This window comes from Tauraco erythrolophus, chromosome 14, assembly GCF_009769465.1.
Source record: "Tauraco erythrolophus isolate bTauEry1 chromosome 14, bTauEry1.pri, whole genome shotgun sequence".
Taxonomy (NCBI): domain Eukaryota; kingdom Metazoa; phylum Chordata; class Aves; order Musophagiformes; family Musophagidae; genus Tauraco; species Tauraco erythrolophus.
Window position 1 is genome coordinate 15,093,911 of NC_141478.1, and position 229,234 is coordinate 15,323,144.

The 229,234-nt window shown below is 39.7% G+C and overlaps 4 protein-coding genes and 1 long non-coding RNA gene across 7 annotated transcripts; 1 reads left to right on the plus strand and 4 right to left on the minus strand.

Annotated features, from left to right (window-relative positions):
* Positions 1-9,614: 9,614 nt before the first annotated feature.
* Positions 9,615-61,586, minus strand: RFX7 (regulatory factor X7). Its single transcript, XM_086620268.1, is given in 10 exon segments — positions 9,615-13,530; positions 13,532-16,194; positions 17,138-17,433; positions 20,048-20,255; positions 20,941-21,025; positions 23,681-23,797; positions 29,964-30,086; positions 30,922-31,004; positions 38,959-38,992; positions 61,441-61,586. Coding segments are annotated over 10 exon segments (4,398 nt in total). The 3' UTR covers positions 9,615-12,887.
* A 26,278-nt stretch (positions 61,587-87,864) lies between these two features.
* Positions 87,865-115,904, plus strand: TEX9 (testis expressed 9). Its single transcript, XM_086619972.1, has 11 exons — positions 87,865-88,097; positions 89,019-89,082; positions 90,673-90,743; positions 97,039-97,087; positions 98,122-98,207; positions 99,689-99,870; positions 103,677-103,759; positions 106,141-106,314; positions 110,576-110,710; positions 111,175-111,309; positions 114,614-115,904. The coding sequence occupies exons 1-11, from the start codon at positions 87,880-87,882 to the stop codon at positions 114,686-114,688; spliced, it is 1,272 nt and encodes a 423-aa protein (XP_086476098.1). The 5' UTR covers positions 87,865-87,879; the 3' UTR covers positions 114,689-115,904.
* Positions 115,905-115,958: 54 nt separating this feature from the next.
* On the minus strand, positions 115,959-127,230 carry MNS1 (meiosis specific nuclear structural 1). Its single transcript, XM_086620571.1, has 10 exons — positions 127,009-127,230; positions 124,317-124,436; positions 123,979-124,094; positions 123,085-123,187; positions 121,998-122,227; positions 121,073-121,289; positions 120,887-120,994; positions 119,156-119,413; positions 117,971-118,096; positions 115,959-116,258 (listed from the first exon to the last, which is right to left on the minus strand). The coding sequence occupies exons 1-10, from the start codon at positions 127,228-127,230 to the stop codon at positions 116,118-116,120; spliced, it is 1,641 nt and encodes a 546-aa protein (XP_086476697.1). The 3' UTR covers positions 115,959-116,117.
* A 74-nt stretch (positions 127,231-127,304) lies between these two features.
* On the minus strand, positions 127,305-141,162 carry LOC147527851 (uncharacterized). The gene is made up of 5 exons (XR_015222549.1): positions 140,803-141,162; positions 136,803-136,991; positions 135,517-135,744; positions 129,182-129,275; positions 127,305-127,395 (listed from the first exon to the last, which is right to left on the minus strand). It is a non-coding gene; the product is annotated as an uncharacterized LOC147527851 (long non-coding RNA).
* A 17,763-nt stretch (positions 141,163-158,925) lies between these two features.
* Positions 158,926-210,746, minus strand: ZNF280D (zinc finger protein 280D). Of its 3 annotated transcripts, XM_009983351.2 has the most exons (22): positions 209,413-209,450; positions 208,820-208,876; positions 207,540-207,685; positions 203,750-203,815; positions 203,273-203,643; positions 196,843-196,960; positions 192,175-192,342; positions 190,476-190,585; positions 188,549-188,778; positions 185,983-186,140; positions 185,454-185,554; positions 185,215-185,361; positions 184,478-184,612; positions 182,660-182,904; positions 181,324-181,464; positions 179,582-179,644; positions 178,885-179,003; positions 178,657-178,693; positions 169,976-170,021; positions 167,333-167,388; positions 160,938-161,609; positions 158,926-159,269 (listed from the first exon to the last, which is right to left on the minus strand). In XM_009983351.2, the coding sequence occupies exons 1-21, from the start codon at positions 209,448-209,450 to the stop codon at positions 160,973-160,975; spliced, it is 3,189 nt and encodes a 1,062-aa protein (XP_009981653.2). In that variant the 3' UTR covers positions 158,926-159,269; positions 160,938-160,972. The 3 variants fall into 3 exon arrangements, with proteins under 3 accessions (XP_009981653.2, XP_086476423.1, XP_086476424.1); XM_086620297.1 differs by lacking the exon at positions 158,926-159,269 and having other exon boundaries at positions 159,819-161,609; XM_086620298.1 differs by lacking the exons at positions 158,926-159,269; positions 167,333-167,388; positions 169,976-170,021; ... (1 more) ...; positions 208,820-208,876; positions 209,413-209,450 and adding an exon at positions 210,681-210,746 and having other exon boundaries at positions 159,819-161,609.
* Positions 210,747-229,234: the final 18,488 nt, after the last annotated feature.

The following is a 229,234-nucleotide window of genomic DNA, read 5'->3' on the forward strand; positions in this document are numbered from 1 at the left end:
ACCATCCTCCCAGGGCTAACAGGAGTCTCTGAGGAAAGGCAATCTCAATAGCAACATCAGTTTGCGCATGTCCCAGAATAAACATAGTGTACTACCTATAAAAAAATTGGGTGAGTGTCTGAGAAACAGACAAAGTGTCATTCAGGCGAGTGTCTTCATAGTCATGATCATCTATTAAAATGAACAGGTAGATTTACAGGGGAAACAATGTCTTTTATTTGACCAACTGATAAAGTTTGGAAAAAAGACTCAGATAAGCTCTTGGGTAATTCAAAAGAGAAGCCCCTTCTGTTTCTGCATCAAGGCTCTGGACACTTGACGTTTCTCTCCAGTTCCCTTTACTCAGCCTTGCCTACAGCACTCCCCAGCATGAGTTTAGAGACTTGTCCAAATTTAAGTGGGAGGTTCCTGGGTGAAAGCCAAGCAAGGAAAACCTCCCTAAGTTACAGCAGGCATGTTTTCCAGGTCCAGTTACTTTGTGAAGCACTTCTTTCTGGGTTTGTGGCTGTCAAGCATGAATATCTGGTTTTGCAGTGCTGCGTCTTAGACTCTGTTAGAGCATATAAACCATGTCAGACAGAAAGCATCAGACCCCAAAGAGCTTACAGGTGTTTTTTTTTTTTCAAAATTGTATTGGTTAGTCTAATAAAAGATACTGGTTTATTTCTCCCTATAAATCTCCTACTACAGCATCACTGTCACTTGTCTGAACTCTGCTCATCTGTTTTTCCAGTCTCACTCTCCGCTTTCCTGTACACTAGAAGGCTATGAGAAGCAGCAGTCTCAAGCATTCTGAAGTCCAGTTTAACAAAGGGTTTTTTTTGTGAATATTTTATTAGTGCATTAGTTATTGGGCTTTTCTTGTAAGACATCAAAACTTAAACATTAAATTCTGAGTAATGTGTCATTTCAATAACTTTGAAATAATGCCCTTTTGAAATTTACAACAGGGTGTTCGCATACTCAATCTGTTGTATCACATTTTTTAAGTAGCAGAGCATAACATAGCCCCAAATAAGATCTCACTGATTCATTTTTTTTGTGTGGAAAGACCACTGATTGTCCAGAACAGGAGTTACAACACAGTCAAATAGCAAATCCGTAAATAGATTGACTTTATCAACAAGGCTTATGTTTCTGGGTTTGTTACCCAGAGGCATCCTTATGCTAAGATAAGGTCTATGTGCATTTGTCAGTGGGGTCGAGAGTCATCTTCAATATAGTGATCTTCAATATCTTAGTTCAATATCGTTATCTTCAATATCTTCAACATATACCAGCAAGATATCTAGGAGTTCACTCAAAATAGAATCATTTTAGAGTATTATTTTATGTAAAAGCAGAGGAAAATAAACCACAATCTGTTTGTTAACAAAATTCAGTTCTTATGTAAGAGATATATCTCCAGCATTTAATATTTTATGGTCTTACACAATTATAGACTATGAGTGGCAGAGAGCTCTTCTGAGACCTCTTCCTCTTTCTGGAAATAATTGATTTTCAATTGCAAATAATTACCTGCATTTGAATCATCTGAGTGCAATGGAACACTTAGCTGTATATCAAGACCATTAAAAACGTATTAATATTTTATTTCATTACTCTATCCCAATTGTGAGTTCTCATCTTGTAACAAAGAAACTTGACATCTCTTGCCATCTAAATTAACCTTCAATTCCATGAAAGATTGAAAAATTATGAACTTTAAAAATATTTTCCATCTCTTAGATGATGGTGTTCAGCCTGATAGACCCAATTTGTGGCCTGAATTTTATATACACTTACAATATTAGGTTTGCATCTTTCTTTATCATAAATGCCTTTATTAGCTGAAGAGAATCCGTACACTCTAATATGGAACTGCTTTGAAAAAAAAACCAACACTGTTTGTTCTTAAAGGAGGACATAACTTGGGAAAAGGAGATTGGTTATGGGATTCCAAAGGGTTATCATAATAAAATAATATTTAGCTTAAGAATATATATTAACTATAGTCCAGGTTAAGTTACAAAAGCTAGGACATCGAGTGACATCAAAGTATGTTTTATCTTATTAAATATAGGATACACTTTTGCTACAGAGGATTTTAAATCAAATTAGATAATTTATCTTCACTGCTCTTCCTTTAAATCAAAGGAATCAGAAGTCATTTTAACCACAATTAAACAAAAAATCCAGATGCAAATGTCACATACAGGTTTTTTGTCATATTGTCTTTTGTTCTACTGAGTCATGCAGTAGATTTTGTTATGATCAACCACACACAACGTCACAGTGGCAGGTAAAAGGAAAACTACACACAAGAGAAAATTAATAGAAAAAAATGATATTACTAGTGAGTCATTGCTATGACTAAGAGAAGTAAATACCTATTGATAGCCCAGTAATCTCAATTTCTCTACTATCATGTCAATGACTCACTAATGAGACTAATGCCAGAGGTACAGTGAAGAGCCCAAGACTCAACACTCTTCTTGGCTGTACAGTTCAGTACAAATACGTGATAGTCCTGGTGCTTAATGCTACATTTCAAACATCATGATAACAAGATGCAAAACTGATACAAAGATGAAAGCTTAAATTTTGTAAGCAAGAATTTCAGTCTGGCAAAAGTCACCCCAGACTGGCTGTTGCCTCTGCATTACACTGCAACTAGATTGCTGTTAACTCACGTTCAGGTTTTCACCAGTCCCTTACTGCTCTTTTTCAGTCTCAGTTTTCCAGAGTCACTGGTTCTGTTTTCCTCTACTTTTCTCCTTTCCTTTAAAAGCAACATGTCTTCTGTTTGGACGTGTGCTGCTTTCTGTGTTGCCTGCTGCCAGGCTGCTGCCTCAAACCTGGCAGCCCTACTTGTCCCAGAGGAATGACAGCAAGGCGTGACTGACACCCCCGGAGAGACAAGATGTGAACCAGAAATTCTCCACTCAAGTAGCTTCTTTTCAGGGCAGCCTGCAGACAAAATTTGACACTGCTCTCAAAGCGTGGGTCTGTGTTCCCAAGGCACTAACACCTGTCCTGGGCCAGCTCCCTCCATCCCTGCCCCCAGAGATCCCTGTCCCCCAGGAAAGCAGGAAAGCTGTTGAGATCTCCGGCTCTCACAGGAGGAGGCTGTGAGAAGGGAAAGATGTAAGAAATGTTTTTCCTAATTTCTGTGACTAGTACAACAGTTTACAAGCAATTTCTTTTGGAAATCTCGCTGGCTTGATGAGCAAACCTGCATAGTAAGAAGAGCAACTGTGGTGGAGGTGAAAAGTCACACTCATTTTGTGCATGTGCATTTGAATGAAGTGGTAAACACTTGTCTGAATCACCACCACTCAGATGTCATCTTTCTCTCCCTATTTTCAGCTTGAGGGGGAGGAGAGCTGCCAGTGCAGAAATCCGAAGGTGCTGAGCTCCAGTCAACTGCTGTCACGCTGTTCCCAGCTTAATTCATCACCAGTGATCCCATGGTTAACGCAGTCACTGTGGATATTTCTGCTAACAGCTCAACCCATTGCCATGTTACAGAAGTAAGATCTTTCCAGAGATGACATATTTGGGCTTCTCTTCTTTAAATACCTTGAGGTTATCGCTCTCCATATGTGGATGAAGTAGTGTGTTTGATGTGCTCTTTGCCAGTGCCTAAAACATCTCTAAGGCCACAGGAAGCTACTGTCCAGACTGGATGTGTGACTGAGCAGCACTCATGCACTCCCGTCTTTACTCCTCTCTCCTTTTTGCACAAGATGCTCCTTCTTACAGTGTTTCTCCCTTAGGGAAATGGGAATAGTAAGTAACTACCATTTTAAGTTGGTTTTAATTACTTCTGAGGGTTTTTTTAGTGTTCAATTACTTTTGACTACACCAATTTTCTGTGTGTTGTCCTTGGTCCTCTGATCAGCCTCCGATGAACTTGAAAGTGTTGCCACTGGGAATTAATTACCGATAAGGCCAAACTAGATATAATAGCATGCCATCCAAGAAGTGTCCATACATCTTCAGGTCTGGCTGGTGTAGAAAGTAATCCCACAAGAAAGTACTCCTGAAAAACAGGATGTCTGACAATGACGTAAGGCTTTGTGCATGCTGTAAAGCAGTAGTGAGAAGACTGTTACCTCTGCCAAAGGAAAATGCAAATATCCCCCTGTATTACATAGCTACCTTTTGTAAATGTTATTTATTAAAAAAAGGCAACTTCAAATAATTCTTAAAGCAGCAAAATTATTCTAAAGTTATGTGCAGCATAATAGGTCTTCAGCAATTCCTTATTAGTAAGCGCTGAGGTCTCCTATTTTGCTCTTGCAGACACAGCCGTTTTGGGCCTCAGCATTAGTTTTGCTTTCCACAAGTAATACTGTCAGAGTAGATTTTAGTTATGCCATTGGCACGAGAACCTCTGAGCAGGACCTCTTGGACACGGGTGCTTTCTCTGCCCTCTCATCTATACTCAAGCAGCAGGAGAAGTTCTGATTTTCAGAGCAGTTTGAAATAGAATCAAAAAGCATTTTGTTCCAGTCAGAAATAACCATTGCTAATACCCAGCACATTTCAAAATGCCTCTTCTTGTCTCAGAGCAAGGAAGAATCGGGCTCAATCTCTCTGGGAACTGATTATCACAACCCTTGGAACAAGTGTCCTGTTGAAGCACTGATAATAGAGCAGGCAAATGGAACACTCAAGGGTATTTTTGATAGAGAAAGGGGATGAGTGAGTCCTAATCAGTTCATTTATGATGTAATACAGTTGTACAGCTGTGTTTCCCCATCCATGCTAAAAACCAAAGAAGGATATTTGAGAAGAAGGAGCCCAACAGCTCTCTAAAGTAAGTCTGTTGAGAAGCACAGATTTGTGGTGATGGGTAGGTCAGCCACCCGAGGAAGGCTGCAGAAACAGTCACTTCTCTTGATTCCTACTGGCCACTCTCTTCCTCACAGCACTTGGAAAGCCTGAGGCTACAGATAGACCCAGCCCCAGCAGCAGCCAGGTAGTGCCCCGTTCATTTTAATCTTCACAACAACTCAGTAGCACCAAGTTAATAACTGGACATAAGGCTGTCAACTCCTGAATAAATGGAGATGTATTTTCAACTTCCTACACATCTCCTTTTTCCTACCTTCAAGATACATGAAGGCTTTAAGAGCAAGCTTAGACTATATGGTATAATTTCTATGCTGCTCTGAAAATATTTCTACCAAAAGTGGCTACTTGTATGCTTACGTAGGTTAAAATGGAACCTTCTCAGAAGCCCCGAGACACATTTCCATTCTTGGGCCAATTTTTCAAGTACAATTTTAAAGTTTCGATCAAAAAAACCCCACATATGCAACAGAGTATGCTCCGGATCAGTAGGATACTGTGAACATTATTTGAAACAGCAGCTTGAGATCCACTGAAAATTTTATTCTAATAGGCATCATCTGATTAGGCAGCGTGGATAGGCAAAGTTCCAATGGTACATAACTTACCAGAATCCATATATTATCCATATCCAGTTTATAAAAGGAAGGTGACAACAGAGGAAAGGTGAGCCACAGGGACAAAACCACACCTTTTTAATCACTGCAGAGCTGAGGCATTACCAGATACAGGAAAAGAGTAGGCAGGCCCAGGCCCAGGCAGAACAGGCTCAGGAGGAGCCAGGACAAAGCCGTTGGAGAACAGCAATGCAAATGTTGTAAGGCAACACATTTGCAGCATTTACATCACTCTTAGGGTATCTCCGACATAGTCACAGCACACAGCAGAAATGTTACCATCTATCAAGAACTGAAAACACTTGGTTATACATTCTGCATTATATCAGGGTGGTCTTCTAATCTGGGTATCTAAACACTGCAGAATGACACTGCTGTCTTTTTAGCACTGTTTGTTTTCTAAGCAAATTTCTCTGTGTCCTCAGCTCACTTTTTACTTTATTGACCTGGCCATGCTTATCTTGTTGTTTGGTGTTTTTTTAATAAGTTGAGCAGGAAAAGCAGAAGAGACTAAAAGATTTGCAATTTCATTAGGTAATGTTAATTATGCACTAGGAAGTGCTAGTTTGTCATGACAGCAGTAGAAAAGGCGCTCAGATTCTATGAAACGTTGCTTAAAATGCCCGTTGCTAGAGATAGCACTGTAAAGAAAGGGGACAGCACAGACAGTCTTACCTCCCCCTCCCTTCAGATCGCCGAGCTGTGCAGGTACTGAACAGGCCTCCAATCCACACGTAGCTCTTGTCCGTGAAAGGGTCACTCCAATTTGGTCATTTGAGCTATTATGGGATTTTCTTGCAAGAAAACTACTCTGTTCATAATTTCTACTGTCAAGCAGACAGAATGTTCACATGAGAACATCTTGCTGCACTTTTAAAGGCAAAGACACACAGGTGGCATAATTGCCAGCACCAAGTGGGAGCTGCCTGCAGGTTCCTCTGCTGTGGTTACCTGGCCAAGTTTACCCTGCAGCCAGCGGGTGAGTGCGGCACAACACAGGGCTCAACCCAAGCTGCACGGACAGCACAGCGCACCGCAGGCCTGGGCATATTCAGGTTAATTGTTAACTGTTATGTGGATCACTAACTCCTTGACATGTAACTGTCTTCTTGTCTGGATGATTACAGGTAACTGTTAGAAACACTACACAGGTTAAAAATTCTACATGAACCACTAAGTTTGCAAGCTTTATTGCGCTCCCTTATAAGCATTATTCAGAAACATCTTAAGCATACAGGTCACTGCTCATCTCTTAAGTTTGGAATTGCTTCCCAGAATTGTTCCACAATTTGTAAGCCTCACTATACATTTTTCTTGTATTTCCTCTCCCATTCTAAGCTTAACTTGCATCATTTGTAAGAGGAGGAGGAGGGCAGCGAGATCCATGTATTGGTTATCTGACTTACGCATCAGAAGAGGCCTACATAATTGTAAGTTTTCTGTCAATTGAATTTAATGATCATCAAATACTATGCTTGAACTTCACCAGAGTGAGAGCAGTTATGCTACAGAGTCAGATCCAGCTAGATTTACTCAACTCTCCAGCCTTGATGCACATGCTGACAAAGTGAGGTTGGAAGGAGGCTCTGGAGGCCACCCGGTCCATCCCCCCCAGCTCTAATGCATTGGGTTCTAGTATGGGAGAGCAGCTTTCGCAGAGGCAATTTATTCTTCAACCACCTAATAATGCAGGGCTTCTTTCTCTGGAGAAGATCATGGTATCAACTGCCAGAGACACTGTGCAGCCTGCGTAAACCACCAGTTAATTCAACACAGCAATCCTTATGACCCTAGAGGGGGAATTGTGTTTACCAGCTTACCAGCTGCATTCATACATGCAGATTTATATTTCTGGAGATGTAAAAATATTTCTAAGCAGTCGCTTAGAATTTACTCTGGACGCTTTATTAAATCTCTAGTCTTTTGAAACCTACAAAGCTCATGATTTCAACATTTTAAGGTAGTTTCTTTGATCACACGTTTTAGTTCAACACTTCTACCTTCTTCAGTCTTTCCTGTTAGACCATTTCCATTCGCAGTCACAGATTTGTTTGCACTTATGACTCTTTTTATTAACCATTAAGGCCAATTCTTTCCAGTCTACAGCTGAGAGGTTCTGATTAAAACCCATTATTTCTTCAGATGAACTATCAACTTCTAAAATAACCTTTTATATATCCTATACTATATTCCATCTCACTCCTTGGGAATTTTTAATATGAATTTTTTGACTGGAACATGGAGAAAGTGTGTCTGTGAGTTGTTTATTGAGAATTCTTTTTAGAGCGTGTTAATTTAGAATCCAGTAATAGCATTCCCTCCAACGTCATATTAAAATTAATCTTTCTGATGCTCTTTCGTTTGTTTTGCCTCATTTATATCTCCCTGATGACTCTCCTCCTTTGCTGATGAACCCAAGTGATTTTGTGCCACTATCAAATCTGCCACCTGCCAGCTCGTCTCAGCGCTTCTGTAGTCTGGGATAGAATCTGTTAACCAGTGCTAGCTTTTTGGCATGAAAACCTGAATATTTATCCTCATCCTCATTTTCTTGTAGCCGGTTTCTGCTCTGTGGCAATACTTTTCCATCACGTTCATATAGACTGTGCTGGGAACACTGGCTGGGTTTACGTAAGATTTCACAACTCAAATAAAGGACGCCATAGATCAAAGCGTCGTGTTTTCCCCTTCACGGCAGCCAGCCAACCCGCACTGGAATGCCATCTCCTAAGTGCGCTTTACTGGTATTGAAAGGCGAAGCCAGCCAAGCGCTGCCACCACGGATGGCTGTACCAGCGATGGGACGTCGTCCGCCACAACAGCAAGAGCCACCATACAGCCACGGAAAAAATGCTTTGACCAGCACCCACACTGGGCTGATTGCAGCACGGAGGAGCTGCACGTCAGGACAACTCTAACCAGCACGTCTATCACATTCTGAAGTACAGCCTCGACCAAAACATTATTTTAACGTTTGATGGCAAATTTGAACTGCCAGGTTCAATTGTAAGCTGCAACTGTTTTTATCCTCCAAACGTAGTAGCATCACCCCAAGTACTTTCCACTTAAAAGGGATACCTACAGAACGGAATATGAAGTGAACAGTCAGAAGCCCATTACCACCAACTTCTCTCAAAAGATTACTCAGAGAGCACAGACTGACCAAGGCATCCCAGCGACCCTCCTACCCCTTCACCTCCCTGCTCAGCTGCGAGTGAATGACTGGGCTCAGCAACTGCAGCAAGTCGGTACGGCTGGGCAGTTGTGATCTATCTTTGCACAAACTAGAAAGCTCTGCATTTTAGGTCAACCTTAATGCACATTTTCCGTATCAAGTAAAAACTCCAGAAGTAATTTTAATATAAAATGTTTTTATTGTTTTTGAAAACATTTAAAAAACAATTTTTGAGCACTTTCAATAAAAAAAATAACTGAAATGCTACTGCAATATTCAACTACTGTAGTTTCAGCAGTACAACAGACAACAAAACACTGGGGAAGAAGGGAGAAATTGGATTTCCTGCACTAAATGAAAACGTGGAACAGGGATTTTTCTTTCCTTACGGTGCAGTAAATAAAGCACAGTATAGTACAAGACTATTATATGAACCTCAGATGCACTGCACAAGAGACGCTTTCCTTCTTTTCAGTTCAGAAGTCAGTGCTTATTGCAATTATTTGCAAATTATTTACTTCATGAATTCTTATCATGATAAAATGATGCAAAAATGTTTTTCAACACCAGAACAATAAAAAATAACCCAAGAAAGGAACATATTCAACAATAACTAAGCTGAATTAGTTAACATAAAAAAGTAAATAACTTGTGAATAACTATGCTCACCTGGTTAACACTGAACCAGTTTCAATACAGCAAAAGAATAAAAAAAATAAAAGTGGTTACAGGAATATATCTAGTACTGTACAAGATTAAGTCATTAACACTCATGCACGTTTTGTGATCATGTATTAACATGGTGAAGCGAACTAAACTTAATTTTTCCTGCTGTAATATTCTCATGTAAGAGAATAAGAAATAGAAATATCTCATTGAGATCAATGCACATTGCTACATAAGACAATTTCACCTGTCACTTTCAATGACATTTTGCCTTTTAATAATGAAACACATTAAAAAGTTTTTTTTTCGTTTTGCCATTTTTTTTTTTTTTTTTTTTTTTTTTTTTAATCTGTGGGCCGTATTTGTTGCATTTATCCTAAGGAATGTGCCTGCCACAGGTTCAACAGAATTTTAGTGCAATATATGAACCCAGAAAGTTTGCTGGACAACCAACCAAATTTAAAGTGTTTGCTGCAATACTGTACACAGGGTACAAATTCACTAGTTTGTATACTTCAGCAAAAACTGCTAGCAAAATAATTTTTCTCATGTTAGTAGGAAGCCAATAATGTAAACAAGGGGTCAGAACTGTCTCAAATTCTTAGTTTTGGAGTATCTGACACAGACAGGCTTCCATTTGTTAGAACCACAGAATTTTCCTTTGGGTATTGCATACTTTGGTGTGCAGTAGTGCTCTGTCTCAATGTATTGTAAAGAACTAACTAGCACTAAGTACAGGGACCCAACATTATTAATTATAACACCAACACACAAACACCTTTAAAATAATACATACCAATGTACAAAGCTGTGCCTGTGCCTTGGATTTTACTTGAAACAATCCTTATCAAAGTTAACACTTCTTAAATTAAACATATATTTGCTTTAAATCCACTGATTATAGAATTTTTCCACTAATTCAGTCACATGTTAGGCCCAATGTAATGGTTGTATTTAAAAATAATTTTAAACACACTTTTAAAAACCTTTGGTGACGGCTGCATAATTTAGAACGTGTCAGCTTTAAACCTACTCTTGCTTTTCTGACAGTTGTTTTTAAAAAAAACTAGTAGAGTTAGGCAAAATCTCATTTCCCTCACGCCCACGTCAGTCTTGATGTTAGCGACCTGGAGGTGAGGCCAGTGCATCATGCAAACACATGGGCTGCTGCAGCACGTGTGGCTTCTCCCGCAGCACCAGCACTCACGTCCTCCCCCATCACTCTCCACAAGAAGGTAACTTTCAGCTATTCACAGCAGTGCTGGCACTTCACACAGGGTCAGGGCGGGGGGAGGGGGGAAGAAAAAAAAAAAAAAGAGGTGCTGAGTGTGTCTCAAGACCCAGTGAAGTCAACAAGGTTAAGAGGATGTTCAGAGCATCTCTGGCAAAAGGCCATGGGTAGGTACAGAACTCAAGCCCTGCCTTCAGCAACTTCAGACTGCAAGAAGAACGTTTCAAGCCTTACTGACAGACACCTGGCAAGGTAACAAGCAGAAGGCTATCATGCAGCTTTTAGTCTCCTCCCCACTTCCTTAACAAAACTTTAAAGGGTCACTTGGTCTGAAATGAAGCAAACCATGCCATCACGCATCCATGTGGTTCAAGGAGGGATATGAACTCTCCAAATTTGTTCCTAACGAAGCAGCAAAACTTCTGATAAAAGCACAGTGAAATCAGGCCTCCATAAGGTGCTGGAGCTTGGCACAACTGTTTGTCCCTGCAGAAGAGGCCACAGACTGGCAATAAATCGGGGCAAAAGCAAGAGAAGCCATGGTACACCAGCACCTCAAGTGCCAGTGCAGCAGCACGAGTTGAATCAGCACCGCCAAAAAACTGACCAGTACTGGGATCTCAAGTCATTAGCAAAAACTGAAGAAACAGAAGACCAGCAAGAGATTTAAATACAAAAAAACTCCACCCCACTAATCACCTGAAAAATGTCAGCATCTTGTCCTTAAGTAAATCTAGGAGGGCTTATTGTGCCTCCCCTTCATAAATCCATGATTGTTCATTCAAAGAAGTAACGTGGGAGAGGAAAACGTTTTCTGTTCTGTCTTCTATTTTGTATGTGTCTGTTCACAGCAGAAATAAATCAATTTTATGCTAAGCTTAAGGGATGGTATTGTAGCACCCTCAGTGCACCACTACTCTTGAAAGCCTGCCTCTGCAAGCCCTCTTTCTAGCATCAGGGCCATGGCCAGTTAAGTACCTCTCCCTTTCAACCATTAGAGAGATCCATGCCATGCTGATCAAACAAAAAGTCTTTTTTGGTTCAAGTGAACTAGCGAGGAAGAAGTCTAAATCTCATTTTCCAGAGGGGCAGCTAAGGACTTCTAAAAAAAAAAAACCTAACTAGATTCACCAGTCCTGTCAAATCACTTATGAAAATGGAATTCAGGCTTCTAAAACAGTAGGTACTTTTAAAAGAAGCTTTACCAAAATAAAAATCACATGTCTTACTGTGTATCTGTAAAGTGCCTGGCAGTATTATGGCTCTATATGAAATATTTTTAGATCAACCACATTTTCTAATATTTTAATCATCTTTTGTTTGAGAGAAAGAGAGCAAGCAAAAAAGACAGAAAGGCTCAACCTACTGAAATACAGAGAAAAGAACATCTTCCTGCACTCTCCACTAGGTTAGGAAAGAGCAAACTTAAAAAAATGAATCTTTTTAAAAACAGTATTTTAATGAGCTCCAGCAGCTCTTTTATTTATTTTTTTTTAAAAAGGGAAAATATCATGTTCTTTCTCTAGTACTGATAAATAATTACACAGTACCTATCACCTTAAAATAGGGTGTTATGCCTGGATTAAGTCTCAGTGCTGAAAATCATTTTGCATGAATTTTACCTAATATAAAGACATTGAAGTGAGAACTAAAATATCAAGTATGCCATGAATATTTATGGACAATAACTACATAGACTTATTTCTCTTAAATAAAAAATTTAGTGCATCTTTCTTTTTCCTTGACCATTCCTGTTAGTTTTTCCTATCTCTGCGTTTTACTAGAGATGTCAATGGTGCCGACACTACAGAGATTTCCCACAGTTCACCACCGAGCAGCGCTCAAGACAGCTACACAATGATCAGGGACCGGCATGTCACCTGGTTCACTGGCACCTACTCCCCACCACCTACCTATCTGCCGGCACCCTGCATTTCTCACCTGAACGACAAAGGTCAGCACGGATCATCTAGTAAGAAGTAACAAGCAATACAAAGTATGGGAAGCCCACTCACGAGCTCCGCTGAAAACCCTCCCAAAGCCTCAACCATAGCTGTCATTGCTGGCTGGCTGTTAACAACTTCTTTATTTGCTACAGTAAAACATGTTGAATGGGAAACACTATAAAATTCGAATTTTAATACTGGCTCTTTGATAGCCCATCACCTTCAGAGATTTGTTTAAAATTGGTAAGACTGCCTTTTCCCTGCTGAAGCATGAGCAACAGGTACAGCAAACTTTTTTAAAAATGCCACAATACATAGCAAGTGTTTCTGCTGCAGGAGGCACTTCCATTAAGACAAATACAATACGTCTGTCTTTTAGATACAGTGTGCTACATACATATTATAAAACAAGGTTAACCCAACATTTCAACAGCAGGATGATCTTTACTCTCCATCCACTCAAAACCTGAAGTAGTCATTGAGTTAATGGATTCATTGCAGATTTGTTGAAACAAGGGGTCGTTTTTTAATTCCTCCAGTGTAGCATCATCGTCTTGTCCCTGCTGACGACCTGGATCAAACAGTAGATTTGTGTCTAAAGTGTTCAGATCATTAATGCTGCCTGAGAGCTCGGAAGACAACCTGATGTCGCTGGAAAAGACAGATGCAACGTTATTGAGATCTGATGCCACCTGATTCACCAGCTGCTGGTTTGTTGGCAGACTGTCCTCCCCTAAAAGGTCTTTTACAGTGCTGCTAAAATCTAATTGCTGCTCTCCGATGTCTGATTGTGCTTGGTTATCTCCAGAAGAAAAACTGATCTGATCGGTGCTGCTGTTTTTTGTGAGGTAATTTGGTGTTTGGAATTCATAAACTGAAGTGCTGGAATTGATCATATTTTGCGGGTTGGCACTAGGAAAAGCGGCGGATGTCTCCAAAATCTGAGTGAGATTCATCCTGGCTGTGTAATTTGAGGGCATGTTGTTCATTCCCAAACCTCTCACTGCATCATCGCTATCAGAATCAAGTTTGTTTAACAACACATTGGTTATTTTTTAGTGTTTGTTGTTTCTGAAGAGACGGGAAGGCCGTCTGCATCATCACAGTCAACGGGACTGACTGGCTTCTTTGCGCTATGTTATTGGCACTGGTGTCTGCATGGATATTAGCAAATACGTTGTGGACTTCAGGAGTCACTGGACTTCCAAAAGGCGTCAGGTTAGAGCGTGGTATATTTGAGACAGGGTAAACAGTGCTTCCACTCAGATTACGCTGGCGATGGACAGCAGGGCTCACGCTCCGGCATCTCAGACTGTTGTTGAGAGAGGAACTGGTTCCTTTGTTGTCCAAAGGAGCAGGAACAGCAAAGCCCTCTTGCTTCGTGGTGCTACTGACAGGGGCTGCCTGGTGCTGCACAGGTGAAACAGGAGTCACACGACCGAAGTGAGTATCATGGTGGCGCGGCTGAGACTGGTATGACTGGCCAGGAACAGCAAAAGCATGAGGTTTCCTGAAGCGGTCTTCCACCAGCTCCTGATAGCTCGTCAGGATGCCATGGTTAGCAACCGACGAATTGCTAACACCACTGTAGCCGTTATTCATCCACTCGAGCTTGGTTTTGTCAGGATGGGTAGCCATAGGCCGCTGCATTGGCTTCACGGGGCTACTCGATATAATGCTGGCATCGTGGTAAGCCATGCTGGAGCTGATGGGGGTAAATGCAAACGGGTTTCGGCATTCCACAGGACTCGGAGGGACACTGCTGCTGCAGTTGGAATGCGGTGTGCCGATAGGTGTATGCCGGCTGCTTCCCAGAGCACTGTCGACAGGAGTCGTCTGAGCCAGCCTCGAACAAGGGCTCTCTCGGGACATGTTCTGAGATCCGGCGATCATCTCGGAGGTCGGTGTTGGAGTCGGGGTGGGGGTGGGAGTCGGGGTGGGGGTAGGGGTGGGAGTGTGAATAGGAGTGCTGTTGTTATGGATCGAATGGTAAAAGTGCGCACTGCTTGGAAGAGACGACACGGGAGCTCCTTGAGCTGCGGCCTGACTCTGAAGTGCCATTCCTAGACAACCACCATAAGGATGAGAATTATTCATGGACATCTGTTCCTCCATGAGCACCAGCTCCTCCACAATGCTGTCCTGGGTAAGGTCATCATCAAATGAAAAGAAGTTTTCGTTTGACTGAGGGACTGTATGTTCAAACTCCTTCAGCTCGGACTGCAGAGGTAACTGATTCGAAGACTGTGCTTGTATTTGACCCAAGGAGGAGTCCTGGATCTGGCTCTGTACGTGCTGGTTGTATGCATCCTGCTGTATACCATCGCAGTGCACTGGCTCCCATGCCGATTCCTGTAAGTCACCAGAGCCAGAGTGCCCTGCAATAGTCATAACACTGATGTCTTGCTGCTGTTCACAACTCACAGATGCGAAGTCGGAGGTTTTGGTGATATGGTGCCATGTATTTGGGTTAAAGCTGCCATCAGATTTTGAATCATTTTCTATGATAAACATGTTTCCTTCCAATTTTACTTTAATATCTGGAGATGATGCTGATGCAAGCTGCTGTTCTAAAGTAGAATCACTGGTATTTAAATCGGTGCTCAAAGAAAGGTCTGTTGTTAAGTCAGCTGCAGAAGGTACAGGTACCTGCAGAGGTACCTTGCTGGGAACTTGAGCAAGTGCGTCTGTATTGTCACTGTTAGTTAGCAATCCCACCTTCAGGGACTTCTTAACACTGTTTGCTCTTTGATCCTCCACGGCACTACCAGCTGAAAGCTGCTCCACCAGTGGCTTCTTTACAGGTGGTATCTGGGAATCCTGAAGTGTAGAAGGCTGTCGCTTTCTTGGACTTTTAGTGCATGTTTTGTCTTTAATTGTAGACTCACCAGTAGGAGGTGAACCGATGCTGGTGGTGGACAAGTTTTGACTGGCAACTGAGAGCTTTAGAGTGCTTTGATTATTGCCTGCTGAAGAAACTGGTGTGATCTCATTAGATGGTGTTTTATATTTTGTCCCTGCTTCTTCAGCTCCCTGATCACAGCCCTTAATTGGTTTTGCCTCCACGACATCATCAGCTGTAACCTTCAAGGTTGCAACCTCGAAATTAATTAGTTGAGCAGGAGGCAGGTCAGGGGTTGCTTTTATGGATTTAGACACATCAGAGCTCTCTTGGCCCTGTACCGAGTTCTCATCCAGCAATGCTTCTGGTTCCATTTTGATCTTGACTGCAGGTGCAGCTGCAACAGTGCTAGGCTTGGATCCTGGAGACTGAAGTGAAACAACAGATCCGTTTTTGATCTGCGGACCCGTTCTTCCTTCTTCCACTGCTCCTGCACTACTGCTAACTGAAGGCGTCTGTTTGACGGGCACACTACTGTTGCTTGGGGCAAGAGATATTGCTGTCATTTTTACCACATTTAAGGAATTCACATGCGGAGCTGGCACAACAGTCTTGATTGGGCTACTTGTAAAAAGCACCGTCGTGGGAGAGCGGATGGTGAGAGCACTCGTATTTGCTGGCTTCGGCAAGATCTGTGGGTAGCGATGCCGGGCAGAGCGGTCACCAACTGGGCTGGCGGGAACGTTCTGGGGAGTCTTTGGTGACTGCTTGACTGATTGCATGTGCTGAGTGACCACCTGAACGTTAAGTGGCAGGACCTTGCTATCAGATGATCCCATAGGACTTGGAGATGTCACCAACTGCCTGGTCCTTGGCACCTGGAGAGGGACAAAAAGAAAAGATGTGGCGATGAAGCAAGAGAGTCCCAGAAGTCCACAGACCACCTCATCCCCTCACAAGCATTTCAAAGGTGAAGGACAACACAGCTCAATACACCAAAGCTAGTGAACATCAGTTTGAAACAAAACAAGCTCTTCAACTATACACAAGACAATTTCTATTTGTCTGCCTAAGAATTGGTAGACAGACATGTGGCCTCAGTTTTTAAGGCATGAGGCACTGGTCTAACACAGTAGTCTGCTCTTCTGCTAATAAAAGGGTCATTCTAAAACAATTCTTCACCATGTGGATCAAAAAGACAGACACGCAAAGGTTAAAGAGAGGACGTTTCAAAACACTGCTCATTGTAAAGGTTTCAAAAGCGAGTCAAATACAAACTATCAGGCAGAAAAACTGGCTTACCTATTGAAATAAAAAACACAGCTATCATCTTAAAAATAAATAACCTTCCTCCCTCACCAAGTTTTGTATGGCTGAAACAAAAAGATGTTCCACATTACAGTCAAATGAAAATAAAATTGTTGCAGTCACTATATGCGCTGGGCCAATGAAAGGCAACTTAGATTCCACATTAGGGGCTCAGCAACACACGCAACTGGTGTCAGCTCTCTTCTCTGGTTAAACTTCACCTCAAGGGCACGTATTCCCACATTTAACCTTAATTATCGCTAGCTGAAATCCCAGTGCCAACGGCTTCAAAGACGAACTTGCCCTATGCTATGCGATCAGAATTCTGCTGCCTCTGTATTGATCCCATAACTCGTGTAGTGTAACGGAGTCATTGGGACAGAAAAGCATCAAGGGACCCAAGCCTTTGAATGAAAACTGTTTTTCTATCCCACTGACACCACTGCTTAGTTACTGGCAATTTACAGCCCTTTCATAAGGCGGTTTCTCTAGAGAATTGCTGGAGAACATTACCGGTATGGGGCTGGGGACAGCTGCCACAACAATGCCAATAGGTGGAGGAGACAGAATTGCAGGACTTCCATTAGATATACTGGTCACACCATTGGTTGCAGTGCCTTCCGTTTTCTTTGCTGGAGACTCTCCTGGCAAAGGAGACTGCAGTTTCTGTTCTTGCTGCTTCTTCTGGATCTTACGCTGCAGCTGCTGCTTGGCATCAACGGGAGATGGCAGAGTTTTCACTTGCGGTTGAAAAGAATTACTTTCAGCAGTAGGTATAAAAGCTGAGGGCTGGGGGATCCCTTTTATTCCTGGATACGACAGAAGAAGAACGAATTATAACCACACACACCCTGTCTGCTGTAATGCCACTTCTGTATCTAACCACATAGAATACATGGCCACAACTCCCCAACCACATGAATACATCTCCACAACTGTGCTGGGAACACCTCCTCCATGACATGCTCCCATCCACTTGATGCTCAGATCTATTCAGTGTTTCAGTTTATTTATTTGTGGCAAAACCGCTATCTGTTAGACAAGCTGGGCATTAGCTGCTAACATACTATGTACTGGCATCTGGTTTCTAGCAACTTTTGTGTCAGCAAAATCTAAAAACCAATGCATTGCATTTAACAGACAGTAGAGGGCAGCGGATATATTTTAGATGAACCTTTAAAATTCATCATCTACTTTGTTTTTGTTTTATTATGAATCAATGGCTAAGGCAGCTTTAAAAATGAAAAATATTTACGAAAAGCTGTGAGTCTGTATTACTAAGGACCAGCTCTGAGCACATGACACTGTCTAGTGGCCAAGGCATTAAACACAATGCATATACTATCAGAATGGATCACAACCTGTATGGGATAATGGTGAAAAAAGGGCAAGAAGAGACATATCCAGAAAAAAAAAAAAAAAAGAGAAGAAAAAAAGGAGGGAAAGGTGAAAAAACTATGGAAATTATAGAACGAGAGAATATTTCTTCTGGAGACAATGCCTTTGTTGATCACAAGCAAGCAAGTGGTGCGCCTCCAGGAAGAAGAACAGGGAGTTAGTCTCATCCGTGCAGCTGGTACCAATTTCCCTTTAAAATCACATCACATTTTTTATCTTTTGTTTATTAACAGTCAAGAGGATTAGCATGCTCTCTCAGTGACCAGCTAACCCTGTTGAACTGCCCCTTTAAAAATCTTCTGACACTATTTACATTTACACTTCACAGGTTTCACAGTTTTTAAAATAACTCTTAATCGTTTTAGGGCAATGATTTGGTTTTAGATACCCAGCAGATGCTTAGGAACTGTGGTCTGGGAACCCACCCTCTCAGCATCAGTCTGCATGTACCATGAAAGCTTGAACATCACATGTGTCCACTTCATTCCACAATTCCTTCTTCACAGAGCAGTGAAATGCTCAAATATATTGCAATTACTGGAAAACAATTCATCTATGTGGGCTGAATACTGAAGGCAAGTAATATTTAAGTGAAAAAAAACTCAACTAATTTTTCTTTGAGGGTAAGAGTTTTCTTTTTCCTCAGTTAATGCACAGAGACACTGTAGTTCCTTGCAATAAAGAGGAATGAGAATATTTTGTTTGCCATTCCAGAAAGAACCTCTGCTGAAATGACTATCCAAGCCACAGAGGCGTGCACTGGAAATAACTGCCCTTTTCCTTGAAGGAAACCATCTTCTCTCTAAGGAAGTAAAGGGGAGAAGCTACATGAGTTGAAGAGCTGTACATATACCCAGCATTCCTTCTAGCAGCACGGCAAGCAGAACCAATGAAGCTGAGCAACAACAGGTAAAAAAGGAGCATACAGGCAGCAAAACTGCCACTGCCACTCGTCAGTTCCAAGTTTCAATAAAGGAGAGAGAGCTGGAAGGAGAAAGAACATGATCCAGAAGGGGATCACCCCAACCTACAGCCCTGATCATCAGCTTCCATTTGAAATCGCCTGTCTCAAGAGATTTGCCTCGGTCCAAACACATTTTGCATGACAGGCCTGGGCAGAACTTCCAGAGGGAAGTCTAGAGGGCAAGCTGTGCACCTGCACTTCCCTCCCCATCCTTCATTTTTGTAATTTACTTCATCTACAGCCAAAAAACCCACACTTTAAATGATTAAGTGACTGATTTTGAGCATGGAGAGGGAAATAAAGAACACAAAAGTAGATGTACAAACAACCACATTGAATGTAAGCTTTCCCAGAGACTGAACAGAATGGGAATTCATCCAATGTAGCAAAACACAAAATATCTCTTCTCTTTATCTTGATCTTTAATGAAGATTTGAAATCGAGCACTGGAATCTCAGTCAAACTGCCCCTGGAGAAGGCTCTCCTGTCCCTCTCAATGCCCCTCAAGCCCTTATTCTAACGTGATCAATAACAACAGCAGCTGATGTGCTTGTATTGTCCGACACTGATCAAACTGAAAATTTGCATCTGACATATCAGAAATGCCTGTAAGAAAAATCTGCTCTTGACAGGAAATTAAGACAGACACTTGTTTCTAAATTAGGGCAAGTTATCAGACAGAAACACAGCTACACCAGTGGTTTGTCTACAAACCAGCACTGTACTGGCACCAAACTTCTGAGCTAGCAAAATACATAAATTCAGCACAATTACTGAAAAGCCCTGAAGTGCTTTAGAAGACCAGGGTCCCCATCAGAGGAATGGAGAATCACAAACTAAACCTGAGGCCATTGCTTATTTTCAGACCTCTTTACTCAGAACACCATCAAGAAAAGTAATTTGCAGCACTGAGAACTAAAATCACATAAATGTACGTTCAACGCTCAGAGTCAGTGTTTAAAGTTTGCCCTAAAGAGAAGTGCTCCCTCAAACCAAGATGTTATTACTCTTGAAAAAAATATCCCCTATTTCATCCGTTCAGCATTAAGTTATCTCATTACCTGCTGGTGCCCCTGCCATTACTGTTAAAGCTGCCATTGACTTGGTACCAATATAGTGACTTTTTACAAGGAAACGAGCCAATTCCAAGACTGTGTCAAAAGGCTGGCTCAGCACTTTCTGGGCCCATTCACAAACAAGCCGGCAGGCCGCAGAGACAACTTCCTCATCAGCACTTTGCAGCTGCCCAGACGGCTCTGCCCCATCCAACTAAAACAAACAAACAAAGGAGGAAAGGTTACTTTATTTATTAAGGGTCATTAAGGCATGAAAACAAAAATAGAAAGCAAATTATGATCAGAAACACATAAAAAATTGAGTAAGTATGTTCATAGTTTTTCATGAAATTGAGAGAATGAGATCACAACATCAGTATCACTCAAAACGAAATGTCCTAACATTGATCTACTGGTTGTTTGCAAAGGCATTGCATGGAGTTGACATTTCTGGAAGAAAAATCACAGAGAATCCTAATATCTGGACCACAAACAATTTATTCTCCTGCATCCAGAGTCTTGTCAACTCAGCAGCTGCTGTTACCCAGGAACTGCATCTTTCACTGGAGTTCCTCTTCCCTAGCATTGACTTTTTTAATAAAAAAAAAAAAAAAATACAGTAAACCCAAAACAGAACCAGTGTTAAAAAGACACAGCTTGTGGGCAGCAACACTGTGAAAGTCTGCTTCACCTCCTAAATTAGTTTTTTTAACAGCACTGCAATTCACTCTGAACCTCACAGAAAAACATCAAACAATGACTCAGAATATAAGTATCGTAAAGAAAAATCTTAAAAACTACACAGCTCTACACTTTGTTTTGAAAACTTCAGATAGAAAAATGACATAATAAATGTTAATTTGCAGAAATACATATAAATAAGTAAGTATATATCATACCCCATCTCCAGTTTTATGAAAGTCAAGGTTGGGCAGTGTTGGCATATGCACAAAAGCCTTCTTCCTCAGTCCACTGTAGCAATATGTGAACAAGAATTAAGGTCCAAATAGTCTCTGCTTGCTAGTTGGGGGATAGGACAGAAGGGCAGTAATTCCTCTGACACCCCTCATAAGCTTTATAAGCAAACTCAACAACAGATCTAAGAATTGCTATCATTAACATCGTCTCATAGCCCATTAGAATCAACAGCCTATAAACAGTTGTGTCCTTGGGCAGGCTGTTGGGGTTCTCCATCTATGCAGAGGAGCAAACTATGCTGGGCATGATGAATTTCGTTTGATGACTCAGAAGAACAACTAAACCAAGTAGTTTCAATTAGCTACTGAATATTTAAAACATTAACATAAATTTGGCCTAAACTCCCTTCCTAAACCAGGCCTAAAAAGAGATGGAGAATGAACTTCCAAAAGTTAATCACTATTAAAAAAAAGTGTTCCCAAATTTAGGTTTTATGAGTTGTTCTTTTTTGCCTCTTCTTGCTAAATTTCCTGATAAGTCCTTCTCCTAAGGGACTTCCATAAACTGAAGAAGTTCCCCATGACAAGATAAAGGCACCGATGAGGGACAATTCTTTCTAAGATTTCACACAATTTTTGTGGCTCTCTCCCCACCCATGATAATTCTTCTTCTGTAAAAATATGGACACAATTATCCAGATTTGTTCTTACGCTGATCTCATCAAATCAGTACACAAAAATGTACTCCCTCCATCACCTTTACTCACTTGTTTAAAGGGCTAAAAAAGCAAATCAGCCTTTTTTCCTCCCCATAGCGTTACTCTGGGAGTTGATATACAGTGGCTCTTCCCTGTGACACACAAATCCTTTTCAGGATCACTAATTCTTCCCATTCTGTAAATAGGTCTGTATTTGTCTTTCCTATATCAGAGTTCGCATTTGCATGCATTAACCTAGATGGAGCATAATTACAGTAAAATAAATGTACGGAGGCTTGGTATTAAGGTAAGTGTGAGATAAGGTCACGTTTTAATCATTCTGAATTAGAAACGTAGGAAACAAAGAGATCCCCTGGGTCAAGATACAATTACATCATATGGTTTCTTCCTTAAAACTTCTCTAGCTCCATCCAGAACATCACTACTAAGTTTTGGACTCCAGTGCTGGATAATCCAACACTGTATTTTATGAAAGTTTAACTGACATCTAACTTCTCCATTCACTACTACATGGAAGGCTTTTTTCCCTATGGAAGACAAATAATTCTGGGCTGCCCACTAGCATTTAATTCTCTCTGTAAGTGCATGCTTCAAGCGAGACCTTGACAAAGGCCAGTATTACTGTGTGTCCATATCATGACTGCTAGTTCTTCTGAGTGGTTTTAAATTAGGGCCCACGAGCACCTTGATGCCTTTTGGCCTTTTAATGCTCTCCCTCCCTTCCCTACTGCAGTGGCTTAGCCTACCCAGCACGTCAGGACAGAGCAAGAGTCAACCCAGGGGGATGCAGCAGATACTACATTATTTCACAATGGTTTCTAAGGATTCTCAAGGGAAGATGCAATTCTCAGCTCAGAAAAGACAAAATTCTTGCTGATGAAAAAACGACTTACTTTGAAAATCATTAAGTTTTTGTTTTGTTTTGTTTTTAATGGAACACCTCGACATGCTAAAAATTAGACAAACTTCAGCTCAGTCTCAGAAACACCCAAGAAAAATTCACATCCTTGTAACCTTTGGACTTGATTACTGCGCTTCTTTCCCAGCAAAGCTTCTTGCCCCTACTAGCAGACTCTCTTGCACAGCATTTGCCCTCAATTCTTCATGGTGGCTGCCTATTAATTGATGAAATAATCTGTCCCAAGATCTAACTACGTATAGTTTTGCCTGTAACAATTATATCTAGCTATGCTATAACATCAGTTTTTTAAGTACCTTAAGGTTTGTATCAAGTTACAATTAAATGGGGTAGTGTTTTTTCATGCCCTTTGGAATGGACTATTTCACTAACACAGGGAAGGAGGCGGATTCCAACTCTGGGCATAAGGAACAAGACTCTGCAGTCAAGACAGACAGTGCCCCCCATCCTAGAAGCTCTTGCTCTGAATTGTCTGTCTTGTATCAGGAGGTCTGCACCATGCAGTGAAGGAAGCCATCTCCCACCTGTGACAGCAGGACAAGCCTCATATCGTGTTTTCCAAGTGTGAAGTCAGCTTTTGCGATGACTTCCCAGTTCCCTCTCCTCTTTCAAGCAATGCTAATGGTTGAGGAGAGGCAGTTTTATGAAATATCTGTAGCACAGCTTACGAAGCATCTTTGGCTTTACAACTAACTTCTAAATTACTGGTGTGCAAAAGTATAATAGAAAAGCAAGAAATGTTCTGATAATTCTGAGCTGTACCACCAATAAAATATTAGTTACTGCACATATATAACACAAGTTCCTTTATTCCAGTATCTCGCTTTGCACTAAACGATAAAGCTTCTTTGGTTCTTAACTGCTGTGACAACTGAGCATCAGAACTTAAATTTAAGTACTTGTTTCCAAAGTTATATCTTGCAACCTAACACTACCGCAATTAATAATTTTTAAAGAACATTGGAAAAGTGTCTGCATTTTTTATTTAACATTACTTCTACATTTAGCTGGTAGTTAAGCCATAACGACAGATGTTCTCCAGGCAAGTGCAGAAGTTACTGAGAAGCATTTTAGCAAAGGATATTTTGATTTGCCTCTTGTGCCTAGACGACGGGCCTTCATATTTGGAAAGACATTTTTCATGATCTTTCCAAAGTCAGCAGCACTTAATGGGTGGTAGCCAAGATTGTCACAATAGCTCCTGCAACAAAGAGAAAGAAAGCGTGAACGGAATCACAGTTAATACAAGAGGCCAGCCTGCATGCTAGTCTCCATCAAAGGTTTTCAAAAGAAAACACTTACACCCATCCATATTTAGAACCACATTTAACATTAATGAAGCTATCCGCAACGAATTGAAGGCATTAAAAATGTATAAACAGAGCTATTAATACCATAGGTTTTGCCTTGTTCTCTACCGAGTTCAAAGACAAGTCATGTGGAGACATAACAAGTAGTGGCTTTATCTAGAGCACAGTTAAGATTTACTCCACAACTTAGTTTGAAGCATATGTTTCAATTCACTTATTTTAGGACATAATAAAAAGAGAGACATTGTTCTAGCCAGAAGTGTAGCTTGAGTAAGGTGGTAAGGCCTCAAGTCCTGCAGGAATATTTGAAAAGCAGTAGGTAAGAGATTTGTCAGTGTCCAGAGAAAGATTCTGCCTACACAACCTCAATTTAATGGAGTTTAATAGAACTGAATTTAATAAAACATACCTTCCCAGGGATCCTTTATAGGTGTAACATAAACATGTAGTGAGGACCTAGTCCTCTCACCACTGTACCACTACTGAACTATGAGAGCTGCTTAATTACAGACATCCTTTTATCCATTAACAGTCCTAAATTAACAGATATTTCGACTGCCTCTGCAAATGGTGATTTTTGTGCGACTGAGTATACAACCTGATGGTATAGGGGAATAAAGCAACGAAAGGTAATTTTTTGCTAAGTTTACTTATTCTAGTAAAATGAGGACTGTTATCTGTCTTCAGTTCTCAAAAACAGCAGAGGGAATTTTGTTTTGACATCTATTCAGATGTTTCAACATCTGAGATATTTTAAAAAAATATCTCCTTGAGGCAGAGAGCAAGAATCGTTGATTTTGCTGCGAAACATGAGTGTTCTGGATAATTGCAAACACATGAAAACACAAGACAAAACTCAGCACTGCTCTGGAAGGTTTACCTACACAGCAAGTGCTTAAGGCTGTACAAAGATATGAATGCCATACTGCCTTTTGTTCAAGAGCCTTGTAGTATTTCTCAGATGTTAACATGCTAAGCCCCAAAACGTACCGTTAAAGCATTCTCAATCAGATTTCCTACAGTCACAGAGTCACCACCGGATAGCAGCGACCTCCTTTCCCCTGAGAAGTCCTAACAGCAATACACAGAAACAACCTGCCTCTGAAAAGGTGACTGTACAGGATCCTGCATGGGCATGAGCAGGAAAACAGTAACTTCGTACACCGTGTTGCCTGCTACTCTAATCGGGTACACACATGCAAACAAATCTCTGCTCATAAAAGAAGAAAAAAAGAAAAAGCAGATGTTTCATTCCCAGCACCATCTAGTAAAACCAGTAACAATTAGCAATGGCATTTGCATCCACGTAGGCCAGTCAAAATGTCTTCTCTGAAAACGGTAGCTCTATAGAAAGCAGTATATGCTTACTGCGATATTTCCACTGCGTTTATTTTCTCTGTAAAAATACTAGTTATTACAAAGCAAGTACCTGCTGCTTTTACCTTGGCTGCATGTAGGTATCACTCCACTTGGAGAGCACCACCACAACCATAAGGATTTTGATAATGTAAACCAGCACAATTTACGCTATTTGGTTCTGACGTTTCCCTGCAGAGCATGTGTACGCCTGCTTCCCTCAGCCACCAGGCCACTCTATCCAAACCAGATGTTGCCTATAACCTAGTATACAGTCAGCCATTAGTCTAGTTTCCATACGGGACATCAATAAGGTTTTTATCCAATTTATATACCAACATATTTCATTTCAATGCATGTCAGTCACAGAATCTGGACTCTGGACATGCCCCTTTGAAGTTAATACAAGGGAGTATTTCTCCTGCCCTGCTGCACCCTCTTAGGAATCAGACATGGCTTCATGTATAGATAGATCTCCGTGCACCTTTTTTTCCTTTATATCTTGTCAGGGTCCAGTGGATTTTAATTTTATTCTGAAAATTCCTGAAAGGTGGGTCTTTCGCTTACTGACACCGATTACAGGACTTTAAGTCTCAACTACCACGTAAAGAAAGGTTCCCCGAATTTCGCTGCCACAGTCAGCAGTATCTTTGACTGAAACGCAACAATGTCAGCAAAACAAAATAAAAAAAAAAAAACACCACACCCAGCAAAACAACAGGATTAGGGACCTACCAATCAATCAACTTTAAAGTTAAAATTATTACCTCTCTAGAAGAAAATAAATAAATAAAAAAGGAAAACCAAAATCAGTTCTTCAAGTCTAGCACATCTGTTTCAAGACAATTACTTGCTAACAGCAAAACATAGTTACATGGTGCCCTCGTATCCATACTGGCAGCTCCTGCAAGCTCGTGATATCTGAGCTATTATTATTATTATCATGTAATTTCAGTTTTCAGACATATCATCCCATAAAGCCCCTCCTCCGCCTGGCTCCGCTGAGAACCCTCCATATCTATCTGTGGTCTCTCATTGACTTGACAACACATATCAGGAGTCTCTTCCCTGAAGCTCTTCTCTCTGCTACTTGCACTCTTGGCACAATGCTGAGCCCAGGAGCTGTTTTCTTATTTGAAGGGTGGGTGGGAAACAGATGGGGGAGGGAAGGTCTACGCAGAGACAGGGATAACAATGGACACGCAGTTGCTTACGTTCCTTTGTACAGCACTCCCCTACATGACAGGAGAAAAGGTCTTTTTTTGTTGTTGTTGCAAGATCTTTGAATTAAATATACTCAAGACATTAAAATACACTGGGAGTGCATCTGAACGAAACCACAAAAAAGATTAACCAAAAAGCCAATGAAGACAGTCAGGCTATGCAGCCCAGCTTACACAGCTTCCTGGGCAGAAAAAACATTATGAATAGCAAATGATAAAGAATCTATAGTATGAAACAAAACAAAGATCTTGGCTTACCCAATCCAGCAAAACAACTGGTCTCTAAAAATGGGTTAGAGTGAAGAACCTTAGGAAGAGGTAGACTCTCAATAAGCTGATGAACAATGCTGGCATAGAAATGAGTCCTAAAAGTCAGGCAGAATGGAAACTAGATGTCTGAAAACCATTAGAGAAACGAAATTGCAGGTCAGACTCCCAAGAGTGGCAGCAGAGGTGGGAAACAACTGCTTTAGACAGGAGTTTGATCAGCTTTTGAAAAGAATATATAGGTAGTTGCTGATGACAGAGGACGGCACTTTACAACACAATAGGTCCCATCCTGTTTCTATCAGGGAGTTTTACGTAAAAGCACTGGCTAAGCGCTATCAAACAAGATCAATATGTTTCTCACGTCTTTATTGTTTAACAGACATGGTATTCCTACACCTACTCTTCTGTGCTAGCTTCTGAATGTTCTTGTTGGTTAACATTCTTAATCTATGCGTTTTTCAAAAACAGTGCACATAATCTATGCGTCAGGTGGCATCAAGTGGCCCAGCAGACAGTAAAGTAAGGACTAATGACTTACACACTAAAGGAAAGAGATATGGGATGTCTCAAAGACCTCCTAATCCATATTAAGCATATCAAGTAAACGTTCAAGGCACCAAACTCAAATATGAATTACTTTCAATATGAATTACTTTCTTTCCTTGCATCACTGCAGTAGAAGCAAGATAAGAGGACCCAAGCGTCTACTGAAGGCTCAACAAATCATTTTGCGGGCAAATAGGGACTTTGTCTGCATTAAGTACTGCAGGACTACACTTGGACTCAAAAACCTAATTCTCAAAAGTCAGCTAAACCAACACATGGCTGCCTCCAAAAGGGTGTTTACTAATAGGGAGAAGATACTCAAGTAAAACTGACTTACAAGAAAACATTGAAAGGATTTGATGGGAAGCAGCATGCATTCTCTGCAGGCTAGATAACGAGTTAGGTAGCTCCCCATGAGTTCCCGTAATATTTTCCAGGCTGTGTTCCCCCATAACTCCCAGAGGAAGCTGACCAAAGAACCGTGTGTGCCCAACAGAAACACAGCTTCTTGCAGCCCAACATATTCTGTCAGTGCAAGCAGCATCACAGCGCCAACAAGAGAGGTGAACCAGCTCTCTTCTACCTCCTTTCCGCAATTCGGCTGCAAGCTCTCAACGTTCCCAAGTGCTACTGCCTCATACTATGATGCAATTTTCATTTTATTCCTTTCAAAAGGGAGATGAATCCATTCACTTTTACCCAGTTAGAGACATGAATTTACAATTAAATAAGAGTAAGAAAACCAGAAAGAGTCACTGCGTTGAATAAGCTTAGCAAGAGGCTACTGAAACACGAACGAGCTGGAAACACTATCAACACTCGCCACTGGTGAACTTGTGTGGAGTGCAAGCTTCTGTTTTTCCCTCTTCATAGAAAAAAAACCAAACACATGAAAGGTGATGCAGAATCCCAGTAGTTTTGGAAGATTTATTTTGACCAAAATTTACAACAGGGATTGAGATGCTAGTATGATGCAGCACTCTTCTGAAGCGTTGTAACTGATTTATACGTGCAGAGTGCATGAGGTTGCTCACTGCGAGCTCATGCAACATCTATCTTTGCACACAGAGGACAGAAATGGTAACTTGTCAATATGACAGAAGCGAGTTTTGAGAGGTCTTAACACCCTTAGGTAAAGAAAAATGACTTATCAAAACTAACTCTCTTATCTATTTATATGCCTGTTTCCCACCTCCCACTCCAAGACTACTTTTCTTTTGGTGTGCAAGAATAACTCATGAAAACATTCAAAGAAACTGAATGTTTTAAAAACAGAGCAGATGCTTTCAAAGGAGAACAGATTCCAAACATTTGATATTTTCCTGAATATTTGCTTACCACCCTTATTTTGTTAGGAAAAAAATACAATACACAAATACTTGATGCAGCTACATACAAAAGCCATCCAAATTTCACACTCCACAATCTGTAGATGATGATTTTTCCGGGCATCTGCAGCTTGGCACAGCATGGAAGCCAAGCAGATTTATTGCTGAAGCAGGCCATAAATTATTAAATAAGAAATATATTTAAGAATAACGCTTCCATCTCTCCCGCACAGCAGCTGCTGCTGTTGCTGTGTCTGCGTGAGCGGCTGCTGCTCAGGGATTGGCCACCCCGGCACGTCTGTGCCATTGGATATATTTCCAGGCTGCGTCACCGCTCCAGTCAATGGCGAGATTTCAGAAATAGGTGTGTGCATGTTTATCAACCTCGGGCAAGCGAATGCCACCATGTTTCAGCTCAGTCAGAGCAAAAAAACTTGACCAGAGAGAGTTAATTAAAAGGAGGTATTCGCAGAAGGCAACGCTGCAATAACAATTAGCAAGGGCTGAATCCTGCAGGCACTTAGGAGGTGAAAGGATTCAGTTCGCTGCAAATTACTGTAATTGTTCAGATTATGGAAATATTCATACTAGATCATAAATCTGATATTCATCTTCAGGCAACTGAGCTGAGGATGATTTTTTTTTTCCCCCTTGTGGGTAAAGTTCTGTAAATTAATTCAAATCCAACTTCCGTCAGACAGCTCCCGCTCCCTTGCTTCTAATCGCCTTCTCATTACATGGTAGCTTTGAGACTTGACAACACAGACTCACAGTGGCCTTGGTTACTGGTTTCATACATATTCAGATGTATTGTGCCTCTGCAGAAATCAGGTTTGCTGCAGGAAGGTCTGATGTTTATGCACTATTCTGGAAAGAAAGGTGTGATGGGCTAATCTTATGTGCAAAACAGCTGCATTTCCAGGAGGAACAATTCAACTCCTCATCCTTGTTAAGGCAGTCATATATGTATGTATATACAAGCAGACCAAAACCTACTGTAAAATAGTAACTGGTGCTTTTCACCTGTGCCACTCTGTCCACAAAACAAAAATAATATTCATACAGACATTTACTTGTTAAGAAATATTTGTAGCTTTCCTCCAGCAAACGTAATGCACAATTCAAACATCACAATCTTATCTTCAGTGGCAGAAATAATGAATGCAGTTTGCCTCACTGCATCTAGCACGTTCTCAGGTACGTTAGTACATAAGGCCTTGTTCTGCTACATGCACTTGTACATGTACATCACTGGAGCATCTGTAGAGCCAGTGTCACCGAACTATCTATGCTCACTAAAGCCATATGTATGGATCCAGTTCAGGAGCACTCACTTGTATTCATCATAAACCTCCTGCTTGGGAAGGGACGTCTCAGGGTGCTCTTCCAAGGTATTCCGTATCCACGAGAAGGCGTGCATCTGCTGGGCACGGCTGGACGACACGGAGATCTGATCGCTAGTGAAAGAAGCAGCAATGTCAATGAAGACTTCGCTCCACAGCTCCTCCTCAGTTACAAGACTTAATAATTGTCTGCCTACACAGGCAGAGAGACCCCAGAGACAACGAGGGCCAGTATCTCACACATTTAGCTACCCCTCAAGGTGTGGGCAGCAGTTACCTTCCTCCTTCATCCACAATTTAACAAAGAGACTTCAGACTCCAGTTCTTGACTGATACACAGGCACAAGTAGACAGTGATGGGTAACAGTTCACCTACTTTCCCTCTTAAATTTATTGCTCCTTACTGACCACCTCTAAGCTTTTGCCCACTCAGCTCGCCTTTTGGGAACACCCAACTTTTCCAGCAGATGCTTAGAGAGCTTCCTGTAGGCACTTGCCTGCCTATAACCGTCCTACCGGGAACATTTATTAATTTTGTGATGTTGTGATCTGCAGGTTGGTTTTCTAGACCTTCCTTTAGTCAAACAAATGTTAACAGAAATACCATTAGTTCCCTCTTTCCCCCATCACCACATTTGTGTTGCTATATTATCACTTTCTACAGAAGAAGCGAAGGAACGATCACACTTAGGCTGCAAAGCACTTTCTCTGATGACTCTTGCATTTTAGGAGGTTTATATTTACAAGATATTCATGCACTAAAGATTCCAAAGTAAAAAAAAAAAACAAACCACACCATCTTCAGGAAAATAAGATTCTTTAATGTTTACTAAAGGCTGCTTCTGCTACCAAACACACCATGTGAATGGTTCCTCAGCAGCTAAGTGCCACAGGAAGTAAACTAAGTTTTCAGTATTAGCCGTTCACATTTACACACTCACACACGTACCTTTTGTCTCCATTGTTGGGACCCGAAGGCAGCTGAAGGTAGAGGTAGAGTTTCTCTAGGTCTGTAAACTTCTCAACTTCTTGCTAGACAACAAAGGTGTTTTGGTTAAAAAATTTAAAAATTCAAAAAAGGTGGAGGGAGGCAGGGGGAGAAAAAGCAAACAACAAGAGTTGAGCTTGACAGCTAAAAAACTGTCATCTGACAGTGTATTCCTAAATAATATAATTTTAAACAAGACAATATTTACTTATGTGAAAGAATGTGACTGTGAGCACCCTGGGACTAGACATGCGATTTTTCTATTTTATTTGCACATCATCACACACTAGAAAGCACTGGTCACCATTAAAAAATTCACATGCAACAAGAGCAGAATCTGGAAAAATGTCAATACACATCACTTCTGTAAGCAGACATGTAACATGAAAACTTTATCTTCTCAGAGCACCTATGAAGCACCTCTGAGATCGCAGCATCAAAAGACAGCTACGCTGTGACAATGCGCGATGTCAGACTTGATCCTGTGATTCACTGTATATTAACAGTTAAGTGTCACAAACTTCGATGAAGACATTTTAAAATCTATCTATACACATATATATATTTTTTGTCCCTCTGGAAATCAGAGTTATTGAACAGGTAGGGAAGAGAAGCCATTCAGTAAACACGAACCTCAGTGACGCTGGACTCCTCCTCCAGAGAATACCTGCTGAGGATCAGGCACAAGGGGGAGTTTTACCTAGTCTATGCAAACAGTGATCACTACATAGCAACTGGCTTTTGGTCATCTGAAACCAGCCACATGGACTTAGAGACACTAGGAAGATCAGTTGTGGTAATGTGCTTAGCAGCAGCATGAATAAAGTCAGGCAGCAAGGAGCAAACGGGTTCTCCTTCAGGAAGATGCTGCAGAAGCAATGCATGAAGCGGCGCACCACCAGTACAGAGTCAGAGACTCACATAACCCCTTTTTAAGTCACAATACAGCTTTTAATTCTCTTTCCATTTACTGGTGTCTTACTGCCAATGTAATCTTTTCCAAAAGGAAGGAAAAAGAAGAGAGCGGGACTGACAGGTAGAGAGACCTGGCTATTTACTTCAGCAATGAGCAGAATAGAGAGCTGGGAAACTAAAAACCTGAACTTCGCTTCAAACCGGGGCTCCCTACGCGCCCCAGTCATGCCCAGATCCACCTCACTTCAGCTGGCACAAATTTAACAGAAGTACTAGAGAGAGGTGAGCTCCCATGTCCCCTCCGCTGGCTTTGCACCCAAGGCACGGGTCCCCTCCCTGACCCCAGACTCTGCAGGGGACCAGCAGGACATGCTGTCCAGGGAAGGGTGCTGGAAGAGCACAGGGGCTTTCTAATCCCCACAATAAAACTGCTCCACAGAACTGGCCCACCAGCGATGCGACAGATGCTCTCAGAGCCAAGAGAAACACTTCCAGCAGCAGCCAGGTAACAGACACTGGATTTGTTGCGTTTATAAGCCGCAGCAAACCACAACATTTGGGTGTGTTTTTTTTTTCCTCTGACAAACTCCTGAAATTTGCTGACACCGATTTCTGCATGGCTCTACAGCAGCTTACACAGTGGTGCTCAGACCACCAAATATCCAGAAAGGTATTTCTTAATGGGTGCATTTTGTCAAATTCTCTCTTATTCCTTTCCTGCGTAAATAACAGCATTTGGACTGGTGGGTTTTCCTTTAACAAACTCACTGGTGAAAAGATTAACATTCTTCAAAGAAAGAGTTTACAGAAAATTAATCATTTATTTATGAAAAGATGGAAATTTAAGAATTGCAAGAAAATTTGCACTTGTTTATTAGCCCTCCTCTTCTTCAAGGAACTTCATTGCTTTTTGTTTTAAATGGCAAATGCCAAAGCAGCACACCCAAGGGCACGGTTCGGGTGAGATTACCTTGCATGGTGAGCACTAATCCATGCAACAAAACCATCCCAGGCAAAACAAAACAAAAAACCCTGATGACTCTGACACTCAGGTGGAAGACAACCTCTCATATCAAAATCTAATGTGCCAGAGTGCAACATAAAGGGCAAGGTTTTAGAAGAAACATTAAACCTTTCATCAAAAAATATTGAAGTAGTCTCAGTGCCCACTGCAGTTGAAGCAACTTCTGCTGTGTCCTGGCAGAAGGAAGAGGCTGTGTAGAAGGGCCCTGCCTGAGGCTCTGCTACACAGGCCCCGTCCATCAAACCTCTTAGTTGAAAAAAAAAAAAAAAAAAAACAAAAACCCCAAAACTCAAAAATTATATACATGTTGAGAAAAAATTCGAAGTGGACTATGTTAGCAGAGCCTTTTCCAAAGGATGCAAGCGAGCCAGCTACTCTCTCATCAGCAAAACTGCATCCCTAGAGCTGAGGCAGCTGAGGATTATGGCTTTCTCACACCCTCAGCAGAAGCAGCTGGACAGTGACATTATCTCACTGTTTTCACTCAAACCCCACTCCTTTCCACGTCTGGCCCCAGGCAGCACTTTCTGAACAACTCTCCCAGCTTCCAGCATGGCTTCGGGGAAGCCCCGGGGAGGCAGGACCTCCTCGAAACAGGAGAGTTAACACGCTGCCAGGAGTCACAGGCAGTTCACAGAGGTAATCCCACCTGGGTGATAATTAGATAAATCTAAGCTTATTAGATGCGACTGAATCTATTTAGAGAAAATCATCTTAAAACTGAAGAAGTGGCAGCAAAGGGACAGAGTGTGACAGTCAGTGCAAGCAGATTCATGTTTTATTTAGATTAAAAATTTGTTAAACATCATATTTTGTTTAGGCTGTTTTCTCTAAACATTTCTAAAACTCTCAAAACTTGGTTTACAACCTCTTCTCCAACCTCAGCTGAGATCCACCAGGTCTCAGTGCTAAAGGTCCAGTGAATTCAGTAATAACTCTGTTACTGCAACTCTTCCAAGTAAAAAACCTTCAAATTTCTTAATGCAATCAGAAAAGAATTTGGGAAAGCTGAAAAACATTTCAGCTGACCTACTGACCAAGAAGAAAAAGATTCAGTCATCTTGAGTTTTTCTTTGTGCTAAGTTGGATACATATGGAAATGAATAAAAAGAGACATGAACACAAAATACACGACAAATTTTCTCCACCACCACTCCCCACATAGGTCAACAGAAAAGAGTCACAGCATCAAAAGGAAGACTGTGATGCTGGCATCATCTTGGACAAATTCCCTTCTGCATAGCCCATTAAAGCCTATGGTGCAGTAGTTTTAAAACCCATATAGAATGTAAAATGTCTGGGGAATCCTTTTCTGCTACCTAAAAGGATCTAAGTAAAATTTTGCTTGAAGTTTCCTGACCTTGACTGACTGGTTCTATCAAATCAGACAAAGACTGTCTAATTCTCCAAAGGCTCTTTATAAACTGTATCTCTTGAAGTTGCATTAGAAAAATGCATAAGCATGCTAAACCGCTTGCATGACTGAGACGTAAAGCCATCACAAAGCACCACCTCTGTTACTCTTGGTCTTCACACGATATTTATCTCCTGTAATGTGAACCACATTAAATACAGGAAGATTCAGAGAAGATGGTTCATACTTATCTTCAGAACCTGGCTTCAATTTAGCCAAAAATATATCAAGTACTCAAAATATTTGAGTGATCTTATGTTCTCAGACAGAAAAACTCAGGACAAAGAATTAGAAATCTCAAGTCACAGCTAAGCAAAGACTTTCAGTAACACAAAGAAGCGGAAATCTCTGGTATTTTTGTTTTGACAGTTACCAAATATAGATAGCTCACTAAAGAAATGCACAATATATGCAGCAAACAAATTAAACCAGAGATTCATTTATATTTGTGTTATCAGTGGCCACACAGATCAGTTACAAATGAATCTGTCCTTTTGCTGTCTAAGACAGACACAGAACAAGGATCTCTTTGGAACAGAAGCAATTTCCTTTTTCATTCTAACAGGCATTTAAATTGAGCAAATAAACAGCTGTGAAATAAACTAGTATGGCCAAAGTGTTGTGTTGTGTTTGTTGTTTTTTTTAAATCAAAGTAGCAGGTTTTGACATCTGGTTCCATTCTGAGGGTCACTAACTAGACACTGAAACTTTCTGCAGCACAAACAGACAAAGATCAGTTCAACACAGAACATGGTTAAGGATTTAATCTGTGTTATAAAAAACATGTTTATTCATGTTCCTGCTTGCACCAGAGAACCTAGAGATTTGAATATGAGTCTCCAGAATCACAGAACATCATTTAAGGTTTCCTGACCTCAGTGGATTGACGTTCTCTATCGCCAGGGGCACTGCTGCATGCTTTTTGCAAGACTACTATTTTAGAGAGCATGGACTCATTCCAATACTTCTTTCCACATTTTGAGTATTTATAGATAACTATACTCTAATTGAAGTAAAAAAGGCTATGTCAATGGCAACGTAACTTGCACCTACTGGCAGATGCGTTCTAAAACTTGTCATACTTCAGCAGAACGAACATCTATTATTTAACAAGCAGACTAAAAATAGCAAAGTAGTCAAGCAATCATCTCCCCACTTTGTGCTCAGAGAAACAAGAAGCACAGGTTAAATAATTTGCTGAAGGTCAGATAGTTTGTTAGAAATATGATCGAGACAGAAAACAGCTAATACTTGAAACAGAACCTAAACAGCTGCTAATAAATACATTTGTATGCTTTATCCGAACAGAAGCAGAAACATATTTCAGGTGCTAAATATTCCAAACAAGCCCTAAAAACACATGGCAGCTTTGTATTGACAGTGTCCAAGCACAGCTGCCAAAGCTTCATAGAGCTTCTGCCTGCCTCCTATAGGGCCAAAAAGAAAAGCGATGAGCTACCACCTTCTCTGCAGCAGGACCAAGGCATATTGCTTCAGCAGATCCTACACCCTGCTGCTGCCCACACTGTAGCTGCTCCAGCCATCAGCCACTTTGGTTTTCACGGCCATTCATCTAGCAATCTCCCACCAGCACTGACCTTTTTTCAGAGGATTCAGGAAAGAAACCTTAATCTCCTTGCTGAGCGATTATATGGAGCACAACATTTTAAAAATCAGGTTCAAGAGTTCACTTACTATGTGGCAACAAATATAACAAGTGAAGTCATAAGAGAATCTACTGCTAGACATGTTTACTACAGTTAAAAAGATGTTATAATGAATTTTTAATGGCTGTTTACACCACAATTCTTGCTAATTATCTTTTTTGGATTGCACAGCGTACAAGGATTTTCTTATGATCTTCCAGAAACTGACAGTATGTCAGGATGTAAGTAGTGGAGTGTAACAAGTAAAAGGCAGTTAGCATTGGTCTCTTGTATGAGTAATTGCAGCCCCAGTACCCTTATACTAGCTGTTTTCCATAGTCCTCTGTTGCTAGCTACCTCCACAACCAAGACTATTGCCATCACCTCTGATTCTTCTTCCTATTTCTCTCTCTCTCGCCATCCCGCGTTCAACCGGGCAGTCTATGTGCTAAAGAGCATTTGCGTGTGGCTCTGTGCACGAACGGCAACAAGAGTAGTCTGATTTTTCTCTACTTGTGGTTTACGGGTTTTGGTTGGTTGATTGTTTTGTTGGTTTTGTTTTTTTTTCTTTTGAGGGGGTGTTTGTTGTTTTTTGTTTAGTTTTGGTTTTGGTTGGTTGAGTTGGGTTTTTGGGTTTGGGTTGTGGGTTTGTTTGGGTTTTTTTAAGATTGCTATCAAACTGATCAAGTCTAAATGCTCTAAGGTATCATCAGCACCTCCCAATATAACCGAAAGCTAGTCCTAAATCTCCTCCTTACAGTAAAAAGGGAGATAACAGACAGACGTTGTCCTTTTATCTTCATGACACTGATTTAAAGGGCCTGAAAAGCATTCTGTCTGAACCAAAACCATAAGAACGTGCACTTAAAGGAGACCTGCCCATAAGCTTGAAGGAGTCGGACTCTCTGCAGGCAGCTGTTACCCCTATCACAGGACCACTGTGACAAACCCACGCACATTGCACCAAAGTGGCAACCTGCTTGTCTACCTTCTGCAGGACAAAACTGGACAGACCTGCAAGGAAGATCCAAACAAGTTATTTAGAGCTACACAGTCATGGCCTTTTACTTTAACATACTTTTAGATTCTGTCTTGCAGCTCACAGCTTTCCAAAAGCATGTAAAAATGCAGAAACCATTTTGCCAGAATTCAGCTTAATTTTTATTTCCTGGAACTATTCTGATCCTGGAATTTTCTTTTTTAAACTACCTGAACGGCATTAGATCTACCATCGCTAACCTAGAGTGGCCTTTCCACTGTTGACTGGACTCCTCTGAACTCATCAGCAGGATAGACAAGGAGGCATCTGGAACAGAAAATTAGACCATCAGGACACTGATGCTCTGTTCCAAGTCAAGCTATGGAGACTGCTTTGTGCCCAAGAGCACTAATCAGAAAAATAGCTTGTCCATCCAATCAATGGATGAGACCTACACAAATGAAGGGGCTCATACCAACTGCTAATCCCTACGTCAGTACCTTAGGTCCGCAAATCTGCAGAATTTAATGCGAGAACAGTCCTAGTGTAATTCCATTTTCTTAAAATGCATTCCAAGAAGTAGATGACTGGTTAACCTCCTACTTGTTTACTCCCTCTCCAATGCTACTTAGGAACACTTACCCCACTTTCCATTTTTCACAACAGAAAAAACTGGGGTTAAAAGAGTTTTACAAGTGCAACTTTGCAATCTGCCCTCTTGCCACTGAAGACTCGCATACAAAAAACCCTAACATCTTAAGACACCTGCTTTGTGTCCATAACTGTCAATGACAAAGAAGGTGGACAAAAATGACATTTTGCATCGCTATTTTAGTTGGATGCATCCAAGAATTTTTAAGCATAGGCAAAATTGGGTCCAAAGTTCATCTGCAATACAACAATACAGCATACTTTAAACCTCTTACCACAATAAATTAAGTTTTAAGGAAACAGAATTGAGTGCCATCTGAATCAGTCTTTCATAATGGGACTTTAAGGAGTATTCTTATTCAGCTCAGCCACACAGCTGAACAGATTCTGTTTGATAGTACCCAGATGGTTGTCTATGCCATCTTTTTATCTTACCCACTGGTACTTCTGGATGAAATGCTGAAGGTAGAAAGTCAGAATAAGCAGTCCCTTCCAGTCCTAAGATTTATGGACTCAGACTTTGATTTAAAGAAACTCACAACCTGTTCACTATTTAAAACAAACAAATAAAACCTCTGAGTTAGTGCCATGTATTTGCTTCCCAAAAATAATCCCTTACGACTGTCTAGATCTTGTTACTTTAATGCCCAAAGGAAGACTATGTTTATAGATTTCAAGGGCTTTATTTCTTCAAAAAAAGCATATATTTCTCTGTCCTAAGTAGCAGAGGAACTAACAGGACCTGTAGTGTTGTACATTTCTGGGAAGCTACCCAAGATGATGTGCAACTTTTGAGGTTAGCAAGATTTAAAAAAACAAACCAAAAACCTGGTAATTATGACATCTGCAAGATTTTCACAGACCAGGACATTAGTCTGCCAGGTTTGGGGCAAATATGCAGTTCAGCATAGTTCCTTTCTTAAAACGCAGTACTGTCCATGAATTACTGTTTGAAGGAAACGACAAAAAAATCATTGTCATTAAAGCCCTAAACAGCAACGGAACTTGAAGGCACAATTAGCTTCTTACATACCCTGATCTGTGCAATACATAATCTTGCATTTAATAAAATCATGATAACAAAAGCAGTAAGTCACCTTTCTGTGCTGTATCTATACTGACAGTTCTACAAGCGGCAACCATAGCCAATTGCTGCTGGCAACAAGAGGTCAACGCTTCCACAGAAAACAAACACAAAATCCACATCATGTATTTTTTTGGCAACAGGAACTAATTTTGATCACGTTTAGTGCTAGTACCTTAAAGCACTGCTAAGGAAAGGCTTCATAAGAGCTGTCAGTCTCCAGAGCCATCTATTTTGGTCTTGCAGCTTATCAAATATTAAAAAGAATTCTGGAGTGGTACTTACCAAAATGCAGTCCACTTTAGATTGTACAGTTTTGCTAGACATGAGGGAAGAAAGAGAGAATAGAAATCTCGAATTAATCTACACAGCAATGATAAAAATATGACACATTAGAATTTCTATCCCTGTACTACGGGCTTCAACTCCTGCTGCGAAATATCCTGCTAGTCTACAGAAGAATACTCACCCAGACTTTTTTTGCAGAGAGTCACCCCAAACTTAACTGTTATTCTAGCTGTTTTGCTCTTTTATATAACTATTTTCAAAAAACAAAATATCATTGCAACTAGGAGCTATTATCCCAAGCTGCAAACCAGCCAGGATGGATGTCACTACTTTTATTGTAAGCTCTTCCACAATTCAGATACATTGTACTTGTTCATCTGTAAACACAATTAACACTCCTCTCTCCCCACTCTTCAGTAAATCCCATCACTTGAAGGCATTTATTTCTAGCTATCCAAAAAGCTGCTACAAAGCAGACAATTGGTATCCCACTGGCAATGTAGGAGTTTTCCACATTAGTCTCACTACCTCCCAGTTGGCTTATTAAGATGACACTGGGTGGGGACTGAATTAAAGTATGCCATAAATGACCTCAGTACATGTGCCAAGGAGTGCAAACAGCATGGAACTTCTTATACTTCATATAAACACACCCATCAGTAGAATTTGTGTTTCTTAAAGGTGCTGTATTTCCCATGCTTCGTCTGACTGCATTAGATGAAGGCATTTTATCATTGCTCTGAAGAGGAGCAGGAGCTTTAACATGCAAAAAACCAATAGTCTTTACTGCTGGACACCTATTGAACAAGCACTAAACAACCATTCTTGGAGTTCAGGGAGTGATTCTTTTCCTAGTAGAATAAAATATAACTCAATCTCCAGTTAACACAACGAAACATGTCATTTACGGTTATTTTAGTTTTGTACAAATGCTACCACACACAAAGAAAGACCAGGTAAAGTATCTGACGCATATACTAAAATCCAAAGTAAGAAACAAGCAAAACAAACAGGTCTAGCGTCTGGTGGTGATAGGAACCAAAGCTACAGAACCAGCATCTACTGCTGTATCAGATGCTCAGAGGCAGGAGCTTGGTCCTCCTGGTTGTTACAACACCTCATTTTGAAACCTGATGGTCTAAAAATCTGTTCTACAGGAGCTGCTAATACTGACATCCCTTCCCATACAAGAACCATGCTATAGTGACAGAAAACAATAAAAAATTTCAACAGGTAAGAATATATAACAAGTCCACCGAAGCAGATACATCAGCAGACATTGATTTCAGCTGACCCTGTGTAGGAGAAGACAATCAGATGGGTGACCACTTGGGAACACCAAGGAGAGAGTAAAACAGAGCTGTTGGGGATTTGTGAGAACAGGGAATGCTAAGGATGGTAAAAGGGGAGCTTTTCCTTGCCTCGGGGAAGATGCTCACATCTATTGTAGCAACTGAAGAAGGTAACCCAAAAGTCATCTCAGTCTTCAAAAAACACCGTCTTACTAGAAAAGTCAAAGGACATGAAGCATGGAAACCTGCTGCTGCTAAGAGTTATCACTGCGTCTGATCCAAAGCTGACCAAGGTGTGCTGACAGAAGCCACGCTGAAACAGATGGCTGCTCTAGCAGCACTTCTTTCACCCTGGACTCCACCTCGCCCCACGGCCTCCTGCCCCTAGCAGGGTCTCACAATCCCTGTGCTGCTACAGATCCACAGCCTCTCCTACGAAGCAGCTCTCATGGCAGCAGGCAACACAGCTCAGGTGTATGCGCCCGTTTTTGTAACTAAGCCTCTTCTATGGCTTCGCACGATAGCTTAATGCAGAAAAGGAGCACGGAGGATAAGGGCATGCAGGGTACAGGCAGATCAAACTTAGTCCAAACACAGCCTCTCCTCTACAGACTTGCAGACGATGTTGTGTGCTGGGCTTTTCAGAACACGCTTCAGCCAGCACAGTTTCCCGTCCTGCCAAACTGCGCATAAGCACGCCCATTTGCATTAATATTTTCTCCTTGCAAAGAGAAAGAGGCAAGTTGCCAGGAGGCAGCTGGGCAGGAGATCCCTGGAGCTGTCCTTTTATCTCCAAATATCAGTCTGAGTCAGTAAATGTAAACTCTCAAATTTAGTTCGGGCTCTTCCAGTTGTGACCTCTGCTCCTACAGCACTGATCAACAGTGTCGAGAAGCTGCAGGAGAAGAGCAGTAATCAGGCCAGCTAATACAGTTTCTCTGTGTTCCCTTTTCGTCAACTGGTGGCACAAAAAGGATAGTCGAGTTCATGTCCTCCAATCTGCAGGCAGATGTTGTGACATTTTAAAAGGCAAAGGTCCTATGGCTTCAGCAGGGATAAGAGTGATGTCTATTTCAACAGCAATTTTTTCTCATCTCCTGCTCCGTGCTCCCTAGTGTCATAGAAGGACATCATTAAAATTCGTTAGTGGTAAACTGAGGCTTCTTTCATCCTACTCAAAGCATAGACTAATAAAGCCCGACTCTATAAAGCCTGTGCCTCAAGACATAAATGCTTGTTATTTACTTTCCGGCGGAGTTGATCCATGCCAAAGGCAGCGGCAACCCTGAGGAACCAGCCCTTTGACTGGGAAGGTGCTGGGACAGCGACCTTCTCATGGACCTGAGCACTGCACAGAAAAACCTCCGTCTGATGATGCTGCAGGACGCATCTCCATTGAATCAGGAGATAAAAGGGCAAGTGACAAAGACGGCAAAGAAACAGCCATCCCAGTTGCAATGTATCTGCCACTTGTTCATTTCACCCCACTTCTTCCTTCACTAACAGGACAGATGTGTTTTGAAAGCTGAAATTTTGTTTACAAATAAATAAGCCTGCTTCTGCCTCTGTCAAATGCATCCCTTACCTGATTACTACTGCGATTACAGTAACTGCAACCAGCAATCCCAAGAGCAAGGCTGAATCAGGCCCTACACAGAGTCATTTCTAACGTTTGGAGACTGCTAGCCACACACTTTGCTACACGTCCACGAACAGCTGCAGGAGAGCAGCAGGAGTGATAGATGTTCTCGCTAATGAAAATAACCATTTGAATCTATTAGGGACCTAAGCCCACTAGAAAACTAAATTTAGAAACTGTACCATAAGACAACAGCCAGCACTGCTCCTCCCAGAGAGCTGCTCCTGGGGGCTCACCGTGACTCACCCCCACCTAGAAGCATAGCTGACGTTTCTCACTTCCATAGCTCTTCATGCTGACGGTCTCCCTGAAGTTAAACTACTTCTCTTACTTGATCTAAAACTTAATTCAGGCTACTTCAAGCAGTTTCATCCAGGACAAGACCGTGCCTTTTCTGATTCTGGGCGTAGCTGTCTCTTCTGAGAGATAACAAAGCAGGCTGGTTTTATAGCTGCCTGGATTTAGCAGCGTGCACCAGATACCGACCCACCACAAGAACCTGGCAGCATAAAACTACATATCAAAACTCGAACAAAAAAAAATTAAAAAAAAAAAAATCAATGACACTATCACAACCAACAATGAAACTTTTGCTTGCTGGATACCACCACGAAAACTGTTTGAAAATTAAGGCATGCTGAGCAACTTGAGAGAGTAGTCCTGTTTCGCTATCCACAGCAATGTTTCTCAAAAATGTCAACTTCGCCCCAAACATCACCAGTCTGGATCAACCTGCTCATCTCTGAAGAACCAGCCACTCAAAAACAAAAGCCCAGCTTCTACTAACTAGTAAAACAGCAGAGAAAAGGGGGCTTTCCCAGCCTGTGGTTTAGAGAAACGTAGCAGGGTGGCTCCCTGCAAAAGCTGCTGTGTTTCATGGACACCTACAGTCCTACATCCTCCCAGTGACCACATGCTGGCTGCTTCGGGTCCGCAGCAAAACACCTTACCGGAAAGCCTCCAGCTCATTTTAACAGCCTCAGCTTTTGACTTAACCTTCAGGCCCAAGACCTTTGAGAGAATCTCAAAGGTAACTTTTGAAGGCTGAAGCCACGTTGACAAACTCCTGAAAGTACCTTGGGGAGGATGAGGAGGGGTGAAATCAGACTAAAGCATTTCCTCAAACCACTCTTCTATCTTATGCCAAAGCATGCACGTCTGCTTTCCCTGACCTATTTACGTATTTCTACTCAAAACAGCCTCATTTAACAGCCCCGACTTGGCATGGGCAGAATGAGGAGTGTGTTCTCTCCCCAGGTGTGCAGCTGGGTTTACTTTGCACTGAGGGAGAGACAGAGAAGAACAAGCAGGCGGAGAAGGCAAGGAGATGTAATTTTTTTTGAAGTGGCATAAAAACAGATGCTGCCAACCTTGCTCTAATTAAGCAATACTTTACGGAATCGGTAGCTGAACTACGCGGAGCAATACGGGACTATCATATTACCAGAGGTGGCAGAATTCAGTTGCTCTGAGCACACTGAGTATTTCCTTAGCAGCGCAAATAGTAGAAGCCATATAACCACAAGCCTTATGCCTGTGAGACCAGAATGAGGAAGGCGGTTGGGAGGGGTAAAAGAAAGCCCTCGAACTTCTTAGCTACTGCCCAGTTAACTCCAAGCCTTCTCAAAGTCTGCATGCCACTGAAATTAACTCTATTTGCTCAGATCATTTGCTCCCTATGAAAGCCAGCAGCATAACAAACACTGGGGAGCACACACACGTGCACGGGGTACACACTCTTCAAGCACTCGCCCACTGAAGCACAACTCTGACACACTGAGCAGAGAAGGACGCTGGCGAAGCAGCTCCCGGTTGTGTCCCTGGCAGGAGTGGGACAGCAGCACCTCCAGGACACTGCGGTTCTGCGCGGGCAGGGGACCTCCTGGCCCCAAAAGGCACACAGGACGCGGCTCTCATCATTCAGGCGCTAGCAGTGGACTGAATCCTTCAGATGGAGGAAGATGTCAGTAACAGCAACAAGTCCAGTTCAGCAAAATTTGGAAGACAAGCGGAGTCACAATTTATCGTGCAAAACATCGTCACGGTTTGACTACACGGTCAAACCCAGGAAGACTAGTGTGATTTTTTCATTGTGAGTTTCATACCATCAGTGAAGTTGCCACAGATACCCTGTATCTCCTTCGGCCCAGGACTGCAAATATTTGCATAAACCGAACACCATCCCAAAACCAGCCTCTGTAGCTGAGTTTCACGCACTTGGTACATTTTGGGCAGCCTAGGGAAAGCGTTATTTCTGCCAAACCCTAATGCAATTTATGAAAACGAACCACTTTCCATCACTACTAATAGCTGTGCCATACATCACAGAGAAAGGATACAACTCCTGACCCGACGGCAAGGGTTCCCCAGCTTCCAGTACTCATGCATTATGTTACAGTATTACCCAATAATATACAGGACATAGTAAGAAAAGTTGCAACTAGAAAGGAAAACCCCAGTGTATATAGTCACTTATCATCAGCACCGTTAACTAGTTACCAATCTCAGTTGGTAAACAACCTACCCCCTCAGACAATTCTTGAAAGGCTGCTTCCATGGGGAGCAATACCACAGAAGCAGCGCTTGCCAGGCCTGCGCCTCCCAGGCACAGGAGGTATTTGAGCGTTGGGAGCACCTAGGAGCTCTTTTTCCTGTGCAGGGTCCTGCTGCCTCTTTGCCTCTTGCAAAAACCCAGTTAGCTCCCGAAGAAAGCAAGTTAGACTCCGCTACTGAACATCAACAGCAACAGTTCAGGCAAAGTCATCTTCCTGAAAGCCACATTAGAGAGGGTCATTATTGAACTGACCACACATCCTTTCGGAAAGATTTGGTATCTCTTCCACAACTCTGACGACATCAAGCGACATTTTAAAAAGTATCTATTTACCCTGCATGCTGTGAGGAAGCACTCAATAAAAGGATTACCACCCCTATTACAGTAAGTGGTACTATCAGAAAGGTACTATTATCACATCCTCGCCACGACAAGCACTGCGTCCCAGCGGTGCCTGCAAGATTCAGCCCTTAATTCCTAATCTTACTGAATTAATGCTTTTCTTTCTTAGACTAACAGCTCTAAATATATCTTTATATAACCTTCCATTCAGAAGCACAAAGAAATGTTAAACTGGAGCCAAGGATCATCTAAGGAGAAAATTATGAAACAGCCGCCTATGCGTGCTGCTACTCAATTAACATCTTAACATATGCCATGTTACATTGTCTGGCTTGGCTCACGTTGATAAAGAAGTAAAATGGCTGTAAAAGCATTTCAATTAAATATTTAGAACGCAGAGCTGCAAAAAGCTGAAACACAGTTTGAATTAGTGAAATGATGACTACACATACTGCTCAGCTAATGGAGTAAGAGCTTTTGCTAGCACAGGTTATGGAGAAAGGAAAGCACGCCCAAGCCAGGCAGGTCCGCAGGGCAACCCGGGCACCGCAGGGCATAGGCTCCCCTCCCAGCCACAGGGGTGCAGAAGCCCAGGATTGGGGGCTTCTGATGCCATCTCAGGGGTCTCTCCCTGCTGCGCTCCTGTTCCCTGGGGATAGCTCAGGCACATGCCCTCCAGACAAGGCACCCAAACCCAGTACAGACCCAAGCAAACAGAAGCAAAACACTTAACACAAGACAAATTAAATCTTCCAGTATTCAAATGCAGATGTATATTCTTACTCCAGATAAAAGCTACAGGGACTGTAATTGCATCTCGGAAGCATATGAAGTATTGTTGTTTCCCTACAATATAAAAAGAGCCACAGAGTTGTGTCCACTGGAAATGCTGAAAAGTGTCCAACTCTCAGGCCTCAAAAAGTAAACAAAGCAAGGATACAACAATTTGTAAATATTGTCTCGGCTTGAAGGCAGACTCCTCCTAGGTCCGAGTCAAACCACTCTTCTCAGCAAAATAAGGAAGCAACAAACACCAAAAGCCAATAAAACAGTGCAACGAGGGCGAGCTGCAACCGTTTCATCTTCCCTGTAACCTAATCTACCTCCTTCCACTCGCCGAAGAGAGTAAGTCAGACCGGTTTGCCATCAGACACAAGCAGGAGTGATGCTGCATCACAGTGCTGAAAAAAGTAGCAGTTCAGCATGCCATGGCATTTGAAGTTAGCGCAGGTTAAAATTGGTCAAACGCATGACTTCAACACTTGTTACTAAATAAATGCAAATAAAATATTTCATATAGGATAAAACCTCAATCCCTTCACCACTTCTGACGCTATGATGATTTTATGAGTATTAAATAATGCCAACTACACAAACAGCTGAACAAAGCAGGAAGATAAGGCTGCTAATGAAACACCCAAGTCTCAAATCTAGCCCATTGTAATGAACTGCCAAGAAATAATTAGCCAGCAGACGTCAGAATACCTACATCTGAAATTTAGGTCTATAAACATCTCTTTTAGCACTCTGAAGAAATCTAGCTGCATTCAACGCTAAAGGCTTGTTCCACAATTCTTAAAATAACTGGTAAGAACCTGCAACAACCACACACTGCCAGGTGCTCTATTCCAGCAACAAGACAGTTGTTTAAGTTCCTGGATTTTTTTTTTTACATTTATTTAAATACACTATTTTGCTACAAGTTACTTTAACAAACTCTTAGAAGAGAGAAAGAAAACGCCTTTACAGAGCTCTCACCCTGTTTTTTTCAGCATTGCTCTTAATTAGAATCAGTGCGTACTGCTATATTCAGGCAGGATTCTCTGTTCCAAGGATGTGATGCCCTCTATACATCATGTGGGAAAATAATATGACTTCAGAGGAGCTGCATCCTATATTTCTTAACAGCAATCTACATGGGGCACTGCAGGGCGCTGTTCTAAGATCAGTCTGCAAGGATCAATTGCCTAGAAAGGCTAAATACAAAAACCAGGGTGATCTCAATAAAGCTACATGAAAAAAGACCGCTCGAGTAGGAACTTAATCTAAAGTCCCACGAAAAGAACGGATGCAGTCACCAGACAGGCAGGTTTGTGGCTAAACGGCAAATCATCCATCACAATGGCTCACATATTTCACAATGAAAACTTCTGGTTTTAAAACTAATTATGAAAAAACAAATCAATCTTTGGTTGCTTCTGAATTCAGTCTACAGACAGTGAAAAGATTTGCTGTGGTATTTTCAGCCACGGTCAGCAGCAGCCTAATCACAACATGATTACTTTAAGGCTAGTTTTTCTAAAGGAGTCTGAACTGGAGATATTATAAAGCGTGATGAGATTTTTCTCAAGCTTTTGTCCCACATGGCTCTAAGAAAGGATGCCTAGTGAAACTAAATGGGTAACACTCCTCAGCAGCACTTAAAAAAAGAAAAAGAAAAAAGGGGGAAAAAATAAAGCACGCCTAGAAAACACACATGCATAAAATCACTTCACTTCCATGCCTGCATAGTCAACAATACGAGGAGGAGGAAGGCAGTGCCTTGCTGCGCATCGCAGCCTGCCACAGGGCACAGACCTGGTCCTCCACTGGCTTTCCCTGGAGAAATGGTGGCTACAGGCAGCTGACAGCAAAGGGAAACAATACTGTCACGAGAAAATAGGAACAGTTCTACACTCTGCTTACGTTTAATACACACTCATAAGTGTACAAATCTGTATAGGGCTACGTTTGTTGTATGTAGTTACACAAAGCTCAGTCAAATCCCATATAAAAGCTTCCAGTGTTAGCAGCTCTACAGCAATGCTCTCCTACCATATGCATTTCCCAATGCTGGTGGTGGTGCAGGTGCCCAGATTTAAGCCTGCTGATAAGAGGCACATTTCTTCTTCACTTTTCATTATTTCCTTCAACATTTCCATGACCCACAGCTATCCTAGCTACTTTCTGTTAACAAACAGGTTTGCTAGTGGTTGCACCTCTCCATTACTCTATTTGTTTGGTACCCAGGGAGGTGTCACCTGGTTAGCAGTGCCATAACCCAGTCCCACCCAAGCTCTTTTGTGGCTTTACCCCAAGTGAGTGCTAATGCGCAGAGTGGACCAGACCCTCTGGCACTGCCAAGCCCAGTGCTCAGCCCCACACGCATCCCACCAAGACAAGCCAGCACCCAGACACCCCACGCAGCCCTCAGCTCTCCAGAACCTGCAGGGCCAGCAGCTGCAGATGTCTCATCATCAGCCTGGAAAGGAGCCCCAGCCTTCAGCCCATGCCACCACCTCAATGCTACCTGAGGCCTGAGACACGCTCGGAAGCGGAGCAGCATTTCAAGGGCTGCAGGGGGGCTGGTCAGCCCTCCACTGACGTTGCACTGGGGAGGTTCAGCTCAATCCACGGGGCTTCCCTGACACACGCCTTGTCCCTCCTCTGTGCCGCAGACATCCGTCTCTCCCCTCCACACTGAACCTCTCACCCATAGGCATCAGCCTGTCTTTCTGCAAACAAATCCAGCTTTTATCCAGTCCCCTCCTCCTGATGCTGCTGCAATATCTTATGACCTCTGCTTCTGTGCCGATCTCTGGACATCTCCTCCTCCTCGTTCCCTTTCCTCTCATGGCTGTCCACCACACAGCTCCTCTGCACCCTTTTCTCCACTTAAGGAGGAACCTGTACCCGAGTGCTGACCTTGGTAACTCCCAGGGAATGCAATCCTTGCAACCTCTTAGGTTTCCCTGTGCTGAGTAATGGTCGAGTATCTACAAGCACTCTCCAAAGCACCTGCCTACTAAAAGGGTCACTTTTTGTGCTAGATGGGCATGGCTTCACTGCCACAGGAAAGGCAACTTCTCTCCCTGACCTGTGCCACGCTGCTCACTGCCACATCCCATAATCCTACTCCGGTCCTTGGCTTTTTTGTACAGGTGAAAATTTAAAAGGTGAACATATGCAGGATGAATACGGCACTGCTGCCTGATGGTGACAGCCATACAACCTTCCATCTCAAAAAATTCCTCCTTCTTGTTGAGCTGCCACAGGTTCTTTCAGGACTACATCCTTCAGCCTTGCACCTGGGGCTTTCCTCACTCACCTCTGCTTACAGGCTTCATCCTACTCCAGGCACAGAAACTGTCTAGTCTGCACAAATAAAAAGCTGCAAGTAGCCAGAAGTCTCTTGCCTACCTCAAAGGTCAGCTCACTGAACACTAAAGCAGTATATAAGTTTTTCACTCTCTGTTTCTGGGTGTAAAAAGAATAATCCTATTGGCATCTTTTAAAATGCTTTTAATCCCAAAACTAGGATCTTCAGAAAAGTTACAAACACGTGCTACCTCAATTCTCAAGGATTTAGTTTGGAGAGTTTGAGTTCCCCTAGCCCACAACTCAGGTGAACTTTAGTCTACTTGCAGACTCAAGAGCTTGTCTAAACCTGTAAGCTGTGCTTTCTTAAAATTAAAGCTGCACAAAATTTAATTAAGTTAAAGCCATGTAAGTTCATACCTGCATGCATCTATTCCAGTTTGCACCTACAAAGCTGAGTGTGAACACACTGCTGCACTCACTCCTAGGTGGTAGCTTAACCATGTCAAACAAGCACCTTGTGTGAGCTGTGCTGCAGGACCGGTTGCTCCAACTCAAGATTATGTTTACCACCTCTTGGGCTGAGGCACCCACCAGGCCTGTGCAGCTTCACAGCAGCCAGAACAGACGACTTCACTGCCAACGCTGCATAAACTACCAGCATAGGACAGACCAGCATCATTCACTCCATCACCTTCACTCCACCCACCACCTCCTTCACTGCTAGGCTGCCTCCGCAGCCCTGACGAATGAACAAGCAAGTCTATCAGATCACTTCTTTGTTCTAAAACCTAATTTATGAATGGAAATTATGAACAGCAGGCATCTGACCAGTACTTAATACCCCACAACTTTAGGGTTCAGTGCTCCATTTACTTGGAACAGCCAGTGCGTTGCAGGCAGGCTGCACTATGCTTGGCTCTGCCACCCCATCCTACTTCTGTAGGCAACTCCGTGGGGATGGGACCCAAAAACCTGAGAACTTAGGCATTTTCTTCTCAAGTTACATGCCTGCTTTGCAGGCATGACATTGTCCATAAGCATTTTGATATCTATTGTAAAAGATTTCATATTGCCACGGTTTTATTTTAGAAACATAGCAGAGGGCATGTAACTTGCCCTAGTACAAAGTCCTGAAGCCACAACCACACAGGTCACTGAGTTTAGCACCCTACTAAGACGATTTGCAGAACACCTGCATGGATTCATTATTCATAATATATCCATTTCAAACATCCTGGAGAACTGCAAAGTTACACCACAACTTACTTAGTAAAACAGTCAGAAAAAGAGAAGGTTGTCCTTGATTAAATGTAGAACAGATTTCAGAAAAATTGTGTTTAAGTTCTGACTTTCCAAAAATCTTAACACCAGAGAATTATATTTAAGATGGATGTAGACAGAAAGCTACTATAGCAATATTCACTGAGATAATCGCACTGTTGAAATTCACCTGTAGGCTGCAGCACATAACTGGCTATCATCTTTCAGCATCTAATAATTTACTGAACTATGCTTGAATAAAAGTCTTACACTAATGTTACCCACTATTACTTGTCTGATGGGTCCTTCCAGAAGGAAACATTGTCTAAGAGCATTGTAGAATTGATCGGTCTGGTTTTTCATTCCTGTGAACCACATCATGCATAAACATGCCAGTGGGAGAGCAGATGTCTGCATTAAGGGAATGAAAATGTCTTTTCCTGATTATTAACACAGTTTGATTTCAACTTTCAAGGTGAACTATATGCTGCTTTGCCACTCCTTTACTGAGCAGCTGAACTAATCAAGCCAAAATCTCAGCTCACCTTCCTGAGTTTGACAAATTTAGGAAGGACCATCTCTTCCAGAAGAATACAAGGTACTCAGGCTACCCCTGATACTGCATTGGGCCTAATTTGCCACAAAGCTACTGGTATTTCAAGTATTCAGTGGTAACCAGGAACTTTTCTGAAGCGATAAGAATCACTGTGAAGTGACAAATAACAATTACTAGGTTCTGCACCTCATTATAAATATTTTCACCCTGAGCATCTGAAGCTATTGATTGACAACGTCCTGGTACATACACGTGTCTACGTGTTCACAGAGACAGGGCTTCCACACGCTGAACCACTGTACACACAGTCTAACCTTTGTAGTCCAATTAAACTACAAGTTTCACCAACTTGAACATACAAACCATGATGGCATATGAATCTCACATTCTCAATTCCTCCAAGAGAACTAAGCTTCTAGCAAGAAAAAGATGCAGCCCATGGGGATATGTGCAATGAAAGCTAAATGGGGACTGCTTAAACTCATTGGTACTGCACAAAGCAAAAAAATTACCTTGTTTTTCATTTTTATTCTCAGCCTGAGAGATCAATAGTATTACTGGCTTTTCAGCTGTTATTAACGAGGAAAATTGACTATTCAGGCATATACCTACAGGGTAATCAGACACCTAGCTTCTACTTGGAAGGAATCAATAAGAGATAGCTGTCTGAATATCTTCATGGATCAGAGACTTAATTATATAGGTTGCCAAATCTTTGGGGTCAGCATTTTCACATTTTTTTTCATGATATAATGATAATTTACAAGATTAAATTTTAACTGAAATTTCACTATAAACTGCATTTAGACAAACTTTTGTCTGATGTAATTAAACACACACAAACCAGCATTTCAAAATTGCTGCAAAAAGAAAAAAGTGCCTTTTCTTACATCTTCAGCACATTTGTTGATTATTTGGGGTTTTTTTTATTTGACGGAGTAAGCTATCTCTAGTTGTTACATACAACTGATAGTTTCTGTTCAAAATATTCCTCTCCACATTTTTAGAACTAGATCTGTCAATCCCACTTCATTCATTTTTTTGAATGGAAGAGGCAAATACACTTTTGTCTCAGCTGCCAATTAATTTCTCAACTTTTTATGAGTTAATCATTGAACTATATCACTGGAATGAAGCATAACGAAGACACTTCTGCAGAACAGGCTCCCAGATCCAAAAGCTGGCTTAGCTCTTCAGCATACTGCAGTTCCAGGTGAGTAATTTGACTGTCTTTTAAATATCAACTAATTTATTTATTTTACATGACCACTAATAGCAACAGTAGGCCTTAACGCAGCTTGTCATTTAAAATGCTAACAGGCTTAATAAAAAATAATATTAATAAAAAAATCAAACTGTAAAGAAAATAGGCAAACTTTTTATGCACCCTTAATGAAAGAACCATCATACTTTGTCAGAGCTTCGATAAAAGGTTCCTGCGGCACAGTCTCTAACTCCTGCAAGATTATTTCAAAAAGATTTTTGGCCTTTGCTTCAGACAGTCCCATCACAGCAGAAAGAGCTGCAGCTTTCAAGCAAGGGCTAAGCACCAGCCAGCCCCACAGGTGCCTGACCCACAGCTACCGACTTCCATCTAATCAGCACAAGGATCATGGAGCGATTGTTTACCTTTCATTGAGAAACACTGCGAGAAGCACGAAATATCTGAATCTGAACATAATGTGGGAGACAGTAGTCATAGGTGGACGGTGCTGTGTAAATACCAAGAAGCAGAGCTCGCTTCAGCAGGGTACCTGTCCTGCACGGCAGCCTCCCTCGAGGGTGCAGCCGCCTGCGTGCTCTTCCAGAGAAACTCCTGCCTGCACACCACCAGCACAGACAATAAACCAGTCCTGCCAGAGGATGTCCAGCCCCGAAGAAGAAGCCTCGAGTCCCAGTTTCAGACTGCCTCCAGACAGGGCTCTCACATGGCATCCAGCACCACCTTGCCCAGGTCTCCCCCCAACTTAATAAGCATCGAAGCTTGTCAAGTACTTTTCTCCACTGAATTCACAATAGAATTAGCATTGGTTATGGAGGTAGGAGTCGTCACTATTTTTCAAAGAGTAAAAAAGACTTAAAATTCCATTGACAAAAAATACCAAATAAATGTTAAAACTTTTCAATTTACATGCCTTCAAACAGTTACCACTTGTGGTACTGAGTAACTGTCTTTTAAGTCTGTATTTTAATACAGTAAAGGTTCTGAAGAGGAAGAGAGAAAGTGCATAAGAGTATTTTCATTAAAGTCAGAAAGACTACTCCAAGTATTCTCAGGTGACTTCTAAACAAGGGCAAGAAGGCGGCAAGGAAAACACAGCAGAACAAATTGCCCATCCTACAATCCAGCACACCTTGTCCACAAGCTAATTCTTACTTGTCCGAGGGATGCTCGGGGCAGATACTTTCAGGCAACCTCGTACTAAGAAACAGTTCCAACAGACTGTCTGTATTGCTGACAGCTGTAAAAATAATTTAATTCACTACTTTATAGGCAACCAAAGTAATGAACTGTAATTCTTGCTGTCCAGTGCAATCCAACTTCTTCACTGGCAGGAGTCCCAACAACCTTATAATGGCACTTAGGAATCTTTGACTAAGAAATACGGATTGCCTCCATGCCTGTGAGACCATCCATCAAAAAAAGACAGCCATAAATAACAGACCTTGACATTTAACCACAAATTTCCTCTCGGGGGGAAGATACAAAGATGCCTCATTTAATAAACGAGTTCTTCCCAGGAATAAGATTTTCTTCCCAAACTTGAAGTACCGGACAATCGGTAAGTGATATCGTCCCCAGCCAGCTCCAGGGAAAAGCTGAGCAGGACCTGTCACTCTGGAGGAGCACAGGTACACCCGAGAAACCCTCATCCACAGGCACATCCCCTGCCTCCGCAACCGCCACGTGCTGCACCACGTGGCGTGTTCACAGGTTATCGTTAGAAAAAGATAACGAGCCTGAGCCACGGATAAAGTCTAGACCACTCGCTGGGTGCAGTACTGAGCAGGTCCCAAGAGGAGGGCCTGGCAGGTCTGCCACCCACGAGAGGTCCCTCCGCCAGGACTCCCACCCGCAGAGACCATCCCCATCCCTGGTCCTGCCTGCAGCAACACCCGGCCTCCCCACCCTTACACTGGTACAGTGTCACTGCAGCAATCACAGGCAATTAAAAACAAGTAACAGGGAAAATATTCGAGAAGTTTTGAATGTTTTTTCCACTGTCTTAGTGATTAAACATTCAACAACAGAAAACACTTGGCAGCTTACTGAAAGCCTGTTGATGGCACAGCAGCCGATAACGAGCATCCTACTTGATGACAGATAATCCTTTTTCCATTAAATCAAGAAAGCATTAAAATTGAGATACTGGCTAACTCCCTTTAAAACAAGTCAAACCAAATCCTTAAAATTCCCAAAGATCTGAAGGACACGGCAAAACTCCCCAGCAGTTTCAGAATTTTTAGACATATTTAGGGGACTCTTCTCACTGTCTTGAAAGTACCAATTTGTGCTGGCCTTCTGGTTGGGCCCCTTCTGGGTGACAGAGCACCGCATTTTCATCTATTCAATTTACCTTTTGTATCATCTGCTGATAACTTTACAAACATGAGGTCCAGCATTCTACCTGGACTGTTCCGGAGGCAAGTGAGAAAGCTACCTCCATCTTCCTGTCTTCACAGTTTAAAAATAAGGAGCTCCTTATTTATATATGAGGCTTTGGAATATTAAATATTAGAAAGGCTTGAACCAAAAATCCAAATTTGGATCCTGATCTGAATTTTGCAGCTCTGGCCCTTCTCCAAATACTTCTGTTTGGCAAGCAGCACAGTGGAGTAACAAGAGAAGGCAACATACATAAGTTATGGGATCTGTATAAAAACATTAAGCTCAACCCCTGCTCTCAAAACTACACACACACACACACACAAAAAAAAGACTAACAAAACCACCCCAAGCCCAAATTAATTAAAAGATTAATCAGTGCTTCAGTATAAATCTGATCACCCAAGCCTGAGCAGTACTGTCACCTCTGCAGTTACAGTATTTTTTCCAATTAATTTATACGGCACCCAAAAAATTTTAAGGGGTGTTTCTAAGTTCTCTTTTCAGATAGAGCTTTGCATTCCTACTTGCCAATGGCATACAGACACATGCAAATCAAAGAGCACTGCCCCAAATGGCAAGCAACCCGGCTACCGAGGCCCGCGATGACAATCCTGCAATTCTGTGCTTATTAAGAACTCATTAGAAATGCTGCTCTGAATCACAATGTCACACCATCTGACTTGCTTCCACGAAGGGAACTCCTGTGGCAGAAAGCAAAATGTTTATGAAGCAGGGAATTGCATATGTCTGATGCTGTGAAGTCAACAACTGAATGCACTCCTACGCATTTTAAATGAACAGTAGTAAAACTTAGCCAAATCTTTTATTACTTGAATATTGCTCTTCCCCCCATATACTTTGTTAGAGCCTATTGTTTCAAGAAACACAAACAAAACCTGTAAGCAAGAGTGAAAAAAACACTCTTCCTAAAAGCAGATTTACAAAGATCTTTTTTCTGCAAAGCTATTCCATCCAACTTGAGGCAGGATATTCAATAAAACCTCAACTCCATTCTCAAAAGGTTACATAAAGGTCAGCATTCATTTTATTCAGGTTTATTTTCTAACCTTGTAAAAATGCCTGCAGACCAAATTGGCTTCCACACCTGCTGACCTAGAAACTCCACCAGTGTGGCAGCCGTGCCCCGTTTTGGAAAGTTTCTTCTCCTCCCACGCCCATCGGGCACTGACTGCTGTGTGCTGCTGACCTGCCCGCTCCTGGCAGTCAGCAGCGTGGAGGAAGGATTTCCCAATAGCAAGGGGATGCATTTCAGCAGAGAATAGTAAATGCTTTCTTAAGTCAATTTGGTGAGAAGCCATTCTTTTGGGGAGGCTTCCCCACAAAAGGAGGATTTCCTCCATACAGGAGTGTGTAGTAATAGATAAAGGGTGTACCTGGACCTCGTTCAAAGGAATAGATCTCCAAAACAAACCACAGAGGGGATGGGGCAGCCATCCTCCAGGAAAAGAAGTCAATTTGAAAAAGTGACAAATGGAGTAGGATTGACTTCGCCCAACTCAAGAGATTTGCACCACAGATGGTTACGTCCTGACATGCAGTTTAAAACTTGTTTACAGTCAAAGAGAAATAGGTACATAAAGTGATCAGATAGATTGTTTTATGGAAACATCCTGCCTAGGAGATGGTCCTCATGTCAGGAGTGCGTTTTTCTCCAGAACTGCTACACGGGAGCTACTTTGACCAACTTGTACAGAAACAACTGGAGTCAAATGACACAAATTCCACTTTCTGTTCCTATCCATTCGGGGAAGCAGAACGTGAAGGATATGACATGCTGCTAAACGCTTTGCCCAAGGAAGGCTGACCTCCCCTGAAATCATCAAGAAATACTCTAAAAAATGGTCCACAGTTCCATTTTTTCCGATGTATTTGACGGCTTATACACCATATCAGGAAATACATTCAGGACAGGCAAGTCTCACCATCACCTGTAAACAATGCAACAATAAAGCCAGGGAAAACTGGGTTAGTGACAAGAAATTTCTGCAGTTTTACACAGCATCTCTTAGCTGAGGGGCTTAAAGCACTTTTTCCAAGGAGGTAAACATACTTCTGATGCCACATAGATTTAGCAAAATGAGTGCAGCCTGTATGCTTGTCAAAGATAATTATTAGCTCTTTCTCACAATAGTTGGTAATCTTTTATGGAAGAATTATAAGTTTGTTTCCTACCTCCAACAATGAATCAACCAGGATGAAGGAGGGAACGGTGGCTGGGTCACTTTGGGCTGGGGGCACAGAATAACCATAAAGTGTCTGTAATCAGTTATAGAAAATTTTGAGTTCTCCACTCAATGGTCTGTCTCAATGACAGACCATTTAACAAAATAGAGGTTTGGAGGTCTTGGTTTGTTTTTTTTTTTCTCTTATTCCCTGCCTCCCCCTCCCAAACTACAGAAAATTGAAAAAGACAAAATGCAGACGGATTGATCTACAGCTTAATCCAACTTGACTCAAGAAATTCATGTTTTAAAAAAATACATAAAGGGTGTTACAGGAATTTCAACTGCAGAAGAAAGACACCAAAAAGGTGCTTGTACCTGCATTTGCAAAGAGCCTGAAACACATATCCCTTGAGCTTCCTTCATTGCCAGGTATTTTATTTAAAATATCAAGACTGTCAATCATTTTTTCTGCTGACCTAACCATACAAATAAGTAGCAATTCCTATTATGAAAAATCTCAATGGCATTTTCCAAATTGCAGAACATTTGCTCTGCCAACAGCTAAGTGATGATCCACACTTGCTGACAATGCCTAATGAGGAATGATGGATGCAATTGCAGGAGGGAGCAGAAATTATCTAAGTCATAAGAAAGAACAGAGGCTTCTAAAGATTAGAAAACAGTGTTATGATCAGCTAATCTGGTTTTCTAGCACTATAGCAAGAGTCCAAAACTAACATGGGTACAACTCTTCTCCCACTCCCCCTTCAACGTGAGACAAATTGGGCCTTAGGACATACAATTTTGGCACTGCCTGGCCCAGCTCATATGGTTTTCCAACACAACTTCTAGCTAGAAGAGCTATTTAAGGACAAAAATTATGGATCTGAAACCCATACCCATGTCCAAGTGAAACGGCTGCAAAAGCAATGCTTTGTGTTTGCCACTCCACACCGCCTGATCCTCAGCTCAGTTTGCACAGGAGATATTGGGGAGGAGGAGGAGAGAAATTAATCTCTTGAGCAGCATTATTATATTCAAATCCTGACAGATGCCTTTAGGACAAAAAGAGATGAGATGCAGGCAAGGTGAAAAAAGCTGGGGCAAACCCGTGCACAGATGCAAGCACCAGATTACTATTTACAACAGTAAACAAGCACTCATGGAAGAATCATCACTAGTTATTCGCAACAGTGAACAAGAAAACAAACCCGTCCGTTCCTTCAATGTTCACAGCTACAGACTGGATTTTAGATTCATACAGTGAGTGGAGGGATTAAATTGCCTAGAACTGTTGGTCTTTTTCTTTCATGCCAGCGAGAGCAGACCCTCAGCCAACACCTTCCTCCCTTAGTCATCTCCACAGCTCAAACATTGTGCCACACTGCTTTTACATACGTACATCGCTGGCTGTCTTCAGCTACAGGATGTTCTTTGCCAAGGTAATGCAATATTGAGTAGACTCTGTCTTCACCACCATACCTTTAGGTACAGAAATATCATATACAAATAACACACATTTGGTAACACAGTACCCTCACCCGAAGAAAATAACTGAAACCCCGTTAGTCTATATGCTCAGACAGCTGAGTAGGGCGGTTTTCCCGCCTTGGGCTCTAATGTCTGGACAAAAAGCTATTAATAAATATGAAAACTTTAATGAATCTGAAGGGAAATATAAGCAGGCAGATTAAGGCCCAGTGTCCAGTGAAGACCAGGGCAATTTACAAACCCACTCAACCTGACACTAATCAGCCAGGCTGGGCTCTCAAAGACGTGTTCTCCCCGTCTAGACTTCTAATCCGTCAATGGGAAAAGACATCTAATATTATTTCTGCCTGTTTCATCAACACTGTAAGAACACATCCAACTGCCTCAGCAACTCACATACACAACATGAAACAAAAAAGACACCGCTTTGCTGGATGACTTCAAGGGGGGCAGATAAGAAAAAAATACAGTTAGACAGTCAAGAACTTTAATTATTGTAACCAAACAGCAGTTAATACCTGCTGTAATGCAAATAAATACTTCCTGATTTGTTTTTAAGCTAAGTAACTTCTATCTTCCTCTCCTCAGTCCAAACTAATGGTCACTTTATATGCAAAAAAAAACCCCAAAACAAATACACAAACAAACAAACAACAACAAAAAAACACCACAAAAAAAACCTAGACTGGACTCCTAGCAAGAACATTTTTAAGTCTTCAGTACATAGGTTGCCTATGCCTGCAACTTTAACCAGCAGAACTTAACCTGTTGTTTCATTTTAAGGGACTCCACGTGTTCACAATTACTTGATCTGCTTTTGTCAAAATACATTTTAATTTAATAAACAATGAATTGAGTATGAGTTGAGATAATGAATAACTCATTGTCCTGCTTCAGGCCTACATCACGCACTATATTTATATTTGTCTGTACAGTGGAAGGACAAGCACAGACTTGTTTGTGATCCTCAAGTCCAGTATATCAGTAGCTGCTATATTTTGCTATACTACTACTTTCATTGACAATACCATTTAAAGACTGAAATCCTTTTTTTAAAAAACAACAACAACAAAACAACAAACACAACCAACTAAAAACATCCATCCACTATGCATAAATGTGTAGGAGAAAAAAGGTGGGGGAACATCATACCGAAGAGTATACTAATCTAGATGTGCTAAACCCTTTGGGAAGCAAAGGAGGAATTGAATGCACCAACCTGTCAGCACACACAACTGGCATGGCAGGGGAAGAGGGGAGGAAGAGGAGGGAAGGCAGAAAAGAGGAAGCTCTTTTCTGCACATTACATCTAGGTCTGCTAACAACAGAGTACTGCCATTTTCACAAGCAGCCTTCCACAACCTTTCCCACTGTTTATCCACCACCAGCACACTGCACCCGCGGAACAGAACAGCAGATCTGAGACTGCAACTACAGAAGGAGACTTTCCACTGTTTACTCTGAGTGCAGTGTGCACGACTTCCCTGGCAATACTCCTCATCCTTGCTGCTCAAAACCAACCACCACATCTACATGAAGATGCAAATTAACATTAAAGTCCAGTCTCAAATGAAGACTGCTTGATTGCAATACATAAACACAGAATTTCTAGTAGTCCCGGACAAAAATTTTTAAGGCATCAAAGAAAAGCTTTTCTTATAAAAAATAACCTTATCTTCAAATACTGCGTTTCAACAATATAACCCTCAGGGAACAGATACTGCCTGAAAGCAGCAGGGAAGTCCCAGCCCAGGGCAGGAAGCAGGTAGCCAGGGAGGGACACTCACACAGAGGTGAGGAGCGTCTGTGAAAGTACCAGGAGACAGGGCTGCAAGGTGCTGGCAAAACCTCTGCTGGTCACAGGCACTTGGCACCAGGTTAGCCACACACACCGGGACAAAACACTGCATTCCTTTGTATCAAACGTAGGCTCGGGCTATTCATCGAGTTTACCTGAATCAAATAAGCAGTTTTCATCTAAAGAGCTAACACAGGCACTCTTTTTCCTTGAAAAGAAAACCCACAATAAAAGCAGAGGTTTTACTTAGTAGCCATTTTGTCTTCAACTTGGACATGATACCTAATCTGAGTGCAATGTAAACATGCTCTCTGAGGCTCATTTCCAAACAACATGTTCATGGAAAGAGAAGAAAATATGAAAAGGCCATCACTAAATACCATAATAAATTAGAAGGGTGTGAAGATTTCATGATTTAAACAGACAGGAAATTGTGCAGCTCGTATTCTTTCTGTAGGTCACATTGCAGAGAAAACCAAAACAAAAGGTAGCAAGCGAGTGTTAAGGACAATTAATCGTTATTCACTGTTTAAATTAAAAAAAAAAAACAACCACTAAACAATAAATGCAATTTCAGTATGTCATACAATAAAAGAATCTGAATGTAAAATTACATTTAGACTCTCTTTTCCAGCTACATCAATCCGAATTATAAAATCTATCTACAGCATGAAGTAATACACAAGCTAGATCAGTGTGTTTTTATTAGGATGAGTACACGTAAACAAACATATGTATGGTGTGTATATATAAAGGGAAACATTATATACGAGGAAGCTATATTTAGAACTATCAACTTTTACAATACTTTATCAGCTCCTTCAGCCAAAACCACCTTTTAAAAGCATACACAAAATAAAAATGCTGCAGGTGACAGCCTCTTGCCGATTTTTTTTTTTTTAAGAAACAGAATATTTTATTTGCAGGCGAAGCTAAACTCAACTTATCTCTTTCCCCCAAATACACACAAAATAAACATTATTAAGTAAAATGTTGGTTTACTACCAATTTCGTTCATTTAAAAAAAAAAACAAAACAAAAAAAAAACCCACCACACACACACAAAAAGAGACTCCTGCGCAGGAACTTGCAAACCATCACCATAACTTTCAGCCAAAATTGCATTTCGGTTGCCAGACTGGAAACTCAGAGCGGAGGTTTACAGGGAGGCTGGAAAAATGCACCCTTACTGCAACGCTCTGCATTCCCTGCTGCATCAACACTCCGTGCCGGGGGTCTCGTGTGAACGCTCAAAAACACGGACGCAAAACCGGAGGGCCGTACGAGATGCCGAGCAATTACAAAGCCTTCGGCAGGTGAGATCGCGCCCGCCCGCCTGCACAGAGCCGCTCCGCCGTCACCATTACCGCCGACCCGCCCCGGCACCCGGGAGCGGCTGCCTCGTTCCTGGAAAACACCACGTACCGGGCGCGGAGGCAGCCACGAGCCTCCCGGCCGCCCAAACCGGCGCACCTGCCCGCGTCCGCGCGTTTTCCGCACGTCTGAGCGCGCGGCCCCGCGGGAGGGGGCCGGGGGGGCGCGGGCAGCTCCGCGCTCCCCGGCACAAAGGGGCCGCGCCCCCCCCCCTCGCTCCCCGCTCCGCGCACCCCGGCGCTGGCCCGGGGCGCAGCCCGCCCGGGCGGCGCGGCGGCGGCAGGGCCCGGCCCTTACCAGATGGAGCTGCGGATCTTGTGCTGCAGCGCGCTGGCCTCGCCGCCCTGCAGCCCCGGCACTAGGGCCGGCAGGGCCCCGCCGGGCGCGGGGGTGCCGGCGAGCCGCCGCGGCGGCTGCCCCTCCGGCTGCTGCTCCTCGGCCATGGGGGCGCGGCGGCGGGGACGCGGAGCGGCGCTGGCCGCACTAGGCCTCTGCCGCAGCCCTCGAGTGAGTCGCCTTCTCCTGTTGCCCGGGGGACATCACGGGCGGAAAGCTGAGCCGCGTCCCGCCGCTACGCCGCAGGATGGCGAGCCCGGCCCGCGGCACGGCGCATGGCGGCCCGGCCGCCGCCGCCCCCGCGCAGGGTCGCTCCGCGCTCCTCCGCCTCACAGCACCTGGCCCGGCCCAGCCCGCCCCGCGCCGCGCCGCGCCGCGCCGCCGCTCCTCGCCCTGCGGCCGCCGTGCCCGCCCCAGCGCCCAGTGCGCAGGCTCGGCGCTGCCCGAGCAGACGGGCCGGCCCGCGCCGCCGCCGGGGAGGGGGCCGGGGGCGCGGCCGGCGGCGGCGGCGGCGAGCCTGAGCGAGGGCGGGGGGGCGGCCCCCGCGATCGCCCCGGGCCGGGGCCTGCGGGCCCACGCCGCGGGGCGGTGGGCTGCGGCCGGAGCGGCCCGGCTCGGCTCTGCGGGGGCGGCCCCCGCTGCGCGCCGGCGGCGAAAATGACACATATCTGTCTGTGTACGTTTTTTATAGATGGAGAGATACAGCTAATACACGTAGATGCGCACGATTTATCTCGGGTGCACGGAGGTACACGGTGCACGCTGGCGACACGCGAACCCCGCTCCCGCGGCGGCGGCGGCGGCGGCGTTACCTCAGCGGCTGCAGCGCCGCTGCCCCGCTCCGCCCGGGGGCTCCCGCGTCGGCCCCCGCCTCCCGGCGCGGGCAGCGGCCCCGAAACGCTCGTTTGTCACAGAAAAATATGAAATTCTTCGCTGCTCACGCCTCCGTGAGGAAGCCAGCCGTCGAGGCAGGGCGGTGGCAGGCAGGGCTGTCCCTCGCCCTCAGCCCTCCCGTGTGCCGTTTACTCCCGTATGAGTAAACCCCTCATCAGAACCACAAGAACTAAGCTCTCTTGTTCTTGTGTCTTACTTAAGGCATTTTTTTTTATCTTTAATTGGAAATTTCTGAAGGGCATCCAAAAAAAGAAGAGAAAAATACAAGTAAAAATTATAATCAGAAATAAACAGAAAAGCAATCAATTTAAAATCCCTAACTGCTATGCTTTTTGCAGGAAAACTGTATCAATATGCATGTAAACTGGCACAGGAAGACAAAGGTGAATGTCCTTGGTGATACTTTCTCGTTTTGTGGCAATTTCCACTTAATACCAATTGTATCAACACAGCCAGGGTTGCCTCTGTTGAGAACTTTTGTTGGACCCTGTGACATCTGCCTGGCCAGAGCCTAACCCCCGGGATTCCCAGCCATAAAAATGATCTGGACAATGCGTATCTATCAGTCCCAGATTGAAATCCATGGGCCTACACATCAGAACGAAGTTCAACAGATGTGCATCATGTTTGCAGGATCATAGACTATTACAATGAATTGGAAAAATATACATAATTTCAGTGTTGCTTTCAGTCTAAACCAGCAGTTAGAAGACAAATTTATCATTTCGCTCCTTGTGAATTTAGTTCCCAGCCATGTCAAATTGTAACCACACAGCTGTATAGGCATCATATGACCAAAAAACCAAACTAGTCACATCTCTTCTGCAAAATCTGCTGCGCTGGGCACAGGCTGGCACCCCAGGGCCACCACTGCCACCCTGTCATCACACCCGGTGTTTTAGGGTAGAACGTGATTAAACTGGCACAGAGATTAAATAAATGGGCCAGACTCCCAGGTTGCATTTTTGTGGTGGAATTGGTCAGTGGGCCTCAAAAGCTATGTCTGTATTCCCATATCTCACCATCAATTCACGTGTGTTTTTTTTCTGTGCTTTTTTGCTGTGAAGCCTTTCAACTGTAAGCCAGTTTGTATTGCCAGGTTTGAGTAGTAGGCCCAAATAAGATTGTGCGGAGGCTCAAAATTAGATCGGGGTCCCGTTTTGTCTAAAAAAGGTATTTCCTCCTCAGGCCTAGCAGTGAAGAAGAATTTAATGTTTTTTCCCAGCATGATACTTGAAAGAAATGGGGCTGTGTTGTGTATAGCTACAGCAGAGAGGCCCACAGCTTAACAGCTCAGAGACAAACCTGAACTCAGATGGACTGACTGGAGACCTCCAGGGAATATCCACTGAGGACTACTACAACTGTCTGCTGTAGTTCTTGTCCCATTTTCCAAACATCTGGGTTTGTTGACGAGCACCACAGCTGAGCTCAGAGCAGGTAGGCTGGGGGCTTCCTGTCCTCTTCTCCCTTTCTGCAGACAGATTTTGCTTATCGAGAAACTGATGTTGCTGTATTAGCACTAAAGTTCCTGTCTTTTCTAACTCAAAAGTGCTGGAAGCCTGCTGCACTGGACAGATATATTCGTTAGAGGATGATCTTCAAAAGAGAATGGAAGAATCATTTTGGGGAAAGGAAGAGCTGGCTGTCTGCACGAAGACAATCTCCACCATCCAGTCCTGTGACAGGCGGGAGCTAACTCCATTTTTCCAGGTTAATTGCAAAGGCTGTGTTTATTTTCCCTCCATTTCTGGAGCTTAGGATCTTACGCAAGGCCTCTCTGTGGGGAAAAGTTGTGCTTAAATACTGTCTAACCTATTTTCCAGGATTTTCTCTACTGTACTTGAGCGTGGCTTTGTTTTGTTTTTTCTTCCCTGTCATGAATTGTCTCTGACAATTGGGGAATACAGCGTCTCATGCTTTCAAGGAGGAATGCCTTGCTGCCCTTTCCGCAGTCCGCAGCCAGCGCCGAGGGGAAGGCGCTTTTCCCACTCTTCCATCAGTGGAGAGGGATCTGCCACCTCTTGTCGAGCACAGGGCCGGAGACCGCATGCTCAGAGACTGACCTGAGGGATGAGGCAGATAAATAATGAAATTTTACTGTCTTTATCCTCAAGACAAATATAAAACATATTCTGTGATGATAATTGACTTTAAAGGCTTGCTAAAAAAAGACACTTTCCAAAAGCTTTAAACGCTGGTTCAGCGAACTCCATTTGATGCCTTTTTGCAACTCTCTTTCCCTAGGGATGTCTGTCTCCGTGTATCCTGAGCTATGCCCAAGACATCTCCCTCTGGTTCTCTTTGTCTTGTTTATCTCTGTTCATGTGTAGCACCTGTAAAATGAAAGTGCAATAACTAGTAATTCACCTAACCAATTTTAATGAATATTTCAGGGTTTCTGGTTTCAATTATTTTTTAAAAAGTAGCCAGTTTACCTAGGAAACCTTCAAACTCATCTCCTACCAACTGACAGGAGAAACTAGGCAGTGTTCACACCTGGCAGTCAAAACGGGGCTATTTTAGTTATAATGAAAGCCTGCCCGGCAAAAAATTTGCCAAGCTTTGCTGGGTCTTGCAGCATCTGTTTGGAGCGGGTGTAAGTGTTGTGTGGTGGGCAGTATTGCAGCCTGGCAAATAACGGGAAACATTAAAAAATTGCCAGGGAAGTCTGAGGTAGGCCTCATGCTTACAAGTCCTTCTCCAGCAGAGAAAGAGTATTAGCTACCACTCTGACTAGTGATGGAAACAGTTTTCTCGGCAGCCACAGCTCTGGTTCTCTGCTTTGCCATCCGTTTAGTCATCTATGTCTCTAGAAGGCAGTGTGAAGGTGCTGATGAAATGGGCATGCGGCTCTTGCTCTGTGCAGATGTGGATGGTCATCAGGTGCAAGACAGCAATGGCGCAGGCTCACACGAGCCTGGCTGTAGCTTGCCTTGGTCGGCCAGATGAGGAGTATGGCCTTTTGCTGGGGTAATACACAGATCACTTGCATTCTGTAAGTCATGATAACCAGATAAAATTTCCAAGGTCCATCCAGGTTCTTTGATGATACAGATAGTTTGAAACTTCTCATTTCTGTAGACTGCCTCCTCTGTACAGTGCAATAAATCTGTGTCAGTGTAATGTCAAATGGTCTCAGCTCTTGAGCTTAAAAAAGTTATGAGTATGGCGTTCCTATATACTGCAGGCTTGTCTTCAAGCTGGAAGAAGTCAAAAAGGAAGAAAAAGGCACCAACTACCACAGCCTAAGAAAATTACTTAGAAGGGGACAGTGGCTCATGAAAGGGGTGATTCAGACTGTCCTGTACAAGGATGATAAGTAGGAAGGAAGGGCTGTCACTGAAAGAAATACTAAAGTTTGATACTTGACTGAATGTGCTTTTAAACAGAGACATCCTTCGATCTTCAGTGTTGTTGAATATTTGATGCTCCTGCTAGTAGAAGTTAAGGGAAAAATATTTTCAGTCAGAGCCTTACGCAGATGCCTGATCTTGTCAGTTGTCTCTTGTGCTGACCCAGAGGCTCAGTTTTAGGGAGACTGACAGAATCAAGGCCAAGGAGAGAGAAATATGTGCAAGTTTCATGTAACAAAGCAATCAACACTTCAATCTCCTTAATTTTTTTCCTTTTCAGATCCAGTAGTAAACTGGAAAGGCACAAGCATTCAAAACTAAACATTGTCTACCTGCAGAATGCCTTGAGTGCAAGGAGGGGGCCAGCTGCAGTTTGCAGGGCATTACCACATGCACAAAATCATGACTCAAATAAGCCCCACGTGGTAATGTAGTGGCTTCAGGTACCTGATAGCAGAGGATGGGAGAGCACTGAATCCCCAAACGCAGGGCCATGTGGCACAGGAATGATGAATGACTGTTCTGGGGCCAGTGCTGTTCAACATCTTTGTCAGTGACATGGATGACGGCATTGAGTGCACCCTCAGTAAGTTTGCTGATGACGCCAAGTTGTGTGGTGCCATGGACTCACTTGAGGGAAGAGATGCCATCCAGAGGGACCTTGATACGCTTGAGAATTGGGCCAGTGCAAACTGCATGAGCTTCAACAAGTCAAAATGCAAGGTCCTTCACCGGGGTCGGGCCAATCCTAGGCACAAATACAAACTGGGCACAGAGTGGGTTGAGCATAGCCCTGAAGAGAAGGATTTGGGGGTGTTTATAGATGAGAAGCTCAACATGAGCCAGCAGTGCGCTCATACGGCCAGAAGGCCAACCGCATCCTGGGATGTATCAAGAGAAGTGTGATCAGCAGGTCAAGAGAGGTGATTCTCCCCCTCTACTCTGCTCTTGTGAGACCCCACCTTGAATACTGCATCCAGTTCTGGTGTCCCCACCATAATAGAGTCATAGATTTGTTGGAGCGTGTTCAGAGGAGGGCCACAAAGATGATCCAGGGGCTGGAGCACCCCTGCTATGAGGACAGGTTGCGGGAGCTGGGATTGTTCAGCCTTGAAAAGAGAAGACTTCGGGGGGACCTAATAGCTGCCTTCCAATACCTGAAGGGAACTTACAGGAAGGCTGGGGAGGGACTTTTTACAAGAGTGTCCACTGATAGGACAAGGGGAAATGGGTTTAAGTTGAAGGAGAACAGATTTAGATTAGATCTTAGGAAGAAATTCTTCAGTACGAGGGTGGTAAGACTTTGGAATAAATTGCCTAGAGAAGTTGTGGATGTCCCCTCCCTGGAGGTGTTCAAGGCCAGGTTGGACGGAGCCTTGAGTAGCGTGGTCTAGTTGAGAGGCGTCCCTGCCCATGACAGGGAGGTTGGTTTAGATGATTTCTGAGGTCCCTTCCAGCCTATGCCATTCTATGATTCTATGAATTTCAGCTATGTTGGTCCAAGCTCTGGATCCCCAGATAAACTATGGACATCCTTAATCTTACCGCTGCCTTTTCCAAGTCCTACAACCGTCTGAGAAATTTGTTTGCGTTTTCTCCTGGATGCAAATTGGCAAGGCAGTGATCCAGCAATACACAAGTGCTTGCGATTACGGCATTCCCTTTTGATTCCTCATCTTGCGAGCAGGCAGTGTCTTGAAAGATCAAACACCAGCCTGAGGACACAGTGAGGATTTTTGTTCTCCGAGAAGTTGCCCCCCAGAAATATGGGGAAAGGAAAATGCTGCCTGCACATTGTGCCTGTAGAGCAGACGGGTAAATCCACACAATAGTATGATGCCATAGCCTTCCATTTTGTCTTTCTTCTTCCAGCTCTCTATCCCTGACAAGGCGGTGAGGTGTCTTGTCAAAGATCAAAGCAATCATATCTCATCGCCACTGGTTTACGTCCATCTGGTTTTAGCACTTCAATTCTTCTTCGTCAAAACTTCAGCCCTCCCCCTGCTCATCTTCTGGCCAGCAGATCCACCAGCTCTGAGCACCATGTCAGGACCCTCTTGTCCACGAAGGCTTTTGCCCCAAGGGCTGCTTGAGGGACTTCACAACCTTTCTGCCAGCAGTCACTGCAGCTCCAGCGCTGGTGGCTGATGAAGGCAGCCATGTCTGTGCCGTGGAGCAGTGCTATCCGTGCCTCGTCAGGACGCAGCAGGAAACGTCTGGCCTCCGCTCCACGACCATCTGCTGAAACCAGGCCTCCTCTGGCGGGAGTCCAACACAAAGTAAATAGAGTTTCACAGCCAGATTTCAAACAACAAAATAACTGAGAAATATGGCTCACTGCTCCTGGTTTCCAAATTCAAAACATGGAAGTCCCTAGAAGCAAAAATCCTTTATGGATCCTAAGATCTTTTGACTGCCAAATGGGTCCATTGCAGCTAACGCTAGGGAGAAAGTGCAGTGATGTAGCAATTTTAGTTAGCTACACCTGATTAGTTCAATTTACCCATTTCTAATTTTTGAGATGATTTCTTTCTCAAGATCAGTGATGGAGAAAAATTAAATTGTCAAACTGGAGACTTCAGCTTGCAATATTTGTTTGGGAAACTGTACAGAGAGAAAATTCTGAATCTTGCTACTGTATGATATTTTTCATGGTATAGGAGAGAGAGAAGGACTCAATGAAGTGTGAATGATTTTTTAAAAGAACAGATTGCCATGTCTTTTAAAATAGGTCAAGTTTTTGGCCTAGTTTCCTTTAGAATGTCCCTTAAAGCAATGAGGTTTGAATATCCACGATAGTGCCATTGATTTTTTTGTATTTAGCCACATCTAGGTGTGGCTGTAGTTGTAAGGCAGAAATGTTCCAGCGTAAGACTACAATGGCAAAGACCACGTGTCTCGAGCAGTATTTCTGAACAAGTTACACTGCTGCATTTCATCCTTATGTGTAATGTTATTCTGAAGCAAGTGACTAAGAAAAAACAGACTATAAAAAAAGGTAACGGCCAGTGAAGCCAACTCCTGCAGACCCAAATCCTGCCAAACTTGACCTATTAACTCGCCAAATTTCAGGACGATTAGCACCATTGTTTGCTTTCCATCTTTGAATTGATTTAATCAATTGATTAGCTTGATTTAAGCAGAAAGCAGAATTACAATAATGATACTTAGGTTGACGATACGTAAGATAGTACTTACAAGAACAAACCAAGGTGACCTATGCTGAATGGAGATAAAATACAATGGTCAGCTGTCAAAGCAAAAAGAATCTGAATGTGTACATTCAGATTCTAAACCATGATGTTCAAGAAATTTGAAGGAGGAAATTATGCATGCAATATTAATTAATATAGAATAAATACCATCTGCTTCTATGTACAGAGCAGTCTGGTACATAGATTTATGGATGCATCTTTGCTCTGTGAACATAACTTGGGTATAATATGCGTGTATTTATGATGTTACATAGACTTGATTATTCAACATAATACACATACCAGTAATTGTGGTCAGTTTTAGTGCAGCTACATGGAGTGAAGCAGGACATAAGGAGGATTTCCTCCATCCTAGAGCCCTGGAAAAAGGCCAGGTACAAATCAAGAGTAGTTCTGCTTCAGGAATAGAAGGACAGAACTTGTCCCTCTACCTACTCTCCCCTGAGGCTGAAGTGAGAGCTGAGCACATCTGTATTAAGATGCAGGTTCTTCTCCCCATTAAGCTGATCCATAAGGGATAGTGCCCTTCAGGCACAACCCATCTGAAACGTACTTTGTTGTGGTGAAACTCTGGACTGACCTAATGCATAGCCAGTAATAAACATTAGTTGGCTTACAGTGTTGTACAGTAATAAGCATACTGAAGAGCTTGTCAGTGCATGCTTTGGGAAAGAAGTACAATCTGGAACAACAGGGTCTACGCATACACTTGGAATACAAATCTTTTGCAAGCTGTGGACTTCATTATGAAAACTGTTCATGATTCCATTTAAGCTGTGAGTGAAGGCAATGCAAAGGCTTGTCTGGTATTCATGCCACTATAATGTGGAAAGATAAATCAGCCTTTAATAATAGAGACAGTTTTAAGTATACCTTTGTTTTAATGATTAACATTATTTTGCATTGAGATTTGTAGTTGTAACAACCACCATGGACTAGAAACTTTGTTTTGTATCTGATCCTATTGTGCATCCTTCGCTGAAGAACCAGTGTGGGCTGTTACACACATGGCTTTGCGTGCACAGTTTGTGACATAAAAAGGCTCAAGAAGGGGAAAGAGGATCCTTCTTTTTGCAGAAGATCACAAAGTGCAGGAAGAGTCATCTAGAGAGCTCCCAAGGATACTGATTCGTGAACAACTCTTTTTCACATATTACTCCCACTACTTCCTGCGAGACATGAATATTATGCACACAGATCCGGTTTGAGTTTTCACACTGGCAGCTCCTCCCTATACTGCTCATATATCAAAATCGCTTTCACTTCATAATAGATCATAAATTCTTCCAATAGTAACTCTAAGAATGTTATCTTTGTCTGCTACACTCTATAAACAATTAACAAAGATGCCAGGCAGATTTCTGCTGCATTTGATAAGTAGCAGGCAAATTATTAGTATCTCTGCAATGATCCCACTTCCAATAGCTGGCAAAGTCTTATCCTGCAAAAAATCTCACTGAAAAGTCTTCCTTGGCATGGATATGTGATAGCAGAATTAGTAAGGACTGGTGGACTAAATCTCATTCATTTATAGTCTGAATCAAGTTCATTATTATTTATTTGCATTGAATAGGTTTATAAGCTTCACAGGGAGTTCTCTTCACCAACCTAGAGCTCAGTGGAGCACGGACATTATTTTTTCTTATCATAGTGAAATGTAAGAAATGAAAGACTGTTTGTTTATGATACTATACATAGGTCCAGGTTTTTAATGACTTCATCTATCTTTGTAAGGAAGTTCACACTATGTGTTGCTGAAGTCAGCAGCACATCCAAATTTTGGGTGGAAAACAGAAGCTCTGAGAGGATTACCTGTTATATGGAACATACAGAATAATTGTATCACATGCTAAAGTCAGGCAACTGGCTCAGCTGCCTGAAGGACAGGATTTTATTCTGTTGGGCTGAAGCAATCTTCTGTGGGGTTGGAGCCAAGAACATTGAACAGAAAATGTTGTTCATAATCCATCTGGCTGAAATCTTATACTTATCCTATCTAGGCACTGGATCTAGCTCAGAGCCAAAATTAGGCTATCAGGAAAGGTACCACTGAGATGAGGATGAAGCCAGAGAGCTGTTGAGGGAACCCAGTCCTTGGGCAGATAACAACATGTGAATGGGGGTGGGAGGGGAAGGCAGGGTAGCGGTTCCCATGTCAGATGAGTGTGGCAGGGAATGAATCAGCAGTGGCAGTTGTAGTCTTCTCAGTATCCACTGGGATCTTTACTAACGCGTTTGGGTGGGAGACTCAACCTAGCAAAAAACCCAATAGCAAATCAGTTTAGATCGAAGAAGAATTATATCCTTTATCAAGATACTTTGTCAATGTCTTAATGAGTTGAACAGTTACGATACCACTACTCATACAAATCAACACCGCATACAGCCAAGACACAGCCATTCCCATACTATCAGGCTTCTAACTTCTCTCTAGCAATTCAAAAGGAAAACAGCCTGGGGTGTAAACCTCAGTACGAGAGAGCACTTAATGTCCTCTGCTGTTTTTAAGTGAACCTAAGAGATGATTGATGTATTTAAATAGCTTTTTAATAAATATTATGTGTGAAATTATGGAAATTTAAATAAATGCTGCCATTTTACAACTGATATCATCTGCAGATAGGAGGAAAGTGTGGGAATTATAATTGATAAAATCCTGGACATTAATGCTTGGGATGGTGCTCAGAGTTTTTCAGCAATTTTAATCTGAATAACCTCTAGTGGAGCAGCTCAGTTTACAAACCAGAGCATTTTGCAGCTGGATGTTTTATACCACCACGAGAAGAGTAAAATAAATAAATCAGTAGGTCACCTTCCTAAGTTGATTTTCCTGAGGCAGATAATTTTCTCTCCTTCAGGAAGCAAGGAACAGATCTCTTTCAATATCAGGAAAAGAGGAGTAGAGGCAGCTTTCCCTCTGTTCTTCATTTTCACTTTAACCCCTAGAATGAGTTGATCACATTTTGTTCATTAAAATTTCCCATGTTGGGGGGGATGGGGTGTTTGTTTGTTTTTCTTAATTTCTCCCCTTTCAGTTTTTAGAAAGTCCTCCCCACGAGTTCTAGCAGATCCCAAGCTCAAAAATTCAACTGTCTAACCCCAGTTTAAGAATATTGCTATTTACACAATGCTGTAAGGGCCAGTAAACCAAGTGTGACATCAACCCAGGAGTAAACCTTATCTCAGGTACAGGCTGCATTCTGTCCATGTTCAGGAGGTAGGAGAAGTAATGCTTAGTCCTTTTATTAACACAGCAGGCACCCAACTTAGAGCTGTGCCTATTTAGGCTTCTAAAAACAGTTTGCACTGAACATGCCCTCTGGCTTCCTGGCAGGGCTACTCCCATACCAGTAACTTGATCTATGCACTCATGGTCACCATAACACCAGCCAAGCACACAGAAATAAGAGCATCTTTAGAAAATACCTCAATGGGTCAAAAAAACAGCAAGGCACAGCCACCAAAGCCATGTCTGAGATTCTTCCCTCTGCCATGCAGACAGGGGCCCAGAAACTTCTGGCTGTTTGCTACTCAAACAGGACAAGAATGATTGTGCAGATGGCAACTTCTCGCACAGAAAATTTCTTTTCAGAATTGCAGTGACTGACTAGTTTGAGTTGCTTTATTCCTCCAGCACTGAGGTAGGGGAGGGGGCAGAAAGGTATCAGCTCTGCTAATGGCACACAGAATGATTAACTAAATGCTAGAGGCTGAGATTCTGCCCTCATCGTACTGGTGCAGCTTATAGCAGATGATGCAGTTGTACAACCATGTTGTGGGACAAACACTGTCATGGCAGCGATACAGAGCTTTATTACTAGTAATGTAATTGTCAGAAAGGGAACCATATACTGCATAAATGCCTGGTAGGTGGTTAGAAAAGATTATGGTTTTAATCTTAAAAAAATCCACAGTGTATTTAATCTCAAATTACAGATGCAGACACAGAACACAATGATGTTACTTTTAAACATACTAGACTTGCCTCACTGTAAGATATTTTTCCTTTTTTTTGTTCTGAATATTTTTCGTTTTGAGGGATTTCTTGAATAGAAAATTCTACAATCACAGCACACAGTTACCTGTTGTAAAAAAATACTACCCTGCTTTTCAAATGTCCTCCCTTCCTTTCTGAAAGCATGGATAAATTAATGAAGAATAATTATAGCTTAGTCATAAAAACAATCTGTCAATATTTACATGGTGCTCTTTCACTTCTTGGTCTTTCTCTGCTGGTTTGATGCTTCAACTAAGCCCGGTATGCATCATCAAGCTTGGATCTAATAACTTGGGAAGATGATATTTTGAGATGCTTTTGCACTAGCAAGTGAAAATCTAAAGGGAGTGAGGGAAAGTGTCCTCAGCATGATTCAAAATAATTGCTGAATGAGAGGTCAGGATATAATAGGACGAAAAAAATACCCAAAGGGGAAAAAAAAAAAAAGCAGGCAACCAGACTCTGACTAGTGAGCTGAGCAGCTATGTGCAGCAATGAGAAGGCCTGTGGGTGCATTTGTGACTTTCTCAGACAGTGACTATAAAACTTTAAATCAATTTATACTTCTGTTCAAATTAAGATGCAGCTAAGACATAGTTATATCAGGTCCATTTTAAACTCTTCTGCTAATCTGTGCTTTTTTTGATAACGCTTTTTAGGGGCTTAAGAAAATCCTTTTGAGAAAGAAGAGAATTGGGGCTTGAAAACTTGCAGCTACAACAGTTGATGCCCCAGGCACTGTCTAGAAGTAAGAGCAGTTTAAGAGCTATCGGATTGCTTTTCCATCTCGATGGCATTACAGCTTCATAGTTCTGATTTACTGGGCATCAAACTCGGATATTGATAGATATTGTAGCATCCATATAACTTCTCACACCAGAAGCGGGAGCTTTACGTGCGATAGGAGCAGGCCCACTGCTTTAGCAGGGGTGTCAGAGTGAGGCGAGTGAACGCTCTGGTTCTTTTTCATTGCAAGTACGTAAGCACTGCTGCTTCTGAAACCCAATTGCGATAGTGTTGCAAAGAATAACTCAGCGCGAGTATGAAAACAAAAGTACTGCCATATAGATGCAGCATATTTCTTTCACATGGTTTCTACCCAGAAGCGTGATTGTTAGCCACAAAAGTCTCTCTCATTCATGCTTTTTTTTTTTTTTTTTTTAATTATTTTCCCCATCATTCTGGCAAATCTGCAGTTTGAGGACGAAGCAAATAAATTTTATATCTGTAACAGCTTTATCATAACTGATTAAATGAGTGTCCTCTGTCTTCTTCACATTGAAAATCTCTCAAGATTTTTACAGTTATTGAGGCTGGTGATATTGCACAGTCAGAAAAGGTATCTGGAACACAGCACGATGGAAGTGCTTTCAGGGCAGCATACCTGAATTCACCTAGTGAACTGACGTCTGAATCCTCCAGTTCAGGAGCAAAAATGTGACACAAGGCATCTCAAATCCCACAAATAGTTCCAAATAGTTTGTTTTCCAAACATTTCCAAGTGGTTTGCTTATTTTAAATTTCTCAGAGACTTATGGACGACATAATCTTAGTGTGCACAAGCCTCTACCCAAAAGATCTGGCCTGGGGGTGAATACCGTACTTTGTGCATTTGCAACACAATTACTAGGCAGAGCACAGTGCATGCACTGCCCTGCTCTGCAGTTTGCCTCAATTCAGACACTCTCACTCAAGCTACACGGGTAAAAGAAGCAGCTTTCCAATTTTCCCCACAGTACCTTTGCCTCCTAAAAATCTCCCACACAAGCATTCTTACTCCTGCAGCTCCACCAGTGCTAGCAAGTGTGGGAGGGCTGGCATTTTTGGTACAAGAATATTTGGACTCTCTCTACAGTGTCTGCTCTGCTCCCTTGAATACATTTGCAATTAATCAGAGGAACATAGGACAAAGGGCGGTCTGCTGTGAAAGGTAGCCAGTGCACTTGGACTTAATATCCCCTCATTTCATGCGGATAATGATCCTCTCTCTCCCCCTGGACTCCGTCTTTTCCTCAAAACTGCTGAGCGAGGAAGACTATAAGTTCTGTCTGAGGGAATGGAAAACAATAAAAGCTCTGATCTTCTGAAAAGTGCTGTAAGAGAGCCAGGCTCTATATTCTTATATTGTCTAATATACTGTAGTAAAACATTATTAACATTGAAGCAGTTGAGTTCATTTTCAAATAGATGCTATGTGGAGATAAACGTTCTTCAGATTATCCTCATTAGTACTTTCATATATGTTACATCGATTTTCATATGAATGTTGTATGATCTTATGTGGTATGTAGTCAAATAGCTGGAATCCATTAAAACCATGCTCCAGCTGTGCCATCTCCGGCCTTACAAAGATACATTTTTACATGTGGTTAATGCCAGGAAGAATCCACAGCTTCAATTATGAGAACATCAAAATATGTTGTTTATTGCAGAAAAAAGCATTTGCAGCAATTTAAAATATCCAGTCAACACCACACTGCTAAATCTAGATAATAGAAATCCTGGAGAAATTTGAGCTAAATCTCTCTGGATTATAGCTGTGGGATTATCTGAATGCTAAATTACTGTATATGTTTCACTCACAAACACGAGCACAGACAGTATAGGAAGATGGATGACTATGCAGATCACAATAAAACCCATCCCCAAGAGACTTTTTCATACACTAGGTAAACAACCCCTCTCAATTTATCAAGCATTCTGGATTGAATTAATGCTGTCATTTACTTTGCTGTTGCTGTGTAGAGAAATATGGTTTAACCTGAACAGCTCCTTTAGCACCAGAAAGATAACAAAGGTTTTCTCTGTGCATCCTTCACAACACACAGAGTGAAGGAATATCATTCGGCTGCTGTGTTTGTGTACCTGAATTAAAGAAAATACAACTGTAGTTTAGTGTGTAATCAGAAAACCAAATTATGCGCAATATTGGAAGAAAAGATTAACCCTGGTTGTCTTGTTAAACCTTCCCTTCCCCTCCCCCATTGTTTACACATCAGTGTTTCTGGTTTTCTAAGGACATACAGGGAATGAACCTGGACTGACCTGACACATAGCATCTCTCAAACTTTCCCCTTGGATGATTCACAGATGTGTGAGCTGTGACCAAAAAAAGCAAAGAGGAAAAACGCAAGGTACTGTACAGGCTGAGAAAATTTGCAAGAGGTGATACTGTCGGAGCGTGCCAGGCCTGAGTCTCTCCTTCGCTGCGAGTGCACAGCTGCTGACTGCAAATACACATTCCTTCGGTTGCCAGGTGAGCTCAGTTTGACAAATTACCTTCAGTTATGTTCATGCAGGAATTATTCTAATTCCTATTATTCTACTCACGTATATCAGTTTTTATTGCTGTCTGATGCTTTTTTGATATTTTGGGTGACAATGCTGCATGTCCACGCACTCCGCAGCTACGTGGTACGGGAAGCAGTCGGGAGGGCTTTCCCAGGGAAGAAGGCTAGACAGTAATTGCTGCTTCCTGTGAACAGCTACCAGCTGATGTAGGCATGGCCACTTTCGTTTCCTTCTTTCACATTCAAATAACGTATGTAGCCCTGTAAACGGATTGAATACAATTTTGGATCCTGGGAAACGGTCAATGTAATCCTTTGGTCAAAGTACAAACAAACAAACAAAAGAATTGGCCTTAGCCAAGAGTTCAGCTGCATCCAGATTTTAAGATACGTAGTTTTCAGCAGAAAACACATTCAGAAAGGGCACCAAAACTTTGCTTTTTTAATGAGAAAGAGGGACTATTATGAATAGATGTCATGGATATTTGGGCATGATAGCTGATATTCTCAAACTGTGTGCATGTGCTAACAGATTCACAGTGTAAGCACTCTCTGGTGTTTGAAACACGGGTTGCATTCTTCAGTTTTTCTCCCTCAACCAAAGGAGTAATTTCTCACCATTTCTGCTACTATTTTGTCTGCTTTTGTGATGAAAGTCTAAGTACTAGTTGACCTAGAACACAAAAGTTTGGTTGTTGCCTGAAGGGTCTGTAGACTAGCGCTCTCACAGAGCTGAACCAGAGGTGGTAACGACGAGATATTTTGTGAGTAAAAAGTTAAAGCCATCTAAACACAAATATCACAGCACAAGTGGAAAGCTGAGTTAATGAACTCAGGTCTTCCCTCTGTCCATGACTGCAATACACATTGCAAAGACTCCAGATCACACAGCGTCAGTCCCAAAGGTGGTCTCTGCCACAACAATGTTATACAGAACAGAAAAACAGACAAATAGGTAAGGCAAGTGAAGGAGTACAGGTTGGAAAGGGCTAAAAAGAACACTTCTTTAAAAATCGAGCCAAACTCAGGGATAAAAGTAAATTCTAAAAGAACTTGAAAAGAGACAATATGGGTTTATACCATGTTACTAATTTAAAAAATAAATACTTTGGGTGACTGAAATATTAGGAAAAGATTTAAAGCAAAAGAAGAAATCGTATTAATCTCAAACAGTACAGCATTGCCGCAGATCAAACAGTAAAATAGGGAGCTTCATATTATTTGCAGGAATGCTAGATGTGGTTCTCTCATCTCCTGTATATTCATTATGAAATTCGTTCTACTGTAGCTCAGACATAATTTAAACTATTCCCTCTGCCAGGAGAAACTGAACTTTGAAGACAAATGTTAACCCAACCAGCATGTCTTTCTGGAAATATACGTATGTTTTGATTAGCATGAGCAGTATTTCAGAAGATGGATCCATTTCCATTCAAAAGGAGATGAAACAAATTTAGAAATCTGATTCAGCAATGTAGTTAGGTAACAGCTCACATGCTTAGCACTATATGTAAGCTTAACCACTTTCCTGAAACAGAGTTCCAACATTAGAGTAAATCTCCAATGAAACTCAAATCTTTGTCAGACAGGATCTACAACAATATTATGCAAGTTGGGAAAAATGTTTTCAGTCTTACACAAGTAATGCTTGCTTCAGTGTAGCCCCGGAGATCAACAACTGCCATTGTCACATAGGTACCTTTGTAAAACTCCACTGACACAAACCTGGATGCTGCTCTGTAAAACACTGAATGCTCAGACACACAACTGGTCGGGACTTATCGAACGGGTGTTCAGTGTGGTCCCGAAAAGAGGTAGTTTACTTTCATTTCCTATTGGACAGCTGACCACATAAGGAAAAACACAATTATACATGGCGTGGAATAACATTATGTGCAGCTTACGGTTAATGTCAACACAGTTGGAAAAGCTGCATGGAAAATAAACCACAACGTTAGTGGAGGTGGTTTCTCTACTACAGCCCAGCACTCAGTCATGGTGCCAGAGCAGCACAGCAAAAGCATGCATGATTGCTCTTCATGCCATACTGACTTCAAAGATAAAAAGAAAAAAGGAACTTATATTTCACTGCCATTACCTGCTTTTTTTCTCTTTCACAAGCAATGCATCACAAAGATGTTTCCAATCCTTAATTTCCCATTGTGTGCTGGTTAAGTAATTTTCTTCTCTTTGTCTTTCCATGTGCTTGATTGGAGACAGTCATCAGACAAAGCTCCACTACAAAGCTCCACTAACTCTGCTCATTGCTCTTTCACAACCGATGTGATAGACTTTCAACAGGTCTCTCTTTGCTGTCCCAGTTTAACTTGGGAGACCCTTTCTTTAGATGGTTCACCAAGGCTAAAATGAGCTCTGCCAACTCTTTCTGGGGATCTGTTTTCCTTTTCTCAGTTCATGTGATCTCTACCATCATCTCTCAATCCAAGTTCTTTCTCTGATTTTCTCTGTACATGGGACAGACACTATTTTACTGTACCTCAGGCCAGCAAATGGAGCAGATGAACACACATGAGTTACTCAGGCCTACAGCAAATTTGTCATACAGCAGGAGGACAGCAAATAGGAATGCTGTGAGCAAACCCCTGAGAGTTTGCTACTGTCTCAGAAAACCCTAGTCCTCTGCTAAGAGTTAGCTTATTAGAAAACATTAAGATGATTTTACTGTATTCAGTATCTGCTTAATGTGATTTCAAATTGAAACTATCCCTCTTCTAATTGGACTAATTCATCTACTAATATTTAAAATAAAGAGAAAGATTAATTCATAGACTTCAGCAACTTCACATGACCAGCATCACACATTACTTTTAACAAGGTAGTCCCTAAGAAAAGAGTCTCAACATGTTTGTTGTCACTGAATGCGTTAAAACTCAGGTCAGAGATAATAACTTCCTCCACAAATAATGCCTTTACAGTGAGTACAGCAGCATTTTGTGTTGCTCAGTATGAATTGGGGGGGAGGGGGGGGGCAGGGGGTGTTAGCACACTTTTGGACTTTAAGTTTGCACTAAGACTATCGTCTACAATATAGCTGTTAGTTCAGCCTTGTTAAGAAATGATAGGCAGATGATCCTCACAGACGTCACATCACCATTCTGGAGGTATGGCATAAGTTTTTGACGACCTCAGTTCAGAATTTTATTATTTTAAGCTTTAATTCTACTTAAGTACCTTTTAAGACTCAATATACAATGAAAAGAAGCACTACAGAATCATGCCAATAACCAGACCTGTTTAATATGCTGATTTTCGCATTTTTTAAAAAAAAGATTAAATGTAACTTTACACCTAATGCTTAAGTGTAAATTTTTTAGTTTACTGATACCAGCAATAATTTTACAATTAATATTTTCACTATTCAATCTATCTCTTTACAGTGAGAATTAAATTTCCTTTGATAGCAAACATTTGCTTTCATCTCTACATTCCACTTTCCGCTTCTTATGCAGTAGCACGATCTTGCAAAATCTGAGTTGCCAACACTGGAGAAGAATATCCTAATCTCAGTAAACAAAACAGCTATTCCAATGGATCATTTTCTTTTGATCAGGTTTTAGGGAAAAGAATCCACAACCCAGTCTTTGAACTTTGGAGTGCTCTTTTTACTCAGGACAGTCAAAGGCATAAAAGCTGAGTCATTCAAAACTAACATCAGCCAGTTTTTCTTCTCTCCAACCATGTTAACAAAAGGTTCGGAGCATTTGAACACTGATGTTCATTTAATAATGCTAATAAGTTGACAATAAATTTTAAAGGAAGGCACAGCCTTTTTCCTGCCACTACATTGCTTCTACATCTGTCCTATAACACTGGATGAATATACAACGCTTAAAGTAGGGATTCAACTTTGTTTGGAAAAGAGGACAGTAAAGAGTGACAGGACAGAAGTGAGGGCATTTTTCCACTTTGCTTGCATGTGCAACTAATACATTTTGTATTTATGTATTTGGTTTTGTCGGAGATTTGAAATCTTATGTTTTAGAAGGCCTTCTTAGTTATCTGTTACCTGCTGAGGCATAAATCTTGGGAAAACTTTAGCTGCTCTGAGGGAAAACAGTGTTGTGACCACACAACAGAAACCTTTAAATCTCTGTCAGATGGACCCATGACAACCTAGCCTAGGAATTTAGCTCGGTATTCAATCCAGTGTTATTTTTGCCATAGGTGGTTTCTTCAAAAGACAGATGTTTCACTGTGCCTGATTGTCCCACAGTAGTTATGTCCAAATCTTACATCTGCATTCCCTCTCACAAAGCAATTCCCTTCAGAGAAGCCCTGCTCTAGCCTAAGCTAACTTGCCCATCACCACTAAGGCTGATTGCTGTGAGGATACCTTGGCAAAGTTCGTGAACACGCCCAATATATGTGCCTTTCAAAGGACTTGGTCCCATTCCAGTTCAGAAAACAAAAGCCCCTGTGCTCTTTGGGGAGGCTCTTTGCGCATCAGAGATGTTCCCTAATGTTGTGCTTGGATCTTGAATCTGAGGAACTCCTGAGGGTGCTGCAGGGCATCTGCAGTAAGAGCTGACTTTAATGGCAGTTGTGGGGGCTCAGCATGCCTAAAATTTAGGCCTTGCATTTTTAGAAGCTATCAAACATTCTGTTGTTAAAATAACATCCCTTTTTTGTGTGTGGCAGAACAACAAAAAGAAAACCCTGTGAATTTCTGCTGGCTCTGCAATAACAACAATTGCATTTGTTTATGAAAACAAGCAAAAGATAACAAACTATCACTCTCCCCCCAGCCAACCCTCAGCTACACGTCTTGTACTGCAGCGAGTGAAAAAGTTTGTACTAGGCTAGGTCTGTTCTGGTGGTGTCAACACCGCCAAGTGACTTTGAAAGACCTCATCTGCATTCGCCCCGCTAAGCAGGCTGAAATGTACAATGTGGCAAGCCCCATGAAAGCAACAGTATAAAAAAGTGTTCCCTAAATGAATTTATGCTATGTAGCAGAACATAATCTTCCGAGTGAAGAGGAATTGGATACAAATGATGACACACCTATGCAAACAAAATACTTATGAAAAGAGCAGAAGAACATGGGGCTCTTTCAGGCTCTGGAGTTTTTGGTGCTGAAGACACGATTGGATTTCTTACTGACAACCACACGGACAGGAACAATAAGTACAGGCCAGTAATGAAGGCTGTGATGAACAGGAATAGCATGGATAGGTTTGCACTTTCTCCTGTTATAACTGCAGGGCTCTGCATCTAGGTGACAAGATTGTTTCTTTTCCAAAATCCACCCTGTCAATAGCGTGCCTCTCTGTTGAAAAGTGAGTGATTTCTTCTTAAAAGCAGCTTGTTACCTCTCTTAAATTTAAGAGAGATGGGGTTATTGTCTTCAGACAGAGATCTAACGTGTAAAGTGACAGTCTTTAGGAGTCTCAGTGATCAAATATAGGAAAAAATATTTAGCCCAATTTTATTTCTAGTTTGCAATAAATGAAATGAAACTTGGGGAGGAGGAGTCACTTACTTGCTTCAGCTTATGTAACCGTTGTTTGAGATAGGATGGGGAAATATTCTCATTCAGGAAAAAAATGGTATACTTCCAGAACAGATCAATGAACATTTGACAAAACTATCTGGTAGTAGGGTCTAAGGGACTGATTTTGGTCTATGGATGACATGTAAGGTTCTTTCTTCTCTTTTGATGTAACTTCACACATGACCGTATTTCAGGTAGGAAATGGTACAAGATTTCTAGCTCCAGTAAAATGAATTTTTACTTTGTAGCTTTGGGAGCAAACTAGGAAAACAGCATTTGTACATGTTGCAGCAGCCCTTTAAGGATACCCTCCATTAGATCATGTTGCGTCTTACACAGTAGGAGGCATTTCCATCATCAGTGAATGAAATCATGTTCTGAAATACTCTAAATCACTGCACTTTTTTATTAATTCTCGATGTGGCAGACTTGCGTTGATAAACTAATTTCTCCGTTTTTTTCCATCTACTACTACAGTGAAAAATCATACAATTGTCATAACAACCTGGTAATATGACAGTGGCCACTTTGAAGAGTGGTCTGAAGAGTATATGCCAAACCTTTTGATCCCTAGTAATCAGAACAGAAGTGCCCAAAATCCAGAGATTAAAGGATTAGGCCTCAAGAAAGACTTGTGGTATTTCAAGAAAATGTGACTGATGCTCACCACTTATTTTTTACAGTGCTGATGAGATTTAGTGTTTAAGGTCCTTTCCTGTTCAGACATAAAAGCTGCTGTAATCAGAGTATTACTAGGGAAAACTACTCTGGTTGAGGATTCAATATGTTTAAATTGTTGAGCCAAGGTTATTGTTTGGATTAGGTTAGGAAGGATGACACTGAAATAAGTAAGCCCCAATAGTGCAGCAAAGCAGAGAAGAACAAAGAAAAACGTTTGTATTTTTAAATAGCATTCTGGATACCCTAAGTATGCTGGTTAAAGCTATATAAAAAAATAACTTAAACTAGCTTAGAAACTAGGTGTTTTATATGTCTACACAGCTACTAGAAACAGGAAAAAAAAAAGTTTCCATTGCACTGAACTGAAATCCATACGAAAGCAAAACTGGAGACACTGGAGATAGAAGAGACTTATTAGGTTAGCTTGCCCATCCCCCAGCCCCCTTGTCCCTCAAAATCTGCACGCTCAGTTCCCACACGCCTCCCCGACTTCTGCCGCGCAAAACTTGACACAAGCGACTAACATCCATCAGGGTCATTCTGCTCGAAAACAAAGGACATCAGGCTATACGGATGGTAACCCCGCTTAGGGTACCCGGCAGTGAGGTCTAAAGATATTGTGCAGATGTCACACATCCAAACAGCTAGCAGCTTTTTCATAGGAAATACACAGCTATTAATAATACTTGGTCGTCTTTGTATTTTGGGGAGCCATTAGAGATGCACAAGAAAATATCAACACAAAAATACATTCCGATATACAAACACGCCATTTCAAACACCATTGGATTATTATTACTGATTAGAGGGAAAAATCCAGCAGCTGTCTGGGGAATTCCCTTGATGTCTGGATTATTGATTTAATAGCTACACATTGTCTAGATCCTACCACTCCACTAATGTTTGAAAATGCTATACATGAGTTTACATTATTTTTTTTTCCAATTATTGCACAAAAATTACGTATTTTAGTCTGATTTTTAGGTGAATTCAAGATTAGCTGTTACTTCCACTCCACACAATAGGAATATGAAATAGCAATTGTATCTTTTTAAGTAAAAACTAAGATGAGCATTTAGAGCTAAAAAAAAAAAAAAATTCCAAGTTTTCAGAAAGCTGCCAAGTATTAAATTTCACTTACAATTCACTCCAAAATTCTGCTCTTCCCTCTCTCCCCTCCAGGAAATTGGAACTAGAAAAACGAAGCAGAAATTTAAGGTAGAGAAACTATTCAAGTGTGAAGGGGCTGTAATTGCTACAGTTGCTTAGGTTGTGCTTTGGATGTAAGTCTGACATCCTTTCTGGCACATTTAGAATAAACACGTAAACAAACAAACAAGTGCCTGCTAGCTTTAAATTCTTTGCCCTTATCTGCAAGTGCCGCAGCCAGCCTGGCTCTGGTTTACTTCCTTATGCCTGGGTTCAGCCTGCGCAGGCTGTGGTTTTTGTTCTGCGTGAGGCTCCCTGTGCATGCCCTGCTCGTGAAGCACACCGATAAGAGGCATGGTGTGAACGGCAGCTCCTGTCACGTGGACCACGAGATATGGCAGCGTGGTGTGGCACGCCGCTGCAACGGAGGCAGCCCTGGTGGCAACACAGAGCTCCTTCCAGTGTGGACTGGATTGCTTTGGATACTCGTGCCTAAAAACACAGGCGTTGACCGAGACAAGTACCAGTGTTCAGACCTGAGAGAGTAAATGTGGTGCCATAAACAGTCTCTCTGTGATCACTTAACCCAGAGCAGGGTAATCTAAGCAGTACAGACTGTTCTGGTCAAATAAACTAGCGTACAAGGAAGAACGACGCACCACACTGTGTGTTATATTGCCTTGGTGAAGCATCCCTCTTTCCTAGGATGAAGGGTACAGCCCGCAGCAGCAAAGCCCATAAAAGACTTTTCCCTTCTAGAGGTGGAATCAATAGAGGTAATATTTTACTATAGGCCTCTCTCATAAATACAAGTTTAATATAAGTTTAATTGAATTTAGCTCTACCACATACCAAAGACAATACATAACACTTAGCATGATTCTTGGTCTAAAAAGGGTAAACATTTTTGCATATATATGATGCTATTTATTTGTTTAGCATGCATCTCATTAGGAAAAAAAACCCAAAAACTTGAGCAAGGGTATCGGCTGTTGTCTCTTTGGCCTGATACATTTGCAATGATTTTTATGGAAGAAAATATTGTCCTAAACCACTATTGCTTCTCTGTTTCTGACAACTAATGTGATACACAGTGAAATCCTGTCCCTTCCTACAATGCTGGCTGTTGATAGTATTCTAGTTCTATAATAAATGTCACAACTTTTATGAGAAGCATGGAAAATTCTGTATAATGCATCTTTAAGCCAATAAGAAGATATTATGAACAAAAAACGTGTCTAAAAATGTAAAGATAATAGCTTTAATATGTAAATCTCATGCTTTTATATTTTTATTGGGGGAAGAAAGGGAGATCACAATATTTGTGCCTGCAGAAGGAAGAGGGCCACATGTAACAATTAAATGACACATGTTCTTTGATCTAATCAAAGGTAAACACCGTATATTTATCCTCAGCAGTCTTCTGCAATAAACTATTCTAACATCATAGCAGGAATACACACTTTTCTGTCCTGAACCACTCCTACCAGCTATATTGATTGAGCTCTTTGTTCTGTGATCTGCCTCTCGCTTCTCTGGAAGAGCAACAGTGGCAACACAGTGAACCACTTAATTTGGAACCTATACATTTCTGTTAGAGCCATTTAGTTCTGGGATCTTACAATCCTCAAAAAACAAAGAAAAACTTGAGACACTTGGAAAATACAGAATGATGATGTACTACTCTAATCATGGAGATCCCAGGCAATAGTTCCCAAGCACAGCTCATTATGGTCACAAACATCGATCTGTTTGAATTCCACATGTAATCTGATGTACACTTCATTTCAAAATGACAAAAATATTTTGATTTTACAGTCATGATGTTTAAGTCAACTTTTAAAAAACGATCAAATTGAATATGGGAATCTGCTAAAAAACAATGTTGGCTAAATCTTATACTATACCAATGCTACACTTCCAAACGCTTTTTTTATTTTTATTTTCCCCCCAGATAAATACGGAGATAAATTTTCCTAGCTCCTTATGCATCTTCCTATTGGTTGTCATCTCTAATACAAGCGTATTCTCTACCCAGTTACCAACTATGTATTAGAGAATTAACCACAACTGTTGAGGTCACATCAGGTCAACTTAAAAGTGATAAAACCTTAATGGAGTAAGGGATCAAGAATATAACACAATCTCTTATTTCTGTTTTCTACATCTCTGGAGAAATACTTTAAATTTCACTACGAAATACTTATCTAAACATACTAATCTTTTCCTATTATTTCAAATATAGGTGGTTGAATTCTAAATCCAGTTGATACAATATTTCAATAAAATAAATCATATTAAATAAATCATGTTGTGGATCTTGGAAAAATTGTGCAAATCTGCAATCCTAATATATATGTATGTTATTATTCCCAGAGGGCTCTAAAGAAAAAGAACCTTGCATTGCTGTGTTTGTTAACATATTTAATCATTTATGATATAATAAATTACCCCTCTTTTGTTTATTAAGACTAAGCTAAAAGCTGGCTAGAAAACCAGAGACTCTAATCTCTCTAATCTCAATCAGTGATTTTGTTGCCTCAGTACCTAACTAGCAGAGATCCTCTAGCTAATACTTTTGGCATTTTTAAGGTGTAATGATTTTATAGCAAAGTTGGATGAGAACTTTAAAAACAGTAAGAATATTACTAAGGTGATATTTTAGCTCTGCAAAAAGAAATAGTACTTTTTGAAAAAAAAAAAAAATTCTTGCTGTTTGGAAAGAGCATGTTTCTCTTTGTAGCTTTCATCCTGCCAACCTTGTTTTCCTTCTCTAGCTTCTCTGTCTCTCTTAAAATCCCCCTGAACCTCACTAAACCTCACTAGAGAGGTTTCTAAAATGTCACTTTGGTTGTGATGCTTTAATCTCTTATGGAATCTACAATTTATTTCTTAACAAAATCTGCCTTTCCCTCTGCGGAGCTTTGGTTTCCATTATTGACCTCACCCTTTCTTGTTTCTCCAAATCAAAAGCATAACTGATGGCGTTAATTTCCGCATTTCTTTTTTTGAAGGCCACCATTATCCTCTTGCTATTCTTAACTAAAAAAAAAAAAAAAAAAAGTGATGGACTGACTTTTAGACTGACAATTTTTTCAAAAGCTCCATAACTTTTTTCATAGGCGCACTCTTCTCACCCTTTGTGTCAATACCTTTGTATCAACATTAATGTTGAGCACTTTCATTTTCTATACTGATATTTCTATTTTTTGCCTTCCACTAATCACATTTTTCCTGTCTTTCATTTCATTTCCATTTATCCCATTACACTGCATGTCTCAGTGCTCAAAGTTAATCTCCTCCAAGCATTTCTTCTGTTTTGCAACTAATGCTTCTGCAGAAATCCTTCAGCTACGCGCAGACCTTCTACTTCCAGGCAGCCGAGCCCTTCTGATTTCCCCTGTGGGAATCTCTCCATTAAAATCATATGCCATCCGTGTAACTCAGGGTACAGAACTGTATTATTCTTGCTATGTAGACACACAGCTACCTATGCCGGTGCAGCACAGCGGGGCTGTTGGCGCGTGAAGGGGCAGTATCCGTTAAAAACTTGGAAACTGGAGTGAATGAGCAGGTGAGTGGGAGAGCGACGGATGAGAGGGAACGGGCTTGTGAGTGACTGGGAAGGAGAAGCGCAGAAAAATCAAACAGTACGGGGGCGAGGGACGAAAATAATGGAGAGATTCAAACGCAAGGCAGAGGACAAGGCTAAAACCAGACAACAATCCCAGAAAACTGGGAACGGAAAACGTGGAGAGATGGCAGCGCACAAGAGCAGTAAATAGGGTGGAACAGTTGCCATAATGCTGCACACACAGAAGTTTAATACAGTGACACGACGACACGCAGCGAGGCCAGACGGCTCACGCGGAAGAGCTGTAACGAACACTTATTACAATAATAAGTGCGAAGCCGCCTCAGACCTACGCGCTCCCCCTCACCCGACCCCACAGCAGCCCAGCGCCATGCCAGGAGCCTGCGGAACCCGAACTCTGGTCAGGGCTCCTGTCCCGGCGCCCTCGGCTCGCCATCACTGCCACGAGGCTCCCCCGCGGCGCCACCCGGGCGCCCGCCCGTGCGAGGAACGGGAGGCGACGCGATCCGGCTTCCCTCTGCCCGGCAGCAAGGCCCGAAACGCGGCTGCCCCCGTCGCGGCCCTCCGCAGCCAACAGCGCCAGGCGGCTCGGCCGGGGCTGCAGGCCGCCACGGCGGAGCAGGGGGCGGAGGCAGAGCCGCCTCCCCGCGGCGGCAGCCGGTTGCCCTGGCGAAGGCGACGCCGGGCGGCAGCCTCTGCGCCGCTAAAATGGCGGCGGGCGGCGGCAGCGGGCTCCGGCGGGGTGGGGTGCTGCTCGGGGTAAGGCGGCCGCTCGGGCGCGGGGAGACGAGCGGGGGCAGCGGGAAGGGGCAAACTAACTCGTCCTCTCTGCAGGTGCGGCGACCGCCTGGCGGCCCCTCGCCGCCCGCCGCCCCGGCGAGCGGCGTGCTGAGCGGCGACCTGCTGGCCAAGGAGGCGGAGCACAAGTAAGGCGGCGGCCGGGCCGTGTCCCCTCAGCCTCGTCCCGCCCGCTGCCGGCGGCCCCGGCGGAGCTCACAGCTCATGCCCTGTACCCGCGTCCCTCGGCTAGTTCCCCGCAGCGAGCGGACGAAGCACAGCAGCGCCTTTCTGCCGCCGCCTTCCCGCCGCCGTTTGACGCCGGCGCCTCAGGGCGGCTCTGCGCGGCGCTGCGCTGCGCTAGGCCTCACCGCGGCCCGCTGCATCGCGCGGGAGAGGCTGCTGCGTTTCACACACACGTATTCGTAATTTAAAGTAACGTCAAAGGACTTAAACCTCTTTTGAAAAGCTTAAAAGCTCTAAAGCTTGTGACAAATGCAGTGAAAGCACGTTTGAAAGCACTCACTCTGTCAGTTCTCGGCCCCTGTGAGCAGTGAGGGTGTACGAGGAGCCATGTCTCAAACGCACTTCATCACACGGCATGGAAAGCTATCGAGTGAGGCGTGCACAAACACGGCCTTACTTTAGCCTGTACATATGTAGGGTGACACGTTTTAATTATGTGATCAGGTAAAGTACATGACTCCTTCCCCGACCCCTGCTAATAGGTGTGCCTAAGGTAAGGACTGTGCTAAAACCAGAAAATGTTTAGGAAATAAAGATGTGAAATGCGTATTAAACAATGACATGGCCAAAACCAAGGACACCCTTTAGCTTTCAGAGTTATAGTCTAAACCTTGCTGTTTAATGGATGTACGTGTTGTACTACTATCAATTTGACAGAAACCCAGGAAATTATTGAAACGCAACTTTGTTAATACCCTGAAGGATATCCCAGTGTTCCTTTTAAATTAAAATTTCACTTAGTTCAGGCGGAGACACTGTCAGGCTTACATTTCTTTCTTTTAAATCTTTCAAAAACTCAGTGACAGGCATTCTTACTCTTTCAGGCGACTGAATGCAGAATTAGAAGCAAAAACAGAAAAACTGGTGCGCCAGGCTGAAGAAGTAATGGTGAGTAGGTTATGCAGACTGTTACATAATTTAGCCTTGATTCACATGCACACAGGGTCAAGTTTCGAAAGAAATTATTTAGACTGTGACAACTAAAAGTATTTTGGTTTCAAATGCAATGTGAGCTTTTAATTTCTTTTTTCAGAATTCTAAACTTCTACTGAAAACACATCCAAAAATAGTTTTTATATAATTTCATCAGGTAGGTACCTGTTTGTATAGATGCATAGAGCATTTGTGCAAATAGAGACATAAAATCACATAAAAAACTTGTTTATGATGTTGAAGAAAAGTATCTGTAGGTGGTTTTATGTCTTAAATACTAAAAAAAAAAAAGTATTTGAAAGCCAGATACTGTTGCAGTAACATCCTAGTAAAATAGGATCTACATTGTTCAAGCTGAAAGAAATACAAAGAATAAGTTACATAAATAGAAAATATGTAGTTAGTAATAAGGAAACTTTCTTTAAACAGAAAAATTTCCCGTTTATTCTTAGTATTACCCTTTTAACATTGGTGTAGCTGTGTACCAGATAGTAAGTTTTTAATATGAAAAATGAATATACATTACAAGAGAACAGAGACCCAAAACAGTTTGGAGAAAGTGTTCTGCCTATTAGATATATTCATTGTAAGCTCACTCACTCAAATAAATAAGGCTTAAAAAGCAAATTCTTAAGTCTTCTGGAAAGCTAAACTTTTTCTACTGTTGAAAAAGCACTTTTTCTACTGTTGAAACTTCATTTTTATGTCCTGTGAAAACATATTCTTCTCTTGAGCTGTGATAAGCTGAGGCTAACTGCTTGGCAATTGAACAGAACCAGATGAAGCGTCCAAAATAGCATCTAGTCTCTTTTCTTTCAAAAACAGTAACAACACCCCACCCCACCCCCTTTCCCCCTTTTTTTTTTCCCTTCTCTAAATACAGCAGAAGATCATGTATTCTTAGGACACTTAATATACCACATGGCACTGCCAGATTGCACAGATATACATTTAACAACAAAAGAAAAACAATCTTAAGTTTAAAAACCCTCAAAAAAAACACAACACCAAACAGGACGACTGCATTTTTTCTGGATTATGCTTTTTAAACTGTAACTTAGCAACATAGAATCTATCTGAACATTCAGATTGAATTGTTCTCTAAAGTACATACAACATATAACATAGCAGTGTGCAATTATGGTCATATTGCATGAATAAAGATTTCTTTTTAAGGCTTATTGTGCAGTATGGAAAATTGAAAATTTGTTCTGCCAGCTGTGCATTTGTAACTCCTATATTTCAGAGAAAAGGGAGAGAGGGTAAGAGCATATCAGATGAAGTTAAGCTGGGCAAAAGTTTTACAGGCAAAAGGCAATTCTGTGTTGTGGAGCAGAAATAAATGTTGGGGTATAGCAATGGCATTTTAATTTTTAGCCATCTTTTCCTGTGCTTGAGAAGTTCTTTTCCACAGTAGACTATATTTTCATTTTCTGTAGTTGACTATAATTGTTTTGATCTGTGATTTATGAATATGTAATTAATCTTTAATGAGTTATATTCCCTCAAAACTGACTACTTTTTTTTTTGTTGTTTTAAATAAAGAAAGGCCAACAGGAGATACTGTCTAGACCAGTTTCGGTACAGACCAAGTCTCGTGAAGACAACAGACAAAGGTATGTGCATTCCAACTGACTATAATTCATGGGGAATCTTTCACACTGATCTTGCACAGCCTGATTTGCACCCTAGTCAGGACTCTGTTCTATGCATCTTTGCATCATACTGGATTTGTGGAGTCTTAATTTTTTCCTATTATTTGAAACAATTGATACTAAGTAAGTGTTGTTCCTTATTATTTCAAGAAAGTCTTAATTTTGCTGAAGTGTTCTTTCTAGGATGCTAAGTAGTGCTGACATCTGTGAAAAAGCAAGGTAAGGTAACAGGTTTCTTTGCAGTACAAACCAGTAGACACTCAGCAGTGGATGGTTTTTAACCAGTTCAGCTGACAAAGCGAAGAAATAGACACTGGTTCACACTTAACTTGGCCTAAATGTTCCTGGTACAGGAAGTGCTTGCTAAGAAAAACCAAACACATAAACCTCAGACAGGCAGACATTCATCTGCCACCCTCTGGAACTTGGATATCATTACACTTCTGAGGCTGACATACCTTTGGTCTATGTGAACATACTTACAACTGTGGGATTTGGCCTGTGTGTTCAAACCTGTTAGCTCTCGAGTGGATACACAGCCATATTTACTTAGTTGTTCGGGGGCATTATTATTTACTTAGGCGCTCAAGAGTTTGTATATTGATAGCGCAGGAAGTGGGAGAATTTAAGATGGACTAATACATGGTTCATCAAAGATCTGATCTGCCAGGTACCTAAATTTATGATGCCACTAATCTGCAAAACAAAGATACAAGGGCCAGACTACAAGGTGGTTCAAATGTTAAGCTGCAGCTGGGAACCTGTTTTGAAATAGTATATATGAAAGTCTGCTAGAGATGATCAAATAATTACTGTTGTGCAGAGGAAAAGAAAAAACAAAGAGCAAAGTTTTTTTTATGAATGTAAAAGGGTTTTTCAGTACACAGAAAGGTGTGACAGCAAGTCTGTGATAGAAGCCTGGCTATACCAGTAAAAATTTCCTACTATAGTAAAAATTATTCCTGAGCTATTTTAAAGCCATATCCATCAGTTGTAGAGGGGGAAAAAAAAAAAGGAGAAACTACATGTGTTACCAGTATAATCATACTTTGCAAACAAATTCTGGATGTTGCCTAAGTTTTATGTTCTGTTAGATGGATTTTGAACAGTAGACAGAAGATTTTTAAGAACTTCGAACTGGGGTTGAGTTACAGGGCTGTTTTATGAAGTGATGTGATCAAAGGATTCAACCCCACAAAGGAATTTTGCAGCTCTGGTGGGATACATTTGAAATAAATGGGAGTGCTGGAAGAATTAAAAAAAAATATATCAGCAAATAGCGTGTCAGAGTAGCAGCTGATCTACCAATTATCTACATAAATTAAACCACCTTAAAACAACCACAGTCTGTATTCTGGTAAACATGTATGTGAGAGAATTGAAATCCCATTCTGTAGTGAAAAAAATTAGAAATGTGTGCTAGGAATTAAGCACACTGGTTATCCATGAGTGAACATTGAGGCCATTCAGTTAGATTAGTTCCAAGTATTTAATTTAAAAAAAAATTTCTTTCAAAATTGCGCAAGCAGATATGCCATAAATCTAAAGGGACCACTTGAGATATTTTTGACACCCGTTCCACTGATTCCTTTAAAGACAATGAACACTAAGCAACTGGAAAGGGGGGAAGAAATTGAAGCAAAGAGAATGGTAGTATCAAGGTGGGGGGGAAAGACAGATTAAGAGAAAAAAATGAGTCAACGAAGTAAAAAAAAAGGTAACAAATATTGAAATCACTCTCTAAGTCAATGTATATTTTAGAATAAATCGTTCTGGAGTTTTTCTAGCATAATTTTTGCAGAGAAACTTGAATTGCGTAGAGACAGAGCAGCCCAGTGACACAGCATTGAAATCAGCTTTTGTTTACGCTTTCGCTCTTGAGAGCCTTGCCAGGCTCCTGGCGACGGGAGCCGTATGCGCATGGGCAGGCTGCTGTAGGCTTTGGAAAGGATTAGCCAGCACAAAGGGTTTGCTCATGCACAGCATCTCCTGTTTACATGCAGAGATGGAATTGCTAAAACATTCACTTCTGTTGCAGTGTTGCCACTAGCTACTTATTTAGGTGCCTTTGCAGGATTTGCTCATTAATTTCATTTCCCAAACAACTATAGAATTGTATTATGAGGTTTTAAACATAGGTTGTCATGTATGGGGAAAAAGAAAGAAACTATTAAGGTTAAACAAATTTGAGGAATTTAGTGAACAATGAGGCTTTTTTTTTGTTTTGCTTTGTTTGGTTGTTTTTGGTTTTTTTTAAAGAAGGCTCTGAGACAACAGCTACAGTAGGAACAAATTAGCCTCTTGATGGTGTCGTGGTTTTTTTTTTTTTTTTTTTTTTTTTTTTTTTTTGGACTGAGGGTCGAGACAAGAACCGAAAAAGGGAGCACCCACTAACCATGGTCTCGGGCAAAACATGACTCAGGCTTTCTTCATAAAAACAAAACAATTTATTAACAGTTACTTAACAAAAGACAAAAGGGAACGAAACCGGTTACTTGAGAGGAGAAAAGAGAAAACAAGGCCCGATCTTAAAACAACACCTCCCCACCCCCTATTTTCCTTTCGTTCCTGGCTCTGTCTTCCCCCCAGCGGCGCAGGGAGACAGGGAATGGGGGAGTACAGGTCAGTTCATCCATGTTGTTCACTGCCGCCTCTTTCTTAAAGGAGGAGGAGTCTTTACACCATTTTTCCCTTGCTTCGGTGGATCCCCTACTCACAAAGAAAAAGTCCCCAAACTTTTTCAAAGTAAGTCCTGCCCGCAGGATTGCAATCCTCCCCATGGATCGCACCAGTTCGGGCTTTACCAGTCTCGGCCTCTTAGGGAGCTGCTGCCACTCGCGTCGGCGTGGGTCGTCCCACGGTCTCCAGATGCCTCCACGACCTCGTCGTGCATTCCATGCCCCATTATCAACAGTACCTGGTCGCGCATCCCCTGCTCCACGACCTCTCCTGGGCTCAGGCATCTCCTTCCCGACGTGGGTTTCTCCACAGGCCACGAGTGGGCCGCTGCTCCGCCGAGTACACCCTGGCTGCAGGGGGGCCGCCTGCCATCTCACACCGATTGCAAGGGAAGCCTCAGCTCCAGTACACCTCCTCCTGCTCCATCTTTGCTGACCCGGTCGTTGTGGTTGTCTTCTCTTAGATATTAATCCTCTCTGGGGGAGCTCGGCCCGGCGGGCACCCCGGGAGCGGGGCGCTTACCGAGTCCCCCATGCGGCTCCCCGGCGCCATCTTGAGCACATGGCGCCGGCCCGGGCCCGGGCCCGAGCGGCCGCTCGGCCGGGAGCCGGGAGCGAGGGCAGCGCCCTCCTGCTCTCCCCTCGCTCCTGAGCAAAAAGCCCTTTCCCGCCCCTTTGTTCCAACTTAAATAGGGCAATTCGCAGAGGCGCCGCCTTGGCTCAACCTCCCCCGGGGGGGATGGGACTCAGATCTGGTGGCAGAGGGAGCAAATCCCCTCCCCTGCCACCAGAACACCCCCCCACATCAAACTATCACATTCCACCCCTCGCCTCTGCGAATTCCCTATTTAGGCACAACTTCACTTAAAACACTGAACAAGAACACACATTTCACAAACAATCCACCCCTAGTCCCTTCACCAAACACAACAATCAAAGTTTCCCAAGGTCCCTCTGTTTTCACTACTCTGGAGTCCATGTTTTGCCCGTTACCTCTCCCAATCACTATTCTTATCTCGAATTCCTCAGCCCCACGTTGGGCGCCACAATTGTCGTGGTTTTTTTTTTTTTGTTTTTTTTTTTTTTTTTTTTTTTTTTTTTTTGGACTGAGGGTCGAGACAAGAACCGAAAAAGGGAGCACCCACTAACCATGGTCTCGGGCAAAACATGACTCAGGCTTTCTTCATAAAAACAAAACAATTTATTAACAGTTACTTAACAAAAGACAAAAGGGAACGAAACCGGTTACTTGAGAGGAGAAAAGAGAAAACAAGGCCCGATCTTAAAACAACACCTCCCCACCCCCTATTTTCCTTTCGTTCCTGGCTCTGTCTTCCCCCAGCGGCGCAGGGAGACAGGGAATGGGGGAGTACAGGTCAGTTCATCCATGTTGTTCACTGCCGCCTCTTTCTTAAAGGAGGAGGAGTCTTTACACCATTTTTCCCTTGCTTCGGTGGATCCCCTACTCACAAAGAAAAAGTCCCCAAACTTTTTCAAAGTAAGTCCTGCCCGCAGGATTGCAATCCTCCCCATGGATCGCACCAGTTCGGGCTTTACCAGTCTCGGCCTCTTAGGGAGCTGCTGCCACTCGCGTCGGCGTGGGTCGTCCCACGGTCTCCAGATGCCTCCACGACCTCGTCGTGCATTCCATGCCCCATTATCAACAGTACCTGGTCGCGCATCCCCTGCTCCACGACCTCTCCTGGGCTCAGGCATCTCCTTCCCGACGTGGGTTTCTCCACAGGCCACGAGTGGGCCGCTGCTCCGCCGAGTACACCCTGGCTGCAGGGGGGCCGCCTGCCATCTCACACCGATTGCAAGGGAAGCCTCAGCTCCAGTACACCTCCTCCTGCTCCATCTTTGCTGACCCGGTCGTGGTGGTTGTCTTCTCTTAGATATTAATCCTCTCTGGGGGAGCTCGGCCCGGCGGGCACCCCGGGAGCGGGGCGCTTACCGAGTCCCCCATGCGGCTCCCCGGCGCCATCTTGAGCACATGGCGCCGGCCCGGGCCCGGGCCCGAGCGGCCGCTCGGCCGGGAGCCGGGAGCGAGGGCAGCGCCCTCCTGCTCTCCCCTCGCTCCTGAGCAAAAAGCCCTTTCCCGCCCCTTTGTTCCAACTTAAATAGGGCAATTCGCAGAGGCGCCGCCTTGGCTCAACCTCCCCCGGGGGGGATGGGACTCAGATCTGGTGGCAGAGGGAGCAAATCCCCTCCCCTGCCACCAGAACACCCCCCCACATCAAACTATCACAGATGGAAAGGACATTACTGTTTATTTGAGTATGGAGTGTTGTATTTTCGTGTTTTTCAGAACAACATATAACTGCTGGTTCTGTGGCAGCAAATCCTCACCTTCTGCATGCTTCTACAGCTAGCCAATAGGAAGGAAGCATGAGGAAAATAGGGTAAATAGACAAAAACTAATCATCGTATTCTTGAAGTCTGTTGCCAACCACACACAGACGATTTCTCCAGGTTTTTTTTGGATTAATAAAATCTGGAGCTTTGTGCAGATAATTCTTGTTGATGAATGGATGTCTGTGAAATTTTTAAAGGCAAGATCTAAACAGTTGCTCAAATCAGCAAGGCAGAAAAATTGAGGTGACGATGTGCCTGAAATTTAAATTTTATTCCAAATCTTTTATAACCCAGCATTTTAATTGAAGTAAAAAATTATAAAGAATAGTAAAAAAGTAGCCTTTCAGTGCACTAACAGGTTCACATAATTTATTCTGAAAGCAAAAAAGTAATATATATGACAAGAAACTTGACCTGAATAGTACACAGCATGCTAAAATTTTCTGCTTGTTTCCAGCAGATTTTAAAAATAATCATTTAACCTGAAGTTCAGTTACTAAGAAGCATGGTTTTCAGCTACATAAGCAGATAAGAAAGCTGCTTTTTCATTCCTGTTTTTTTTCATCTGTAAAATGGATACAATATTTGTAATGTGTATTTCAGAAAAAAATCTGTGAGGCTTAATTTATAAATTGCTCCCACCTCATATTCACTTGATAGCCCCTGTCAATTGACTTGACAACAGCCAATCTGAGCACACAATTGTGCTCCTCCTTAGAACGTAGGGGACACTGGTTTATATCTTCATTTTCTTTTTATTAATTCAGAGATTTGTATGTCAGGTAGGCATATTAACCGCTGTGCTGTTGGTGATCTTTGGTAATGGATTGTCAGTCTCTCTTGTTGAAGCTGATAACACTGTTTACTGGCTGAGCGCTCCGTGGTGCAGGGAATCATTGATCTAGTAAGTCAGTAGCTGCACTAATCGCCTGACTTGCAAGAGACAAGATTCAGAGTCTGGCACGTAAGTGAACGGTTGTGTTAGACACTCTAGACTCACCAGCTGATGGGAATAGCAAATGGGAGAACGAAAAGACAGAGAATGAGACTGAATTTATGATTGAACTTAGTATATGTTCCCACCTTAGCTATATTGTTTATTCTAGACATATAAAATGTTATTCTCCTGATCCTGACAGGGCAGTTGAATTTTTATTGTAAAATGTTTATTTTGTTATACATGTTCAGTGAATTTTTATTTTTTACTTTTTTTTTTTCTACAGACATCCTCTCTGTCGTGAAGTTTCATCTTTTACACACTCATATGCCAAGGTATCAAAGCCAAAACTATCCTGGTTAATTTATCTTCTAGTATAATTTCCATGTATTACTTCTGGTTTTGAGGCTGTGCTACACTGGGGACTTACACGGGTGGGAAGCCAAAAGGAAATGATGTTCAAAGCAGCGCTACAGGGACAGTGTTACCGGGGTTGCTCAGTGCCACTGGTGGCCAAGTGGACTTACATCACAATTTTTGTGCTCTAAGTTTCCTCTTCTGTAAAGCATTGACAGAAGATTTCAGTGTTTTGAACATCAAATTAAGAACTCCAAGTGCAAAATATTAGAATAGAATTTCTTCCTTTCTCCTGTTCCCTCTCCCACCAGTATAATACTAAAGGCAGTACTACTGTCTTCTAGGTGTAATAGTAAACAAATAGTCAAAATAACTCAATACGGGAAGGGAAATATAATGGAAAAGGAGACTGAGATTAGGAACAAACTCACTAGTCTCTAATTACAATTAGAGTGAAATCTTTTAGGAGACAAGCCAAAGCTTGCAAAATCCTGTCTTTGGTTATTTGTCAGAATATGGTAGAAAAAAACCCTAATTTTTGAAGAATATTTATTTGTGTGAAAGTAACAAAAATATTGTTAGATTTTCCTTCTACAGGGAATTTATAAGATTAAGATAATACCTAAAAATAGCATGCTTCTGAAGGTATGATAAGCATTTTTCAAAGAAGTGCACTCTGCTGACAGTCCAATAGTTGATATCTTGGTAACAGCCGAGAGCCTTGCTTATGCATGCATTTATTATGAGCATGTGTGCAAAAACTCCCACAAGCAAATGACTATTGAATGTATTATAATTTGAGCATACAGACATAAAAGTTGCAAGATAAAGATGAGTGCAAATAAAACTGTAAAATTGTGCTTTTGAGAGCCTGAAAAGCATGCTTTGAAGGGTATCCTTAAGTCTAAGTATACGAAAAAGAAAAAAAAATTCCACAAAAAACACTAGAAAAAAGTAATTCCTAACTAATTAAAAAAAAAAAAAATCACTACTTTCTGAAAAAAATTTCTAGCTAGCAAACACGAAGAAATGTGCTTCCATGCCCACGGCTCAGGACAGACCGTACTCTGGAAGTAAGGGAAAAAGAACAACTTCAAGGTATATTATACACCTCTCTCTTTGTTTGTAATAAAATATTTTAGTTGCTATTTTTGTCTGTCAGGTTATTTTTATTCATGTGTGTTTCTGTATTTATATATTTTTGTGTAAGTGAATGTATCAAACTTTTGGTCCTCCTCAGTCAGCTCCACCATGTAGCTATTTCTGTTTACTTGCATAGAGCATCAAAAATTACTGGTGAACATTACAGCAATGAAACCATTGCTTCCTGCTCAAGCACTGCTCAAGGCTGACGTTTAAACTCTGTTAACTCTTTCAGTGAAAGGATGCCTAATGAGCACGCGTGTGGGAAATACATCATCTGAGGAAACCTCAGAGAGCACACCTAGGTGTGGTGCAGGCTGATTTGTGATCAGACTTGTGATGAGAAACATGAGGTCCTTGAGCATCTCCCCTGCTTTGCTGGATCTTGGGGCTTACAAGACAGGAGTCACTAATAGTACCACAGCTTTCAGGGGGTTCAAGCTGAAAAGCTTCAGCTCTGTAGACAGCAAATTCAAGGTTGTAAAAGTGAGAAATAGAGATCTGGACAAAAGAAAAGAGAAATGCATAAAATCCTGGAAGCAAATTAAAACTGCCACAAGATATGGACAAATACCAAAATAGGATGAAAATTGTCTGCAAGGTGGCAGAACATGGAATTGGCAGAGGCCAAGGTTGTCTTTCAGGACTTGGGAATCACTTGTGGACCCTTTGAACCTCCCCTTAGCATCGCGTCATGAAGTTTAGAAGTGCACTTGTGCAGATACAGTACCTGCAGGGTTAACCCAAAGTTGTGGGAGAAAGGTAGCAGCTAGAAGGAGTTTGGAGGCTGCATTGGCATGAGGATATAGTGGAATAAGAACTTCGGAGCTTCAGGTGCTGTGGGAACTGATGTAATCTTTTTATAAAAGAAAGCTGAGGAGATACCCTGTGTAACAGATATGTCACATACCTTGAGTTTTGGTTTTATGAAAACTTTGGCATGCAGCTGCTAAGATGAATGAAGCTTCCTAGGCCAGGCATAATGATACAGAAATTGTGGTCATAAGGTAGGAGAGCAAGTAGAGAGGACAGAGTTCTAGAAGTTAACACGTGGTGGGAAAAATAGCAGAATTTAAGGCAGAGGATAGTAGCTAAAGCCAAGAGAACATTGGTCTGTTTCTTTCTTTTACTCTGATTTAGTTATGAAGTTATTGGATAAGGAGACCATGCTAAAAATCTTCTCAGTAGAAAATGGTAGTTTAATACAGTATAATACGTAAAATCTTGTAATTGTTTCTGTGGAATGCAGTAAAGATACCTTACATAAAGAAAACACAAAATTGCTGCCAATGCCTCTTTCATATGAATGCAAATAATGAAGTTGCATTAGGTAAATAACTCTGTATACTCTTAAAAGTAGCAAATACACTATATTTCTGTATATTTTCTTATTATAATTTAAAAATCTAGGGTGGTTTGTTTTGATTTTTTTTTAGTTCAAAACTAAGAAACCTGGAAGTACAAAATGCTGATGATGGTGCAGTACTGGAAGATTGTATAGATTTTTCTTTAGCAAAAATAATAAGCAAAACTGAAGAAAAACTAGAGAAAGGAGGCTTACCAGATTGTCTAGATGATGATGATATTATTCCAAGTGTTGGAAGTGAAATGGGAGCAGGTAGGTTTCCTCCCTGATTAAGTATGTTTTTTCTTACTTCCTTACTTAGAAATGTTTCTCCTGGGGGAAAAGGGAAGAGTTTCTGTAGAAGTTACAGAGAGTTCTAAAGCCTTTAAGTTAAAGGAAGAAAAGATTTTTTCTTATTTACATAGTCCTAGAGGAAGATCAGGTCACATATAAATAATTATGGGAAAAAGTTAATTTCTATCTTGATTTCCACCTTTGTAGGAAGACATTTGGATGGTTACAAATGTTGAATATGTGCATAACATTTGATTCATTTCACTGTGGAAATACAAGTACGTGGTGCTAAGCTTTGATTTCCAAAAAAATGAGCTTCATTCCTTTGTGCAGATTCTGCCTTTAGAGGGAAAAAACCCTTTCCTCAAATCAGTGCTGTGGATCTTAGTGAGTGGCTTAAATGAAGTAATGTTTCAGCTACAGTGCTTGAATGAGAATCCTCCAGATACTTTCCCACTCCAAATGGTGTGTTTACGTTTGTCCTAGAAATAGAATAGGAAAGGGGATTGCAGCATTTGCCAGTGAAGCTGAAGGAATGATGCACATCTGTTTTTCTGGCCCTGGTGTGATAAGAGTGGGTTTATATCGTTTCTTACAATGCTAAAGCAAGCATAAAGATCACCGCAGTGATACAAAATGCCCAAGACCTCTTCTCTTAATCTAACAGCTTGATGTCAACAAGCATGCCAACACAGAAATAGCTTGATTTCTAACCTCGTGTAATTCTGTGCAAGTATTCTGTTAATAAGTCCCAAAACAGATCCTCAGATATCTTTTTTTATAGTTCTTGTTCCTGAACTAAAAATAAATTGCTTTGGACTGCACTGGAAGCTTACACCAAATAAATTCAAGGTAGCTTAAGAAGAGTTATGACTGATGTCTAGTAATCGGGTCTTGTGGACTAAGGGCATGTATTTGAGTGTTGAAAATTCCTTCTGTAACTTGAAAGATGAAGCGAAATGAAAATACTCTGGATGGATTTTTGCTTTCTAAATTTGATATTGGCTATTTAGAACACTCTGAACGTCTCCTTGATATGCTAAATAAGTTATTGCAGAGCATGCTGGCAGCCTCAAACTCACAGAACAGTTTACAAGGAAGTGGATGTAGTTACTCAGTAGGCCTTGTTACAGAGTGGGCTGATCCCTTGGTGGCAATCTCCTAGTAAGGGATTCCTGAGGCTTATGTGCCTGTGCTAGACTTTTTAGGCCAACATGCTGATAAGGTTCCATAGCATTGTTCTTTCCCTGAGCTTCCTGCAGCACTCTTCCTGGACTTAGGTTCCATATTTTTATTTCATGATCACAGGTTATCACAATGCAGCTGTCTTTCTGCTAACACAGTAGCTTACATATTATTTTTCTCAGGGGCTGTTTTTGTGGGTTATAACTCAACTCTACAGTAACAAGCAATGCTAGAAGCACACAGGCATGTAGATGGCTGAAAATGAAGTTCTATTCTTATCTAATATACCCCCCCGCCACACATACAAAATACCTGAATGCTTTGTCGCACTTCATGTTGATTTTCAGATTATCTCAGGAGTTCAAGACACCTATTCTTTCTTGTAGGACATCAGAGTCTCTGAGATGTCCTTTTCTTGTTGGTTACTTCATAACCTAAGACTATTCAATTAAGTGATACCTCCCCCCCTTATCAGCCTCATCAGGTGATTAAAACTGACCAATTAGGAAGCTAATTGTTTAATTATCTTTACCTCTTGTGAGAATTCAAACTAATTTTGGATCCTAGCTACCTCCCAAGGCTGATCTGGTTCTAGTTGTGCTTTTGGATTTTCAATGAGGTTTGCTACTAAGTGCTCTTAATGACATCAAGCTGTCTAAGACAGAAGAGAAGTTATCTGCAGACTAATAACTGAATAAAAAGAGAAAACAAAACATTAAAAAGAAACAACCAGTTTTCGCAGGTAGTGGCATAGTCCTGGAGTGATCCGTCATGGAGCTTATGTTGGTCAATATATAGAAAAATAGTCTGGAAAAAAGGAACGATAGCTGGTAAAGAATTTTGTACATAGAACAATGATTTTAGGATAGTTAAAAGTCACATTGAAGTGTTGTAGCAGAATCTCATAGTACTGAGTGAGGTGAGAGAATGGAGATTTGTGTTCAGCACTAAAGAGTGCAAAGTAATGCTGATAGAAGAAATGCCAATTGCACCTACTTCTGAGTTGCACTTGTTTAGATTACTAATTAAAACGTCTCCAAAAGCATAAACTTGTTGCTTGTTCACAGTTGACAAGGCAAACTGATTGTTAGAAATCCTTCAGAAGATAACAGAAAACAAAGTATTGTACTGTTATCGTTATGCTATTATGTGATTGATGCTACCCCATCTTGAGTGTGAGACATAGTTCTGCACACCCTATCTCAAAATGAAGATGTAGAACTAGGAAAGATACAGGAAAGGGTATATAGTAGCACTTAGAAGCGTGAAACAACTTAAATTTGAATCTTCAATTTGAAAACAAAACAACTGAAGGCAAGGTGAAAGATTCTGTAGTAAAAACAAGAATCATAGAAGAGTTAAGGTTGGAAGGGACCTTTAAAGGTCATCTAGTCCAACCCCTCTTCGGTGAGCAGAGACATCTTCAACTACATCAAGTTGCTCAGTGCTAAAGGGAAAACTGTATTTTTGTAATGTAAATGGCACATTAAATTGGATTTAAAGCAAGCTATACAAAATATTTTTCTTTCACATAATGCATAATTAAATTAGCCAACTCATGGCCACAGGATACTGTGAATGCCAAACTACAATATGGTTTATCAAGAAAATCAAACAACTTAACATTATAGAACCACATGAAAGAGTATTGAACCTGATGGCATCAATGTGGCTTCCATCTCAGGATAGCTACTAGTTACCAGAAGCTTACAAGGATGTAACAGGAGGAAAGAAGTCAGTCTGCATCTTATTTTTTCATGGTATTTTCCTGAATCCTAATAATTATTGGCCTCTGCAGAGTTACAGCTTAAGCTGCAGTTGACAGCTGATAAGGGAAGGTGGGTAAAGGTAAGAGAATTCCTATTACAGCAAATGAACACGTCCCTATCCATGCCTTCACATTCAGCTCCGGATACTCCTCCTCCGCTTTATTCTTTCCCCCTTGTAACTGCTGTGAATAACAGTCATTCCTCTGTTGCTCAACTTGATCCTCATACCGTTTCCATGCTTTGTGCCTGTGGAGATTCAGGGGGAGTTCTTTGTGAATGATCTGGGGAGATGGTGAGGAATAGGGAGTAAAAGAACATACTGTTCACACACAGCTTATTTTTTCCTGACCGTAGTACCTTCCTTAGCTGTCTAAGAGCAAGAAAATACTTCATTTGGAAAAAACATCCGATTAAATTGATTGAATTTTTAAACTATTAATTAAATAGTGTACTTCAAAAAAGCATATACCATTGTATGGGAGGGGCATTTACCTATTAGGAGGGTTTTGCAGTCTACATTTAATTCCTTATTGTGAGCAGTGTAAAACTACTTTGGGTATAACTACACAAATTTCAGCTACAGATTGATTGCAATGTGGACATACCCTACAATACAGTTTTCTTGACTTTGGTCTCAAGCAATGGTGGAATGTGTAGCATGACAAAAGTTTCCACTCAGTTCCTGAGTTTTTATTTGCCTCTTTCTCTTTAATAATTATGAATGATGTAGTGTGTTTTTAAAAACAAGATGATGAAAGTGAGTTCTTACATCAGTCTTGCTTCTTTTTTTCTTTGAATAATGAGTACTTGTGTATATTTTTGTGTTCACAGAAGCTCAAATCAGATTTCTTAAGGCAAAGTTACGAGTTATGCAGGAAAAGCTGGATAGTGTAGTATGTGAATGCAGGAAAAAGGTAAGAGCTATTTTCTTATCTGTAGAAACAGAGTAGGTTCCTCTTTGACAAGTAATCACAACAGAATTCTCTCAACCTTTGCTTTTCAAGTATTAAGAACTAAGGTTCTATCTTTTAAAAATTTCCTAAGAATTTAGAGTCAAAGATAGTAATTTCTGTATAAATGAGATCTTGGGCTAAAAGCTTGTGAAATACACGGAATGAAAAAGAATTTGAGGCAGAAAAGATCCACTGGGAATGAAGATGTGCCCCAGCTGTAGAGACACTGTGGTGTTGCAGAGTGCCCTAGCCATCACTGCTGGGAAGGAGAGCATTCCCAAAGCCTGAGAAAGGGGAGGAGGATACAGTAGCAGTCAAATACAGATTTTGGTGTACAGAGAGAAAAAAGTGGTGCCCAGAGCTGGGTGATGGGGGTAGAGGGATATTTAGGGCAGAATGAGAAATAGAAACACTTGAGAAATTTAGTCAGGTGCTTTGGGCATCCGTGGTGGAAAAAAGTGTGGCAACAGCTGATCTGTGATCCATTTTAAGTGGAATATTGCAATCAAAACAGAAATTAGGCTTTCTCTGTTCTCAAGACTACGCTTGGTGCAGACGACTGTATTTGGAATTACATATTTGGGCAGATCAGGCTGAAGTTAAGGCATTGTGAAACTACACTGATATTTTACTGTTAGAGTGTGCTACAAGTGAGTTTTATGACCTGTACTGCACGGCAATATGTTTTCAGATGGTGCTCAAACACCTCTTGAATGGTAGAACCTTAAATAGTTTGTGTCTGTCTGCCAGAGGGATCACCTCTTTTTCATGCATTTGTAATCAAGCAAGGTTTTTGAACTGACTTTCCATTTTACACAATTAGTGGTCTCAACTTCAGAATGCTTTTTTCCACCTATTCTCCAGGTCCAGATGGGATGATGACATTCAGAGCATATGGCAAACCACCTATCTATTTTCTCTCAAGCTTTTAATTTAGAGTTAAGGAGCGGGATGATATTAAATAAGTTTTTTGAGAGAGGCACCTGGAGAAAATCTTTAGAAGGAATTAGATTTTGATATTTTATATCTGTACTTTATTTCATTTTTATCAGTACAGGTGCTTTGCTTCTGCATTTCAACACTTTTATGTTGTAATCAGAAGAAAGTTATTACATTAGATTTTAAAGACATTTTCAAATTAAATGTAATTTTGTCAGTAGCTATTGAACCTCATTCCATGCCAAAAATACTACAGAATTCAGTTACTGTAGCAGATGACAAAAGGCAACCTTGTACTTATTCTTGTCCTTCTCCCACGGCACTCTGTATGTAAATGTATCATTTTGGGTACTAGTTTCTCTGGTGTGAAAATAACTTTATTACATTCGGAAGGTCACAAAAATTTTGTATTGTCAAAGCCTTGAGGTAGATTTTGAGTTTTGTTCCAATTACTATAAGGAAGCCGTAAATCTGTTTTAAATATAACAAAGTGGGAGTTTCTGAGGTGCGTGTGGTCACATGAAACTTAGGATAAAGCACATACATTCCCAGGTGAGAAGCAGGTATTCCTAGGGGCTGAGAGGACAGGAGAGAAAGACTTGTTTTCATAAAAGCTCCATTTCTGTATGTGCCTTGATTTCTTTTTCTTAAAGAAATGAAGGGCATAATGTATCTCTGAAATAACCTACATTAGTATTCACTTACAATGTTTAAAATGTTAGAAAAGAAAAATGCCTTGAAATTAAATGCTTGATGTGGGATGTAATTGCCAGTAGGTCATGAAGCTAATGCAGGACTCACTTGGTGTTAAGAGACACTTGAATTTGAACACTTGCTGTATCCTGGATCATTAGCTTGCTTTTAAGTCAAAACCACATTATCTCCTAAAACATAATGGATTGATTTATCAGTAATTATGTTCTCTTAGTTTTCCCAGAATTTTTCCTAATGTGTGCATTTAGCTATTCTAACAAAAACATCACAAAATATCCATGTGCCACTGTTATTCATATTATTCTATAACATTTTGATAGTTAGTTCTCAAAACCTTTGAACTATGAGAAATTAGATGCTCTACATACTGCTACAAGACAGTTCCAAGTAAAAGACTACAGAAAATCGAATGAGAAGAGTGTTACTGGTTTTTGAAGTATTGTCCTGGAAAATTGGCGTTTTGTTTTCTTAGTTTGTCATAGTTGTTTCCTTTCTTAAGGAAAGTTGTGAAGTCCATCACGAAGGATCTAAACATTTAAAAATAACGTAATTTAAAAAAAATCTTTATCTCCATATCTACAATATGTATATTTTTACTACCTTTTATTTGCAAAGCATTACTATTGCATTATCCTACTGCTTCCTCGCAATAATTTAGTTGGATGTTTTTGCTAATTATTGTCAAACAGGATGATGAAAATCAGAATTTAAAATCTCGGCTTAAAGATGCGGAAGAAGAAAACACCAGACTGCAGCGAACAGTCAGCATGCAACATTCTCAGACTGAAAAGTACAAAACGTTGTCACAAGAAGCAAACAAAAAAAGTGAAGGGCTACAACAAGAGGTCATTGCACTAGAAAAGGTATTGCAGGTGTTAGTCTATTTTATCTCACGAGAGGCAAAAAAAGGCATCAAATCACCCTCTGTACCCTAGTTTGACAGATTCGTATCCAGTGATCCCATTAGCACTTCCATCTCTGATAATAGTTTTAGAAATTGTATTTTTAAGTGGTCTAATCGCTTTTTTAAAGGAAGAAAGAATACATTTTGCTAATTACTTTTCTTCTGCTTCTACAATCATACATTTCTGTACTTTAAAATTAAATTCTTGTGTAAAAGACCCACAAAAGACAAAACAACCTTTTCAGAAGCTGCTGTCAAATTCACAAAGGAATCTTGAAAAATACAGGGAAATTTTATTTTTCTGGTTTTAATTATAATTGTTAAAAATTACTTCTGGTTATAAGAGTTTTACTGTAAGCTGTAGAACCTGGTGGACATTTAAAAAAAAAACCAACACCTGGAGCTTATATTAGTATCTTCTGCAGGTAGCGGAAAGGATGTGTCTTTGTTCTCGAAAATGGACTGTTTGGGAACCAGACGCTCCAGTTTGGGTGAACCAAAATTAACCCGGCTCCTGCTGTAGGCCACATATGCAAAACTGTGGACATGCCCAGTTGTAGCAGATGGCCTGCACGCACGGCCTCGTTTGTTTGGAACTTAATCTAAGAGCAGCATGTGTTTTTCTTTAATTACTCAGAGCTAGAGAGGTTGACTTCAAAATCATGTAATACATGTAGTATTGCATAGTACATGTAATACCACCAGGAGAATGTTTCACTTACAAATTTGGGGAAAGCAATACACAACTCAGCCTAACAAAGCCTTGTTATACTTCCAGTAAATCATACTATGCCTTTGTATAGGCATGCTTTCATCTTGGCAGTGTGTAGTTCTGGCATCTTAAAACTAAAACGTTCTAAGTTGGTGTGTTCTTTTTGTGCAGATACTTGGAGGTTTTAAGTTCCCTTAAGTAAGTACCCTGATTGTTGGTTCTGTCAGGAAAAATAATCAATAGTACTGCTCAGACTACTCAGCAGCTCACGTTAGATTGGGCTAAGAGACTTACAAAGTCATCCAGTCCTTTCTCTTAAATCAAGACAGGATAGATTACATACAAAGCATCCTGGACATAAGTTTGTTTAACCTGTACTTGAAGCCATCTGTGATGGAATATCCGTAATTTCCTTAGACAGTCTATGCTGGTTCTTGTGCATAGTCACACTCGGAACGTTCACCCCAGGACTTAGAGACGTCTATTGTGATGGAAGGTTTATTCACTTCTGCTGTACAGCTGCCATATCCAGAATAGCGTTGCTTTCCTCACTTGCTTGTGCTCTGAATCTGCCATCCTCAGTTGCTTCAATTATTCCTAATAGGTGGTGTTTTCTAGGATTTCTCAAGGTTGCTGATCAGGCATGATCATGAGAAATAGTGGTAGTTCTTTAAAATACTGAGGAGGCAGAAAAGGCATGTATATGTAATGAATGGTTCTCTGCTAATTCAGAAGTCATCTTACGTATTTTTTCTGATATAAAAAATTATCTAACTGCCAAAAACATGCACTTAAAAATCAATTTGCAGTAACTGCTTAAATCTCCTATGGACTTAGCAACCTGAAAATGGTTTTAGTCTTTAGGCATGAAGTATTATTCAACACTATATAATTAATATAGTTGTAGGTTAATTATAGACATTTAAAAACAGTTTCCTGTGAACATGGGCCCGAGTTGGTACTGCTGGTCCGTTAAACTCAAGACTCACACTTTCAGCCTAGAGAAAGTTTTCTGCATAGTTGAGATAGCATGAATGTAACCTCTCATTTTTGGGCTTTTATTGCTTTTGTTGTGATTTCTGTTGCAACATAAATAATAGAAGACTTAAGTTGTGACACATGCTTTCCTTCCTCAGATTTTCAACAATTTATGTAATTTCATTAATCCCCCAGCTACATTTTTAGTGTATGCCTAGGCAAAGATTCTCACCTAGTCTTCACGGTTTACCTGAAATGTTAGTTTGGTATTTTTACATTTCATTCTTTTGGTGTTTGGGCTCTGAACATTTCTGTTGGAACACCCATCTCAAGCACCAGCTGAATTCTGATGCTCCCCAAAACTTCTATTCTCTTTTCTTTTTTTTTTTTTTCCATCTAGTTGATCTAATAAATGATACTACTTCTCCAGTCTTTTTTCACTACCTACCTACAAAAACATTCCTTCCTCTATTCTCTCTCACTTGTTCATTCAGTCTGGCTGTAACGCTGGATAAAGCTCAGGGAAACACCAAAGTTGTGCTCTGCTTTTAAGGCTTTGTGCAGGGATTTTATCATTTGCCCTGAAGGGCTCGATGTTAAGCAAACATTATCTCTCCGAAGTTTTTAAGGGATAGACAGGTGTTGCTGAGCTTTCTAAAGACAGAAGTGCTGTGTGTGCTTGCTACTGGCAGGAAAGCAAACCTGCTGGGAGTTACTCATAGACGAGCTCTCTGGTATCACAGCCCCTGCTGATATTCAAGTGCCTCAGCCATTCCAGAACAGTGGAGAAACCCAGAGATTGAAATGGGATGCGGTTTTAGAACGTAGTAGTTTTTTCCCCTCTTAGAGAGAGGTTGTATGAGAATATTAATCCAGCTTTTATTTGAAGTATTGAAGAATTGGCAGAAACCTTGCCTACTTACAAATTAAAATACTTATTTCAGGCATTATTAAGATGAAAAACTTGGAGTCGAATATATTTAACAATATACCCTCACTAGATGACTTGCAAAAAAACCCTCGATAAGGTATTATGTATGACCGTAAATGTCAAAAAGTCCAAAAAGATTTACTAGAATTATTTAATTAGGTTATACGATTAGCTGATATATCATTTGCGTTGCATGCAGACTGTTTTTTTGGTCATGAAATGCTTGAAAGACTGTATTCCAAAGCCTTTCATATTAATGCAGAACAAAATATATAGCAGGAAAGATTTAGTCGACGCTATTCACAGTGCCATCATCTTGATACAAGGCAGAGAGGTTTGCATGCTGTGCAGCTCCTTTTCTTTGGGAACATGGGGGTCGGTTTCCAGCAAACAAATTTGCGTTCCCTGACAGTGCACGTGTTCCGGGAAGGGGCTCTGCTGCCCGACTAGCCAGGCTTTTACCCATCTTTTTTCCATCAATCAGATGGGCAGGTTTGCAACAAAATAAAAATGTCAAAGCAACATCTATTTTGGTGAACTCTTGCAGGAGGCACATTCACCAATAGAATTTTGGAGGATTGGTGAGATGCATCTTACTCTTCTGTTTTCTTCATCTGTTTTCGAGAAGATTCAAAGCTTCCCAGAAATACCCGTTCCAGTCATAACTTTGCCACAACTTCTTTGCTGCATACACATGTCAATTAGTATGTATTTCTTGGATAAGTGATACGGAAATTAGAAATAACCACCACAAGAGCTGGTGTGGAATTGAGAAAATAGAACAATTACTCAGAAATAAGGCAGTTTGAGGGTGAAGAGTTAACAATAAGTCCCCTCTTTAGACTAATTTGGTTAAAAGAATCTTTCTGTGCCCATTACTAAAAATGTGAGTCTTTTAAGAAAGTCTCTTTCCTTTTCACAAATAACAAGATGTGCTCTTTCTGCCAGAATTGTTTATTTCTTCTGCTGTCTTTTATCTATGTTCCCTGATCTTTAATTTCATTATTCTGTTCCTCAACTTGGTCTCTTTTCTCACTTCCTCATTTACAGCACTATGAAATACTACCATGAGAGATAAGAGGGAACCGTTTTGATTGTTGCCGTAAACACTTGAAGTATTTTCTGCTAGATGAAATAGTTACTACATTCAGCCATCTTCAGTAGGCTGTTTTAACTTTTTGTTGGTAATCGCATGCAGTAATCTCTGCAGAAAAGAGATAAAAGGAACAGGTGGGAAGAAGCGGCTGGGAATATGAGCCACTGTTCCAAAATCTGCCGCAGAGTGGGCATACGGACGTGTTTTTCTCTGAGCATACAAGGTTTTTTAGTCAGTCCTGTGGTCTTACATGATCAGCTCCACAATTACTCTAAGAAGAGTTAAAACAAAGATAAGAAAGTTCCTTTTTCAAGATTTCAAAGGAGAAGGGGATGTTTTAACAGTGGAGTTAAGGCTCTTTGAAACTGATTCTATCTGCAGGGCAAAGAAGCCCACAGACAGGTTTTCAAGGGTGAGCCTTGCTGTAAATGTGTTGTCTATATGGAATTCATTAAAATACTATTATTCATAATGTTTGTTTTTATCCTTTGTTTATCACATAGGAGTTGGAGAATCTAAAGCGTGTACAAAAGCAGGCTGCAACTAGTCACAGTGCAACAGAGGTTCGATTAAACAGAGCCTTGGAAGAAGCAGAAAGGTATAAAGTGGAGTTGAACAAACTGAAGCAAAGTAACAAGGTACAGTGACTCAGGAAAACAAGTTCCAACCTGTAATCACTCAGTAATGCTAGAATGAGACAAAAAATGCTTGGTCAGCTTTGGAAGTATTGTGTATCTTACAGACAATCCCAAAATTAACTTATAGCAAGTCACCAAATGGCTTGATAAGTTATCTCGGAAGACACCACTGCAACCTATGCAGGAGGAAGAAATGTACAAAATAAAGTGATAGCCTTTCCGATTTTTCCCATTTGTGCGAAAATTAGATGCGTTTAGAAAAAGGGAGAAGTACACATACTCATCTAATGTATACACAGGCAAACTATGGCTATTAGTTTTGATGTGGGAATATTTTGATTAATCACAGTTCTTTTCAGAACCATCATGTATGGCTACTGTTTGTCATGTTGTTATGTAATGCCAAGTGTCCTTGGTTAAAGTGCCACTTTCATAAATAATACATTTCTCTTCTTCCATGGTAGGACATAGCTAACCAAGAACTCAAAGCAATTGAAGAATTAAAAACAGAAAACAAGAAACTGCAGAAACAAAAAGGAGAGCTAATGACAGGTTTTAAAAAGCAGTTGAAGTTAATTGATATTTTGAAGAGACAAAAGGTAAGGACCAACTCTAACCATTCTATGATTCTATGGCCAGAGTGATGTTGTATCTCGGTGAACAACCGCTAGCTAAAGGTGTCTGTTGTCAAGTAGGGTCATCGCATAAACTAAAGCCCCAAGACTGGGAAGTTACAGCACCGGGAGCAGCAGCCTCACTGCTGTGAGCGCATCGTGCTGACGTTTTGCTTTGTGGCTAAGGCTTATTTTGAAAGTTGTTTGATTCTGCGTTCATTTCCTATCGCTCCCTGTTCCTCTCCCTCAGGGCGCGAAAGGGAGGGCAGGGGCAGCTGCCTTTTAGGTTCTCTGGCAGCTGCAGCTGAAATTGAATAGCAGATAGGCAGTAGAACACCTGCTGACAGTTCATGCTGAACAACTAGGGATACAGCTTTCACAGAAAGGTGGTGTAGCGAAAAGTGGCTTAATACTTCAGACAGAATATAGCTAAAAATGTATGTAACAAAGCTGTACTGATGTCCCAAAAAAGAGAGGCGTTTTACTTGGAAAGAGAAACCTCGGACCCTGTGGCAGATAAATACCTTATATCTCAAAATGCATTTTCAGCATAGACCTGTCAGGTGATCTTTAATGGTATAAATTGAAAGAACCTGAGTTTACATGAGGGCAAATTAAAGTGAGAGGAGCGTACACTGAGAGATGTTGCCCAAATCAAACAATTTTCCACTTACTGACGCATTTAGGTGTTACAGTTCCATCACACCTTTCACTTACCAAGTACTCGGGACTGCCTGCTGTCACGTGTATCGGTTTTCCTTCTGAGGCTGCATGAGACACGTGCAGAGCCATGGGCTTCACAATGGTGTGGACCAGATCTTAGCACCATAGAGTGGTTCACCTTTACTTGCTTACTCTGCTGAACCTAATGTGATTCAATTTGGGACGGAGTTAATGTGCTGCTTTTTGCACTGTCAGACTAAAGCTGTAAGGGAGCTAAAGCAAGCAATGTATGGTGGCTTGTTGAGCAGAAGCACTTCAGAAGGGCCAGCCTTTGAGATAAGAAAATAGAACGTTTGATTTACCCTTTGAGTACTGCAGTGATCACCAGATGTTTTGTAAACACTCTTGAAGCTGTTAAACCTCTATAGAGGAAGAAAAGTTCTGTATGAAGTGGCAACTTCAGGTACCAAAATACACATGCTTATCCCAAGGATTGGGAATTGTAATATGGAAATACACCCTTGAATCTGGAATACCTCTCCAACACAGGACAAAGGAGGATAGGCAATTTGAACAAGAGGAACTGTGGAAGAGAATTTTTCTGGCAGTAACAGGACGCAGAGGAGATCTTGGGGGTTCATCTAACAGAAATTGTGCTAGCTTAGCCATTGGCTGGCCCTCCTAGCTCTTCCAAGGTTATTTTGAGAACAAAAAAAAAATACAGCATTCAAACTCTACTCTATAAATGAGGTAGCTCATCGTCCTGTGGAACATGAATTCACTGAAATGGTTGTCAAAAAGCTATATTTCTGTTTGACTCTGAACCAAAATCATAGTCCCAGATAAACGTCACAAAACTTCATTCAATGTATTTTAGAAAAACTACGAATACTCTATCAGAACTGCAGATAGTAGAGGAATAACAAAAAAAGTTATTTACTCACAGAAGGAGGATGCTGGCTGTTGTCCTTTCAGAACAGACTACGACAGGGAGAACCTGAAAGAGAATGGCCCTGACTCCACCTTTTATAACTTCTGGCAGAAGGCACAGGGGAAGGGCAGCTAAAGCTCACATGTGCTTAATATCCGTCATCACTTCCAATCTGCTTCGCACAAGCCTTTTGTTGAATGAACGACTGAGGAGAATCTAACGTGGGCCATTTGTGCAGTATTTGTCCGGCTGATTCAGAAGCACGTAGCAGGCACTGCCAACCTGGAGGAGAGGATACGCTACCACATGAAGGATGATGAGGCAAAAAAATCCCCAAAAAGTATTCAGTATCACTAGTAGGACAAGTTGCAGCTGGCAGCAAGTAGTTGCTGGAGTTCCAGTTAGTCTCTTCAGACCATTCTCTGCTTGTCTTGAGAGAGAGAATTTAATAGAAAAACCTTAGTTTTATAAGGGATTAAGGGAAGTTAGTCTGAGCTTTACAGAGCTGGAGGGTGCTACACTCCCTGCGGGAACTGCAATATGCTTTGTTGTTGTTTTGAGCTGACAGTATGTCTATATATATAGATATAAAAACCCATAACAGCCTCCCTGCAGACATGAATTATTTTCTGTTCTTCAAAGCACAACCATTTTATTGAAATTTGCAGTAAAAACTATTTAGCTGGGACACTTTCCTTTTCACTTTGAATGCTGATAGGTAAAGAGATGATACTCTGGTGTGGTTATGAAGACATGCGGCACAGCTGTGACCTCTGCTGTGACATCAGCTGGAACCCAGGGAGCTTTCAGGTCTTTCCAGCTGCTGCACCTTTTTCATTGGTAGTTCTGTGCAAATACACTGGCGTTTTAGTAGTTGTTTTCTCATCAAACATTGATGATCTTCCAAGAAATTGCATTATTTGAACAGAAAACATCCTTGTTATAAGCTAAAAAGTTCTGTTTGTTCTTTTCAGTGTTCCATTTAAAGTAACATGCTATATCCTACGTAATGGAAATGCAAATTCAGCCTACTGCATAATTTTTAAACCTATACATATGCACATACAGGTGTGTGTAGGGTGTGTGTGTGTATGTGCCACATACAGGACAACACAGCTACCAGTGGTCAGTTCCAGGTATTTCTTATTACAGTGCAATACAGTTACTGTCTGGTTTATGCTGATTGTTAATTTTTAATGGTGTTATATTATGCTGATTGTTAATTTTTAATGGTGTTATATTATTTTCTTAAAAACCCTCATTTAACATTAAATCACACCTATTAGAAGCACTAGTCTTAATGATGGATTTGATTTGTAATAGCTTTAAAGTTCAGCTGGAAGTAATGTATACCAGTTTCCTTATACGTGTTCTTTAGAGGTCGCAAGAGTTGTCATATTTTCAGTAATTTCCATGCCTCATTAAAACAGATTTTTTTAAAGCAATATAAGGAACTAAGAAAAGCTATTGGTCCTGTTTTACTAGAGCTGAAGTTGTAATGGTTAGCAGAAAATTTATCAGATTATCCCTACAGTATAAATTTTTGCAGAAAAGTATGAATAGCAGCTTCAGCTTAAACAGGGGAACATCCATCGAATGTTCACTGTTCAGCTGTCTCCATGATACAGGATTTTGTACTGATCATCCACACTGTTTTACCTTCTGCTCTTGATTTTTTTTTTTTTTTTTTTTAAGATGCACATCGAAGCTGCTAAGATGCTTTCTTTTACTGAAGAGGAATTCATGAAAGCTCTTGAGTGGGGAAACTGATTCCATAGAAAACCAACTCCTGTTTGAAATACAAGTCAGATGGTACATTATTTTGGCACTGTATATGAATGCTTGTTAATAGTTAATAACCGTATATCCCAGTGAACTGATTTTTGTTGATATTGCTTATGCTTAAATTGTTTAACTTTTATAAGCCTGATAGCTTGTGTTGTAATATTGTATGTAATACAAATTTCTACTGGTTTCAGGCGAAACTGTCCATTCTGTAATGAGCAGAGAAGCACAAACCGTGCAAGTAATACTCCAACAAGTGAACTTTGTTATCAGTTTACTCTGTTTTAGCATTTAAAACTGTGCCTTATCTGAGGTAACATTCAGTCCAAAGCAGTCAGGGTTTAGTCTCAGAAAACTCCTGTTGCAACAGAAATAAATTAACCAGGGATTCAGTTGAGAAGAAAATGTCAGGTCCTTTTTAAAACACGTGGTTGGAAAATTGGCCTTGTCTGTTCTCTGGCATCTAATTTAAGCACCAACAGGTCTTTTATAGAAATGACCTTGTTTCAGCTATTGCATCTTACACCCTTGGCTGGCAAAAACATACATGAGACTTGCCCCTCACTGTCTGGACAGACTCCGTAGTACAATACAGCTGTGTTGCGTAAAATTGCTACTTTAGTCAAGGTGAAAAAATTAAATCTTTCCCTGGCCATCAGCTGCTGTTTTGAGATACAGTCAGGAGTGATAGCTCCATATTCACAGGTGATTTATAAGCACCACAACCTTAAAGATTTCGTTGTCATCAGTACAATCAAGGACTAGATAAAAGTTAGAGTGTAGATGAGCTAGTGTATCATTTATACACTAATGAACAGAAGCAATAAAAGCCTGTGCTGCTTGCCTGAACCTCTGCCAAACCTTAGCTGTTTCAATGGATTCCTCCCTTGGAGTAACTGAATAGGAACACAGCACATAAATAGTTAAGTTTGTGCACTGAAAGAAAGCTATACATGGTGATTCTGGCCTCAAAATGGAAAAATGTCTCTGCTTAGATCTTAGATCCTACAAAAACTAACAGTGAAACAAGTAGCTCAGACCTGCCCCTTTGAGATGCCGACAAACTACATTAAGATTAGTATTTTAATAGTGTAATGCCAATGCAGATAAATCTTTAAAATAAAACCAGAAATAGTGCATTGAGAGAATCCTATAGTCCATACCGAAATACTCATATGAATTTACATGGCTTAGGTTTCTGCAGAGTTGCTGGAGAAAGCATTTTTAACATTGCTACATCAGTAACCAAGAGTAATTGAGAAATCCATAACAGTTTATTGATGAAAAATGCAAGTACAACATACTCTTAAATAAAATCAGCTGCTCATCAGTTTAGAACTCCAGTCTTAAAATGGAGACTTTTAATGATATTAAAAAGGAGTTCCTCACTGTTAACAGAAATTTTCATTAGAAATCAGGTGACATCTAGTGGCAAACCAGGAGATGAGACGGAGGAAATGTCCCCTTCTGAAAACGCATTACCTCTTCTCTTCTGGTAAGCCAATCGAAATTCCTCTCCAAGCATGTTAATGTCGTCTTCGTCTTTGAGTATTCCCTGCAGTAAGGGAAAAGAAACACATGTCAGAAGGTAAAACAAAGTAGAGAGATTTGTATATTACAAATCTCTGAAATTTTCTGTGGAAGTGAGTGTAATAGCTGGTATTCCTGGTGGTACCAGTGTTACCTTTAAAACAAACAGCGCTGAAAACCCTTACAAAACTTCAAGAGACTTCAAATTGGTGTACTTGGTGCTAACTGCCTCTTTTGTTCTTCGTGCAAATGACGGTGAGAACCCCATCAAGATTCTAACATAACCACTACACAAAACCACAACATTATCTGCATTCTTTTTCTAATAAAAGTGATTATAGTCAGTGCAGCACAGGTGCCCCTTTAGTAAAAATCAAGCGACTACACTGGAAAGAGGCCCTGGCTGGGGCTCCACCTTTAGCTGAGCAGAAATTAGAACAAAGAAATTACTTTGGAAATGAGCTGATACTGAACAACTTGATCAGAAACTATGTTTTGGAAAAGGGAAGCAGGAGAACACAGAAATCTAAATCTCTAATTAATTCTAAATTAATTTTAGGGCTAAAAACGTGTATGATCCACAGAACATACCTTGCAGCATTTAGGAAAAAAAATTACAAATTGCATTTCCACTGGAGACTTTAGAATTAGGTAGCACTTTTCTATTTAACTATTTTGAGTGAAGTAATGTGATGTATGACCACAGGATTCAGACACAGTGGTGAAACAGAGAGAAAAGAGCAAAGCAGAACCTCAGTACCATGGAACAGGTATGGGCCTTGGACACTCTGAAATAGCCAAGACTTCCCGCAACAGTAACTTCAAACCAGAAAACTATATCAAAATATTGCTGAGTTATCTTTTAACTAAATCTACATTAGAAAATAACTGATTCACTCAAAATTTACACGTTCATGCACCAAATTAGCGTGTTAATATTTGAATAAAAATTATACTAAGCTATATTTACAACGTTTTCCAGTATTGAAGAATTTCTTTAAACAGTCAGATAATTCTCTCCCTACTGTCAAAGCGTTTTTACATCCCTAAAGCAGCGCTCTGCTCATTTCTGTACCATCATGTGCTCCTTCCAATTATGAAGTATAATACAAAATAAATTGTAGTTTATTCCTATTACAATAATTTCTTCCATCTTTTTAACTTTTTTTAAAAACGTAAGGATGAACAGAGAGCGCTTTGAAATGCTTCTGTAAGCACTGCGGTTTATTGCACTGCAACAGAAATGAGGCCTTGTTTCCATAGTAACAGAAGCCTGAGAAGACAGCCGACACTAGGAAATTGCTCCCAAAAATCCCAACAGAGAAATTTGGTGGAAATAAGGTTTAAGATATGCTGGACTCCTTTCTAGCTAGAAAAACCTTGCTTTAGAGCTTACATTCCATTGGAATATGGAATTGGAAGGAATTCCAATTTCCATTGGAGAACTGGCTGTGCAAAGCACTGTGGAAGCTTTTAGTAAGTTCTGTACAGGGCATCAATTTTGCAGTAGAGCCCAAAGCCCCTCATACAGAAAGAATATTTTTGTAAATTGCTTCCCAACTCAAAAAGCAAAAAACCACAAGAGAAAAGGAAAAGGTGAGCACACAAGAGCTCACACAGTAAGGGCACCCACCGGCTCCAGGAATTTACAGTTCTGCAACTTCACCTTAAACTGTCCAAAAGAAAACTGACAAGAGAAAACAAACTTTTAAAGCATTTAAAATACAGTTCACTTACTCGAGGAAGATAACCCAATAACTTAGATGCATGCTCTTTCAGGAGTTTCTGTCTCTCTTCTTCAACAATTGCACGGATGTTTTCTTGTCTTCTCTCCTCTAACTGGCTTTCTTCAAGTTCACGCTCCTAGAACAAACCGGCAAGTTTTCCTAACTGTTCAGGTTTCAGTTCTGTGAGCATTTGTTTCCACCAATATCCCCCACAGTGTAAAGAGAAAATTTCTTCTAGTGAAGTAGATTTTCAGCTTCCACTTATTAACTCCTGGTCACAGGAAATTAATTTGAAAAGGATGGCAAAGTGTATATAAAACCCACGAAGCACGGTTTAAACAATACATGTTTCATAACTAGAAAACAAACTCAGACAAAAGAGCAGACTGAACGGCAAGGCATGGGGCTAGCCTGCTCTGTAAGTGTTTAGTCTCATGCCAGAAGCCCTTTTAAAGGTAGTTAATGAAGTTCTGGTTCCTTCTTGGCTCTCAGACTGTTCCTGCCCTATGTTCTAACCCAGGAAAAGCACAAACAGGCCCGTATTCTCACGCTGATGACCACGAATCACAATTCACAGTACATGTGTGATTTATACCCTACAAACAGGTCCGAAAACTGCAGTATAGATCCCACGACTTCTTTTCATAGAATCATAGAATCGTTAGGGCTGGAAGGGACCTTCAAAGGTCATCTAGTCCAACCCCCCTGCAAGGAACAGGGATATCTCCAACTAGATCAGGTTGCTCAGGGCCTCATCCAACCGGGCCTTGAAAAGGCCTTTCAGTTTACGTCTTTTCTTCTTCAGATGATAATTTGAGAGACTTAATCTAAAATCAAGGCTGGGACTTGCCCTTCTCAGGCATCACTGTCAGTGACGCCGAACCGCACAACAGCGGCGTTGCTGACCCCAGGGCTCTCACAGAGCTATTTGCAGAGCATGTCAGGTACACAGGGGCCTGGGGACGGTGCTGGTTCGAACCTCTTGAGTGACAAAAAAGCGTTAGATCTAAAAAGACCTTTTTCTTGTCAGCAAACCAAAACAAAGGCCTGCTTCCCCCCGCACATTTCTCTGCAATTCCTCTCTCACCTTCCCCTAGTAACAACAGTCTTGTCACTGAGGATAGCAGAAGTGTTCTCGTATTGAAACACTTTGGCTCAAACCAAAAGTTTTTTTGGCAAAAGCGAAAACTCTTACTTTATCTGCAATAAACTGTTTGCGACGGTCTTCAATAAGTTTTTCCACAGCCCTTCTGTGTTCAAGCTGTTTCATTCTTTGCTTCTGAGCATTCATCTGTTCAATGCGATCATCCTCTGCAAACTTGGCCAACATCTGTTGCCTGAAAGCTTCTTCCTCTTCCTGCACTGCTTGTTGCATTATCCTCTTTAAAGCAAATTGTTCTTCATATGTTTGCCTTAAGTCGAGGCGTTGCCTGATTCTCTTTTCAATTTCTGCCTATAAAAGAAATGCAATAAAATGCTGTATGACTGAACGTACTTTGGAAAATTATGATCACCGTCAGCCAACCTACCCAATTCATCTTGGAATAAATTTACTGTAGCTGTTACCTTCTAGCATAAATAACTGGAGCCAACACTCCATATCTGACAGCGCTCTCCAGTATTAACCAGTTTGGCAAACATCTCAAGATTCTCAAAATCAAAAAAATCAAAAGGAGGTGGGTTTTTTTTTCCCCACTAGCACAAAGTGAATCAACAAGACAGTCATCCTGAACCAGCTCTCTAAAACTAACAGTAATGTGTATCTCAGCCTGTGTTACGTTTCGTTTGTCATCCAAAGCGAGGTAAGACAGGGTGTGGACAGGCACGTTAGGAAAAGCACGCAGTTAATTAACCTGCTTAACTTCAACCTGAACTTGAAAGTTACTAGCATTCTCCTTCGGAGATAAATAAATACAGAAAGGGGACAATAAGGGTGTTCAAAACCCTCAGTCGTCTTCCTGCTTGAAATTAAAACATAAATAGATTAGGGATGGCAAAGGAAATTCAAAGGACAGAATTTTCCCTCCAAAAACTACGTTAATGTACAAACTGCTTGTCTGACTAAGAACATTAGGAAATAGTGTTGGAAATCGACGTTTTGTGCCAGAAGAGAAATGAAAACAATTCAAATTCATGTATGCACTTAAACCCTTGTCAGAATTAAGCTTTTTGTTTTGAGACAGATCACAGAACATAATGGGCTCAACAAAGTCCCTCAAAGCCATCCCAAAGTCACATTTAACACTGCAGGCCTAGCAAATCCAAAGTGGGAATAAAACCCAACCCAGTCCATGAACAACCCTGCCAGCATTGTTAGAGGAAAACTTGTGGAAACGGGAGTCAGGTGACCACTGAAGCACATCCTCAGATGTAGAAGGAATTGCATGTGGGATAGACTCTCACTAAATGTTCTTTAAGCATCACAACTCCAGTGACAATTTCCAAAGACTGAAGGAGCGCTGGTCCATCACAAAGACATCAGGAGAAGTGAAGGGACAGACGAAGACTACATAAAATACTGTCTCCTACATTCACTTTATTACTTATTTTCTAGATCAGCGTTTCAAAATGGTTTCATTTTCCTATATTTGTTTAAATTAGATTTGTTTACCCATAGGTACAAGTGCTCCATAAATTATATGTTTTCCTGTATACACACTACTATTTTTATTTTACAAAAGTTCCATCCAGACCACCTCCACTAACCTGAATGTTCTGCAGGAATTATGGCAAAGTTGCAATATTCCTGTCCACTTGCATTCTCCCTTAACAGTTTATGCACAGGTACACATAACACACATAGGGAAAAGCTGGTATCTGACAAGTACCAAAATATCCATCTATGTATCTGCAGAAGTCGTCCAGGGAAAGTGAAATATTCCCCCCCAATACACAGGTGCTACTTCAACTACCTGCCACCACCTACCGTCTCCTTCTTCCTTTCTGTCTCTGCTTGTTCTTCCAGATGCAGCTCTTGTCGTATTTGTTCCAGTTCTTCACGCTTCTGTTGTTCTCTTTCCAGATTTTGAGCAATCTATTCCAAGAAGGAAGGAATTCTAAGTAAAAGACAAGGACTTACAGTAAGCTTTTCTACAATTTCAATTTTTGATACCATGCTTTGAAGTCTCTGTTTTTTCTCCTCAGTGTCTCGAACTTTAGCCATTCGATCTTCTTCTCTTTGTCGCTGAATGTTGGCAAACTCCATAATTTTCCTATTTTCTTCTTCCATCTCTTCCTGTTTCCTTCTCCTCCAGATAGCTTGTTCTTTCTTAAATTCTTCAATATATGTCTGAGTTGCTCTAATTTTATCTAACTTCACTTGTTTTTCTCTGTAGAAGATGGAAAAAAATGTTTAAATAATTTTTTAACATGCTGCAGAGTAACATTAAACAGACTGTATCCTCGCCATTAACAATATATTCCAGACACTAAGATTTAAGTGGCTCTCCTTATCTGTTTAGCTAGAAAATAGGTGTCGAAATTGAAAAGACTTATTAGTGAATTGCCCCCAAAAGGGAATCTCATGTCTAACACCTTTCTTCAGGAGCACAGACTGTACACATAAGTACTCGCTACTACTCCGTTTTACAGGCACTCCTTCAAAACAGAAAGGAGAAGGAAGCCCCATGGCCCAATGGCACCCGAATCTCCTAATTTATTTATTTATTTATACTAAGCTCTTCAGCCTCCACACCACCACCACCACTCCCCTGCCCTCAGAAGCCTCCTTTCTGTGAGACAGGCCTAAAGAGGAAGGGACAGGAGGCGAGGTGGAAATCTGTGATACACAGTCACTTCCAGCACGATGGGCCTAACGGAAGCGTTTCTTGAAATAAGCTGGATTTCACATTTGGGGAACAAGGCTGACTGGAATGACAAGAACATTCTGACATTTGAACAGCAAAATCCATGCAAGTCGGCCTATTAAAATGGCCCTTAGTCTATGAAATAAACGTGTACGAGTTAGTTTTCTATACAGAATTATATTAATTATTTTGTTTTAAATTAATAAAGAATAAAAATTTAAAGTAACTAACCTTTGGTCTTCCTCATAGACCTTTCTTACAATTTCATCAATCACGAGTTTGTCTCTTAGAAACTCTTTGTAAGCATCCTGCTTCTTCCTCTCTTGTTCCTCAAGCTGTTTCTCCAGTTCTTGCTGATACATTATTTTCTCCTTGTTTCGCCTCAGTTCCTCAGAACTTCTTTCTTTTATTACCCTTTCATACTCTTCCTTCATCTTTTGGGCTATTTCAGCCTCACGTTTCTATAGGGGGAAAAAGCAATGCAGATTCCTTTTTACTCCTGCCAATACAACCTGTAGTGAAAAATTCCACAGTATAAAAGGGAATTATACAGCATTACAAAAATGGAATGTTTTCCACCTCAGTCTATAAATATAGTGCCTTAACATGCTTAATAGCTGAATTCAGTAAGTAGAACCCTTGAAGAGAACCGTCAATATCTAAACAACTTGAGGAGAACTAGCAATACTTGAAGGAAGCCACATACTGAACGAAGACACGACAGAGCATTCAGCATAAGTGAAGTAGCTGACATCGGTGTAACGACTGGAACATGGTTTAACTGTGCAGAACATCCTCAATAAACATGTTGTCTTTATGGCAATTTGCATACATTGAATTTTGTATAAAACGTTAATAGAATCAAGTGCCCGATCACCACTGTGATTTTATGTATAAATAAAAGTTGGTAATTCTTTCTGAAGTTATTCAGATATATGTTTAACAATAGTAACAATATTTTCAACAATATGCTTCTGAGGTAAGGATTCCCTACAATAAGGACTTACTGTACAAAGTGTTTTGTAGTTTTAACTTAGATAAATATGACAAAACCAGTAAAACCAAAATCTATATCCATTCGCACAGCTTAATTCACTACTACTTTGATTGCAATGGCAAAGTAAGCCTTTTTCTTATGGCTGGTTATTACCAGCCAATTAGTCCTTCATAACACAAGACATATTTTCAATAAACACCGAATGCCCAAACCTAACAGTATTTTAAATAAAAAGGTCAACTTCAAAGGAAAGGTTTTCAGCACAATCCATACAAAGAGTTACAGCAGTTGGGTGCCGGGATGCACAGTGAAGCCAATTACCATTTTCTCATACCGCATAGCTTCTTTTTCAGCGATCTGTGCAGCTCGCTCTTTGTTCATATAAGCGGATTTCAGCTTTTTTTCTAACTCTCGAAGTTCAAGACTAAGGGGGAAAAAAATAAAATTTATACTATAACAAGGAGGTCAGTATCTATGGGAAAAAAATTGACGTTTCCATCACTATTTAAACACAATTAAAAATAATTATTTTTAAAGGGAAAAGCCCAATTCTAGATGAAAAAATTCTGCTCTAGTAGAAGAGCAGAAAAAGAAATCAATCCTGTATCAAACCAAGAACTATCTATACTTGTATATACGCTATGAAGTTTTGCGTGCTTTACATCTAACTATATAAATGTAGGTGTACATATATAAATATATACATATATTTACATATATAAATATGTACTTATATCTATAACTGTATGTATATATACATAAAAACATATACTCAAAATGAAAATGTTGATCGGAGAGAGTTTGTCTATTATTAACAAAATTTGTTTTAAACCAACTTTTTTATCATATCTTCATCTTCAATAAGTTTTGCTTCCAGGTCGGATTCCCTTCCGCTTCTGCTACAACTTTGGCAAGGTCTGTCCTGTTTCCACTTAGCCTACGTCACCGCACGCAGTGCGGACGTCACACCTCCCTTCCCGTCGGCCCGGCAGTCACCTCCCACGCCCTTGTCTGAAGCTGCTCACTGACAGCTGGAGAACACCGCCTGCGATCATCCCACGCGTCTGAGGCTCAGCCCGGAACGCGACTGAGAAAAACAAGACCAGCAGGAGAAACACGCTCGACTACGTGAGCGCACAAGCACGCCGAGCTGCCAGAGCTGGGGTCGACTGAGTAACGGCTGGCTACACACGGCAGCGGTCTCTGAGGCCGTACCTGCTCTCCCTCACTCGCTGCCTCATCTTCTCGTCCCTCAGCCCGTCGCGCTGCGCCGCCGCCCGCGCCTCCTCCTGCCGCAGCCGCGGCGCGCTCTGCTCCTTGTTCTGCTCGGCCTGACGGGAACAAACACCGTCCGTGGCGGCTCTCCCAGGCGTGTCGCAGCACCACGCAGCCAACAATAGGAGATCTTTGGAGGGGTGACGCCGGGAGCCCCGGCAGACCCGCCTCCCCTCACCCTCGCCCCGCCCGATCACAGGCGGACCCGCGGCGCTGCGGTCGCGCTACTCGAGGACACCCTGAAGGCTCCGGGCCCGCTCCGGCCCCGCCACTCTTACCCGCCGCACGGTCTCCTCCAGCCGCCGCTCGCGCTCCAGCGCGGCCCACAGCCGGGCGGCCCGCCTCCGCCCGCTGCGCTCCTCCGCCTCCGCCAGCCCTGCGCCCCGCTGCACGGACGCCTGCGGGCGACAAGAGAAAGGCGGTGCCACAGGGCGGCCGCGGCCCCGCTGCCCGGCGGCCGCCCCGCTGCCCGGCCGCCCCGCTCACCATCTCGCCCGGCCGCCCCGGCGCCGCCGCGCCGTGCTGTCATGGCAACGCGCGGGGCAGCAGGGATGGGAACGGGTTTAACTTCCGGGGGAAACGCGCCGCGCTGATTGGCTGAGAGCGGGACGCGATCCTCACACGTGATCGGGGCGGGCGGGGCGGGAGCGCGCGCAGTCGCCGAGCAACCGGGGGGGATATGGTCCTGCGGCCCTTGCTCTGGAGAAGCGGCAATCGGGACGAACTGAGGACGGGGAGCCGGAAGAGACGCAACTACCAAAATACGTCTTTAAAAAAGAAAATTATTCGTTGAATTATTACTTCAAGTTAACGCACTTTACTCATCCATCATCACAAAACCGAGGTGGCTGCATTTAATTCCACATTGTTCTGCTTCGGAGCTGCTGTGATGGATCCCGAACGAGTACGGGGGACACAGTCACAGGTGAGAATCGACAGCCAGAAGAGTAGGCAGGAACAGCACCAAAATATACAATTCTACGTGATTCTGGTAGGGCGGCTTGGTATATGGCAAGCCTCATTTAGGCCTGGTAGGCAAAAGGAAAACCCAGCCTGTAATGTTTCCAGAGAGTCAGATCCTTGCACAGAGCACAACTGTTCACTCCAAAGAGCTTCTCCTGACTGGCTTTGCTCCAGGACAGAGATGAACATTGTGGCATCCAATTCTGCAAACTCTGCCCACCCACTTTTACCAATTTCCTCACCTTTATTTTCCTTTCTACATAGTTACATGAAACTAAATACATACAAGCTTATTTAAAGCAGTATTTAAAAATAATTAGTCACCTACTTTATAAAATTAATTAAAATGAATAAAGCTTAAGAGAAGAACACCTCTCAGAATTAGGTAAAAAGAAGTCTGCATGTTTCTATTGATTCTGTGCTAGTTACACCTATATCTATGCATTAATGAGATGAGAACACTAATAATTTTAACTCAGTTCCCAATCTTTTACAAAGTCTCCCAAATAGTGGAATTCTTTCTGAAGCCTTGGTTATTCTTTGTCCTTTTCATGAGAATAATGTTTTACCCACAGTGCTTGGGCGGGGTGGCTTGAGGTGGGTGGGAGAGTAAATTATAGGAGACCATGTCTTTAACTGAAATGATACAAGCAGAGAGAGACAAGATAGAAAAAGATCACAAACTTTCCCTACTTCATTTTTCCAAGTGGTGTTACCACTACAACTCTCTCTCAAAAAAAAATTCAGTTTCTTCAACAGTAGGCAAGGAAACCAGTGTCAAAGGACCTATTCCCCAACAATTCCAAGGCATTGACTTGAAAAAAGGAAGCTTTTAACTGCACTGGCACAGCACTGACTTTCAGTGGTGCTCAAGGTTTGGAGGTGGTGGAGAAGTAAAAGTGAAAAAGATACTTTTTCTGTCCCTTCTCTGTAAACAGCTATATGCCTCACTGGAAATAAGTGAAATTTTCTTTCTTATCGAACGAAATAAAAAAATCCGGTCCCCTCCCCTCACTTCTGGAAATAGCAGCAAATAACCTTCAGATGTAAAATTTCATCTTTGCTCATGAGATGTCCTTAATTAGGAACAGCAACACACTAAAATGAGAACATTAAGTATACCTTGACTCAGTCTCCAGGACAGCAAGGCACTCAGACAGACAGGTGGGAGCAAAAGTGCTCGGAAAAAAACCCACCAACCACATATATCAGAGACCAACAAGTCAGTTCACAAAGTTTTTCTTAAAATTAGAAGGTGGCTTGCATTTGCATGTCAACAGTGTTTGTGAGCAGTGTATCTTTCACAGAAGGGACAGAACACAGCACTCATATCCAGTAAGATCCCAAAGGGAAAACATTTTGAGGTTTCCCATCCTTGGTGCCTCATTGTTCTTTTATTTGCCGTATGTTTCAGATTTGCTGCAGCGTGTTTAAAATGCAAAGAAGAAAACAAAATGCAACCAGAGGATTCTTTTATCTTTGATACCTTATGGCAGTTTGTGCTCAGAAATTCTTAACTCTAATACCCTGATAGTTTTCCCTAACATAAATTAATCCACAAGGACAGTTCCATAAACATACTGTGCGTGCAGATTTCCAAAGAAAGGTAAGTAATGTTTCAGCGTGTACAGTCACCCCATGTAGAGAACAGGGAGGAGAAAATACTCCAGAAAGTCCACAGGAACACCCAATATACCCCTGCCCTGCTCCTTTTGTTAAACTGAATACTAAAAGATGGCAAACAATCATTTCCCCCAATTCAAATACAACTGCTGGTCTCATTTCTTCTTGAGAGCTCCCCAACAACTGCCAGCTCCTGTCCTAAAGCTTCGTCATCTTACTTTTTTTCCCCCTTATATCCAACCAGAACTTCCCCCCTTTCAGTGTGTGACTGTTGGCCTCTCGGACTCCCACCGTGCTTCTCCACAGAGAGCCCGGCTCTCGTGTCTCGCTGCCCTCCCTGAGCTACGGGGGCTGCTGTTCGCTCCCCCGGCGCGCTGACGGCACCTCTCTGTCTGGATCACCCGCACGCTTGCTGGGGGTGCTGGCACACGGGTAGCACACCTGCACCAGGGCATGCGTTTCTGCCCTGTGCCCGCCTGGCATGTGGTGTGCGCTCTCCTCACCAAGGTCGTCTCTGTTGGGTGATCCACCTCCACCCGAGGGGGAAGCATCTGCTTTTGCTACCCCTCCTCCCAGCTGTGCTGTCACAGCAAGTTGCTGCTCCATGTAGGAGCCTCCCTTGTATGTTTTTATTTGGGAAGAAATCAAGCACCGTGTTGAAAACAGGCCTACCTTCTCCTCATTTCAAAAAGCAGATCTCCTTGATGGCACCAACTCAGAATTTAAGACTTGCAGAACACAGTTCAGACCAGGCAGATTTGCTCAGTGCATCTGAAGGAACAGAATAAAAATGGGCTGTTTTTGCAATCAGCTGGGTCAGATTCCTTAGCAGCCAAGTGTGTTCATATTTTTCTTTCCATAATATAATTTATGAAGTTTTTAGAATAACAGATAATGAAATATCTACTTCACTATAGTTCGGAAAGGAACGAGTTCCAGCTCCACAATCGCCAAACTTGTTTCATACAGCATTTCTTCTCGCAGCAGCCTGCTTACAGCTCGCTGGTCAGTGACCTGCTTCTCACTCCCGTTTCCTGACGGCACTGAACAGTCTCAGGGTGTGCAAAGCTTCACGTAACCAGCAGCCCCCTGCACAAACGCGCAGTTAAGCTCAGCAGTCCCTTCTCAGGGTTAACACAGCATGTTCATACGCGACTCGGTTCTCGGTCTCAGTGTCACCACCTACTGATCAACTGATGACAGCAGAAATGAAGACTGCTGAGGAGTGAAAATTTTGGTAATAATAAAAATGATTAAATGGAACACTAAAGGGAAAAAGAAAGTTCCTTTTATTTTAGCAGTTTAAATTGAAGGTGATGCAGGAGCATTCAGCAGAAAAGGTCATTAAATGAAAACGGTGAAGCCATTTTGCAGGTTTACCTCTTTTTCTAGGGCGTTTTACCAGATGATCATAACACGAGACAGTGACAAATGCTTCCAGCTGAGATAAGACATGTGGGTCATGCTGACTTAGCAGCATTATAAACCGCTGTTGGGGATAACACCGGTTCTCTGTGAGGTAATTTACCTTTGGATGAAAAGATAAGTGTGAATTAACAGGGAAGGGTCTGAAACATCTGAGCTGTGTTATTGATCTACTAAAGACCTAGATAAGTCACAGAGAAACTAATGCTTGCTTTGCTTGAGATTAGCTGCTAAATCTGCTATCCCATCCATCACTAAAGGGCTATTGCTGCTAAGAAAATCTTAGCACTAATTTTTGATTATTTTTTTATTCATTATCCTGCAAGAGTGGGGAAATGGCAGCAGTAGGCAGAAATGATCTTTTACTTACGATATTATGGACTGTAAACAAAAATATTACAAGGAACAAAAATACTCAATGCTTCAAATGTGCTCAACAAAAATACAGCTGTACCTGATGAGAAAAATGTGGTGTTGATAAATATTTAGCTGTAGTACTGAATTTTCAAAGAATAAAGAGAATAAATGGAGTGTCTCAGGCCAGGAAGGATGTTTGTGCAAAGGACTTGAACTGAAATTAGTCTGTTAGGGGCACCATGTTCTTTGCTTTGTTTTGGGGCTTCCATTTCTGCTCAGTTCTACAGGTCAGGAGTAAAAGCTGTGAGCTATGTGTCTAGAGGCTGTCGTGACTAAAATTATTAGAATGAATTTACATCCAACAGCATTGTATAGCATGTATTTCTTGGTAAACTCAGAGTTCTTAACATTTCCTATTACTGATCTGTTTAAGTTTATAAAGTATCCACCTGCTCCTCTGAGGAGACACGCTGTTTTTAACAACTGAATTCCAAAGATCACAGATTAATTTTACTCTACAGTGACATTACACTCCAATGTTTCTTACAGAGGGTATTTTTGCTGGTTAGACATGAAATAATTGTTATTTCCATTAAAAGGGCAGGATAACACCAGAATAGACTCCTTAGGTAGTTTGTAGAGAGGATCTTTAAAAATAAAAATTGTGATGTAGTGCAACTACACTAGATTCTACTTCTGTGCAGGCAGAAGGATTAGACAGCCCCTTCCAGGCTTAAGTGTTGACAAAATCATTTTTCATCCCACAATCTCTTACCTCCACACAATTCTTTGTCATTTCTTTGTTTCCACATTAACGATGCCAGAAACATAAGTGCTTCTTTAAACATGCAGCCCAAACTCATCTGACACTGTAAAACAAAAGCAGGGCATTAGGACACTATTTCATCACTCATTTTCAGATTTCTCTGCAGCCACCATTCAGCCTTTCAGGATTTGTTCAGTGTCAAGATGGGTCAAGCCAGAGGTGCCTTAGGCTCTCTGATTATTTCTTTCATATTTTCTTTGGGTGCTTCTGTTTCTGTCCCACTCCTATTACTTCAACTAATACCAAGTTTGTGGCTTTCTGCATCCCTCCCATCGATCAACATTATTTACATTGTTTAGTAATTTATGTGTGTCCTATATTTTCTGTAGTTTCTTATTATTTCCCTACTTTAACCTATACTGCAGTTCAATTGCTTCTTATAAGTAACCTGGAAAAAAAAAAAGCATCAATCAACATCAACCAGGCTTTGTACAGCGTCCAACATCCATTCAGCGAGCTAGGAAATGAGCTTTTATAGCACACAGCAAAGTCTGAGCTTTCTTGGCAGCTGGCTGTCTGGCTAGTAGATCTGCTTGCGTTACAGAACAGGGTATTTCTCCTGTGCATTTGGCACAACTTTGCTAGCATTCAGTGATCAAAAAACAGTTAGAGAGCCACGTCCACCATGCTCTTTTTAATCCAAGTAGCAAACATTGGGGAGAATACAAGTTGCAATTATCAGGCTTTCTCTTTCACTAGTAACGTTTTTATGGGGTTTTTTTAAGCAAACGTTCTAGGCAGAGCAAATATAGTTGTTCTATGTAAAGAATGTTGTAAAACCATCGCTAAAATATTTGTGGTTTGTGCAGCAAGAGCTTTATCCACTTACCAATCATAATCAAACTCCTGTCCCCTGTGAAAAAGGACAGAGATCATGAATTCAAGCAAAAGTACTGAGTTTTTTCCTAAGAAAATGAGCAGTGGTGACTTTTAGTTGAAAATCTAAATGTTTATGGGGGTATGAAAGTTCTGTTTGTGGAAGCTTTTCAAAAAAGTCACATTTCTTTAATCAGATTTTTACATGTGAGTGATTTAATTACTTGTCAGAAAGCACCCCTCAAGGCAACAAGCTCCACTTGTAGCTTTTATTTTGGAAGCAGAAAGATTACATGCAGACTTACAGTCTTCCTACTCTATTCTATCCTCGACTTTCCTGTGGGGGTTTAGAGGAGGCATCTGAGCAACCAGCCTGCAATGGCTCATCTGCCAAAGTGCCCAACTGAATGGGGCAAAGCAAGCGTGTCGGAGGGAAACCAGTCATCGCCCCTGACCCGGCAATCATCACCTCCACTGATTTTGGCTGTCATTTAAGCACTTTGACCTGGTCATGGTTTCCTCTTCAGCATTTTGTATGCAATGCCATCAGAACGTGCACCTGTGGAAGGAAGATTTATAATTTCCAAGGCCAAAGGAGATCTTGAGAAAAAACTGTTAAGTATATTAAGCTTTATTCTTCTTTTCCCTTTAGCAGCACCCATAGAAAAGTATACACCAACTAACAGGGTGAGATGCCATATGCTTCCTGGACCGCCTACTCCCTTGGAAGCACCAAGCCCAGGTGTTAGTATATATTCTAACTTGAGTGCGAAAGAGAGCACCAAGAAACACGCTTAGAAGAAAGTGGAACTCCTTTCATTTCTGCAAGGTACCACCAAACACAATTAATTCCAAAGAGTTCAGTTTAACATTTGTGAATAATTAAAAAGCTGAGGAGCTCCAAAGGGGAGCTCAGCAAAGAGTGGAATACTAAGAAGAAAGATGCCATTTTTAAACAACAGAGTGCTTAACAAACTAATCCGTAACCATATCCTTAAGCCAACCAACAGAAAGGACAACTGAAGGGCAACAGCAGAAAACAAACATCAGACCCAGAAAGGGCTGAGAGCAATGCGAAAGTAATTCTGCTGCCTGCGTCCGTCTCTTACACGGGCACTTCATCCCACCCGTCAGCCTCAGCAGAGCCCCGTGACGAGCCCCGGGCTGGCAAAGACTGCTTCCCAGCCCCACATGGGCATGTGTCTGGAGGAGTCCCGAGGCATGTTTAGTAAAATCCCTGATGTTTTATTCAAGAGCCTTTAGAGAGGAGAAAAGCACACAGTGGTTAATGATACATTTCACTGCTGATAAAACAGCAATTCTGTGCCGCAAAAAAAAACAATTCACCAGTGAACTGGTGAATTGCAGCTGTATTGCTACGAATCAGACAAAGCCGACAGATTTCTGTCTGTGAGGCGTTCCCAGTCTCCGACCGTGATTCACTGGCAGGGACCCTGCACACCAGGCCTGCCGAAAGGGCGCACTGATGCGGGACACAGCACAGCTGGGGGGGATCGCAGCACTGCCGGCGGCTGCGGAAGGGGCTTGAGAGCCCTCCTTGGGTGGCTGCAGCTCAGCCCCACACTTTGCCTCACACCGTGCTGCTCTGCACGCTGCGGACCCGTCATCCAAAAGCAGGGCTTACCCAGCCCCGAGAGCTGTGTCTGCCAGCCCGCAGATGGACCCTCACCAGCTCCTTCAGTCAAAGGCTTTCCCTCTGAGCAACACCCGATGGTAACTCATCTGTGCAGGAACCTTTGGCAACTTCTCCCCAAAGCAGCGTGCGCTCTCGCTTACACCTGCCTCTCGGCACTCGGCAGCAGCAAGGGGAACCAAAGATGCACAGTGTTTTTCCCCTAAGCAGATTATGAACAGGCAGTTCAGTCATCTGACCTCCCTCAAATCGTCATAATTATATTCCCATACACCCTCCTCTTAACTGTGACCTCCTTGGCACCCTGCAGAAACTCAAAGGTGCCTGCCCTGCAGGCGATGAGCGAGGGGCCCGTGCCACACTGCAGGCAGCTGCTGCTCAGGGTCGCAACTGGCACAATTTTACCTAAATGGCTTTGCTGTGCACCAGTCCCTGTGTCTGCTTCGAAAACTGTTAATGTAGGCCAAGCTCGTTCTTAGTACTGAGATGATCACAGAGGTGGCACAGAAGCACCAGTTGATTTTGATCTCAGAGCTACTCTAGGAAAGCAGGGCCCTTCTCCATGTCTCCATAGAGAAGGAGATTTAATGACACCATAACTACTATTTTACTTGGAAGGTGATAGGAGGATAAGGGAGAAAGTCCTCTTGTTTCACTAAGAAAATTTCAGGTCACCATACAGAACCATAAAAAGTAAAAAAAGACATGATCACAAAAGGACTTCTACCAGTAAGCAACATCTGCTTCCCATTTGAAATCTTAAGACAAGCTGCTTACTTGAAATCAGAAAACAATGCGCACACATGTACTGTAAGAACTAACTATAGAGTCTGGCTGTGTGTTTATGCCTTGCACAATAAGCAAATGTAGTTTTGAAATAAACAGTTGCACTGAAATTATATTTCTACAATTTAGAAATCAAACCTAATCTAATTTGCTACAGCTGGACACCACCTGCAGAGTACTGTTTAAGCACTCTGAACATTACGCACTTATCTTTTAAATATTGATAATGCCATTTTTCATTTATGTGACATGAAGTCCCACAGGGAATAATTATGCTAATAAACCTTAATGATTCTTGCAAATAAATGATCAAACAAAATTGCTACTGTTGATTTATATTAATGGATGCCTTTAGGAGGAGATTTGTCAGGATGTGCTGTGTCTTGAATCCCAATTCATCTTATTTAGCAGAAGAATGTACATAGTTTGTAAAACAGATTAAGCGTTTCAAATATAATGCGTTCATGGAGTTTCTGCAGTTCACAACATTCAAGCGTTATCATCTTGCCTTATGGCAAATCTGCATTAAACAGCTTCTTTGTATACAACTTTCTTTAGTCCTTTTTTTCCCCTCCTCTTGTCCCTCGTGGCTAAAAAAAGTCTTCCTTTTGAAGATCTCTAACTTAACCTTTCTGTTACTCATGTAAGAATCGGTGATCATTCTGCTGTCCTAACAGATGAACATCACTGTTGAACACCTTTGCTTTTGCTGCAATCAGTCTAGAAACGTTTCTGGTGCTTTAGTAAGGGCACATCACCCGAAGCTCATGACCTACAGAGTTTTATAGGATACATCAAGGTAAGCAGTTTCTACTTTTCTTCTACTGTTGGCTATGCTGGAAATCTCCACTCTCCACCCATCTATACTGTTGACATTTTAACCAAGTTCATCTGCAAAACATTTCACATGAGCTTGCCTTTTAGAGAATACATACGTTTGAAAGCAATATCAATGTGCTTCTTTTACTCTCGATTATAGGGCAGGACATATTTTTGAAGTGTCACAGGAGAGGAAGCTAAGGAAATAACAGCAGAAGGAACTTTAAAGTTATGAATTTAAACTTTAGTGGAGCTAGAAGAAGAGAATAAGCACACACTTCGTCTATTCAGCAAAACACATGCAAGTGCAAGGTGGTGGTGGGTCAGGCTTAGAGCCAGGCAGGCAGGGGAAGCAGAAACATGCTTTCCCTGCCTCGGCAATACTCGGTGCCCAGTGGTGAGAGTCGTACAAGTAGGCTTAATTCTTTGCTTGAACAACTGTGTTAAACTGATCGACTCCAACAGGATAACAGCAGAACAAAGTCACAGGATGTTTTTGCCCTTGAGGCAAATAATGCGGTTAAGTAATCAGTAATTTGCTGAAACTTCCACTCATCCAGAGATTTTTTTCATGATTTTTTTCCCCCTTTTTAAGTCCTCCTGCTTGTCCAAAAGTTCAGTTTCAAAGAAGAGCTAAATAGCCTACTAGGCAAATATTTTCCGTCTCATAATGTAACCAGTTCCCATGAAACATGATATTGCATCCACAAATTTGTTATTTCAAAGAGTTGGCATGAACCGATTTTACTTCTGACTGGATAATACAACCATGAAATCCAGCTGAAACACTAATTCACTCCATGCACAAAGAAACCAGTAATTGTAGCACAGGGATGAAGGTGTCTAATAATGCTCTAGAATAAACTGGTGGTTTGAATCACTTCTTCAAAGAGGAACATTCTTCAAAAGCCTGTCAGGTAAGGCTTTTCCTTTGCAAACCAGGGGCTAATGTTGCAGACCCTGAAAGCAATGGAAGTTCCAAACACTGAAGGGCTGCAATATTCAGGTTAATTTTCTTACAGTCTGTAGACTGAATCCTCAGATTTGTCAATTCCACTTCAAACATTGATATGAAAGTCTTCTGCAATTCAGAGCACCAATCCTGCACGTGATAGGGGAGTTTGCCAGTCCTGCATTTCTGTTAAAACAATGAGAAACTTCCAGACTCATTCTGTTCATCCCTTGCATGTGGGTTCTTTAATAGCTCTCCAAGCAACTAGCGGGGGAACATTTTAAATATGTAATTACCTTTTGTATGTGACAACAGCAAAGAGACTTCGAGTAATTACCGGGATTGGACACAGACTGAGGATTAAGCGTGCCTGAATTCTGGCTTTGTCTGTAATTTGCTGCATTCAGAAAACTATTTTATCTTACTGCCTTTTTGCACGCCAGCAACAATGCTTGTCATACTCACACAGCAGGACCATCATACGGATTAGTATTTTCATACCTGTACTGCATCTGAATGCATACATCACTACTTATTAAAGGCTACTACTATGCTACCAGGACACTCACTTTCCCAGGTGCATGATCATCATTCTCATCATCCTCTGCTCATTGCAAATTGTAAAGTAGTACTGGTTTCATGCTCATGATACAAGCTTTCCAGGAACAGGTGATGGCCCATTTTCCCAGAACATCCCTAGGATAGCTTGGGCTCTCAGAGACACCCAGAGCAGCGGGAAGCACCATGCTCCCAAGCCAAAGTGCTGTGCTGCAAGTCAGGAGCCTTAGTCCTCTCTCTGGAACTCTGTGCCCCAGTTTCTCTAACAACAGAATGGGAGTCACCCATGTACACTTCAGCACTTGCATATGTGTATATAACTGCACAGAACTGAGGGCCCAGCATGGGCTTCTAGCACTGAGGTAGCGGTAATGTTACATGGTGAGGAGTGACCAGGAACTGTGAGTAAAGAGCCTTGATTGTGACTTGAAGTCAAAGGGATTTTGCCACTGGCTTAAACAGGGTCACGATCTCACTCTGTTTTATGCAAGTCACTTATTGCTTAAAAAAAAATAAATCACTTCCCCCTTCAATATTACTTTTTGCTTTATCTTATAAATAACCATTTCCTGTCCCCATATCTATTCAGACATGTACTACAGAGATACAAATGTAGGTTAAGAAGCTCATTTTAGTATTTTCAGGGGGATTATCTCTACCCTCTTTCTTGTTTCTGTTACCTGTTCGGCATTTTCTTACCATCCCACAGGTGCTTGCTCTCCAAAGTGCGCTTTTGGGCATGCCTAATTCCTGGCCTCAATTTTTCTCTTCTTGCGAAGCATTTTTCAGGCCTTGCTTCACTTCACTTATGTGTGAGGACTATTGCTCTTCTTCCTCTCTATAGGGTGACTTCTCTGTCAATGAGTTTGGAGTGACATCTCTCATCAGGTGTCTTCAGGATCCAAGAGCTCTGCTGGGACCTGACTTCTGCAGACAGAATAAGCAAAAAGTGTGAATAACACAATGTCTGTGTTAAATGAGACTTTCTCATTACCCCTCCAACATAGAGACTCCTCTCTGCTTGGTTTTGTTTGGACGTGAGTGCTTGATCCGAGAATTTTTTGAATGATCACTTATAGCCTCAAAAAAGCATATGATGTGAAGCAGAGTAAATTGTCTGAATCAGTCTGTCTCCAGTGTGTTGTCATTTCTACTACAGATCTCTTTTATTCCTCCACCTTGGAATGCTGTTAAAAGCTCCTCTCTACCACTTGCACAGGGAAAGCCGTTATTCCTGAATTGTCTCGTCTCTTCCTTCCAGGTTGCTTTAAGATGCAGTGGTCAGCTGAATCCCTCTGCTCCCTGACTGACCTCACATGATTTCTAGGTGCTTGCTATTTATTTGAAATGCAGTCACCTATTCTCACACTCTCTGGCCAGACATGTCTGCTCTTATATACTGCAGATGTTCTAATTTAACATACTTGATCTTTAACAGTTAGTTCATGCAGTTTAGTTGAAATCTCTATATGAATTTATTTACATTTAGATAATGAAATATACACTTACACTTTGATTTTATGCACGTAAACTGAGATTCCCAATGGATGTCACTATAAATTTGCTAGGAATTCAAGCACATTCCTTAGTGCTTATACAGTGGATTGATTCTATTTTAACCCTCACCCATTTTTATCCTGTGTCTCCTAAATAATTCATGTTTATTGATTACTACTTAGAAGTGCCACTGCATTTCAACACCAGACTCTTCACTAGCAGCTGCATAAAACAAAATTACTGTTATCTAGACTGCAAGATGCACTTTCTAAATATTTTCCTCTTAAAAACCGACTTGAAAGGAACAATTCAATCTTACCTACTTGTTATATAATACGCCAGTTTCCTGAAGGACATAAATTTTTATTTTATATCGGGGAGGAGGAAGGGAGGGAGAAGGAAGAGGCAAGCCCTTTCTTCTTATGAATTTCAATATCTGAGAAACTGATTCTCTTTGCCTTCCAGGCAGCTTGTCAGCAAATACCCACCTTGCTTGGCTCCCAAGGACTAGCAAGTAATGGGAAAGCATCCAGTACTCTGCACACAGCCTGGGATGAGAACAGCATCCAACTGGTCCAGACCTAAGGTGTAGAAGGGAGTAATTCTGCACAAATCCTTCTCTGGACACCTTGAGCTTGAGGACACAAGCTTGAGTCCTTGTAGCAGCCTGTCTCCAACTGAAAGCAAGAAAACAAACAACAATATTTCAAACGTGCTTTCAAAGAGGGATGTGGAAGTTGAGACTATAAAGTGAGATATATCCTAAATAATATCTGATCCTAAATACCCAGTAGTCTTAGATGTAGAAGATCCACCTTCCATGCCCTCAACTGCATCAGATAGAGAATGTGTCCCTCTTTCCTGAAGAAGCAGTGAAACAAAAAAAAAAACCCCTAAGATGTTTTTCATCCCAAAATGTATGAAGTCCTCCCTAAATATTTCCTGGCCAGTCCTAGTTAGTGCTAAATGACTGTTAAGGTTATATATAGACTCTACTAAGCTGTATTTTATCTCAGATTTGAACAGTTTAAACTGATCTGAGTATAACCAGAAAAAATACTAGACACTTGTTGACATTTATTTTCTAAAAAATATTGCTAAAAATTTACAGTTCAGCAATAAAATAGGCAGAGCTTGCAAGTAAATGATATAATAATAATAATAATAATGCTAAACATAAGCTTACTCATGTCATACTGTAAAGGCAAACAAGGAATGGTAGAAACATTAAAAAAAAGACAAGAATAACAATACCAGTACTGAACCCCACATTTTCGCCATCTCAACCTACATCCCAAAGATGTTTACTGTGTTACTTTTTATGCTATGTAGGTTTCATTGAAACGAAGTTTTGAACCTGTTCTAGTTGGAAATCTTCTAACTGTAAGTAGACGCAGTAACTAAGATGCTTAAACATAAAGCCATGAAATAACATGACATTCATGACATGCATCCAAGCTTTCCTGTACGTCTCTTTCAAGTATTATTTTTATTGTTGATACCCTGGAAACAGCAACATTTTTAAAATAGGTCAAGTAAGTTTTAACCTTAATAAATTAAAGAATTAACATATTTATAGCACGCCATAATGTTGTTCAGGTGGAGGAGCTCACTCTCATACCTTCTCCAGGACTGACAGAGGAAAGGGGAGGGTATCCCCAGTGCTGCAGGGGGGTTTAGTACCATTCTCACAGGAGTCACGTGGAGCAGCCACGTTTTGGCTGCGCTTTGCCCAGGGTGTGAAAGCCACACTGTACAAACACTGATTTACCAAGGACAGAAAGGGAAAATGAGCTTTTGCGCCTGTTTGCATCAGACTGGGAGAGGATCTCAGCCCAGGGAGGGCTACTTCCATTGAAGCAAACCAGAACTTGAAATAGCGCCGTCACAGCAGAACGACGTTTCCAGATACCACGCTCACGACTACAATTGTGCACGATGACCTGGCCCCAGACTTCTTCACAACTTTCTTTTCCAACAATAACATACCACGCCTTCACAGGCGCTTGTCATTCACAGATCTGAAAGCAGAAGGCTGCACTGATTATAGCTCTCTGAATTCAGTACCGCTTAGGTCTGACTGGAGATGACCAAAGTGAGTATTTTCCTACAGAGTTTATTTTTAAAAGATGACTTTTGAAGTACACTGTTAGAAGACACTAAAATACACTATAGGCCTTGGCTTATTTTAAGAGTTTGCTATACTCTGCACTTCCTTTAACTTCGAAATATCAGAAGTGCCTTGTTTCCCTGGTCAAGTTTCTCTATGACTCACCATTTCCATAACTTCAGCCTCACATTCATGAATCCACCAAGGCTACTGAATATTTATCAGATTTTGGACATTTCTTTTTTTTTTTTTTGGCCAAGATTTGCATTTGAATAAATAACAACAAAAGAAAGAGCTGAAAAGAGTCTTCCAGAACTCCCTTTCCCCCATGTTACTTCTTTCAACTTTTGTACCATCACTGCAGTCATTGTCTACCAAATCTTCCCAGGCAGACAGAGAATATATTACTGCTGCAAAAACCAAGATGCAGTTTAGGAACAATAACTGCATGTGATTACGTGAGTTTACAACATGCATATTGTTATGATACTTGTAGATTTTTATTACTACTATTAAAAAGTCTACAATATTTCATTAAATTAACATTGAATTTGCTGTTTATCATTTTTTTGTGATTTTATTTGACTTCTTTTCCTAGAAGATGCTCTACCAGAAAATGCAAATTTATCTTCAATTCATTTAAAATTAGCTTCTCAGCATAATATTTTTCTATCCTCTCCCTGGGCAATAGTGACTCTTCACACAAGAGTGTCTTCTGGCAGCATTCCCTCCCCATTTTGTTACAAATGCCACCAACGAGGACCTGCCACCCTCTTTGGTGCCAACAGAACCAAGATGTTTCTGTTGGGCTGGCTCCAACAAAGGTGCAAATCAGAGCTTTTGTGTGTTAGTTCCTTCAAGCAACAAAGAAGCAGCACCAAGATGTCGCCTGCCTACTCTTTGCATAGGCTCTCCCTTTCCCACAGGCACCCCTACAACACCTCAAACATCCACAGAGCAGCGAATAAGCTCACGAACAGAGAAACGGAGACTTTTGCTGCTAATGGAAATAGTTGCTCAGGACACAAATAGTGTTAGGAAAAGCTCTGAATCAGTTTTCCCTTCATCCCCACTCAGTAATGCAGAGAAAGGGAAGATGTAAATACACTGATGGGGAGGGAATTAAAAAAAAAAGCAGCAGCAATCTCAGGAGCTCAAAGCTGCTTCTGAGGGTCTGAAGGAGAACAGGCCAATCTCTGCTAAATGTCCACTAACCTCAGAAACAATTGAAATCGTCCTCCTCTCCAGAGCACTTCTCAAACTCCACAAAGAAACAAACAGGAGCAATCCAAGCTCCTCTCTCCCCTCCCCATGTCATGCCTGAGGAAACCTCAGGGAAACCTGCCAGGGAAAGGGCAGCACCAGATGATGCATCAGAGGCATTTGGGTGCGTGGTACCTCATACTAAGCCACACTTGTAAACAGAAGGTTTCAAGGGCAAGTTTTCCATTTGTAAGGGATTTTTTGGCCTTGCTATTACCGTGATGTGTTTAGAGGGTCAAGGACAGCACAGCAACGACGTACAATGCCACAGCTAGGGGAACAGGATGTCTGTAAGAACAAGAAAATCTCTCCCTTTGCTGGAGGTTTGCTGGTTATTACACTGGTCCCACTAACACAGCTACAGTTGCTAAACTGCATTGCAAGAATATTAATTGTTTTTTTTAGTACTGCTCTTCTATGCTAGCAATTACTGTAAGTTACAGAAAGGTGTAACAAAACCTCCACAGAGAAAGGCTTTATCTGCTCCATTCCCAAGTGGGCATCGTGAAGAAGTTCAGCAACTTCCAGACCATCACACTGCATCTGTTCTGGTGGCGAGTGCTAATGCCCAGAGTCTCCCCTTTATACATTTACTGGAACTAATCCGTACTTTTCTCAAGTCAGAGCAATTTCCTGTCCTGAGGAAAAAGTGTGTTCTCATTCTAAATCCGCTTTAACGATCATGCTTACCCCATTCCACTGAGACTGTTCAGAAGGAAGAGGCTCTAATCTATTTAGCTTCATGGAGGGTTTCTCTCTGACACGTGCTCTCCTAATAGACCATTTATCAGGATGAAGGGTGCTCCCCAGAGAGTGCAGACAGCAGGACAGGCCTAGCCTGAGTGACAGTCTGTCCAGCAGAGATTGACTTTAATGAAGCACAGAATAAACAGGAAGATTAAGAGAGTGCAAAAATCAGTGACAAGTTTTGAGTTCACCTGGGCAGCTCACTGTGCAGTACAGATCTGTCATTGAGTTATAAATGTTATATATCTGTTTGGTTGCTAAGGATCACACGTAACACACAGAAAATCCGCACGCTTTACAAGAGAAAGCTTTCCCCTTGATTCTCACCCTTGTGAGAGACAATCTGCTTTAAACCCAGAAACACTCACAAGTTGTAGGTGGACGGGACTCTGGTGGTTGTCTGCTCCAACCCCTGCTCAGACCTGGCACAGTTTCTACAATGTTGTTCTGGGTTTCAGGGCTCTGGGATTTTTTTAAGTAATTCCTTTTCAGATGATAATCTTTTGTAGATATTCAATCATGGAATTTCCTTCTCTGCAATAGAAATCCAGTGACAGTGTGGACATACTGTATCTTAGCAAAGTTGAGACTGTAGCATCTCCATTTGAGCCTGAAGTGCTGTTACTGCCAATGGATAGAAGCAGGTATGTCTGCCAGTTATAAATGTCTGCCTCAGAGTGGGATCATGTCGGCGTCTCTCTCCACTGGCTGTTAAAGGAAAAAGATCAAATCAGATACAGACATCTTTGGACAATGAACCTTCACCCAAAAACATCAGGCACGTAGCCCTGAGGTGTAGCCAAGTCTCATTCTTCATTCTGACAAGTGTGACTCTTCAGACACCTCTCCAACATCGTCATACTTATTTCTTTTGCTGGACTCTGATAGAAATTGATAAATGGAGGCTGAGACTGAGGCTATGAATGGAGAGAAGTTTTTCACCCAGTGATAACGAGCTACAAATGTGGAAAGGAACCTTACTACTACAACACCTCACAGTTAGAGAAGCCTGATGACAGTGTAGGCATCTACTACCAGCAAGTAAGACTCATGTAAAATCTTCTTGCCTCTGGATGATCTGCTGAATTTAAATAAATCATTTTGGTAAAGCAAAGAAAGCAATCATTCTTCTTTCTGCAGATGCTAGTATTGAAGAGAACTCAGAATACTGGCAGCATACTTTATACCCAGAAAAGCGAATGGGAGGTTTAGCTCTAGTTTCTAGGGCAGCAGAATTAAGCCACTGTTAACTAATCCCAAACAGTTTTGTTCATGCAGGTCAGACAAACTCTTTACCAAACCAAAGAGTGGAAGCTTCCAAACAGAACAACTACAGCACACACTCTTGCTGCAAAATCTTAGGAGCACCTGTAGTATTTGACATAAAGTGGCTACATGACTATATAAAATCAGTTTTATAGATGCTGTTCTAGAGTTCACGCTGTCTGGTTTATTTCCCTGTAAAATTTTTGCTTTGCCTGCACTAGTACTCACATATGACATGTACAGACAATGGCTGCTCTATTGTATAGACTTCTATGGGTTTTTTTCTTCAAAGTAGCGTATATAAGGTCTTTCTGTGAGTACGAGAATTGAAGTTATATGAGAAATGAGCAATACAAAACATGTAATCTTAGATGTTTCAGGATGCACATCAGCTTGTGTCGCAATTATACACTGCCGACAGATGATGGCACCAAAATTCAATCTGTAAGCAAACGCTCCTAGATAACTGATGGATTGCTTGCACAAATACATTAAAAGAAATGCACTGAAATTTACCTAACTTAAACTATATAAAACAGACATAAACTAAGTAAAGGCTGGAATGTGCCTTTCAAAAAAAACCATCACCTTTCCCCTGCTTTCTCTTCCCCCATGTCTCAGACTTCAATCCTTAACCAGTAAACAAAGATTTTGCCTTTCAAAGTGTGCATAGCAAAATGAGACTCAGTCACAGTTTTACTTCTCAGTGATACTGTGGATGGATATTCATGTTACTGGAGTTGTAACACTTCCAGCCTTTGCTAATCGTACAGCAGTAAGCATTTTCTTAAATGCACAGATTAACTACAGCATCAGATGCACAATCATGAATGTGAAGCTCAAGAACGTACCAGCAATAGGCAAGCTGTACTTCCAAATCCATACATCATTTGGCTACTAGAAGTCACAAATGTACTACCCCTCCATGGATATTTTCATGAATTTCTTACTTCAATCTTTGTCAATTACTCTGGTTTGAACACCATCCGTTTTGGCTAGCACTTGAAAAACCATCTGGTATATAAATATTCATCAATTAATTTATGAGAACTATAGTCTCCTTTCACTGATTCTCAGGTAAACCTCACGTACAGATTTAAAATAGCAGAAGCAGTATATATGATTTAAGATTTGGTAATCTGATTAGTAATACTATTTCTAATGCAGATTGTACCTTAAAGTAGGAAGGAGGAAGGTGTTCAATAATTCAACAGGAAGTACAACAAATGAACACTTAGGTGGTTATGAATTTACCGGTCTTTAGTCCTTGCAGAGGTTTAATGGAAGCTATGTTGCTTAATCTATGAAAAGCGTTTTCTATTTGCCATGTTAGCAGAACTATCATTAAAACTGTAATTTATTGTTGGAATGAGCCTCAAAAATCATATGCCCTAGCATCAGGTCCTGGAACCAATGGTCAGGGCAGCATTCTGTCCGTAGTATTATGCTCCGATATGCTCCAAGGAAGATAAAGAGGTCCATTAATTCTGAAAGGCCAAAACCCCAACAACTCTACTTGTTAGAAGTGTAATTAGTATGTTGAATTCTAGAGTCCAGAATAATGCTAGTGACTAAACAATTTTTAAAGGGTGGAACGCACTAATATTTCACAAAAGGTATTTGAAACTTGAAAAATACTCCAAAGCCTAACTATGGAATATAAAGAATAAAAGACTTTTTACACCCAACACATTCATATGTTGCTATTGCCAAAATAATTCCATTAATATTTGAAAGCTTAAAACGGCACCTTCTGTGTTCAGAGATCACTGTGAAAGCAATTTCTATAAGCTGTCCACGTATTCTTTCTAGCTCATTCATTTACTGATAGGACTGTCATTTTTTGACAGACAGTAATGAAGGTATTAGTAGCCGTTTTACCCTGCTTTGTACATTTTATATACCTTTCCTCATTGAAGAATATTTTGACATATTATAACAAGACAACATCATTCTTTATGCTTGATGCACAGGTAACATCTTTATAGCAGTATGTGTTAAAAAAGAGCAAATATTTTTACTATTAGAAACTGTACACTCTGCTTTTATGGTATGACAGGAAAAGGCTTTATATGAGATGTCAAAATCTTCCTATTCAACTATGTAAATATGATTGAGTTTTACAGCATAGAAAATAAAAGCAAGATTCAAAACATACCTTCATTCTTCATACAGACTGTTTTAGGGTATTATTTTTTTTTGTAACACTGAACTTATCTGTACTGTTCCAAAATAAATCTTCTATCTGATTGATGCTTCTCCCTGTATATTTTGAGTATTACACCTTGGTCACTTGCTCAGGAAAGGTCCTGTAAATGAAAACATTGGAATGAAAATTAAGGAAATATTTTGTTTCTAGCTCTACTAAAAGTACGATATACGCTCTGCTTAATCTGATTTTCATTGAGGGCTAATTTTAGAAAGTTGCTTATTCTCCATGTTTCTGACTTTGATCCATTAAAACCCATCCTTTCTCCAACCTCTCACTGTAAACTTTTTACAGGATTTTTTGTTACCTAGGTAACAACAAGAAAATATATACACTGTATTTATACCATATATACCAAAACTATCAATCTGGGTTGGGCTTCTGCACGCAGCTGTAGTAGAAGTGAAAAAAGAAAATAAGGGTTGGAGTTAAAAAGCCAAAGTTGTACAGTTAAAATAGCAGCATGTTATTTCTAGTTTCTTAAGTAGCTAAAATTAAAAGCCAGGGCAGACTAGAACTGATTTTGTGCAAATGAAGTATTTTACATCTTTTCTCTGCATTACCGTTTTTCATCACAAGACCACTAGACCAATTACTAAATTACCAAAGTCTAACCCCCAATCCTTGTCAACAACTACAAGGACCTCAGCTTCATCTAAGCACTTTATCCCAAAAAGCCACCCTTGACTGACGAGCAAACAGCCTGCCAGCCTCATGTTCAGGCTGTAAAAGCAAATATGGCAGCCAGAGTCATCATGCCAGCAGGCCTTTCTTCCATCTATGTGGCAACACTGCTGGCACGGGAAGAGTGTTCGCAGAGAGATAGATAACACTGACTCATCTAGATTAAGTTATTCTTTTGCTCTCTGCTCACTGAAGGGGGAATTAAATGAGATACATACAAGTCTGACTTCCTACTAGAATTTAATTTGACCAGCATTGCAGCATGCATCTTCTGCCGATTAGATTCTCGGTGACTACATCTCAGCTAATCTTACACTTTTAATTGGTGTGCTAGATCTATTCTGTGACGATCCCTGTGGGGACCACAGTACAGTGGAGACTCACCAAGACGTCTTCAAATGGGCTGAGCGAGGTGTCACAAGGAACACAGTTGTGGCAGCCCAAGAGTTTCTATGGCTTAACAGCTCTGTCTCAGACTGTTCAACCACCTTCTCTCAGCTTTACCAATCACTGTGCCCAAGCCATTTTTGAGTTAACTCAAGTGCAAATACAAGGCTGGCATCCTGAACTGCCTGCACTGTAGATCAACCAAGGCAAACAAGACTGGTTCAATAGGAATCTCAATTAGACATCAGGTTAAAATACCTATTATTAACACATCCCATTAACACATCATTAGCAGAACAAAGGCTCTGGAAACAAATAATCTCTGAAGCAATATAATACCCACCCCATACCTGGCTAACCCCTCCCAGGAAAAAAATTAGCAAAGCCATGATTCCAGCTAATATAAATCAGAAGAGATTGACCGGAGGGGCAGGGAGGGAGCTTGTGACTGGTAGTAAAACACCAGACGTATAAATGGCATGAGTTCCTTCACTCCTGGAACATCGCTTAATGATGAGAGGATAAGGAAGATGAAAACCTCTGGAGGGGCTTCAAAAGGACATACCTTACTGGCCACATAATAAAAATTTTCTTTTGTTTTAAAGAAAAGCATGAGGATTACAGTGCTGTATTTATCTTTGGTCAGCTTTATATTCAAAACCAAAATCCCATGCTCTGTTTTTCTGGGACAAGTGTGTGTGTGTGCGCGCGCACACATTTTAGTAATTTATATAAAAGTTAATCCAGTGGTGTGATGAGAAATGCACATTACATTTAAATGAGCAGAGGGAATAACAAAGAAAACAGATGAATCCCATTACAGGTGTCTGTGAGGAAGAGAATATGGATGTGAAGCTCCAGTCTGAGAATTTTAACAGCTGTCAACATTAAAATACCCCAGTGGGAATTAGAAGAGTAAAGCCTTTAACAAATCTTGCAGGTTACTGATGTTTGGCCTGTGCATCCACAGAGGGTTGAAATTAATGGAGCAAGGTTTTAACTCAGCCAATGTGTTTAAGGTAATTTTGTGTTCTGGTGAATGTCGTCTTCATCATGCAGAATGAATTTCTGTCTTTTACTAAGAGAACTCTAGTAAATGTGTATTTTTAACCTTCTGAATGTTCACACCAATATATGCAAGCAGAGGACTAAAAGTACCATCTCACTCCTAAATGCAGAACAAGCAAGATTTAAATTGTAAGCTATCTGAAGAAATAAACTGGCAGCTTGCTCTTCACTTGCTTTTAGTTACAGCACTAGAAGGGTGAGCTAGGTTCAATAACAGAGCATACAGCAAAGTTCAGTCAACTTAATTTCTGTTACTTAGAAAAAAATGGAGATGCTCCTTAGGAAGCAGGTGTTTGCTTTGTTTGTAGAAATTCTCCTCACTATTATGAAAGCAGCAGTCTTTTTGCTACAATAATTAGAATCAAAACTATGACATCTGCAGTAGGATGGGCCTGAAGTCGCTCCTTCTGCTGGCTGCCCAGGGTACCCAAGAAGTGGAAGTGGAGGGGTGTGAGGGGGAGCCTGGCCAGCACACTCTGCTCCGGCTACAAAACACTAAAGCACAAGGAAGCCTAGAATAACAGTTAACTACCTCTTACCTCAGTAACCTGTCTTCTAAATCCAGTCTTCTACCTTTGAAAGAGACACAGAACTTTGGTTCAATCAAGTTATAAAATTCAGCAAAACATTCTGCATAGAAAGCTTACAAAACACCAGCCATATATACCTATATTGTGTGTCATAATCTGTTCCTATATTATAGGGACATTATAAGAGCAGTATAGTGTAGTAAATAGTTGTCTTTTGATTGACCTAAGGGCTTAGTTATTATAGATCTGTGTTCACGTAACTAGTCTTTACTCACAGCTTAGGTAAAAAGGGACTTTCTTGCCCTCCCCAGTTAGAAGAGCAAGGTTGACAAAGAATCATAATGTGTATACCTAAGCATCACCACCTATATAAATATATCAAAACTAATAGAAACCCTATAGGCACAGCAGCCTACCACAGCCTTGCCTATTGTCTGTATTAATTTTTACTCAACAGATCAGAATCCCAGGACAACTAAAATGAGCAGTTCTACTGCCACCCACAGTATCCAGTGTCCTCCCAGTACCACCCACAGTATCCAGTGTCCTCCCAGTACCACCCACAGTATCCAGTGTCCTCCCAGTACCACCCACAGTATCCAGTGTCCTCCCAGTACCACCCTTCCAACTGCTACTGCACAAAGAAAAAGCCAAATACTGGAAAAATAACGAAACAGAGGATGTTAAAAATAAAAGCAGCAAAAGAAGTCTGTAAGAGAGATGTAGCTTATTTAGCATGTTCTCTACAAACAGCAGTAATACACAAAACCAACGATGGGCAAAGATGCTTGCCCAGTGGTCTGTAAAAAACAGTTTCCTGGATTACCTGTGTCAAGTTAGCAGATAAGCCCATAAGCAATGAAGCAGCTCTCCTCTATTTTCATCTACTTGTGCAAGACAAGTAGAACATGAGAATCCATTATAATTCTAAAAATTACTATGAGATATTTAGCATAACCCAGACCTTCTTTCATGGGGAGTATCTGAAAATCAGGAATCCATAAAGTATGCAAAGTAACAGTTCAGCCTCCTTTAGCAAGTAGGCTACTTCAGCAAGACCCTTTAGGCCTGAACATATTATATAGCATTTCTTCTAGAAGCTCTTCAGAAAAGTCAAAATTATTATATCTTGCCACAAATAAAGTTGATGACAGGGGTATGACGTTTCTTTTGAAGCATTGCAGTCAGTATAAATGGAATCACTATAACTTGTTTTGCTATGTCAGATACTAGCTCTTGATCTGCATAAAAGATTATTTTAAGAGGGAAACATGTTGGCTTACCTTCCCACAAGAGCTCTTTAAAGTCCCAGAATATTGAGCAAATAATTATGCGGCTTTCTGCAATATGCAGCACTGTGCTCAACATTCAAAAAGAAAACAAATGTTACAGGATCCAAACTACATTGGGATTTGGCTTTCAAGATTCAGAGATGCTTGAATTTTAATGCTTGTTTAACGTATCTTCAGTATTTGAGTCTTTCCTTTGCCATGGTTCCCCAGACTTCTACAAATAATGGACAGTTCAGACTGGGAGTTTCCATCTGCTCTGGCAACAAAGAATTAGGGTTTTTTTTAAAAAATTCTTTCTAGTCACCCGGTAAAAAAGGATTTTGACATTCTGTTCTTCTCCCACACTCTGATCTATCCAGGTAATTTTAAATCGGTAAAGTAAATAATTATAGGCTCCTAGAAGACATAAAGCCTATTTACAATTCTGCAAAGCATTAGAATACTAACTTCAAAACAATATGAGCTCCTTTTATGCTTACTTGTCTTTAAAAGAAAGATTATAGAAATAAAAATCAGAATTAAAAGATCATTTTAAAACAGAAGATGTTACTGCATTTGTGAGAGAGAGAAAGAGTAGCTCTAGCTTTCCCTGCCAAAAGTGGGAAATTGCTCCATTTGTGAAGTCAAGCCTATTAATTGTTGTTTTTGAGGTTATTTATTCCAACTACAAATGCAAGACCATTTTCAATCATTTGCAGTACGGAGGATGTCCAAAACACACATCCAGAAACATGTTAAGAAACTGAGTATTTATATCATACAAATGAAGGGTAAGTTGCACACAAAAAAATTCCTCACATTTAAATCCAGAAATACAAGTATTGTAAAACTGTGTTTAAAATTCAGAATGTTTAAAACATAATAGAACTTTGGTAAAATAACACGTCCTTCCAATTGTCAGTCATCTAAGTGAGCAAGAAAGACTGAGTCCAAGAGACACGTTTTTCCTAGAGACTCTCTCCTTTTGTAATGAAATCTAAACTATGGTTAAAAAGTAGTCATTTTTTTCAGCTAACCACAATCCAACACAATAGCTTTTGGCTAGGCCTGCAGACAATCCAAACCCATATCTCCAGGGATTATCAACCCTTTGCCAGTGAATTTAACCTTTACATTAATTTTTTCACAGACTAAGGAAAGCAGAAAAGAAAGCAGCTGGACTGAAGATCTAAGGCAAATGGAGCGCTGCTCTTTTCTTTTTTTTAAACAAGTCAAACCTGTGTAGTGGCTGGAGCACAGGGAGCACACTATGCCTCTCAAAGCTGCCTGAAGGTTGTGAAAACTGGCTACATCTTGCAGCACTAACTCATCAACTGCCATGGGGAAATCTGCTTAAGTACAGACTGCAGGGTATGGTTTGCAGTATGTACTTTTCAGAACATTGCTAGAGAAATGAGGCAGTTATGAGCATGCTTGAAAGAGAAAGGACTTGCCTGCAATTAAGGAATAAGTGTGCGTTAGAGGCTTTTAAAATTTAATTTGGACACCAAATTACATCTCAGTTCTCTTTCCTTACCAAACAACAACAAACCTTCTGATCTACAATAAGCTTCTTTAAAACTCGAGTACAGCAGCTACTACCCAGCCTTTATATTGTATTAACACCCTGAAAACACCATGCAATGAGGTCTTGTACTTGTCCTACAAATATATGACACAATCCCTGCCCCAAAGACATTGCAGTTTATATGCTATAAAGTCTAATTATAGTGTAAGCATAAACCAGAAACCCTCTTACAAGTGGCAAAATTCTGAAAAATCAAGATAATTACAACCCTAGCTTATCCTGATTTGTGAGGCTATTTTTAGAACAGTATAGGCTGATGTGCTCTGAGTTTTTTTATATTTGCATTAAGTCCTCTGTGATTCCTCCTCTGAAATGTGTGCATATGCTGAGTCCATGTGAGATGCTACCACTGGCGCTTGTCATAAGAATTAAATCCCTCTCAAGCTTGTTTACAGCTCAGCACTTGTCATACTGCTCCCCTGAGCTTCATGGCTGGTTGGTTTTTTTCTTTCTCTTTGGCTCTGTGAAAGATTTAATTTCTTTTTTGTTTATGTGTGTACTTACACTTGCAGGTGCAGAAAAGAAAAAAATTGCTGTACCCAGATGTTTTGAAACTGCAGTAGCATACATACAGCTGAAATTAAGGAGAAAAACTAGCAGATAAAACTAACTTTCTCATACAGTATTCTATAGCATATTTAATAAACTTATGTTTCATTGACAAGATGACTCGAATTCCATTTTAGGAAGATCAGAATATTTAACACTTGCTGTCTCTGCTCTTTTGCAAAGACCTTTATTTAAAGTCTGAACATGGTCCAATTACTCCTATTTTCAGTTTTGCTAATATCTTCTTCTGGTGGTTACAGACTTGATCATCAATACAGCTACTGCATACCAAGCTGTGTTAGCTCATTACCAAATTAGTTGAACCTCAGAGAGTTTTATCCAGCTTTTCACCCATACTTCGAAAAATATATTGTATTGTTAAAAAAAAATTACCCTCTTGCTTCTGTAGTAAAAGGAGAAATCGTTGCCTGGATTGCCTGTAGAGACTCTAGTTCTAATCTCTCAAATCACATCTAGTTAAGCTTGTCTCCATTTCACAACTGCAGCTGGTTAACCTTGCAATTCATTTACCCCATCACATACTCTAACAGTCCATAAAAGAGTGCAGAGATTAACAAGGTATGGTTTCATGGGCAGCTACTGTAGCTACCCATCTACGGACACAGTAATGGCTTGTCTGCTTCACCTTAACAGCATGTGCAGGCAGAGGCTTTCCGCAGGCAGGAGAAAGGCTGCTAATTTTTTTGTTTGACTTCAGCACATGCATCGAGAACCTTTGCTTAGATATGCATGTTCCTAGTAAATTAAGTTTATTTGCACAACTATGTGCAGAACAAAATAGTTATTTTGTTAATTTTCTTTGATCAACTTTTAACTTTTCTAGTCATGCGCAATCTGTAACACAGAACTTGCTGATAATGGGAATGGTAAAAATACAAGGAGCTGACAGAACCCATTGCACTTTTTAAAGGACACTCTTGTGAAACCTAAACAGATGAATCTGCTTTTCTCGTAGCTGTTTGCAGCTTCAGTAACTTCCACCCAGTGTCCAGTGGAAGAGGAAGCGCCTTATCAGTGGCTCTGTGACATGACCTCTACAATCACACTGTTCAGCCTGCTGTCGCAGTAGAGAAGATAATTTTTTTGAAAATCTATCTTCATCTGTGTTGTTTTTTCTCTAGATTTCAGTTATCACCAAATTTTGAAACAAAATAATATTAGAGAAGCACCATGAAATTGGTGAATATTAGACCTATAAATACATAGAACTATTCCTTCTTTCTAAACACTTTAATTTTATATCTCAGCATTACTAACTTTATGGGTCCAAGGGACGGCTAATCCTCCTAACAATCCTGACCCGGTTCCGAAACCAGGGAAGTCACAGGGTGCGGTTCTCTAGACACTATGCACAAATAAAATACACACTGTCAAACTGACAGCAGAGCAGTAGAGCTATGTTTGTGTAAAAAAATGCAGGAGAGAAAGCAGATTTCCTATGCTAGGAGAAAGAACACCATGATAGTTAAACTGAAACTGTTTTTACAGCATCTCTAAAATGCAAGGTGTTACACAAATAAAAAAAGACAGTACTGACTTAATATGGTCTCTAGCAAACATATTCCTCCTCAGTGCATGTTCTTTTCAGCAGATTAAATAAAAGACAAGAGACTCTACTGGATAATATGGGTGAGGTGCAGAAAGCGCTTTACGTCTGCCCCGAAACAGATACATCAGTGAAATATATTTAGCTTGATAGACAGCAATTATTACTTGAGTTTAGACTGAGTGAAGTTTATCAATTATTGACCTTTACCTAATTAGTGTACATTTTACTCAAGCAAATCAGTTTACAGTCAGGTCAAATCTCTTTGTGCTGTGAAGTGACTGGTAACAGACAGTTTGGTCAGATGCTGTACAGAATTCTCATGTTTCTTGATAAAGACCTCTACTCTCATTAAATAAAAGACTAAAAGCAGAAGCATCTTGCCTGCACGTATTCTATATTCCACTCACAGTAAAGTTCCCATTTGCTGCTGCTGCTTCTTATTGATCTTTTATTGCAATGAGGCAACTCTTCATTTGCTGCTTTGTATTTTCTTTGGAGATTCTTTTCAGCAGAATTCCTACCAGCTTTGGCATCACCTATGAGGAAGAGAATATGGCTGTTCTTGCAGGGAGTCCAAAGTTCAGGGCGGATATATTTTATCCACTCTAAATAGGGATTAGCAAGAGACTGACCTTTAAAACATTTTGTCATAGTTCCCTCCTCTTGCTTCCCCAATTTATTTTATGCAAGGTAACATACAAATGACATAGAAGAGATGTGATGAATAAACTCTCATAAAAGTGCAAGTGTATTACAAGCTCTCTCAAACAATACATTTTATTTTGATGGAAAGAACCAACGCATTTGTAAGGACTGTGTAAACCCATCAAATAAAGAATACATTAACACAAACCACATATGTGAGAAGCCAGCAGATATATTTTTATTACTGCTGAAATACAATGGCACGTTAAAAGCTTCCAAGATACCACTGCTAAACAGCAGCTCCCCAGCGCAGTTAAATCACTGTGTGAAAGCTCACAGTCAGGAAAAGAGGTCCACTTTCATGTAGAATTCTTTTGTTTGTTTCATTTCAAAAATGAATAAACTTTCCCATATATAATAGCATCTATGGATCAACTGTACTAGGAAGGGCCAGCTTTGCCTGGTGGAAGTGTACAAGCCTACCAACAGTTTAAGAGGCACAGCTGTCCTAGAGAAGAACAATGCTCCGCAGAGCCCTCAGGGAGCCCTACTTCCCTAACACAAACTGACTAAATGCGCATCTTGCCTGCTTCTATGGAGACCGGAGATGAAATCTCATTTCCCTTCATTGAGTAGCTCACCTAGTGAGAAGTGAGCTTGGATCAGCAAGACACTCTAATCCAAGTATAATGGCAATTTTACAACAATCTGTTTAGACAACTTTGTGCTCAAGAGAGCGTAAGGATTGTTGCTGAACTCCACCCTCTTTTTAACATGATAAAAAATGTGATCCCTTTTCTTCTTTACTACTCTGTTAATCTACATCAGGGAAAATAAAACCAAATTACGTTTTCATTATAGCTGCACGTAAACAAGCGTGTCGTGTGTGTAAGGGAAAATAACTGGAATGTAGTAACGGTCCAATGTAGCTAAGACTTCACCTGACTTCTTATACTGTCACCACTATCAAGTTCAGTTTTTCTAAAGGTTTCCTTTCAGGTTGAATTCTTTCTCATTACTCACAGTATTAGGATTCATTTTGAGTAATAAGATTTCATATATAAATAATTAAAAATTAAGATGCGAGTGATGAATGTCTTCCTGGGTAGCAGACTAGTTTTCTACTTTCTAAAATCCTACCTAACAACATTTGAAATTTCCGAATTTATATTGAAAATGAGTCTTCTGTAACTGCAATAGTGTGCTCCTATTGCAATATGTTTTCTTGGATGAACAAAACATGATGAATTTGCATAGATCTAAAAAGATACATCACACGCATGCAAATTATAAAAGTTGCATCAAAACCTTTAAGTCTTTACACTGAAGGATGTATAGGTCATACTCAAAAAAGGTTTCTAGTGGCTGCAGTTAATTGAAATATACACAACTAATATAATCTCTGGAGATCCAGCCATAAAAAGCAGACAGTTTCCAAAGGAACTGATCCAATAGCTTCATTACTTGCAGCTGTTTGTTTTACTGAAAGCTCACTGTGTTTACTCCTCTTACGGAAATGCTTTCCCCCTGAAAAAGTAGGAATTTGACTACAATTCCCTACAGACTACTCCAAAAGCTGTATTTCTTAGTCTGTGGTTTCCCATTCAGCAGCAAATACATAGCCTAAACTGGCTAAGATGTTCTCTACTGCTGCTTGTTACTGCAGCCCAATCAGCTCTGTGATTTAGCTCAGCACGTATCCGCAAAAATTGGTTGAAGTGAAACTTAGCAGCTACAGGGGAAAAGGGCTGATTCAATCACTGGAAACGTACTTACAGAAACAAAGCCTTACAAGCCTCAGTTTAGCAAATTTAAGAGATTAAACTTAAGACTTCTCTTGTAAAACTCAGCTACCTTCATCTAAAAAAATATTGTAATGGCTAAGTAAAAAAGCAAAATTCACTTAACTCTATTCGTGGTGGTGTAGTAGGATACTCCAAAAGGTGTTGCTGATACAGGTTTACATGTGAAGACAATAATCTTTTTTCCCCCCTCAACTGTATCTGTTGCTATTAATAGAAAGATAAACTTTTAGGTACACAGTCCTTGGGGTTGTGAAACCAAAGCAACAAACTGCAGCAAAGTACAAGCTGGGGATAATTATTTTGAATTCTGTTATGTTCATCAGTTCCCCAATTTGAGAGAAAAGGCGCATTAAACAAGTGAAGAGCACAGGACACTATCTAGGGGAGAAACTAGGAAGGTTTTAAAACCCTGCAGAATGGACAAAGAAATCACTATGAAACAACCAAGGGTCAAATAGAAGAATGATGCCGAAATTCTAACTGCAGTATGTTTTAGTTTTATGCTGTACTCAGTTCATTATTTTTAATATCCATTAAAGGTTTGAACTTTAACTCCCAGGATCATCATTCTAACATCTTTCATGGTAACACTGCTTCTGATACTTGAAGACCATACAAATGTAACGTCTGGCTTGATACTGGCACTACACCCTCACCGGTATTTTAAATATGCTAAGGGAAACAACTGCAAAAAGGGAGGAAGCTTTATCTTTCACTCCACTGAAAAAAACTAAGAGTAGTTCTGGACAGAGTGGATTATTATATGTTCCCACCCACAAGTAACTTGCATTAGTTTTCCTAGGAAAAGCTTTGGTTTGCTGTATCTTAAATACAGGTTGTACTTTCATTTCCTTTTACGTTATCAAGACTGCCTTCTGAGGAACTCAGAGGACAATGAATTTTCTTTATCAAATAGAAATGTTTTAGGGTATTAAAAGGTATGTTCTACTTTAATGTCTGTCTTACTAGTTAAAATTGAATCAATATTAAGTTCCAAGAAAGTCTATAAACAATAGAAGTATTGTGCATTGAAGTTTCTCTTGTAACAATCTTGAAGAAACTTCATAGGTTATCCTCAAGAAAGGTTAAGTCATTATCAGCCTTAAACCAGAGGATGACACAGCCTGCCTTGATACTTTTCTACTGTGGTACTTACTAGCCTACTGTCTCAGACAAAGGTCACTGAAGAGTGACAAGCTATAGTTTAAAGGATGTTTATTTTAAATAGTTTTGGTAGGAGACTCTTCAGAAGAGCTGAAAGAACTTCATTATTTAGCAAAGATTAAAAAAATGCCACTATTCAACACTAAGGCACATCTTAGTATATTATTATAAAACAGCATACATGCCGCGTGTTAAGAACTTCTTTTTGGTTCCATGAAGGAAGATCATACAAACACTCTCGTCTCCTCTAGGATAACTGGTCTTTCTATGGTCTCAAGAGGGCATCCAGTATGTGTCATCTGGGAAAGAAAACAGAGTGGAAAGTCACACAAAGAGAAGAAAAGCTTCCCTAGCATGAACGTGTTGCCTTCCGATACGGCTATCTAAAGCTCTTTGCTGTCTTTCAGAGTCATTGAAGTTTGATGTGCTCAACTGCTCCGGTTCCTCAAATTGCGATTTCAGGAATCAGTAAAAAAAGCTTCGCTTTATGGGATAAAGCAGGTTAACCAACCTGTCCTGCATGTTGCACACTGCTATTCATGATTATTTTTTCATGATTCAAATTATGAACTTACTTTCATTTCTCCTCTGTAGATGCGTCTTCTGCTTTCCATCATCAGCCAACAACTTAAAAGTTGACACCAACTGTCAAGAGAAGGAGACATTCCAAAATACAAAGGATTGTGACAGGGAAAAAGAAGCCATTTAAGCAATATCTAACAAATACACTGCATTTCACTAAATATCCTGGGAAAATTATACCATGTGCCATCAACTTGCTAGCTCAAAGAGGAAGTATTTCCAAGAAATTCAAAAGACAAATCTCAGCTGAAAACCTGAGAAAGTGGTACACAAAATTCAATCCTCATCTCAGACAGCAAACACTCAGGTAATTTAAATACATATAATTTAAAAACTATTCAGTATTCACATTCCACTTCTTCTACAGCCTTAAAAGAGAGGAAAGCAAGGACTACTACAATTTCTTGCTAGAATATGACAGGATTAGAATGAAAACATCACAAGAGGCTGTTAAGAAACAGACCCACAGGTTACTTCCATTTAGTCAAAAGGATTCATTCTTAGTTATACTATTTATGAGCAAAACACATGACGGTTACATTTTCAAGGTTACCACATTACCAGTATGAGAGAACTTTCTTTATAAAGATATCATTATACGCTATTCCATTCACTAAAATTTTTGGAGACAACAGCTTTCAAATTAAATGCCTAACACTGAAAATTTAGTGAAATAAATTACGAAATGAAGTTTATTTACATTAAATTCATAACATAAGGGATTTGTTTAGCAATGCTACTTAAATGCTTAAAGAATGGAGAATTGGTTGCTGACAAGCTAACGCTTTTTGATCATAGAATTAATCTTATTTTAAACTGTCTGATACAGCCCATACACGTAATTTGAGCGTTTAATTTTCCTAATATGAAGCTAAATTTGCCCAAATTTAAATGCAGATATACATATATCATCATAGATATCCTTGTGGTTGTCACGAAAACCTCAGCCTCTGAAATAATGGTTTGAACAGCAAAAAAACCTCAACAAAACCAGCACATTTTTACATCAATAAACACATTAGCTTTATAGCACCTTGCAGGCATAACAACAACATTAATCTCTTTCAAAACAAGATGTTTCACAGCTAAACATTTTCCACACTTTTTTCTTTTAATCTGGTGCATGGTGCAATAGAGGAAACATCAACTTAACATGGTTACTTTGGGTCAATAAAATGACTGAATAAAAAATATTAATTAAGCGTCTTAGAGCTACAACAGGGATCCAAAACTCAAGGGAACATAGCAAAGAACTTTATTCATAGTGTCTGTAAACTACTATGAAATACCAGTCAACCTACTTTCCCTTTTAGCACTGAATTAATAGGGAAAAATTAAAGAGTCAAAATTATGCATAAAACCGTAATGTTGAAAAGAGGTAACATGACAGGCTTCATCTAAGAACTGTCCTTTTAAGCTACACTAAAAATGGAGTAAAGGTTTTATTAAAAGCAAAAATCATTCAAGTAATCATAAAATATACTTACCAATATTTTTTTTATTAGAGGCATATTAACTGTACATAAAAAAAAACACAAACAACAAGATGCAACTAGAAGAACATTAATGAAAACAAAGAGAACAATCAGGTATAAAATTTGCCCTACGCAGGAGTTTCTAGACAGCCTACAGCCTGTCTTTGGTGGAATACTAGTGTATCCTACAGTATAAAAAAACCCCACCCAACCAACCAACCAAAAAACCCCCCTACTTTCTACATGCCAGCACATAAAAATGCTTAACGTCTGCAGAAAAGCTTTGAGATCTTTCAGTTAAGGTTTTGCAGAATACTAAGTGTTACTCAAGATTCTTTACCCTGACCTTCAATTTCTAATGCCTTTTGACAGTAAAGCACCACAGAATGTGACTTAACACTTACTGCCCATGGTTCTTCTCTCCCACATTTCCAGGAAAACAAAAGCGGACATGGTTTTGTTATAAAAATTTTCTTGTTTAAAATACATCACCCAGCACTCAGAACTCAGTATGTGCGATGATTTGATCTGATTTTTTTTTTTTCCTCTTAGGTTTACTCATCCATTCTGTTAAAGAAAACTGCCAAAGTTTCTTTCCCAAACCGCACAAGGCAAAGTGAGACATTGGCTGCACCTGAAGAAGCACCAAGTGACTGAACACTCACTGACCATAAGTTAATGCGGACAACAGTTTTCCATTAAACGCAAATAATGAAGATAACATACGCATGGCATGTGATTTCCTTAAAAACAAATGTTATATAAAGAAATCTGCAACGATTATTCAAGCAAATACAGTAAATCTCTAGAGATGAGGGAAAATGGTGATTCTAGTATGGATACAAGAAGTAACTTCAAGTTACTGTTTTTTGGTAAGGCAACAAAAACTTGAGGTAAAACGTCTTCCCAAGTACAAAAGAGAGGGGGCACAGAATAAGAACTACTGATGGCTGGATGGTAAAAAAAAATAAATTTAAATTACTTAGAAAGAAATAAAAATCTGAATTATGTGCAATTATGTTCACGTAACTCAAAATACTGTGTAACTTGACCCTCTGGAGTGAATTCCGCCAAAAGTAGCAATTTAACTTCTAAGAAACCTCTCAAATAACATGATAGAGATTTATCTTTCATAATTATACAGTCTCCTACAGTGTTTAGTCAGCAAATGAATTATTTCATATAGGAAAAATTGTAACAAATTTTAGTTTTTCTCCTTCACAAAAATACCATACCACTGTTTTCATGATACACCTTATTTGTCTGAAGCTATCTAATAGCTTTTTTTTTTCTAGAAAAATCTAGTTCTCTCTCACCTTTTCCTTTGGAAAGGCTACTAGGTATTTGAGTGTTTTATACCTAACATTACTTTTTGTATAAACATTCTCTACATGGTTTGAAACAAACAATGCTTTCACATCATCTGAGAATATATATAAAAACATCTGCCAAAAATGCAGATGTTTCAATCTTAGTTCTATTTTCCAATTTTCAACATTTTGTGGCCAAATTCTTCCAGATTCTTATTATTAAAATAGTAAATGTTTTATAAATTTGATTGCATAATAAAAGACAAACGTGAGGAATTTACAAGCAAGTATCATACAACTGGTTCCAGTTGAACTTAATCTTTTCCAACACCACATATCAGAGCGCTATTCAAAATATATAATTTTCATGGAAGATCATTAATCAGATAAAAACCACTATGGAGATCGCTCTAGGTTTAAACACAGATGCATTCAGTAACTTCTTCAGTAACATACACATCAGTTCCATAGATGATTAAGTCCTTTAAACTGTCCTCATCGTGGTGCTGTATTTTATATTCTTCCACTTGTACACGTGTGAAGACATCAGACTGGTTAGTCATACCTCGAGTTTACGATTTCACTAAAATCTGTAAAGAACAAAAGAATACTGCAACTTATTGCTCTCAGCTTTTTCATGTGTCTTGTTATTTGAAGTTCTTAAAGAGGCAGATCTTGAAAAGCTGTGATTATGTAAACTGTTCCATTTTTCTTTTTAAAAGTCTTCTAAACCTGCATGAATGAAAATTAAGATGCAATTCAAAATTTAAGTCATATAACTCTTTAGAGTTTTAAGTAATTTGAGATGTTGAGATTGATGTGGTTTATTTAGAGGCTCCAACAATAAACTGGATGGTCTCTGAATTTTAATACTGTTGCTGATTAGACTCATTTAGCAGCTGAGCCCAGTTAACCTAGAATGAGAGAGCAGACTTCAGATGCACACTGATGGCCCAGAAAAATATATCTATGTAATCAGGACAAGTTAGCACGTCTTACCACAATACACACCTACAAAAATACATTTATGTACAGGCACTTGCTCATTTAATCCTAAAACACAGAAAACTCATAAAAAACAACCCAACCAAACAAAACCCGCCACGTCTCATTCATAATCTTAAAAGAAAATAGTTTTTGGGAACTGTCACTAAATCTTTAAAAAAAAAAATGTAGGAAGACTATGCCCAAAGTTTCAAGCTGAGCATAAAATTATGCACAAAGACAAAATTTTGTTGCAAATATTTACTCAAAAAGTAATAATTTACAGCAGTGCTTTAACAGCTGTTCAAAACATTTAACATTCATGAGCAACAAAACTGCAGGTCAAAAGCACATTCTGAATGTTTCAAACGGAGCAATGAAGTCATAAGAGAAAGCTACCATTAATCATATGCATTCCTACATCTACCTAACTAAAAGACAAAAAAAAAATACCCAAACCAAAAAACCAAACCAAAACCAGCAGCTGTCTTTCTGTACACAGTTTTGGCTACAAAATGTCCTGAAATTGAACTGTACAATCCTACTTTATATGCCCTTGTGTCCTTTTTGTAACAGTTAGCCAGCAGCAGCTGCAAAATCGCAGAATACATGCCAGTTGGTGTTTCCAGTTTGGGGTTTTCCTTCTTTTTGCTTAAAACAGTTTTTACATTAAACCGTACTTTGGTGTGACTTACAGACCATTCCTACGGGTCTACAGCTAAGAATAATTAAAACAATGGTAAAAGCCTAACAGCTACAGTACTTTCAGCAGTATGTTCTACTTTATACAATTATGTTCTGCATTTCTGCACAGCCTGCACACTGAAAACCCCACAAATATATATTTTTATTGTAATAATTCCACTTTCACTGAAAGTTTATTAAGGTAAGCTTACAGCCTGGCAGGATTACACCTGTACAGAGGTGCATAGATTCATATAATTCTGTTTACATGCTTTTACAGACAGGAATGTGACACCAAGTCCAAAGATTTATGTTTACCCATATTATCAGTAGACCAATAACCATCATCACAAGTGTGCTCCATTTCAGCATCAGAAGTGAACTCATACTGAATCCCACTGTTTAATGATATTCACAATGAAGGATTTAAAAAAATATTTTCTTGGCAAATAAATCACCTTATCCCAGTCTAGTTAACTATAAAAATTAGAATTTATTTCTCCTTTAAATGTCAATCTAATAAGATATATCACATCCAAGAGACAATGATATATTTGAACGTGTTACCTTTTGTAAGTTTAGTTAATTCAGTTGTACATACACATACATGCTATCTTCATATGCAAAACTTCCCTTTAGTGTCTCTCTCCTCCCTCTTCCCTCCCCCCTTTTTTATTTTTAATACTAGCATCAGTGAGCACACTCATCAGAAATGGTCCATGGTGTTCTTACCATTGTTTATAACAAATAATAAAATCAACATAATTTCAGCTTGCTTCATTTTCATCTGTCTTGTTTACAGTTGTTTCCATTCTGTTGGGACTGCTTTCTTTAGAAGTCTCATCTGTTTGTTCAGAGACTTGTCCAGCTTTCTTTGATGAAGGTGCAACACTACCTTTTTGAAGAATTTCAGTAGCTTCATGCTCTAGTACCTCTGATGGAGTCAAAGGCTCCAAATGAATACTGCCTTGTTCACTAATGTCTGAACTAACAGATTCAGGTTCATCTCTTTTTCTCAAGAACTGCTCAAAACTAACATCATCACCCAACGTTAGTTTTAAGTCCCTTGCGTTCATTGCTGAAAGTGTAGTTTCATCCAAGCTATGTATTTTAGTCTGCTCATTCAAGATAATGTTATCTGAACTTTGGCAAGTTTTCAACTCACTTTCGTTATGAATACCTTTTTTTTTCTCATCTACTAATTGTTTGTTATTATCTAAATCACGACATGCTCCTTTCTCATCCAAAGAATTTTTTGAGCTGTTGTCAGGAAGTTCCAAACTAGGGACATTTTCTGTATTTGACAAGGACGAGTTTTCTTCATTCTTTTCAACTGATGCAACATTTTTAGTTTGATTTCTACTGCATTCTTTTGTTTCATCTGCAGAGTCATGGTCTTGTTTGCTGAAAAAAAACCAAAACAAGTTGTTTTTATAACAAATGAAATAAAGCAGCACATGGCTGTACTCTGCAAAGTGACCCTCAGAAAGTGGTACTGCATATTACCTATTGGGCATTTCTCACAAACTTTCACAGCAAGATGGGCTGAATTTAATTAACAGGTGCATTTTTCTTACCTATTTACAAACTTAGCTTTATACTTAGCAGTCAGTTAGTTCTTGAATTTCATCTCCAGAAAGGAAGGTTAGGTTGTCCCCTTTACGTGATGTATGAAATGTATATTAAGTTCCTCTACAAGCACAGCCTCTTCAACACAGATACAAATATGACTACTTGAAAACTTTTGTTGATGTGCAAGAAAAGCAGCCAGTTCTATTTTTATACCATCAAATTGACTCTGCAATACTAATGCAGGTAAAGCGAGAAAAAAGCTAACAGTTGGAAATCAATTAACTTAAATGTAAAATTTAGTTGAGCAACTACAAATTTGGATTCACTGAAAAACTGAACCTGTGAAGCAGCATTTTCAGTCACTTTTCAGAGTAAACCTGTATGTTTATATAAAAGAAACCTACATCAGTACTGAACTATGCAAGTAAAAATGAGAATCTTACTGTACAATAAAATCTAAACCACAACGTATGAACTTTGTAGACAAACTGATTGTTTGAACCTTGTATTACTTCAATAAAGCCACATGCATGCAATGCTTTAGGGTGACTGGGGAAAAAAAAGTAAATCAGAAAGCTCCAAAGACTGAACTGTGTATTTCAAATGCAATCTATACCCACAAAAATACAATAGTCTGGTCATATTGCTATATGCAATTTGCTCATATGTTCATATTCCAACAGTCAAAATCCCAAATACTAGTTTCCTAATATTTCTTTTCATTTGTTATAAGAATACCAGCTTCTCCCATCCTTTCAATGATGGAGTTCAATTTTTTGCTGTAAGGATTTAAATTTGGTAAAAGTTTAATATAATTTCTAAGCCATTCAAAAATTTTCAGAATGAGAAGTAGCTCAAATTATCTAAAAATTATGATGGTGACAAACAAAAAGGAGAGGGGAAGATGGAAGAACAGTTGGTCTGATTTCAGACATAAATTCTATATAGGAAATGAAGTTAGGAGCAAATTAACTTCTAGAATTCAAAACATAAATTGAAAATAGTCTCTGAACAGTGACATGCAGACAAAAGATGTGAGAGCTATAATATCACCAAATATTAATCAAAATGCGTTTGTACTTTATTTCTTCAAATAGTTTAAAAAATGGTTTGAAATAATTTTTGGCTAAAACCACTTTTAACATTACCTAAGCAGACAGTTCCAGGACTTAAGAGGAATAACTGATTTCTTCTACTATGTTTTTATGATACATTTTCAAGCTGGACATCTAGACATGTTGTTCTACTGATTCAGGAATTTAAAACGCTTCATGTGATTCACCTACATGCTAAATGATATTGAGTTCTATAGAAAACAGTTGTTCTGGAAGAGGTGCTACATACTACAAACATTCAGAAATGTTTTCAAGTTTTACTTTCACTTAAATAAACTAGTTCAAGAATATTCAATTTCCTACTTTGAATTTAAGTCAGAGGAATATTTTGAGTAGGGATAAGAGACTGCTGAGATATCCTTGAATGGTGAAATCTTACTGGTCGCCGAGGTAGTCATAAGAATATTTTCACCTTGTTACACCAATTTTTCATTTGTAATAAGGAATTAAGAGACAAGCCAACTTCTTTACCAAATTACAACCTATATTTGCTACTCGTGTCAATTTTTTTTTTCATTTATTAGACTATCCAAACCAGTAAATAACATTCTCAAGTATACAAACAGATTTTCTATCCAAGTTGTTCTCCTCTCTCTCAAACTTCTAGAACAAAAAGGGGAAAAAGAATAATATTTGAGGGCAAGCTCAAGACTAAGTTCCTGCACAAAAGCCAATGCTCAGAGCTACCTGTCAGCTGTGGTTGACATAGCCAGTCTTGCTATAACTGTTCCTAATGATCTCATCTATTACAGAGAAACACGTAAGCTATACAGAGCTGTATAAATGCTAGTAAATATTTAGAATTGTTTTCCTATGAAAATCCAGTCAACTCTATGAAACACTGTATACACATGACCTTTAGCTACTACTTTTCAACAAGCAGCTTGAGGCTGTGGTATAGTTGCAGTTAATAAGCACAGTATTACGCTTTATGTGGGAAGTTTTGAACACAGATATGCAATTAAAAAGGTTTTAAATAAAGGGATGATTAATGCCTCATTAGCACACACAGAGCAGTGTTTCTACACTGGAAATCCCAGCTGGATTACACATATGTACACACACAGAAACAAGAGTCACACTTCAAAGGACAAATCTCCCCTTGACGTGTAAAAAGAATCCATCGTAATCTCCCGCACTTTCTAGTAACCAAAATCCCAGCTTCATCCAAACCCAGCCTCTCATTCTCACTCATTTTTGGCAAAACACAGAAAGGGAGGTAGAGGAAGTAGGGAGGAAGAAAATAATAATAAAAAAAATTACTAATTTCTCATGCAAAAAAGTTGTCTCTCATCAGCATACCTTCCTGTGAGTCATTTATACTAACAAAACAGAGTATAAAAATAAAATTGAACTAGTTTTGTAGAATAATCACCATGACAAAAACTATTATCCACAAAGAACAGCAACCTTTTAGATCGCTAAGCACAATAGTAAGTTCATTTAGATGGAACAGTTCTCCAATTAAATTGTTTACCTCTGCTGAGAACTGTAGATGAATAAGCAAAACCTAGGTATTGTGATGCACAAAAATTTCACAATAAAAAGAAAAATCATAAGATTTAAAGAAATCCTTCTATTAGTAAGTCAGCAACTGAAAAAGAATAGCCTTCCATCTAATATGAGGAATGAAACCTACTCTTACTACTCTATGTGCAAATAATACAGTGCAAGAAAACTAAAAAAATCAGATATCAAAAAGACCAGAAAATGCGAGAATGATAACTATTTTGCAGAAAGGACAATTTCAATCAACAGTTAGAATGTAAAATCTGAGTTTTGTTTAATGAAAACAATGAACCCATATATTAAAGCATGATACAAACCATGGCCAGACTATCAAATATGGGCTATACTAATGAACTAGCTGCCATATTGTCTATATGAAGTCAGGTTTTAGAATAAGACTACTTCAAGGGAGTAGTATAAGAAATAATTTTGAATCCAAGAAACGAGTCTACCAGGTGCAAACATACACTCACCCCAAGCTACAGAAGTCTAGAAACTAAAGGGATTTTTTCTCTTTTTCTCATTGTATAGAAAATGTTAAGATTTGGGTGCCAAGTGAGGCTGAGGGAAGCTAAGCTGATTATTTGTTGTTTCAAAATCCTACTAGCTCAAGATTTTTTTTGCTGTTCTTTGTTGAGGAAAAAGAACTGGAAGCTCTGTCCATAAGTGCTACAATGCCTAACAGAGCTGAGTATTCAATAACGGATGTTCCACACATCTCAGAACATGTGCGCAGTATGGGCATTCTGTCCAGGGAATACGAGTCTGGTCTAAAATAACACCTCCGAACCACAGTGCAGTGAAGATGGAGGATTCTCAGAATCAACTGCTTTCATCTGCTGATCTGCTCCTGCATCACTAATTACTTGCCAATATCAACATAACTACCCTGGCTTAATAACAGAGAAAAGTCTTTGAGGACTGAGAATCAATAGTGCTAGAGCTACAATACTCCAGATGTCTGTCTTAAAGCCCATAAAGTAATATCAAACAAAATTTTAACAGAAAACACAGAACACATTTAGATACTAAAATTTTTTTTGTCTACTTAAACACAAGCATAGGAGAAAGTAGCGCATCATATTCAATTAGAATTACAGTGACTGTTTACTAATCCGTAGCTCAAAGACAGTTAGCTTCTAATACCCGAACCACTCAGTCACAATTCTTAAGGAAGCATTTCAAGTGAAAGTAAAATTTCAAATTATTTGGCCCCCAGTGCATACGACTAGAATAAAAGAGAGATAAAGCAGAACGTTTTCTAAGAAAAGTAACCTACAAGGAGATTCCGAAAGCAGTTTGCCCTTTTTTTTTTTTTAAAAGCACTATAAACGCATGTATAACAAATAATTGTAATAATGTTTTGACTAAGCTTTTAAAGGTTAAGTTTGCACCAACAATTGTGAAAGATCACTAACTTGAACAGGATATTTCAGGCTGTGGGATCTGGAGTAATAATTTAGATTAATTATATGAAGAATAAGTCTGCCCACAATATGTGCCAAAAGAAATGTATAAGATTTCAATTATTGCCTCAGACTGCCATAAAATCCCACAATTTTGCATATTTTTTTAAAGTGTAGAGTTATAATTGTTAGTTATCTAAAAATTTCTCATATTTGCTCTGCTAAGAATTTGAGTACACTTTCCATAAATGACAGAGGTTTTTAAAAACCTAAAGGAATATACAAGAATTAAAAGTTTATACTCTATTTTAAAATTGTTTCTCAATTGTCCCAGTAATACTGTTAACTCATATGCAACGTTTTGTTTGTTTTTTTTTTAAAAAAAGCTCCTTTTAACAAACCATACAATTTGTTTCATGTCTTATGAATCTTGGCCAATTCACAGTTTAAGCATCTCTAAGAACGTTTACTGCCATCTGTCATTACTGCCATTCAGAGGGACCTTGACAGGCTGGAGAGGTGGGCCCGTGTGAACTTCATGAAGTTCAACAAGGCCAAGTGCAAGGTCCTGCACATGGGTCGGGGCAATCCCAAGCACAAGTACAGTTTGGGTGGATAATGGATCGAGAGCAGCCCTGAGGAGGAGGACTTCAGGGCATTGGTTAATGAGAAGCTCAATATGACCCAGCAATATGGACTGGCAGCCTAGAAAGCCAACCGTATCCTGGGCTGCATCCAAAGAAGCATAGCCAGCAGGTCGAGGGAGGTCATTCTCTGCCTCTACTGTGGTCTCATGAGACCCCACCTGCAGTACTGCGTTCAGCTCTCAGGTCTCCAACATAAGAAGGACATGGACCTGTTGGAGATGGTCCAGAGGAGGGCCACAAAGATGATCCGAGGGCTGGAGCACTTCTCCAATGAAGACAGGCTGAGAGAGTTGGGGTTGTTCAGCCTGGAGAAGAGAAGGCTCCAGGGAGACCTTCCAGCAGCCTTCCAGTACCTAAAGGGGGCCTACAGGAAAGCTGGAGAGGGACTTTTTTGCAAGGGCATGTAGTGATAGGACAAGGGGCAATGGATTTAAACTGAAAGAGGGCAGATTTAGATTAGATCCAAGGAAGAAATTCTTCACTCTGAGGGTGGTGAGGCACTGGAACAGGTTGCCCAGAGAGGTTGTGGATGTTCCATCCCTGGAAGTGTTCAAGGCCAAAGTTGGATGGGGCTTTGAGCAACCTGATCTAGGGGAAGGTGTCCCTACCCATGGCAGGGGGGTTGGAACTAGATGATCTTTAAGGTCCCTTCCAACCCTAACCATTCTATGATTCTATGAATGCGTTTTGACATTCAGAAGCTGAATTCTACATGTCTTGTTGAGTAAGTTCATTACAACTGCCATTAAAAATTTTTTAACATAGACAATACACATTATGAAAATTCTAATTAAACACTTTTCCCAATTACCTGAGAAATAACACAACGTGTTATTTTATGTACCTGATTTCAAGATGCAGCTGATCATTGTATTTACCTTTCAAAAGCTGGTGTTTCTGTTTTTCCTTCAGATAAACTAGGTCTTGAATTATTCTGTAATAATTAATGATATTTATTTTACATTCACGAGCAACTGACTACAATATAAAGTTGCAGAAATAATTTCACGCTGACATTCCCATAAATCTGTTATGTAGCAGAGATTGAGCATGGATCTGAGTACATCTGAGATGTTTGCAAATAATCTTTCAAGCTAAAAAAAATGAACAAAAAAACCAACCACAAACAAAGCAAAACTTAAAAGCAACTCTTGTAGCCTTTTTCATATACATAATTTCAATTATGCCTTATTGAACAGGATGCAAACTAAATCTGGACAGCTTTTTATCTGGAGGGGGAAAAACCCTCTGAACTAAACTTGTGTTTTGCTAGTAAAAAAAAGCAAAAAAGCAAACGAAAAGCAAAGTAAAACAAAGTTGATGTGAGTATATTTTCTTAAGCACTACCCAGTGTTTTAGTCCTACAGCTGCTATTACGTTAAGTATAAGGGAGTTTCTTAACAAAATGCTTGTCGCAGAATAAACTTGAGTCTCTATCAAAACTTACCCAATGAAATAACTTTTTAACCCTAAACAACATGAACAAAGGCAATTTTTTACCCTCAATTTTAGAACAGTGGAAAAGCAAGTGACTGAAAACTATAATTTGGAAACAGCTACATCAGTCTTCTAAAAGCATCTCGTATGCTGCAGGGCACCCTTGCCCATATAACCTTATTCTCATTTAGGAAATTTTAAGTGTCTAAGTGACAAAATTAAGAAATAAAACTTTTTTTTCTATCTGAATACAACTAAGTTAATTTTGGTTTTAAAATAGAAAAGGTCACTGTACATAAACACAAACATTTTAAATTATTATTTGTATCACAACCTCTTAAATACTTAAAACTGTTTAAACTATGTTACATACTTCTAGCATAGTATTTTTTCTCTCCAACAGAGGTGGTATATTTTGTTTCAATGAGGCCAAGTTAAACAGCAAATATTTTAAAGTTGTATGGTAAAGTTAAGCTTATTTTATCTTCTAAAATACCCTTTGCTATACTTCTTCATACTTCATTACATTTCTGTCACACGAAACCCATGCACATATGACTCATGCTAAGAAACACTTTCCGACTGCTCTCTACTTCCTACTACAGAACCTCCTTCCCTATCCACCATCTTCTTCTGCCATAGCTGACCATATTCCCCCCAGGAACTATCAGGAAATAAAGAGTTCATGTAATTTCTCTGAGTTTTAAATGCTATGTTTTTAAACAGCCTGATTCATCAATTTATGGTTTTGGTTCTTCAGCACCCTAGAGGCCTGTCCTGCGACCTCCTGCTGTATATTTCAACAAACAGCCAAAACATCAAGCATCTGACTGCAGCAAAACAACAGACCTGGCACCTTGGAAAAACAACCAGAGGTTCCACGCAGCCCAGACCACACTGAATGGCAGCTCACTGTTTCGAAAGATCTTGGTTCAGATGTCCTGTTAGCTGAGACAGCTAACACCAAGGTAGCCTATTCTGTCTGCATTCTCCATCTTTTCCACCTATAAGAGCTAGGGTGTGTGGGGTTTTTTTTTGTTTGTTTGTTTTGCTTTTGTTTGGGTTTGGGGAGGATGTTGCATTTTTTGTTTTATTTTTACAAGCCAGTATTATGGAACACAATTTTGTGGAGAAAAAAAAACCTACAAATCCCACATCTCCTGTAATGCTAAAACACAATATGGAATGAAAAAAAAAAAGAAAAAAAAAAGAAAAAGAAAACACACCTGGAGTGGTAATGGAGTCTACGTAAAGAAAAAGCGTTACTGTGTATGTTTGAGAATCTTGCTTAACACTGTGGAATGAAGATGAACAGTCTTCTTGCGTTTCTATAAAATCATTGCTTCTGTTGCAAAAACTCACCAGCCTCTTTGCATTCTGGAAAGCAGGCAAGCAGTGTTACAAGTAAAACCTTTACTAGGTCTGAGGACTTCTCCCACTCTCTTACTGGCTGGGATTTCTGTAACAGATTGGCCTCTTTGAAAGGCAACAGAAAGACAACTTCTTACACATGAAAATTCTGTAAGATCAGAATCCAAAGATGATAGTTTTGAAAAAAGTTAAGACGATATACTGTGAGATCACTTAGCATCTCCATAGGCAGAAAGCAAGCCAAAATTTGTACAAACACCTAGAGAAAAAAATTCAGGCCTGAAGAGGCATTTCCAAAGATCTTCCTCTTTAAAGAAGTATAAAAACCCCCAAAACCTCAAAAAGTTACACTTCAGAGTCAATATTTACTCAGATCTCTGGTTGCATTTCAAGTCAATTTCAAGGTTCCTCAAAGATGAAGATACATAAGACAACAAAACCATTGTTTCCAGGCTTCATTGGAGCCTGGCATAAAAATCAACCAGAATGGACTGACTGCCAATTGGAAATGTTTGGGTGTGGCAGACACCCTCCAGCACTGCCATATCTTTTTGTAGTAAAACACAAAGCTAGATTTTTGCACTACGCATGTCTTCTGAATGTCATGACCCAGAAGTATATGTATAGTTAAAAAAGAATTGTCTTGAATCTTCAAACTAGTTACGAAGTTCAGAGGTACTGTTAGACCGTGTGGAGAAAAGAAAAGACGTTACCTCCAACTTAGCTTCTCTCTCTCTAATGGAGATTTCAGTCTTTAACCTAGTGGATAATGAATTAAGATTCAATGTTTTCAAATACTGTATGGTTAAAATAGAGATAAGGATGAAGGTATTTACAGTAAGAAAGCAACTTGGTAATCTTAAATCGATTTTTCAAGTTGATTCTTATTTTGAGCTTAAATGTACTTTGGAGTTCCACAAAAGCATTTCCAAATTTTAAAATGTTTAATATAGTATACAGAAATTATAAGATCAACTTGTCTCACGTAACCTGTTCCAGTTCTCTCACCTCATGAAAAACAGGAAGCAACAGTCTTAAGATGGTTAGTAATACTTCTATTCCAGTGCTTATTGCAATTCTACATGAGGAATAATTTCCTTACCATAAAGGCCTTTTAAACCATGACTGAAGTACTTAAGATCTGAAATGCTAAATTAAGTGCATAAAGCTACATTACAACACAACAAAAACATTCTGCAAAACAAGCTCACTTTTCTTTTAATTGTCTACCATAACCCAAATACCCAGAACACAGCTGTAGTTTACTTTAAGGCAACTGTAAAACATTGCAGCTGACCTCCAACTACTATTTGGAGGAGATAATTCCCTCAAAATACCTTCACAGGCACAGTCCATACATTAGATGAGCTATAAATTATTTAAATTTATTGACTTTAAAAACCACATTAATTAAACAGCTTATCACAACATCACTAAAATTGATTTTCTGTGTTTATATAAGAAAATGCTATCGCAGAGATAGGAAGAAGAATGTCTCCTACAAAACCTTGTTAAGTCATCAGTTCTAATATAAAAATCTGACCTTTCAAAGGTTTTCTATAAAAAAGAAAAGCTGAACAAAACACTCAAAATTGCTTATGCCTGTATCTTCTTTGTTGACACTGCATTAAAGGCAAATTTAATCTGCTGAAGTATGGTGCTGCCTCTGTTATATTTGATGTTATTAATCATAAATTAAATGATTCATGATCTCAGCAAGTCTTAATGGCTGTCTACAAGGTATAAAATATTTGACAGAAGAAACAGCTTTACCATCTTCTATGAAAAATGTGTACTAATATTAGATTGATATCTACCACATGTATTTTCCTAATTTAATCCAAGAAACCAGTGCTAAAACCAGACCTTTTAAAGATTTTTAGCACACACTTTCAGCACGTCATAAACCTTCTAACACTAATGTTCTAACAGGTAACTAATAAACTTGGACTGTAGTATAAACAACCGTTTATAACTATTTTAATTGTACATCTTAATTTGCAATAAAAGATGGCAAAACCACGACCAACAAAAAGGACTGTTTTAAATAACATTGCTATGATAGCACTGTAAAAATTCTCATCTAATTAATGGTAAGAAAAATGATCAGGATAAACCATGTTTTTGGGGTCCGGGACTTGAAACACTCTCAAGTACTTAATCACATGTAGCAACACCAGTAAAAGATGATGCAACATCAAATATTTAGCTTAGCTTCACTGCTTTAATGATTTCTATGCAAGAACTTCAACAAACACGTTGGAAATAGTACTTAGTCTAAAACCAGTCACTCTTGAAAGAGTAGAACAATTTAGACACAAATAAATCAGATATTGTATGTCCAAAGACCAAACATACTGTTGTTCTTGACTGAATAAATGTAAGTTTTGACACCAAAATAAATTGGATCCAATACCTGTAAATTGTTTTAAATACATTAACATTATTTTATACAACCAAATTCTGGTAGATTTCTGTGGTCATGTTTTATAGCTTATAAAGTAGATTCAAACTGGCTAATTCATGCTATTTCAGAAGTGAACAGAGTTTATAATATTTTCAGGTAACCACAGCTTTGTTAATACGGTTTACTTTGGATGCCTGACACATTCTTAACCTTAATTCCGTTTAGGAAGAGGTTTTAGAAAGTAGTTCCCTTCTAATTTATAATTAGCATAAGTTTCATAAATGGATACTAAACCATAGAAAACTATCACCTTGTGATGTTCCCAACGCTTTATGATATAAGAAATCTTAAATCCTATAGTTCTCAAACAGCAAAGGCAATGTACTTCCTTAAATCTGTGGAGCTACAGCGCTTCTGGAAAGAACGATATGAAAAATAAAACAAAGATCGTGACCATTTCTGGTAAGTACAGCCTACTGGTCCAGAATTTCGAGCAATTTTGAAACCTCTCTAGAACTCTCTGAAGATTCTTTGTACTGCATCAAAAAAAACTTCTGTTTAAGAACAATGAAAAGATGCCCCTTAATTGTCAATGCCTTAAAAAAAAAAAAGCCTCCAAAATGTAGCAGTTGAGCACAAAATTTCAGCTTGACTGAGATACTCAGTAGAATGGATTTGCCATAAAACCAGAGAGACTCAAAATAAAAGCCAGGGAAACAACAACATTAATTTAGACACTTTAAAGTCTAAATTCAGGTTGATCTGAAACTTTATTTGATAAATGAAGAGTCACCTAGGACTAATGGAAGAGATTTGGAGTCAGGGAAACAAGTAGACTAAAATGCACAGTTCAAGCATGGGAATATTCTCATTTCTGAAATTCATACAGTCTCATTGCTTCCCCTGTTCTCACATAATAAAATCATGTGTATTTGCACACACAGAGAAGTCAAATCATGAGCAACTGTATTCCCAGCGATCTTTCATATTTTCTCACAACCAAAGAGTTACTTCACGGCTTCTTTAGGTAAGCTGTACTGAAACTCAGTTGGAATACTTTTGCCAAACATCCCTCTTTTGTCCACCCCTAACCAAAAGTAACCTTTTCTAGAGTGACTGCAGCTTCCAGAATTTCTAGAAAACAACTTCATGTTATTTAAGTGGCTCAAGGTCCCTTCCAGCCACTCAGTTGAACCACGCCCAGTATTACAAATGTAAACCTATTTTACAACTAGTTTGACAACTGAATGGGAAAGATGGTGACATTCATGTTCCTTGACACTCTCCAGTTTCTCACCTATGAAACAGGGTTAGCAATGAAGACAGTTACATCATAACTTACTATTATTATAATGAGTAGAGAAGTTTTGTTACACACAAAGCTGCACAGTTACAAACATTTAACAGAATAACAGAAATAAATATTTGTTTTATTTGCTTTCTTGCCAGAAAGACTTTCAAAACAAAGGTAATGTAGAATTTGCTAATCAAGCAAGGTTGCCCTGCAACTACATGCCTTTTAAGAGCCCATAATGCAATGACACTCGACATCCTAAAAATAAAAGAGACAGGTTAAGGTACATACAAATGAAATCTTAACACTTTGAGCATCAGCTAAACTTATGCCATGCATATTCATGCTCTGTCCTCGAGACATGGTTCAGTATGCTGCATTATTCACGTAACTTCGTAGCTGTTGGGACCATCAGGGATATTTATCATCGAGTCAGGCAGCTTTACGTGCATGGTTTAATACTGGTTTTATGTTATGAGTTTTCCACCTGAGTAACTTTCCCGAGATCCTCATACAAAAGGAAAGAGGATGCCACAATGCCAATTGTTTCTACAGGAGCTATTTACATGAAGCTGGCAAATTTGAATATAGCTTATAAGTGTTTTAGCTGCAAATCTGAAACTCAAAATTTCTGTAGCAAAGCTGTAAAAGAACCAAATTACAGTATTCCAAATCAGCACTCAAAAGAGGTATAATTCACATAACTTCAAATCAAAGTGTGAACCTAGTGTAATTCCTGAGAAACTCTAAGAGAACACTTCTGAAAGTCACAAAAATCTGCAATCATATTCCAGTTTTGTTACCAGAAACCTAAATGAAAGTGAAACATCACAGATTCAACTTCCTCTGAAATGCAACAGCATGTTCACAATGAAAACACAAACCCACTATGCTTTTTTGAATGCTGCTGTGTCAAATTAGAAGTAAGCCCTGCAAGAAAAACCTGTAGTATGTAACTGATACTTGAAGTTGAACAGCAACATCCAAGATGGAACATAGCTTCTGTCAGAAGGAAAAAAAGTAGCAAAAAGAACGATGGGACTTGAGAGTACTGAGTAAGCGTGCAGATGCTCAATCACAAAATATGCTTAAGAGACAACGGATGACAGGATCCTTCCTATTACTAGCAATGCCGCAGTGGTTGCAGAAGCTCACTATCACCAAAACTGTTACTATTTCAATACTAAAAGTGAAAAGGACAAAAACACCAGTAAAAATGGATTAATCTCAGAGAATTTGATTATGGAGAAAAAGAAAGTGCTGCAAATTAATAACAGCTTGCACTCATCAGGAATAATCTCTTATAACTAGGAGGTTATAACAGTGACTGATCTCCGAGTAAGATTAACTCTGTTAGGTTGCTTGGTTGAATCTCTTGCTTACTAGCTTCCAAGACACACATCCACTGTAAACAGGAGGTTGAGTTTGGAGGAACACTAGATGTTCATCATGACAAAAGGAAAGCTCATCATATATCCAGACAACCTGCTGATGGATAAACTTGCCATAGATAATCTAGATCTAAAGATGAAGTCAAAAGCAGTGAAATCAAAAGCAGCAGATGTCTCAGCAGCTTGAGCAGAGCATCCTTGAAGATGAGAGATGATACCAAAAGAACAAGGTGTCAATGAACTGTGGCTGCTCCACCTTCAGAATTAAGACTCAATAAATGTATCTGCTTCCATCACATGCTTTCCTCCTACAGTATTTAGAAGCAAAAGAAGCTTAGCTACCAGAGCAAAGCAGCTAATAAATTCCTTTGGCCAAGATTCAGTTCATGCAGTTACACGCGACAAAGTCACTCAAAGCATAATTTGCCAGTATATACTGTAAAGTCTTAGGCAGACAAAAATGCAACTTACTTAATATTAAATAGATCGGGACTTTTATGCTTTAGTGTACACCCAAAGAGAGTGACAAAGCCCTTTAGTTTCAGAAGCTAGGTCAAGTTCAGAACAAAACGGGCTTTGATGTCAACACATATATCATAATTTATATACTACTCTAGCTTGGGAAGATATCGACAGTCTTGAGCAGCAAAGAAACACTGCAAATGAGCAGTAAAGAAACCCTGCATCACGTAAATGAAACTTCATCACGTAAGCCTCTCTTCAAAGGAGTATAGCCCCCAAAAAGCTGTAAGTCAATGCTGCAAAGCAGAGAACATTACCATAGGAGGGCAGGGCCTTTGCCAGACTACCATGTTGAGAGAAAAGACCAGACCTGCTGCCTAAAAGATGCAAGAAGAGAATACCACAGCTTCAATGTATGAAGAAAAAAGAAAAGGTCTGGTCAGATCCTTGTTCGCTTACATACCAAAATAATCCCAAGCTGGACTGGGTTCAATTTTCTGGTCCACAATGATGTATCAGTGAGCCAAGGCAGTATAGGATACCTGCTCACTTTCAACTCCCCTGCAACAAAAATGTCTGCTGTCAGTTCATTTAAAAATATGTTAATTGTTGCGCAAAGCAGAGAGTTGAGCATTAGAAGAGTACTGGCATAATTATTAAGCCTTATTCTCTCAGCACAAGGTGGATCCCTAAACAAGGCAACTTCATTCAGAGCAACAATTTAAAAAGCAATTCCTGCTGGAACATCTCCAGCTAGGTTACAGCTGTGTTACTAATGGTAGGATTCTGGTCCAAAGACAGCCTCATCAGCACTATTCAGAGCTCACAGAACATGTCTGGTTCATTAGCAATAAAGATGAGTTTTACAACACAGTCTGATATATAACAAAAGATACCAAAAGATACCATCTGAGGGACGCAAGAGAAGATCCAAAAGTGTTCAAGATTGTAACTGAGTCACTATTTGCGACAATGAAGTGATTCTGAAGAGCCCCATAAACAAGTCATAGCTCATTGAATAATAAGTCAAAGAATAGGAGGAAACATTCATAGATCATTAAGAACCCACACAGCAAAAGTTATGAATATTGTCTGCAAGTTCCTCTTCTTCCAAAGCAAACCATGAAGAACCATCCCGCAAAAAGATGAACATTTTTGTGTGTACTCTGTACTGCAAATAATGAATAAAAAAAATCTGCTACACAGGTATATTCATGCTCTTAAGTTTAGCAATGATATATTCTTGTCCGAAGCATCAGAGAATTAGTATATAGTACAGGACAAGGTTTACTGAAATTAATTACGTCTGAGCATGACAGTTTCAAAAAGCACGACCACAGACTACATCATCTTATCTAGTACCAGTAACTAATCTTATGCCAACATGAGAGATCTCAAAAATAATGGCTATCTGCATCTGTTCTAATCTAACAGCTTGTAGAAACAAATCTGCACATATTCTTCACTTTGCTTTAAATCTTTTCAGTGCTCACCCATCTAATACACACTTTGTATATCCAACAATTTTTAAGTTTTTTCATGACATCTCATATAATATATTCAAGACAAGATCCTTGTGCAGTACTGACAAAAGCCTGCTCCAACTGTACCTCTTTTCCTACCATTCAATACATTTATAACCTTTCCATACATATAGTCCAGCAAGTATTAATTCCCAACACCTAATGCCAGCTCCAAGCAGAAAAGCTAAGGTTGTATCGCAGCTCAACGCTTGATTTTTCCATTGTCTGAGTTTCACTGAAATCTAAACTGTTAAAGGACACAAGCTACCCTGGATTAATGAAAGGAATATAGCTCACTCTCCTAGACGACTCTTTCCAATATTTTGTCTAATTTCAATATTCTGTGCTTCAAAATAAGAAATTTCATTTTTCCAATAGCTTTTTGGAATCCTTTCCCAAATTAACTTCCTTCCCCTGTTCATTCCTGCCAGAATATCTTCAATTCTTTTTAATAATGTCTATTAATCATCCCATCAGACCACTAGTTTTAATCAACTGCATCACATGCTAAACAGTTTTTAGTAGAGGTTTGAAGTTTATAGCATATATTTTGCTCTACTATTTCTCATAGCCAAAGACAAGTATTTCCATGCTTGTATCAGATGACAGATTATTCCAGTATCCCCTCTTAGTGGCCACTTTATGGAAACTAAGAAATAAAATACTTAATAGCTATGAAGTAACCTATTGGGGATGTTTCCAACACTCAATGAAGGCTGATTCATGCTTAGAGGCCTATGAACTTCTTGCTCTGTTGGAAGAATTCTTATCATGCATGAGACGAGTAATCCCTTTTATAATCCTGCTATAGGCTAAATGGACTCAATGACATCTTTTTGTTAAATCAAGGTTAAACTATTTTCTTTTGTCCTTGAAAATATCTTTCTTTGCAGTATAATTGACATTTTTGTTCCTGTGTTCTGAAACAGTTCAGAGAACTCAAATGTTTGCTTCAACTGACAACCTCTGACCCTTCAATTGAGGCATAAGTAGGCTCACAAGCTACATTGTAATGTATTGTTCCAGGATAATCGAGGATGGCTTGGCACATCCGATTCTTCTAAGGTTAAAAAAATATCCAAGCAAATCCTGCAACACAATCTTCCTGACAGAGCAGGTTCTTTTCCAAATCTTAAAAAAAATGATCAGAAAAAAAAAAATCAAAAGCCAGAATCCTTGTATTAATTCTTCTTTGAATGTCAGAATTAAAAAGTTAACAAAAACAATATACCTTTGTGTGCTGGTTTTGGCTGGGATAGAGTTAATTTTCTTCACAGTAGCTAGTATGAGGCTGTGTTTTAGATTTGTGCTGAAAACAGTGTTGATAATGCAGAGATGTTCTACTTACTCCTGAGCAGTGCTTACACAGAGTCAAGGCCTTTTCTGCTTCTGAACCCACCCCACCAGCAAGTAGAGAGTACAAGAAGCTGGGAGTGGACACAGCTGGGACAGCTGACCCCAACTGACCAAAGGGATATTCCATACTATATGAAATCATGCTCAGCATACAAAGCTGAGGGAAAAAGGAAGAAAGTGGGGGTATGTTCGGAGTGATGGCATTTGTCTTCCTGAGTAACTATTACATGTGATGGAGCCCTGCTTTCCTGGAGATGGTTGGACGCTTGCCTGCCGATGGGAAGTAGTGAAGGAATTCCTTGTTTTGCTTTACTTACATCGTGGCTTTGCTTTACTTATTAAACTGTCTTTATCTCAACTTTAACTCAAAGTTTTCTCACTTTTACTCTTCCGATTCTCTCCCCCATCCCACTGAGGGGAGAATAAGTGAGCTGCTGTGTGGTGCTTAGCTGCTGGCTGGGGTCAAACCATGACACTTTGCCACATAAATAATATTTTTAAAATAATTTATAAATATTTATAAAGTATTAAGACTGAATTTCTCCTACTTCAATAAAGATGTCTTTTTAAAAAATTCATATTAATATTACATAAAGAACATAAACCACTCATTTAATAAAGCTAGTATTAAACGCAAGTTGAAGCGACAGTCTCACTAAGCCTAGACTTAGAAGTCAGGATCAAGAATTTCTAATATTGCAAAAATTATTTATGTCTCTTTGGCCACAGTGAACAGAAACTTAGTTTTGATTTTGGCTGCAACAGGTAATCATTTTATCTCCCTAATCTTGTAATTGTGGATATGGTAAGAGCAAAAAACACTAGTAAAGTAAGGGTTAATGTTCATCCATACATTTCAAATTCTATGAAATTAAAAAGAAATTCAATTTCTAAGTGCAAATTTTGGTCATCTGTCACTAAATCAATAGAAATAAACATTGAGCAGTAAAACAAAACTTACTCAGATGCTGGTTTGGCAGTTGGGATATCTACAGAAACTGAAAATAAAAATAAAGGATTTAATTAAAAATATTTGAAAACGTGGAAATACAGAAGTACTCACTTTCAAATCTAAGTACACAGAAATAATGATAATGCAACTGAAAAAAAGACTGCAATAACAGAGAGACATCTACACATAAGTATTCAGATAAGTATACTATATAGAAAAGACACTGTATATACTCACCTTTCTCTATAATAACTTGGCAAGTATGAGCATGGCTTTCACTCAGGTGTGTGGCCATGCTATCTAAGCCAGAAACATCAGTCAGGAAATCACAGTTAAGACATACTACAGTCACACCTCTGGTGAAGAGAAAGTAAAAAGGAAGTATAAATACAACATGGTTGTCAAAACAGTTTTCTTAACTTACAGCAACCAGACAGACTATTAAAAAAAATAATTTCCTGCAACTTTAGATGAGATGACTCACGAAAACATATTCTTACTTTTTATACCGCAAACAGCACCCAGAAATCCCAGTCAATGACCAGGGTATCTCCATGCCGGATGTAATACAAAACCCACCACTTCAGACAGAAATTTATCTGTAAAGCATGAGTTTTTCAGTTTTGTTTGTCTGTTTTTTTTCTGTTTCCCTCCTTGCCCCTCATTTTGCACATTATGAATAACTGGAAAATAAAGAAGCAGAAATATTTTTTAAAACTGCTCAGGGTTAAAGAAGAAGTTACTGAGTATGGCCAAGTAACAAATATATGTCACTGAAGAGAACACTGTTAATAGAAGAGGTAATGTTTTTATTTCCCTGCTCCTCTATATTGTGGAAGCCTAGAAATTCAAGAGGCTCTAATCTCATTTAACTAATCAGTTCACTATCAGAAAGTTAAAAACAATCATCTGTAACTGAAAAAAGCTGAATTACCGTAGCTCTTCTGAATGCTTCTTATAGATCCAAAATCTTTTACTTGGACGAGCACTGTGAAAACTAAATATAAAAAACCATTACCACTTAAACTGGTTTTCTTGAGTACATTACTCCATATATCCTCTACACTGTACATGGTACTGCAATTTGTTTATGACAAGGCATGAAAATAGAAGGCTCAATTACTGACCTGCATTATTCTAAAACATTAAATTGTGAATCTCAGCTCTAGTTTAGAACACTGGCTCTCTTGTAAATAACAAGTTTGGGAGGATGGGGCAAGGCTTAACTTTGTCAGCACAGTCCTGCAAGAACATAGTTACATCACTTCCATCAGCAGTGTAGTTCTTGAAGCACCATGGCTGTAGCTATACAGTGCTCCACAAAAGAACTGTATTTTTTTTTAGTTTTGCTGAACTGACACTTCCTAAAAAAAGGGTTTCAAATGAGATAAATCACATTTTCAGACAACCCGTAAGTTCTCATATGCAAGTTAAGTATGTGCCAACACTGTACTCCCATGTGAAACAACAAGCGAGCAGCTGAGTACAGGCACTGCTACTGCAGAAACACTCTCCAACAGCCTGTCTCCTCACCATCCCTTGTTCCTTACACTCACCGAAATACGATATGTGCTGCAAGGAGACAGAGTAGGAAGAGTACCAGTGCATCAAGGAGAAAAAGTACAACAAGACTGGCTATTTTACTGCACAGTTGAATTTGACAACACCCAGAACACGGGCAACAGTAGGAACACTTTACCTCGGACTCCCCTCACTCTTTCTGGAATAAACTTTCCCTTGCACAAATTAGAATTAAGCACATGAATTTTTATTATTTTTTTAAACACGCAACCAACAGGCTATATGCATAAAAGCATGCAAACTATTTCAGCCTAGGATTTACATAAGCATTGAAATTAATATCAATAGGTCAACATATAAAATACATACAAAAACTTCTAAAGATTTGAGTCATAAATTCAAGAATTCTAGCATTCAAAAGTACCAAGGGATTTTACACATACATGTATTTAAAAAGACAACTGCATTCTGTGTTTTTTTACACCATACATTTGGCTTGTTCAGAGCACAGGATTAACAAGTAGATTTTGAAAACTTTATCATCACTGTTATGTGATCTGTGTCTAATTATGGCACAGTATAATTCTATTGCTCTGAAAACTAACATGTTTGTTTTCTTAACAGGCTTTTTTACAGCCGTCATCACTAATACTCAACACTGCCTAACAATCAGTGGCAAACCTCCTGCAAGATGAGATGTTATTTTTAAGGATGACTAGAAGTGGTATAAGAAAAAGTATTCACTCCAGTATGCTATTTGAGACATCCTTTAAATGGTATTCTGAGCACAGATTTCTTTAGCAATAGCTGTGGGTGTATGTATTCAGCACTTGTAAAATCAGATGAGGTATTCAATCTGAAACCCAGAGAACACGCAACAACTAGTCATTATTTGTTAAATCCAGCTGAAACAATTATGAAAGATCCCATAGAAACTCTGAAGCAAAGACAGAACACTGCCTGAACCACTGGATTTTTAAGGAGAAAGAAGAACATGGGGCTTAGGTCCTCATTACAAAGCAAAAATCCAACCTTACGTCTCCCTGCTAGTCCTACGACCCAGTTCAAAATTCAGCTAATAGAAACACTTAACACACCTTATATGAATTTAGGAAGTTATCTGATAACTCACCAAAAATTTTGAAGAGTTCTTACCTCATCATGTGATTCACATAGGCTTTGCTACAGCTAGTGTTGTATCTGCATAAGCTACAGTGGACATAAGCAGGAAAATGGCTTGCAAAATCTTTTATTTCTGAGTAGCACTCAATGCATTTATGAGCTCCCAAACGATACCTAACAGTAATAAGAAAAAGCTAATAGTTAGTATCAACATTTTAAGGAGAGATAATGATTTCAAACTTTTTTGCTTTAAGTCAGTAGCAAGTTTGCCTACATTAGGTAATGAGGAACTTAAAAATGTATCAGTTAAAGAGTTATTATACATTATGGCAGCACACGAAGAAAAAACTCTTTTTTCTTGAATTATACTGTCATTATCATCCTAATAAAAAAGTGAGAGTTAATGTAAACATTTGTTATTTGTCACTCCTGGAAACAAAATACTGCAGTAGATGAGAACCTCCAACTTCAGCTGCTGCTCCCGTCTCTATATACTTGGGAAGAATTTCAAAATGCTTCATCCACCATGATCCACAGAAGCTGCCTCTGGATTTCCTGTCACCCCTGATATTCCCCACAAGGTCTGAAATATCTACAAAGCAAGAATCTAATCCCGCTCCTCCCCAGTTTTGCTGGCCATTTTTGGATGTCTCAGAGAGCTGCACACAGTGAGTGTTAGGACCTTATTGGAAGGCAGATATCTACAATCTTTGGTAAAGAAAATTGCTAACTCATTATGTTAGCCCATGAAATTATATTGTAATCTATAAACACCCACTGAATTATTAGTATAAGGACAGCAAAACCAAGTAAATTGTAAATATAAGGACAGCATTCTCCCAACAGCTTGCTTTTACTTTCTTGATTTTTTTTTTTCTTTTGGTAGCTCCTCAAATTAAGGTATCTCCTAGGACAGGCATGACTTAACCTTTTAAATAACAGGTTCAAATAAAACCCTTAAAAAATGAAGGAGGAAAACACTTTTCCCTTCATAAGAAAACTTGCAAAGAACACCCATGCAGATGTATTCCTCTCCACTGGTCAATTTTAAACATAAATCTGCCTAATGAGTCAGTATTTCAAGAGTCTGCAGCTCTGTGTAGACAAAAATTCTAAATTTAGAACAAAGTTTCCAGAACATCTGTTCTTCCATCATAAAGTAGTCTACCACCACCAAAATTGGTGAATGAAGATTCAGAATCATAATGGCAGTACCAGTATGTGGAAAGCTCATGCACCTGCTTTTTCTGCAAAACTGAAGTGTCAAACGTTCTGTATTGCAGTATTAGAAGTTATTGAAAGACAATTAAATGATCCGTTATTTATATTCAAAGTATACTTCAAGATATTTTTAATGCTAATGTTTTACCTTAGATTATGCAATGCTGCATTTGTAGCTTCTTTTTTTTTTTTGCTGTTGGCCCATGCATTTTGCTTCTTCGATGTGGTTGGTTTTGATCTTGCTCTGGACTTATTTGTACTAGATTTGTTATGATTTCTAGTGGTTGTATTTTTAGCTTTAGGTGATAACTGGAACATGGATGTGCTTGTACTAACAGAAGATGTAGCTGATGACCCTGACTGAAGAGATCCAATAGACGCTCGAATAGTTACCTACAAGTATGAAATTAAAATTATTTAGATTTAAGCTTTTCAAGTTCTCGCTTCTATTTGTCTCAAAGTTTAAACCACTTTAGGACAAAAATCATAGCATGAGAAACACTCCTCAGTAAAGACTGTTTTGAAAAACATGAAATACTGTTGACTAGAGTAAACCTAACCTCAACAGTTTACTGGATGCTTAAAAAGCTCTTTGTTTTGGTGGAAATAGCCATGACAAAACACACTGCTCTCTTTTCAGACCTGCAACTAGCTACATCCTACTTTCTTAAAACAAAAAAACATAGCTGTGGAAAAGAAACAGAAAGGTCAGGCCAATTAGCCCTAAAAAGAAGAATATTAAACAGTCCCATCAGCACCTGGATTTAACACAAGCCTTGTGTCTTGTTGCCTCATGATCAGCCAATTTACTTCCTTCAGATATTTTTGCTCCTCATCCTAGACCTTTAAGGACTAATTCTGGTTTCTGACCTCTGATCTCACATTATTGTGCTCCCTTGTCTTGCCCTTAAATTTGATTCTCCAGTTTTCACTCACAGCATGACTCCTTATTATACTTCTTGCCCATACTCGTAGTTTAGAACCACCTCATCTTCTAAACCTGGTTTCAAGTTCTTCAGTCTCATCATCTACATTCTGTTAAGGTCTACTAACACCAAAATTTTAACATAATCTAAGCTTTTATTGTATCATGATGATCCTCAAATCTTCAGAAAACTGAGATATTGTTACAGAAGAGAGAATCAGTGCTTTACATTCTGCCAAGCAACAAAATCAACATCAACTTCAGTCATTTTCCCCTTCTGATTCTACAGCAAATTCACTGTGAAGAGCTAATTAAAATGATAATTTTCATCTTCCTTTCAACTGAAAGGACATGTATCTTCACATTTCATCAAAAAACTGTAGGGAAAAGTTCTGAAATCTACAGGAAAATCCTAGTCTAAGTGGTTCCTTCTCAAGAAATGGAAGAATGATTTTAAAATAGTCTAAGTGTTCTGAGGGCACTCAAGTTTACTTCATAAAGTGCTTGGCAGAAAATTGTGGGGGATTTTCCCCCCCCCTTAAATGCTGGAGCTAAAAAAAGAGCTGGTGAACTCAGTTCTAACCACATATTGTCTAAGGAGAAGTAGGTCTTGCACTGTTTGATTTTTTGCCACCACCTTCCATATGTTGAAAAATCTTTCACAAGAAACAATGCAGACTCCTCAGACCTACATCCAGACTCTTTCTCCTAGCACAAGAAAGGATAAATGGGAGAGGGCAAATTAACCAACAGCTCAAGAAAGCAGTAGCACTGACTGGACTACTGGCATATATACGTGTAGAAGAATGGGACAGAGAGCAACACCATGGGATCACCAGTAGGAAATTGTAAACCGCATCTTGCAACAGGAGTATTTTTCAGAGTTTCAGTTTTAGAGGTGGGGGGTAAAAAAAAAAATATTTTTTTTTTTTAAATCTTTGCTTTGGAAAGGAGACAAGCACTTCTTTTTAGTCCATCCCTTTCTGTACCAATACGTTTTCTATTCTTTGTCCCCTCTAAATTTCCTGTATGAACACTTACCTTTGTTCCAGGAGGCAATCCTTCTAACTGTTTGGGTTTCCTAAACGTTCGGTGATGCTGAGTCTTGTGATCCATTTTTTCTTTGCATGTCAAAAATTGCAGTCTGCACTTAGTGCAACGGTATATTCCTTTTTTCTTTTAAAAATGGAAGACAATCTATAGTAAGCACGAATGTAATGATAAACAAAACTCCAACCCTAGCTTGTCTCAAGCAATGGTCATTCAGTTTCTAAAACATCAATCAGACAAACTCCTAATATTGTACAAAGCCAAGATACTGTAGGAATTAAAGAGAGAATATTTAAATACTTGAAAATGCAAGGCAGTATCATTACTAAGAGGAGGAGGAGGAATCAGGTTACCAGTTACAAGATGACAAAGTACTACATAATCTTTTTCTCTACTTGAACTAGTGAAAGTTTTACTAAGTAACCTCAAGAAAAGCAGAACACATCACTACAATTTAATGAAGAAACTAAATAACAGAGATAAATCTCCTAATATCCTTGAGAGTGTATTTTTTTTTTTAAAGGGAGCTGCTGTCACACAAAAACCTAAAATTCTAACACATCCATTAAAGAACTTTTTAAAAGATGCAGTCATAATTCTTCTACCATATTTTATTAACTATTCTTATCCAGTAACAACCATACAAATAATTTATGCTTTTTTTTAGAGGGTTTAATAATATATATTTGGCATTTTTCTAGCATTAAGGATTGAAAATACCTGCTTACCTGATGCCTCATGTAATGATGCATATATGGTGCTCCAATTTTAATTACTTTGAGGCAAAACGGGCATAGCAAGTGTTTTGTATTTTCATGAACTGTTCTAAAATGCGTTTCTACATCTGAAAAAGCCGAGGATCTGTAGTTGCATACCTAGAACAAAAAGTTTGACTTTCCTGTTAAAAGTTTGACAATAAGATGGGGAAGGGGTGTAATCTAACTACAAAACAGTCACTCTGAGATACCTGGCAAACATACGGCATTTCACCTGGCTTATGATTGTCCTTCATATGTTGCAAAAGAACTTGTTCTGTTTCAAAGGATAATTCGCAGATTTTACAAATTGCTAGAAAAAGTCAAAAACAGGAACAAAAGTAAGAATTTGTTTAATAAGTAGATAAATTATACACACGTATGTATATGTGAACTCTGAAAATCTATAAAGGTAAAGCAATCTAATGATTCTTCTAATCTTCAGAAGTCCTCTAAAATTTCAGGAAGCTAGGATTGCAAGACCTTTAAACAACATGAATTCTTGCAGTCAAGCTTTCATTAAAAAAAACGAAAACAAAAAGCTTTTTAATTTTTTTCTTCCTACACACATTGCTCTAACATAAATTGAATGAGCGCTCAACTCCTATATTAAATCTCAAGATTATTACTTTTAAAGTACAATAGCTTTATTCTGAAGTTACAAACCAGCTGAGTGAAAGTCAGAAAATATCTAAAAATTTTAGGTCACAAAAAGATTCAGCGTAATATATTCCAACTTACTAGATGATTCATAAGGTGTGTGTGTACTTTCAATGTGGCACTGCAGCTGGAATGGGGTGGGAAACTGACGGTAACAGTGCTGGCAGGTGGTGTGGCTTTCCCAACTTTCACTGCTCTGCTTTTCAAGCTCCAAGTGATGTTTCATGTGGTTCATAAACCTTTAAATGATAGTAAACAGGTGCAAAAACCTACATTTTAACATTTGCTATACATGACATATCACATGCAAGACGTATAAGATTCTTTAGAAACTTCACTCCGTAAGGACTTCTCAGTTTCAAAAACCAAATCATCTATGGAGTAAGTGTTCATTCAAAAAAACCCAAACAAATAAAAAGGCAACAAAGTTAGCAAGCTGACTACAACATAAATAATCTTTCAAAGCTTAAACAGAAATCTTGATTATTATAAGGAACTTGCAACATATCCAAAATTTGTTCTAAGACTAAGCAATTTATTGCATTTTTCATGTTTGCTTAGACAAAATTCTTGCCTAGAAAGGGAAATTAGAAAAGACAACAACAACAAAACATGTCAGCTGCTCACGCTTCACCACCACCGATCTCAAAGTATAACTTTAGCTACACTGAAAATTATTAAGTAGAAAGAACATATCTGCAATTATGACATTATATCTTTTCCTGAAACTGCCCCTGTTCAAAACTGGAAGGGTTCCATGAGCTTTCTTTGTATAAAGCATTTAGGAGTGAAGTTGAATTATGAAGGACAGTTATCGAAGATTGACACTGTGCAGCTGACAATCACAAGAGTATGAGAAGCTTGGTGGTATGTTACTACTTCAGGTTACCACCATTTCCTCATTAATATGTCCACTGATCTGCAGTAGGAATCTATTCTGGCTGAGAAGTCTCGGCACTCAGGACACAGGTCACAGTTATTGGTGGAGCAGCACAAGGTCAGGTTAGTTGCACAACCCACTACTGTTAAACTTCAAAAACTGTTCTATTTTCAATGTGCTTCATTTCAGTACAGCCAGAGGAACTATTAAATGTAGGTCACGCTCACAAAAGGATTGCAGTTCTCTAAGTGGTGACCTTGGAATTGGAAAAAACAAATGAGCAAGAATAGTCTCCTGAGCTCAAGCTTCTAATATCATGCAGTTGCTTAAAAAGAGAAAAGAAAAAAACTAACTGAAGATATCCACGTACCTAAGCAGAAGAAAGGAACTGGCACTAGTACTGCATATAACCTTAACAAAACGTTATTTCAGTGTATTCAACCATAGATCTTTTAAAGGAAGCAGGGGATTACGCTGATGAATCCCTGTGCTTTTCTGAATTAAGGTCCAGAAAGCTTCCACTACAAGTAGAGAGGTAATAAGTATTTATTTTGTCCACTATAAATGGTTAAAGGTGTAAAATACACCTTGGAACAAAAACTCTGAAGTTATACAACCATGGAAATACAGCTACAAAGTTTTGGCAAAAAATTAATGTGGCTGAAAGTCGACTGCAGAGAAATTTGGAGAAAAAAATTAAGTGCTCACTTTTAATGACTTGCTGTGGAACGCACAGGCACCGTAGCAGCAATAGCTTACAATATAACGCTGAACAGAAAACAGTGCCTGAAAAATGTATTTTAAAATGAACCCAGCACCTTAATAAAGTATTATTTCTGTGGACTACTTTTCATGATACTGCAAGAAAGGCTTATTTGAAAAGTATTATGAACACAAAAACAGAAGAAAAACCCCTCAACCCATATCAAACATTGTTTATTGCTCTTAAAAAGATACATTGCAAGGGAAGAAGCGCCATAATTAACAGAAACTATAAAATAATGGGAGGCTTTTGAAATCTAACAACATACAACATTTTTAAGCTGCTTAAGACAAATTACTGGCACTTTTACTTAGGATTTACACATACTCAATGATTAATAGCCAATTTAATGTTAGTAATTATGTGAAAGTTTTGTTTTCTTCATAATATGGGTCTAATGTTACCATAAACCTGTTCATTTTAACCAGCAGACTGTGGCCTTTGAAGGAATAGTCCATTTTTCAATTTTACATTCTGCTACTTCAGCTTCCCTTGAAGAATGCATGCAAAAAAGTTCAACGACCTTAACTTTCAAAGGAGCAATGACACGAACCAGTCTACCTATTAAGAGCTTGCTGAAGTTTTTTTTTAGCATTTGGAAGTAAAATTATTCCAACAAAATAACAGATGTTACATACGTAAAGCACCAACTACTAGTCATTGTGCATCTCTAAAGGGAATTAACACTTACAACTACTGATACCACCATCAATCCAGATGGCAAATTATAAAACACTTTCTGTTGCCCTTTCTAACCCCAGAGTCCTACAAGTACTCTCATTAAAACACTACATCATTAAAATTTGTACTCTAATCTGTAAAAAGTTTAAGTTATGGCCATACACGCATAGAAAAAATTAATTAATTCTGTTCGGTCACCCAATATTATTAGTTTTCAGTTAGAAAAAAATTTCTGTTCCAGAGAGACAAATTTTTAATACATGAGACTAAGTGCTATGGGCTGTAAGTCATTAACAAACAATTAACGAAGAGAGTTCAAATACCTTATGTTATTTTTAAGAACTTTCAGACAACTGAAGCACTTGAACGTCGTATGAGTCTTCTGTTCCTGTTGTACCTGCTGGGTGTCACCTTCATGTTTCCCATAATAGAAGTCGTTAACTAACATAATCAATTTTCCCTTCTCAGATTCAGCAGTCTTGGTTGTTGTGTTTGTACACTCCGTTTTGGCCACTCCCAGGAAAAAGTCATTTACCATATCTGGACAACAATACTGGAATGAAAGGGAGAGGAGAAGAGACAGATAAAGACAAAGGTATCAGTCTCTCTTACCAAACTGCATCAATGATGACAGCATTTTAAAAACCGAAGCCACTCACCAGAGTTAGATGCAAAGTTCAATTCTCTAGTACACCAACTATATTCATAGTCACATATGGATTCTGAACAGCAAACAATCTTTAAGTAGTGTTTAGGTAATAAACCACTATATATTATTAAGGCTGAAAAGAGATTATTCTCATAGGTTCATGTAAAATAAATTTAAGCTGGAAATCAGAATACCAGTGTTGCCTTACTCATTAGAAAAATCTCTACTTCATTTAAACTTCAGAATGAGAAAAAGAAAAGTAGCTTTTATGCTGACAAGCATAATTTTACTGAGAACTCAATGGAAAGTTTTATCTTTTGTTTCTTTTGGGAGGACATATGTTGAAACCTGTGAAAGTTCTTTCCCGCATTACTGAAAAGTTCAGAAAATCTAATTCACACAACACACATTGTTCAAGCTCCTTTATGTCAAAGTGTACATTAACGAATGCTTAACTCAATAGCTATAATATGAAACTTAACACTTAAAAATACAGAAGATGCTATGAAGTTTTCAACAGTGAACAAAATTATCATGTGTCAGAGGACAGATCTTTCCACTGCTGAATAATGGTTCTTACTGTGCAGGACTACTTTCTACAAGCCTACTCGTAAGGAATTCATTACCCACTGTGGGAGTGGAACTCAGTATATTTATCTCATATAGTTCAACTAAAAATTTAATTAAATAATACTGAGTAAACCCACTTCTTCAATGGCTCTTTCACTCAGTTGATGTACTCGGTGCAAAAGCTATTCTCTACAAATGATAATTAGAGAAAGATAAAAGCCTTGATTTTTTTCCCCACTGTTACATATGTTTCTTAATTGTGTTCTGAAGAGGACAGTAGCTATCATTTAGGGTATTTAAGGGTAAATCAGACTGAGCTGTGTTAACAGTAACTCAGAGCCTCACAGATTTCTATTACACAGTAGTTCATATTATTTTTGCATGGATTATTCACATTGTACATAGAGTGTAAAGCCATTTCTCCATCCCCTGAAACGGAATACATACGCCTGAGAATTGCATGAATCTTTGTCTAATAATAAAAAATATTTTCCAGGAAACAGTATTTCCAGAAACAATGACGAGTAGATTCATAAATAGACTAAACAATGGTTAGTTTCTGAAAGCTCAGTTTCTCACAATGTTTAAGTATGAACTACACAAGTTTTTCTCCTCAACTTTTTTAGCTACCAAGTGATATATCAAGATAAAAGGGTAATTTTACAGTCATCTGTCTCACTAGTGATTTAACAAAGATGTGGATAAACAGCCTTTCTATTATCATCAGCACTTACCTTCATCTAATTCACCTGAATCTAACCAATAGTTCAAGAAGTCACAGCTGTAGCAGAGAGAAATCATACAGAGACAGCAAATATGCCTCAATTCATTGAAAAATAAGGCAAAAAGTGGCAAGATTCAGAGCTCCCCTACTCTATTCTTCCTCTCCACGACTGTAAGACTTGAGTATTTGGACTCTGGTTGATCATAGCCAGAAGTCACACTCCCTTCATATCAAAACATGGCACTCATAACTAAACAGAAGCCCACGTAAGTTTGTTATAATGTTTACCAGCCCCACAATATTTTACCTTCATATGATTTTTTAAAGGATCCATAAGATTGAAATGAATATTGCACTTTGGACAAGCTCGTGGAAAAGGTCCTCCATTTTTAATGGTGCTTGATGCAGCATTTGTACCTGTAAAATTTAAAATACGTTAAGATCTAGAATTCACAAGCAGAATACTCTATTATTATTATTATTTATTATTCTAGCAAAATATGCTATTTCCAATGAAAACTATTGCACCTCACCCACCAGATGGGAGACTTCTGATGTTTTTGTTTGAAGAACTTTAATTCCCAAATCAACACATAAAACTTGTTTTATGCCATGACCTGATTATCATCACAATAGGATTCAGATAACTGGTTTTGGAAAGAAATTTCACCATCTGGTTCTGACTGATGAGAATATTTCTCCCTGGACAGTTGTTAGAACCTAGGCCTACTCAGATGCATCATTTCTGTTGAGCAAAGGTGTCTTTGGAGAACCTGGAGAATAGATCTTTGAAATAATTACTCCCAGTAATGAAAGGAAATACTATTTCTGTTATTGACATAAAACGATTACAACCTTTTGAACAAATACAAGAAAGCTTTGCATTAGCTTGAACTTTAATGAGCAAACTCAGGCTTCCAGTTTTCTCCAAACTGCCAAAAGACATTAGGGCGACAGGTACTTTTCCAGATGAAGTTCTCTTGCATTCTTAAGTCATTCACAGATCTGGAGGACTCCACGCTGAGTAAGTAGTTTAGAAGAAGAGGTTAAACATAGCTCCTCTTGTTTTAAGTAACTATAGAGTCAACTATATCCTGCCAGGGCTACGAAAAAATGTACTGAAAATAAGCACACAAATACATCCACCTATAACAAGGGAATGAGAAAGTGTGTGAGTTCAGATGATCATGCAACAGCATTACATATTTTTTCACAAAAATAGTCTTGCATAGTCCATGAGGTAGATACAGATCAAACAGTATTTTTCCTTGAAGACAGCAGTATTGCTAAGCATCATAATTAAGCAGAAAGTCCTTCACATGAGTGGATGGCCATGCAAGAGACATACCGCAAAACAGTTCTGCAAGTCCTCACTATTACTGTTTGTAAAACATTTTGACACATCACAGCAAAGTGCAAGCTGAGCTAGAAGAAAACAGTTTCTGCAGGAATATCTGGTGTTCTGCAATGTTTCAGCACTGGATTCTGCGACAGATTAGAAATCAGTATGCTAGCATGGGACAGCTTAGAGACAAAGTCATAAAAATAAGGTTCTCAGTGAATATGATCTACTCCTTTGTTACTGCATTTAGGAAGATCCTCCGGTTATCTTTTGCATATCAGAGGCTCCAGCACAACATCTGTTTTACCCAACACAGGGTGGAGGAAAATTGAATATGAGGTCGGGGCATTTATTTCCATCATCTGTCTTCACAGCCACTACACAATTTAACTAATCATTGCTTTACAGAATTCAAACATACCTAGTAAACAATAAAGGTCTAAAATTTGAATAGGTAATAACCTAGGGTGTATTAATTTGTAAAGGTACATAAATCCTTGCATAGAAAAGTTTTTCTTATTTTAAGGCATAAGAACAAAGTTTACTTATTTACGTTGCTTTAATAGCATTGATAATACCAATCAACTTAAACATTACAACAGTGCTAGCTTTTTCCATGAGACAGATTTATGGATTGACAGCTAGGCCATTTGATCTACCCTGCCTTTTGAAGATACATTTCGTGACGGTGTTACTGTTGGAGAGTTAACTGTAGGTGAAACAGCTGAACTGCTTCCAGCACCAACCTCATTAGGCTTGGCCTTTTTTGGAGTTACACTGTTGCCTTCAGAAGTAGCAGGAAGCTTATATACAAAACCACTCCCATTCAGACCTCCTGTGGTTTAAATTAAAAAACTTCAGGTATTTTTACCAGAGTATATTATAAGCACGTTACTGATGCCTATACTTTAACGGATGGACAAGTCTACATAAAGCAGTTAAGATTTCCCTAAAATAAGAAGCCACACAGAAGTCAAGAAAACAATTTCAAACTCAGACTGAATATTCTAAGGCCAGTGGAAAAGCAAAGGGTAAATGCAATGAGATACAGCCCCATCCCTGAAACCCAGCAAATCATACTATGACCACCTGAATTTATTCGGCCTACTTTTTGCATATTGACTCACATTGATCTGAGACAAGGTGAGTTCACAGTAATAAAGTTAAGCGAAGCAGCTGGTTTCTGTGATGCCTGCTATTTGGAACAACCTCTGCCCTTCTAATAAAAAAATCTCTACTTTTTTCTGCTCCTATCTTAATGCTGGTTTAGTTTGTTATTTAACTCTGTAGAACTTTCGAGACTTCAGTTTGTAGGCAAAACGAAAACAGTGTTGTAACTTCTAATGACCAATTCCAACACACCTATTTGCTCTCTTCTGAAAGAACAAGTTGATTCACTTATTGTTTTCAGCACTTCTTCTAAAAAAAGAAAATCACTAAAAAATAACTTGGAAATTCAGAAGTTCAGTGCCTAATTAACATGCACATCAATACTTGATTCCATTTTGTTCTGAAGCCCATGTCTCTGTCACTGTAAGATTACCCATGACTATGTAATCTCAATACAAAGAGAGATCAGTCCTCAAGCACACCTGAAAGAGTGCAGCTACATCAAGAAGTCTGAAGTGCCAGCACAGGTCTTATAAATCTCTCACAATCACAGACTGCAAATATCCTTAAGACAATGACAAACTATGACAAGTACCAGACTTCAGTTCCAGACACAATGATCTGAACTAAGGACATTCTTGTATATTCCCCTCCCAACAGTATAGCTGCGTCAATGATTTATTTGAGTGTAATAAGAAACTGAATTAGTAACTTTAAAAGTCTTCTCAACAAGCAGAGATAACTTGTGTCACATTAAATTATTCAATTCCATTACTCAAAACAACCCCCTCCCACCCTCAAGTTGTTTACTCAGTGGTAACTATCTACACAGAGCAAACAGTCTGGATAGTCTCCCCATTCAACCCACAGAGGCAAAGAATCCCAGCAGGGAATACTGATATTTGAGTGTCTTGAAGAATTTACCACACTATCTCACATACAGGAAAATATAATTCACTTGTTATATATGTATTTAACCATTCTAACTTTCTCCTTTGTAACACACCTTTCCTCCTTTCTGACATAAATGAACATTTTAAGCTCAAATGTCTCACTCTATGCATCGTTTGCCTGAAGTAATGAACACATTCACAAAATAAACAGGTTATTCATTAGACACTACTCCACCCCAGGGGTTTTTTTTAATTTACTTATGCATGCTCTGTTGTTAGGTATGAGCTGGTTACACTGACATTATGTGTCTTGATCGGCAAAGGTTTTCATACAGCTGGTAAGACTGCCACTCTGCTGTATCACTGAGGGTATTGAGCATCAGGACATGAACGTACAGCAGGAACTGCTGCGATATATTTAACAATGTGCAGTTGCGTAATGAGGGTCAGGGAAAAGACAAAGTCTACTGAAGGTTCTTGTAAGATCAGTCAAAGGATTTTATTTTACTGTAGAAAACCTGATTTGGAAAAAAGGACTATTTTTACATGCTAACAAAACTGATAATAATTCCAATTTAAAAAGCTTGACACGTGTGGCAAAAAATTTGAAGACTATTTTATATATTAATAAAAGGCAAGCATTCTTAACTCAGTTTATACAACTCTGACCTAATAAATTCCCTCTTTCAGAAGAATTATAACAAGACTAGGACAATATACACAGGTTTGCATTTGAATTTCGTTGTCTGTTCATTTTTTAAAAAAAAGCCTATTTTGAAAAAGAATCAAACCAATTCCAAGTATTATTTAATATCCAGCTGGTACAAAACAGACTGATTCCTCATTTCATCAAGTGTCTCTCTCAACTGGTGCATGGACAAGAATGCCTCAGACCACCCATGTTCCATACTAATTTTTCCAATCCTCTACACAGCAGATGACACAGCCTTAAAACCATCAGAGACTCCACATACTCAAGAGAGCAGAGAAAAGCAGCAGTCAAACAGCTCATGTTTGGTTTCCAGGCTGCTCAGGAGTCTATTACCTTCGCTTCATGCTATTAGTGAATGCCTTTGTAAATATTTTGTAGCTATTATGAAACAGTTGGCTATACTCATACACATAGTATTATTGTGTACAATATCTAAAATGATTGCAAGGAGCAAATATCACCTTGCTGACAGCTTTCTAAACACACGTTACAACACTACCATAAAATCCTTAGCACTGTTAGGTGCATCTGTGCTTCCTGGGTCTGATTTTATGAATGATGGCAAAACACATTACAAATGGTAACCTAGAATAAAAGCATCAAATGTACAGTGGTAACAGTCAGATCAAGTTAACAGAATAGGGACATGAAAGCCAAATTACTTCAGGCCTCTAGTGGACTGTCCCTCACCAACATCTCCCACTAATCTAGTGCTATGAACGCACATATACAGTCCAGTCAACTCCTAAATATCACAGAACAGTTCTTTTATTGGTTATCGCATTTTCTGGGTCCTCCAAGTGGGTCAAGTTTGTGAGAGAATGATCCTAAGACATGATCAGAAAGCAAACTACAGTTTTGCATACATCCCCAGTGCCCATTCGACCTGCAGATGAGAGTTATCAATGCTGTTTAACTTAACACAACCATCTATTTAGCAATCTAACAAAACGGTTGGTGTCTGTTAGCAGCTCATTGTTTCCCTGCTTAGATCTCAGAAATAAATATTGATGATATATTGAGCTAAAAAAGGTCTTTAAAAATCCACGTACAGAAGTTAAGTTGTCCTGCACAGTAGCACAGGCCAGGTCTCAAAAGGATTCCACTTTTAAATACCATATTCCAGAACGTTTTGAGCTCACAGTGCTGCACGTGAATCAGAGGAAGCATCGGCACATACGAACAACATGAACGTAAGCGCACTACGTGACCTCACCAGGCAAGCCAAATCACAAAATACACAGACACTTCCTTGTTGTGAAGTGAAATAATATCTTAACCTCACCTTCTGTGTCACAAAGATACTCATGTTTCAACCCACAATTATAAGCCTTTTAATTTCTAAATCCTATTGCCATCTTAGAGAAATAAATATTGACTAAGTACGGTATCTTTAAGACACTTTGAATTACAATCCTTGATGCTTTTACGCATTTCGTTTTTCTCGATAAGAGACTAATACAAGCAATTTTTAAATATGTAAGCAGGTCTCCTAAATTAAAAAACAAAACAAAACAAAAACACACAAACAATTAAACTTTAATATCTGTTCTTTGGAGAACAAGGGCTGGAATACTGAACTACGTGCAAGAAATAAAACCTTTGCATACTTTACAAAAAGCTATTTAATCCATTAAGATGAGAATGAGATCACAGAATAGTTGGACACATGCAAGGAAATACTTATCGATGAAGGGCTGGTAGTATATCTGGAGTAAACGCCTAAACTAGAGATGCAAAATCATCACATCAAGCAGAATAAACTAGCAATCACTCTGTTGTACATAACTTGTTAGTATGACCAGCTAGGCCATTCAATGTACATAATCTGTTACTTCACGGAAGAATCAGAAGTGACTGTCACCTGTAACTTACAGACCGAACGACAGGATCAGTTATTGCAAAAGCGCAATCCTTCACAAAAAGAGAAGGGAAGTCCCAAGTTACAGCCTGTTTAAGACTGAATACTTCATGATTCAAATCTACTTCATCTGCTGTGACATAAAAAAAGGTGCTTTTTTTCTTTGTTTTTAAGTAGGTTAAACAGTTCCTGCTGAAACACAATTTATCTAGTTGAAAAAAAAAATTTAGTTGTCAGACTACATATTCTTTCTCTTTCCCTCTTTTTCAGGCAGGATCCTTTTGATCTCATCTACTCCAACGCCTACATATAGCAGTCAGGAAATCCAGATCATCACCACAGCGAATCCACTCAGCAGTCTCAGGAAGTTCTTCTGGTACTGTTCACAGCCTCTCTTCTTCCTAACAGCCATTCCTATTCATGCTAGTCAGAGTGCTACATATACTGAAAACGAGCCTTTATCGGTCAAAAAAAGTCACAGTGTATCTGGCAATATTTTTTTCCATCTAAATGAGCATTATAAGACATTAGTTGATATCACAGCCAGTCTAATACGCTGAAAAGCAAAGTCTGACAACACAAGGCTCCAAAGTTTATTTCATTAAACATTATATAGTGTTATGTACAGGGGGAAGAAAAAAGTAGCTATACTATGTTCTAGAAAGCCTATTTAAAGTTATAACCCAAAGATCTGCACTACAGTTAATAGACATTAGGCTGTTTCTTTCTCTTATCAACTACTACAGTTATACCCACCTGTTACATTCACTGCTGGCCCAGTCTGGTACTGTGGAACTCCCGAGTTCTGTCTCACACCAAACAGTATACCAGATGTATTATCTGGTGCAGCTGGTGGAGAATCCATAATATAATCCTAATAAGATATTTTCAAGAGGGAAAAGAAATTTGAGGTTTAACATTTTTTTACTTGCAGGCTTCAAAGGGTTTATTTTAAAAACATATGATTGCTTAAAAGTACTCATAAGTACTCAGCTGTAAATCAAGTACATTACAATCTCCCCAAAATAGTTTCTTTTGACATTTTCGATAAGTTTGCAACTCTTATCAGTGGTTGTTAATTTATTCACAGCTGTGTATCAGAATAGTAAAAACAACCGTAAGACCTGGGAAAGTCCATTTTATGAGATATTACTGAACTTGTTTGAATTGCTAATTGTAATTGCTTTTGTTCAAAAGTCTGATAATGTTTCAACTTATACTTGAACTGTTTTTCAAAACCTTCTAGTACTTTCTTCCTTCAACTCAAACTCAGGCATTTGCCTGTTACTCTTGCATAACAGCTAGCTACATTTTAAAAGATCAGAAAACAGAACTCAAAAGTAGCACAAACTTGCAGCAAGCAGAAGCTTCTCAATGCAAGATGATACTAAATCAAATTCTACTAAGTGGCCAAGCTTTAATGAAAGTAAAAGTACATCTACACGATGTTGACTGGGAATGGCACTCAGATTCATGATATCACTACGGGTTTCTTTTTCTTTTATGTAGAGTAATTTCATAAGGACTTCTGGAAATAATATAATCAAACATTCTTTTCAAACCATAGCTACCCTAAAAGTTGGTTCATGTTTCTCAATGCCTTGTTACATTAAGCTTTGAACATCTCCCAGTACAGGTATCCTCTTAACCCTTCAGTTTGGAAGGTTTGTCCTTTAGTACTACATATAACCTAAAAAATGAAATAGTCCACATTTCTTGGCTCCAACACTGAAAACTTAAAACTAAACACCTTCGCTGATGACTCAAGAGGTAAAATTTGAAGGGCAAAGAAATATGAAATTTAGTTCTCTTGACAGATATTGAAGGCTGTGCAGGGAGGTAGGAGAAATACCTTTTCCAAGATTCATTAGTACTGCTCACATCTTAATAGGCCATTCATCCTAACAGAAACAATCTGGAACATGAAATATTGTCAACAATAGCAATAAGGAGTTAAGAAAAACCTTCAATAGTGTTAGGTTTAATTTCAACATTAAGGTATGAACAGCAAAATATTCACACTTGATCTTTCTACTCTGAAATAATTCAGCTGGTTACACTTCATCAAGCTGTACTGTGAAACAAAAAAACTTGACAAAAGTAGCTCCATTTTCCTTAAATAAATAAATAAAAATATCACCCAATACACATACACAGACTTTGTCATCAGTGTATCCATGAGACAAAGGCCAAAATACTTTTTTGCTGTAAAGATCAATCTCACAAAATGCTTCCTATTCACAATTGTGCTACTTACTTGCAAACATCCCTGTGGAAGTTACCACATTTTTAGCTACCACGATGTTGACCAAACTTGACAGAAAGAAGTCTAAAGAAGTGCACAAGTACACACACAGGTATGATAATCTATTCCAGGACTCCTAAGTACCAGAAAAGTTCTGAACAAAAATGAAGATGCCTCTCCCCATCCTGCCTTTTTGTTGTACATCTCTTAAATGAAGAGCCTGCAGGACCTTAATGATAATGAAGAGCCATTCCTTCTTCTGGTGAGTGACCTAATCCAGTCTAATTAAGTATAAACCTTCGAGAATAGTTGTTTGTTATGAGTAACAGCTACATGAGCTGCAGTCACAACAGAGCAGGTGTTGCTGTAGCCACAATGGTTTCAGACTAGCCCGTGAAATTAGAAGCAGAGCAGCTTAGTCGGCTCCTAGCATGAAGGACTATGCACACTACTTATATTTGAAATATGACCAATATAACAGCTGCACACAAAATCTCATTCCCTTCTACTCTGTGGTTTGTTTTGAAGTGCTGCCAACATTTTAACTTTCTTCAAAATAATAGCCTGGGTATTTTGATGGCATACATACATCTCTCTAGTACATACTAAACATATCTGGCAAGTAAGAAAGTAAAAACAGACATCCTGGAAATTCAAAGTCTCGTAATTTTCAGAACGTCCTTTTCTGTTTACAAATATTCCTTTCATGCAATTTGGCTCTGTCATTTTACATACAGAAAAAAACCCAGTATTTTCCCATGCTTCAGAAAGTAAAAATGTTTTAAAGAAAAAGCAAAGTGGCTTTACCAATGAAACAAACAGAAAAAATATGATCAGACTAATACAGGTGCTCTCACATGCAGAAAGGCAAAATCCAGTATAGTTATAAAATTTCCTAGGGCTCAAGTGAAAAAAAATAATACACCACCACACTTAAGTTTTCCCAGAGAGTAGTGAAAATACTGGGTTCATACTATGCATCCTAGATTTCTTAACTGTGGAAACCAACATGGTAATTGGTAACCAAATCCACACAGAGGAATTACAATGCATGGCATCAGACCTTTGCTCTCCCAAAATTAACTAGGAACAACTGGAATTTGAATCACACTCAGATGGAGGAAAGTGCCTGCTAAGAAGGGGAAAGGATAAGGTCAGAATTGGCTGGGGCTTACTGCAGAGCATTCTTAGTGCTGAATTACAGAAAATCTTCACCACTAAGAACAAATTTTTTGTAAAGAGAATAGCCCTATGCTATCATCTACAACAGCAGTAGCTTTGACCGAATTAGAATGGCTGTAAATAGTATGACTGAAGCCAAATTCAGCTCAGATTTTTTGGAACTGCATAACAAGAACACAAAAACTAGACTCTTACAGGAAGTTAGTGAATCAAGTCTGTAACTGGAAAGGGGTATTTCAATGATAAAACTGGAATATCGAACATTGAAAAAAGGTAAATTATAGACCTACATGTTACAAAACTGAGGAAATGTGTATTTCAACCCAGTCGGTGATCAAAAGCAATCAGTTCCCACAGAAAAAACTTTGACATCCTGAGATCAAAAAAACGTTGCACCATATGTTGCAGATGACACCAAGTTGTGTGGTGTTGTGGACACGCTGGAGGGAAGGGATGCCATCCAGAGGGACCTTGACAAGCTGGAGAGATGGGCCTGTGAGAACCTCATGAAGTTCAACAAGGCCAAGTGCAAGGTCCTGCACGTGGGTCAGGGCAATCCCAAGCACAAGTGCAGGCTGGGTGGAGAATGGATCAAGAGCAGCCCTGAGGAAAAGGACTTGGGAGTGCTGGTGGATGAGAAGCTCAACATGAGCCGGCAATGTGCACTGGCAGCCCAGAAAGCAAATCGTATCCTGGGCTGTATCAAAAGAAGTGTGGCCAGCAGGTCAAGGGAAGTGATTCTGCCCCTCTACTCAGCTCTCGTGAGATCCCACCTAGAATACTGTGTTCAGCTCTGGAGTCCCCAACACAAGAAGGACATGGAGCTACTGGAACGAATCCAGAGGAGGACGACGAAGATGATTCGAGGGCTGGAGCACCTCTGCTATGAAGACAGGCTGAGAGAGTCAGGGCGTTCGGCCTGGAGAAGAGAAGGCTCCGGGGTGATCTTATAGCAGCTTTCCAGTACCTAAAGGGGGCCTACAGGAAAGCTGGAGAGGGACTTTTTACACGGGCGTGTAGTGATAGGACAAGGGGCAATGGATTTAAACTCAAAGAGGGGAGATTTCAATTAGATAATAGGAAGAAATTTTTTACATTGAAGGTGGTGAGGCACTGGAACAGGTTGCCCAGAGAAGTTGTGGATGCCCCATCCCTGGAAGTGTTCAAGGCCGGGTTAGATGAGGCTTTGGGCAACCTGGTGTAGTGGAGGATTTCTCTGCCCATGGCAGGGGGGTTGGAACTAGATGATCTTTTAAGGTCCCTTCCAACCCTAACCATTCTATGATTCTATATTAAGAATGCAAAGGCATGCTGAAGGATGTTCAGCTGAAGAAGGGCCCTGCTACAATGTCTAGTCATACCCCAGTCATCTTCATATCACAATATTTTAATTTCAAAAGGTAAGTTTCAACATCTGGAAGCTGAAAATCCGAACGTCAAACATTTCCCAGAAAAACTTATTTGAAGCCCTTGCCACTTAGGAAGAATCGAGTTGGGAAGAAACAGAAAATGCATGAACAAAAGCGTCACAGAAAGCCCAAGGCAGAAAACTATCAATATGAATCCTCAAAAACCGAGGAAAATCTTCCTAAAGGTGCTCAAGAATTTCTTAACATCCAAAGAACAGGATGTTACATTTAAGATAACTTAAAAAAATTAAGAGCTCATGAAAGCCATCATCAAAATGTCAACACTGTAAAGAAACCATATGGTATATGATAATTTCAACAGTGGAATATCTATGCACTGGATATACCCAAAACAGGATGCATTCCTTTCTAAAGTATGTCAGTCTAACTTGGAATAGGCAGAACTAATACACAGTTAGAGATCCTTTTCCATGCTGTGTACCTTGAAAGTTGTATTTCAGGTTGCAATTTCTCCAAATAGGTGTTTCTCTACCCTGCCAGGCAAGAACAACCACCTGCAGATTTTGACAAAGTAAGACTATAAAACTTAAGTCTCATCTGTGACATTCCTGTTGAAAGCAAACTCAATGAATGAGAAAGAACTCAAGTGTTACGCACATAGTGTCTTTATAGGAAATCACCATCTTGATGAGTTATGTCCTTTTGGAGAACCTTAGTTTTCCTAGGGGTGTTTACTCTTAAGGTTTTCTAATAAAAACAATGGAGAGGCCACCAGTAGATTAATCTATTAGAACAAAAACATGAGCGTGTATGGGCGAGGAAAGTAAAGGACAGGGCTTGCTTTTGCAGCAAAGATTCTGCAAAATCCTAGTATTCCTTTGAAGGACTTAATAAAGTATACTATGTCATTAGTAAACATTTACAAAAATAAAATTCACAGACTTGAAATATGTGTATACATTATGTGAAGTAGCAGACATTTCTGTATTAAACTGTCCTGCTTTATAAAGACAGATTTAAGAGGACTCCAGAGGCAGTCTACATATCCTACCAATATCCAGACTTTTGATTACATCATTTTTTAGGCCTTCTTAGATACAGTGACAGACAGATTCAGCTAACCCGCTTCACCAGACATGCCCAGACTTTCTCTCCACAAACTATCGATCAACTGCTAAGGCTCAAAATTGGAAAGCATGAGTTCTTTCCCAATGAATCTGCCAGAGATTCAGCTACCCAGTTGACAGGCAACGACTTCATTCAGTTCTTTTTCTTAAAGTACATCCCCCCTCATCAGCAACGATTTAGCCACAAGTCTTGAGAAGAACATCTCGTTCTCATGTTTTAATGGCCTTATTGACTATGTCCATTCAGACTGATATGCCTGTTCAGCAAATGCAGAATACATGAGGCTGCATGATTTTTATTTATATCAAAAGACTGACAGCTGGAACAACTGCAGGTATGTATATTTGTATGGACAGAGACAGTGCCTACTATCAGGCTTCTTTTTAACCTGACAGTAGTTGCTAATATTGCAGGCATGTTGTTTAAGCAGTTCCAGCTTAAATTATTTTCAATAAAGGTATTGCATCATAGTTTATTTCATACAAATATGAAATTTTAATCTTCATTCTTTCTCTCTCACAAATGTCCAACAGCTAAGGCAATGAATGAAAACAACACTGAACTTGACTCCCTGCAGTTATCATTGTGAGGTTCTGTGGCAATCGGTGCATAATTCCCTTGGACTTTTCAAACAAAACAAATATGTTGCCGAATTGTTTCATCTACCGACCCTGCAACTTTTCGTTGCTTAAGTCCTCCTTAACACACTACTGTTGCACTACAACTAACACATGAACTGAAAAGCAAAAAAACCTAAGGAGCTACCAATACAGCATTCTCTTAAGAAGCAAAAATCTCAAGAGAGGTACTGTAAAAATTAGATGGGAAAACCACAAAGTTACTTTAAACACCAAATGCAAGCTATTTAAAAATAAAATTAATTTATCAATACAGAGGATCCATCTCTGAGCAGAGAAATCTGCAAAATTTAGAGAATGAGAATTTCCATAATTTCTCCACACAATCTCAACAAAATAACCTAAACAGTACTGATTTCTCTTCTGCCTAAGATTTTGACTTAACGTAATTCCACTGTCACTAAAGCTATCATCTTTGAGTCCTGCAAATCAGTATTTTCAAATATATATTTTAATTCACCAGAGCAAGGTTATGGTCTTAGAATCTTCACAGTTTATAAAATGCTAGTCTATAATCTAGTCCAGGTCTTCAAATTACTAAATTGAAACAGCAAATTGCTCATTAATTTATTCAAAAGTAATTGCACCTGAGTATTTTACAGTTTAAGGGAATAAAAATTTACCTGATTGATTATTACAGGCTGTGCTGTTACAGTAGTCGCTGGCCTGGATACAGGTTGAGTCACTACAGGAACCGTGATACTTCTTGATGCTGGTTGCGTTGTCACTGGAATGGTTACAGGTCTGCTAACAGTCTGTGATATTCCGGAACTTGACCCAGGCATCTGCTGTGCTGATAAACATCCAGCAACTGGTCTCTGTAGCGTTTGTGAAGTTCCTGAAACATTCACTGGTAGAGACAACGGCTGAACTGCTACAGAGCTAGCTGTAGGTCTTGGTACAGTTTGAAAGACTGATGAAACAGGCATGGCACTGGGGCTGGAGGCGGGTGACGCATAGTGGTGGCTGTCAGGCTTGAATGTAGTAACTGTACCTGTTGCAAAGGATTCTAAAGTTATCTTTACATAATTTTGCAGTCAGATGTTTCATAAGTGTTGTGGATTTTTGGTTTTAATTACCATATTAGGACAATAAAGTACCTCTACTGGGTGCACCATTCTGTATCCCCCTTCGTGATGAGCTGAGGTTGACTCTGTTCAATATATCTGTCAAAAGTTACATTTATCTTAATTGCAGTTAAATTAATAGCTCAATTGCTTTTCAAATTAAAAAGTAGCATTCATATCCACTAATTAAGCCCATCAGGATTTGACTTATAAATTAGAATATTATTTCTAAAATAAATACCTGGCAAAACAAAGCATCATTTGTACAAATAAGATATGTTCTTCTACTCTTCTTCAGTTATGCTAGTTCACCTAAGAACTTCAGTTTTTATTTTCTTATGTTAACATACAAATAAGAGTGCAAACAAAAAAGGAACATTTCATAAATATTTAGCTTTGCTGATTATATTCATTTCAGATATACTTTTGTTTCTCCTATATATAACAAGTTCCCCAAATACTACAACTGCTTTACACTAAAGCAAGCATTTTCTCTAAAAAAGTAAATACACAATTCGCTTCTGTTATTACAGGAAAATACAGCACTTAAACTTGGGTTGAGACTTCATCATCTCGATTTTCCATGTGAAAGAAAAGTCAACAGACCAGCAACCAAAGGAACTGTGTTGGAATTGCACTACAAGAGGACTGATTTACTTACGTACCCTACATGGTAGTCTATGACCAGAGTTCTAGCTCATCAGAAGCATATGGCATTTCTTAGATTTGATGTTTACTCCCTAACTAATGTCACCAATATTCCCTGACTTTTTATGTCTTAGTCTGGAGTTTCTAATCATTCCAGAAAGTTACAAAAATATTCATCAAATCAAAGTATTTTTCTACTGCCAGACTCTCAATTCCATTAGTGTTGCTGTCAAACTCTTGCTCTGACATGAAAATATGCATAGCAAATTAGGTTGAACCTCCAATGTCTAACCAAGATTTTAAATAAAGTACCTCCTCAAACCAGGGTCAAATTACATCAGGATCTCAAACAACAGATCTTAGCGTATCTACACGTTGTGTTTAACAACCTTAAGGCTGTTTCCACCAGCAATGGCTTATTAGTATACACTACTCAGGTTGATAAATAAATCTAACAGCAGTAGAGCTCAGATCATCACAGTTTTCAACCTGTCCCCTGCATTTAGATCATGCTCAAAAAAGCAGCTGCAACCAACAGACCCAAAGAGGTTTACATGTTTTAAGATACGATGAAATTTCGTCCTGTAATAGTAATACTATTTTTACCTCAACATAACAGTAACTACAAGCAAGGATTAACTTAATTCAGTGAAATGAAACTAAAGCTTCTATCTACCTACAAAAAACAAGCTATCCTAAAAGTTATGTCTCATAAAGCTTATTCAGCTTCAGACAGTCTGATCCACAAATTCACATCCTAATATACAAAGTTAGATTTTACTCTTTTTAAAAAGAACAAATCTCTGGCTGTGTGAAATGAAATTATAAACTAGATTTACATGACTCAACTGTGCCCTTTCCCCTCCCCTATCAAAGCATTATTTGTCCTGTTTAGGTAAAACAGCACTGAAGTATAAGAAAGCTAACATGCAGAACAACATTTTTAAGTAGCAACAAATTACGGGTTTGCATCATCATGAAAAAAGAAGCAAGAAAAATGAGCAGTAACTGTAGGAAAAACTAGCAGTTGCGGGAAATGGTAAAGGGAATAAAGTGTGAATTACTCTTAATTCCAGACAAACTAGTCCTCCAGTCAGAAGAGGCACTTCATTGTACATGACACTGTACCAGCAGGTCAATGTTGGTTTTTTTAACTATTTCCTTCCAGTTTTCAACACCAGTTTGTATAAAAAAAACTTCTAATTGCATTGTCGGGAAAAGCTTAAAAAAATTTGCTGTGTATTGCAGAAAACATACCTTTCTGAAAAAGTAAGAACTACACGAGTCTCCATTTGTCATCTAATTTTTCATCTGATCAGACAGGAATTTTCCCAGGTAAAAACTAAACAGCAGTGACAAGCGAAGTCGAGTTCACCATGCCTTGCCCATCACCAGTAACAAACCGAAGCCTGACTACTGCCAGGTAGTATTACTTACAAGCCAGAGAAGAACAGAAGTCATTGTTCCATAGCTGTTTTTGATAGGGAAGTAGAAGATTACAAAGAGAAAAGTTGAGGAAAGGAAGGAGAAGAGAAAGTAAAAAGTTACACTGTAAGTTATTTCACTTGTGTCAGGACTGAGTATGGACAGCAGTAGAATAAGATGCACACATTGTAAGTCTCTATTTTTTACCAAAGTTCTTGAAGTTGCTGAATCATATTACAGTGTTCACCTGAACTATTTCTTCTTTTATGACTACGAAAAAATCTTGAGACTACAATGACTGCAATGAAACTTGACATGTTTGTTGTTCCAACATACGTCTATTGCCTTAATAGTTCTATGCCAATGACCAACAGCAACCTGGAAGTTTCTGGACCTTCTGGAAAACAGGGAAAACCCAGTATTTCTCAGTCCTTCTAGAAGTTTTTAACTGCAGAAAACTTCTTAAGAGTAATTTTAAAATATTCCTCAAATTTTCAAGATCTATAATATTTTTTAAATATTCAAAAATATTAACTCTTAAGAACTCTTTTCAGATGAGAGAACTTCAATATCAGCTTCAGTCTTTCTTTAATACTTAAAACATATTTCCCACTTTTTTAAGCTAGTGTAAGAAGCAGTAGACTTACTATCCCAGTGAGTAACAAAATAAAATGGTGTTCAGATGCAAGACGAAAGTATTGTGAACTGAAATGACTGAAGCGCTAAGAATAGCTCCAAAGTCCACGCAGCAGAGTGTGACAGAGAGCTTAGCTTAACATTTTGTCTTCAGATTCTTCACTGCAAATTACACACCTTCAGAAAATGAACACGAAGTCTTGGATACAAGCATAGCAAAGATAAGGCAGAAACTGAAAGCAGTAAGCCTCACCAGGCAAAGTCTTGTATATTCAACAGCTAGAGAAATCTTAGGCCAAACCTCTTGAAAATTGACAACAAGACGGCCGCATACAGAAATAAAGTTTCACTACTGAAATTAATTTAAATAACAAAAATAATGTTCTCCTTTACTTACCTGCCAAAGCCCAAGCACAGGACAAACATGGAATCCTGACACATCTGCTGTCATCACAACCACCTAACCTCACTCCCTGCACTAGGAGAAAACTACAGAACTTCATGAAAAAACCTCTTTACTTTACAGGGGATGAATGAATTTATTAATAAAAATCTCTTACTTAACAGAGAAGCTTCTACTATTTTCACATTAATCACTTTTCCTGATTGTGCTCTCATTATAGACACTGAAGACTGTTACCTTAGTTTTGTCAGAATGATGTCCACACATTCAGACTGTCCACCAACACACGAAATACGGGTGGAGAAAAAAGAGGGACTGTAACATGAAGACTTAAATTCATGCACATTACTTTAGTAGGGAGACACTTCCAAGTATCTAACTAAATATCAACTATATCAATGGCAATTGCATGCATGGTTTCAGCATTGCACATATTGGATTTTTAACCATATCGTTAATGCTAAAACCTTCAAACATCCTTGTTTTGACTTCAAAGATCTAAGGTTTGAGATAGACACAGATGTGTGTAACCTGGGTTTTAGGACAGAATTTCTTAAGAATTCCAATTTTAAGTAGGATAGCAAACTACAGAACAGCTTTACAACGTAGAATTTCTTAAGTCGTACTGTTAAAAATTCTGTATTTTCCAAGTAAATTTAAAGTTTTACACCTTGAAATATCTGGTTTAAATTACATAAAATGTTATCTTACATGTACTGGCTGGCTTCGAGCTTGAGATTTCTCCAACAAAGATTGGCTCATCATCATCATCATCCTCCTCCACTTCCTTCACTCTCTTTTGCCATGGTTCTAGCTCCTCTTCTTCGCATTCCATAAATAATTCTGCCATCTTGAGACTAAACAGCAAAAAACAAAACATGCATACCAAAGCATTCAGTACTTTAATGAAACAAACATTTCACTGTTCAGTAAAGATTACTGCACTTGACAATAATTCCCGTAGAATGGTCTTCCTTACCCACCCATGTTCTATACAGGTTGAATCTGATCTGATATAGAAGATCTTCAAAGACTGACATCACTTCACCTTTCTGATAATTATTTGAATTTTCATCTTTGCTATTAAAAATACGAAGAGACGAAAGATATCCTCCACATAACTTAAAATATTTTCGTATAATCCACGAGTAGCTATCAGAGAAAGCCTCTGACAGCACAGCGAAAGGTATCTTTTAAAAAAACACTCCTATTCCAGGTAAGTGATTCACAAGAAACATGAATCCTACTATGAAGCATGTAATATAGGTGGCACAACTGAGTTACTGAAACTCTGGTTACAACTTTATGCTCTTGCATTTAAAAACACTCTAACCAAACCCCATCCAAACCCACAACCTACCACAGCCCCACAAACTGGAAGTCTTCAGCACAGATGCAGTGCAAAACTATCTAGTATCTAACAAGAGAAGACAACTTCAGGATAGGAGTAATAAGCTGCTCGATTTGGTGATGGACTGTAGAAATAATTAGTCTGTAATAGCTTAACACAGTTGAGCAGACAGAATCATGCTCCTACTGGGACTGCTAGTGTTACATGCTAAGTCTTGGGGACAACACAAAGTAGCCATCTGTATGTTCGCAGAACTCTAACAAGATACATGCCATGACTGAGAAGTCAAAAAATCAGTAGCTTGGACAATCAAAGTTGTAGTAAGGGGGAATGGATTTGATTACAATAAGTGTGCAGGAACTACTCAAATTGTCTCCATTGCAAAAGGAAACATCTACATCCATTTTTAGAGTACTAACTCCCAAGTTTTCAGCTTCTTTAACTACATTAATACAGAAAACGTCTTCCAGGAATCCTGCTAGTGGTTCCTCTCAAAGCCAAAACCAACAGTGAATCCTCCCACTCTCCACATATTTCCCAGTGAAGGTACAGATGCCAATAAAAGACAGGTAAGCCTATCGACAATAGACTTTATTTCTCTTATTTTTCAGTATGTATAAACATATATACACATTCATACACACATCTCCTTAAAGATAGTCCATGCCTCTGAGAAGTCCAAATCTCTAATGAAATGCTATAAGTATAGAATCGAGAAAAGTGTTTAAACCATTGTTCTAGGCTAAAAAGTGTCAAAATTGTGAACAAGTTGCTTAAAATATTTAAAAAATATCCTTAGACTATATCAACATACCACTTCAAAAGGCAACCGCTCAGCAAAAACTAAGGCTAGTCATGAAAGTTCATTCAGAAGGTGCAAAGACGCAAGTCCATGGAACACTACTACAGTTACTAGACATGCAATGGACTAAAAACCTGATACAAGACAGAAAAAAAAAAAGGAACTCATTGCACAAAAGAGCAAAAAGAGCAATAAGCTTCTGATGAAATAAGTGTTTTAAATGCACTAGTCTGGACATCTTTATTTATCATGGCAATTATATTTGAAGATACCTGACTTTATTACAAGTCAGTTGTATTTATAACCCTTTTTTTTTTACTGTTAGGATTTAAAAGCAGTCACATAAACAAAAATGATGCCAACATTAGTAAATGTAACAAGAGTGTAACAGCTGTAGTGAAAACAGCAGAAATTTATCTGTAGAAGCACACCTTAAAGACGCACAGAAATCAATATTGTAGAAGATCATGGCAAATGCAGCTGCAATAAGATTTAGAGTTACTGAAAACCCATTTATTACTTTAGATCCAATTCACTTGTTCCACTCTTAAGGTCAAGCGAGCTTTCCAATACTCAATACTTCTTTGGATTGGCTTAAAATAACTGAAAACAAATCACTAGTATGAAATCGGTAGTGAGCTTAAAGAGTGAGGACATCTACATTAACCAGAAAGTTCTCAGATTAGCCTTGTTAGTAATCTTTCCATAATAGTATTATCAGTGAATTATTCAAACGCTATTTTTCCTCCAGTTTAAGAGCTGGTCTTCAAATGAGCAGGGAAGTTTTATTATTTACAACATAGAGCACACAGTGAGCACCCACGTTGCATTTTTCATACAATTTCCCACACGGGCACATAACTTTGCATCATGTTAGGTGTAGAAGGTTCTGCAACTACAGCTTCACCAGGACTATAAGCAGTCGTATTTTTATTGTGTGGCACACTTCCGCAGGGAAGAAACGATGACCAAGCTGAAACCGAACCTGAAAGTTTTAAAACGCCAAAGTATAAACCAACTTCCCTCAAAGCCAAACTGCATCAGCCAACACTACCCCCTCCTCCATGAGGCGGCCTAAGCTCCGCCTAGGGAAAGGCAACGTTGCCTTTGAAAACCAGCCCGCAGTTCACACCCGCGAGCGGCGCTGGGCGCGAGGCCGCGGGCAGGAGCCGAGCCCCGAGGGCAGCCGAGCAGCTGCCGCTCCGCTCCGCCCGCAGCGCCCCCGGCGCAGCCTGACCGCGCCGCGTCCCGCCTCCCAGCGCCGGCTGACCGCAGGAACCGAGGCGGCAGGCTGGCGTTTGGACGAGGCCCGCATACCACAGCCGCAGCGGGAGGGGAGGAGGCCCGGCGGCAAGCCCGGCACCCGCTGCCAATTGCCGCCGGCCCTGGCCACGGCCGGCCCCTGGGCGGCCAAGGCGAGGCGGAGCGAGCCCTGCCCGGGACGGCCCTGCGGGTAGACCCCCTCGGTGCCCAGCGGGGCCCCTCGGGCGGCCCGAGCAAGCCCTCACGGCCCGAGGTCCCTGCTCCACAGACGCGAGGGGGGTGCAAGGCCGCGCTCCGACCTAAGATGGCGTCGGTCTCGCAGGCGACAATCCCCCCGCGGCCCGCCCGCAGCCGAGCGGCGGCTCCCTCCGTCCGGGCAGGCGGCAGGCCGCCCCGGCAGGGAGAGCCGAGGAGGAGGCGGAGATGGCCGGCTTACCGTGCTGCGCGTCCGGAGAGGCCGCGGCAGGCCGCCCCGCTCCTTTCCTGGCGGGGGGATGGGAGGCAGCCGCACCGGCGGAGGCGCCTTACATCGCCGAACCACGGCGCCCCACCGCAGCCGCCGCCGGGAAAGAGAGGGAGGGCGGGCGAGCGAGGGAGGCGGGGGTGGCGGCGCGGCGCCCGGCGCGCTGCCTGCCGGGTAAAGCGCGGGTCAGCCCCACAGCGGCGCCGGCTTTCCGGCGGGCGCGGGGCGGGGCTGGGCCGGCGCGGCGCGGGGGCGGCGCCGCGCGCCATGTGCCGGGCCTCACACCCAGCGGCGGCTCGCGGCCTGGCGCACGCCGACTGCCTCGCGCCCTCTCCGCCGCCGCTGCCGTCGGTCCGCGCCCGCCCGATCCACGGCGGGCCCCGCGGGCGGGAGAGGGCTGGCGAGCGGCGTCCACCTCAGCGGTGCCCCGTAAGTAGGCCAGTTCTGCAGGCAGCGGCGGCGGGCGCGGCCCGCGGTAGGCCGCGACAGGCGGTCAGGCCTTTCCCTTGCGGTGTCGCCGGTCACGAGTAGCTTCACGCAGCCATGTGGCCGAGCGAAAACCGGGGAAAGCTCTGCCCAAGTTAACGCTAAATACAAACAGGCGAGAACACAGTGCAGAGCGAGCGTAAGGTGTTAAACTGAGCCCTGTTCAGGCGGGAGGTCCGTTGTGCACCTGTGTTTTCATTGTGGTTTTTCATTGCTGTTTACCCAGTGAGTTAAGTACTAGAATCAAATATATGAGCGACTCTTCGAAACCTTCACGTTCCCGTTATTGCCAGTGGGGCATCACAAAACTGCTAGACAGGGCCTTAACTGGGCGGTGAAGCCACGATTGCTAGAGAAGACAGTCCAGGAGCACAGCACCACAAAGAGCTGCGTTTTCACTCACCTCAAAATTCGCATATAAAAATCTCTGAATCAAAAGTTGACTAAGAAATTCAGTTTTTCTCTTGCCTTTTTGCCTGTAGTCCCCTCTCATCTCAGCCAACATCTGTCAAAGAATGCTCCCAAGTTTGGATTTTCTTTTTTCCTCAAAGTTTTGCTGTCCATTCTACCCTAATTAAAAAAAATAAAAAAAGGAAATGTGATTCTTCCTTTAGTAAAATATTAAAATATTTGTGGTGAGTTTTGAAGATAAATAATGGGAAAGTACTTCACCAAATGCAATCTGTATCTCTCGACTTTTTCAGCCCATACTTCTCACAACTTACTGTTGGTCACATCTGCCATAGCTGCCTTCAGACATCCTGAATTTATTTAGTGTAAGTTCTCTTTCAAATACAAGTATTTTTCAGAAGAGTAAGTGAAGTGCTCTTCTCCTTGTGAACTTAAGCTCTAAAGATTTGACTACTGTGTTTAGCCTGGAAAGTATTCCGGTCATTTTCACTATTATTTTTAGCCTTGAGATGTTTCCAAAGTACTTTGGAACCTCAGAGAAGTGAAGGAGAAAAGTAAACAGCATTAGTAATTAAATAATCACTGCTTAGTGATTATACCATTAAATAATTTGGTTATCACAGTTTAGTAATTAAACAATTATTAAACTATGCCATCCTGCCAAAGTAGGAGGAAGAAAGAAGAGGAGAAACAAATATTCTTGGTATTTGGCAGAAAATGGAGAAAAAGAATAGGAATTAGAGAGGGGAAATTATTTTAGACAGAAATAGCTGGGAAGAGAGGTATAGTCCGTTTATTTGAAACATGTATTTTCAAGAACTCATTTACTGATAAATCGTTGCAGGCATTTATATTCTTTCTAGAGCAAGGTAAATATAAAGACAAGATTACAAGGTGAAACATTGAAAAAGTGTGAAATAACAGAATTAAGACCAACTCTGCACATTTAATTTATTAAATTTGTGCATTCTAAAGGTGCACAATTGCATACTGTGTTCTGCAAGATGCCTACCTAGGTCCTTGGACAGATTTGTTTGAATATCATGTTTGCAGCATCCTACAAAGCCAAAGGAGCAAAACAACTTTACCAAGTGAGAATTAATAAGCATTCACAATTTTGAAACTCACAAATGAATGAAGGATAGTAAATAGCCCCCATCATTACAAAAAAAAAATGTTTTTCCCAGGCTCCCTCAGTTTATAGATTAGCATCTTCACTAAGCTTAGTAGATGGTTAATGAGAAAGCCCTAAAACTTTGTGTTACGACAAATAATTGGTGACTAAGGAAAAAAGTGAAAAGTTTAATGAGATCTGAAAAAGCTCTTGATAAAGATCAGACTGAAAACTCAGTGTACTGTGATATAGGTGAGCTGTTCCTTGACATTAAGATGTGAGACTTCATAGACTGCATCAACAGTGAAGGTGCCCTTCTGATTTTCTTCATTAGCAATGGAAATGATGTGGGAGGTGCTGGGGTGGGGGGAAGTGAAAACATGGATTCCTACCCTCCACATTTAGTACTAGTCCTTGGCAGTTATCGTTGCAGTGAGCCAGAAGATCCAGGCAATTGAAAAACATACTCCTCCATGGAGTCCTTGCAATAAGAACGGCATAGGCAGATGGACTGCACAGGGAGTTTTATATCTCCTGTAGGAGAAGCCAGTATGATGGAAGACATGCAGTACTTTCAACTCCAGTCTGAAAAACTGCAAGTTCAGGATATGCCAGCCAGAATTAAGTACCATGAAGGAAGGCCGCATTTTATGTAAAAGGAGGTCCTGATAAGGTAACAAAGTTTAGCAGGACCATACCTGAAAAATTCTAGAGAAAACTGCAATATGTACTCCTGAGATACACTCTGAAAGAGAAGCTCAGTAGACACTAATTAGAGAACAATTGCATTTCATGCAGTTGGGCAGCATGCATGCGGTGTTGGCTATAGTAGTAAAGCTAAGCTTGAAATCTGACTGGTCTGAATTACTTCATCTTACATTTGCTGGCCTGTGACTTCATTACTAAGGAGACATTCCTTTCCCTCTTGAGAGTTATTGACAGTAATCTCTCACCAGTTTCTGGTTTTTGTCTCAAAAGCGTTGTCTGTGCCAGAGAAATCCATTGGTTGAGATATCTCTCAGTCCAGAATGTTTCTGTTGCTTGCTACAGTTTAAAAAACCCCCACAAATATAAGTGAGTTACATTTGTAAACTAAAAGCACTTGCTAACATGTACTAACATGGATGCATGGATGTAGGCAACTAGATACATTGATACTGTCAACTCTGGCAGCTGTTAGACCTGCCAGTCTGATCAAAACCCAAAGTCTGTTAGCTGTTTGTATTTTGCTTCTCTGCTACCATTCTTTTTCTTCCTCCTTCAGCAAAAATATTGCAATGATAGACTCATAGATTCATTCCAAGTGCAGATTCTGTATAGTGTTAACTGCGATCTGCCCCTTCTGCTCTGTAGGTCTTTTACTTCTGTTTCTCAGTTGTAAATAGCCTACTAAACTATCATTTGTTCTGTCCCAGGGGTCTGTTCCTCTGCATCACCGTGTATCAACCACTGATGAATTAGCAGATAACAGTCTTATTTTGACAAGGCATACGGAAGTTTGTTAAGAAATAACAGAAACTAGTAGCTGTATTGCTTACTACGCCAGAGGGTAGTAATTTCCTGTCTTCTTATTTCCGGTCTTGACTCCTGTGACTTTATGCTGGTAGAGGAACAAGTGCAATAAGTGAGAAATTATGAATACAACAGGCAAGAGTGTCAGTCAGCTAAGCATGAGGATTTTGCAGTTGAGGTAGGCAAATGGGGGGAAAATTTGCAATCAAAGCATGTCGTCTCAAGTAGTAATTAGTAAGTAGAGACAAGCAAGTTGCAAGACAGCAGCTGCTCTCGATTGCTTCAGCTCAAATGTTAACCAAAAAAAATCCTCATATTGATTCACAGAGACTGGAAAAGAATTAGGCAAGCAAATGTCTATCTGTCGTTGATTTCTGTAATCAAAAGGCCCAGTATAATAATTCTCAAGATGGTAATCCATTTTCTCTTATGCAAAAACAAAGCTTGGGGCAGGGAAAAAAAAAAATCTTCATACTCTATATCAGTTAGCGGGTCTTTAAACAATGCATGAATGTCTGCGAAAGCTGGATGATTACTTTTCACCTTGGCACCATACTTTTAAATTTGTTCATCTTTTTGATGTTTAACCACAGCCATCCCATGCATATGTAGCTAAAAGGCAAATAGTCCATCAACGTTTTTAGCAACACATATAGTTTGGTTGAGCTACTTTATGTTTCCACATGAAGACTGAAGAGCTAGATAGTAGGAAATCAGGAAATGTAGTTGATGCTTTAGCAACCTTGCTATGCAAGAACAGCAAAATGTGTGCTTAAAGCATATAAACCACCTTACCTCTTGCCATGAAGTTGTAAGACAAGCTAATATTTTATTCATCTGTGGTTACAGGCTGATTTGGAAAACCTTTAACCATGCCATTAAAGATTGACAAAATCAGATGTACATTACAAATTACATTATCTTTGGATTAAGAATTTATAAAGAAGTTCTCAGAACTATTGCTGTTGACATTAATGTTAGGAAATTCATTTTTCACTATGATGACCTAACCTTTCACTAGATTGAAAGAATCTTCACTTCTCCAACTCTCTCCACAAACAACGGAGGCAAATGGGAGACAGTATCCAGAAAAAGGAAATTCACATTTCTTAACTGAAGCAGTGACAGATGTCACCATAAACTGTTTCTGCAAGCCTCTTACAAGTTTATAGGTTTATAGATTATATAAATATCGGTGTCGTGGTTTGACCCCAGCCAGCAACTAAGCACCACACAGCTGTTCGCTCACTCCCCCTCAGTGGGATGGGGGAGAGTGAAAGTGAGGAAACTTGTAGTTTTAGATAAAACAGTTTAATAGGTTAAGCAAAAGCCACGCATGCAAGCAAAGCAAAACAAATTCCTTCACTACTTGCTATCGGCAGGCAAGTATTGAGTCATCTCCAGGAAAGCAGCGCTCCATCAAATGTAACAGTTACTTGAGAAGACAAATGACATCACTCCGAACATACCCCGCTGCATTCTTCCCCCAGCTTTATACGGGGTATCATATGGTATGGAATATCCCTTTGGTCAGTTGAGGTCAGCTGTCCCAGCTGAATCCCCTCCCAGCTTCTTATACGCTCTACTTGCTGGTGGGGTGGGTTGAGAAGCAGAAAAGGCCTTGACTCTGTGTAAGCACTGCTCAGGAGTAAGTAGAACATCTCTGCATTATCAACACTGTTTTCAGCACAAATCCAAAACACAGCCTCATACTAGCTACTGTGAAGAAAATTAACTCTATCCCAGCCCAAACCAGCACAGTGGGGTCAATTAAGCTACCACCAGCATGCAGATATCTCTGTCATAGAACTTGGAGGTTGATGCAACAGTGCCAGCAGTGTTCCAAGTGAAGGAAAGTGCCATATACAGAGAAAGTGACAGAGCATTTAAATAGGGATCATGAATTTACCTACACAGAAATACAAGCAGAGTACTAGGGGATTATAAAGGTATCAGACTTTTTAGGAAAACAGAACTTTTACAGGTTAAAACTTTACAGTACATTTCATCAGACATCCCCTTCTGCTCTGCTGATACTGAAATCTCTCATGTAATTTTCAGGTTGATACTTAAAAATGAACTTTGAATATTTTCTTCACTATTGGTTTAGTAAACGATATTTGATGAGAGTGCTCAGAGAGTAAAGGTTATAGTATGTTCTGAAAAGTCTTGACCAGAATGCTAAAGCCCAGATTTTGTATGTGGCTTGAGTTTAACGCAATGCTACCGTATTAACATCAAAGTTTACTTTATCAGAGTTACCTAGGTAGACTGTGAAGTCCCCATCAGTGAAGATTTCTAGACTGAGCTAAAACATGTCAGAAGCAGACTTGGTACATTTAGTGCTACTAAGCTACTGTGGCAAGTGCTACTAAACTACTGTGACAAATATACCCTAAAGGTGATTTTTTTTTTTTTTTTTTAAAACCCTACTGAACGAGGGCTTCGTGTTGTGTCTGGTCACTGTTTGAATGCAATCTGGGAATCGGAGCGCAATTGTCTAGTTCTGATTTTGTACGTCAGTAAAGAACCTACAGCAGAGTGAGGAAGTCTTACTCATTAGCATTGAAGTTATGGGTTTGTTTAATATTATTTGTTATTCTTAGAGGCACTACACACATACAGCAAGTACTAACCTGCATGACATTGCAATTAGAGCTGCTGCCAAATTTTTATTAGAATGGATATGTTCAGTTGGGAAGCCTGTAACTATGAATGTACAAACAGATAATAAATGAACATTTGCAAAATAAACACTATTCAACACATATATAGTTTACACAAGTATTCAAGTATTCCATAAGGTACGCTTGTAAAATTAATCGTATTTAGTCTGCTGTGGTTTGCTGTTACAGTATCATACCTTCAGGAATTTGGCACAAGTGTAAACACGAAGGGGTGATCTAATCTGTTTATAACATTATTTTATAGTGTTTGTTAGGCATATAAAGCATGTTTATACTTTCCAAGACAGTATGAAAAGCCTAACATGCAACCCTGAAGAAAGCATAAGCTTCCAGGCTTTTAAACTTTAAAAGTTTGCTTCTGTAAACTAAGAAAAAAACTCAACCCAAACCATAAATTGTCTTTTTAAACACTTGCAACATACCATCATGCAGAATAATAATAATAATAATTAAAAAAATTTAACATCTAGGACACTCAGTGTCTCTTCAGTGTGCGTGTATTTCTCCTGTCAACATTACTCAAACTTGGAGTTACGAGAAACATTTGAATTGGATGAGCTCTGTCAGAGTGAAAATGGCTGCTCACAAAGCCATTGTTCTTACTAATCCAGTTTGTTTGTTTGATAGTGATTAAAAAACCACTTGTTTCCAGAAGCTTTTCCTGATGACTTTAAGTTAAAATATAGTAGATTAGCATTAAGAAATAAGCCTTGAAATAATTGATTTTTGAAAAATTATACTATGTACATCCATTTATTTATTGAACTGCTCATCTGGTTCTCAGGTCAGAGACACAGGGCATACACCTTGTCTATTGGATTAATTTTTATCATTCGCATTAGGACAAATGAAATCCTAGATGTCTATTACTGTGTGTACTCTACATAATAAAGAAAATCCAAGCAAATAATTACTTGCTTTAGTCTTTGCATCCACTTCTACTCAAGTAAGTAATTCAGTAGTAAAGAACATTGTTCCACTGGGTTGATGCCAGACATTGTTATAATACTTGGCAGAAGCCTCAAGTAGCATGAAAAGTGATATAATATCAACTCAACATATGCCCCAAAGAGTATTGTTGAAAAATGACATGACTGGGTAAAGTTTACAGTCATATTTTCTGCTTTTTTTAAAAAAAAAGAGCGGGAGAGAGTAATGTATATTTATTGGAGAAGTTAACTTATTGACAGCAATTGCCAGGTCATACCAACAACAACTGCTGTACTGCAAGAATCCTACTGCTAGATTGACTTCTCTCTCTCACAATCCTTGTCAGAGAGAAAAAGGGTGTTGTACCTTACGTTGCCACGATACTCTAGTTCATTAGAATATTGTGAACAGATACTCAGCAGTATGTGCGCTTGTTAATAGGAAGCAAAAATTTCTCCTATGATGCTTTCTTTTGTTGTGATTTGTAAAAATTTATTAACTTGTTATGCAAAATATTAGCCATTTTTCATATAGGATCCCACAAGAAAACCACATATTGTGTTGGGCAGATAAAAAGAGGATAATTCCTTCCAAGAAGGAAAAGACCAAAAAAGTGAGTTAAAACTTGAAGAAGTGCAATGCTCTAGTGCAGCTTTTAAACTATTGCAGATAGTACTGGAAGTGATAAATGGTGCATGTGCTTTGAAACCGTAAAATAAATTACACTGCATCACAATGAGTTGTGATTAGGAAGACTTTAAAAATACCTGAAGAATAAACATAGAAACATATTGGCGCCTAAGCATCAAGTATTTTCTCATCATCCAAAAGAAAGGAACTAATAATACAGGAATAAATAAATAAAATCTATTAGATATAATTTTCCTTTAGTAAAAGATTATTCAGAATTTCTGCTGAGGTATGAGCAACTCTGGCCAAATCACAGTAAGGAGAAAGTGACACAGTTATAGGTTGTTAGATTTCTTTATATTCTTTAAATAATCATGTATTTGCCTAGCAGTTTGTGTTCAAAAAACTAGAACTGAAACTGATTTCTTGGCATTATCATCACATCTGTAAAATGCATCCATGAATTCTGAGTAAGTCTGTGCCAATAACTGGTCTTTATTTGTCAGATTGCCTGCCAAACTGAAAGGAAAGAAAGCATTAGGATAAGAAAACGATGGGGATTGCTGTCTATCCACTAGCCAATTGGTTTACAGTCTGCAAGGGGAGACCCCTTATTAGTCCTGTAATCAACACTTCCCACGGGTCTGATCTAATCAGAGTTTTGCAGGGTATTTGAGGTGCTCTTCTCCCATTTAGCTGTGCCACCTTAGCAATGTTAAATGTCTTTCGAACAGGGAATAGAAGCTGAGGCTGCCCTACCTCCTCAGTTCCGAGTTTACACATCAGGCTTGAGTCATTCTGAGTTAGTGAACATTTACGTGAAACAAAATGGGGAGGTTTATTCCAAAATCCCTACTAGTCTGAGTGAACGGATCTTCTCAAACAGGAGAGAGAACAAGGCCGTCTTACCTGCCTAGTGCGTTCTTCCAGATGAAGGCACTAGTGCCCGGACTTCTGGATGAAAGGCAGCATCACTTCCACCTTCCTTTTCTCGCTTGTCAATCTAGCCAGTTGTGTCCTAAGGTTTTCTGTTCATACTGCTTGATGAAGTTTAGGAACCATCAGAAGAAAGTGTTGGCCTCTCTAAAACATTCTATTGATTTGATGTGAATACTATATCATTGCCTTGTCTTAAATTGCATTTTTTGCCAGGTTCCGTTGAAAGCACTCTCTAGAAAATTAACATATTCTCTTCAGGTTTAGAAAGTTCCTTTGCAGCGTATGAATAACAACTTTAAAGTGGCAGAATTATATATTTTTAAAAACCTTGTTTAAAAAAGCAATTGTGCTGGGTTTTTTTGTCAGATTACTCTGATCCACTGGCTGCTATTTATAAAGTCTGAAACTATCCAACAGTTCTCATATCTACACAACTATTTCCTTTTTGCTTCAATATACAGCAGAGTTGACTTGTTTATCTTTCCTTCAGACTCCCTCACGTTGGGCAAACAGTGTTTTTAGCAGGAGTTATTGTACTCCTTGAAGAAAACTTAAGAAACAAAGTTGTGAGCAGCAACTTTAAAATAGAGTTAATATTGTCAACACTCTCCATTGTCTCCTGTTTCTTGAATATTTGGTTCTTGACTAAAATTTAGCCAGTTTGTAGTTTCCTTGCCAAACTACAAAACAGAAGGCATGCTTCCTACCTGGACTACATGTGTCTGGCAGCCTGGATATGTTTGTACTTCAATCAAAAGGCAAAGTCCATCTCAATACCATGGTGATGCATACTTCATTGGTGTTAATATTGACTTAGCTCTGAAGCTGACAAGGCAATCATTTGCTGTGCAACATCTCAGGTGTTCTAAACAGCTGGACTGAAAATCATATTTTTGATGTGAAAATGTGGAGGAGGGATCAAAAATTCATATAAAGAATATAATTTCTTACTTTTTCCTGTACATTTGAATAGTAGTATTAGCATGAGATTAAATTTGGTAGGAACATCTCTAAGAAACGGATTTTTTTTTAAAAAAAAGTAATTTCTTAAACTTTCATTTGGCTTCTTAGTGGTATTTAGCCTAGTTTACTAAGTAAAGGAGATTTGTGCAATCATAGCACATACGTGCTCCGTTAATAGGTTTTGAGCACATAGGATGATTTGAGGCAAAGTTGATAAAAGGGTATATTCACCTTTAAAGTAATTAAGAGATTTAAAGTTTTGTAAAATGAACTGCTGGGTAGAGAGTACCCATACTGAGCGTTAGAATGAGGAGATGCTCACTCTATCCCGGAGAGATCTGAGAAATACCACAACTGTGGCTTCCATCAGTTTGGAAGTGAGAGTCAGGTTTCATTTGTTGTGATGCTCACAGACCTGAGTGAGCAAAGGGAGACCACCATTATTATCCCAGTAACTCCTGAACTTTGAGGACAAGGATGGCACGTAAGGAATCAGAGTCTGAGTGGGCTCCCAAAGCACGGCTAGAGTCCAAGTGACAGTCTGTGTCATTCTGTCACTTCTTTAATGTTTATTAACTGTTTATCACAAGCAGAATTATTATTCTGACTTGTGCATTACTTTTCTGCATCCTACAATATTCTTTAATAATAATAAGCCTCAAACTAGAACTTAAAGTTTTTTTTTGAATTACACAGCATATGGAAGAGGGAGGGAAGACACCATTTCTGTGCTAACCTCACTTCAAATTGATTATTTTTGTTCTCTTTCCTTTTTCTCAACACCTCGTAGCGCTCCATTTCCTCAACATTCCCTATTATTATCCCAGCTTCTAGTGTTGCTTAAGTGCATAATAATAGTGAAAATATCTTTTAATTTCTCTCTTCAAATTCTGTGTCTGGCCAATGTTACTTTTCATGCCAGCTACAGTAAAGGTGATAGTTCTGTGTTGTAGACCCACATAATGGGCTGGTAGCAATGGAGACCAACATAGCATCAGAGCCTGTAGCAGTTAAGGATTGTAGAGCTCAATGTTAAACAACAGAGAGCATTATAAGAGAGTGAAGTTTAGCAGATGCTTTTTTGATCTTTGAGTCATGATTTACACAGAGAAATTGGAATTTTCATGTGACATTGCAATTAATAGTGTTGGATTGGTACCAGCTGAAAATTCTTACGGCTTAGGAAAACAGAAATGCCATTCTGGTGTCACAACAGCTAAAACTTAATTATATGAACAAGCAATATTAAATAACAACAATGCTATGGCAATAAAATCCATCCTAACAAACAATACAGGTAAGCAGAGGCTGCACAGAATTCTTTAAGGGATTTTGATCATAACATTCTGCAGCCCACAGCTTTCTCTAACAAGTTTTTTTTATATGCCCGCAGCAGACATTTGCAGGGTGATTTCCTTAATTGTGTTAGTATATTAGTACAAATTTATGTGCAATAAAAAAGAATTTTTCTATACCTTAAATATCTAGCAAAACACTGAAGCCCTAATTAATTTGTGGTTTGTAGTTAATTTCATTGTCACAAACAAAAGATGTCAGACTGGTGGTTTTCTCTAGTGTCCCACTTCTAGTATATGGTTTCACCAGGAAGCGTTAACAGTCAACTTCTCTGCCTTTATTTAGACAGGTGGAGTACAGATATTAAACTTCTACAATAAACAGGTGCCTATCTGAATTTGACAGAATTTAAAAAAAAAAGTTTTTGCATGCTTTCTAAGCTTATGTGAATACTGTGCATATCCTTTACTACTACAGGATTACTCAACAGATCTGCCAATCCCCAAAATTACTTTTTTAAAAGGCCATGTACAAGTCAGTAAAAACCAGCTCATCCCTTTGAAGGTTTGAGACAGGCTAATTTTTTACTTTTCAGGAAAGATAAGGATGCAATATCAGGAAGCAGTGGTATATATGGAACAGTGATACTCAAAGGCAGCATTCTGTCTGGAATTATTATTCTAGAGAAAACTTTCACATAGTGCTGCAACTTAGGTTACTGGCATTGATAAAAAGTTAATTTTTAAATAAAATAATCTTCTGGAAGTTAACCAAGTGGAATTGACTTATAAATTTAACAGCACACCTTGCTTCTATCAATATATGCTGTGTGAACTAAAATGACGACTTTTGTTTGACAAAATCTTAGTTATAAAATGTCAATACCCTGACAAAATATATTAAAAAAGTGCACCTGTGAAAAATTAGACATTAAACATAAACAGTCTCTAGTGACTTAAGCTATAGGACTGCTCTTTTAGTACAGTAGCAAAGTACTCACTTGGGAAACTTGGGATATAATTTTAGAGCAGTTTCTCAGATGAGTTTTCTATTTCAACAGCTAATTGAAAACAATTTGCAGAAGCAGCCATGTTCATTCACATTGTTAACCACTTAATGATCTGTGATAGGGGAAGAGATATGGCTACCATGGAATCATATAGTCTTCTAATTCATTTAGAGTATTTTCAATTTGGTATTATTTTGGAGAGGAATAACATGTATCCACCTGATAAACCTCTCTTTTAAACATCAGAAATGTTTAAAGGAATATACTTCCAGAGTCCAAACCAGATATTCTTGTGTCCATTAACAGAACATATCTTCCTCACCATATACAAATCCAGTATCGTGCTAATTAGATTTGAAAGTGTTTAATTTTACTATTTTCTATGGTAGCATATTAAAATACCATGTGTTCAAGTTCGAAAGGTTTCTGCAATATCTTTTCCCAGGTATTTATAGTTTGGGTTGCATTTCTACTCAATAATTTTACTTTAAAAGTGGTAACAGGGAACGTAGATGACTCACATTATTGCAAAACCTTGAAGAGCATAGTAAATCAGAAGACAGCTAAACTTACTGAACAATATTACAGAAAAAGCAGGAACTTGATGCCTTAGATGTCAGAAATGTATTTTCTATAAAGAAATTGCACAAAAAGGATGTGTGTTGGACAAAAATTGCTTCCATGTGGATCCACTGCCAGGATTGGGACCTTTGCCAGCTCCATGATAGGATCAATTCTCCTGGGCATTTTTACAGTTTCCAGACTAGTACTTTGAAAGCCATTATGATGAACTGATGAGCTATAGTTACCCTTTTGCACTGGTCAGTTAACTTTGGGTATAAAGCTGAATATTAATGGAATACACAATATTTACAGAAACAGTAATAGTGTCAGTAATCATTAATATCTGTGGCACTAATCAGGATCTTCATAATTTTGTACTTTTCAGGAGTATTGGAAGATGTTTTGGAAATGAAATAGACTACTGCTATGAAAGTGCAATGGATAGAAAGTCCAGACCTAGGAAAAATTCAAAGGTAGTGTAAAAGTACAAGGGAGGTGCTTGCGTTCCTTTACTTTTTCAGTTATCTTTGTTTTTTCTGGGGTGGGTAGGTTGGTACTGAACACAGCCCTCAGAGCAGAATAGAGTAAGATTCAATTCTTTTTAAATTAGCTATTTAAAACTATATAAATCCTAATTTGCTAGAACGGAGTCCTGGTTCTTTTTGTGGGAAAACTGGGAGCTAGAATGGGAGGCAAATGTAAAGAGTGACTATTTATTTCTGAGAAAATGACAATCTGGGGATTTGCCCAAGAGTAGAACAGTTCTATTCCAGTTACATAGTTTCAGGGGGTATTCAAGGCTGAAAAAACACAGCTTGAAAGAAAAAAAAGTATTCAGATTGATAGAAAAAAAAGTATTCAGATTGATAACAATTTCTATTTTAATAGTTTCTGTCTCAGCAATTGAAAAATCTAAATTGAAAGATTGTAAGGTGTTAATAAAAACCTACACTTGACAGTAAAAGAGAATATGAGTATGTTTTTAAAAACCAGATCTTGATCTGGCTGAAAACTGTTCTGAGCCTAAGCCTTCGTGGTTAGGCATCTCCTTACCATAGAGCTGCTGACTGGAATGTTTTCCAGGCAGACGGACAGACTGCCTTTGTCTGGTTTCCTAATATTGAGTTAAAAAAATTACAGTCCTACATATTCACAGATTGAAATGTGCAATTTTAAGAGCATATATAGCACATGATAACATAAAATCTATTTATGCTTTTATTAGAGGAAATTCATTGTAGAAATCTTTGTTTTCCAAATTGGCAACTTCATTTTTCCTCTAAACTTGAATTTTAGAGGATACCAAGAAAATTATATCAGATGTCATAAAAATTCTGTTTGAAGAGAAGTAAGTGAAGCAACTAAATTAAGCAACTAGAAATGAAGGCAGATTCAGAATAGCAATAGTACTGATGACATCAGTCTTGAGTTATGGTTTTCTTTTATGAACTATTCCATATATCTGTAGCACAAAGCATCTTCAGAATTTTTTCATAGTAAAAACCCCACAATTTATTTAATACTTTTTCTGGCTAACTACTTTTTTCTTTTCATCAGTCCTGAAAAAGTCAATCATCCATATGTAGCATATTGCAGTTTAATTCCATTTCCTAATTCTCAGTAGCTACAGTCAATGATAAGAACACCCTGCACTTGATTTCCACGGTTTTGTGAAAAACAAGATCTTAATTAGACTTCATGCTCATCATTTGAGAAATTCTTGAATTCTTTCCCCATTTCCAAGGAAATCACCTCTCTAATGCAAACATTATGCTTGGTTTCTGGTTACTGTTGTTGGACTTTTTTATAAAGTTTAATGAGAAAGCATACATTATGAGAATTTTAAGGAATGCTTTTTGAATTAAGTCTTCTTTTTGACTAGTGGAAGGCTTAGATGCTATCCTGGCTGTATAGCTGTCAGCTAGATGCAACCTCAAAATGAGGCTGAAGAACACAGTAAGGAAGAAGGCCCTCAGTAAATGAGGAAAAAAGCTTTAAAAATGCCCTTCATGTGTTTTATATTTGCAGTGGTCAAGATATGGAAGAGTAAGAGATGGCTGAATGGAAGCTAGAGCACAGAAGGTAGCTGGTCTGTGACAGAGCCTAACAGAGGTGAGAGAAGATACATGTGAGATCAAAATCAGCTTCTGCAGCAGCAGTCCCAGATGGACTGTTGTGATTTACAGAGCAATCAAGACTTAGGAATCAGGGACTGACACTCTGCCACTGACATGATCTTTGTCTCTGGTGGAGCTGAGAACAGCTGGCAGCAGAAAGGAAGGAGGGTGGTTTATTGTTGATTAGGCAGTGCTCTTGCTTTTACTACACAAGGTGAACCATGTATTTAACTTTGCTCCAGCAACTCACAAATAAGTTCATTTCATATTCTTTTGGACCACTGTGTAATAAGTTTTACTTATTCTTAATGCAGTCTACCTCTATGGTTGCTGCTAATTTATTTCTCTGTCATAGACTTTTTACAAGGGCGTGTAGTGATAGGACAAGGGGCAATGGATTTAAACTGAAAGAGGGCAGATTTAGGTTAGATATAAGAAAGAAATTCTTTACATTGAGGGTGGTGAGGTACTGGAACAGGTTGCCCAGAGAAGTTGTGGATGCCCCATCGCTGGAGGTGTTCAAGGCCGGGTTGGATGAGGCTTTGGGCAACCTGGTGTAGTGGAGGATTTCCCTGCCCATGGCAGGGGCTTGGAACTAGATGATCTTTGAGGTCCCTTCCAACCCTAACCATTCTATGATTCTATATGAATAACTTTGTTGGTCTCACCAGTTGTTCTATAAAGAAAATCTGACTTTGTCATGATCTTCCTCTTCCCACAGCTGGTTTAACATTGGTAAAGCTTGATCTGTAACACAGCTCTAAGTATGTTGCAGGCTTTTTTCTGTATATCTGGCTATGAGCATTGAATGTTTTGGACTGCTGTTGTGTTTTTGTATCTTGCTTATATCAAAATCCCACACTGATTTGCTGCATTTTTGAAGTGGCCAATAAAATTTTAATTTCAACCATTGCAAATATACCGCCAGCCTAGAATTAGCTCTTTCAGTGGGAAAAGCTTACCTTAGGAGCCATAAGGTACTTGTCTTTTTCCTTCCATCACCTCGTAAATGAAAATCTATGTTTTGTGTACACCATAGATTTCTCTTTTCAAAACCACCAGTGTCAAGTGAATAACCTAGGAGGCTTTCCACCCCAGTGTTCTTGCACTGACTGCCAGATATTATAATATTCTTCATTCATTGGCTTAATTTATGAACAAAAGATTTCAGTACATGATTCTCAAAGTCTTAAACTGTAATGTTTTGTATTATTCCATTTCAAATTAGAATATTTCTCTATACACGTTTGTCAGAGTCTGACCTTTCTCTAAGAATATTAGAAAAATTTGTTTACAATTATGAGCAAAGAACACAATACTCTTGAGGAGTGTTACAATCTGCAAGAAAAATATCTCATACAATAGAATATTAAATCATAAACTTACTTTCTGTTGATGAACACGAACCAAAACCTAAATGGCTTTTTGAATTTTAGAGTATAATGAAACTGATCATTTTGTACCAGTATATCATTCAATAATACGTGGACTTACTGTATTAAAAAGAAGAAATACTTTTTTTCACTGGTGTTCCTGTATAATAATCTAAAAAGACTGTATTGAGATCTTGAGAATAACACTTGCAGACCTATGACTGCTTTAGGAATTCAGTTCCATCTGTATGCTCTACTATGGTCTCTTCGCTACAGGTACATTATATGTTTTATGATACTAAAGAGGGTAACAATGCTGTGTGCAACAAGGGCACATTGCTAATAATCCCACTCATTAAATATTTAGAATTCTGTCATATTTCATAATCGGAACATAGAAGTGACAAATTGGAACAACTTCATGCTGAGGAACATGACTAATTTAGTATTAAAAGCTGTGAAAGGAAGCCGTTGCTCGAAAACAAAATCCTCAAAGAGAGAGGAAAAAATGCAGTTGCAATAATTTCTAAATGTTTTTTCCCCTTGATTTTTTGTTTTCCTATTGCAGTATTAGGACAAGAGCAGAAATTACTTAATGCTAAACTGTCTGTAATATATAAAGAAATAATTTGATCTCTCTCATGTTTTCATCTATAAAATTGAAATATTACTGCTTATATAGGCTCAGGGCAGTTCTCATCAGAAGTGGTAAACCTTAGTACTGCCCCTTAGTTTGGAATGATGCTCCTTAGGTTTTGCACTGAGTCAGGCCCTGACACAAATAATAGCAGCTCTAATGCTATTCCAGTTGAAGCAATGGATATAACTCTGTGGCTCTGTAGCTGTTCCCACATCATGAAGCCGGATAGTACCAACAGCGAGATCTATAGCCGCAGCAGGCTCCAATAAAGAATCTATTTGAGCTTCCCTCGGCTCTCGGTTTTTAAAGGGTTAGCCAGAGATCCTAACAAGCAATACAGAGCTATAAAGCTATGTCCACTCTTTGGCAGCACCTGCATGGGAAAAGGGGAGCAGGATCTGAAAGACATGTGGAAATGCCAGTGAATCTCCACCATTTAAGCCACCCAGATTTCTATTTGCTCTGTGCAGTCAGAGCAGAGCAGACAGGCTAAGGCTGGGCTTCACAAGTGTTAAATACTACTGGTTATAACTTTGGATGACAAAACATTGACAGTTTTCCTTTTTTGAAGGAAATGGACATAGAAGCACTAGCAATCACAAGTTATAACTACTTTTTAGGTAATCTTTCTACTAATAGATCAGTTATCAGTAATCAAACTTGAACTATTTTCTTAAAAAGTAGTTGCACCAAAAATCTGTCATAAACCATATATGCCTTTTTAGGCCGCTACAAAGCATATGAAAGTAAAACATCCCAAAATTTAGTAGAGTAGTTGGATATTCCAGAAACTTGGAATATTCTTGCACGTATATTTTAAATCTTACGACAGAAAATGCCTAAGTATTTCCAAAAGAACACAATTTTTATTATCATATATCCAATGGATTTTGAGCAAGTATGAAGTAGTTGTGGACAGTTTACAAAATTATTCTATACTTTATTTCTTTTGACTTCAGACTCTAGCCTTCTTCAATCTGGAGTACCAGTATTTTCAGACTAATACGTAGTATGTGAACTTTTTCAATAGAACTAAAAATGGTTAAGATCCTTTATATGGAATCACAAATCATACCCAGTGTTAATTTGACATGGTGCAGCACAGAGACGTCTACAAGTAGTGACTGATCCAATACTATCCAAAACACATTTTTCTATCATATGCTTTCTTAGTTTGAGTTGTAAATGGTGTGGATTTCCTGAAATTTTGTTGTACTTATTAAGATTTCTATTTTGAGTATTTTTTTACATGTTTACTTGCTTTGCTTAATATAAGAGGAACTATTTTTGAATTTAAGATTTGCTGAATTAGGCTCTAAATCTCTTATACTCTCAACCAAAAAGCTGATAGACACTCATGGCATGTTAAATAGCTATTATGTGATGGTCCTCAGGGACAATCTAAGACATCCTCTCCTTAGCAATATAAAGCAACTTTTGGTTGTATTTCTATTTCATGTTGTGTAAAGGTGTAAGCAATAATGCATTTGACCTTCCAGACCAACATATATTTCTATATAATATGCTTCCCAAACCCCTGCTAAAGCTAGAAAGTTGAGAACTCATGCTTAGTTTACAGGCAATCTTTAGTTTGTATTATACAATCACTTAAATTTTAAATTAATCAATCTATTTATAAAATTGAATCTTGGTAGGGAGAGTTACTTTAACTGTCTTTTATAATAACGTTATCACTGAGCAGCTGTTCTAGCACTCCTTCACTATTCCCTTATTGAGAGGGGTAGGACTGGGTCTACAAACAGAAAGAATAGCCACAAACTTAGGAGAGTTACGGGAGGATGACAGGATCACTATTCTATGAGCCTTCCACTCAAAAGAAAAAAAAAAAGAAAAGA

Excerpts from the sequence above, each read along its gene's own strand:
- TEX9 (XM_086619972.1), top strand. The coding sequence starts at position 87,880 with ATGGCGGCGGGCGGCGGCAGCGGGCTCCGGCGGGGTGGGGTGCTGCTC. Across the intron at positions 88,098-89,018 it reads GCCAAGGAGGCGGAGCACAA|GCGACTGAATGCAGAATTAG; the intron begins GTAAGGCGGCGG and ends TTACTCTTTCAG. Across the intron at positions 90,744-97,038 it reads CGTGAAGACAACAGACAAAG|ACATCCTCTCTGTCGTGAAG; the intron begins GTATGTGCATTC and ends TTTTTTCTACAG.
- MNS1 (XM_086620571.1), bottom strand. The coding sequence starts at position 127,230 with ATGGAGCAGCAACTTGCTGTGACAGCACAGCTGGGAGGAGGGGTAGCA. Across the intron at positions 123,188-123,978 it reads CAGCGAGTGAGGGAGAGCAG|TCTTGAACTTCGAGAGTTAG; the intron begins GTACGGCCTCAG and ends TTTCCCCCTTAG. Across the intron at positions 121,290-121,997 it reads GTCTATGAGGAAGACCAAAG|AGAAAAACAAGTGAAGTTAG; the intron begins GTTAGTTACTTT and ends CATCTTCTACAG.
- ZNF280D (XM_009983351.2), bottom strand. The coding sequence starts at position 209,450 with ATGATCTTCTACAATATTGATTTCTGTGCGTCTTTAAG. Across the intron at positions 208,877-209,412 it reads GATTTCTGTGCGTCTTTAAG|CATTTCATTAGAGATTTGGA; the intron begins GTGTGCTTCTAC and ends CTATACTTATAG. Across the intron at positions 161,610-167,332 it reads GAAACACCAGCTTTTGAAAG|CAAACAAGACCATGACTCTG; the intron begins GTAAATACAATG and ends GTTTTTTTTCAG.